Here is a 288,358-nt window from a genome sequence, read left to right as displayed (position 1 = left end):
TATGACAGTGTGTGTTTAAGGTGGTATGACAGTGTGTGTTTAAGGTGGTACGACAGTGTGTATTTAAGGTGGTATGACAGTGTGTGTTTAAGGTGGTATGACAGTGTGTGTTTAAGGTGGTATGACAGTGTGTGTTTAAGGTGGTATGACGTACTGTAGTCTTTGGGCAGCGGCGCCTGGGCGGAGGGGTGCACCATGGCTCGGCGCCGCGGCTCGTGAACTGGACTCAGGTACTCGGACACGGACAGCTGCTCGGGCTCCGGCTCGGCGTCTTGCTCCTGGCCGACCTCTGGGTCCTCCTCTTCCTCCCGCTCCTCTCTCTCCTCGCGCTCCTCCTCCTGCTCGTCGTCCTCGTCGTCCTCCACCTCCGTCCTCTCCTCCCCCTCCCTCTCCTCCTCTAGTTCATATTCCTCCTCTTCTTCTTCGTCCTCCTCGTCCTCTTCCTCCTCCTCCTCCGCGTCCTCCTCCTCGGTCAGCGCCTCCTCCTCCTCTTTCTGGACCTTCCCCTCCTCCTGCTCCTCGCGGTCGTGCCTCTCCTTCTCCTGCGCCTCCAGGTTCTCCTCTTTAGTCATGATGAGGGACGCTGCAGCTGGGCCTGTGGGAGGAGAGAGGACACTTTAACTCTTAGAAAACTGGTCATGAAACTGGTTATTTGTTGAAATTAAAATTAGTTAAGGGGGCGGATCTAATCAGAGTTTGACAATAAACAAATATAATGACAATAATAATAATAATATTCTGAGAACGATCGTATTTAGGGTTTTTTTTTCAGTGTATTACTAATATAAAGTGGTGAAGGGATGACGTATTTTTGCAGGCCAACCCGGGAGCGTCGCACTGTTTCCCTCGTCAAAAAACCTTCTGGGATTTTCGATTAGCGTCACTAATAATCTCTGTGATGAACACGAATTGATGATGTTTTGTTCAGCGTGATAATCTTCACAGATGAACTCCACTTTTGTGTTTTAAAGACTAAATGAAATCTCCAGAAGCAAAAAGCTGTTTTTAGGCTATAAACCAACTACATCGAGGTCGCACGACTTAAACGTCAAAACTACAAACACAGTAAAAACACGTGAAAACACAATCGAGAAATATTATAAACAGATGAATCTACAAGTTTGACTGTTGCTGTTAAGCTGTAAAGGCGGCGAGCGGGTTTAATGAGTTTCCGCGTCGCTGTGATGACGTCTAAACAAACACTGTAGTCTGATTTAGCCACTTGTTAGCAACCGCATTTTTAAGATGCGTAAAACCTTAAAAGTTCAAAAATCGGGTTTCTACAGAAGTATTTTATGTTGCAGAACAAAACGTCTAAAAAGCTTTAGCCTGTGTTAACCACAGACCTTATTTAAGGAATTTTACCCAGAACACATTAAAAAAAACCAAAAAAGCCTTTAAGACGAGGGAACCGGAAGTTCAAAATTGCAAACAGACTTCTGCGTTTTAGGACTTGTTACTTCATCGCTCTGTTGGCGGCGTTCTTCTACAGACCGATGAGTAGAAACAAACAAGACGATGGCGAACGCTCGCACGAGAACCGACAGCGTGAATAACCTCAGCAGGGTCCGCAGCACAAACAGCCCGTTAGCTAACGTTGTTGTTGTCGGTATTGTTGCTCGCTCGTGGCGGTTTGTCTGAAACGTGACGTGTAAAATGTTTCTGTGACATCACTTTTCTCACGGGATCATCGTCAGTTTACACGGCGACAAAACTAAATCCACTTTTGAACCAAGTTTCAGAAGTTTTCAGGCCCCCAAAATGTTGTTTTCGTGTGACCGAAAGTCCAAACCAGAACAAAAGTTTAACGTTTCATGCAAGAACCGTTGCCGTGGAAACGGCACTTTAGAGTCACGTGGTCTGAACCACGTCCTAGTCCACGTTCAAGCCTCCTGGTTTGGCTTCTGCATCACCAGACGGGTGCTATCTTTAACTCTGTGTGTGTGTGTGTGTGTGTGTGTGTGTGTGTGTGTGTGTGTGTGTAAGAGAGAAAACGAGGAGAAAGCTCATTAAGCGACACATCGTTCTGATGTCAGCGGCTGAAAAGGCTAACGCCGGCGCTGCCTGTCCGTCATCAGCTGTCGACGGGCCCGACTGGATTAAACAAAAGGACGAGATGCTAAACTCCACCGAGCAGCCGCTCCCTCCGCCATCGAAGCTCCACCTTCTCCTCCATCATCATCATCATCATCATCATCATCATCATCATCATCATCATCATCATCACATCCCACAGAGGGAGGAGAGCCGGCTGCACCAAAATATTCGGATAAACTCAAATTCCTGCACGTTTACTTAACTCAAATATTCATGGGGTCAAAAAGTGTGTTTTTATGGAGGACTGAAACCGACAAAATCAAAAATAAATAAATGTGTCAATAAATAAATGAAAATGCCCAAAATGACAATATTTATTTAATTACCTGTATAATTTTCCTATTTTATTTGTCAATTCATTCATTTTCAAATAGATTTGCTTATTAATTTATGTATTATGAGAGGACAATTTAACCCTTTCAAACCCGGAGCAATGTCAAATTTCCAAAGTGTTTAAATCTTTGACACTAAGCAAATTTTGTTAAATTGTGTGAATTTAAAATAATATTATATATTTTTTTTTACTAATCAATTTAAAAAATGGGGGAAAAGGCAATAAGCAACCTGATTTAGAAATTTATTATTTAAAAGCTAGAGAAAAAATGGGGATAATAATACATAAATAAATGCATAAATAATTGCACGAATAAAAAAGAAATTTAAAAATGAATAAATAAATATGTAAAATTAAATGGTAAATAAGAAAATGGAAAATAAAGGTTAAAAATAATTATTTATATTTTTAATGCAGTTTCTGTTTTTGTTTTATTTTTTATTTGCTTTGATTTGGTTTTTCTGTTTCTTTTTTGTGTGCTAATTCCCAGGTCATTTTCCAGTTTCACTTATTCCTCTCTAATTTCGGCTAATTTCTTGAGAACCTGATCATTGCCGCACGTTTTTGATTCGAGATTGTGATTGATCGTGTCAAGTAAAGCAGGTATTTTGTATTTTGTGAAGTCAAAAACACAACCTGTGTTATGCCGCGCTCACTAAATAACACCGTGGTGATCACGTGAAAACACACGTGTCGTCGTGCTTCCTGCAGAACGAGGAAAACTTCCTGCCGTGGCGTTTAATTCTGTGTCCGTGATGCGGTTTACGTAACGTGAGCCTCAGCTGGCTGATTTCTGCCTGAACAGAACAGAGATCCTCATCTGAAACAGGACTCAGCTGAGAACCACAAAGGTTATGCAACAGCACCGTATGAGTCAGCACCGACACACACACACACACACACACACACACACACACACACACACACACACACACAAAACACAATAATAACAATTTACCCGCAAAATTAAGAGTTAACTCTGACTGATACAGGATTTCTGAGGCCCATATCGAAAGTAATATTTGACTCAAATATATATATATTATTAATAATAAAAGAAAATCAAAAATATACAATAATACAATAAATTGGGTGATATGAATTATCTTTACACAAGCAAGAACACAAACACACATCTTTGATGAGGTTTTGACTGAGAAATGTCTTGTGCAGGACATTTTTACAGTTGTGAAATAAATTTATGTTTTTACAGTTTCTGACTGTGATAAATGTCATTTTGACTGTTTGGGGTTTTTTATGGGCCCGCAGGTTTGGAAGCATGTTTTCTTTTAAAATCATTAAATATTTTAAAAGGAAAATAAATCACCTAAAAGTTAAAAGGAGAAAAAGTGCTTCTTTTTTTCAGAAAAAAGAAAAACATGCTAAAAAAAAAAACCCATCAAACACTTTTTAAATGACCACTATTTTTTAAAGGAAAAGAAAAAAAACCACTAAAAATGCCAAAAAAGTTTTAAATGTTTCTTTAATTGAATCACCAAAAACTGCAATTTTTCTAAGAAAAAGAGCTAAAAAAACTTTTAAAGAAAATAATATTGTCAGAAACTTTTTAAAATAACCTCAAATTTAAAATCACAAAAACATGCAAAAAAAGTGTTAACGAAAAAACTAGAATTCACTTAACCAAACATATGAAATATATTCCCTCCCCACTGCTTAAAGAATTATTTGACCTGCCTCCCCTTTTGCAACCCCCCCCCAAAAAAATAATGAATAGTCCCTAATAAATTTTTTTTAAAAAGTCCTACAATAGTAATAAAAAAATTGCAGTGCAAGTGAAAACAAATGCCATTAAAAGAAATTGCCAAACATTTTAAAAGAAAACGTCAACAAAAATTTTAAAAAGAAAAATAAGATCTTTAAAAACATAAAAGAAAAAAATTGCCAAATATTTTAAGAAAAAAACATTGCTATTTTTATTAAATTGTCAAAAACTTCAAAATTACCCGAAATTTTAAAAGAAAAAAAATTACCAAGGATTTTCAAAGAAAAAAAGTTGTTAAAAAAATCACCAAAAATTTCAAAAGAAAAAAAACATGCCAAAAATTCTTAAAGAAAACATACAATCATTATAAACTCTGTTGTAGAATAAATAAAATGATATGCCCTTCCCTAAACCAAAATAATAATAAAAAAAAAATCATCCCTCTCAGTCGTTAAAGAATTATTTGACCTGCCTCCCTTTTTTTGCAACACCCCTCCCCTCTCATAAATAACGAACAGTCCCTAACAAATAAAGAGCCAGCATGAATGGAACAATGATTCCTGCAGGATGTTATTCTCCTTTCATGACCTTTATACTGAATCCTGTGAATACAGAGACTGGAGCTGCGTGACTCACACACACCGTCCCAGTGGGAATACTGGCCGAGCTGGAAAACACCAGAAACAACCAACAATAATCTTAAACGCAGCCGACACACCCCACATGTTATATCATGTAACACAATATCGCCGTTTAATGCGTGTTTTGGTGATTTGGGGGGTGTAGCAGCACCATGTGATGCGCACCAGGAGGTTGTGAGAGGCGGAGGGAGGCCATGGCAGCATCCTCCTCCTCCTCCTCCTCCTCCATCCGTGCAGCCTCCATTTTACAACAAACCGAAGCGGATCCACCAAATATCAGAAAAACAACCAACAGATGAGGCGGACAGTTTCTTCTGCACAGCTTCAGACATGCAAAAATATGTTTATGGTGCGTAAAAATAAAGAAACGCGAGCTGCAAAGCGCAGGTTTGAGGTTTGTGCCAATGTGCGTAGTGAAGGGCAGGATGGGAAAAAAACGCCCCACTGACAGACAATGAAAACACGCACACGCAAAAAAAACAGCACGCGGAGGTGTGAATCTGGATTTTTCTTGCTGTTAAAAACACGCCGAGCTCGTTTTTCAGACGGTTTTTTGGTGGATTTTGGAGATGAAGAGCAGGTTAATTTCAGAGGTGTTGTTTTGAACAGCGCCCCTCTCCATCCCTCTGCCTCAGCAGCATCTCCATCCTCGCGCACAAACACGAGACACAACACACCGATAAAAACCAACCATCCACACGTCATCTTATAATACAATATTATAATAGTGCAATAAAAGCCGCAGCTGATGCTGTTTTTACCTGAAAACAAGCCGCTGGTTGTTGGTGATGATCCTCTCTGCTCTCTGCTCCTCAGCACAAACAACACTGACGCTCTCTCTCTGTCTCTGTCTCTCTCTGTCTCTGTCTCTCTGTCTGTCTCTGTCTCTCTCTCTTTCCTCCCCCCTCTCTCTCTCATTTAATTCAATTCATGTCGCTGAAGCTTCACTGGCGTCACGTTTGGGTAAAAGAGAGAGACATAAACAGACCAACAATATTCTCTAAAAAAATAATAAATTGATCCCTTAAAAATATTACATACAACACAGTGGCTTAGAACAAAATAATAATAATAATAATAATAATAATAATAAAACTGGTTTTGTTTCTTTGGAAAACATAGTAAAAAGGCTATGAGCAACTTGACATGTAATTTAATGAAGATATAATTTAATAATAATGATAATAATAATAATAATAATAATAATAATAATAATAAAATGTCCTCAATTTTCGAAACATTGTGAAACTGTTTTGATTTTCCCTGAACAATCTGCAATTTCATATCCTACCTTTGGTACTCGCTTATTTTATTTTATTTTATTTTATTTTATTTTATTTTATTTTATTTTATTTTATTTTATTTTATTTTATTTTATTTTTTATGAGTGTGCAGCGCTCTCTGGTGGTCACTCTGTGTAATGACCTGTTTTGAGGTGGCTGCAGTTATGACCTTTGACCACCAGAGGTCAGTGCAGACACGGCAGTATAAAAGCTCTCATGCAATCAGAAGCAATAATCAGGAAAATAAAAGTGAAAAACTAAACAAAAACAAACAAACGAACAAAACGTCACATTATATACTTGTATGTGTATAGTATAATGTAAAATAGACACATAGAGTAAATAAATAATATTTTTTAATATATATATATTTTAAAAAGGGTCAAAACTTGTATTGTACTTGTACTTGTGTATTGTGAATTGTATATGTGTATGGTATAATTTAATGTCGATACATTATCATTATCATCATTATTATTTTATTATATACCTATATAAATATATATATACATTTATATCTATCTATCTATCTATCTATCTATCTATATATATATATATATATATATATATATATATATATATATATATATATATATATATATATATATATATATATATATATATATATATGTAGCAGTTATGAAATACTAAGAGTAATCATCATCATTACCTTCATAATAATAGTAATATTTAATTATTTTATTAATTTTATTATTGTTTTTATTCTAAAATTGACAGTTTTTTGGGTTACAGGTGATGTAATTGACCCCACTTTGGGCATTTTGCCCTCAACCATCATGGCAGTTTTCTGTCGCAATCGAAGGTCAGACTCTTTCTTGCTTCTGATTGGGCCGGATGCTTTTGAGCCCGCCCTCCTCCCGCTCCACGTGGCCTATCGCTGCTCTGAGCGCTCCTCCCGCCTGCCACTCAACCCAGCCTCAGCCAATCAGGTGCTTTTGTCCTTTTCACATACGCTCGCCGGGCAGCTAGCGCTACTTTCCAACATGTCGGCTACCCCTGTGTTCCCCATGTGTGTGCGAGCGAGCCGGGCCCTCCTGCGGCTCCGGAGCGGGGCGGTGGGTGCCTCCTCCCCGGCTGCGGTGGATATGATCCGGACACTCTCCACGGATAAGCCGCCGGCCGGAGCGGGCGGTGCGACGGGCGGACTGGCTCAGGCTATCCTCCAGGAGCGGCTCCAGCAGCAGCAGCAGAGTCAGGTGGGACAGACAGTGTGTGCGCTCCATTTGTGTACCGTCACAGCCCTGTGGTGGCGGGGAAGCTGGAAAACATGCAGCGCGACAGCGCGAACGTTTAAACCCCGCCCGCGCGAGTCGCCCATGTGAATCAAATCGAAGCAACTTATCTGACATTTCTAACCTCACGTTAGGCTAAAAGCTAATTTACATGTAAACATGTAGCTTAAAAAATACACCGCGACAGACTTTATTGATTGTATTTTGTTTGTTATTAATCGCGATAAGTGTCAACGTCATAAATATTTAGTTTGGGTTCAAAACTGCGCGTCTGCGGAATGAATGAACCCGAGATTAGGGGAGCTAACATGCTAACGTTAGCATGCGTTTTTTACTTGGACAGGTAATGTCTCCGAGACGCCTGTCTCCAGTTTAACAGTCATAACATGTAGCCAGTCGATACATTTCCGGTCAAATAATCGATTAAATTACGCGTGTTGTGTTTCACCGTTAAGCTAAGACAGTTAGCATGTATTTAGCATGAGTTTGCTATCATGTGTAATGTTGATATCAGCTCCTCGCAGACTCTGACGCCGAGCTGAAGCTTTATTTTATCTGCAGCAGCTGTCAGATTAACGACCAAGGTTTGTTTGGTTTGAAGGTCACATCAGACCCCCGTCCCCTCCCCCTGTCTCCCCCTGTCTCCTCCTGTCCTCCCGGAGACCCAAATCTGCAGCACGAGCACCAAACGTGACAGAAAACATGAAAATGTACATGCAGCACTGCAGTGCATCAGCGTGCAGTCAGGTGTTATTTGTGCGTAAGGAAACTGTGATAATGGCTTTGCAAATACATCAAATTAAACTTTGAGTTGATTCAGAGCAATGAGCAACTCAACAAGACATGATCTAAAATGATCCTAACTTTTCAATTTTTTTTCAAAATTGTTATGAATTTCATTCTTTTGTTATGAATTTCATTCTTTTAGTTTATTCAGTTTTAACTTTTAAAAAAATGTCCATGCTGTCTAAAATGTCCGCACTTTCCCAAAATTACAAAACCTTCTGAAATGTCCTCACTTAAATTTGTAATTTAATTTAAACAAATAACTGAAAAAATGTCCTTCAAATGTCTCAAATCTACAAAAATCCGTTTTTAAAATTTGAATTTTTTTTTTTTACTGTCTGAAACTGTCCTAAATTTTTAATTTTTTAAAGGCCCTTTTAAAAAACAACCTTTCCGAAAACTCTCACGACATAAAAAATTTCCATCTCTTGCTTTCAAAAAGGTCCCCACTTTAATAAAACCACAACACTTTCCAAAATGCCCTCACTTTTAAAAATAGTTCTGAATTAAAAACTTTAAAAAATATCAAATTAAAATTAAGAAAAAGGTAAAGAAAAAAATGAAAATCTAGAACTACCATTAAAAGTGAAGAAATTTTGAAAAGTGAGCACATTTTGTGAAAGGCACACATTTTTTTGTTTTTTGTTTTTAAATCTGTTCAGCCTAACTGTTATTGTAAACGGCCAAGGTTTGTTTGGTTTGAAGGTCACATCAGACCGCCGTCCCCTCCTTATGTCCTCTCCTCCCCGAAACCCAAATCTGCAGCACGAGCACCAAATGTGACGGAAAACATGACATTTTACAGGCAACAGCACAGTGCATAAGTGTGCAATCAGGTGTTATTTTAACCCTTTGAAATTAAGCAGATTGTGATAATGGCTTTATATGTAAATGAATTTTAAACTGACAAATTGGGTTGATTCAGGGCAATGAGCAACTCAACAAGACATGGCCCAAAAATGAGCAAGAATTTACTAAATGGAGAAATTATTAATTGGAACATTTCCAATACATGGAAATTTATTTGAAAATAAACCAATTACCAACCAATTACCAATTACCCCAAATGTGCTGAAAATATTTCCTTTCTGCAACATGATTTTAAATATATAATTTGAATTTTTATTTTTATTTTCTTTTTAAAAATAACAATAAATGTGCCCAAAATAAATAAGAAATTAATAAAAAGTAAGTTAGAAAATCAAGAACCCCCTCCCCTAAAGTGCTGAGATTTCCTTTTTTTCCCAGTAACATAATTTTAGATAATGCTTTATTTTTTTGTAAATACATTTTCTGTACATTCTTCCAAGTATTTAATTTTCCTATTTAAAAACATAATAGTAATAGGCCCAAAATAAGCAAGAAATTACTAAAAAGTTACACAAAATACTGGAAAATAAATAAAACAAAGCAAAGGAAAAAGTAAACAAAAACAAAAAAATAACCCTAAGAAAGGTTAATGTATTTTTTTTATTTTTTTCTGTAACATAATTTTTAATACATGGTTTGAATTTTTATAAATATAGTTTTCTGTAAATTCTTTCTTGTGTTTTGACATTAATTTTTTTTTTAATTATATATATTTACACTTTTTTTCTGTAACACAAAATACTCAACAGATGATTCTCTAATGAAACTAATTATTATTTTGAGTCCTTGTAACAATGATTAGGTGATGATTTGATCTGTAAACGGTTAATACTCCGTTCAGGATATATAACTGTTGTTATAGACATCAATGATGCTCACATTTTTATTTTGTTTTCCTGTCCAGGGGCAGCCTCCTCCTGAGGGAGGCGAGGGCGAGAAGGAGGGAGGACAAGAGGACAAGAAGCAGAAGGAGAACACCGCCTACGCCAAGAAGATGGTGCTGCGGCTGGCGGGACTCATGGGACTCGGCGGAGCGGTTGGCATGGTCTACGTGTTCGGTGAGTGTGGGAAGTTTTAGGTCTCCACCGTCTAGGACTGGGCAATATAAAGATATTATATCGTATCTTGATATGAGATTAAATATTTGATTTTTATATGGTGATATGAAATAAATTGTGTTTTTTCCTGATTTTAAAGGTTGCATTACAGTAAAGTTTAAGTACTTTTCTTAACTTATCAGACCGTTATTCTTGTTTTAATACTCGTCTTTACGCACTCAGTCATTATATCGACATGACGAATCATTATTGATCAAAACTGGAATTATGTTCAAATTTTTTCAAAGTACCAAAATTCATTTCTTCAATATTGTCACTCTGAAGGGGAATTTGGTTTAAAAAATAAAAATAAAAATTGTAATGTTCGAGTCTCACAGTTCTAGCATTAAAGAAGTGCTTTTGAGAAGTTTTAAAAATATGGACATATAGCCTAAAAATGTTGCGATATAATTTTCAGCCCATATTGCCCATCCCTACCACTGTCCCTCAAAACCTTAAAAATGGCAGTTACCCAGAACAGATCGCCTGACAGAAGTTCCTGATTATTTTGTCAAAGGCATAAAAATATTTGGGTTTACTAATCTCTGGTGGACTGATTTTGTCTTCGTCCAAAACATTGTGTGACCTAGAATTGGTGCAAACAGAGGAGTCACTGCAGGTCAATTAAACGCTGTCAGTTTGTCTCGCTGCTGTGATTCATCACTGATCTTCATGTTTGTGACCCGAAGAGAAACCACAACTTGTGATTATCATCGAGTTTAACAGGTTTAATCTGCAGCCCTCAGTGACCCGGTATTCACCACTTTATTTAATCCAGACCTGATCTTGGAGCGGGCCAGCTCAAACGGGTAGATACTGGTGTAATAACAATAACAATAACAATAACAATAATAATAATATCTTTCAGATTTCAACTCTGAAGATGTAGCACGATCAAGAGCAAATATAATTTCATTTTTTAAGCTTTGTTTAAAAAATGACAAATAAATCTACCTTCTGATAATCTTTATATGTGAAGCACCTTTCATACATAAAATATATAAAGTGCTTTTCGTGCAAGAGTACTGAAATGAAACAAAAAGCGAAAGTCTCAACAAAAAACGACGTATGTTCAGTTTTAAAGTCAGGAAACGTAACGGTATGTTGTAAAAACTGTCAACATTTAGTTTTTGTAGTGTTTCACATTTGATTTTGTAGTTATTTGTTGTTCATAATTTAATATTATTTTGACAGCTCAGGCACGTTTATGCATTTTTGCACTGTTGTGATGGGAGTGATCGGAGAAAAAAGTGCTTATTTTATTATTATTTCTTTTTTTGTTTTTTTAAACCTGATTCATCGATTAATGGAAAAAATAATCGACCTATTAATCGACTATCAAATTAATCATTAGTTGCAGCTCTACTGACAGCACTGATTTTCTGTAAACTGTTGTTTATCCAAATTTTGTTTGAGGACGTCACTTTGGGCATCAGCGCCTGTTTTATGATGCTTTATACACCAAGTGGTTGTTATTAACTGATTATTGTTAATGAAAAATAATCAGTGCCTGTGACTGAGCTGAGCCTTCGAGCTCGATCAGAAGCCCCCGCCGTCCTCTTCATCAGTGAGGGGGAAGATGTTGTAAACATCGGGTGTGATTGGTTTATCGCCCTGGGCTTCCTGTTCAGAGGGACAGCCCACAGACGGGTGGAGCCAGCAGCTGTCAGAGGAGACAGAGACAAAGAGGACAAAGAGTCAGACTGAGAGAAACAAACTTTTAGTCTAAAGTTTGTCAGGTCGAAAACACACGCGAGTGACGTTGTCTGTGAAGAGAAGCACGTTTGAGATTTGACCTTCCCGTGAGGCCGAGCAGCTACTAGATTATTTTGAGTTTGACTTGTAAGCGAAGATGATTCGAAGGATTTTTTCTTGACAAAACAACAATCGGTGAGCGATCGGCGTCTCTCGGTAGCTCAGGAGGAAGCATCGGCCTCCAGCAGTTTGTCGAGGGCATATTCACCACGAGAGAGCATCGACAACCTCGACGGCGAGCCGACTGTTTCGTCTGCTGGTTTATGAGCTCACTGAGGCTTTTATTTTTTAATCTTCAGGCTTTTTAGTGGCACTGACGTCTTCATTTTCACCCCAGAGTAAAGCTGTTTTTGGATTTCACTTTTTAATTTGCCGTTTTTTCTGGAGTTAATGTGTTTACCACCAGAAACTGATGAAACGTTTGGCTTTATTGATTTATTTTTTTGATCTTCAGGATATTTAATGATGCTGATGTCTTCATTTTTATCCTGGAGTGAATCTGCGTTTGGATTTACCTGCTTTTTCCCTTTTATAAATTTGCTGTTTCTCTTGAGTTAATGTAAAGGATGGATATGTTGTGTTTTTATCCATTTTTTTTTAATTTTTGCGAACCTACTTTGGAAGTCTGAGATCCCCCATAAACTATATTTTTAACTTTTATTTTCGCCCACATTTCTCCTCATCTCATTGTGGAATAACTCTGATGAACAAGTGGAATATGTTTGTTTTTTTGGTTTTGAATAATTTTGGATTTAATCATGTCTCTGCCTGGGGGACTAACATTTTGAGATATTCTGGATCATACACTGAAAATATGCATGTCTACATCTTTCTGTGTGGTTTTCCTGCAGACAAGTTTGTGAAATACTTTGGTTTTTTTTCTGTCGTCACAAGATTTGGGAGACGTGCAGGTAATATTGACAGGTGTTAGTCTTGCAAAACAATTTAATCTCACCTCTTTGTCCTTTTACATGCAGGCTCCCAATGGCGAGCAAGCAAAACTTTTTTTGTAAAGCACATTTTGTTCCAGGTGGAAGCACAATGTGCAGCACAAAGTGTGAGGTAAAAGCTGCAGTCAAACCTCAAAAATAGGGATTTCAGTGGTTAACTGTTGACCGGTTAACCGCTGAAAATATTTTTTAAGCGGTTACGCATGTGGGTCTATAGGTTAAATGTGCTTCTCTTCAGTTTACTGCCCTGCACGCCACCTGGCTGCAGGAGCTGGTGAGCCAGCAGCACGGCTCATTACCACAAATAACCAGGCGCAGACTCAACAGCGTTTCTGTTTATGAGCCAAAACTCTCAATAGCATCGCTGACTATCATTACTGTTAACCACCATTCGCAGTGTAAGCACAGCTAGTGCTGCTAATAGGGATGTAACGATACACTCATGATTCGATACGATTCACGATACCGGGTTCATGATACGATTTTCTCACAGTTTTGTAAAAATGCAATTACAGAAAAATGATGAAAGAAAAATATTTGTTTATTATTTCAAACAAAAAATACACTAAATACTGCATTTCTTTTCTTCTTTACTATATCAAATTAAAGAATCTCTTCTTATTTCTGGTGATTTTAAAAGAAATATGCCATCAGCTGCATGGAAGACATACACAAAAAAAAAAAGGACAAAATGTTTATTTTAGAAATTGGCAACTATTAAAAAAATAACAATAGTAATTTTTTCCCCTAAAAAAAAAAAGAAAAATTATAGAAATCATGCCTTTATGTTTGCCTTCATGTGGTAATTTAAAATTTGTTGTGTGTAGAAATTGTTGCAGTATTTCTTTGTGTGGATAAGCTGTCACATAATGTAACCTAAATGTATTTTCTGGAGATGTCGACGACACGTGATGAGCATCGATGTGATGTTTTATTTATTCACGTACATGTCTTTACTTTCTCGCTGCGTTCTAGCTGCCATTATGTTTGAATTTGCCTGATATGTCTGAAAATCGACAAGCAAGTGGGAGAGAAAAAATAAATTTGTCATTATGGGTCCTTGAAAAGTCATGGAAAAGTTTTGAAAGTTTGTCCGTGAAAATGTATGAAGCAAAATTCAGAGAATCTGTTTCCACAAAGGTGATAAACTGTTGTGTTTCTGTCTTTTTTTTAGGCACCAATTCAGTGGACGAGCAAGGAAACGTGGTGAGTTTCATTCACACACACACTCACACACTCACACACACACACACACACACACACACATCCTTCTGCACACGTCACCATCAGTACCTGTGAGTGGGTTTTAAGGTGATTTTAAAGCTTGTGAGGACGCATTTTTCCGTCCGTTCAGTCTCAGACGTGACCAGAGCCGAGCTGATGTGTCGGCACACTTTGATGCGCCGCTGCGAAACTCCGTCGCCCTTTTCTTTCCAGTCTCTTCCCTCTCTGGTGCGCGGTGGTGTTTCGCTCACCTCTCAGGTCGGAGATCCTCTTCCTGTTGTACAGGACGCCCTGAAGGACACACTTCACAGGCGGCCGTGGCGTGTGTCTGCTGTCTGAGGTGTGAACGTGGACAGACGACTGAGGGAGCCGTAAGTGCGGGAAAGGAAGGAGCACACTTATCGCACCTTTAATATCCCCTTTTGTTCTTTGTCGTACTGTAAAATGAGGCGCAGCAGCACACTCGACAGGCCGCTGAGACGTCGTGCTCGTCTGAGCTGCGAGTTTGGGAAAGTCAAACATCAAAGAGCCCAATTATCCCACCTCACTCACTAATGACCTTCACTTCCGTCCTGTCAAGTCCCTCTGACTGGTGTCCCAGTGCTGCTGCGTGCAACAGCTGACGATACGATTACTTTAGAGAGCTGTACCTGCACTGAGGCCTGTTTCACGCAGCGAGCGTCAGCAGTGCGTGAGCAGCTCCAAACGTATTGTTTGTTATTTTGTCGCCCATGTTATCAGGTATTTACACCGTCGCCCTGAGCAGCGCTTGTCAGGAGCTCCTCTGCTGCAGCTGAAATGGTGTTTTGATGATTATTTTGACTCTATACCACTTTTTACTGCAGTTTAAAAGTTTCTCTCTGTCACAAAGGTGAGGAAATACAAAGACGGCTGTATTACTCCAACGTCCCCGCTTCCCTTTCAAAGCAAAAGCCCTTGGACACCGTCTCTGTGGACAGAATCCCATCAGTTGCTGATACAAGACATTTTATTTTGAAACATTTACAGGACCGTGTTGTTGGCTGTGCAAAAGTTTGTACGACTTCATAAATTAGTGGAAATTGTTCTTATAAATTTGGAAATTCGATACTAACAGCTGCGGGCAGCGACGCAGCAGCAACGTTGCAAAAAACGCATGTGTGAACACCACAAGCATGAAACACCCTGCTGCTCACACGCTCCTGACGCTCGTGTGTGAAACAGACCTGCAGAAGTAGCATTTTAAAGACGTAATATCAAACAAAACAAAATAATTCAGATCAGCGTTGTTTACAAGCTTTTGGAGCTTTCAGCCTCGTCTCAGAGTCTTCATCTTTGTGCTCGTAGACAGATGAAGTTTCTCCGTGAAGTTTAAAGTGCAGATTATTGAGGTGTGAGGTTTCCAGCTCTCAGACAGGTTCTGCTGGTGTTGTCCTGGGAAGACGGGCCACTTCAAAGAGCACACTTCTCTCATATTAGGACCCTTTTGTCGGTAACAAAGAGCTGAAACGTGTCAGGAGGCTTCCTGTTAAGTGCTCTTTGTCATTGTGAGTTTGAGAGCTGTCGGCCCGGGAAAGAAGAGTCAGCCAGAGAGAACTGAGTTTTATTTTCTTTACCTGATCTCCTGCAGCAAAAAGCCAGGAGAATTCAACTTTGTGGTATTTTTTTCTGTAGCTGGGCTCCCACGGATCATTAAAAAGTCGTTCATTTGTCTGAAAACAAGGCCTGAATTGGTTTAAAATGTCTTAAACCAATCTTTCAAAAGTCTTAAAAAAGCTGAGACATCTTTTTTTGTGATGTTGCATTGTAAAATCTTAATATTAAAAAAATACTTTTAAATTATTCCTTTTGTATTAGTCATTAATGTCACCAAAATATCTCACCAAAAACCAAAGACAAGGCACACCTCCAATAATAAAGTCCTTCAAATAGCAAAAAAATTGTAAAAGGTGACAAGAAAATACCCTGAAAATAAGTCTTAAAAAAGGGGGAAATTAAAAAAAAGAATGAAAAAATTGTCCATAAAACTATATTAATTAATATTCTAATTATATTTTTATTCTATGTTTTCATTAAAAGAAAGAAAACATGCATTTTTTTCTTTAATTTACAGCACTCATTTTCATCATTTTCTTTCTTTCTGTTTTTCCAAGTTTCCAGGTAATTTTCGTGTAATTTTTTACTTATTTCTTGCTAATTTTTGGGCTGTTTTCAGTGCCCTCTATCCGTGTTTTTGCTCAGGTTTCAGAGGATTAACAAAGGTTGCAGAGACGGGAATTAGATTGCTGATTGATTGTCACCAAAACAGTCTGCCCCTGACTTTTTTTGTAACGTGGTGAATTTTATTTTTTTCACCAAGTTTGCTTTGACGTGTAACGAGGTGTGGACGCGGGAAAGATGAACCGTCTGTTGTCTCTGCTGCGTTCACTTCCTTACAGTCTCGAGAGGATTGCTTTCTTCAAAGAGCACACTTATCTCACCTGGACATCCTGTCAGCTCAGACGACACACTTCTCATGTCGGTGTAATCCGTTCTGCGCACACTTATCTCACCTCGACTTCCTCAGACTCCCTCTTGTCTGTGCGGAGGATATTTGCTAGAGTGACATGTGGCGTGTGCCGCTGCTGTCTGGGGACTTAGTTAACTTCAAAGAAAACACTGTGTGTGTGTGTGTGTGTGTGTGTGTGTGTGTGTGTGTGTGTGTGTGTGTGTGGTCTCTGGAACATTGTCTAGTGTCTGTTTTGGTAGTAAAATTACTACATTGTTAATTTTGTGTTTGTTTTTTTTACCATAAGAGTAAAACCGTGGTGCGCTTTGGTATCGTCTCTGCTGTTTAGAGCAGGTTACATTAAAGTTCAGGTTAAAACAACACGTCTGTTAATTGATTAGTTGAGCACAGGGCTGCAACTCATGATTATTTTTAAAAAGGCCGTTTCTATTAACCCTTAAATTGTGCAAATTGCACATATAAAATATGCTTATTGGAAACACATTATTTTAGCAAAAAACGCTTTTATTGCTAAAAAGATTTTATGCTCACATGAGGCGCATAAAACTCTAAGTCTAAAGTCTAAAATACACTGTGGAAACTAAATAGTTACATTCAGACTGTTCAGGTCCAAAAATGCTCCATTGAAACCCATTCAAACTGACATTTTTGATCCCACAGCCATCAGAGCAGAAAAACAGGACTTGTATTATTTCTGGGTGTCATTCTGGGCTTTTGACTCTGAATTTGTCATTTTGACTATTTTCCACCTGATGAGGTCATTTTGACCATATTTGGCATATGGAGGAAATACATGCTATTTCCACTAGGTGACCTGTCACAGTCAATGTAGCTGCTGATCACTGACATATCCCAGACTGTCAGCAGCTACACTCACACGCTGACATATCCCAGACTGTCAGCAGCTACACTCACACACTGACATATCCCAGACTGTCAGCAGCTACACTCACACACTGACATATCCCAGACTGTCAGCAGCTACACTCACACACTGACATATCCCAGACTGTTAGCAGCAAAAGAAAACTACTTAGCATGTAGTATATTGAAAATAATGTTTAAAAAAAAATAATTTTTTTAAATCTAAAAAACAGAGCGTCATCATGACAAAAACCTGGCATTTAAAAGGTTAAAATTCAGAAAATTAATGAATATTTGATATTTATAACTGGACTGATGTTGGTTGAAACATTAAACTAAATGAAAGCAGAAAATCATATTTATGTGCAGTATTTTTTTATGTAGTATATTGAAAATAATTCTTCTTTTTTTCATCTAAAAAATAGTGGCATAATGACAAAAATCTTACATTTTAACGGATGGTTTATAAAACAAAACAGAAAATAATATTAATGTATAATTTTTTAAAGCTTGATTTTGAAAATTGCATTTTGTGCACACAGCGATAGGGGTGTGTGTAATATTAAAGTGGGCCCTGAAGGGTTAATGTCCTCGTCTGCGTGTGTTTGCTGTGTGGGAACCGGTCCCCCTCCCGCTCTCCCGGCCGGCTGCAGCTCTCGCCGTCGTACCGAGGTGTCGATGAGCTTTAACGACCTGTTTCACACCTCCGTCCACACTGACCCGCGGCAGCTGAGCTCTGCCCCTCGCATCAATTCACTCCTGTGTGTTAGCATCTGTTTCCCCTCTGAGGACTCCCGCTCACCGCTGTCCGTCCCCCTGAGAGGACGTTTGACACGGCGCTCCCGCAGCTTCGTCCTACCTGACATTTTCATTAAAATGAGTCTGTTTTCACCTCGCTGTAAAATGTAGGGAGCTCATAAATTCTTTAAATGAGTTCAGGAGGAAGTTTTTTTTTTTTTGTTTTGGGAACTTTTCATCTACAGCAACCTGCTTCCAGTTTTCCTAAAAAAGTCACGCGAGCCTTTGGACTGCTCACAGGGTTCACTCAGACAGCAGCAGAGTGGTTGAACTCGTGACGTGAATCTTTGTGGAAATTTTTATGGAAGTTTCGGCAAGTTTAATAATAATAAACTTTATTTTTAGAGCACCTTTTATACAAGAAATGCAGCCCAACGTGCTTTACAAGAAAGAAATTACATGCACTGAGCGCTTCACATGAAAAGACATAAAAGACATAATGTGAAAATAAAACCAGTTCAGAATCGAATAATCAATCAAATCCAGTTGATAATACTAGTGAAAGTAAAATAAAATAAGGATAAAAATTGGATGCACAACATGAAATGGGCATTAAAATAAAAAAAAACACTGACATTATTAATAAAAAAATTAGGATAAAATTAGAGTATATAATCTGCATAAACTTAAGGAAAATACAGTGCAAAGTTTTTAGTTTTCTTTTTTTCTACAGACGCTTTGGGGCAAGTTTACTGAGTAAATATGCCGCTCGCTCTCCTGGACAAAATGTTGGCATTGCACGTTTATGCAAACCACAAATATGTTACATTCCCCGTTTTCTGATTTATCAAAGCAACTTTTTTCCAAGGTGATGTTTAAACTGCGTTTGTTATCGAGGGCGGAGGCGACGGCTGACGGCGAGACACCTGCCGAACTGCAGTTCACTGTTTGAGACCAACAAACGACACAAAACCAGTCGTGATTTACCGTTGGAGCTGTGTGTCCAGCAGCTGTTTAGACACCAAACGGCTGTTTATTAGCAACACATCACTGTGTTTCCAGCAGCATTTCCGCCAACAAATGGAGGCTAAAAAAAATGGGTGTTTTTTTTAACAGAGACATTTCTGTTTCCTGACATTATATTGCCCCCAAAACCAGATATTCAAAGTGGAAAAGTCATCTTTTCCTAACCGTAAGCAAGTGGTTTTTGTGCCTAAACGTCGCCACGTTAACCACAGTGAAGTTTCAACACATTCACTAACAACGTTCCTGACAGATATTATTGTATTATATTCATATTATTATTATAATATTATATCAGCCTTTCACAGACATATCGGAGCATATCGGCGTATATTTTTTCCAATATGCACCGATATGAAAACTTTTTTAACAGACCATATAATGAGATATACATACATAAAATTAACTAATCGTGCAATAGAAAGAAGAGAATATAGAAATGATGTATATACATACCTACATATGCTATATACATATTCACGTGTGCAATATTTCTTTATGTCTTTCTGTCTTTTTTCTCTCTGTCTTTGTTTTGTCATTCTCAGGTACTTTTCTTGGATCTTTTTACTAATTTCTTGCTAATATTAGACTCTGATGCAATTTTAAAAATATATGAACAGGAATTGAATGATGCCGTCAGCAGCAACAAACAAGCAGCCAGATAGAAATTTTCATAGCAGCTGCTGATTGTCATAAAAAACAAATAAATCTGCCTTCTAACTACTATTTTGGGTCATTTTTTAAAGTTGCTTATCCTCTTTTTCTCGTTTTTTTTTTTTAAAGAAATCGAGCCAATATGCTCAGGTTTTAAAGAGTTAAATCTCATTATAGAGTCGGTGGGACTGTGTGTGGTGGCTCGTGACCACCAGGTGGAGCTGCACACTGCAGCTGTTTCCCACAGTCCTCCTCCTCCTCCTCCTCCTCCTCCTCCTCCTCCTCCTCCTGATGGGATTTCAATACAATTAAAAAACTGAAGTGATGTTTTCCCTCTCTCCTCTCCTCTTCCATTTCTTCTTTTCTCCTTCATACTTTACTTTTACCACTTCTCTTCCCACAATATCTCGATGTCTTCCTTTTTTTCAAAATCTCTCTTACTCTGCTTCTTCTTTTTTATATCACACTTCCTCTCAACATCACTCTGCACGTTCCTCTATTTTCCTCTTTTGTTTTCCTTTTTTTCCCATCCTGTTTCTTGTTTCTTCTTTTGTACTTTTTCTCCTTCGTTTCCTGCTCCATATGCTTATTTTCGTGCTGCCAAAAATAATGTAGTTTACTGCAGCTGCAGTTGATGATAACGGTCGTTATCTCTTCTTTTTTCGATCTTATCAGTGGTTTGTTGTATAAAATATCAGCACGTGTGTCGGTCTAACACACCCGATGATTTCTGCCGTTTGTTTAACCATCAAAACGACCGATTTGTCGTCACCACAAACACAAACCCCGTCGGCTCTGATGTGGCGCCGACACGGTTACTGTTAACACCAAACACTGATGACTGATTTATTGATCATCAGCCGGCTGCTGTGTGTGCTGATTTTTAATCATTTCTCCCAATTTTCTGTCTCCCTGACAGATTCCAGATGAGTTCGACAAAGGTGAGTGTGAACGCACTGATATCACTTAGTGTGTGTGTGTGTGTGTGTGTGTGTGTGTGTGTGTGTGTGTGTGTGTGTGTGTGTCTGTCTGTCTGTCTGTCTGATTGTGTGTGTGTTTGTGTGTGTGTGCTGTATTCTTCGTGTCAAGGTCCAGATGAGTCCTCCTCCTGAACATGTGTTTTTATTTACACCCTGGCAGCATCGTGTGTGTGTGTGTGTGTGGGTGTGTGTGTGTGTGTGTGTGTGTGTGTGTGTGTGTGTGTGTGTGTGTGTGTGTGTGTGTGTGTGTGTTTGAATGATGAATCACTCCGCAGGGCCTCGGTGGCACTGCCAACTGCTACCAACCAAACACATGTCCCCGTCCCATCAGTCATCCCCCCCAAAACTTCCCGTCTGACCGCCCACAAACACAAAACACACACATGCATTTTGCATTCTGGTTATTCAGCCGGAGAAAGACTCAGCTGAGCTCAGAGGTCACTCAGAGTTTAATATGAAAAATAATAATGAAAAACACAGTGTCCCAAAATGTCCTCAGACTCATAACAAGTCTCAGCTTGTTGGAAAGTTTCTCTTTTTGTTGTTAAAAATTGTGACTTAACGTATTCAAGATATTAAAAAAACACATTTGAGACAAAAGTTCAAACAATATTTGCGTGTGCAGATAATTAATATTATATTTATAGTTATTCTAATTATATAGACTTTATTTTAACAATGTCTACTGAGGACTCAGACTTAACGTTGCTGCCAAAATGACGCCAGTTTTCTCTGATTTGTCTTAAACGTGGTCGTGATGTTCGACATCAGCGCCAAATTCCACAAACAAAACTGTCATTTTTAGACACTGAGTTATTATTAAGTTAACTAATGCAGCCGACGACGGTCGATCACATCGATCTGCTGCAATTTGACTCCCGTTTAAACGAGTTTTGATCACCCGCTGCTACCAATAATCACTTGATCAATAACTCTCTCTCCCAGAGGTGCAGTCTGTCTCCCTCCGCCTGAATACGTCCCTCCATCCGTCACAAAACGTTCTCCGAGGTCCACTTACAAAAATCCATCTTCTCATCCCCTCCCACTGTGTCTCTAACTTTATTACCGCCTCTCCTCTCTGTTCGTGTCTTTTCATCTTCCTGTCTGTCTCTATCCGTCTGTCCATCTGTCTCCATCTCTGTCCCGCTCTCTGGCTCCCTGAGGTCCTCAGCTCATAAAGCTGATGTGTTGTTTACAGCAGGCGGCTTGTCGGTTTTCACTAACGCTGAGGCTGAAATTGAAACGGCAAAAAAGTGAATGAAGTCTGGTGAGGACGGACGGAGAGAGGAGAGGACGGGTTGATGATCGCTGTTCGTACAGACGTGAAAAACCTGGAAATGTTACGGAATTTGCAAATACCAATTTTCAAGCCTTGAAAAAGTTTTGGAAAAAAAGTCATGGAAATCTGTTGTACAAACCTGTACAATAACACATTATAAAGTAAATGACAACTGGAAATTATGAATGTAATTAATATTTTTAAGGATATAAAATATTTTAAATAAATACAAAATATTTTCTTCAGAAATTATTTAAAAAACTTTCCAAAATGATTTTTTCAAAAAACACCAAAAATTTAAAACGCAAATACATTTTAAAAAATGTGTTGTTTTTTTAAAATTGCCAAATATTAGGAAAAAACAACATATGTTTTTAAAAATGGCCAAAACCTTTTCTTTAAAAACCACAAAATATTTTTAAATAAAAAATATGTTTTCATCAAAGTTTGCCAAAATTAAATAATAATGTGGCCAAATTTTTTCTTTAAAAAGTCATCAACAATTTTCAAAGAAAAAAAAACGTTCCAAATGTTTTTTCGCAAAAAAACACCAAAGGTTTTTCTGTAAATATTGCCAAAGGTTTTAAAAATTGCCATAAAAAAAATCACCAGAAAAAAAAAAAAATCAGCTAAAACTTGACTCAGAGTAAAAGGAAAAGTCATGGAAATGTAATGGTAAAAATGTGTATGAACCCTGGATGTGTAGCTGGACGAATGGATTGATTGATGAACTGAAGGGGGGATGTGGGCGTTATTGATGAAGGAATTATTGGTATCAGCAGGCGATCAGGATTCGTTTAAACAGGAGAGCTGTGTCGCTGCAGATCGACCTGATGTCAGCCTCACAGCTGTCGCTCACACACGCTGCAATGGTTAATTAAACCAGCCTCCCACACTGTAGTTTAATCTGACTCAGTCCACATAACACCTTCCTTCATGTGGATTAATCCGCCTCTGAAAATAGTCCCTAACAAAGGCACTATTTCCTCCTTTTTGTTTGCGTAAAATAAGGCAAGCTTTATTTGTGTAACACATTTCATACAACAGGGCAATTTAAAGTGCGTAATAGAGCAATAAAACATAACAAAAGATGCAGATTTATAATGAAAGAGATAAGATATAAAAGGTAAAATCTGTTACGAAATGATTAAAAAATAAAATAAAGTCAAATTAAAAATAGCAAAAGTGCAGACAAAAGGTGCAAAGATAAAAATATCATTAAAAATGATTTTAAATCAAGTGATCATCTGTTTTTTAACTGTGTTCTCAATCGTAAAGGTTTGGTGCAAACTGAATATGTTGTTTTGGGTTTTGAATATTTTGGTTGGACAAAACAAGGTGTTGATGATGCAGGGCGACATGTAGATGCCCAGTGAAAGAAAATTAAAAAATGACAGTTATACTTTAACACTTTGAAACCTGATCGACATCACTTTTCTTGTGCTGGGTTCAGTTTTTGAAAGAAATCAAGCCAGTCAGCCAGCTCAGGTCTCAAAGGGTTAAGTTAAATCTTAATTCGGATGCTCTTCAGTTTTTGATGAGTTTCACGTAAATGGATGCATGTAAAGTGTATACATAGAAAACTGTCTTTAGGATTTTGTATCAAAGATAGAGATGATATAAATATTACGCGTCACGTTTACACGCTTATACATCGTGTCGGCGTTGAATGACGACCTCACATGTTCGTTACGTCACGTATTGATTTCTCTGAGAGCTGATGGATGTAATTGATATATGATTATTACCTGCTGACTTGTACACGGTTCACATTTAAACGCCCCTCTGTAACATTTCCCATCAGCCCTCTTCACAGGGCCAGTCATGACCTGAGGGACCTTTCAGGGACCTCTTAGGGACCCGAGGGGCCGGGGGCCAAATATTCCCTGATGAGCTTAGGGACCGGGGTAAAAGTTCATGATCCCTCAGGGAGCAAAGACGGGGAATCTCTGCTCCTTCTTTACTCCATCCCTCCCAATCTTTTGCTCCTTTTCATCTTCATCCCTCTCCTCCTCCTCCTCCTCCTCCTCCTCCTCCTCCTCCACTGGGAGCAGCAGACGGTGGGCAGAGGTCTGGATGATGGAGGGATGGACAGGTCTTATGGGACGTGTTTGGCTTCTGTTTGTGTGCCAAGTGGCGGCATTTGTGTGCATGATGCAGAGGAGCGTCGGATACCATAGCAACCACAAAACGTGACACACACACACACACACACACACACACACACACACACACACACACACACACACACACACAAAGTAGTCCCTTCATGACATTTACTGACCTTTGATCCTCACAGACCAATAATGATTTTAGGCATTATCTTCAAAGAGCTTAAATATTTTTGACTGCTTAATTTATTCATTCATTTATTTTTCTCAGACAGTGGACGCTTCTTGGAAGTGTGTATTGCCATAACTTTGTAAATAATGCTTTGAAAGATAAACAACTAACTACAAACAACTAACTAAACTACTACAATTTCACGAAAATAAAAGCACAACATTCAGAAAGGCAGCAGTTGAACCACACTTGATTTAGGAACGTTCTTCAACCTTAAATGTCAAATTTATTTGTTATCGTCTGTGTATTTATTTAATCATGAAAAATAAACAAGTCATGGAAATCTGTTTCACAAAACTGCAAAATAAGAAATTGTGTGTTCAAGGACTTTTGGAAATTTTAAAATTAAATAATAATTTGACTTTTTACAGTTTATGGCTGTGATAAATGGCATCATTTTTTGTGATTTTTAGGTCCTTTTTTTACTATTATTTTTATTATTATTATTAACATTATTTTGGCAATTTTTAAAGAAAACGTGGGCATTTTTTTCTTTGAAAATGTTTTGCAAATTTTTAATATTATTGTTGTCATTTTTTAGTTGTATTTTTTAAGAAAACAAGCCTTCCAAACATGAGCATCTGCAGGTTTGGAAGCCATGCGTTCTTAAAAAAAAAAAAAAAAAAAATTAAGGAAAAAAAAATTGTTTGTTTAAAAAATAGAAATATAGAAAAAAAAATAATTTCTTTAAAAATTCTGCAGTGAAATGCATACAAAATACAGCTATTTGTATTTGTATGTATATGTATATATGAGCGTCTGGCGTTTTAAACAAGACTTGACTAATAGACAAAACGACTTTTTCAGAAAATGGAGCAAAAGAAGAGTTTACATATATCACAAACACACACAGCTGATCTGTAACGTCCGCCTCGGCTTCATAAACAACCCTTTAATTACCTCAAGTGTCTCTGCATGTGTTTTTAATACTGTATAATATATCACAGTGCAAATGAGGAACACACACACACACACACACACACACACACACACAACACAGCGGTGCACACATGAAAGAGGCCCGGCCACGCTGCCGTTTGTCACCCGGAGAGAAAACAAACGATTGCTGATGGAGGAGGAGGTGGAGGAGGAGGTGGAGGAGGAGGTGTTGTTGTGAAGCAGATGCTGAGCCTGACCACAGCTTTTGTTTGGGACGGAGGCCCCTTCATCCGCCTCTCCACACCTCCACCTCCATCCCTCGTTTCCTCCCGTCTTTTCTTTCTCCTCGTGTTTTTCCTCTTTTTTCTCCTTCATTACCTCCATCTTTTCTTCCTCATCCTCACCTTTCTTTTTTCTTCTGTCCTCTTTTCCTTTTTATTTCTCCCTCCTTTCATTCATCCTTTTATCCTTATTTTTATCCTTCGTACGTCCTTTATTTTTCTATTTCCTCTAATTCTCCTCTTTCTGTCCTCCTTTTGGTCAAACAGGGACACTCAGCTTGTTTTATTTGGGGGCCACTTTTGCAAACCCCCATACATGTCTTTATGATTTGAGGACATTTCTAGGACTGTAGGACATTTCTATGATTATAAGACCGCTCTATGGTTTTAGGAGGTTTCTTGGACTTTAGGACGTGTCTGGGATTTAGGGACATTTCTAGGAATTTAGGACATTAAAATGACTTTAGGACATTTCTAAGATTTTAGGACATGACTAAAACTAATGAACATGATTAGGATTTTAGGACATTTCTAGGACTTTTGCAGAGTTCTGGGATTTTAGGACATATGTACAATTTTAGGACATTTCTTGGATTTTAGGACTTTTAAAATTTTAAAAGGACATTTAAATGTTTCTATGATTTGAGGACGTTGCCAAGATTTTAAGATGTTTCTAAGATTTTAGGACGTTTTTAGGATTTTAGGACATTCAGAGGATTTTAGGACATTTCTATGATTTTAGGACATTTCTAAGATTTTAGAGTATGACTACAACTTAAGGATGTGATTAGGATTTTAGGACATTTCTTAGATTTTCGGATTTTTTTATGATTTTAACTTAAGACTTAAGGACATTTCTAAGAGTTTAGGATGTTTCTTGGATTTTAGGACATTACTTGGACTTTAAAATGTTTCTATGATTTGAGGACATTACCAAGATTGTAAGACATTTCTAAGATTTTAGGCCTGTGGGTCGGTTTTCTTTTAATAAACAAGCTCTATTTTGAGGCTGTTTTATGCACTCTGGCACCTTATGGATACTAAAAGTCCAAAAATAATTCTTAGTGTGAATCACTTTATTTTGATTTTGCATTAGAAAATGTTTGGGGGGCCACCAGGGGCCCTACCAGGGGCCAAATTTGGGTCTCGAGTTGAATTTCGCTGCATTAAATTCTTTTTTCCGTTTATCCTACATAACCTGTACCTGTCTGTTTTCTCACCTCCTTCCTTCCCTCCCTCATCTCTGTCTTTCTATCCCTCTTTCCATCTCCCCCGTCTCCTTTCATTCATCCTTTCCTTCTTCTACCCTCTCTTCTGTCCTCCTTTTATTCTCCCTTCTTTATCTGCAGTTTGTCCATCCATCCCTTTATCCTGTCCCGTAATCTCTCCTTCTCTTCATCCTTGTCCTCTTTCCTTATTTCCTCCCCTCTCCCCTCCTCCGTCTCCTTCTGTTTATTCTTCCACCTCTTTCTTCTCATTTCTTTTCTCAGCCCCTCCCTCCTTCTTTCTCTCTTTTTCCCTCCTTAACTGGCTTTTGTGCTTGTTTATATCCGCTCTGTTTTTCTTCCCTCTTCCAGCTCACCGCTGCTTTAAAAGGGAATATTTTCCCACTCAGCGACACGTGTGACCGAAAACACAACTCAAAATGGATTTCTTCGGTTTCAAAATATGTGCTGCTCCTTCCAAAACGCAAAAACACCAACATCTAAGTATTTATTTCATTTATTATAAACTGCAATTATGTTTATTTTTATTTTTATGTGACCTTCGTCATCTTTTAATGCATCATTTTGCAATTTTTGATCACAGAAACATTTTCTTCTCTCAGACTCTGCTTGAGCTAAAAGGAATATCTGGATCTGAAATTAACGTCTGTATCCTCAAAAAATGTCGTGAGAGAAGAGAAAAATAAATCTGTCAAACGTCTTAACCCTTTGAAACCTGGACTGAAGGCAGTGAGCAACGCGGCAAGAAATATTAAGTTGACAAAAATGGAAAGAAATAAGTAAATTTAGAAAATCACATAAAAATGCCCAGAAATTAACATTAAATAATAATTAATAATTATCACAATGATGTATCCATAAGCTTTTTTTCAGGTTCAGGTTTTCATTTCATTGTTTTTGTTTATGACTTTCCCTTTTTGTGACTTTTTAAAATTTATTTTCTTGTTGTTTTTTTTTTTACTAATTTTCTATTTTTTCGGCCGTTTCTTCTTAAATTGCTTAGTGTCTCTCATGTTTTTAAAAGAGATCACGTCATTATGCTCCAGTTTTACGGCTGATTTACAGTCTTATTTTTAGTAGCCAATGAAAACATGAATACTTCACTCATTCTGCAGTTAAAACAGCTAAAACACACATCACATGAAACATGAAACATGAAACATGAAACATGGCTTAATACCAACATTTCACTAACGTTAAAAAATCATAACGCCCAGTCAAAAAAATTCTGCGGTCTCACGGTCCGTGAATGCAGCGCAGCAGTCGGAGATCTTTTTATCTCCTCCGCAGCTGAACGCCACTCGTGAGGTGGATCATTGATCTCTTTATACGTTTACAGCCGATCAGATCGATAGATATTTACAGATTTTTGTAAGTGAAAGAGAGTTTTAGGCCCAGCAGAATTAACGCGGCCGACGTTCTGCTGCACTATGAATAACCGAATTTAATAGAAAAAATCATTAAAGTCCAGCTCCATTGAGACTTTGGCAGGACAAATTAATCTACGGCAGCTACGAGCCCAAAACGTGGAAGTCCGTTAGCATTTCTGCACTTCCGGTTTCCTCGTCTCAGAGTTTTTTGTTTTTTGAATGGGTTTTCGGTAAAATGGCTTAAATAAGATCTGTGGTTAACACAGGCTAAAGATGTTTAGACATTTTGTTCTGCAACATAAAATCCGTCCGTATAAACTCGATTTTTGAACTTTTAAGGTTTTACTCGTCTTAAAAAACGTGAGACAGGAAAATTAACATGTCCATGATTATTATCTAGACCAGGTCACACTGACGGGAGAGAGTTTTGCAGAAAATTAAGCGCTAAATCAAATCAGAAGTTGATGATTCGGGGTGGTGACGTTTAAGTCGTGTGGCCACGATGTCGTTGGTTTATCGCAGCTTTTTGCTTCTGGAGTTTTAATTTACGCTTCAAAACACACAAACACGGTGTTAATCTGTGAAGATTATCATACTGAACAAAACATATAAGTATCATAAACTCATGTTCGTCACAGAGCGTATTTCTGGCGATAATCGAAAATCCCATTCAATAATCCCATAAGGTTTTTGACGAGGGAACCAGTGCAATGCTAACTTCCTGGTTTGCCTACAAAAATTCGTCATCCCCTCACAGCTCTGTAGTTTTGGTTATTAACAGGAAACACGGGGGGGTCTGTCTCCGCCTGCTGTTAAAGAGTCGTCATCAAAAGATCGATTCTCCCTCACGACTTCTACTGGATAAAGGACAGTAGTCCAATTAAAGGATTAAATTGAGCTATAACTGTAGCTCCATTAAACTGTGCATGTAGTATTAGTAGTAGTATTGGTAGTAGTAGTAGTAGTAGTAGTAGTAGTAGTAGTAGTTGTAGTAGTTTATTCCGAACATGTGAAAAAAACATGTACAAAAGAAAAAAAGACACTCATAAAGTCATGGACAGACATAAAAAATACATAACGAAAGAAGACATGAAAAATGTAAACAACACATCAACATTTGATTCACGTATCCGAAAAGCAGCTGAAAAAGTACTAAATTATTTAATCCCACCCCTTATCCATAACTTCATATTAGTCAATTATTTAGCTACCACATCAATATAAAGCAAACAATAATTAATTCTCTAGATTTATTCTAATATATTATCTTAATTACCAATAATCTTTATCTTACAAGATATAAATAAATTACAAAAATATTTATCGTAATAAAAATATAAATCCTTACATATAAACTTTAGACAAAAATATAAAAATAATTGCTGACTTCTTATCTTGCTGACTTCTAATCTTATCAAAAAGATTTATTTTTAATTCATTATCAAATCATGACATCTGTGTTTCACCTAATCAAGATATGTATACATTTACACATACTAATACACATTCATGCACACAAATACACTCAAACATGTATACACACGTACGTATAAACACACAACTCAAGGCAACATGTAAACGCACTGACTGGTCACACCTGAAGTGTGTGTTTACCGTCCTCGAAGTTAAATGTGTTCGCCGTATACGATATTGAGTGGCCTCACCCCGAGAGACCGGCTTCGGACCAGGAGGACAGTTTGTTTGGTCCAGATCGGCCCTCCCTGGCCGGCACGCGGGAAAACACCAACAGAGCGAGGCCTCCGGCACAAAGAGCCGACTTTGACTATGAAAGGAAGACCGTTAGAGAGGGACAGAAGATGAAAGAGAGGAACGAGAGAGGAGGAGAAAGAGGAGGAGGAGGAGGAGGAGGAGGAGGAGGAGGCGACCTCCTCCGAACTCACAGAATATCTTCAGGATGAAACACTCAGGAATTCCAGTTATTTTACAGCCAAACAAACGCTGCAGTTTGTCAGCATTGAACGAAAAACAGAGATACATTTTGAGAGTTTCAAACGCTGTCAAGAATTTTCAATCCGGGAAAAGTTCAGTCTCAACACTGGTGTCAAAACAATTTCCAGTTTGTTTTTTCCAAAAATAGTTGAGTCTAGATAATAAAACCAGGATTCCTGCGAATAAAAAAAGTCTTAAAAGGCAATAAATTCATTATCTATGAATAAGTCCTTAACTGGTATTAAAATGTCTTAAATCAATCTTTTAAAAGACTTAAAAATGCTAAGTTATTGGAAAAAGGATATTTTGAATTCTTTTTTCCTGGCATTATGGTATAAAAAAATAAATAGATAAATTGTATTATTGATATACATTCATTTATCTATAAGTAAGGTCTTAATTGGTATTAAAATGTCTTAAATCAGTCTTTTGAAACGCTTAAAAATGCTAAGTATATTTTGAATCCCTGTAAAATTTCAAAATAATTGGTAATATTGATTTTTTAAAAACTAATTTACCTAATTTATCATCTCAGCTCAGGATAGAGGAACCAACAAAACATTTGTACATTTATTACATCTTATCAAAGAAAAAACAAATGAATACTTCTTTGACAACATTATTTGTTTATTGTTTTTAACGTGTTGAACTCGGTAAAGTTTAAAACATTTCCTGCATTCAAAGTGGATCATCTAACTTTTAACTCGACCCCAAAAAAAAGTCCCGTTTTATGTTGCAGTCAACGTAACAACAGTATCCTGATCTGTGTTCATGTTATTCTTTTTTCAACTGTAGTTGGAAAATTTGTCTTAAATTTTATTCTCAGTTGCACAAACAAAAGTCTTAAATTTAACTTTATTTAAACTGTAGGAACCCTGAATAAAACCATTAAAACCACTAATAAGAGCCCCTTATTCACCATTAAAACATGGCTGACTCGTGAAAGAACGAAAACAACCTCTGAAAAATTCGGACATGAATTTTAATAATTGCCAGCTTCCTCCAGTCAGGATGACAAGCACCGCTCCTCCTCTCCATCCTTTTCCTGTCATCCTCTGTTCATGCACCCATCAGCCGCCCTGAGACATCACTTCCACTCCTCCGTCCTCCCCGTCCCCCGTCCCCCGTCCCCCGTCCCCCGTCCCCTTCAATTAACATAATAAAAGCCTGCTTTAATCTGCCCCCCCAACCTCCCAATCACAGAAGGCATCCACACATAGTGACGAGGCTGACATCACTGGAAAAGACCGCAATATACTGCATACCACACACACACACACACACACACACACACACACACACACACACACACACACACACAGTTTCCCTATCATTGGGTGTGTTTGGTTGGGATCCTGGGAGAGGTTACTCCACAGCCACGCTTACACTCCCACGCCGCCTGCGTGTGTGCGAGCGCGTGTGTGCGTGTATGTGTGTGTGTGTGTGTGTGTGTGTGTGTGTGTGTGTGTGTGTGTGTGTGTGTGTGGGGGGGGGTGTGTGTGCGTGTGCGTGTGCCGGGGAGCAGGTCGAACATCGTCCTCTCCGTCAGAGTGTGAGAGTCTGTTCACACCTGCTGTTAACGGGTTTCACTGATCTGACCACAAGTCGACAGCCGAGACGCGTCGCCACTCACACCTGTGTCCGTCTGCTCATGTCCCTTAAAGTGCACAGTTACACCGTCTTTTTGACCAAAGTTAGCGCATGTACCCGTTTCTTTGGGTTTTTTTACCTTTTAAAAGCTAAACTAAATTTTTCTGGATTTATTTAAAAGATATAGGGTGAAAAAAAAAAATAGCAAGAAAAAAGTCTGAAATTAGCAAAAAAAAAACAAAAAACAAACAAACCTGAAAAAAAGTTCTTAAAAATTCTAAATATAAATAATTAATTATGATAATTGTAATTACAGTTATTAGTATTACATGTACTTATTATTTTGTTAAATAGTTTTCTAAATCTAATAATTTCTTGTAATTTTCAGGATTTTTTTTTTGGACAGCTGAGACATCGCCGTTCACACCTTTTTCTCCAGCTGATCAGATGTGCATTTACCCGGTTTTTTTTTAACCCTTTAAAAACTGCGAGAATTTTCAGGATTTCTGTCAAAAATGTTTCTTCTTTAAAAGAAATATTGCAAAAATTAGCAAGAAAATGATCTGAAAATTTGCACAAAAAAATAAAGGAAGGAAAATTTTTATTGCTCTGTAAAACACTTTGAATTGCCCAAATCAATGATTTATTTTTAATTTGCTTTAAAAAATTAATCAAACTCGCTCTGACTTGAAACATTTTGTTCTGTCAAAACACGGAGTGTCTGTACATCCGTCTTCGCCGACCTTTGCTCCACCTCTGATCTTTACTTACCTCCCCATCTGCCCACACACACACACACACACGCATACATATACACACACTCGCGTGTGTGATCGCGTGTGTGATCGCGTCAGCGCGTCATCACAGCAGGACCGTGGCAGATGGCTTCTGCTTCCTGCTTCAGCACGCTGCTATGAACTCTGGGGTATTGAGTCCCCCGGGACCGGAGCGTGCTAGCTTCAGCGTGTGTGTTTAGAGAGCAAGATATTGGGAGAGAGAAGCATGCACGTGTGTGTGTGTGCGAGTGTGTGTGTGTATCTTGCTATCGTGCTTCTGTTTGCTGTAATGAGCCCGCGGCCCCATGGGAAATGGAGTCTTTATTATTATTAGTCATTAGCGCGTTGACAGCTGTAGGTGTTATTAGCAGCGGCTAGCTGGCTTATCAGCGCGACATCAGCAGGTCGGCCTCATCGATCAGTTTTTTGGGGCTGCAGGTTTGATCACCTCACTGATGATTGATAACCGTGATCAGCTTAGCGTCGGGTCGTCATTCCGACCAATCACAGCTCATCCAGCTTTGCACCAAAAATAAAATGTCAATGAGCATCTCGTACATTTAGTGCAGCTTCAGTTGTGGTTTATTACATTTGACATCAGTTATTGACGTTCATATTTATACATCAGTGAGTCCTGTTTTATTATTTAGTATGAGCTTTATGTAACACGGACATTTGGAAAAAATGCACAATGTTTGGCCTCATACATATTTAGTATATTGGACTTGACTTGAAATTGTCCAACAGGCCTGAAACAATGTTTTATAACAAATTTAAGGGGTAACTCAAACCCCATTCCCAGACTCCTCACCCTCTGACCCTAACCCACAGACCAAGTGTCCCAGGAGATGTCCAAAAATGACTTAAGCAAGATCACACTCGAGGTCGTGCTGTTGTATTGTATATCATCGCGGCTGTGATTCGGTCGTAGGCACGAAGGCCGAGTGCTGAAGATAATCAGTCCAACAGCACGATGTCGAGTGTGATATTTGTTTTATAAAACACTTCTACAAGCGCCATTTATTAGTTAACAGTAGTAAGTAGGGGTGTGAATCACTGGTTTCATTGTGATACGATATTATATAGATACTTTGGACAACGATACGATATTTGCCAATATCACAAAGTCTACCACAGTTTCGATTTGATTCGATTTAGGGGCCTGTGATCGATATTATCTGCTTAACAAAGATTTAACACATTTGTAATTTAATACAGTCTGTTAAAGGAGAAGCTGCCATCCCTTTCTTTGCTTTTGGCCAGAAAAGATAAACATACATAATAATAATTGGAAATAATTAAAATTGGTTCATTCTGTTTGAAAACGCTTTCTGGAAAAAAATGTTTTCATTTTAATTCAAACCATGATCTTTTTTCCTAAAACTTCAGGTGTGTCTGACTTGAAGACAAACTTTTCCCAACATCCTCAAAACGTGGATTAACAACAAGATCTTTTCATTAAAGTGTAAAACTCAATAATATCTGTCGAGGATCATAGACAAAACAACTGACTTTTGTAGGTCAAATTTCCTCCACATACACAACATGCTAACGTTATTAGCATAAGCCTACGGCATTTTACATTGCAGAAATTAGCTTACCGGCTAGCGAACTTTTCCTCTACTAATATCTTGACCAGAACAGCTTTTGTTTACATATGACGTCTGTTGACTCGCAGTTTCTCCAAAAACAAAACATTTCCACACTGATGATTTATTCCCGAGTAAATGGCGTTATCCTCATCATCTTTCCTTCGGCTGCTCGCCATCATCATGTATTTTATGGTGAAACTGAAGGCAAATTTCAGCGTTGATATTCAGTATTTTCACATTTAGCTTGGTTTGTTTTTCGGGGTCCAGACAGGCTCATCAGCTCCTCAGATGTTATCATCTGTTAGTGATGGTGGCTCCTGAGGGAGTTGTAGTTTTTAGGACCCAGTAAGACTACAGATGTGCTTATTCTGATTCACCTCGGTCTGTATTGGAGGGGATCTAACCACTTTATCGTTGAACTAATTTATATTTTCATTCATTTATCCTCAGTAAAACCTGAACATGCAGGAGGATTCGTTTACTTGTTTTGGTGGAATTAAATAATTTAATGTATATTTAAGACCCTGAAAGACATTTGTTGACCTTTTTTCTCTCTATGTTGTTTCCTTTCTGCCTCGTAGATCCTCCCGTCGTCCAACAGTTGAAAAGAACTTTCAAATATTTCAAGGACTACAGACAGGTGAGTGGACGCCAACAAACTTCATCTAAAATGAATTTATAAGTAAGAGTAATAATAGAGCTGAGGATAAATCTTCAGAGGGTGTTTTTGCTGGAAATTTGGGGACTAATGTAAAGTACCATATGGGTTTTTTAAAACAACACTTTTAGACTCTTTCTTGCTTCATGAGTAAGTACATGTTTTCCTCACCAAAGTTTATTCATGGCAAAGCAGAGACAATTCTGATTATTTCATCAGTTTGCATAATAATAATTGTATTATAAAATATATGACGTTAACCCTTTAACACCTGGACCCACATTACTTTTCTTCTTGTGCTGCTTTCAGACACCTTTCACTAGTTTATGGAACATTTCACCAGAAAGTTTGGGCGCTATTAACGGCCACCTCCGTGCATATTGGTTCGTGCGCGATGACAGGAATTGCTCCAGTTGGAGCAGGCTGTCGCACATTTAGCGCTAAAGCGGGCTGTTGGACATGTCCACGCTTGCAGGCTGTGGCACATTTCTGCACTGGAGCCAGCTGTTGGACATGTCCGCACTGGAGCGGGCTGTTGGACATATTCGCGCTCGGGCGAATGTCCGTGCTGGAGTAAACTGTTATTATAATTTTTAACATATCCGAGCTCAAGCACATCAGCGGACTGTCCGGACTGTCTGTTGGACATGTCCGCTGGAGCCATCTTTTGGACATTTATGCGCTGAAGCGGGCTGTCGGACATGTCCGCGGTTTGAGCGAGCTGTTGGACATGTCCTCGCTGGAGCGGCTGTAATATCATTATTAAAATATATGTATTATCATTATTAAAATATATTATTATTATCATAAATTTAGATAATTTCAGAGTGCATTTACAATTTCCAGCATTATCCATAGATACAGGCTTCATTTAAGCTTTAAAAGGTCACAATATAAATATACATCCACGCTGTTTGGCTTCCAGCTTTTATGGCAATGTATTTAATCTTTAGCTTCTTTAGGTAATGCAGTTCAGCTTCCAACTTTGCCAGTTTTTACTTCAGTTTCGAGGTTTCTTAGCAGTGCAGTCTGTTAAGTTTGCCCTGTAAAATTTCTGTATTTTCAACAATAATTTGTAATTCCAGCTGTCAGCATTCAGGTGCAAGTTTTCGGCAAGAAATTCATTTTCTAGTTTATTTTTTTCAATCCACATACATATGTAAAAAGAAAAAAGACTTAAAAAGAATTTAAAAACTTTGTAAATAACAATAATTGTACATGAACTTTTAGCTCTTAAAAGCAGGCACACAGTTTAAATGTCTTGATATGTACACAGATATATTTATTCATACACATTTACACCTTTTTCATGCACTTTTATATACTCATAAATACATTACTTAAAAATAAACAAAAACAAGTGCAGGAGAGGTAAGAAGCTAAGGTTTACACAACATAAACAGAATCATGTTAATTATACATAATGAGGGAAGTATGTGCATAAATCTGACATATGACATGCAGAAAAACCAAAAAAAGGTTTTAAACCATCAACTGTTTTAAAATAAATTGAAATAAACAAAAAAATTACAGAATAAAATGAAGAAGATGAATAATTATAGGCTCTTTAAATGGTCCAGAATTATTTAGGACTCTTTGGATATATGAATTCAGTATTTGTTAAAAAGTTTAAGTAATAAATCATTATTCTGTCAATGAGCAGTCCTTCACATCATGAGATGTTTTCTGTTTCTGACTTCACACTCTTAGAAAAGGCGATTCACAAAAACTAATCCATTCACTTTTTTTTATTTTTTTTATTTTTTTTGGGAATTACCAGAATTAACATTGAGCATTTGAGTCAGACGTTACTGTGGAAACTTAGCAGATATTAGACGGGAAACTGTAATTATTAATTAAAGTGAACCATCAGCTTGAAGGAGCTATATGCAGTATTCAGATTATAGTTTTGGGGTTTTCCTGCAGTATTCACGGAGAAGTTTCGCCATTAAAAAACTTTCATGAATGTATATTCTGTAGCATACTTTGAGATGGGCATATCCCGTCTTCCCTTTTGGGTTTTTCAGAGTGTCAACATAAGATGATATAGACTCCAGTTAACTCAAAAATATCTCCCATCTCTTCGGCTGTTAGAATTTTCTCAGACTTGCCAACTTCCTCATCTGAAGGTGTTAAGAAAGTCACTGCCGTCGAAAAGTTTGTAATATCCGGCCAGCAGAGCTCTGCGTGTCTGAACGGCTTTACAGATAAATCATTTTTTGGATGAAGGGTTTCTGTCCAACTGCTCAACAAGCAGCAGCCGATGCATTACATTTCAACACTACGTTAGAGCAAAGCTGTGGTTAACCCTTTGAAACCTGAAATAGGCTTAATTTCTGTCGAAAACATGAGAAGAAGGCATGAGCAACTTAAGGAGCAACGCTGCAAAAATTGGCCAAAAACTCAAAGACATAAACAAAAAATTATATAAATGTGTCGATCTAGGTTTCAAAGGGTTCATTTGTTGTGTGATTTAGGCAAAATAACCACACGATCATGATTAGAGAGAGACCTTGTTTTGGCTTAAAATCCCTGGTTTAGATTACTTAAACTCCCGACTGCAAAATAGCAACAAGTCGCCAAAAAATGGCAACGCTTGGTGCCTAAAAAGCTGCTGGCAGAGGTGCCGAGATAGAAAGACAAATACACTGTTTGAATTATATTGTTTTTTTCTGTAATTATTGTCTGATTTATCGGTCAACCAACATTATCGGCCGATATGAGCCTTTCACAGACATATTGAAGCATATCCGAGTATGTGTATATTTTTTCTAATATCGGCCGATAAAAAAACTAAAAACTATAAAGACTATAATGTCCAAGAAGGATTAACTCATATGCTTTATGTTAAACATTTAGGTAAAATTAACCCCTAACCATGAGAAATGTATGTCAGTATGTATTTATTGATTTTATTTTTATTTTGGAAAATTGGTCTAATATTTAATTCCGAATGGCATTAAAAATGTCTGTAAAAGACTTAAATCTAACTTGCCTTAAGCTGTAGGAAGCTTGTGCAATGGTTTGCATTTTTAGTATTATTTAGTGACGCATTTGCATCATAGAAAAAAAACAGAAGAAGAAAACAGGTTAACGGTTAAAAAAAATGGCGGTGAAGTTAATGGTTTTATGATACAGAACAGTACTGATGTTTATTTAGCTAATTATTTTATTGTTTTTATTTTTTATTTAAATGGTCAGCACAGAGCATACAGTACTGATGTGTATTTTATTTTTATATTCTTTATTTGAATGGTCAGTGAAAACTGGTGCTGAACACAACGCTGATGTTTAATTTTATTCTTATTTATTCTTTATTTTTGTTTTCTGTTTAATGTTAAAAAAGCAGCCTTCTGAGTACTTTTGCGTAGTCATAAAATCATTGCACAGTCCACACAGAAATTATCTATTTTTTATTTCCGTTAAAAAAATTCACTTTATCGGTCGCCATATCGGTAAGCAGTGAATTTTCCCCCCATAAAATCAGTATCGGTCTGTAGTAATTATTATAAAAAAATACATGAAGTAAAGATGAAAAACATCAATATTCCAGCTGATTGATCCTTCTGTCTTTCTGTGTGTCCGTGACGTTCAGATGATCATCGAGCCGACGAGCCCGAAGCTGCTGCCCGACCCCCTGAAGGAGCCGTACTACCAGCCCCCCTACACTCTGGTGCTGGAGCTCACCGACGTCCTGCTGCACCCCGAGTGGTCGGTACGTCTCCTCACGCACGCCGCACCGCCAACACAGGAGCTCTCACCGTGTTTTATAAAATATAATCTGTTACGGGCTTTGCACGTTCTTCTAAAGTCGACTTTATGAAACCCTCTGCCCCCAAAAACTCAAAGATAAAACCCTTAAAAGACTTAAGTCTAACTTGCCTTAAGATGTAGGACCCTTGTTCAAACGGTTGAATTTTCATTATTATTTAGTGACACATTTGCATCATAGAAAAAAGCAGAAGAAAACAGGATGACAGTTAAAGAGATGAAGAAGAAAAAAAGATGTGGAGGTGAAGTTAATGGTTTAATGGGACAGGTGGGGGATGTGGAGTGTGTCGGAGGTGTGTCCCACCACCTGTCGACTTGTCTTCTTGTGTGCTGAGACGCTTCCCCCTTTAGACACACACACACACACACACACACACACACACACACACACACACACACACACACACACACACACACACACACACACACACACACACTCACAGTCCACCTACCTGACAGGTGTGCAGCAGCCGTAACTCGACACCTGCTGCCTGTTAAAAACACACACAGAGAAGTAGCTTCACCTGCAGCACCATTTGAACCCTCCTTCCTGCCACACACACACACACACACACACACACACACACACACACACACACACACACACACAAACACACAAACACACACACACTTTAATCTGTCATTATCTATTGCAACACACAACTTCATGTCCTCTTTTCACCCTCCGACCACACACACACACACACACACACACACACACACACACACACACACACACACACTAGCAGTAACCGCTCTAACTGTCACCGTTATTTTATAGCTGTAATCACAGCTGCGGCTCATTATCCAGAGTCCTCAGAGTCTGAGCTCAAACCAAAGAAAACTTTTTTTTACTGTGGAAAAACACTGTTTGCTATCACTACACTCACACACACACACACACACACACACACACACACACACACACACACACACACACACACACACACACAGGTCTGGCAGCACTCGTGTTGTTGATGTTGTGTTTGTTAAACTTGTCACAAATACACACAGACTGTTACATCAGGCTTTGGAGGCTTTATCAAAGTCGTGTTTTCATAACTTAAAGTTCGAATACGTTTTTGTGGATCTTAATCACAAGTTTTGGGCCGGGACTCACACCTGTAAAATTACATTACATGGCCAGCCCAAATTCAAAATGAGTCACACAAGGCAGCATTTAAAAATTAAACGGTCTAATATCAGACGGAGAATTTACTGGAAACATAAAATTTTGGACCGGAAAAAAACAGGAACAAACAAGTTTCATTAACACAAATTTAAAAACACCAAGTTCAAGTTAAATCACCAGTTCTGCTGTTTACCTCATGATTGTTTTGGCGGAAAAATAAAATAATTGCAGCCGTAAAAACCTTCCAGAATCATAAAAATCTGTTGTCAGAGTTTTATGTGCCGCGTTTTGGCGTCTGATGAAACACCTGAATCTGTTGTGACCTCCGTGTGAACGCCCGTGTGAACGCCCGTGTGAACGCCCGTCTGAACGCCCGCTGAAGGAGAAACTACATGATTGAAATCAGCCCAACAGCCAATCAGAGCTCTCTCTCACTCTGCCTCCTCCGCCAGTTCAACAAGCTCGACCGATCATGGGTAAAACAGGCAAAACTGATCGATGGATGACGTTTATGTAAAGATGAGTTTCCGTCTCATCTGCAGTCTTTATTTCGTGTTCTGCTCCAAACAAACGTGAAATAACACATCAGCTCTTTTTTCCCTCAAAGGAAGGTTTTTTTTGAAGGTTTTATTGTATAAAATGTAAATTTGCATAACTGTAGAAACATGGCACAGCTGTGATTTATTTGAAGTGTTATAAGTTCAGCTCATCGTACTTTATACCTCAAAAGTATCGGTCTTTACAAGACTTTCTAGCTTAAACCAGATGCATGTTTTATCATTTAATGATAATTATTATTATTATTATTATTATGATAAGAAGTAGTGCTGTGTATATATGTATTTATATGTGTGTGTGTGTATGTGTGGATAACATTATTATTATTGTTAAATGATAAAATGTATGCATGTTTTATCATTTAATAATAATAATTTATTATTATTAGTAGTAGTAGTAATAATAGTAGTATATATATGTGTGTGTGTATATATATATATATATATATATATATATATACGTGCATATATGTATTATTTTGTAGCTTTAGTCTCAGTTTAAAGAGTAAAAGTCTGATTTAATTTTAAATGATGCTTCTGAAATATTGATTACATTGATCATCTATTTACTCCGTCTCCTTTCGCGTCTCTCAGTTGTCGACAGGTTGGCGGTTTAAGAAACGTCCGGGCATCGACTACCTGTTCCAGCAGCTTGCACCGCTCTACGAGATCGTCATCTTCACTGCAGAGACCGGCATGGTGAGACACACACACACACACACACACACACACACACACACACACACACACACACACACACACAAAGATGTGTTTATGAGTAAAAAAGCCCTCAAAGGTTTGACTGTCATGCTGATCTGTTGTTGTTTTATCGGCGGCGGCTTCACTGTCGTTTACTGTCGTCAGGAGCAGAAAGCTGCCGCGTAAACACACTTCAGGAGTCTTTTTAATATCAACAACAATAACAGTTTGATGAGCAGCCTTTGTTCTAAATTTAGCTGCATTTAGAAAGTTGTGACAGGGATCCTGCAGCCTAAAGAAAGCCAGATTTACGTCTTTAAAAGACATTTTATTGCCACACAGAATCAAATTTAATACCAGTTTTATGATAACTAAAATTAATGGAAAAAAATAAACATCAGCTGACATAAATCCCTCATGGTTAGGGTTATTTTTGCCTAAATGTGTAACATAAAGCATATGAGTTATTCCTTCTTGGACATTGGACATTTTGGTATTTTTAGATAAATACAAATATTAAAACAAACAACAGTAAAAACCACAAAATTACTTAAAATAAAACGTAAATCACATAAATAAAGACGACACAGTCTTTAATAAAAAAGTATCACCGAAAATAATTAAGATATTTAAAAATATGTGTTACAAATGTCCAATTATAAATGAGGAAAAAATTATTATTTAGATTTTTGTTATTCCTTCTACAACGTAGCAGATTTTGCTTTTTTAAATAAATATAAATAAAAAGACAAAAAAAAACAGTAAAAGCAATGAAACAAAAAAAAAACATTAAACATAAAAAAACAATCACATCATGTAAAAGCAAGTCTTTAAAAAAGAAATAATAATTAGGATATAAATATATATACGTATGTCTGTATAAATTAAAGTAAATGTTTTTATAGATTTTTTTGTATTTTTATGATTAATGCAAAAGGCAATCAGTAAATTATTTTTTAAAAAATAGATTTTTATTTTTTTTTAGATTTTAAAAATACAACATCTGAAGAACAAAAAATTCTAAAAATTTCCTACAACTTTTGAAAGATTGATTTAAGACATTTTAATGCCAGTTAAGGCTTTATTTTTATATAAATTAATTTAAGACTTTTTAGGGATCTGGAGTCACTGAAGGAAGATTTTTGTCACATAAAAACTCACTTTATTGCAATTTCTCACAGAAATAAAACTGCAGAAGATCTAGTTTGGTGTTTAAAATGAATTTTGTAAAAGGAGGAGTTTGACATTTTTTGGGAAACGTGTTTAGACGCTCTCTCGAAGCAGCAGTAAGTTTAGCACAAAGAAGGGAAACAGGAGGAAACCGACTTTGCCTCCCGTCACCTCTAAAGCTCACCGATCAACATGCTAAATCTCTTTGTTTTGACGTGTTATGTGTCCGATTATTTTGGGATAAACGCTGCTAATTGTTGCTGTGTTCACGCGTTCGCGTCCTCCGTCCTTTGACATGCTAACGAGTCGTCCGCTCTGTTTGTGTGTGAAGTGTGTCGACTTGTTTACGGTCATCTGAAACAAACAACAAACCCCAAAATAAAAAACGACGGTCAGGTTTTCTGTCGGCACTCCAAACTTGAGTCACTTATTTTTATTATAAGAACTGCAGATAATTGTGTTTTAGTTTTTGATTAATCTGAAGATTATTCTCATTAATTTTCTAGTTTATAAAGTGGATTTTATCGTGTGAAGATGCATTCTGTGAATTCTATTCTGATTTTATTTTATTTTTACATGCAGGTTTTATTGTGTTTTGATGTGAATTACTTGGTGCTTTTCAGCTCTTTCCTGTAAAGCGTATTCAGCTGCATTTCTTATATGAAAGGTGCTATACAAATAAAGTTTATTATTATTATTATTATTATTATTAATTGAAGCATTAATTTGTTGATTTAAAATATATGAAAATGCTCATAATTTGTCTCCATCAGTCAAAAACCTGCAAATAAAAGGAGAGGGAAATCCAGGCACCCCAAAAGTGTGAAAAATTATAAGAAATTACATTAAAAGGCCTCTATTACAATCAATCACCATAAATCATGCACTTTTTTTAGTGATTAATGTAATTTTCTCCTTGTTTTTCACACTTTTGAAAGCCTGGATTTCCTTCTTGTTTCATCCTGTTATTTTCCGTGAGCACCCGAGACAATTTCGTGACCTACATTCGAATGTAGTCTACATAGCAACCAGTCGTCTCTGTTTGTTTTTTCTGAAAACCAACAAGTATTTCAAATATTTAGTTTATTGTGACACAGAAACAGAAGAGGAAATCTTTTACAGAGCGACGTGACTTTGATTCAACACGTAAAGTTTGTTTAAAGGATTTTGATTTTGATTTTACAGGTTTACGATGTGTTATTTCTGACAGTAAAGTGTGTGTGTGTGTGTGTCCAGACGGCGTATCCTCTGATCGACAGCATCGATCCTCAGGGTTTCGTCATGTACCGTCTCTTCAGAGATGCAACACACTACATGGAGGGGCATCACGTTAAGGTATGGTGTGTGTGTGTGTGTGTGTGTGTGTGTGTGTGTGTGTGTGCGTGTGTGCGTGTGTGTGTGTGTGTGTGTGTGTGTGTGTGTGTGTGTGTGTGTGTGTGTGTGTGTGTGTGTGCGCGCGCACGCTCACGTCTAGTTTTTACTGCATGAAAACATAACAGTTAATCTTCCATCGGAGTCTGAAAGTCGCTGCAGTCAGTTTATAACCAGTTTGAAAGACATAAAACTAATTTTTATGTAGACTTTTAAGTTTTTATTTGCTGTACATTTGTTCATTTATTATGCTGCACAAACATTTTCTCCTGCTCAGTGTGAAAGATGTAATAAAAAATAAAGAAATTAAGCTGCACGGGGTAAAAGAAATGCATGAATATCAATAATGACATGAAAAACAATCATTTTAATAATAACTAGAAAAGAAAAAAAAATGAGAAAAAAATTGAGGAGCAAAAAAAAAAATACAAGATGCAGGATGCAAAATGTCAAATAAATACAAATAAAAAGACAAAAAAAAACTACAAAATAAAATAAGACATGAGTAAAATAAATAAAAGGATTACACCACGTAAAAGCAAGTCCATTTAAAAAGGAAACATTAGTGAAAATAATTGAGATATTTAAAATCTACGTTAAGCTTAATAAAAATTGAAATTTTCAAATGTTTAAATGAGTCGAAATAATTATTTATTTAGATTTTTTCTTTTTTTAATGCCTTCTTGGATGTTGTAGATATACTGTTTTTTTTTATAAATTCAAATAAAAAGTCAAAAAATACATAAAGTACGGTAGGTTAATAAAACAAATATGAATTAAAAAAATTAAGTTATTAAAAAATATTTTTACATACTGTATATAAAAACTGAAAAATTTGAATGAGGAATCTTTTTTTGTTAGATTTTTTCTCCTTGTTGGATGTTGTAGATTTTGCTGTTTAACAAAAAATAAAACGCATCAGTAATAAGCGAGTCTATTTAAAAAAAAAAAGACATATAAATGGAAATATATATATATGTATTTTAGATATTTTTATTAATGGGGGCATTTTGTATTCTTCTGTTAAATGCCTGTTGGGTATCAGTAAAACACATTGCAATCATTAATGACAATAACATGTAAAACCGATGACTTTCATTAAAACCTGATGATGATAAACACTCTCAGATGCTCCGCGTGACCTCAGCTCTACTCGACTCTGAGCACTTTATTACCGACACATAAAAACGACTTATTTACTTCTAAAAGGTGTTTTCTGAGGAAAGTCTGATCGTTTTGTCACTTTAATTAATCCGGAGCCGCTCAGATGTTTCTGGAAACTTTTCTTTACGAGACAAATAAAGTTGATGAAACACCTGTAAACACCACAGGCTGCTTTAACCCCCGTGTCCGCTCACCATGGCTGCCTTCTGCTGCTGCCATTGATTTCTCCTCCTCCTCCTCCTCCTCCTCCTCCTCCTCTTCTCCACAATAGACCTCCCCCTCCCTCCTCCGTCTCCCTCTCAGGCCTCATTAACCTTCAGCCTCTTCCTCTTATCTCACCTCCTTTCACCCTCCGGCCTTCCTTCCTTTCCTCCTCTCTTTTCCTTAATTTCTTCCACTCCCTCCTCCCCCTCCTCCTCCTCCTCCTCCTCCTCCTCCTCCTCCTCCTTCTGTCTCCCTCCAACTGTCATCTTCAGGGTTTTTATTGACGAACAGTCTGGAGGTTGTAAGGAGCTGGTTAACCTACTTCCCAGAGCGAAGACACACTTATCATCTCATCTCCATAACGCCAAGACAGACAGCGCCGAGCGCAACAGATGCTAAGAGAGAGTTATTAATGCTCCATATGCTCAGGGAGAGTTATTACGCCGCGCATGTCGGGAGAAAGTCGCTGAATGTCGCTTTGTGGATGTGCATTTTGCTGCCAGCCACGGTTTTAATCCAAACATACAAGCTCCTTATCGCTCAGAATAAAACTGCATAACATTAAAGTTTGTAGCACACGCGCACAAAAAAACACAATCTGCACAATCTGGGTTTGTGTTGTGCAAAAGTAAAAAAAAAACAAAACAATAAATAAATATTTGACTACAGACACCCACATTTATTCTTAGATCGTCTCCAGTTGTGGTGTAAAAACTTAAATAAGTAAATACAAATTAATAAATAATAATACAAAAAAAGAAATAGAAAGTTAAATGGAAGAGAGGCAAACGAAACTTGAGACAGACTTGGGAAAAGTGCTTAAAAATATTCAAATAATTCTGTGACATCATATTTAAAATGAGTAAATTGGCTTAATTTCATTCAAAAGTATGGGAAGAAAGCAATGAGAAATGAAAGAAGAAAAGCCCCCTAAAATTAGCTAGAAATTAGATAAAAATGCAAGAAAATTACCTGAAAATTAGTAAAATAAATAAATTACTAAATCATTTCTTTTTAAGGTAATATAAATTAGTTAAAAATACAAGAAAATTACCTGAAATTTTATTTATAACAAAGTTACTTGGTTACTTAGGTGGAAAATTGTCCTTCAAGGTTTCTGAAACGTTCTCATATTGAAAAAATCTGTTTTTAAACCTCATTAATAACATTATTTAGTCAAAATGCAGACGGTGGAGCACTAATGTGAGGGCTAAAAACTAGAGTAGGAACTTGTTATTTAGGTTAGTCCTTCGCTGAAGTGCAGTGGTTCTCAAACAGGGGTCTGGGGACCCCCAGGGGTCTGGGGACCCCCAGGGGTCCTTGAGGGAGTTTTTAAGGGTTTATTTTGACTATTTAATCTGCTACAGAAGTGAGTGCAGTGTGAGTAAGAAGCATAAGAGACACTATTCTGATCAAAGGCTTCACTTCCTCCTCGGTTTTCTCCTTAACCCTTTGAGACTTGAGCAATTTGGCTTGATTACTTGAGAAAAAAAAGAAGGAAAAAAGATGGAAAGAATACAATTAGCAGCTTAACAAGAAATGACCCAAAAATTAGCAAGAAAATAATAAAAAATATAAGAAAATGACCTAAAATTTGCATTAGAAAAAATGAAAATGAAATGAAAATTAAAATGCAAAAAAAGGATTTAATAAAAAATAATAAAAATTAAAACAATAATGATTATAATATAATATATATTTTGTATATTCCTGTAGCCTAATTTTAAACAGTATATTTTTGCTTGGATATTTTTTTTCTTTCTTTTTAAAGCTAAATTTGAGGTCATTTTTTGTCACATTTTACTGTTTTTTGTTGTTTTTTTGCAGTTTGCATTTCATACTAAGTTGCTGATTGCCTTTTCTTTCCATGTTTTTTTGAAGAAATCAAACCAATTTGCCCACGTTTCAAAGGTTGAAATGACGTGTGAGCGGTGTCTGAATGAAGCACGAAAAGTGACGTTGATCCAGGATTCTGGTCTCAGTCACATCTAACTACCAACATCTTCTCAGATGGGGGTCCGTCACTTCATGTTTGTCACTTCAGGGCTCCTTAACGTGAAAAAGGTTGAGAAATTGGTCTTTCCTGTGGTGCCCACCTCTGGACAAACTTTACAGTTACTTTACAGTTCACTTTATTTGACAGTTTCTTCTAAATTTTTAAATTTCAACACAATAAGCTTCACTCGTCTCTGCTGTCTGACATCCTGTCAGAACTGTTGTCTCTGAAAAGCTAAAAAGTGCGTCTGTTCTTTAATATCATTAATTCCTGGTTTAATGACAGTGTTGACCCGTCTTCAGCCTCTGATAAACCAACGTGCAGCTATTGTTTGCTGGCCTGCATCTGAGCATCAGACGTCTTATTGTTTGTTGGCTGCAGAGGAAACACAACAGTTGGATTAACTGTCTTCAAACTTTGTTGTTTTTATGATTGCGGCCGGCTGTCGGTGCAGAGTTCACCGTCAGGAGTTTAATGGAGATAATGTGTGTTTCCTGCGTCAGCGACACGTTTAATTTATCCCTCTAAAAGCTGTAGACTAAATTACAACCCTTCAAATAAATATCATAACATATATGAATATAAATACAGAGTGAAATAATATTTTCATCTTTTAAATTGTGTTTGCAAATAAATATTGGACTTAAGAGGAAAATGAATTTAAAAAATAAGAAAGCTGATTTATTTTAAACCCTTTGAAACTTGAGCAAATCGCCTGGATTTCTCTCAAAAACTTGCAAATGTGTGTGACCCAAAAATTAGCTGAAAAAAAAGATTTTAATTTCAGATCATTTTCTTGTACTTTTTACAAATTTCAGGGTCATTTATTCTCTTGTTGCTCTTTGCCTTCTTCCAATATTTTTGAAAAAAGATTTCAAAGGGTTAATCCTCATGCAAACGAATCACTCTACATTTTAAGTGGACTTTAGCTTGTTAACCCTTTGAACCCTGAGCAAATCGGCTTGATTTTTCACAAAAACATTGAAAATAGGCAATGGTAAGAAATTACCCAAAAACCAAGAGGAAATTAGTGAAAAATTTACAAGAAAATCACCTGAAAATAGCACAAAAATAAACAAAAGTAAAAGAACATAAAATGGAAATGTGAATTAAATTAAATTTATATATATGATATTTTTTCTGTAATCTATTTTTAAATATAGAAATAATAATTATTATTATAGTTTATTTGATCAGCTCTAATATTTTCCCTCTCTCTTTTTTTGTCACCTTTAACATTTCTTAGCAATTTCTTTATTGATGCAAAGTTACAGATTGTTTTTTTGGTTGTTTTTTTTTTTTGGTTTTTTTTTTAAATATGTGTGTTTAACCCAGAACACAGTTTAATGTTTCAGACCTGCGACCCTTAACCCTTTAACACCCACACTAACAAATGCATCGATAAAACATACCACAACATTATCAATCAGAGTTGTTAACAAAATGCATCAATTTATTAAGAAAAGAAAATGTTGTATAATGAATGTAAAGAGAGTAAAATGTAATATAAGAGAAATCTAAAAATAACTAACTTCATACAATAAACAAATAAAAATAAACAGAATTAAATAGATACAAATAAAAATGAATCTATTTTAAAAATCTGTATGGTATAAAATTGAAACAAACTATATATTTAAAAATAATAATTAAAAAAAAATACAAATAGCAATGAATCTAGTAAGAAAATCTGTTTAAAATGTATGGTAAAAAATAGACAATGTAATATGATTAAAAAAACCCGAATTAGAGTATAATAAAAACACAAAAAGAAACTAGGTTTTGCCAAATTTTTAGTGAAGCAGTTCGATCGCAAAAACATGTCGACCGTGCAGTTTCAGTGCCTGTTAAAGGGTTAAAATAAGTCAGAAATATAAATATTATTTTCTGTATCATCAGCGCTGCTCATTGATCTCATGACCTCACCAGGCCGAACCATTTGAGGTGAAAATGGGGGTGAATGTACTTAAATGTCATTATTATACAAGTGTGTGTGTGTGTGTGTGTGTGTGTATGAAGACGCTTGAGTTATAGCCTCACACACACACACACACACACACACACACACACACACACTCAGCAGAGGAAGACAGATGCCTTTTATTCATTGGTTGTGAGGAGGATGGACGAATGTGTCCACTGGGGTTTACACACAACACACACGCACACACACACACACACACACACACACACACACACACAGCAGTTTTTGGGGGGCTGGGCACCAGATGAGCGTGGTGGTAGAGACAACGAGCAGCGTCCCTCTCCATCTGTCCCACACACACACACACACACACCAATAGTCACCAGCTGGAGCAACCAGAGAAAGTGTGTGTGTGTGTGTGTGTGTGTGTGTGTGTGTGTGTGTGTGTGTGTGTGTGTGTGTGTGAGTGTGTGTGTTTTAATTTGAATATTAAGGATCAGTGAGATAATAAAGTTGCGAATTTGATGAGGCCTGAAAAAGGTCAACGCAGCTCATGTTTGGATGGAGGAGGAGGAGATGAAGGAGGAGGAGGAGGAGGAGATGAAGGAGGAGGAGGAGGAGGAGGAGATGAAGGAGGAGGAGGAGGAGGAGATGAAGGAGGAGGAGGAGGAGATGAAGGAGGAGGAGGAGGAGGAGAAGAAGGAGGAGGAGGAGGAGAAGAGGGAGGAGGAGGAGGAGGAGTGGAAGGAGGAGGAGGAGGAGGAGATGAAAGAGGAGGAGGAGGAGAAGAAGGAGGAGGAGGAGGAGGAGATGAAGGAGGAGGAGGAGGAGATGAAGGAGGAGGAGGAGGAGGAGATGAAGGAGGAGGAGCGGCGGCAGTGTGAATAAAACAAACCAAAAAACTGTATTTTTATTCTATTTTTTCTAGATTTTTAACACCCAGCATGATTTTGATTTTGTGCGTTTTGGTTTTTGTTTTGTTTGGGTTTTTTTTTTTTTTTTGGTTTGTTTATTTTGTTTTTTTCTCGTCTTATTTTTATTTTATTATTATTCATTTATTTATTTTGTAATTTAAAAAAATCCTTTAGAAGAGCAGGGTCTGTATTAGTTATGTAAATGCACTAATATTCCTGCTGCATTTAAATATTTATCAATAATTTATATGTTTACGTATATTAGTAATAATTTGTGAAAATTGACCCCACTCAGAATGTTTTAAATGACACCCCCCTTTTTATTTATTTGTTTATTTATTTATTCAGTCATTTATGTATTTTATTTTTTTGTAGTATTTTGATTGAGACATTTATTTATTTAGTTATTGAGTATTTGATTGAGACATTTATTTATTTATTTGTATTTATTGAGTATTTGATTGAGACATTTTTTTAATTATTTATTTATTGATTGAGTATATAATTGAGACATTTATTTGTTTATTTATTTATTTATCTCTCAAGTATTTGGTTGAGGTGTGTGGGGACTTCTATCTTGTTAATTCATTTGTCTGAACACCTGGACGTCTCTCTGTGTCTCTGTGTGTCCCCTGTCTGTCCAGGACGTGTCCTGTCTGAACCGGGACACCAGTAAGGTGATCGTGGTGGACTGTAAGCGGGAGGCGTTCAGCCTGCAGCCTTTTAATGGCATGGCGCTGAAGAAATGGGACGGGAACTCGGAGGACCGGACGCTCTACGACCTCGCCAACTTCCTCAAGAGTAAGACGCCAGACGCAGACGAGCGGACCTCCTCCGTCTCCGTCTGCGCCTCCTTTTCTCTCCTCTGTTTTTAGGAGTTTGATTGAAGTTTTTATTCACTGAGCTGCAGAAACCAGAAACACGTCTGCTCACCTCCATTCACTGAGAAAGCAAATAAACACTGCTCCTCCTCTTCCTCCTCCTGTCCTCCTCTTCTTCCTCCTCCTTCTCCTGTCTTCCTCTTCTTCCTCCTTATCCTCCCCCACCTACTCTGTCTCTCCCCCCCCCCGCTGCTTCTTCTCCTCCTCCTCCATCTCTTCTTCCTCTTCTTTTTTCTCCTTCTCTACTTTATCCTTTATCTCCTCCATCCTCCTCTTTCTCCTCCTCCTATTCTTTCTCCTCTTGCTCCTCCTCCTCTTCCTCCCTATCCTCCTCCTTTTCCTCCTACTCCACTGTCTCTGTCTCCTCCTTCCTCTTTTCTTCTTCCTTCCTCTTTGTTCTCCTCCTCCTCCTTCCCGGCAGCCATCGCTCTGAGCGGCGTGGACGACGTGCGTTCAGTGTTGGAGAACTACGCTCTGGAGGACGACCCCATCGAGGCGTTTAAGCGCCGTCAGGCTCAGCTGGCGCAGGTGAGAAATCAGACGCCTCCTGCAGTTTATTTGTTGTTTGTTGTTTATTGTTTGTTGTTTATTGTTTATTTGTGGACCTCCTTTAACGTCTGTGCGTCCGTGTGTCCGTCAGGAGGAGGAGCAGCGTCTGGCCGAGCTCTCCCAGCAGAAGAAGCAGGGACTCTCCCTCGGCTCCATCGCCTCGCGGTTCTGGCGCTCCAAACAGCAGTGAGCCCCGCCCCCCTCTCACGCTTCCACCAATCGCAGCCCGGCTCGCCGTCGAGGGGAGGGGGGGAGGGGGGGGGGACTGAAGCCGAGCGGACCGTCGGCGGTCTGCGGTGCCGAAACTTTGGCCGTCCTCTGCACCAATGAGAGGCGCCTCCTGCTCCTCCTGGAGGCGGGGCGGCGGCGGAGGCCCCTCCCTCTCCTGGTGTCACCTGATGAAGCTGCTGATTGGTTAAAAACAAACAAACCGGAGACAGAGCGTCCAGGTCAGGAGGAGCTCTTGTTGCTGGCGGTTCGGAGGCCGCTCTGAGATCAGCGCTGCTGTCGCCGCTCGGCTGCGGTCGGCCGCGGTCGGCCCCGCCCGCCGCTCGCAGGATCTGACCTGAGATCAGCGGCGCTCTGTCCCGAGCCGTCAGAATGTGTATTTAATTTTATTTTCTATTCCTCTGTGTGTGTCCGACTGTGCTGCTGGAGACGGTGTCAACGTCATCAATATTGTTTATAAGAAATAAAGATAAACAATAAATAGTGTTAACAGCTAATTCAATATGGCGGCGTGTCCGGCGGCGGCAGCTTTGACGGGCGATCGCCGGAATTTGTGGCCACGATGAAGACTGAAACGGAGGCTGAGCCAGTGGGGGAGCGGAAAGACAGAAATTAAGAAAGAGCATTTTCTTTAAAAATCAAAAAAAATAAATAAAAATAGCCATACTAAAAATAGCCAAAAACATTTTATTTAAAATCTGCAAAACTTTGTGAAGGAAAAAAGATTTGGTAGATTAAAAAAATATATGTATATGAAAACAAATCACCAAAAACTGCTTTGAAAATCACAAAAAATTTTTAAAGAAAAATAAAAGTCTAAACTTTTTAAAGAAAAAAAACTGCCATTTTTTTCTTTAAAAATCACAGAAGATTTTTCATGAAAAAAACTTTGTTAAAGTTGTAAAATATTGTTTATAAGAAATAATGATAAACTGATAGTTTGAAGAGTTAATTCAACATGTGGACGTGGACGGGCGATCACTTGGGTTTGTGGACGCGATGAAGACTGAAACAGCTGAGCCGATGGTGAAGAGGACAGAAGAAAGAAGTCATTTTCATTTTCACTGGAGTTAACCCTTTGAGACCTGGATCGACGTCACTTTTTTTGTGCAGAGCAAACGATAATTTGTATTTTTACAGCTTCTGGCTGTGATGAATGGTGTCAAACCTGCAAGCTCAGGGGTTTTCTTTCAAAATTACCAAAAATGTTTAAAGAAAAAAAACAACTTAAAAAACTGCCAACATTAGAGTTAGAGTAAGAAAATTAGAGTAAGACTCAAAAATAAAACAAGCAATTTTAATGAAAAGAAAAAAAAATGCCAAAAATCTTCCTTATAAATCACCAAAATATTTTAAAGAAAAGAAAAAAAGTTGAAAATCTTTAAAGAAAAACACTGCCAAAGATTTTTTCTTTTAAAACGATCAACAAATTTTCAAGAAAAAAGAACTGGAAAATTAAAAAAAAAAAAAAATCTAAAGATTTACAAATTAACAAAAAGGTTTAAAGAAAAAAAAATGCCAAAAATGTTCCTAAAATCACCAAAAAAATCAAAGAAAAAGATACAAAATACAGCCATTTAAATAATAATAACAGTCCCTTATTCATATTTTAATTTTCAGTTCTAATCCTGTTCTGAATTCATTTGTTTAAAATATATATTTAAATATATAATATTCTCATTCATGCCAGTTTTATCATATATCACCTGAGGAGGTTTTAATTCTTTTTTTGAGACATTTTGAATTCACTGTCTGAACTCTCGTCCTGCTGTCTCGCCGTCCTTGGACACAGTAAACAAACCAACATGTTGGTGCTTATTTGATGTTTGTGAGCACCGAGGCGTGTAAAACAGTGGAATCTGTTGCTCAGCAGTTTGATTTCGGGTCCTCCCGGTTGTTTAGTTTTAACTGTTGTTTCTTCGGTTTTTCCTTCTTTGTTTACGACCTCTGAATTTGTTTCCAGTTTCCCCTTAAAGCTGAATTTCCGTCCATTCAGGACGCTTCGGAAACGACCGGATATTTAAATACCCTTCACTCAAACCAAACCTTAAACAGTGTTAAATAAATAACCGCTTTGCTCCCTTTTTTGCGTTATTGAGCACAAACTGCAGATTTAACCCTTTGAAACCTGGACTGACGTCATTGTTCTTGTGCTGCGTTCAGACGCCTTTCACAAGCTTTTTGAACCTTTGAAAGCACATTGGTTTGATTTCTTCCTAAAAACGTGTAGGGAAAGGCAGTGAGCACCTTGGCAAGAAATGTCCCAAAAATAAAAGCTGACAAGAAAATTACCTAAAAATGAGTTTTTAAAAATGAGCTTCATAGTGAAATTATTAAAAAAAAAGGGAAAAAAATCACAGTATATTGATAATTATAACAATTTTATTTTTAAAATTATGTTACAAATAATAGAATTTTTTTCACACATTTTAGTTGTTTTTTTTATTGGTTTATTTTATTTGTTTTTGTATGTTTGTTTTTGTTGGGGGTTTTTTTTTGTTTGTTTGTTTTTTTTGAGGGGTTTGGTAATTTTTGGGCCATGTCATGTTAAGTTGCTCGTTGCCTTCTCCCCATGCTTTCCAAAGAAATCAAGCCAGTTTGCTCAAGTTTCAAAGGGTTAAGCAATGCATTGGTAATATTCCTCCTGTACGGAGGCCAAAAGAAGATTTTTATGGTTTTGTTTTTTTTTTACTTCTTGAAGCCACATATTGTAAAGAAACAGATGAGTTTCAAACTGAGCTCGTGTAGTCTTAATATTTATTTCCAGAGCAATTACCAGAAAAACAAAAGTTGAAATGCGACCAAACCTCAGGAGATTTTTCTCGGATTTAAAGTAGAAACCCTGCGGTGCCCTGAGACCAGTAAATCTGTTTATCCTTCCCCTCTCTGTTGGGCTCCTGCTTCACCGCCGGCCGACCAGGTGTCAGCACGGTTAACAGCTCTTAAACGCAGCCAAAGTCCCGCGCGGCCTCATCGGCCTGGTATGGAAACCCGTGTGAGTCCAGAGGGAATGCTGGGAATCTTGTGTTCCTCGCCTCCAAAAGCAGCTCCGGATCTCATAGAGGTGAAAGTTTGGCTGCTGTGGAAGCGTATTTCTGCCAGGGGGAAAAAGATCGAATCCAAATTTAAAAAAATACTCACTGTGAGTAAAACATAAAGCAAAAACATGTCTTTCGAAGCGCCGAGAGAAATGTTGGCACGTACATTTCTGCCATCATTTAACATTTTAGTTATTATGTAGCAGATACATCGAAACAGCTTCAGCTTGGTTCGGAAAAGAATTAAAATACCTGGTTTTGGTGTTTGGAGGCACAAACTGGAAACTTGCGTCAGTAAAAGAACAACCGCTTCCTTTCCCTCAGGCGTCACGCTCCATCAGTGCTTTGCAGAAATGTACAATGCCAACATTTTCTTCCAGAGACGGGATTCATTTTACTGTATTCATGTTTTTAGTATTTAGATTGTGTCTCTGTTTCTCGGTGTGTTTTAGTGTTTCAACAACGTCAGAATTTTGACATCAAATTGAGTTTTGAACCTTATGTCCCGTATTTATTGTGTTATGGTCATTATGGTCATTATGGTGTGTGTGTGTGTGTGTGTGTGTGTGTGTGTGTGTGTGTGTGTGTATGTGTGTGTGTGTGTGTGTGTGTGTGTGTGTGTGTGTGTGTGTGTGTGTATGTGTTTAGTAGGGCTGGGCGATAAAAGGATAAGATGATGAGATGTAGTCTCATAGAGAAAGTCAATAGAACGCACTCCAGCCGTGTCTGCTCCACTCTCATTCTACGCCGGTGTTTCTGAATGTCCGCTCCGCTCTCATACGCCAGCAGTGTCTCCGCAGGTGTCCGCTCCGCTCTTATTCTCTGCCATTGTCTCTGTTCCGCTCTCATACGCCAGCGTTGTCTCTACTCCACTCTGATTCTCCGCTGATGTCTCCAAATGTCCGCTCCGCTCTCATACGCCAGCAGTGTCTCCGCTGGTGTCCACCCCGCTCTCATTCTCTGCCAGTGTCTCCACCGGTGTCTCCGAATGTCCGCTCCGCTCTTATTCTCCGCCGTTGTCTCTGCTCTGCTCTCAATCTCCGCTGATGTCTCCGAATGTCCGCTCCGCTCTCATTCTCGGCCGTTGTCTCTGCCGGTGTCCACTCCACTCTATTTCTCCGCTGGTGTCTCCGAATGTCTGATCCTCTGTCATTCTCCGCCAGTGTCTCCGCTGGTGTCTCCGCCGGTGTCCGCTCCGCTCTCATTCTTCAGTTATTGGTATCTTACCGGCCACAAGAAGCTGGAAATTATCGGTTTATCCATAAATATATCGATATCGACTGGTATGAAAAAAATTATCATGATAAGACTTTTTTCCATATCGCCCAGCCTTTGTTTTTGGTTAGTATGCTGTATTTTATATTTATTAAAAATGTATCTTTTGCTTTTTTTTAAAAAAACAAAAATCTGACTTTTAAACTAAAATTTCATCATTTTTCATTTTTTTAGGGTTTTTTTTTTTTACTTCTGAGAGAAGTTAAAATTTGTACTTTACATGAACTTTGCATTGCCTTATTTTAGTTATTATTATATATGTATGTGTATATATGTGTGTGTATATGTATATATCTATATGTAGTTACAGTATATGTAGATATAATTACCTTACTTTTTAACTTAGAAATTCAGAGTTTTTACCACGTTTCATCATTTTTACTCATGTCTGATGTTTTTTTTACTATATTTTTGACTTCAGAGGGAAGTTTCAGTTTATGTCTCAATACTGATTTATAAGCTAGCACCGAAAAAAATAGCATTTTTGAAGTATTGCACTACACACTTTGTAGTGTGTAGTGCGACACTAGTTACACTTTGCGTACCCTACTTTTATATTCATTTTTAAATCATTTTTTTTTATCTCTTTTTGTCTTAGTTTTGCTTTACAGGTAAGTAAACATTTCTGCTTTTTTCTCACATAACTTTGACTTGTTTTAATTTTGACTCAGGAAATCAGAAAAAGTGTTTTTTTTATTGTAATTGTTTCCACTTTGTCTCTTTTGGCCCAAGCTGACGCCGTGATCGACCTGCTCGACCGTCCCTCTGCTGTCTGATCTGGGTGAGCATGAAATTCCCTCCAGGATGAAAAACAAAGTGTAAAAACAGAGGAAAAGAATTCATCACCTCATCTAAACTTCATATAAATACAAAGAACCCGAAGACTTCTGCCAAACTCTTTATTGCAAATATATTATAGATGATTAAACCTGCTTACAAGCTCGTAAACTGTATTTTGGAAACAAGAATCACGAGCCGAGCTGCTAACTTTTCCTTCGGTCCGAGCTGCAGCCTGCTGCTTCGCTTTAAAGCAAACAGATTAAAATCTTAATTTATCCAGAGTGTGAAAACCTGCAACTGAGGAGGGTTTCCAGCTGTGTGTCCACGAGTTTAAGAGCTTTTTATGGAGGCTGATGAGATTAGGAATTCACTGCTGCTGTTTGCGGAGCTCTGAGTGTTTTTTTTATAAATCCTGTTTTTACAGATTTAGAAGTCGGCAGCTCACAGGCGAGCTCAGAGAGCTGTTTAATAAAACCTCATTAGGAGCAATAAAAGTTTTATAATCACAACTTGAAGTTAGAAGCCCAGAACAAGCAGGCCATAAAATGCAAAATAATTATATAAAAATAAATAAAAAACAGATCAATATCAGGTGATCAATGACATGGAAAACTTTTTTTGTTTTTTAATAATATATTTGTCACATATTTTCATGTTATAACGGGAAACTTTTCTTGTTATCTCATTACAACATGAAAGCACCTCATTAGGACATAAAAATAGCTTGTTATAACATTAAAAAAACATTGATATTACATTTTATAACATTAAAGTATCTTGTTACAACATTAAAAATGTTTTATATAACTTGGAAAAATCTACTTATGACATTAAATGACATGTTATAACATGAAAACATCTTGTTCCAATTTGAAAACATCTTGTGACATAAAAGCATAAGAAGAATTCAAGTTTAAATGCTTGTAAATACTGGCATATACTGCACCATATCTTTGTAAAATCTGCTAAATGCGATAAAAACTGCAATATTTTACTCTTTAATGTAGTACAATAGAAATATATTACAGCTGAAAATGAGAAGTACAACTACCCTGATCCTGAGTGTGAAGTACTCACGGTACACAGTAATGTAAGCACGTGTACACTGAATCAGCCTTTGATGTTATTGTGGAAAATGCGCGTGCAGATGTTAATGCGGTGATGCACGCGCGCCTTTTTGAGTCATGTTAATGACAGATTGACAGCAGCGCGTGAAATGCCGAGAACAAGTGGCGGGAGGAGGGGGCGGGGCTTCACACCTACCTGCAAACTCTCAGGTGACAGAAGCAGCGCGAGGGCCCCCCCCCCCCGTCAACGGTCAGACTACCACGTGCCAAAAACGCCTGCGGCTGTGTGTGTGTGTGTGTGTGTTGTTTGGGAATTAAGCAGATTTACAAACATTTTAATTTAAAACCCAAAACTGGATTTAATCTGTCAATTTGGTGTTAACGGATTTTTTTCCCTCCTCAGAGCACGCGCGCTCCAGTGAGGGAGGAGGAGGAGGAGGAGGAGGAGACTGAAAACACATATATATCTTTTTCTCCAGAATAATAACAAGGTAAATACTCCAAAAATCCACCACTTAGTTTTTTTAAGAAGGCTTATTCTTTTCTTTCATTTTGGTAAAATATTGGAGGTTAATTTGTTGTGGCATCAGTCACGTGTGGTTTGTTGGACAGGGCCAGACCTAGACTTTTTGGGGGCCATAAACATGATTTCCTTTGGGCCCCCCAAATAGAGAAATATCGTATATCCGAGTTATGAGCATATGAACGGCCCTCCAAAGTCAAAACTACGAGCAGGAAACTGGGAAATTTTGATGAAACCTGAGCTGTGACATTTGTGTGATGTTTCAGGGCAGCATGAATATAAAAATTTCCTATATAAAATATACAAAAATAAAATAATATATAATTTTTTTTAAAAAAATAAAATAATATATATAAAACAATCTACTATATAAAATATATTAAAAATAAAAACAGCTATCGGTCTCTTGTTTAAACGCTCTTAGCATTAAAATGCATCTTCTTTGTAGCCACTTTACAACCTCAAAACTCACGAACACAAAGATTCGGAAGAACAATTTCTCAACTCGGAAACTACGACCTGCTGATTTGTTTTCAATATAGTGCAGCCCCCATTAAAAAAAAAAAAAAACGCAATTGTGTGCACAAATCATGAAAAATATCACCTTTCACAACTTTAGGAGCTCCATTAAAAACATGAGAGTAGAAGAGGACTTTTATTTTGAAGAGATTAAAGACATTTCAACCTTAAATTGATGCAGAAAAAGCACAAACTGGTGCATAAAAGTTCACCAGAATGCAGGAAATCATGTGATTGAGGCCCAAAGTTTCCTCAAATATTGAAAGGAAGTCTCCCTCCTTCAGCCTGCTGTCTCAGATGTGTCCATATTCTCCTAATTTTTGGGTCACAGTTAAGTATTTTTCTGTTTTATGTCGATGAGGTTGCGTTCAGCATTCCCACAGCAGCGTGTTGTTTTGAGGTGTGATCGTGGGAACAGCGCAGCGGAGGAGCTTTATGAGTTTGACCATTTGCCCTCCAGCAGCTGTTAGCTGTTAACTGTTAGCTGTTAGCTGTCAGATGCTAACAGCTAACAGCAGGCTAACTGCGACAGACTGCAGGGATGCAAAACTGACACCAAACACGTTCAGATTGGCCAGCGTTTTGTTTCAGCGTCGGACGCAACATGTGAAGTAGCTTTCTGGAAAATTCTCAAAATCTCCTGAATTCTGGTGATTTTTTCTGCGCCAATTTTTGTCTTTTTCTGAAAATTAGTTCATCTTGTCAAAATAAAAGTCCCCTGCTGCATTGCAGCACTTGCACGTTTGATTTTTGCCATTACAGCTAAAATCCAGCAACACAGTGCTTTTGACATTCTCAAAGACAGCTTAAATAAAATAATAATAATTATAATAATAATAGTCATTATCATTATTATTGTTATAGTAATGGGACAAAACAAAATAAATAAATTGACAGTAATTAAAATAAATACATGGAATTAAAGAAAAACCACCATCTATACTGAATAACCTTGCATAGCCCTTGGAAACATGTCTTAAAAATGTAAATAACAAAAATAATTTTAAAGAAAAAAAATAACTTGACTTTTTAAATGTATTTTTGCCATTACAACTAAAATGTTTCAACACAGAGCTCTGTACATTCTCAAACAGCTTAAATTTTAAAACAAAAAGTAAGATAAAACAAAATACACACATACAAAAAAAGGGAAAAGACAATAATTAAAAGAAAAAAACAGAAACTAAAGAAAAAACACCAACTATACTAAAAATAAGCGCGCATGGCCAGTTGGAATATGTATTTTTCAGAATAAAAGCTGCATAAAGTAATTCGTCTTTCTGTGAATGAACCTCAGCTGCCAAACAGCCAATCATCTTCCACCCTCTGTCTCCTCAGGTGAGAGGGGGCGGGACTGAGAGGAGCCGCGAGCCACCAGCCACGAGCCAGGTGAAAAGGTCAGTTTATCAAATATTTTGAGATGTTTAAGTTTTGGTGATCAGTCACGAGGGGTCCTTCAGCTCGCGAGCCGTTTGTCTCGCTGCGGTCTGCGCATGTCCGCGCAGGTGTCATTCTCCACACCTCGCGCACATGAATGAGCTCGCTCACACCTCCGCAGACTTTCCCACGGGTCGCTCTCTCTCACCTCCTGCTCCTCCTCCTCCTCCTCCTCCTCCCGGGCACGCGCCGTGTGCTCTCTCACCTCAGCAAAAGCTCGTGCCGCCTCTTTTCGGACCATTTGGGCGCGTGTGAGGACAAAAGGTGCATAAAGACAGAAGAAGAAGAAGGTAATTTTACACCCCGCCTCTTTTCTGGGCGACATCTCAAAAAAAATAAAACTACTTTTACTGCGTTACATTTATCTGACTGCTGTAGTTACTTCACAGCTTCAGATTACTAACACAAAACATAATAATCAATAAAAAGCGATGACGTATTATGATAGATTAAAACGACCTGTCAGTGCATTAAGTCATTAAAAAGTATGTCCAAATTTACTGATGAACACATTAATGCATCTTATGGAAGCATAAAATAACAAAAAACTGATCAATCGGGTAAAAACGTGAATAGTTACTCTTATAAGAATATATTTTGCTGATGTTTACAAGATAATTTTCATGATTAAGATGTTTTCATGGTTTTTTTCTACATTTTTTAACAAGATTTGTCCCTGTTATAACAAGATATTTTCACATTTTTTTCATGCTTTAACAAGATTTTTTCTTTCACATTTTTACATTTTTTACATTTTATGTTATTACAACATATTTTTAGGTTTTTGCAAGATATTTTTCACATTGTACAAGACATTTTCATGATATTTATGATATTTCATGTTTTTACAAGACGATTTCATGCTATAAGAAAAAGTTTCTTGTTATAACATTTCTCATGTTCTTACGAGACATTTTCATTATATAACGAGATACTTTTCTTGTTATAACAATATACTTGTTATACATCTTGTTAACACATGAAACATTTCACATTATAACAACATAAATTTATTAAAGTATTACATTTCTTGACATGAAAATATCTTGCAAAAATGTGAAAACCATCTTGTTCTATGAAACAACTTAATATAAAATATTTTGCTCTGAAAAAGTTTCTTGTTATCAGAAAATGTCTTGTAAAAACATATACATTATATTATAATATATTATTTAGGTTTGTGCAGATTAAATCATATATGCGTAGCTGCATCTCATCCATGTGGGCCCATATGCTTTACATATTTTGCAGTTATTGATACTCCAGAAGGAAAATAAATTTTTGTCTAACCCTCCCGTCGCCTTAGAATGACCCGTGATGTCTAAGTTTTAGAATATAAAAAATAAAATAAAATAAAGTAATTTCAAACAATATACAAAACAGAAAGATGAATGCCAGTCTTGTTACCTCACTGATACTGATCTTTTTTCTGGAAAATCTGTGCTGCTATTCCAACAATTCCAACACAATAGAAAGGCAGATTTTAAAATCAACCAGTCTGCAAAGTAAGTAGCCTATTTTTAGTATATATTTTGATGCTAGCAACATTTTGAACACAGGACTTTAACTTGTAGCTGAGTATTTTTACTCTGTGGTATTACAACTTTTACTTAAGTAAAATAGGCAACCTGAATACTTCTAAGTACACAACTGTTGTGTATGTCACCAGGTAGCCTATGGAATATAAAAATACAAAACAAATGACAGCTAGGGTTCTGATAAACAACAACAACAACAACAACAACAACAACAACAACAACAACAACAATAATAATAATAATAATAATAATAATAATAATAATAGTAATGATGATAATAATGTCACTAAAGCAACACCTCCGTTTATTAAAGCCTAATTCAAAATGAAAACTTGGATTTTTAAAAAAATTTTAATTTTTTTTATTATTGAACAAAATGACTTCAGGCTGTCTCTAATAATCAAACTCCACTCTATGTTTGGGCACGCTGACGTGCGCGTGACGGACCGCAGTGACAGAGTCCTTTGTGGAGCTGATAAAAAGCTCCGATCAGAATCTCCGTAGGGGCACGCGCACCTGCCCATCCAGGGGACGGGGGGCGCGTGGCGGCGTGTCTGTCTTTTGTGGAATCTGAAGACCTGCACGAGAGAAGGGGGGGGGGTCGATAAGCAGATGGCGCGCGATCGAATATGTGCATATTGTCGGCTGATGGCGACGATGCTTTTCCGGTGTGTGTGTGCACGCGTCCCCCGCGTGCTCTCCGGGGAGCGGACGCTGCACGTGCTCAGCAGGTAGCTGGAGCAGTTATTATTATTCTGCGTGTGTGTGACGGACGGGCGCGTGCGTCACATGAATCAGTATTCACTGCCCTGAAATCACTGAAATCTGATGTCTCTTTAGTTATGTCACTTTATGTCGAATAAACAGCTGCCAAAAGAAAATAAAAGCACTTTTTCACTTATTAACCCTTTGAAACCTGGATGGAGGTCAGTTTTCTTGTGTTGCTTTCAGGTGCCTTTTCACAAGCGGAAAACAGCAAAGATTCAAAAATGACCTAAGAAAGGCAATAAAAAGCCCCAAAAAAGGTCGGCTTAGCTAATAACTTTCTAAAAATTTCTTCTGATTGGAACTTTTTTTTTCCAAAACCAGGGGGGTTTGGCCCCCCTGATGTTAATTAAGTGATTACGGCCCTGGATCATGTGACATTTTTCCATCTTTTTCCCATAAATTAACAACAGTGACTTAAAATAAGGCTCATTTGTAAACTCATTTGTGGTTTATTTAAATTTAAATTTTAATTAATTATAGTTTAATATTTGTTGAGTCTAGTTCTTCTCAGTTTGAGCTCCACGCGCGCACAGACCGCTGCTGCTGCTGTTGGTGTTTTTGCGCTGAAACGCGGATGCACGCGCGCGAAGACAACTTTCATTCATTGCTTGATGGATTGTTTACAGTCCGCGTGCTGCCGGTCTGTATCAAATAATTCATCTGTGCGCCGCTTTTGTCTCGAGCCGCCAGAGGACACACACACACACACACACACACACACACACACACGTCTGGATACAAACACGGTGACAATAGGAGGCTTGTTGTGTGTGTGGGTGGGTGAAGCGTGCCTCGTGCCGTGGGTGGGGTTTGGATGGGGGGTTAAAGTCAGGGCCAGCGGAGGCACGCGCTGCCCTCATTAGAATGACAATAGAGAGCGAGGTGGGTCGCGAGCGCCAAAAAGAAAAAAAGGGGGGGGGGCAACAGACGCACACGCACACCTGGCTTACCTATCCCTCTGTCTCACCTGTGGCGTTATATCAGATATGTGGAGCAAGTATCGCGATCTTTGAGGCTGAAAATATCAGAAGATAAAAATCAAAATGTTACTCAAATTCAAAGCATCAAAATAAAGTACCAAAAAAAAAAAAAGAATCATGAAAAAAAACTGTCATTTAAGGGGTTATGAATTAATATTTGATATTTCTGATTAGGACTGATGCTGGTTTAAAAAAAAAGTAGAAAATTATATTAATGTATAGTTTTTTTAAATGTTTTTTTATTACCTGATTTTGAAAAGTGCATTTTGAGTGCAGAGCAGTATGTGTAAAAATCAATATTGCTGCTAATCATAATCCACTTTGCATGTATTATAGTGAAAATAATTATTTTTTCATCTTAAAACATAGTGTCATGAAAAAAACTGGCATTAAAAGGCTAAAAATTCTGAAAAATAATGAGTATGTGATATTTATGATTAGGACTGATGGTGGCTAAAAATAACTCAGTGAAAGTAGGAAAATAATATCAATGTATAATATTTTTAAAGCTTGAATTTGCTTGGGGTTCAAAGGTTAAATACTTGTGAAAGGAGTCCGAATGCAGCTTCAGAAAAGTGATTTCAGATTTCAAAGGGTTTAATCTTTATTAAAACAGCGTCATTTATAAGCCATGGGGTGATAGGTTGGTGAATCTGGAGAGTCCCTCTTGTAAATTAAATGTTATTTAAATATTCCTTTTTGAAATGTTGTAAACGTAGAGAGCAGAAGACGTGAAAACACCTAAATTGAGGTCAAGTTGCTCAATATTGAACTTCAGAACATGAGATCTGAACACTTGAGGAGCTGACAATAACTTTATTAATGTATTCACGGTGAACAGAGACATTTTTGAAAATGAGCTCCACGTTAATGACATCAGAGAGGCTCCACACCCTGAAGGAGGGGTCATTATCATACAGCTGGGACACACACACACACACACACTCTTAAAAATGTATCTGAAGTCTCCAGATCGAGACCCTCCTCTCTGCGTCTCTGTCCTCTACGAGCGTTAATTTTCCGCATATTAACAAAAACTGTGTGTGTGTGTGTGTGTGTGTGTGTGTGTGTGTGTGTGTGTGTGTGTGTGTGTGTGAGTGTGTGTGTGTGTCCACCCCTTTCCCAAGACGGCATGCGACATGAGGAGGAGAGAAGAAAGTATACAGATGTTAGTTTGATAATGACTGACTGGACGTTCATAAAAACTTTGAAATATTCCTTTAATAATAAAGGAATCTGATCAGTTTTTATTTTTTTATTTAACCTGTATTTAACCAGGATAAACACTTTATTGTGTTGTGATATCTACTTTAATATTTATATTGTGATATTTCGCGTCACTTTTCTTGTGATGCATTCAGACGCCTTCACGAGTATTGAAACCTTTGAACTGTGAACACATTGATTTGATTTCTTTTAAAAACAGGAGGGGAAAAAAAGCCAAAGTGCAAAAAATCTCGTAAAAAAGGCACAGAGATATATATATTTAAGCGATATTTAAAATTATTTTTCAAAATTATTTTAATTTTTAAGAAGATTTTATTTTATTTTATTTTCAGGAAATCTATTTACTTTTTACTGATTTCTTCATGATTTTTTTTCGGTCATTTCTTCTTAAGTTGCTCATTGCTTGATTCTCATATTTTTGAGAGGAAACGTGGACAGACATCACTTTTCTTGTGACGGAAAAAAGGCAATGAAGAACTTCGCAAGAAATTTGTAGTTTTTTAAATTATGGGAAAATGTTAAGGGAACGATATATTTATAATGACATATTCTAAATTATTGTGTCTATTTATTTAACTTTTTGTTGGAGGTGGCGTTTTCTTTAATTTTTCACTAATTTTCAGGTAATTTTCTTGTAAGTTTTTGACTTCTTGCTCATTTCTGGGTTAATTCTTCTCAACTTGCTAACTGCTTTCTTCTTCCCAAACTTTCCCAGGTATCAAAGGGTTAACCCCAACTGTAGTGCAGTGTGTGTGTGTGTGTGTGTGTGTGTGTGTGTGTGTGTGTGTGTGTGTGTGTGTGTGTGTGTGTGTGTGTGTGGCAGTAAAAGGAGCGTTTGGCTGCTGCTTCTGTCGCCTGACAGTTTGTTCTATTGCTCCGCTGTAATTGTCCCCTCAGCGGTGAAAGCGAATCAAAGCAGGGGCCCCTACTACACCCCCACTCCTCCTCCTCCTCCTCCCCCTCCTCCTCCTCCCCCCATGCATCGCTGCAGTGAAGACTCCTTGGCCCTCCACTCTGCAAGAAATGTCCCACCTTCCCCCGCGCACTCCTGCTCATGTTTACATGACATACATTTAGGAGCGCAGGGGCGTTTCGGGGATTTCAGGACACTGGGGGCTTAAGCCCAGACCAGCTCTGTCATATTTTTCTTTAAATATTTGTTTTGTTTTGGAGGTGTGTTTTTCCTTTTTGAAAAATAATTGTGAGTTTTGTAGGTGTATTTTTTTTAAAACCATTTTAAGATACTTCTAAGTCTGAATGCTTCTCTCTCCACCGCCTGTTTGACGGGAAGTTTTGACTGATTGAAGGAGCAAATTGAAGTTTCTGTTTCTCGGCAGCAAAAGAGGGGGAGGAGGAGGAGGACTTGTTCTTCAGGTGGATATTTTTTGCAGCGCTCCCCCTCCCTCTCCCTCACACACCCCTTCTCCTCCCCCCGCCCCTCCTCTGTATAAAGCGGAGGTGTTACTGCAGCTGCTACAGTCCAGAGTTCAGCAGCCGAGCGGATCTTTACTCTCTTTTTCTGCATCCAGCCCGCCGACACACACTCACTCACACTCACACTCACACACACATACACACACACACTGACTGCTCCTCTCACCGTCACCCCGTTTCTCCCCGGAGCGTTTCTGTGTCTCCTGCTGAAGCTCCCCGTTTCCTCCGGACCCGTTTGGATTTTACGCACTGATCATTAACCTGTTACCTTGCACCGGAGCTTTGTGCCTCCGCGCCGACACGCCATGGCGCGTCTGTTCCTGTCGTGTCTCCTGCTGTTTGGATCCGCGCAGACGGTGAGTCGCTCTGACAGCACACTCGGAGGAATTCAGGTTATGTTTTTCACTCCGGAGCTCCGCTGGTTTGAGGTTTTCTGTGCGCTTTCTGGGGAGGTGTGGAGAAGTGCGCTTTTACGCACCGAGCTCCATTTTTCTTTTCTGTTTTATTCACAGTCCTACATCATTTCTGCAGGTTTCAGTTATTTTTATTTAATTTAAACACATGTATGGATGCCTCATGGTGCAGAAAAGAAACTTACTAGACACAAATATCATCGACGTCTGCAGAAATAAAATAAAAACACATGGTCAATTTTGCAGCGGAGATCGGGCTGTGACTTTGCGTTTATCTGTTTAGTGCATTAAAAATAATAATAATGATGTTTGCACATGATTTTCTTATTCCTGACATTTCACTGACTTTTCTCTCCCTCCTCTGCAGGCCCTCTCCTCCGGGGTCTTCGAGCTGAAGATTGACTCCTTCACCAGCTCGCGCGGCGTGTGTCGCTACCAGTCCCGGGACTGCCAGATCTTTTTCCGCGTGTGCCTCAAGCACTCGCAGGACGTTATCAACCCGGAGCCGCCGTGCACGTACGGCACCGCGCTCACTGAGATCTTCGGCGCCGACTCCAACTCCATCTCCGGGAGCGCGCCCATCAGGGTGCCGTTTCACTTCAAGTGGCCGGTAGGTGACGAAAATCACACCGTTTGTCTGCAAAAGTCGGAATTTTAACACCTTTAGCCCTGCAGTGATCTGTCCGTGTCACATTCATGTTTTTAAAACATTTTATTTCACATTGAACGGCACATTCTCAGATGCTTTTAATGGATGGTTCCAGGTCGTCATGCGTTTATTTGACTTTCATGAATAAGTTGATAAACGAAAAAATGGACTCTCCTGCAGGACCACACATGTGCATGTGCGGTTATAGATCACGTAATGCATCTGGTCATTGATTAATGCATCCTCTCTGACTCTTTCAGGGAACTTTCTCTCTGATTATTGAAGCCTGGAACGCGGAGTCTTCAGGACTCGAGTCTACAGGTAATAAAATACTATAAAGTACTGCTTATACTGCTAAAATACTGCTGCTGCTGTGCTGCTGCGTCACCGCCAGGCGGCGACTGTTTCCCTCTGACCGCACACACACGCACACGCACACACACTCAAACAATATATATAAAGAAAAAAGGTGCATGCTTGAATAAGAAAACACCTTTAAAGCATGAGTCCAGGTGTGATATATCTGTTTAAATTTGAAGCCAGAGGATGTTAAAAACCTCTAAATATTTTTAACACACTGGAAGTCTTTTATTCTGCTGTGAAGTCCACATAAAACTCATTTTTCATAATTTTTCTTCACCATTTGAGAAAGTAGAAACTCCTGCAGACAAACAAACTAACCACACACTGTAAAAAGTGACTCTTTGTTTTAGTGTATCTTCTGAAATTCAGTCAACTTAATAATTCAAGGCAGCCAGGACACTAACTCTTTTTTTGGGGTTTTATGTGTGTGTTTAAAACTTTTAGTTGACTGAATTTCAGAAGAATGGTTGAGAGAATTTTGTTATGATTCAACTTGTCTTCTCAAATTCAATCAACTTAAAAAGTTAAGGCAGTCCAGACATTAACTTTCGTTAAGTTGAAACAAAGAGGTTTATAGATTATAGAACATGAATGAGATTTTGCATTATTTTAACATATTTTCAGGATGTTATTTCTTTTAAAACTAGACCTCAAACGATAAAACTGCCCCCATTTCTTCCCTCCAGAGAACCAGAACAACCTCATCAGCCGGCTGGCGACCCGCCGCAGGCTGACCGTCGGGGAGGAGTGGTCCCAGGACGTGCACTTTGGCAACCAGAGCGAGCTGCGCTATTCCTACCACGTGGTGTGCACCGAGCACTACCACGGCGAGGCCTGCTCCGCCTACTGCCGTCCCCGAAACGACACCTTCGGACACTACACGTGCGACGACGATGGGAGCCGCCGCTGCCTGGAGGGCTGGAGGGGCGAGTGGTGCTCGGACCGTAAGTCTCAACTCTAAGCTGTCTCTGCTGTTTGCTGTGTGTCTCTTCAAATCACTTAAACTTTAAGAGTTTCAGAGCTTTTGAACATCTCAAACCAAATGCACTTTAACACTCCAACACGGAATAAAAACACTTAACTCTTTTAAGTAAATGGGCTAAAATGTGCCAAAAACACCAAAATGGTCCTTTAAGTTGTTGCAACATTCAGTTTGTAGTTTAATTTGTGTCTTCAGTGCTTTACAGTGCACTGTCAAAAGAAACTATTTATCTTAACTTAATAAAAGTTAGTGTCCGGGCTACCTTAAAATTTTAAGTTGACTGAATTTGAGAAATCAAGTTGAATTTTTGCAAAATTACCTCAACTTGTCTTCTCAAATTAAGTCAACTTAAAATTCTGCGTCAGCCTGCACACAAACTTTTATTGAGTTAAAACATTTTTTAAAAATGTTTTTTTACAGTGTGAACTTAAAGTGACAGCACACCACTGGAAAGCTCTTAATCTGCGACAGTAACTGGTTTATATTTTAAACAATCTGATAATATTCTTGTGGGGACACAAAAGTTTGTTTGAAGCTTTTACTCATACTCATACATGTTTTCATTTATAAACCATACACAGATAAAAGAAACTTTGTTATGACTTTAAAAAGTTAGTATCTGGACTTCCTTAAATTTTTAAGTTGAGACAAGTTGAATCATTTCAAAATCACTACAAACTGTGTTTTGGATGCTAACGTTATCAAAGTTAAAACAAATTGTGTAATTTTACAGTGCAGTGTCTCTTTCATGTTTATAAACAGTCTATACACTGTAAGAAGAAACTTTGTCATAATTTTAAACGTTAGTTTGCAGGCTGCAATTTTTCTTTAAGTTGACTGAGTTTGAGAAGATAAGTTAAATCATTATCTCAACTTTTCTTCTTACATTCAGTCAACTTAAAATTTTCCGACAGCCTGGACATCAGCTTTTTTTAAGTCAAAACAAAGTTTGTTTTTACTGTGTAACATTTCTTACTGACTTACCGTAAAAATAAACAATTTGTTTTAACTTAAAAAAAAGGGATTTTTTTTAAACAATTCAACAAATTAAGCCAACCAGATTTTGTTAAGGCAGCCTGGAAACTAACTTTTTAAAGTGAAAACAAATTGTTTATTTTTTCAGTGTGAATTTAAAGTGACTGTATGACTCTGAAAACCATTTTATCTGCTACACTATCTATTTAATATTTCAGAACAGGCCTATAATATTCTTGTAGGGACAATTACCTCAACTTGTCTATTTAAATTCAGTCAACTTAAGAATATAATGTGGCCTGGAAACTAACTTTCTAGAATTCAAATAAGATGGTGCTTTTCTAAGTACTCAAAGAAACTTTACCTGAAATGCAAAAAGAAAACAAACATAAATTCACTGTATATTACAGTATAATGTCGCTTAGTGTACTTCAAAATAAGCTATTTGTTGTAATTTAAAAAAGTTAAGTGTCTGAGCTGCCTTAAAGATTTAAGTAGACTGAATTTCAGAAGACAAGTTGAAGTAATTTTGTAGTGATTCAACTTGTTTTCTCAAATTCAGTCAATGCAAAAAATGTAAGTTTTGTTTTTTTAAAGGTTGCTGTAAGTTTCGAACACGAGATTTGAAAAGAGCTTCACTGCTTTTTGTCACCCAGACAGCAGCGCTGATTATTTTAATTTTGGAAGAAAAAAGGAAAGTTTTGACTTCCACCACATCAGTTACAGGCTGAGTCTGATGTTTCTTTATTAAAGAACCAAACTTGGCTGTAAAATGTTTATTTTTAACAGTACTGTTCCTCCTCCTCCTTGTCTCCCTCTGTTTTTATCTAAACGTCTCTTGAGATTGGGAGGGAGGAGGCGTGTGTGTGTGTGTGTGTGTGTGGGTGTGGGGGGGGTAAAGAATAGGACCCTTGGCGCTTCATTTTTTTGTCCAGCGGCCTTGAAATTGTTAAGTCAAGCAGTTGTCAACGCCGTCGCTGCTCCTGTGCAGAACAAAAAAAAGGATCTTGAAGCTTCTGTTGTTTCCAGTGTGTGTGTGTGTGTGTGTGTGTGTGTGTGTGCGCGCGCGCACTCGAGGTCTGCTCCTTTTGTTTTTAGCTCAACAGTCGTCCTCCGGCCCGCCCGTTTTAACAGGGACACGCGCTGGAGCTTAATGTGCGCTGCCTTGCGTGAAAAGAGACGGCATGTGTTGCTTTTGTTGTGCGAGCCAGCTGCTTCGTTCAGTACTTAACAAGCACTTGTAGGCGTGTGTGTGTGTGTGTGTGTGTGTGTGTGTGTGTGTGTGTGTGAGTGAGGCCCTGACAGGGGAGGAGGGGGTTGTTTTGTGATTGACTGAAGAACATGAGACACACACACACACACACACACACACACACACACACTCATAGTAATATTCTCTCCATCTTCCTCCCCCCTTTCTCCCTTTCCCTCTCTTCCTTTGACTCCCTTCTCCTCCTCCCATCAGCCATCTGTGCAGCGGGGTGCAGCGAGGAGCACGGCTTCTGCGAGTCTCCGGGGGAGTGCGTGTGCCGGCAGGGCTGGCAGGGCGCGCGCTGCGACGAGTGCGCCCGACACCCCGGCTGCCTCCACGGGACGTGCCAGCAGCCCTGGCAGTGCAACTGCAAGGAGGGATGGGGAGGCCTGTACTGCAACGAAGGTGCGTTCAACGTCCAAAAACGGCTCGGCGGCTCAGGTCAAAGGGCAACTGGCTGAGTTTACTCACTGACTCACCCAAAATACACTTTATTCTTTCTGATTTATGAAGCAGTTTAGGTTTTTGCTTACTGGCTTACTTTGAAAAACAAAAATGATTTTGTTTGGTTTTATTTTGTTATGTTTTCCCAATTTTAGCTCAGAAAAAGAAGCGTTTTAGGATTTTATCCCTTGGCTTTACCCATAACCATGATTTTTTCTTTCTTTGTTTTATAGTTGTGGCACAAAAAAAGAGGCATTGTAGGTTATTACTCACTGGCTCACCCCTAAAACACACGATTCTGTTACTTTTTCCCAGTTTTGGCAGAAAAAAATAAGTATTTTAGGATTTTATTCACCGGCTTAACTGAAAACTCACATAACTGTCCATCGTTTGCAGTTTTAGCACAATAAAAGTAGTATTTTAGGTCTTTACTCATCGGCTCAGCCCAAAACACACATAATTTCATCCGTTTGGTGCAGTTTAATCTAAAAAAAAAAGAAGCATATAAGGTCTTTATTTCTTAGCTCACCCAAAGACACAAATGATTCTGTCATCGTCTCCCAGTTTTAGCACAAAAAAAAGCATTTTAGCTTCAGTCACACCGGTTCATCCAAAAACACACATTATTCTTTCAGTTTTTTGCAGTTTTAGCACAATATAATGAAGCATTTTAGGTTTTTATTCCTTTTCTCAGCCAAAGCGATACATGATTTTGTAATTTTTTGCAATTTTAGCACAAAACAGAATCATTTTAAGTTTTTACTTACTGGCTAACCCCAAAACGCACATGCTCCTGTCAGGTTTTTGCAGTTTAAGAAGAAAAAATGAGGCATTTAAAGTTTTTATTTCTTGGCTCACTCAAAAACCCAAATGCCCATTACCGAAAAATTTGTGTTTGATTAGTAATTATGGTGAATTTTGAGCTGATTATTTCCTGTGATTACTGCATCAGAGATGAGTTGTCGTGATATTGGTTGAAACTTTTTATAGGTTTCTGTAAACCTGCAATCATATGCTTCTTTTTTGAGAAATTCCTTTTGCTTGTCCGTCTTTTCTGCGACAGGACGAGGCTGATCAGGGAGAGCGGAGGCTTGTGAATACAGCTTGTGTTCTTGCATTTAGTTAATCTTTGCAGAAATAATGAGATGCTGAAATACGCCAAATGTTCAGTTTATTTTATTTGGTTTTTTTTAGCCTTTTCATACACCTCTGGGTTTTTTTTAGAACCAGAGGTGTATGAAATGTGTTGTTGTGGTCCCGCCCAAAATTCAACATAAATACATCTTTAACTGCAGAACGATACGCTTAACGTTAGACGCAGTCAGCGGAGGGGAGCCCTCTGCAGCTCCGCTCGGGACAAACGTCTCCGTGTGACCGGAGGCCTCAGAGCCGAGCTCCGCGGGTAGTTTATGAATCGTCCCCTCGCCGCCGATTCACAAACAGAGAATTTTTTTTCTGTCATAACGGCGGCGTTCAGACACTGAAACACGAATCAGTTGGTAAAGTTTAAATAAATGTAGGCTCATGTGTAACGACAGCGGGTGGCTCGTTAGCTGTGCGTCTTTTTTCCACCACGCTGCCATGTTACACTGCTTACAGACATCGAGAAATAACGTGACAGAAATACACACTGTCAGCATCTGTCAGTGTGTCCACCGCGTCCGTGTCCACAGTGTCCGCGCCTATTTAATCTGAAAATAACAACAGCCATCAGTCGCACTGACCAATGCTGCAACTCCATCACTCACTCACTCACTCACGGAGATTCCCGTTTACAGGGCTGGCCTCCCAAAAAACAAAAAAAAACCTTTTAGGTTTCGACTTACAGGCTCATCCAAAACCCACATGATCCTGTCAGGTTTTTTTTTCAGTTTTAGCACAAAAATAGAAGCCTTTTAAGGTTTACTCGCCGATTCACCTAAAAACACACAATTCTGTCGGATAAATTCCTAGTTTTAGCGTAAAAAAAGGGACGTTTTAGGTTTTTGTACAATCAAAAACACACGTGATTCTGTCAGATTTATCCAGTTTTAGCACAATAAAAGAATCATTTTAGGTTTTATCTCTGGCTCATCCACCAAACACACGTGATTCTTTTTTTTTGCACTTTTAGCACAAAATACATTTTAGCTTTTTATTTCTTGTTTGACCTAAAAACACAACAATTATATCCAGATTGAGCACAAAATAAGAAGCATTTTAGGTTTTCACTCAGCGTCTCACCCTAAAAACACACAATATTCTGTCAGATTTATTCAGGTTTAACACAAAAAAGAAGCATTTTAGGTTTTTTACTCTAAACACGTGATTTTGTCAGTTTTTTGCAGTTTAAGGGCAAAAAAGAAGCATTTTACTTACCCTCAACAGTGCCTTTTAAACTCAAATACTGACTCACAAAACACGTCACCAACCAGCTTTTAAATGGCCAAACTTCATGTCAGCTTCAGACGAAGTGCGGCCTGTTCTTGTAATTGAGCTTTGGCTTTGGTTGACATTTGCAGATGGCATAAATTAAAAGTCATTAAATGTTAATTAGATGTTTGTTCCTTAACAGGAACAAATGTAAATAAATGTAATAATCTGATCGTTTCTGCAGGATTTTAGCTCACAGCAGAGCTCTACCTGCTTTTTTCTGTTTATTTCTACCTGCAGATCATCAAACCTGTCGCGGATTTTCAAAGTCGACATCATGTCTGCAGATAGTTGTGGGATATGTTGTTGTTGCGTAGCGTGGCTAACAGGCAAATCTGCGAGCTTGTATTTTCTTTTTTTTTTTGCTCTGTCGATGTGTCTGATCTGCGTTTAAGGTTTTGAGTTTAATGTTTATTTGCACAAAACAAAGCAACATAAACACAAAAAAGGAAATGGGTCGAGCCAATCACAACTGTGTACCACACCAGCAGGGAACGTTCCCATAACATTGGCTAACGTTCCCTACAAATTGCAATAATTAAAAAAATATATATATTTAAAGAACATTTTAAGGATGTTTATCATTTCAAACAATGTTCCTTTAAGGTTAAATACTGACTAAGATCTAACGTTTTAACTGCAACATTCTGAGGATGTTTTAGTGACGTTAAGAGTTGACAGATCATTAAATGTTCTTTTGTAAAACGTTCCCACAATGTTACATGAGAACCAAGGAAGAACATTTTAAAAGCAACATTCAGAGCATGTTATTGAGGACTGAGATTACTTTTTTTATGAAACATTCCTATAATGTGATATGTTAACTAAAAGAACTTGCTGAAAACGTTATTAAAACGTTGCGTTGTGCCATTCTCAGAACCTTTTTAGAACTACAAACTGCTGGCTGTTTATCTGATATGAGGCAGGTTAGATGAGGCGTTTTGGAGAACGACCGTGGAACTTTCCGTTGTAGTACGATTTTCAAATTCTGTCGGCAAAACCTTAAACAGACATACTGAACGTCACAGCTTGTTTCTGCACGCTGTTTGCCCGTCGCTCAGCGTTTTATCACGTTTCATTGGTCTGACTGTCTATCCCAGCGATGCTCAACCTGCATTGCTCGGGGGCCACTTTTGCAAAACGACAGGAAGCTAGAATCCTTTTTTTTGATGAACAAGCTCTATTTTATGTTTTTTTCACAACAAAAATTCCCAGTATGATTGAAACGATTTTCAATGTAAATAAAAAATGGCTGGGGGACGACCCAGCACTGTATGTGGCCCACAGACTGTAAGGTGACTATCAGTGGCCTATTTAATTTTGCCCAAAGGCATTTTAATTGACGGCTGTACAAAATATCCCTCGGAAATTGGACTAAGACTACTTTCAGACTAACTCCAATTTTTGTTTCGGTCTGACGATGATGGGGCTAATTGTTGCGAGATAATATTGATGAGCTTCTGGAGTCTAAAAATTCTCGCCATCATTTTCACACATATGTCAATTGTTTCTTCCATTTTTTATTTTATTTTATTGCCACCATACCGTTAAAAACAACATTATTCATCAGCTGACTCTAAGTTCGCACAAATCGGATATCCTGCTGGCACATGAACATTTAACTGTTAAATCTCCACGATAACGTTACATTTAACCAAACTGTCAGAATACGTGAGATCAACCATCACGAGCAAGTCTCAAATCTCTGCTCGTTGGTTTATAAACAGCAATGTAATGAAATGAAACTAAAGGATGCTTGGATGGTATAGGATAGATAATATATTGATAAGATATATATTAATTGTATCATTTGGCCAAAAAGAACAATGTCAGTTTGAACACTTATGCAACTTTCTCAGGCAACGTTAGCATTACATAAAACATGTTCGTAATTTGTTTTTATTCACACACTGCAGTAGTTTTCTTCATTATCATTTATTCATTAAACTGCAGTTTAGCGCCGCAGCTATTTATTATTTTAGTAACTGCACATGCTACAGATTATTTCAGTGACTATCAAGTCAGTGGCTAAGAAATACTTTGCTATATAAAATGCTTTTGTAGACAATAATATTATCTGTAATAACTAAAACCATTCAGTGCATTTAAGTGTCGTATTACATTCTGGGTTTTGAAGAAAACATTTTCTGAAATGCTAAAACAAAACCAAACAAAACAAAACAAAATATTTCAGATTACATTTAAAAAGATATACATAACTTAAACAAAGTCAACAATGAAAGTGATAACAACAACAACAATACTACCACTTTATTACAATAATGATAATATAATTCATGTTATTATTATAATCATCATTATTAATGTTCCCTTTAGGTTGTGCAACTTAACTTTCAGAACTACAACTAACTAGCATATTGATTAACATTTTTAAATAGCCGTTACATTACAGTCCTAATTAAAGGAGCAGTCGCACTGATTTTCTTTAAATGCTGCTGACACAAGGTAATTGTGTTAGATGTGCTCCAAGAACCGGATGCTGTCTGTTGAGATGTTGAAGCATCGACGCTCTTCGATTGTAGTACATTTGTTTGGTTTTGTTACAGAGGCACTGTCCATTTTATTTTGTTGTTTCCACTTGAAATGGTCCTAAATTTATGGTTTACACTCTCTTCTTTTCTTCTGTCACTTTTTTCTCTTCCTTCACTTTGAAATTCACACCATGAAATCGCATCTTCTTTACATCACGTCTAATGCATGAGCTCGTTTTACATCAGTAACAATCATCCGTGTGAAACGCTGTGGGCTTTATTGATTAAAAGAAGCTACAATGCAAGTAAGTTGCATTCATGATTTTTACTACAGCAATGATATTTGTCAGAGAAGGAAGGAAAGACTAACAGGGTGAAGTAAACTGCTGCAGTGAAGGAAGTGAAAGAAAACTAAAGAAAGTATCGTTGTAGCACAGTTGCACTCTAAGATTTTTGCAGCTGCTTGTTTGGAGAATAAAACGTTTTAACATTCTGCTTTAAATATAAAGTTCAGTTGTAAATGATGTAACTGTGAAAAGTTTCACTTGTATAAAGCGGTTTATCATCTGCATATTGGCAAATCTGAACAGAGTGCCTCCCAAAACTACGACAGTCTTATTTACTGTACTTCAAAAAGACATTGCATTAGTTTATCATGCAAAAACACACATGCATGTGCATGTATCACTCATTTTATTTCATTTCATTTTATTCAACATTTTAGTGTCCACCTCAATGTAAATGTGATGAATTTGGTTAGTGAACTAATTTTTATTTGTGACTCATGGACAAGTTCTTACTTAATTACTGCCTATTAAGAGACTAATGTTTGAGCCTTTTTAAGATCAAAAGCTTAAATCAAAACCCAACTAACCCTAAGATTAACAGGACAGTCATTATGATAAATAGGCGTACTATAGCTTTGGCTAATAATACATCGCCAAACAGCCGAGCATTTCAAACCCTTGAGTTTTAACTGCGTCCTAAAATAGTCGGAGCAGACACAGATTTATGAGTAGGACATGCTAAATAGCTGCTAATTGTTTTACAGTCTCTATGTTTGCTTATTAATGAGGAGGTTTGAGTTGGTGCGAAACTGCCAGATGTTGTCGTGATGTCTGACACACTTTTCAGATCTGAAACATTTGTAAATCTAAGACGGGAAACCAGGATATTGGCTATTTAAATATTGCCAACATCTGAGGGGACACAGAAAATGTTCATTGGCTTCGTGTTAAAAAACTTTAGAGGTAAATAGCTTAATTAGTGCTAAGCTCAGGAGAATGTGAATCTGGTGCACAAACATCACATCATGTGCTACTAGTTAGTTTTTATTTGGCTGTTTTATACAAATTAACCTTCTCTTTTTAGTCTCTGGGAGGCAAATAAGGTTTTGACATTTAGGGTGCTCAACCCACAAAACATGCAAAAAACACACAAACTCATGATAAGACAAGACCTGCACCAAACTCATTCAGTTCTCGAGAAGAATATCAGCATTGTACAATATATATTTAGGTAGGTTTCTCGTCACTTATTTGCCACAAAAGTTCTTTTGTAAAAGGTTATGAGACAATAACAGCATGCCACCTCTTTCAACAGCTTTATTTATTAAGTAGACTTGATTTTGATTTAATTTATGTTATCCAGGATCTCTTTCATCCTATCTGGGCTATTCTATAAGGAGTTCTCAAACATAAAAAAAATTGTGTAAGAAAACCATTTAAAAACCCACAATTAGTCCTGTACAGTGAAGTGTATCATTATTAACAACATATTTTTGTTGTTGCACAAACTTTAATATAAGATATTGTTTTAAAACTATTCGCAGCCATTTCCCGTGTGGTGCCAGGTGGCAGATGAAAGATGAACATAAAGAAGAAAATAATCATTGACATGATCTACTGCTTTAGTCCCAAAAAAGCCTTAAAACATTGCTATAGTGGAGATTTTGTTAAAGGGGAGTTATTTTTATCTCCATGACTTCATAAGTAGTTTTTGCAAGAAATGAAACTGTAATAATGTTGAAAAGATTTTTTCCCTCTGTTTACCAACTCTGCTTTTGAGTTGGTTGATTAACCGAACTTTGCTGTTTCTCTCATTCTGTTTCTAAACTCCAGATCTGAACTACTGCACCAACCACAAGCCGTGCCAGAATGATGCCTCGTGCACAAACACCGGTCAGGGCAGCTACACCTGCACCTGCCGGCCCGGGTTCACCGGCAAAAACTGCGAGATCGAGACCAACGAGTGTGACAGCAACCCCTGCAAGAACGGCGGCAGCTGCAAAGTGAGTCAACGCACTGACACGTCTGACGGTCTCGTCTTCACTGAGCTCACGCAGGAAAACTTCTAGATCATTATTTATCAAATTCTAGTCATGTAGTAAATAGCTTTTTTGTAGAATCTTTCAGAAAGTCTGCTGCATAACTTAATAACCCTCAAACAAGGACAGAAAAATCGATAAAAGCGTGATATCAGACAGCAGAGAAATCTTCACTTCCTCCCCCCTTCACCCTGTTTTCTCCCCACGTCTTTCTTCCAGGATTTGGAGAACGATTATTCGTGTGAGTGTCCTCAGGGCTTCTACGGGAAGAACTGCGAGATCAGCGCCATGACGTGCGCAGACGGACCTTGTTTTAACAGAGGAACCTGCGTTGAGAACGTCGCCGGCGGGTACAGCTGCCATTGCCCGTCCGGGTTCACGGGATCCAACTGTGAGAAGAGGATCGACAGATGCAGCAGCAACCCCTGCGCTAATGGTATGAACCATCTCTAACCTGCTGCTTTACTTTTACTCTGTTGCATCAAAAAAACAAACTCCTGCAATAGTGTAACAATTTAAATAGTCAGATTTACATGCTGCTGCTGCTTTGTATTTTATCCGTCTCGTCCCCCGACCAGCATCAGTGGCCTCAGACTTTATTAAGAAATGAGGTATGAGCGTGATGCTGTTAAAAGTCATGTAAAAAAAAAAGCTTTATTTGCTACTGTGTATGCAAAATATTCAGTTCAATTATATTTTATTTATAATCCCAGTATCACTAATCACACTTTGCCTCGGAGGGCTTTGCAGTAAACACCATCCCGCTGTCCTAATCATGAAAATCACAAACCGGTGTACAGGTGCTGGTTGCAATGAAAACACATTTGCGGAGCCATTACATTAGGAATTAACATCTTTCCCAATATTAACATTGACAGGTATTTTAATTATTTTTGAAAGAATATGACACAAAGGTGTCATCATTAACCAGGTGCACCAAAACCTCAAATCCAGTACCAGTCTGTCAGAACAGCCAGACCTATCTCTAAACTTCTTTTCTGCACTGTGTCAGCACTGGAGAAAGGTCTGGGTGAGCCCATTATTTTTAAAAAACGCAACCAAAAAGAAAGAAAAAACGCTCTGGCTTGTATGTATTTCTTAAAACTAATCACAGTTGTTTTGGCCAGTTGCTCTGGATGCAGAAACGGTGCCCTTGCAAATGAAAGTAGGGATGGAGTGTGTGTTGGTGGAACATTTGCGTGTTTGGAGGCGAACATCGGCATTAAGACGGCTAAATTCCTGCAAAAGGAAACGCCACTTAAAACATTAAGAGTAGTTTTAGCGTTTCAGGTGCAAGTTCGGAGCTAGTTGTTGTTTCAGCACTAAAACGAAATGTGGCGATTTGTCTGGATTTGGTTAGTTTGCTTGTACTACATAGCCTTAGGGATTTTGAAAACGCTGACAGCGGAGGAGGAAGAGAGCCCCGTCACAAATATGCCACCAAAAGCAGAGTTGTCTGTAGGCAAATCTGCAAAATCATTTTTTGCATTTCATCTGTCAACGCGGCCGGCATGGACCTGCTTTCCTCTTGTTAATGAGACCAACCAGCACTTACTGAATCAATCTGATGCTGCAAACTCATTACGAACAAAATTATTAAAACATGGAGAACATGGCATGCACATGAGAAGAGTCTTGGTTTTTTTTTTAGGACGTTCTTGTCAGTACTTGCCAGATAGGTTCCATTTTTACAAAAGCCATAAAACAACAGCCAAGCCTTGGAGACAGCTGATCCAACTCGGTGATAGTCGATAACTTTCCAGAAGTTGAGACTTGCAGGCGGCTGGCATTCAGCCGCCTCCTGGAATTAGTTTCTCCTTCATTCTCAGTGAAGCAGCTCCAGACACTGATGCATGTCAAGAATTTTGGCGTTTTGCCTCGTAACTTTGTGGCTGACAATTACTCACATTAACAATCACGGGATATTCTGTTTCAAACACATGAGAACTAGGTATTTGAGTTGTGTTTGAAGGTGCAATTTGTAATTCTGGAGAAAAACGATTATTGACGCGTTTCAAGGATGTCAATTCCCAATGTTTTAGTTTGGTGGTTTGGGCACCAACCCAAAGTGCCGCTGTTTGACAAAGTGCTAATGAGACTCCATAATCCTAATCTTCTTCTGCACCTTAAGATGTTTTCTGTTGCTATGATCAGCAGCTGAAATCACAGGTAACAGCAGCAGAGCGCAACAGCAAGATGTCATGGTGAATTATTGTCGAGTCAGACATGTTCTCTGCTTTTTAGAAGCTGCAGGCTACCTAAAATCTGATCAAAAGGAAACATGTTGCACTCCTTTTGGTAAAAAAAAAAACTTAAAAATATTGATGCAAACATCAACAAATACATTTGTAAAAGCTGTTCAAACATGTATAACTGTTGTAGACTAAGTGTTCATTGCTTATCTCATCAGCAGCAAATATAAGCCTCAGGTCTTTATAATTATCTAGTTATCTTATCAATACAAAGTTTTAAGACAAACTTTTGATCATAAAGTAATTGATTTTGTAATTTTTAAAGCAAAAAAGCCCAACATTTGTTGGTTTTCTCTTCTTAAACATGAAAATTTAATACTTTTCTTTGTAATAAATGATGATAAACTGAGCAGCTTTGGATTTTTGCACTATTAATTGGATAAGATACTTCTTAAAGACTTGTCCTCTACCAAAATAATGAGCTGATGAATAGATGATCAAAATAATTAGCTGCAGTTAATGTTATTTAATTGAGGCAAAGGAAAACTCGAGCTGTCAGAAACCTGCATAGCCTTTCTCTGCCAGTTAATCTGTTTGTAGATCTGAACTCTCACGGATTGAATCTACCTGCTGCAGGTTGTATAAACATTACAATCATCAGGGAAGCTTTTTTTATGGTTTTTTTTTTTACAGTGAGTACATTCCTGTTTTTGGTGAAACCTCATGATGGTTTTCACAACCCTTCCCCTTTGGTTGTTTATTTGCTGCTGTGTGATGACCTCAGTCAAACACTTCTGTAACGTCAAGGGCGGGTTATCAGTCAGTTAATCATTTATTCATATACCACAGTTCATCCAGTGTCAATTAATGTTAAACTATTTACGAGAATTAGCTGTTACAATGATTGAATGATGCCACAACAAAGTCAAGCGAGCAACCAGAACGTCAGTGATTTAGGATCAATATCTTCAAAAGCTACGTAAATTATGGTAAACTGGTTTGTTTTAAAACTTAAATGACACATTAGGATAAAACAGACCTATGTTGCCTATTTCTATTGTTTCTAAAATAATGAAGGGCACATTTTTCTTTATTAAGAATCTCCAAAAACATCTCAGTGTGTCCCAGAATATTGATTTCGATCAGCTCAAACTCATTTAATTGAATACCTTTAGTTTGATCCTTCACCATCAGATTCAGTACACAGTTTCAAGATGGGGAAACACAGTTGTGTGTCATCAGCATAAAAACTATACATTTGGATCAGATTTTGCAGAGAAATTACAGAAGAAAAGAGGCCCTAAGGTTGAGCCATGTGGAACACCACAGTTAATAATGCAGAGACAGTTACACAGACTGATTCAGAGAAATTCAAATCTTTTACAGTGAAAAATGCTTCATACAAACAAAGTATTTAAGTCTGAAAGAAAGAAATGTTTGCTTTGGTTGATTTTCTTCCCTTTCTTGAAGCTGGATGGCAAAATGAACAGCGCCTCCTCAATTCTTGGCTGGCTTGCTGCAGTTTTAATGGTTTCAGACTTTCAGATCGTGAAAACGGTTAACATGGTTAGCATGGTTAGAATTTTTTTAGACAGATGGACAGATGCACAAAGTCAAAGCCTACACAAAGTCTCATACAGTACATGCCAATGAGTTCATGAAATCTGAAATGTGCCCATCCGTCCGGTTTCAAAATACTAGGTTTGTTTTTTCGTCACTTGCTGCTGCTCTCTCTTCTCCATCATACAAAAGTAAGATTAAACTAATATTCAACCACAACTAAATGCAAAAGAGCAGCATTGCTTCAGGGAGGTGACTTCCCACTAATTGCTTAACGTAGGTTGTAAAATTCATTTGTGTCAGCTGTTATTTCAACCACAATAACATATTTTACTTAGGAATTAATGATTAATCGGTCAGAGTTGTTCTTTTCAAGCCTTGTCATATTTTTGCATCAATTCTTACTTTTCCATTTCCGCATCACAATGCATCTTAGTATCAAGAAATTTCTGCTCCATGAACAGAAGCTCAGGACATGAGAGCAGTTTTATTATTAATAATAAGCTCTGAAACAAGACTCAAACCGTCCGAAATGGCCAGAGGTTTTCAAATGTTCCGATACATTAACATACCAACATTTTACACAAACAATGAAGCGCGTTAAGAAGTCACTAAAATGGGTCAGTGAAAAAAAAAACAACAACTCTGAAACGAATTAATCAATCATTTAATAATGACCACACGATGGAGGTCTGTGGAATTATTTTTCGGTGCAGCATGGTGGGCAGATTGCAAAATTATGTTTTTTTTCCACTAGCCAAATGGCTACTTAATATTCAAATTTTGCCACCCACTCCACGGATTGCTATTTTTAGGCTGGTTAGTTTTTTAAACTTTCTATTAAGATTCAGTACCTTTTTTTAAAAAAAATATATAATTAGGAGAGAATTTTGTGTGAAATTCTTAATGCAGATTACTGTATGTGCTGTTTGATAACATTAATGAACTGGAAAATAAGATAGAAAAATAGTGATTACTATGGCTTAAAGGCCACTGGTAATAACAAGGACTCATAAGTTGGAGCTGATCCATGTTAGATAACTCAGTTAAGTCAATCACCTTTGTTTCAGTGTAAAGATTCAAAGCAAAAGAAAACTGTGCAAAACAGTGTGACTTCAACTATAGTTTATGCACACAAACCCCACAGTTTTTAAAGTGATTTTTTAAAAGGAGCAGTCTGTTGGGTTACAAAAAGAGTGGCCCCAGAGGGGAGCCCTGTGGAACGCCACAATTAATACTGCAGAGATTTGGTGAGAGTACACATAAATATGTCTTAACTAGTGTCTAATCATCTGAAGCCAACACTTTTTCTAGTGACTGCACTGACTGTTCCTTAAAGGTGCAGTGTGTAGGATTAAGAGGGATATATTGCCAAAAATAAAATAAGATAAAGTTTTTTTGTGTATAATAACCTGAAAATAAGAATCATTGTGCTATTAGTACTTCAAAATAAGCAATATTATCAACACAGGGAGCGGTTTCTCTTCCACGGAGCCCAACATGTTGCACCGTCATGTTTCTACAGTGGCTTAGAGGAGACAAACCAATATTAGGCGCTAATGAGGACATTTCATATTTTTACATTACCTAAAGTTTTTATTCACGCTTGGAAATGAAGGGATGAGCTGAGCAGCATTCAGTTTGTTGCACTCTCCAACTTCAACGCAAGATGCCACTAAATTCTGCACACTGCTTCTTTAAGAAGATTTTAATCGCATAAACATCAGCCTTTTTTTTTATTCGTCATGAGAACGCATAAGTTAAAACATTTTTATACAGTTAAAAAGGACTTCTTTTTTAATTCCCCAGAAGTAACTTTGCAGTTTGCATTTCTGAAACTCATCAATGAGCGCATTCAAACTTCTAAAATGTAAAATTTAAGAGCGAGCATGGTTGGTATTGGAGTGATTAAATGCAGGAGGCAGCTCTGTTGGTGCAATATTAAATGCTTCTGTGTTGCCAGATTGTCTAAAAGGAAAGGACAAAAGACAGTGAACACAGAAATGTCTGAGTTTGTTTCAGCAGATGCAGGATGATGTTTTTTTTATTAAAGTGGCATGCTCAAAGACAAATCATCAAATTCAGTTCTGATTTGTTTTGTTTATTGTAAATAGATGCATGGATGTTTGGGCTTGAAGTTTCACGTTGTGTGTGTGTGTGTGTGTGTGTGTGTGTGTGTGTGTGTGTGTGTGTGTCAAAGGGCAGATTATCTCCTGGATTGTCACGAAGGAGCCTTTAAACATTTCTTATCTTCTTTCATCTTTCACATTGCTGTCGTCCTAAACAAGTCTGTTTTTAGCGGCAGTTCCAGTGACTATCAGACCTCTGTGTCTGTCTGTCCGTTTGTCTCTTACCTGGTTGCACTCATCTCGGGCAGGGATCCAGCGCTGGCAGCCGCCCCCAGCCTGATACAGCAGACAGCGCCAGGCTGATCCCACGGCTCATTTCTTTCTAAAAAATGCCCAGATCTTTTTGAGCGCCAAAAGAGTTTTACAAGGTCACTTAGCCCACTGAACCTCACGGTGGCACGCAAAATATATGTTCAGACGGGTCTTTTTGCAACTTGTGTATTACGTTTAACGCTTTGTTGTTGATTTTTTTTCTTTAAATCGCCTTGCATAGAAAAGCTTAGACATGTAAGACTAGTGTCAGCTGTATTGGTTTTTTGTCATTTGGTTTATTTGCACATTAAGATGAAAAGAAAAAGAGAGGAATGGGATCACGTGTGTAGTTGTCAACCCACTTCACGAATTCTCCGAGTTGTCTCTGATTGAATGCACTGTGGGTTCAAATTTTAGATCAGACAGAACAATTGCATGTTAATTGCGATGTATTCACAATCAGCAACAAATTTCATGTCTCTGCACAATGATTTTGAAGTGCTGCGAAATTAATTGCATCCAAAGGCTGCCAGGAAGGGAGAGAAAACTGTTTGGAGAAGGTCCAACAGTTAGCTGGAAGTGATTTGCTGTAAACAGGAATTTGAAAAAAAAATGCAAAAACACAGGTCATAAAACTTAAAGAGCAGGGATGTTTTTCAAACGTTTGGATATGTCTGACTTTGGAAGTTTTGAACACTGCAAAGGTCAGAGATTATATTTTAGTATTAAAAAAGTATTGGTCTCCTGAGCTCATGTCAGATTGACGTCCAGTCGAGTCAAACTGTCAATTTTTATGAGAGGCAGACGCTTAATCTGCATCAGACGGCTCCACTGACAGAACTGCCATCACTAAATATAGAACTTTATCACAGAATATTACAATACACTTAGAGTTATCATTTGCATGCCGAGCCAAGTCGGCTCTCTTGGTTTCAGCCGAGCCGTCAGGCCTCCCTCAGGTCCTCATTAGCGTGTCGAAACTGCCGCCTACTTATCTTCAATCTGCAATCATTCCTGCCTCTCAGTGAGCCTGACGGAGAGAAAAAAAACTGAGTGGTTGGTAGTGGCTCTACTCTGCTGTGTTTGCAGTGTTGCAACACATCAGCTGCACAGGACAACCAAATATGGAGCTGATTCAAGACTGTGTTGACAGTGTTATGCCTGCAGTTTGAGCTTCAGAGTGTCGCCCCACGTCCAAATCCACAGGGTCAGTTTAAACATCACCAGAAGTTCAGTCACCCTTTCTCAACAAAGGCCAAACAGAAAGCTTCGGTTTCAGTGCGCAATCATTAATAATCCTTATAAAATAACTGGAACAATATAAAAGGAGTCAGTCTAGTTTGTGGTTGGCTGTTGGTTTCTTTCCTAACTCACAAACCTCTTTAGTGTTTTACAGTAAACTCCGGTGCCAGTTCAAAAAAAAAGAAAAATCTCAGGATGTTCCTAATCATACACACATTTCTCTCCTGATTAGCGTCATCTGTTGTGAGGAAATGGTTTAATAAATATGTTTTTTTCTCCTTTCTCCTCTCTCTCTCTCCGCCCTCACTTCTGTTCAGATGGAGTCTTTGTTAGGAGCTATTTTTCTTGTGTTTGGGGAGTGTAGAGGATTCAAAAGTTTTAAATTGTTTTGATTATTTCATTTTTAAAACCAACTCATAAAACCCAGAGTAAATCACTTTTAGTTTCTATAACATTACGTAACTCTTAAACTGGTTGTGAAGTAGCTGAAACATGTTCAGCTTTGTTTTGATGCAGTTCATTGCAAAGAAACAGGACATTTTCATAGACATGTTAAGTGTTTTAGACTCTGGCATCCCGCAAGGCTTCATTCTCGGTCCTCTTGTTTTTTCTGCTGCTATGCTGCTTCTTTGAAATATTACCAGGAAACATTAAATTAAATTTAGCAGACATTAGCTAAGTTGTTTGTGTTAATAATGCTGTGTCACTTTGCAACGTTATTTTTATTGATAAGGAAAAAACGAAAGTGTCCTCTTAATTTTCCCCAGAAAGTATTCCACCACGAGCTAACATCACTTTGTTCTTTTTATTTCTGAGAACATTACAGACTTTTTGATGCACAGCATCTCTTAATCATGTCAGCAGCATCTCTTTGTTTAGTCTTACAAGTCTAGATCTATTACAGCCTGTAAGACACACCTGAGTAAATAATCCATTGACGGTTTAAAACAAACTTTTTATCTTTTTAGCTTTACATCCAGCAGCTCTAGTCAGGAGACAATTTCCCATTTTCTTGAATAAAGAAATCTACTGTCTTTTGCCCCACCTCTTTTATTTTGATCTTAATGATTTTAATTTAGTATTTCAAGCATTTGCTTGTATTGCAGTTATGCACAAAAAACAAAAAGCAGATAAATCGTCTTGATTTGATTCTTCTGAAACAGATAGATCACACATTAGTGAAAGAAACATGAAACCTACATCTTTTGCCTCGTTTCCGCTTCATCTCAACTCGACTCATTTTTGTCAGCATGTCCTTTTCTCTGTTTTGGTGTTCAACATGGATAGTTCGCCCACATTGCTATAAAGAGGCTGCATGAAACTGCTGTGTCACCACCCTAACTGTGACGCTCGCTTAAACCTTTTGTCTGCAACCAGAAAAACATGTGCACTTACACAACTGTACACAGCAGTGTGCAGCAAAGTTTGAAGGCTGCTGTTTTTATAAATAAATAAATAATGAAGTTGCTATTGATGTTAAAAAATGCCCATGTCACACTAGTGACGTTTCTCTCTGACCAGTCAGTGTTTTGCAGTGTTTGAACGTTTTAGTGTTGCTTCAGTTTGCTTGAAAACTCGACTGAGGTAGTACCAAATAAAGTATCAGGTAGTAACCACAACTTTTGCAAATGAAAATTAACCTGCCCCAGACACTCAAAAGATTAAGATTGTGTTTTCGGATGATGAGTTAAGCAAATTTTGCAGCCACTGGCATATTTACCACAGCAGGTGGCAATCTTTTTGCATGATTTTTTATTCTCAACAATCATATAATCGTCATTCTTGTCTTCCTGTCCTCAGACAGTGCGCTGTTCACTAAATCCTTTCTGTCTTTCTCTCTGCAGGCGCTCAGTGTTTGGACCTCGGGAACCGCGTCATGTGTCGCTGTCGGCTCGGCTTCACCGGCTCTCGCTGCGAGACCAACATCGACGACTGCGCTGGCAACCCCTGCCGCAATGCCGGCACCTGCGTCGACGGCATCAATGACTTCACCTGCACGTGCACGCTCGGCTTCACCAGCAAGGACTGCTCCGTGCGCACCAGCCCCTGCAACCAGTTCCCCTGCGACAACGGCGGCACGTGTTACACCCACTTCACCGGCCCCGTGTGCCAGTGTCCTCCGGGATTCATGGGCGCTCGCTGTGAGTACTCATTCACACATGCTGTCACTGGGCCGACTACGGAGCCCACCGTGAGTCACAACGTCCCTCCAGCGCTGATTGCCGCAGTCGCCCTCGGCCTGGTGACCCTGATTCTGCTGGTCTTAGCTGCAGTCCACATTCTGCGTCAGCTCCGCCGGGGCCGGGAGCTAGCGGCCATGACCACGTCTGTGAAGAACGACCTGGAGACGGTAAACAACCGGAACGCAGTGATCGGTGGGGGCGGACCCTATAACGGGAACTTACCAGGAGCGCCACTGGGCAGTTTGAGAGAGAAGGAGGCCTTCCTCATCCCGGGAGGACAACTGAAAGTGTCCAATAAGGACGCAGCGCTGGTTGAGAACGGTGGCGACAACATATTTAAAAACAAAATGGCAGACTGTAACCTGGCGAAAGATGAACAGCGCCTGGCCAAGAGCAAGTTTGATCTGTAAGGACCCGACGATGGTTTGATGGCTGTGTGTGTGTCTGTGTGTGTCTGTGTGTGTGTCTGTGTGTGTGTGTGTGTGTGTTTCCTGTCTTCGTCCTTCTTGCTTTCCCGTCTCTGAAATCTCGTCTGCTCCGTGCAGACGAGTCGCAGCATGTTTGTCGTCTGTTATCTGATCAGTCCAGTGTTCACACACCTTCACAAAGTATTTCCCGTCCAAAATCTCTGTACCAACCGTCTCTCACTCTCTCTCTCACTCTCTAACAGTAAGAAGTGTGATTCGTCCATCATCGTCCCTCCTCTAAGTTTTGCAAAAGACAGTCTGTATCACCCAGTGTTCATCATCCCAGAGCAGATAGAGCAGTGTGTGTTTGCCACAGAGGTGAGGACACGTCTACCAACACAACCACGCACACACTCAAGTGCATCTATGCATTTTTTATGGTTTGGGTTTTTTTTTTTTTGGTCCATTACAGATTAACAGTGTTTGGTAAATCTATACATTTATTTATTTATTTTCTGAGTGAAAATGCATGAATAGTTATAATAATAATAATATATTCACTGTATATATTTAAACCTTTGAACTCTCAGCACATTGGTGTGATTTTATTCAAAAACATGGGAAAATGACAGTGAGCTTAGTAAGAAATATTCCAAAAACTGTAAGAAATCGATATATTTTGATTTTTTTTTTTTTAATTTAGTGAAAAAAGTCTGCAGGAAAAAAGACAAAAAAGCTGGAAAAAAAGGGGAAAACTATTTATGATTATAAAAATTTTATATTTTAAATTATTATTAGAAATTAGTTAAGTAATTTATTCTACTTATGTATTTGTGTTAATTTCCAGGTAATTTTCTTGTACAGTTAACTAATTTCTTGCAGATTTTTTTCTCATTTATTTATTCATAGTTAATTACATTCTTAATGTGTGTTTATAAGAAATCGTGCCAGTTTCTTAGGGTATAAGGGGTTAAAGTAGAGTTTACAAAGTACTTTGACAAATAAAGCAAAGCAGAAGCATGAGGGGTTTCTTGCAGTGGCATTATAACTAAAAAAGGTCAAACAATGATGCCAGACAAAAATAAAGGTCGAATTAAACATGAGATTCGAGGCAAAAACATGTTGGAAAGACGAGAATTTCTGCAAACAAAATTCATTACAAGTATTTCAAATAATCACCATAAAATAAGATTTTCAAAACATGCTGTAAATTGCAGAAAATTAAAAATGAAATGGAAAGACCTTAAGATTTATTGGAGGGGGGATATTAGATGTTATTATATTATATAAAATATATATTATTAATATTATTATTAAAATCTATTTCTTTTATTGCTTCTTTTCAGATAATTTTCTTGTTACATTTTACCAAATTCTTGATAATTTTTTGGGCCCATCCCTTGATAAGTTGCGAGTTGTCTTCTTCCCATGTTTTTTCCAAAGAAATCAAGCCAATTGATCTGTTTTCAAAGGGGTAAATATGCAAAAATGTAGAACATTGTCAAATCAGAAAGTTACAGAAAAAAATATGTCAAGCCAATTTGACAGCTGTCTAATAATATTGCTAATATTGGTTTCATATTAATTTAGTCGCTCACATTTCTGGAACCTCTCAGTTCAGTTCAGTTCAGTTTTACATTTCTAAGAGCTGTTGTCAGTGGCCGTGGACTAAAGTCCTTCTGGATGCAGCTGGATAGATCTACAACCAATCAGAGCAGTGAAATGTGATGTAGCGCTGAGTTATGGGCAGTTTTTGCCATCAGAATTTGAAAATATTGTTTTAGAAAGTTCCACTTCAGCTGCAGATATTTTGGTTGTTTTCAACAGTGAGGCTCCTGTTTACTTCGCTAGAAGCGATGTCGCTGCATTTTTGGCATAAACAGCCGGGGCTCTGCAGGTTGTCAGTTACTGTCTGACATATTAACCGTGATAGATAAACAGTTTGGATTGACCCGGCCCATCTGAGGTTGAGTAGAAATCTGTCTGAACGGGAGGGGAACCAGACGCATCTGCCAACGCAAAAAAAAAAAAAAAACAACAAAAAAACCCTTAAGAGCTCAGTTTTGGTTGTTTGGTTCCCAGGTTATTGATTCAATTATGATAACCCATCAAAACCTGAGCAAACTGGCTTCAATGTCCAAAATAATGGAAGAAGGCAATGAGCAACTTTGGAGCAAATGACCCAAAAAATTAGCAAAAAAAAAAAAAAAAAAAGTAAGAGAAATTAACCTGAAAAAATAGCAACAAAAAAGGAAAGTCGCAAACGAAACAAAAAAAAAATAGAATTAATTATGATATGATTGTTTAAATTTTTTTTTAAATGTGTATTTATGTTAATTATATACAGAGATTCCCCTAAAATTAGAAAAAAAATTCTATATCTACTACTTTCTTGCATTTTTTGGGACATTTCTTGCCAAATTGCTTGTAGCCATTTTCCCGATGTTTATGAAAGGAGTCGGATTAATTTGCTGATGGTCCAGCGGTTTGAATACTCGTGAAAAGGGGTCTGACCACAGCACAAGAAAAGTGATGCTGCTCTGCGTTTCAAGAGCTTCAGCTCAGGTGTTCTTTAGGTTTGGTGCTCGACTTGAATAACACGTGTAATCTTTCAACTTTAAATGAATCAACCACCGTGGATGAAAGTAAATTTATGTTGTGATATGAAAAACTTCTGTCAAAATCAGCTAACTTATTTCTCATAATCAAAAAATTCAGCAGCCTCATAAACAATGCATGATACGGAGATTCATTGGCTTCACTTACAAATAAGTGTTTTTCCAATTTCTGCATCCTGTTTTAAAAATAATGGCATGTTTTTGAATTTGACCCAGAAAAGTCACCCCATACGCTGACGACTAACCGCTGTTTCTCTGTCTCGTTTTCAGGTATAACCTCCAGTTTTCAGACCGCCAGCGGAGGAACTTTACCGCTGAAGGCCTGAAATGTTTTCCCCCGGAGGATCTATTCTACACACGTTTTTATTTAATATTTATTACTGCTGCTCAACGGAAAGAAACAAAAAAGAAAGGACTCTTTCAAAAAATCTTTTCTGCTTTGATATTGACAATATTTGGATGACAATTATTCTGAAAAAAAGGAAGAACAGCGGAGGAGAGAAAAGAGGAGAGAGTGAATGTCCGGCATCATTTGCACTATTTATCTTTTTTTATACTTTAAATCTTAATATAATATTTCTGTCTGCATATCTGAATTTTCTTCAAACGTGAACGAGAGGATGTGAAAGAATTGGAACCGTCCGCTAATCGGAAAGACCGGTGCCTTAGCTATGCTCCCTAATCACTGTGGCAACCGTTTCCTGTACAATCTCACAATATGATGTCAATCAAATCTCCAGAGGACCTGCTGACAGGAACGGGAGACGGATGGTTGAATTTTTAAGGTCAAACAGCCTGAACCTTTTCTGTCTGAAAGCTGAATTGGACAGCTTTATGACTCTGTCCCATATTCTTAATTTTTTTGTTGTTTTTGAAAGTGAAGCTTCACATTGTGGCCTGTTGGAAGAAGGAGCCTTACAATCACATCTAATCCTACAAACTCAGAAGTGCCTCTTCTTACGAAAAACTGAGCAGAAGCGTATTTATTCATATCTTTTTTTTTTTTAATAAGTCCTCTCTTTGAGAGCCCAGAAAACCCATTCACATCCACTGGAGCCCTTTCTAAATCCTTCAGCTCCAGTCCGAGCCCCAAACCCATTGTCCAGTCACATTCCCACGCCCAGATTTGAATCCCAGTTTGAATGTTTTCGGTGAACTCGGGAGATTTTGTACCTCTATCAACAGCCAGCTGCTTCTTATGTCTTCACCTCGTAAACCGATAATCTGCCTTTCCTCAATTTTAAAATAGAAAACTCAGCTTTTCTGTTTGTCTTGCTGTGATTTTATTTGCTTTTTCGCCTCATCTGTCGAGTTTTCAGGGTTTAATTTTCTATTGATCGAAAAACTAGACTTGCTGCCTCTTTTGTTTCGTGCTGCCGTCACAGCGAGTTAACAGAAGAACATGAAGACACCAGCTGTTGTTCTGCAACATTCCCAAGATTTAACCGCGCATTTTACGAGTGTGAACACAGCCACAAATCTGGATCTTCTGCTTTTACATCTTTTAAAAGAGGAACTTTTTCAACCGTGAAGGACTCCAAAGAGAGTTTTGTTTTTATTCAGACTTTTTTTTAATCCATTTGATACCAAAAATATGTGTTGTTCCTGTGTAGTCTTGTCTTCCTACTATCTTCATTAATTTAAGAAAACAATGCAATGTGTACAGATCCTCAAGAAGATAGTTTTCTTATTTAATTTTGCCTTTTGTAAATAATTTTGTATTTATGAAAGAGAATTGTATATATGTCTATGTTAATGTGCCTAATGTCTCAGTCCAAATCAGGAAATATATTTTTTCATAAATAAATTAGAAAAATAATATTACTGCTATTGTGTTGTTGCACATTTCTTTTTGCGCCTCTTGCGTCGTCCTTTGTGTTGAGTGTTTTTCAGCTCTCGAAGCTTCAGTGATCTTTGAACGCAACACATATGTGACGGATATTAAACAATGAAATGTACTAATATAACAAAGTAATAAAAAAGGGAAAAAAATGCAACAGTGCGTTTATTTTTCCATATCAGGAAACCTGGAAATCTGAAAACGGGGGAATAAAAATCTACAGCAGGCTGGTAGCTTTCAGCAGAAACTGGGATACAACAATGTTTAATAAAGATTTTAGAAATACTAAAAAAACTTTAAAGTTTGACACTAAGTGAGGGTGGGCTAGCTGTTTCCAGTCTGTATGCCAAACTAACGCCGGCCTTACACCAAACGATTATTGAATATCCTTCATCTGAAGCTAAAATCATGAGGGTTTTGCCAAAGTTGTGGCGTTCTCCTGTGATCTTGATCGTTTGGAGTGAGGTGGTTATAAAACTGAGCTTAAGTCTTTTTTTCAAACCAACAGCTGCGCTCAGAAGTCATCACATACCGCCGCTTTTGCAATGTTATTGGGCGTCAGTATTGTGTCTGCATGATACGCCGCTGGTCGGCGTCAGGTTGAAATGCTGGCAGTAAAAACTTAATATGGGAACATGAAGGTCCCAATAGGGCGGGTGGGGGGGCGGAGGATGGATCCAACAAAGCCCAGACTCTCATCCGTGAGTCTGGTGTTCTGATATGAATAAAATGGTTTTTTTCTGCAGCTTATTAGCTGCCTCATTTTCCAAATCCTAAACATCTGCGTCAGCATGTTCTTCTGTTGACGTCCTGGAGCTGGTTTCTAGGTGCCTTTGTTGCGAAAACATTACCACGTGCATCGTAATATCCCCATGTGGTTTTGTTGACATCCTGGCATCGATACCGCTGGATCATCAACAGCAGATGCAGAAGGACACCTAAAGTGTAACGTAGACACAGAAGTCCACTGACTGAATACGTGACGACTTGTGACGACCACGAAGAGATTATTCACTGAGAAATCAGAAATCAGTAATAAATCAAGTGGTAGCGAGTTGAGACGATAAAATCCCAGATGCGAAGTTTGTACTCGAATACAGTTAAATGATTACGCTGATACAAAGCTGACAGGAATATTGTCGACATATATGACGCCTTTTATGTTTTGATTTTATAGTTTTGTGCTTTTGCTTTTGGAAATAGTGACTGAAGCGTGTTTGGAAAAGGAAGTTTGAGAAGTAACAGTGAATGAAAAGAGCTTTGTGTAGTTCTTAGAGACAAAACACAGATATGCAGTTTAACCACATGTCTGTGATAGAAGATAATCAGCACCTGCTGTTAAGCTCTGAGCTCTTTGGTCACGCTTCTTACTCTGTGTGTGTGTGTGTGTGTGTGTGTGTGTTTTCTCTCAGTGAGATTCTCTGAATATTTATGATAATCCACGCTGAGCCGAGCAGTTATCAAACAGTAACACGCGAACGTGGAGGCTGATTAGCATCAGTGCAGAGGTCTGACTGGATTATCACTTTTACTCTGAGGCCACTGTGCTGTTCATTCATGTTTTTGGATAGATTTGTCAGAGTTTTTAATTCACCTAATAATTTTTAGTAATAAAAAAAGAAATAAATAACTATAAAATGTTTAATTAAAGCATAATTACTTTAAATGCTGTTTTTGAGAGGAAGTATTTTAAAATCTTTCCAAAAAACTATGGAACTAACTAAACTAACAAATATTTGGTTGAAATTGCACAATAATTTTCATGTTGGTCTTACCCAGATCAAAACTAACCTGCCCAATAAGAACTATACATTTTGGCATTTAACATTTCTCCAAATCACATTTGCAAATTATGTCGTGGGTTTGTTGAAACTCAGCATTTCAAAAACAATGCTGTGGTTAATGCGTGGTTAGGTTTCGGCACAAATGCCACCTGGCTGTGATTAGGAAAAGATCATGTTTGTGACATTGATGCCACATTAAAAAACAAACGCTTTTTGCAGAAAAAACTGTTGTTGTAGCATGTTTCTCAGTTTTTAGGACGTTTCTAGGATTTGTGGATGCTTTTAGAATTTTGAGACGCTTTTAGGATTTTAGGACGTTTCTAGGATTTTAAAACATTTTTGGGGATTTTAGATTTTAGATTTTAGTATGTCTCCAAGATTTTAGGCTGTAGCTCGGATTTCAGGACACTCTTAGAATTTTGAGATTTTTTTAGGATTTTGAAACGTTTCTTGGATTTTAGGACATTTAAAGATTTTAGGACCTCTGTTGTGGTGTAGGGGATCCTCCTCTGGCACTTTTTTTTATCAACAAGCTCTATTTTGATGCTGTTTTATTCACTCTGACACCTTATGGAGACCAACTGTACAAAAACAATTCACAGTTTGAATCACTTTATTAGTACTGTGAATTAGAAAATATTTTTTGGGCCACTTGGCACCCCATTGGGGGCCAGATTTGGCCTGCAGACCGGAAGTTGATCATCATTACGGTAGACTTCATTCTGATACAGATTTTGGACTTCTTGTCTGTGGCTCTCACCCAGTTGGTTCCTAATGAAGACGTAAATCTTTAAAACTCTCCACAAACAGATGCTTTAATCAAATAAACGGGAGGAAATAGTGACTTTCCTTGGGACTATTTTCAGCTGCGGATTAATCCACATTTGGTGAATATTTATGTCAGCAGGACGGTGTGTGTGGGACTGAGTCAAAATAAACTAAAGTGTGTCTTTAATGTATTAAAAATCAGTCAAATTAAAAGCGCTCTCCCATTCTTTCCCTCCATCTCTCCATTCTTCCCTCTCGATTCACTCTTTTCCCTCCTTTTCTTCTCTTTCTCGCGTACTTTGTGTCTCAGATTTCTTTGACTTTCTCCTCTCTCCATACAGAGTTTCACTGTTTTGTTAATTGATACTGCGTCTCCTGGTTAATGAGTAGCTGCAGCCACATGTCAGATGGTCAAACACACACACACACACACACACACACACACACACACACACACACACTGACAGCAGGAGAGTGGAGAGAACTTCAGACTCTGGCTCACCTGCTGTTCACCTGGCCGGCTTTGTCTCTGACACACACACACACACACACACACACACACACACACACCTGTCCTCAGGTTGAACTGTGAACTCCTCTGAGTGTCACCTGGTGGAAATGGAAACAGACCAACTCCCAGCGAGCTGAGTAAAGGTCAAAGGTCACAGCCAGTGTGGTGCTGCTGAACGAGCAGAGCGAGACACCGACGCGGCCGCTGCAGCGACCACGAATGAAAGACGTCAGTAACACGCGTGTGTCGTGTTTCAGATGCTGGAGGTCTGCAAGCGAGGGAGGATGGCGTCACGATGAGTGTGGCTCGATTCCTCGGCGCAGATGTCCAACATGTGTCTTAAATGTTCCTCCGCAGTCTGTTTTTCTTCCTCAGCAGACAAGACTCTCAGTGTTGTTCAGGCTTGTTTTGTTTAACAGCATCTAAAAAAAAGACGTTCGCAGCTCGTTTATGACAGTAGACGCTGTGTGGCTGGTCTTTATTTGCTTCGCTATCTTTATTATCATCTCCGCCACATGTGAGCCGGGAGGGTCATGTGGGTGGTTGTGTGCATGTGTGTACCCGTTTGTCCGCAGCTAGTCTACAAACAATCGATCGATCCATCAGTCAGACTTTATTTGTGTAGCACTTTTCATATAAAAGCACTGTCACAAAATAAACCAAGAACTGAGGAAATGCTGCCGCAAGTGAGGACACAGCAGAAGCAGGATAAAAACTTAGATAAATAAGTAAATACATAAATTAATTCATTAATAATGAAATAAATAATGAAATAATATGATAATAGCAATAATAACAAATAAATAAGTAAAATACACAAACTGTAAATGAGAAAGTAAATAAGAATATATAAAAGGATAACAGCACAAAGTAAAATAATAAATAAATGTTAAATATAAAAAATAAATAAATATATAAATAAATACATCAATTTAAAAATATATGTAAAATATGATAATAGTATCAATAAAAGAAAATAAAATACTCAAACTGTACATACGAGGCAAATAAAGGCACAAACAGAACAAAGTAAAATAATAAATAAAAATGTTAAATATAATTAAATGAAATAAATAAATATATAAGTAAATCGATCACTTTCAAAATATATATAAAAAATGATAATAGTAGCAAAAAAAGAAAATAAAATAGTCAAACTGTACATACAAGGTAAATAAAGCACAAAGTAAAATTATAAATAAATATGTAACAAATAGTAAAATGATACAGGAAGTAGTGAAACTGTAAAACTGACTAAAATGTATAAATAAATAGTCAATATATAAATAAAGTTCAATTAGAGTGCCAAACAATCAGCCTTATATTTGTGCCTAACCATCCGTGACTTTGTTGCCTAATCACAACCATCGTGACAGTCGGCGCTGTTGTATAAACACAACTATGACTGTGCTGCACCAGCCTGCGGCGTATCATGCAGACGTGTCCTCACCTTACGCTGACTGTCTGCGTATCGTGCTGCTGTGGCAGATTTCGTCCGGCCATCCAGGGGCGTATACTTACACTGTGAATGGTTTTGCCTGGCCGAGTTCTCAGCTGACATCATCTGGCTACATATGATGCAAGAAAGGTGGCTTTTGGTGTCTGTATCTTACGCCAAAATCACTGGAAAAGTGGCAGTATTTGATGACTTTGGGATAAGAACTGGTTGAGAGAGAGCAGCAATTAGTTTGAGAGAAAAACTTCAGACAGCTCAGTTTTACGACGACTTTAAACTTTCAGGATTTTAGTTTCAGACCGGCATATTTAAAAATCATTGGGTGTGAGGCCGGCATGAGTTTAGCATTAAGATCGGAAACATCCGGAGGCAGCTAGACGAACGAAGGCCAGCTTCTTAGTTTTTAAAGGATTTTTAAATCTTCCTTTAAAATGTTTTCTGCTCTGTTAGACCATATGTTGTATCCCAGCTTTTGCAAAGAGTTTCCGATTCATTACTTTCTTGTATTAGCACATTCCATTGTTAATTATCCGTTACATACATATGTGGTCAAAGATCGCTGGAGCTATGAGAGCTGAAGCTCACTCAACACGAAGGACGACGTAAAAAACACAAGAAGAAATGTGCAAAAACACAAAAGCGGTAATATTATTTTTATGATTTGATGATTTCTGATTTTTAAAAAAAATACTATTGACACCAACTTTAGTGTGAAACAGCCTGAAAGCGTGAGAGCGGAGGACCCAGAAAAAATCCAAATAAAAAGAGAGACAGAGACAAAGACAGAGACAGAGACAGAGACAGGTTTAACTGAGAGACAGATGAAAGCAGAGAGAGTGAAGAACACACACCTGTCATCACTCCATCACCGTCCTCCACCTCTGACCTCTCCTCTCTTTCCCAGCTTGTTTTGGATACACACACTCTGTCTGCCCTCAATCCTGCGTGACACGCAGTGTGTGTGTGTGTGTGTGTGTGTGTGTGTGTGTGAGAAAGTTGTGAGGAGGAAACAGGAACAGGAAGGATAAAGATGAGGACATGAATCAAGTCTTTTCTGTCAACTTCCTGCACGTTCTCCACCTCTCTCTCTCTTTCATGAAGAATATTTCACTCACACACACACACACACACACACACACACACACACACACGACGTGATCATCATCTTTCTCGCTCTCCGTTCATGATAAAAACTGATTTTTTTCCCAGTACAATCATGTTGGACTGTAAACTGTAAGCGGGTTTCCGTCACAGATTTTGCACAAAATAAAGCGATATTTTTGAAAAACACAATTGCGAGATGACTGTGTTCCCGTGCACATAGCCATAGCGTCATGTCCCCTTTAAAAGCCCAAAAAGTGTTTCCATTGCAGTTTTGCAGAATATATAGCTTTTTCAAATCGCCTTAAATACCACCTCACGCGAGCGTAAAAATGCTTTTTAAGATAAATGAGATTTTTTTCAAATTTGAATCCATTTTTTATAGATTCGTAATTTCAATTTGCTTGATTTGAGTATTAACGGAAACCCGCCTCGTGACGATTGTGTCACTACGTCGCTGTAACTGACGGGCCAAAAAAACAACAAAATAAAGCTCCAAGTCGTGATAAAGAAACCAACAACACAAAGAAAAAAACTCCTATGATCTCACCGCTCAGCAGGAGTGAGTCGTGATGGATCTGCTGAGGGCTCGAATCCCCCGAAAATCAGCTGCTGTGACCCTGAAAGGTCAGAGGTCGTCCAGGGAGGAAGTGACAGAGCATCAGAAATAGAGCGAGCAGACAGATAGAGGGACGGACAGACAGACGGGGAGCTGAGTGTGTTCGAGGTCGGGAGGTTGAGAAAACTGACCATGTCTCATAAAGCTCCACTTAAAAAATCCACAACTATGTTGCTATGACGACAGCAGCGCATGAAGATGCAACAGCCAGTAACTCGTCAAATCCTTGCTACTTTTTTGCTATATTTTTCCTTTTTTTTTTTTTGCCTCCATGGCCCCTTCTGCTGAAACATGACTTTTCTACGATAGAGAAGCTCTTATCACTATCGGGAAAAGTTGTGTGGAGTTTGGACTGAATGACCAAAAGACAAAGAGAGGAAGGAGAGCCGGCATCAGGGCGAGGCTGACCCGAGAGAGCTTCCTTCTTCTGGCTAATGTCCTCGCAGGAGAATAAAGTGATGAGATGCGATTGAGGCTCACTCAGCAACGATTAGGAGACACACACATCTTCACAGACATGGTTAACCCTTTACATCCCGAATCAAGCTGTTGCACTGTATTGACTGACCTTGTTCAGAGCCGACAGGACACAAGACTGATGCAAATTTTAAAAAAAAATGCACTGCAGGAATTGTATGATGCCATCAGCAGAAACTGGATGAAAAGTTTCATAATAGCTGCTGATTTTAATCAACTCATCCCTCAACTTCAAAGATGTAGCAGGATTAAGGACAAATTTTAAATTCATTTTTTTAAACTTTGTTTTAAAAATGACAAATAAATCTACCTTCTACCTTTTATCAGCAACAAATAATATTTTGTCTCATATTTAATGAGCGTAAATGAAAAATAGATAGCTGCATTTATATGATTTATATGATATTTATTAATTTATAATGATGAATAATCATTGATTCTCTCCTCTCCCTCTTCTTTCTCTGTTCTCTTTTCCTCCTCCTCCTCCTCCTCCTCCTCCTCCTCCTCCTCCTCCTCGTCTTCCTGGTTTCCTGCAGCCTGGACGTCGTTCACCTGCAGCTTCGACAAACCTCTCAGCCTCTTCTTCTTCCTCACAGGATGGAAAGTGATTTCTGCTGCAGCGCGAACAGGAACTGCCGCTGAGAGCAGACGCCAACTGTCGCCAGACACACACACACACACATACACACACACATACACACACAGACACACACACACACACACACACACACAGACACACACACACACTACCCATATGACCCTGGTTCGTCTCAGCTGGACCTCGACGCTTTAAGTGGCATAAATCTTTCTCAGTCTCTCTCTCACACACACACACACACACACACATACAAACACATACTGAGGGCCACCCAGCCCTCCACAGGTCACTGCACGGGAAGCCGAGGCCGCAGGAGACTAAAAACACTTCTGTGTGTGTGTGTGTGTGTGTGTGTGTGTGTGTGTGTGTGTATCTGTGTATGTGTGTGTGTGTGTGTGACTGGAAGCTGCGTTCCCGCTGCAGCTAATGTTTAACTCTCATCGACTCTCACTTGTTCGTTGTGTTGGTTTGTAGGTGGGCAGATAATGGAGCGCCTACATTCAGACACAAAACTTTGTGTTGCTGGAGTTTGAGTGTAAAAGTTGTTGATTGACGCTGTTACACTTTCTGTTCAAGTTTTGCCGCTTTTGCTTTGTTCTGTATAAAAGGTACGATGGAGGAACGGGGGGACAGAGTCGTCTCGTCTTTAACCCTTTGAAACTGGGGCGACATCACTTTCGCAAATATTTAAACCTCTGAACCCAAAGAAAGTTCGTGCCTTTTCTGTAAAAAAAAGATGGGAAACAAGACAGTGAGGGACTTGTTCAGAAATATTCTACAAATTTCAAGAAAAAAAGTAGATTTTATTATTTTATTATATTATATTATTATTATATTATCTATTATTATATTATTATATATATTAAAAAAAACTTGAAAAAATATTGAGGGATATTTTTTTTTAATTCTAGGAAAATATATTTATAATTAAAATTATGTTACAGAATTTTTATTAAATTTTTTAGTATCTTTTTCAAGTCTTATTTGCCTTGTTTTAACTTTTTATTTACTTATTTATTTATTTTTACAAATTTTCATGTATTTGTAATAGTGATAATAACATATTTAAAATAATTTTATTACTATCAATATTATTATTATTATTATTATTATTATTATTATTATTATTATTCAATTAATTAATTTGTTTATTTATTTTGTGTCCAGGATATTTTGGGGCAGAACAAAAAAAGCTCGATGACGCCCCCTGCTAACCGTAAGGTTTATTTTTTTCATGAGTTTAAATCTTAAACTTTAAACTGGCTAAACACATTTATAGACCTATTTATTATAAGATTATTTAATTATTTATTTTTGCTTCACTCTGAATTTATGTTTTAAACGTGGCAAAAAATAAAATATCGGCCAAAAATATATGAAAAAAACCTTTACAGGAACATCAGCCACAGATCAATGACGTTATCCTGCTTTATCTCCCTGTTTTTCCCACCCTGCTCCTCCTCCTCCTCCTCCTCCTCCTGCTCCTCCTCCTCCTCCTCTCTCTACATCCGTCTAGGAGTCGACCTTTGACCTCTCCCATCGTGGGAACTTCTTCAGGAGGATGAGTTGGCGTGACGACCAGGAGGACATTACCACTGCGATGATGAGTCTAACTGAACCCCATCATCTGTGTGTTACACACACACACACACACACACACACACACACACACACACACACACATACACACACACACACGAATAATGATGTTGTTTCCCAAACTTTTCAGAATAAAATCCCACAGATTCAGTAGACAGGGATTCATATTTGATATTTGATTTAAATTAATCACACGCGATAAATCTCACCTGTTCTTCATCCATCTGCTCGTGTACGTCGGCTCGTTTACATCAATCACCTCCTTTTCTTACTTTTAAAAGACATTTTAAACAAGAACATTTAAAAACTCAGTTTCTCAAAGACATTTCAGACTTAAAACAGACAAAAAAATAAAATAAGATAAAATTGATCATAAAATACAACAGTAATGATAATGATAATAATAATAGAGAATAAAAATACATGTGAAATGTTTAAGTATTTAAGTGTTCAGATGCTTTTCAAGAGTATTTAAACCTTTGAACTCAAAGCAGATTGGCTTGTTTTTTCACAGTACATCTCAGTCTAAGAGTATAATCATTATATATTAAAAATATATTGTTTTTAATATATATATAAAATATATGTTTTTAGAATAATTATAATCTCTCAGTTTTTCAGATCATTTTCTTTTCTTTTTTTAATTTTTGTTTTTATTTATCTTTTTTTTTATCTTTTTACCTTTATATTGTTTGTGTCTGTTTAGTTTTTATGGTTATTAATTTATGCATTTATTTTTTTCATGTATTCCAGGTAGTTTTCTTATACCTTTCACTAATTTCTTTAAAATATTTGAGTTATTTCTTCAGTTGAGAAAACCCCTCTGAGGGTGTAACTCGACTCTGTCACTCAGGCAGGAGACGACGAGAGAAATTTACGAGCTGCAATCAATCACAAGCTGTGGGACCTGAGGACAGACAGAGACAGAGACAGAGACAGAGACAGAGCTGCAGGACATGCACCTCGCTGTGACAGGACTCACAGGAACATCAGTATTTGTCTTTAGTGGCGTCACTTTTGGAGAATGAGCAGCACTGAGCTAAAAATAATGATTTGAGGGAAGAGGAGTGTTTTGTTTTCTAACAGGCTGCAGAGATATGATATCTCTTTAATCTAATCTAGATTAATTTAATTTAATTTAATTCAATTTAGTTTAATTCAATTTAATTTGGTTTGATTTAATTTAATATAATTTAATTTAATTTAATATAATTTAATTTTAATTTAATTTAATTTGGTTTTGTTTGTTGGTTTATAAATATATATTGTTATGTTTTGAATTTTAGCTCTCACATGGAAAGCCCTTTGAGCTCAGTTATGTATGAAAGGCACGAAACAAATAAATATTATATTATTATTATTATTATTATTATTATTATTATTATTATTATTATTATTATTATTATTATTATTATTATTATTATCACTGATGGATTTTAACCCTTTGAATCCTGGCCAATCTTTTTTTTTTTAATGGGAAGAAGGCAAAGAACAAGTTAAGGAGAAATTATCCCAAAATTAGGAGGAAATTAGTTAAAAAGTACAGAAAAATTACCTGAAAATAAATAGATAAATAAACACACACACAAACTGTGAAGGCACAAAAAAAGAAAAGACAAGAAATATATATATATATATATATATATATATATATATATATATATATATATATATATATATATATAAACTTAACTCTTAGATGTAGAGAAATTATAAATTAAGATTTATTTTATTTTAGATCATTTTGTCAGATTTTACAGTGTGATTTTCTCACCGATCACTCTGATAAATCAACCAATCAATCAATCAGCTGTGAGGCGAGAATCTGGTTTATAGATGCTGTTTGTTTGTTTGTTTGTTTGTTTGTTTGTTTGTTTATTGTTTGGTGGAATGCCATGGGAACGCAGCAGTTTATACAGCAGCTGTTTCACACTACCTGCCTGTCTCACCCTCTGTCTCTGTCCCCCATCCACTCACACACTGTCTCACTCTCTGTCTCTGTCCCCCATCCACTCACACACTGTCTCACTCTCTGTCTCTGTCCCCCATCCACTCACACACTGTCTCACTCTCTGTCTCTGTCCCCCAAGATAACAGCACAAAGCCAAATAATAAGTAAATATGTTAAAATGGTATATGAAGTAGTAAAACTGTGAAACAGACTAAAATAGTACTGTGTGAGTATAGCACGCTTTTGGACTCCTGCTGTGAGAAAGAGGTGAATGAGACAAAGAGCTTCGTCTGTCTCTACCTGTGACAGCTCTCAGCGTCCATGTGCAGTTTTCATCCAAGAGACAAAAAAGAAGCAGACAGACAGACGGACGGAGTTTCCTCTTTTTTTTCAGGAGGATGTAGATCTAGAGCGACCTGAAAGTCTCATCGGGTCTGTGTCTGATTCAGAACCACATGTGAAAGTGTCCCAAATCTGATTTGAAAACATTCGATTCCTCATGGTTTAGTGCTGTTCACACTGGCATTAAACAGTCTGGATCACCTGGGAGGGAAAAAAGTCAGATTCAGGTGTGAACGTAGTGACAGTAAGCCGGTTTCCATTAACCCTCAAATTGCTCGCAATGAAATTGCGCATACAAAATAAAGGAAACATGCCAGTTTTTAAGAAAAATAACCTCCTGTTTATCACAAAAGGGCCTTAAAGGTGATTCAAAAAAGCCATATTTTGCAAAACCGCAATGGAAACAATTTTTCTGCTTTTATAGCACATAAGACCAACACCGGGTGGAGGTAATGTGACTTTATGGATGCCAACCGCCATTAAACGCAAATAATAATTATAAAAAGTCACATGACATTCAACAAAACTCTGTAAGTGTGGATGGAGGAAAAGACCGAAATCCTCTCAGACAAAGAGTTGTGTATTTTTTTATATTAGATCGGCTCTATTGAGCGGCTGCAATAGAAATAAACCTGCTAATGTTTTGGACATCCGTCGCCATGGTTACCAGCATGTTATCGCCAGAGAAAAGCCGCATAACATCACTTATTAGAAAAACGCAGTCATCTCGCAATCGTGTTTTATCGCAATTTTGAAAAATATCGTTTAAATTTTACGCAAATCTGCCTTTTGTGCCTCTGTCCTTTACTCACTGTCTCACCGTCTGTCTCTGCTGTTGTCTTTCAGAGTCCCGTAGAAAGACGTGTAACTTTTTGGTAATGAGCTGCTTGGTGTGAAAGAGCTATTGAAGATTGAGGTAATCGTGCGTGAATGTTGCACCGCTGCACGTTCAGGAGTCTGAGTCCATCAAGAGTCGATGTCAATGTTGTTTTTTTTATTTTTTTGGACATTCAGCCATGAACTGTACATTTCCAGGAATGTGAGCTCAGCAGAACGGCTGCCAGAGGAAGCTGCTCCTCCTGCCGATAACCCCCCTCACCTGTCATCACATTCACACAAAACCAGTAGCCGACACACGGACGGTGAATTGGGAAATATGGCAAAGGTGTCTGGGAAAGAGTCCAGAGGAAGTTTGTGTGGACGGAGTTAGATAAAGACGCTGAGAGACAATAAGAGACCAGAGATCGTTCGACACACAGACGGACTAAACGTCGTCTCTGTGGCTTTCTGCAAACTACACGTGTTACATTATTGTGCAGCAGAAACGTCAAAACTTTACGTTTCAGCGGTGATGTGGTTAATGTGTGATAGATCCGAGCAAAAACCCACTCGGCTGTGGTTTTAGGGAAAGATCAAGTTTTGGTTTAAAGTACCCTGTTTGGTCGCTACACACATGGACATGTCTCCCAACTGTTACTAAATAAATAAATAAAACTTAAAATAAAAATAAAAACTGTTTTTGATGGCCTCAGTTGTCTGCCTCAAATGAAACTCAGTAAACCCAACACGTTCTTGATTTTACCTTTTTGTTGGCTTTTAGTCAGTTAAAAACTTTTATTTGTTTTTTTGGTTTTGGTTAAAGGTAAGGTTATTTGCAAATAAATAAATAACCCCCCAAAACAAACAAACACAAAAAATGTGAAAGTAAAAAAAAAAATTAAAAAAGAAGTGACCTGAAAAACTGAAAGACTATAATGATTCTAAAAATATTTTAAAATACATAATTATGATGATTTTAAACATGTGAGTTGTGAAAGGCGTCTGAACATGGCAAAAAAAGTGATGCTGCTCCAAGTTTCAGAGTTAAATATTTCATCATGTGTGTTTTTCTGTCAATTATTATTATTATTACCATTATTACTCACTTATTTATTTATTTATTTTTTCAAATTTCTTGCTAATTTTTGGGTCATTTCTTGTTAGGTCGCTCCTCACCCTCCTGTCGTGATTTGGAAATAAATTAAGTCAAAAGTTCTCAGGTTTCAAAGGGTTAATGAAGAAGTCTTGCAGCTGAAAGCTTCGTCAGTCAAACAGCGATCAATAAATCACAGAGTGCCTTTTCTCTGACTGTCAGAGGCTGTGTGAGAAAAGAGGAAGAGGAAGACGAGTGTTGTGTCGAGAGCTGATAAAGATCTGCTGCCACCAATCAGGGGCTTTTCCCAGGACCGTGTGTGTGTGTGTGCATGTGTGTGTGTGTGTGTGTGAGTTTAGTGTGATACCTCATGAGTGTGTACAGTGATTTCCTCTTTTGTGATTACTGTAGGTTCTTCTCGTTAGTGTGTAAGGTGTGTGTATGTGTGTGTGTGTGTGTGTGTGTGTGCGTGTGTGTGCGTGTGTGTGTGTGTGTGTGCTGATTGGCCGGCTCTGTCAGTGACATCATCAGTAGTTTCAGTGGAGAGAAGTGACTGTTTGGACTTCACAGATGAGTTGCACTTTGACAGAGAGCGTTTCTAGTAAAATCGATGTATTTTTTTATTTTATTTTATTTTATTTTTTAAAACTTTTTCTTTTTTGATATTTCTTGATATTTCTACTGGCTGTTACCTTCAAAGGAACTTCAGGTGTGAATGTGCAGTCCTGCAAACTCTGTCAATTTGCATTTTTATTTTATGTTTACTTTAATTACATTTGTTTGAATTACAGATCTTTATTCATTATTTTTCATATCAGAAAGACTTTTTCCTCCTCTGCACACAGAGTATCCACCCTAAAGTTTTTTTTTTATGGTAAACAAATAAATAAATGACTCCACACACTTAATTTTATGATCCTGTCTGTACACGTGTCAGGTACATGTGTGCTGAAACGTCACATTTCCAGTTTGTGTTTGTTTGTTTTGTACAGAAGAGGATTTTTAATTTAATCATTTTAAGAGGAGGAAGATTTTTCTTTCAGTTTGCACATCGAGAAAAAAGTCAAAATGTGGAGAATAATGTTGAAATACAATGTCAAGAAAAAAAAGTCAAAATGTTGAGAATTATTAGAATTGCAATGTTAATTGTAATGTTAATTGCAAAAAGTCAAAATTTCACGAATAAAGTTGAAATGAAATTTTTCACTGAAAAAAGCTGAAATGTTTAGAAAAAGTTTAAGAAAAGCTGAAATTTCGAGAACAATGTTCGGCATTTTGACTTTTTACAGTTTTTCTTAACATTTCGCCATTTTTCTTAAAGTGCATAGTAGATTTCTGCAAGGAAAAGATCTGATGTGGACTTTTTTTAAAACTTCCAAATGTCAAAACTACAGTAGAGGATTAGGGCCACGCAGGAGAAATATTTTTGAGAGAATAAAGATTTTATTTTTTTCCCACTTGCATGCACTTTGCAAAAAATGTTGAAAAGTCAAGAAAAAAGTCAAAATTTTGAACATTATTCTTAAAATTTCGTTTTTTTTCTCTGAACATTTAAATTTTTTTCTTGAAATTTTGACTTTTTTTCCTCAACATTGTTTTTCAAAATTATTTCCAACATTTTTACTTTTTTCTTGACTTGCAAACTGAAAAAAAAATCTTCCTCCCCCTCTCAAAATTTATTCTCCTGCCTGGCCCTAATCCTCTTCCGCAGTGTTGTTATTTGGAAGTTTTACAATAGGAAGCCGGGATTTCCCAGTTTCTGGCTGCCTGTGAACGCGGCAGCAGGTGTGATTGGCTGCCTGCGGTCAGGTGTGAGCGGAAGTGTCAGCTGGTCTGGAGTTTGTTTGCGTGATGGAGTTCAGCAGCTGAGTGAAAACCGAAGTCTGAGTCATGATGGGAACTTTGCTGAGCGACAGGTAGGAAAGAAGCGCGTGACGGTTTTAACCTGTCAGGTTATGATGCATTTCATGAACACTTCCCCAAACCGCGTTTTAAGGAACCACGAAGGCACGTGACTGGACTGTGTGGTTTGGGGTTTTTTTTTTGGACAAAATAAATCACTCCTGTCCTCAAACTTGAAAGACAACCGCAAACAACATTTTAGGTAATTGTTTAAAGATGAAATCTGGTGATATTTTCCTTCCTGTCATTAAATCTCACGTGCAGAGTTAAACTGACATTTCGTGCGTCTACTAACAAGAACTGCTTTTTTAAAGCCGAATCCCACTTAATCAGACAGAAAATTCAAATATCTCTTTTAACCCTCTTTTAACAATTTCTTTCAAAAACATGGGAAGCCATCGAAGAAAAAAGTATCCTGAAACTCTGTAAAAATTGTAACAAGTACATGAAAATTAGCTAAAAATGAAGTGCATAAGAATAAGAAATCAACAACAAAAAAACCAAAACCCAAAACAATTCCTAATCAAACAAGGAAAAAGATAGAAACAAAAAATTGTAATAATTATGCAAAAATATTTTTTATGATTATAAAATATAACTAATATACAGTTTTTGGAGATTATTTCCTGGCTTTTTTTCTTTATTATGATTTTTATTATTATTTTTTTTAACAAATTCTCCACTGGTGTCCGCTCCGCTCTCATTCTTCGGTTATCAGTACCTTATCGGCCACGAGAAGCTTGAAATGATCGGTTTATCGTATCGGTAACTAATCATGATGGTGCATCACTGGTTATCATATCTTTATATCTCACTGAGGAGTCAAAGCGAACCTTCACACTTGACAGATATCGACTGATATGAAAAAAATTGCCTTGATAAGACTTTTTTCCATATCGCCCAGCCCTATACTGAATGATGTGACAATGTAATTAATTTAATTTCTGTAATTTTGTACATATACTGTAGATAATGAATTTTTGGGTCTAAATTCACTCCGCAGCAAATCCCACATTTTTACATTTATGTGACTGTTGACTGTTTCTGATCTGTATCTATGAGGGTTGCAAATCATGAGCACTTTCCTTAATCAATTATTGGTTAAATTAACAATTGATTATCGATTAATCATTATTTGAAAAAAAAAAACCAAACACCCTTGATCATTTTCAACAATATTTAGATTCTTTTTTTTCTCAATCGAAGCTCACAGCAACAATTTGCAGAAACTGTGACGACACTAACGGCCGATCAATTGATTGTAGATTAATTATTATCAGACTCTGGTAGCAACCACAAAGTGTGTTTTCAAGGCGTCAAATCATGTTTCAGTCACGCTGCAGTAACGCTGCACTGTTGGAAAACCAAACTCCAGTAAAATTGCACAATAATTTACAGTGAAGTAACGGACTCTCAACGGTCACTGAAAGGAAACAATGACTCAGCAGCTTTTTCACAGTGCTGCTCATGAGTGATGTTCAAGGAATTATTCACCCACATAGTAACTGTTTGAATGTCAATGAGTAATTGCGTTTTACGGTTAATTCATACATTTTCATAAAAGTCATAAAAAAATAATTGGTCGTGCTGCTTTTAGTTGTAGATGATCTTTAAACTACCTTTGTGGTTTATTCCCGAGCTGACGGCATAAAACAGAAACCACTGATGAGAAAGAGCTTTTTTGGGGAACTTGCTCTTCATTAACCCATGCTGTTGTCGTGCACGCACGTGTGTGCGTGTGTGTGTGAAAATCTAGATTTTCATTTTAAAAATCATCTAAAACCACAAATTTGCATTAATTGCTGAAACTAATTTATCACTCAGCTTTATTTTAAGGTTACTCATGTAAGAAGCACTGACGTCAGTCACATGACGTATTTATGTCAAGTTTCGTTACGTAACAAAAGTAATTATTCGAGCCGAGGCATTCTGATTTTTAAACCTAACCTCAACCGTTCCACGACATTACACACGTGCTGCAGCGTGTTGCAGCTCTGCGGCACATCAGCACGTTCTCATTCCCAAGTCGTCACAAACTGCCGCTTTTGTAGTGGTTTCGGATCAAAATCGTGATGCCGAAAGCCACCATTTGCGTCCGTGCACGTCTTCAGCTGAGAACGTGGCCAGACAGAAACGTTGGCGTTGTTGTTGTATCCTGGCGTCAGGTTTAAACGCTGTCGCTAACAACGTTATACGGGGAGTACGAAGGTCTCTTCAGGATGGTGGGGCAGTGGAACAACGAATCCTGAATTTTCGGGCAGCAGTCCAGAGTTGCTTCCTGTCCGAATGTGGTGTTTTTTTTATCTACTCCTCACCATGTGCCTCCTTCCCCTAATCTGCTGGCTGCTACGTGCTTTTGATGCATAGACAAAAACATAACCACCTGCGAGGGAATCCGTAATCGTTTTTTTGAAGTAGCCACGTTTTCAGTAGGCGTGTTTTATATTTGTAGTTTCAGCTTGTGTGATTTGAGGGTTAATGGAAACCTGCCGTTTTAAGAAGTCTGAAAAGTAGAAAAATCTGGTGTTTTGGAATTAAAAAGGCGTCTGCAGTAGCTGCTAACAGCTTAACAAACCACCATCTAACGCACACCTGTCTGTGGCAGAGGTGCATCATGGGTAACGTAGGCACCAGGTCAGACCGCTCTCATTCTAAAGTCGTTAAATACGGCTGCTTTTACGGTGATTTTGGTTTAAGATTCCAGCGCCAAAAGCCACCTTTCATGTCTGCATGATACACCGCTGGACGGCGTCAGGAGGGGCGCTGGATGAATCCAACAAACCCCAGACTTTCACACAAAAATAAGGTGTTCACTTCCCGTGTTTCTTCCACGTGCTTGTCGACATCACAGTAGCGGCGTCCTGGAGCGTCAACAGCAGACGCCGAAGTCAAGATGCAAAATGTGACGACTTGGGATGAGAATGTGTTGACGCAGAGGCGGGTGACAGCGCATGACTTTTAGACGACCTGGGAATGAGAACAGATTGTAGCTTGGTGTTTTTCTTATCTTTTAAATGAATTGTCAGTAATTGTTGGTCAGTAAAAGGTTAAAAAACTGTAAAAATGCAGCAATCTCAACCCAAAGACTTCACACACAACTGAATACTTCTGAAGCAACTAAGTGATTTATTGATTCTCTCAACAGATGATCAGTAATTTGCTGTGAATGAACTAACTGATGAACTGACTGATAGTTTCAGCTCTGTGTGTGAGTGTGTGTGAGTGTGTGTGAGTGTGTGTGAGTGTGTGTGTGTGTGTGTGTGTGTGTGTGTGCGTGTGTGTGTGTGTGTTGCGTCAGAGGGATTTCTTCCTGTGTGATCGTTGAGTTTCAGGATGACTGTTTGAATTCTGATGAAGTTTCTGGTAACGTACACCGAGAGCCTCTTAAACTGTCTCCAAGTGTTTCCTGGCGTTTGAACGCTGCACATACCACATGTGACAGCAAGTCAAATATTACTGATTCAGTGTGTTGCAGCTTGGCTGACCTCGCCGTGCGCTGTATGGCTGACAGATTGCTGTGCGTCGCGTTGTTTCCTGTCAGACTGCAGCTCGTCGTCCTGCAGCCTTCAGACGCTCTCTTGACTCACTTGGTTACATTACACCACTGGCCGTCTTTCTGTCTTGTGTACTTTTTCAAACAAAAAAATACCCTTTTTACATTGTGAAATTTACTGGAGATGATGCACAGAGTAGCCAGCAGCAAGTAGCCCGCTACTAAAAACCTTCAGACTTGGTTTGCAAGTTCGTGGAGGAAGAGACTGACATAAACCCTCTGATACCAGAGAAGAAATTACGTCAAAATGAATTCGGCTTTATTTAGCAGCTGCAATAGAAATATACCTGCCAATGTTTTGGACATCCGTCGCCATGGTTACTGGGATGTTATTTCGATAGGAAAGTGGGATAACATCACTCAATGTAAACACAGTCATCTCGCAGTTGGGTTTGATCAAAATTTTGAAAATATTGTTTAAGTTTTGCTTAAATCTTGTAATGGAAACCCGGCGGTGATAAAGCGTGAGGCGTTTCCCTCCGTGTGCTGCTGCAGTTTTAGCGGCCTGTTCGTTAATCACTCATCTGTGTGTTTTCAGGGTTCGGCTGAGAGGTGACGTCATGAAGTTCACGGCTGCTGACGGAGGTAAAGACACTGTCATTTATTGTGGGCGTGTTTGCGTGTTTGAAACTTCCTCAGGTGTGCTGCAGAGCTTTACAGAATCCGTCCTCCTGTCTATATGATCGTTTATCCTCAACCTCAAAATCCCAAACACGTTTTTCCTCACACCTGTAGTGTTATTTATAGGCTAGACAGTTTCGCCGTAGAGGCGTCTGCCTTCTCTCTAATATAATATTAGATTATATTATAATATAATATACAACTAGACAGCAATCGGTGTGTGCAGCTCAAAGTGCAAAAAAATCCCTTTAAGAATACTCAAAAGCAATGTCTGTTTCCATACCTGTCTTTGCATAATCCTGTATACAAATATCGATCTAAAATAAAAACCATAATAGCAGGAACTTGGGCCGGGCGATATGGGATTAAGTCTTATCACAATGTTTTTTTTCATATCAGATGATATCGATATATATATCATCATATACATGAAATCAGTATTTCTGTGGAGCTTAAAGGTTCCTCTGACTCCTCAGTGAGATATGAAGATATCATCAGGATAATTTTGGTTTAAATATTCATTTTCTGTCAGACATTGAACATGACAAATATACTGTCGAACAGGCAAAACACGGCTGGAATGTGTTTTTTTTAATGTTGTATCGACTACGTCTCATTTCAATCGAGGAAAAGTTACTTCGCATTCGTTATCGTTTTGTCGCCCAGCCTTAGCAGGAACATTCATTATTCTTGCTGCAGAAAGCAAAGGTTTCTGTCTTCCGGTTCTTCTTGTTCTATGCTTGTAATGGCGTCGCTGCGCTGCGTTACCTGCGGTGCAAAAACGAACGGTCGCGCCAGAGGAATTAATGAATAATAATAATAAATCGATCACAACATTTTTGCATTCTACTCATATCTCAAAAACTAAATAATGTAAATATTTCAAATAACAAAAATGTGTTTACAAATATTTGTTTTCACATGTAAACATTTTGGGATCAGTGTGTTTTGTGTTTTTATTTTGTGAAGAAAGATTTTGGATAATATGGATTTTCTTTTGTTTTAATGGCATAATGTTGAAATGTGGATCATCAGTTCCCTCGTGTTGTATTCGGACGCCTTTCAGGCTTCTGAAATATTTGCAAATTGGTTTGCTTTATTTTTTTTTTTGGTTGGTTTTAAAAGCCAGTGAGCAACTTGACGTGAAACGCGCTGAATAATGCAAGAAATTAGTAAAATGTGACCAAAAAAAGACCTGAAAATGAGATTTTTTTTAATCAACAAAAAAAGTAGCACTTCTTTTCAGGTATTTTTTTACTTCTCTTTTTTGTTGCAGATTTCCAGGTAATTGTCTTGTATATTTAAAAAAACCACAATGTTTTCCAAAATTTAGGGTGATTTTTTGTAAAGGTTATTAGTTGCCGCCTCCCTAAAGATTTAGGCCTGTTTGTTCGGGTTTCAGAATGTTAGTTCTATAAATTATTATGGTTTTATTGACTGACAAAACTTTTTAGCTTAGGGTGTGTGTGTGTGTGTGTGTGTGTGTGTGTGTGTGTGTGTGTGTTATGTTATGTTGTAAACAGGGATTACAGGGAATCTGAACCAGGAAATATTGTGCAGTTCATCAGAATCCAGCTGATGTGTGTGTGTGTGTGTGTGTGTGTGTGTGTGTGTGTGTGTGTGTGTGTGTGTGTGTGTGTGTGTGTGTGTGTGCGTGCGTGCGTGCAGTGTTTAAGTCGGGAGGACTTCCCCTCTGCAGTGACTTTAACTTCATGTTTCTAATCGTTATTTTCCTGGAAGGCCTGTTTGCAGATGTACCTGAACATTTCCCACCAAACATCCTGCTTCATGTTCACACACACACACACACACACACACACACACACACACACACACACACACACACACACACACACACACACTGACAATGGTACCGCAAATGTTTCCCAATCTCGAGTTAAAAGCAGGAACTCAGAGAGGGACATTTTGCTCTCAGCAAGTGTAGTCATGTATTTGTAATCGCTGTAATGCAGCTCTGCTTCATACACAGTCTGAAAAACACAGTTGTAAAGGCCAGAAGACTGCAGCTTCTTCTCTGTCCCGCCTGTTGATTTATTATGAGGAAGGTCAGATTCATGGTTAATGTTCAGACCCATCGAGTGCTTAACAGTGATACTCAACTTACGCCCCCGACTAATTCACAATAAAAATAAAGGCATTGATGCTGTGAACTTTTTGTTCTTTTTGTCTGCATAAGGTGTGTAAAGAGTGCAAAAAAACAGCATCAAAATAGAGGTTGTTGATCAAAAAAGGTCCAGTGGAGGATCCACCACACCCCCAACAGAGGTCCTGGCTAAGACCTTAATGTCCCAAAACCCTAGAAATGTCCAAAAATCTGAGAAATGTCCTGAAATCCTAGAAATGTTCTACTATCTAAGAAAGAATCCTAGAATCATATCATACAGGGGCCCCTGGGCCCCTGACTCCCTGAATGCCAAAAGTTTGGCATTTTGGCCGTCGCCATGTTGGATTTTTTGGTCTGAAATTGACCATATATGGACGAGATTTCTGCTAAAAAAGACTTTATCTCATAGACTTGCATTGGGAAAGGGACTTCTGTAAATCAGTGGATATGTTCTTTTGAGCACCGAACCCCTGCAAAATGACTCATTTCTCTATCGGGATTCAATTAATTCAGTCTGGTAACATTTGGAAAGTTGAGAAGAGATGAAAGAGCGAACATAGATTGGCGCTGATCATCCAGATAATTTCACACAGTGGAAAGCTTGTTTTTTGGCTTCAGGGAGCCGTCAAACATCACACTGCGTGTTGCTCAGACTGTGATGACTCACTTGAACTGTTTTTGTTTTTTTTTTTTTGCTGGGCCCAATTTCAGCCCCCCCGCCCCCCGGGGACGGACCGTGGCGGCCGCCTGTATCGCTGACGACGAGAGCGTCTACTGATGGTGAGTACTGAAAAACACAGTGCATGAGCGTTATCACTGTCACAGGAATGAATGAAATAATTAACACACACTTTTCCTGCACAACACTGACTAACATGCCACTGTTTTGTTTCCATAGTGTGTGTATTCTAGCGTGCCGTTTCACGCACAGATATTTGGAAAAATAACAAAACATTCATGTGTAAATTGTGCAAGAAAATGTTGCTTATAATACACATTTCTCTCAGAGTTGTAATTGAGATTTTTACCGAGGCTGTGCAACGTTTTGGCAGATTTCCAGTTTCCTTTGGCAGCTGCAGAGATAGTACAGCTGAATGACGAGAATGACTCGGCACTTTGTGCATCTTTGAGCCTGTTAGGACTCGGTCTTCACTCACTATGTAAACAGCTGCACAAACACTTGGACTTGGACTTGAGCTGACTTCAGCGCTGACGTGCAGGTGGCGGTTTTTCGGCTCTGAACTTGTGCAGGAGGTTGAACAGAAGAGCAGCTACTCTGCTGCATCCTCTTAAGTCTTAAGTCTGAGTGCACATGGATTTTACTTCTCGTGTTTAAAGAAGGGTTATTTCTTCAGAAATTAAAAAAAAGGATTTATTGCCAAGGAAGTTTCACTGATAAGAAATTTTTCTTTGGTTTTTGGTGCAAACATTAAACATCCAATTAACATATTAATAAGAGGAATAAAAATACTCAAGAACTGAAATATACAATGAAATATACAATGAATAAATAAATAAAATATGTATATAATACTTTTGTACAAATTTACTGAAATATTTTCATTCATTTTATATTTTCATATAATTCACAAAAAAAAATACAAATAAAGAAATAAATATACACCATACACACCTACAATTGGATCAATCATTTGGATCAAATGCCAAATTCATTCATCCTCATTTATTTCACATCACAAAAAAAGGAAAATATTAAAAAAATTAAAAAACAAACAAACATTCTGACTACTTCACTCACTTTTTGTAGCTTTTTTTCAAAGATAAAACAGTGTAAAACAAATAAAAGCCAAAACTCTCAAGCCAAGCGCTGGTACAACTTTTAGGTCGAATTCTTATGTACTCAAAGCCAATAATACATCTCCCCATATCGTTTCACCGGACCCCAAAAATTACAAAGATACATCATTTTCTGACGAGTTTTCCTGTTTTAAATTAACCTCAGTTAGTAGGAGAAACCCCAGTTTCTTATTAATTTTTAATTTTAAAAAATCCAATTTGTTCAGTTTTTTACAATTTCTTCTGATAATTATAAATATAGTTCTGTGGAAATGTTCATGTAACATTTTAGAAATAATTCTAATTTCTTGCAATTTTTGCGACGTTTCTTGCCAAGTCGCTCAACGTTCGTCATGATTTTTAAAGAAAACAAAGCAGTCTGCTCATTTTTCAGAGTATCTCGTACTTGTGTAAGGTGTCCGAATGCAGCACGAGAAAAGTGATGTCCATCCAGGTTTTCAAAGGGTTAAGACAAGAAACAAAATCAAGATGTCCTCGACAACTGCAGGTGCATCTCACTCAAACTAGAAATACAGAATCACATCACGCACACGTGCAGTAAAAGGTGATTGTGATAAGAAACAAACAGAAATTCATCTTTGAGTCTTTGGTTGTGTTTCTGAACCTCAGACTGAAACACACCGTGTGGAAAACACCGACCGCAGACAGTAAATGGAGGTTACACATCAAACCACATGTAAACCACAGCGTCAGAATCTCCCCGTTAACAGGAAGTGTGGCACGCCGCAGCGGCTTTAACAGCTGAAACCAGAGACTCGTGACTAAGGATGAATTGCAAAATCAAACAAAAGATTGTCTTCATGACTTTCTTTGTTCCACTCTGGGTTTATTATCGATTTGCATTTTGGTTTCTTCAGAATAAGAGCATTTCTGTGTTTGTTTCCTTCCTGAGAAAAGCAGCTTAGTGAGTGGGTGAAAGAGTGGCTGATGGGAAGAACGCCAGAACTTTGTTTGACAGATTAAAGCACCGTAAATGTGGGTGTGGGCGAGCTGACACTTAAGTTTGAGCGCGTGGTCGTGCAGTCTGCATGAGTTACTCAATCCGAGTGTTTCAGCGTAATAAAAAAGAATAGTTTGTTTTGGCACGCTTGATTTCTTTTGTAAGCTTTCATGTTTTGTTAGTCGTGTTGTCTTAAGTTACTTGAACAGTTTAAAGCGGGGCTTAAAGTTAGCGATCACTAGAAGGACACGTTTGCAAAGCAGGAATGCGTTTGCATATTTAAAACACATCATCAATGCAGATGCATGGGCTGACTTTGTCATTGCATCTCGATGAAACGCCTGCCAGGCTGCAGACCGCCGTTTCAAACCGACTAATGAGAAACATGACTGTTTGTTTTAGCAGGTCAGTACTAGAGCTGCTCATTTAAATTCAGTTTCTGTTACGCTTTTGGCTTCCCTCGATCTTCAAAGCAAGGTTATCAAGATAAAACCATTTTGTGCAGAATGATGAGTGTAACAATGTTGCTCCTATTTTGTCTTTTATTTTGCAAATCAGCGCACCCTTTCCTCGTGCTCTGGCCGTCCCACCGAAGTCCAAACAGGAGTTTCAGCTCGGGTTGAAAACAGAGAGCCACAGCCTCTCTGGTTGATTAAACCTTTGCTGTCTCATTTTGGATCCAGACAGCTCACCAGCTGCTGATTAAAGTGACTGAAGTTAGCCCCGAACTTAGCATGCTAAGTTAGCTTCCCACTGGAAATAGACCAGGCGCCCTTAAGGTGGACTGTTAAGGTGGACTGGCTTTTCTCATTGTAGTGACTCTCCTAGCTGCTTCTAAACAGATAATGGAGAAATGTCTGTCTGCCGAGTCTCTCCTGAGTTAGTGAAACAATCATTGATCCCAGCTCAACATGTATTTTGCTGTTATTGGTACAGTGACTGTTTGTATTGTTACATTTTATTAGTTGGGTTTTATTATTATGTGAATATGAACAAACTGCAGTAATGTTTTGCACAGTCATGGCTGCACCACAAAGCGTTTGTTGTTTTTTAATTCACTTGTATTTAAAGTTAAAGGACGTCCAGCGTTAAAAATAACCAGAGTTAATGTTCAGTAACTGCATGATGTTCCGGTGGCCAATAAGTAATTATGTTAAATAATCGTGATTTCAATATCAATCAAAAATAATCATGATAATAATTTTTGCCATAATCAAGCAGCCCTAGTCATAGTCAGTCATAGTCTGCGTACGCTCTGCCTCCGAGTACATTTAGCAATGAATATGCTAATAAAAAGGAACGTTTTTAGCCATAAAATAAAGTTGCATAAACTGCTGTTATAATAAAGTTTAATAAAATGTCATAATGTCACATACAGGAAATTATAAATTGAAATAAAGTTTTGTTGTAGTAACGTAAAAATGTTTTGTTATAATTTTAAAAAATCAAAGCAGGACCCATGGTGCTTTTGTTTTGAAGGACCTGGCTCGTCTCAGGCAGGAGGTGTTGATGTTTTTGTGGACTTGAAGCTTTTGGTCAACAGAATGTTAGCAGACAGTTAAGTTGTAACGGCGGTGTGAGGATTCATCCTCTGCGAGCTGGATTCAGACTAACAGCTCTCCAGTTCTTAGATTGCAAGATTTCCAAGTCGCACTGGTGCTCTGTGGCCCCAAAATGTGACTAAATAGTAGCAATCTGGAGCTCTGCAAAAGCTGTGCTCTGTGTGTGTGTCTATAGGCGGGTTTCCTTTACAGATTTGCACAAAACGTAAGCAATATTTTCAAAATGTCGATAAAACACAATTGCAAGATGACTGCATTTCTTTTGAGGGATATTATTATATTTTGGCATATTTCATATTTGCAGCTTTATATTGTGCAATTTGAGGGTTAATGGAAACGCGCCTTGTGAGAGGCAGAGAGGCGTAGGCGGAGAAAAACCAAGACAATTTATACTCGATCAATCTGAGGTTTAATGGAAACCCGTATAACCGTCATTCTCTCTTTTTGTGTAAAACTCTGTTACCTGTTAACGCTGCAACAGGAGATTTCAGCATTTGAATACTTTAGTTTTATTTATGACTTTTTCTCTTAGTCTTTAACCACAACGTCTGATCTTTAATATCTGATTTCTGTGAGCAAACATTTTCCACAGAAATGAACCTCTGATGATGTTTATAATCTTCCCAGAAAGAGATCAGGCATGTGTTTGTTGGGAAGGGAGGGCCGCAGATTTCTGTAAACAGTTGTGAATGCTCTCTTTGTGATATTTACTCAGTCCTCCTGCAGTCCACTCTGAGTATGAACGTGGTCCACCGATGAGATGTCATCAGTGTTGCGGTGCAGTGATGCAGTTTCTCACACATGTGAACTGTCTGTTGGTGTAAGAGATGAAAATTCGAGTCAGTCATTGTTTTCCTCTTTTTATTTTGTCATTTCTTGATAAATGAAACTCATCAGGACCAAAAGCAGAAAAGTTTTCTGTTGCAGAGACAAAATTTATATTTTATAGAAGAGTGTCATCGGTATATTTTTGACCGACATTTAGACCGTCTCTGAGATTAATGCATAGTTGTTTAAGTTGGATCACTTTGTATATTGTTTTTTGCACAGTGTGTATAAAATATCTGTAGCTTGATTAGAATGGGCACAAATATTGAGTAACCACGGCCAGGTGTCGGGTTTAAGCCTGAACGGGATTGTGCGAATCACCTGCTGGCTGCACACCACACCGCCACGAAAGGTCCGGCGGTCCGGCTGAACGGCAAAGTTTTAGGCAAGGCAGCTTAATGTATGGCACATTTCATACAACAGGGCAAGTCAAAGTGCTTTATAGAGTAATAAAATATAAAACATATAATATACGGCAGAGATTAACTATAAAAGAGTAAAGAGAAAATATATAAAGGGTAAAGTTAATTATATCTGATATTTATCTATATATCTGATCCCTCCTGATATGAGGGCCTTTCAGGTAACTTTTTAAATACTTTTCACAGATTTCTTGCTAACTCATCTCTTCTTTTGTTGCTTATTACCTTATTCACACGTTTTTGAAAAAAAAAAAAAAAGATAGAGATAGATAGATAGATAGATAGATAGATAGATAGATAGATAGGTACTTTATTGATCCCGAGGGAAATTTAAGTAACCAGCAGCATATTAAACATACAGAATAGAATATAGACCAATAAATATATAAGCAATATATACAGAGAAAAAGAGAGATGCAGAATATGCAAAAACGCAAGATATAAAAAACAACAATAACAATAAAAACAGTGCAATACCAGTAAAAACAGTGCAACAGTGCAAACAGTGTTTATCTGTGTGAGGAGGAATTGAAGAGTCGTATGGCCTGTGGGACAAACGACTTCCTCAGCCTGTCAGTGGAGCAGGACAGGGACAGCAGCCTGTCACTGAAGACACTCCTCTGCCTGGTGATGATGCCGTGCAGAGGGTGCTGGGCATTGTCCATGATGCAGAGCAGTTTGCTGAGAGTCCTTCTCTCTGCCACTGATGTGATCAAGTCCAGCCAATTTGCCCAGTTTTTTAAAGGGTTGAAATACACTTAGTTTGTGTGAGAGGAGTGAAAAGCCTGTCCCATAGAGACGCCTGTTGAGTTTGATGATTTAAGCAGTTAATAGCTATTAATTGAAGTCTTACAGTAAGTTATGCACGATGTGAAATTAATCCTCATTTCAACTAACTTTTCCGCCATCCTGACTTTGGGGGTTAATTTAGGGTCAAGCTTAGCAGACGGTGCTGGATTAGTTTTATTGGCAGTTTAAATGTGAAGAAAATTGACAGACATTATCGAAAATAGATATTACTAAATTTTTATTGCAGCGAGCAGATCTTTGTGTTTATGATTTCCAGTACCAGCTGTGACAGCATAAAAACATGCTGATGATTTTTGGCAGCGCTCTTCTTCCTCTCTTTATCCCTTTGTCTTCTTTGTTTGTGTCCCTCTCCACATTTCTACTTTCTCTCCTGTACAGAAGACTTATTACATTTCTTCTCTCCGTATCAGCGACCTCTGACCTCACATCCTGTTTGTGCGTTGGATTATTATGAAACATAATGTGACAGGAAGAGCAAAGAGGGAGGGCGAAGGTCTCCTCGCAGACCTTTGGGCTGTTAAATGCAGACTCTTTTGAATCACATCCTCTGTAACACATTAAGAAAAGCCTGTTTTGCAGCTCAGTTTGGGGAGACTGTTTCTGCTGGGTAACATCTGCTGTGTGGGAGGTGATCAAATGATCAGTATGATAAAGCTGTCCACATAGCAAAGTCTGGGATGGAGATGTTTTGGAATAAAAGTCGGGAAAAGAGATGAGTAATGAGATTACTTCTATTATTTAGTGAACACGTCACAACACTGTATATGAGATTAATGGGGGACTTAAAATAGATTAAAATAAAAGTCCGGTCGGTAATTTAGGAGAACATGTGTGAGCCAGATGTCAGACTGCTTTGAATTTTTTCATGCTTACTTCTGACATCAAAATACTGTTGAAGCAATAATCAGTTCAATCTACAGTGGCTCTGACCCCCATTACAATGTTACTCACTTAATGCCAAAAAAGTAGGTTGCCATTTGGCTCCATGAGAGTGAAACAGGAAGAAAAAATAAACATTGTCTTTATTTATTGGTTTATTGAACTTAGTTCTGATATTTACTGCACCACACTCTCGGACCGCAGGGTGTACTGTTGGCACAAACAGAGCAGCAGAACGCCAAACGCAATGAAAGTGAAACTGAACCGTTCATTCTCATCCACCTGTCTCATCTGATCAGCTCTGAACCAATCAATAGATCAATTATCTACCATGTGAGTGACAAACTGCTGCTGAGGAAAGAAAAGAATTAATGGAGAGCTCCGCGTGGTGTTCACAGACCACAGTCAGTGCGTTTACCTGTGCTTAAAAGAAAACGGTGGTGTTTTTAACCCCTTTTTTATCAACAGTTTGTAGAAAAGGTTCTAAATTCTGTCTCATGAATAAAACTTAAAATGTGCATAAGTATGAAAAAAATATGCTTTCATCAAACACGCACACGCTGGTCACACGCACGTCAGTGTGAAATTAGTTGTTCCACTTGTTCTGAACCACAATGCTTTTGCACGTTCAGAGTAAATTCACTTCGTTTTATTATTTGCTGCAGGGAGCGATTAATGTTGCAGCAAGCGTAAAAACACACAAACAACAAACAAACAACCCGACACAGAATGATTTAGGCTGACCTGCACCCGGGAGCAGATTCACCCTCAGCGACTTTTTGGCACATCTTATGCGCGTTTCATATGATATATAGAAATGTTAAAAAAAGTAATTTTGACTATTTTCCACCTGATGACATCATTTTTTTTTAACCATATTTGGCATACGTATACATGCTATTTCCACTAGGTGACCTGTCACAGTCAATTTTGCTGCTAATCACTGACAGATCCCAGACTGTCATCATTTAAAAAAACTAAACTAAATAAAATCTATTTAATCATTTATCTAATAATCATTGAGGCAATTTATACTCAGTGTTCACGATAAAGTCATCTTACACATCAGTCGTGGAACAAGACGCTGCATATCGAGTATGTCGTCTCGACTTTGGAGCACGAGCTCGCTCTCGTCCTGAGTGCGGTCGGTTTTGTGCTGAATCTCCACATTCAGCCGGCTTTCCAGCTCCAGCTGTTTGTTTGTTTTGGTGGCGTGCATTGTGCAGACGCCCCGTCGGCCACGTGGACGGACGCAAAGTGTTATTATATGATGTAAACGAAATAAACGATATAGCATAGGATGAAACAATATGTTTTTTTTATTGTTGATGACGAATATATCGTCAGTTGACCGAGATTCAGCGGGCCAGACGGACAAACAACATACAGTAGCAACAAATTCATCTTAAACAAACAACTAGCAGCAACGGCTATCGTCGACTACAAACTGCAATAAAATCAGTAAAAGGATGAAACTGATAAAATAAACAAATTTGCAACCAGTGAAGAAATGCACAACACAACAGACGAAAAGAAATAATATGGATAAATAACGATGATGTCTGTGAAGTAACCAAAGCAGCAGCACACTGGAAATGATTTACAGACACGTACCTATCTAAATTTAATACCTCTTCTAACTTTATTTGATGCAAAAAAAAGCACAAAAAGCTAATTCAGCGAGCTCAGTACTGATCTGAGGAGTTTCTGGGGATAAAAGTTCCTGTGTGATGAGAGGAGGATTTCAGTTTTGAAAGAGAGGATGTACATATTTCATCACACCGTGCAGCCCCGCTTCAGACCCACAACAAAGTCCAGCAGATATGAAGCAACTCGGTGACACGTCTGTTTCAAATTAGACACAAGTACGTATTGTTTTTTAATTAAAAGGAAAAGGGGACAGCTGTCAGCATCTGTCAGCATCTGTCAGCATCTGTCAGCATCTGCTGATGTTAAACTTGCAGAATGTGCTCTGTGTAATGCTTTTTATTCCTTTTTTCACTAATCTGCCACTATGTGTAAGCATGATCCGAGCTGTGCTTATATTCACACACATTCCTTTTGGATAAATATGTTGCGTAGGAATTTTCTTACTCACTCATTACACACACACACACACACACACACACACACACACACACACACACACATCTGTGCATTGATAAATGAGGGCCCAGGACTTAATTTTTCCATGTTTCTGTGTGGAGGTGACTAATAGATGCAACAGTTATTGAAACTGGTCCGTTATTGGGAAAGAGGGCTGCAGCCACAGCTGTGAGGCGCACTGTGATGTAATCCTGGATGTAAATTGCATCATCAGTTAACATCCGCTAAAAGTGTTTTTTTAAGATTGTTGTTTTAAGGTTAGGAAGGATCAGAATGTTTTTTCTGTACTTTTCGCTGATCTGTTTGTTTGCGTGTGTGAATCTCGGTCTGAAATCTCACAGACTTCACACTGTCAAAATCAGTGAGATATATATTCATCTACGGTTTAAAATCGTTTTGGCATCGAATGCATTAAAATTTGATCTAAAAGTTGCGTCAGCGCTTGGCTTAAAAGTTTTGGCTTTCATGTGTTTTACACTTACGTGTGTGCTTAGCTGCACCTTGTAATGATGTTTTCAAACTCAAAGCGGGATTTCCTGGACCGACGTGTCGGTCGGGTCGGCAGTTCAGAATAATCTGGAAATGTTAAAACGACGTCTGCAGTCGCTGCTCGTCTCTGCTGCACGCCACATTAGCTGCTACTAAAATAACAAATGTAGCGCACAACTGTCAGCCACCGAGGTGCATTGTAGGTAACGTAGGATTTTGATAAAGACGAACTCAAGAAGATATCTTTATTCTGCTGCAGCCGGCTGCAGATTAAATAGTTTTGTTGGATTCCTTTTTGAATCTTTATATAAACAGATGGTATCATAATCACCTCTAGTTTCACTTCTTCCAGTGTTTCCCCGAAACAGTCCTCCCTTTTCACAGGAGACTCTGTTATCAGCTGAATCACTTTAGTGCCAACTTTACAAAGAGCTCATACTTTTCTGTATTTCCTCTCTGTAGTTTACAGCTGACACCACCAAAACTTTTTCTGCTAACCTGAAGTGTACACTGTGACTGGGTGACTGTGAAAGTGCAGATGGAGGTGGAGGTGCAGATGGAGGTGGAGGTGCAGATAAGGGTTGAGGTGCAGATGGAGGTGCAGATGAGGACGGAGGTGCAGATAAGGGTGGAGGTGCAGATGAGGGCGGAGGTGCAGATAAGGGTGGAGGTGCAGATGGAGGTAGAGGTGCAGATGAGGGTGGAGGTGCAGATGGAGGTAGAGGTGCAGATGAGGGTGGAGGTGCAGATGGAGGTGCAGATGGAGGTAGAGGTGCAGATGAGGGTGGAGGTGCAGATGAGGGTGGAGGTGCAGATGGAGGTAGAGGTGCAGATGGAGGTAGAGGTGCAGATGAGGGTGGAGGTGCAGATGGAGGTGCAGATGGAGGTGCAGATGGAGGTAGAGGTGCAGATGGAGGTGCAGATGGAGGTGCAGGTGATGATGTTTTGACTGCCGCTCCGACACACTGAGATTTGACTTGTGTTTCGTGCAGATACAAACCTCACAGATTTACAGCCGGCTGATGTCTTTACCATGTGTTCTTCCTGTTATGACTGTCCACACACACACACACACACACACACACACACACACACACACACACACACACACACACACACACTGTAGATACGGCTGTGGTTACGGCTGCACAGATCAGATGATAATCTGATCTGTGCAGCGTTTTCTGCTGCCGAGTTCGGCTGCCGATCTCTTCTCTGAGGAAACTAAAATCATGTGTGACACCACAGTCATCAGTGCTTTGACTCTAGGGCTGCTCAGAGTCCTTTCCTGATTTGCTCGGGTTTCAGGCGATTTAGGAAAATTTGTCCAAATCCAGTCTGCTATGAAATGTTGCTGTAGCCAGAAAAAAACCCCAAAAACCCGCTGGTGGACAGGACTTGAACGTCTGCCCTTTGCCGAGTTTCATATCTGCAGCAGAACTTGTCTTTGCAGTCGGTTGTTATCGGTTATGAACGTATTCGTGAAACAGTCCCATAAAATCCTCGTATTATTCGTGATCCTGCGGCTCGTCTTTGTTCCTGGAAGGTGTTTGAGATACTCGACTGTGTGAGAGCGCGTTAGATAAATGTCAGCGTGAGTGTTTTACAGCCACACAGGAGGAGGTGATGATTGGACATGGTCACGCTGCTCAGCGCCGCAGCTTCCTCTGCAGGAAGAGTCCCGTAATGTGACTCACCTGCTCACCTGTCCGTCAAACCGCACTCATAAAAACCTGCTGAGACGACATCAGCTCAGGTCCCGCCTCAACAGTCACGGGTCGTTTACCGCTGAAATCAGCGCCGACATGAAAACGAGGTGTGAGATCCAGCTGAGTTAACCCTTTAGAACCTGGCACAAGCTGAGGAAATTAGCTTGATTTTTTTCTGAAAAAGGCAATGAGCAAGAAATGTCCTGCAGCCTAAAAAAAAATGAGTCAAAGATGACCAGAAATTTACATGAAAATTAGCTGCAGGGACCTTCTTAAAATTTAAACCAAAAATAAGGAAAAATGTCCAGAAAACTATATTCATAATTCTTATAATTATATATTTAAAATTATGAGAACGAAAATATATTTATACATATTTATTTCATATTATTTTTTATCACTTTCTTGAGGTAATTTCCTCATTTAATTATGTATTCATTCATTTTCTTCTTTGATTTATTTATTTTTTGTGGTAATTTTCAAGCAGTTTCACTAATTTCATTTTTCTTTCTTATTTAATCTTGTATTTTTTGGGGGGAAACATGCTGATTTGGTCAGATTTCTAAGGGTTAAACACAGTGTGAACATGAGATTACAGTGTTTCCTCTAGGATTTTTTTCAGCAGCGGGGGCAGGCTCTCCGGGGAGCCGTGGCGGCGTAAACAAATGACGCTTTTTAAAGGCTGAATGTAAAAATAAAAAATAATAACAAAAATTCAACAATAAAATAATAAAAACAATAAATAATAATTTCTTGATGTGGCTGTAATCAGTGGCAAAGTTTGCACCCGGGCTCAGAACAATGGATTTTTCTTGGTTTTTTGTAGAGCAGCTCTGAGGCTCTGTTGTACGGAAATTCCCCAAGAGGCCCGCTGATGCTCAGCAGCATACAGGCTGCAGGGTGATCCCCCTGCAGCCTGTTTCTCAAGTCAGGCTTCACCTACAAATAGAAACAATCATTTTTTATTTTTTTTTATTTATTTTTTTCAACCCATTTAGGGTCCCAGCCTGATAGCCTGTTTCCCTTTATGTTTTTCTCCTCTCCTCTCATCTCTCTCTCCTGCACCATCACTTTGCTCTCCTGCTCCCTCACTCGGCACTCCCCCTCCTGTACTCTGCTCTCCTTCACTTTGTTGCACTGCTCCTCCCTGTCTGTTACTTGTCTTATACGATTACATAAAACATTAACGTTAGATAATTTACACTCACGTCACATTTGATTACAAGTGTGAACATAATTTTTTACCTAACCATCATAATTTGAGTCAGTAAAAAGGCTAGTGATACCTGACTAGCGCCATCCTCATCAGGTGTCTTTCTCTTCTTTGAAAAATATTTGAACAAGCTCATCTGAAAATGCAGTCAGCAGTTACATTATGGCGTGTATATCGCTTAATGCTATCAATTAGTTTACTCACGTTAGCGACACTGAGTTGAGTTGGCACCGGGCCCAATTAACTTAAGCTACGTAACCTTAGCTGGCCATCAATATTTTGCGAATGTTTATTTAACTAATAAAATCTATTATAAGTTTTCTTAAGCTAATAAGTCTACCTTTTCTCCGGTAAGTTGCATGCTATTTTCAAGCCGACACTCCTCTGACTCTACGACCTGATGCCTGGATGCGAGCAGCTCATTAACGTCGGCACCAGTTAGTTGTGTTGGGGGGTGGGAGGGGGCGGTGGTATCTACCCCAAAGAGTAGATACGGAGCAAGATAGTTATCTGCCTCAGCACTCGCGACACCCAACGCAGTGCAGGACTGTGCTGTGATGCGGCGGTGGTGTATTTGCAATTTAAAAAAAAAAAACAACCAAAAAAAAACGACATTTGAAGGAGCGGCGGGTAGGATTTAGGAGTGGCGGCCCGCCACTCCTAAATCCTAATGAGTGTAGAGGAAACACTGGATTATGCTGCCTTCATGTTCTCCTGGGAAATATCGGATTTATGAGTTACGAGCGCATGAATGGCTCTCCAAAGTGGTAATTACGAGTAGGAAATTGGGAAAAACTGTGACATTTGCATGACGCTCCAGGGCAGCAGAGACGGCTGAAACCATGGAAACCGTGTCAACAATCGATTGTAAAAAATTAGATATTTTGTTATTTTGTTCCTAGTAGCATTTCATATCATTTACTTTTAGATGGTTACATAGTTTTAATCACTTATAATGTGTAAAATGGTATTAATGTTAACTGCTGTCCATGCAGTGACCTAGATTAAATATAAAAATATATGAAAATATTAAAAAAATGCTGATGTTGCTTATGGCAAGTGCCGCCACTGATGTTTTGGCACTCGCCGTAACGACTGATTCTGCTGTCTCTCTTTTGGGAGGACAGTTTTATTTTTCATAATATGTGTTCATGTAGGCAGCATCGTCACTTCTTGCTTTAATTACACCACATTACATCAGTTTAACTTGCAACTGCATAAAACTTTGTGGTGTCAGAGAAAAGGCTGCGTCGTTACAGAAATGTTTAAAGGAGTTCTTATTTTTCAGAGAGTTAATATTTAAAGTTTCCTCTTGGTGGTTTGTATCAAGGTAACGCCAAGAAATGAAGATCAAAACTTAATTGTCCACAAATGTGTAAATTTACCCTCAGTTTCACCATAAAACACGCAAAAGACACAAAATACATAAAAGACATACCCTAGAACATAAAATATAAACATAAAAAACGACAGCAACACACTGAGAGACATGTAAACAAAGTCATTTAACCCTTTGAGACCTGGATCAGCATCCCTTTTCTTGAGCGGCCTTTCACAAGTATTTAAACTTTATTGGTGAGATTTTTTCCTCCAAACAATCGCAAAAAAAGGCAATGAGCGACTTTGTGAGAAATGATCCATGAATTGCAAAAAAAGCGTAATTTTTGTTTTAGTAATATATAATATATATTTAAATATATATATTTTTTAGAAAAAAGGGGACACGGCTTGTACATGTATCATAATTATATATTTAAATTATGTTACAGGATTCTTAATTTTAAGCACTTTTTAAAAGGTTTATAATTGATTAATTTATTACTCATTTTCAGGTGGTTTTTCTTGTATGTTTTTAGTCATTTCTTGCTCATTTTTGGGTTGTTTTTTAATTTCTCCTGCTGTTGCTCATTGTCTTCTTACATTTCTAAAAGAAATCAAGCCAATTTTCTTCAGGTTCCAAAGGGTTAAAGATGTAGAGATAAATACAGAGGAACAACTATTTCTCCCTTCTTTCCTCCTCTCTGCCGGGTTTCCTGTTGTTTCCTCGGAGTTCCTCCCTGTGTTCGCTCACGTGTGTGTGTGTGTGTGTGTGTGTGTGTGTGTGTGTGTGTGTGTGTGTTCGTTCGTTCGTGTGTGTTGCTGGTAGTTAAGCGTATAAACCCTCAGCTCAGGTCACTCAGTGCAGATATAAACACTCCTAATGGTCGTGTTTCTATAAAAAGCTGCTCCAAGGAAGAAATCCATTTCCTGTCGGCCCGTATCCTCTTCCTGTTGGTGAGGGGTCACGTCCTGTCGTCTCAGAGGGCGGCCGACCTGCACCCTGTAGACACGCTGCTGTCGCTGCAGTCAGATCACAGTTTGATCAGGAGGCGATGCAAACTCACTAACACCAGGTGGACTCGATGTCTAACACCGAAACTGGTATTTATAAAAGAATAGAGGCGGCGGGTCATCGAGGCGAAGCTCCGCCAAAAACAAACTGCGGTTTTTAAAGTCGGCATTTGGATGGATGGTGAAAAAACTGCAGACCAACAGAAGTGGATATATTCTACAGAGTTTTTGGAAATTTATTTATTTATTTATTTATTTAAAAGGGTGCATTTTTTGAATTAGCACCAGAGTCTTGTGTCCTGTCGGCTCTGAACAAGTGTGTCACACTGCCCATCCAGTGACACAGCTTGACCCAGGATGTTTGGAGTTAACCATGTCTCTGTGAAGATGTTCGCAGAGCTGTCTCTGATTTTAAGTCAGCCTCAATTGCAACTTTTTTAGCGGCCGTTAGCCAGAAGAAGGCTTGGTAGAGTGTAATAGGGAGTGAGAGAAACTGAGGACAGAAAAAAACAACATGATTTATACAGAGGACAAAGTGCATTTGAAGTGACAATGTAAGCTGTGTGGTATAAAGTGTAAAGTGCTTTATCTGTGTGCAGAGAGTACAACGTGTTGGTTTTGCACACAGCAGTAACTTGAGAGATGTTTCCTCGTCCCTGCAGCTTTGGACGGTTCGAGTCGCTTGAGGAAAGAAAAGTTAAAAAAAAACCCTGTATATTACTCTATATGCATGTGTTTTGTACAACAGTTCAAGAATGATTACAGTTCGGATTATCATTCAGCCGTAGTTTGAGATGGGTTGTAAAAGTGGAGTAAGTGGGGCATTCCCTTATATCAGCGGGAGGCTATTCCAAATTTTAGAACCATTTTTCCAAATGAGGTGTGTCTGTGGGGAACCTCACGGTCCCCTCTGGTCGTGGGCCTTGTGGTGGTGCCACTGACTATCCTTTGTTTCATGAGTTCCCTCAAAGTTGAGGATGCAAGCAAAAATTTAAACATTGAACATGCAAATTTAAACTCTGTAAAGCTCTCAAAACTTAAAAGATTCTGTTTTTTAAGGATGTTGCAGTGATGATAAGAGGAAGGCTGATTCTGTTGGTTTGAGTGTTGTTGCACCTGTGAGAGACCAGCTTCTGAAACATTTCTGTTTGTGGTTCACAAACCAGGTATGTCGAGCTAAAGCATATTTTCCAGCCCTAAACATGTCTTTTTGTGTTAAAAAACATAAAATCAAACATGTCAAACCTTCAAAGTATCTGCATATGGAACGTAAAGATATTGTTGGCGTTTGCAGAAACGTACAGTTGAAACATCTATCCTGGTGATTGGGGTTAGAATAGCGCAGGAAAACAACAACGTGCAAAACAAAAGCCTTTAATCAGCTGTTTGCCTGTTAATATTTCTTAAGAAGTGTAATTATTTAAGTCGGTCTTTTGAAGAAAAACAGTGTTGTTGAAGGACTTTGGAGACGGGATGAGATCAGGGCTGCTCTTTGTATTCTGGGTAGGTCTAAAGACCGGAGGAGGAGACGAAGTATTCAAGCAAACAGCTCGTTAAAGGCATCTGTGGGAGCGAAAATCAGGCTGGTGCACATGCACACAATTACACAATGACTGAGGTCAAAGAAAAACTGCACGTATGCACGTCTTTATGAGTCTAGGTGGATAGAGGGATGAGTGTGTTAAGAATGTTTTAACAATCATTCAGAAAATCCCAAAAATCTAGATCCTTAAAAGGCCAGTCTGTCTGAATATTGATCTTTAGCAGTTGAAATAAATGCTTTCCCATTTCAGCGTTTGCATTGTTAGAAACAACACGTAATGAATGACACGTTTCGCCATGAATGACACATTTCGTGCGCTGCAGCGTGAGCCTTCATCAGCAGCAGGCGCGTTGCGTCAGTCTAATAATCCGAGTGTCAGTGCTGCTGTTTCTGAGAGTCTGGATGTGACCCAGATAAACCTGCGCCGTGTTCAGACGCTGCGTGTCTCATCACGCCTCGGCTGCTCTCAGCTATGTGGCCCCGCCGGCCTCCACCTGAGCCCTGCTGCAGTCACAGACCTGATGCCCAAACACACGGCGATCAGGGGCGACATGCAGACCTGCAGCCCGGTTTCCTCGTGCTCCGCTTTGTTTCCAGGAATCAGCTTTTAACCCTTGTATTGTCTGAACTTGTCCTAAGGGTCAAAAATGACCTGCCCTCACTAAACCCCTAAAATAAAACAGCTTTATTGAATTTGGAGGTTTTCCCTCTTGACAGTGCAGAAAGACTGCTTTAAATCAGTGAAATCTACTGATTAGTGTTACAATAATAATACAGGTTCATTATTATTATTGATAAAGGTACAGGACTGACAACAGCCGGCGGTCAGCAGGCAGAGAGAGAGCGTGGGGAATAACAGCATGGTTTTTTTAACATTTCTAACTTTGTGAGTTAAGGATTTATTTAACCAAACCAGAGCTCTTGGTTGTTGGATCAGTGGATTTATTAAGTGAGTACAAGCAAAGAGTAACCGAGACGGTCTGGATGAGTTTTTGTTTTGTTTCTGTCCAGTTTGGGCAGAGTATGTTTTACAATGAGTCATTGTGTTGATTAAGTTGAATTCAAAAGAGTTGCATTTCTCTAATAAGGAAAATATCTTTGAGAATATCACTTCTCATCACGTTTTTTGTGGGTTTCTGTGGTGTATTTGTTAGTCTAAAAGGTGAAAGAAAGGAGTGCATTTGCTGTCCGGGTGGGGGTACCCTGGTAATTTTAGGAAGATATGAAATGTTACCTCCCACCTAAGCCTCGTCAAACGTCATCAGATATACTCGACCAGTGGTAGTCTACACAGTTTGCATGGGCGGGTTGGTGATGCCTGTTCTACAGTTTATTTGTCATATTCAATGTCTGACAGAAAATACATATTTAAACCAAATTAACCTTATGATTAGGAATGCACAATAATTATCAGATCGATAATTATCGCCCGATAATTGGACTTATGATGTCATACCAGTAGTTTGAATAATAACATTGGCTGGTTGGCTGATAAATAGAACTGATAATAATTAGCATAAATTGCTTTTATTTCGCCCGTGTTGCCATGGTTTCACTTTGCCGTTACTACACACACTGCATTACGCTGCGTCAAACTGCTGCTGTTAGATCAGTCCACAACATGTCATCAGTCAGCAGCAGGGTTTAACCCATTATTTCTTTATCTTTTTTAACTCTTTCCTCACCAGTGACCAGATTTTACGTCAGTCGGTGTTTTCGCTGTAGTGTAGGGGACACTGTTACGGATGTTATGCAATAAAACATTTCCACGTCCACAAACAAACCAACAAGCTCCACTGTCATTGTCCAACGGTGTCTCCGCCGATGTCTCCGAATGTCCGCTCGCTCTCATTCTCTGCCGGTGTTTTAGCCAGTGTCTCAGCCGGTGTCTCTGAATGTCCTCTCGTTCTCATTCTCCGCCGATGTCTTCGCCGATGTCATCGTCGGTGTCTCTGAATGTCCGCTCCACTCTCATTCTCCGCTGGTGTCCCAAGTGGTGTCTCCGCCGATGTCTCTGAATGTCCGCTATGCACTCATTGTCCTTCAGGTGATCTCAGTCTCTTCTAGGACACCAAAATGTCTCAATCCGGTCCTGATTCTGTCATTTATTAGTGAGCTCGCTGCTCACAGTAACCGCTGAACACCGGAGTAAGAGGCCGCCGTCTCCCCCCTCCCTCCTTCTGCTCCGTGTGTGTGTGACGGGGACATGATGAGAGGACATGATGAGAGGACATGATGAGAGGACATGATGAGAGGACATGATGAGAGGACACGATGAGAGGACATGATGAGAGGACACGCTGGACGCGGTTTGAGTTCAGGTGTAGTGAGTTTCCAGCTCGATTCTGCTGGAAGAATAAACTGATGTCTGATGTTTGATGTAAATGTGCAGAGATCACAGCAGAGCTGTCACTTAGGGACGGTTCTGTAGCTGCTTCCTGACAGTTTGGGGAACGTTCCTCTCTGTAGATCCACAAGAACTCAAACACAACATTATCTTCAGCATTATTTTTCTACAGTTTAAGTTGACATAAGAAGATAAAAAAAACAAATATAAAAATGAAATTGATTTTGCTCTTGAAAATTGCTTTCTTTTACAAGAAAGCAATTTTCCAGCTTTTTGTCTATCCTCTGAAAAACAAACAAAAAGAAGATATCGGTTATTGGTATCTTATCAGCCGATATCGATCATCATGATTATTTCCCGAAATACGACTTAAGTAAGAGTTCTCCTGTGTAATCAGCTGTCAGCGAGTTGTGATTTGATAAACTTTTTTTTAAACTGAGCTAAAATAACTTCTGCTTGTAAGAAAATCCTCTGCTGTGAGGAGACGTGGTGTAGCTGCGGTGTGTGTGTGTGTGTGTGTGTGTGTGAGGAACTGAGTTCATACACTCTGACATGTGTTTGACCTGCGGCTGCTCCCCTCCTGCTGGCCGACTGTGCAGCTTCCTCCGTGGTGCTCGGTGTCTTTATTGTCACCCTGTGATCCAAAGTGACAACTCCATCACTGTCGATGATCCTCCACCAGAGCTGAGTCCAGGGGACAACTTCCCCAAATCCCCAAATTTAACTAGTGGGACAGCAGGGAGGTGAATACTTCTGTCTCCTCGTATTTCACCGTTGGACCAGACTGTTTTCTTTCCCTTTACATCCGAGGAACGGTCAGCAGCTGGACAGCTGCGTCTGAAATCTGGACGATTATCTGTGGATTAAAAATGTTTACATTTATTGACAGTTTTTGTTGCCGGTTACAACACCACAAGTGTTTCCCCTAAAAACAGATGATGACACTTAAGTTTTTCTGAGAAAACGTTCTTCCCTGTTCTTGGGAAAAAATGTCAGGTCACTTCTCAGTTCCCCCCTTTTCCTCCTGGCTGATGGGTTTGATTATTCACTGCTGGCTGTGATCCCTGCGTGGAGTTTTCAGGTGTTTTCACATTTAGTCCTCTTTAAAGAACCAAAGTCAGTCCTCTTAGAGTGGACCAAAGTTTTGGCGACTCTAATGAGGCTCGGGACCACATTGCTGGGAACCAGTGGACTAAAGTGTGCACGGGCAATAGATATGTATGTGTAATTACATTGAGGGAGAGAGGTGGTAAATCACAAGGCAGAAGGTAAATTTATTAGTCAATTTTTAAACAAAATGAAATTACATTTGTCATTGATCCTGCTGCATCTTTGGGGTTGAAGGATGAGATGATTAAAATCAGCAGCAACTAAATTTCCATCCGGGTGTTTGTTGCTGTTGATGGCATCAGTCAGTTCCTGCAGTGCATTTCTTGAATCTGAGTCTTGTGTCCTGTTGGCTCTGAACAAGGTTAGCCCATCCAGTGCAGCAGCTTGATCTGGGATGTTAGGGGTTAACCATGTCTCTGTGAAGATGTGTGCATCTCTGATTCGTTGTTGATTGATCCTCAATCACATCTCATCCACGTTATTCTCCTGTGAGCGGACATTAGCCAGAAGACGGCTTGGTAGAGGAACAGCTCTCGGTCCAAGGCGGGTCAGCCTCGCCCTGATGCCGGCTCTCCTCCCTCTCTTCATCTTTTAGTTTCGTTTCTCCCCTCTGGTCTGACTGGCCGCTCGATGTATGTCGTTGGTGAGGATCCTCTCGTGGTTTGCTGCATTCAGTCCAAACTTCACACAGCTTTTCCTGACGTTGACAAGAGCTTCTCTATCGTAGAAAAGTCGTGCTTCAGCAGAGGGAGCATTGGTGCCTAAAACAGAAAAATATAGCAAAACAGTAGCAAGGATTTGAGGAGCTTCTGGCTGCTGCATCTACATGCACCGCCGTAATCGTAGGTCTTTTATAAATCCTGTTATAAAGTACATTTGACATCGATCTTTTTGCACTCCAGTGGGCTTATGAAGCCTCTCGCTTTCATATAAACTGAAAATTGGAGGAATATTCTCACCTTTCTGTTGCAGTTTGATGTGTTCTTCATTACATTTTCAGTATCTTCTGTCGATCAACCTCCACCTCGAACACCTCCTTACAGGCGGTACGAGCCGACATGTTTCCATCTGTTTGATTTTTTTGAGCGTCTCAGTGCAGTTTCTGGTGATGAGAGAGCGGCTGCAGGTTCGATTCCAGCCTCGGCCCTTTGCTGCATGTCAACACCTCTAAAAAAAAATTGAAATATTAGCCTACTGTGATTTGTGGCAATAATAAGTTAAATCTAAAAAGAAGAAATGAGACAAAGTTGAATTAACAACAATCACGGATTTCTGGAAGAAGGCAGTTTTTTATGTCCTATCATGTTTCAGTTTCCAGCTCGAAGAGTGAAGTGTTCCTGTTTTTAACGTCTTTAATCACGGTGATTGATGTTGTTTACTCAGTGGGAAGTTTGCTGTGGGTGTGACACATTAGATAAAGTGTGTATCACTTCATCAAACCACTTAACATAATTACGACACAACAGTCAGTCAGATAACGCGCTTTCACTTTCACTCTGTTGTTGAAGCCGGCGCTTCTGCATTCCTAGAAGCTCAAGTCAGTTTGTGACCTCGAATGCGACTCGTACGAGAAGGTCGTCTTTAGTGGAAGTCTGGTGAGTGAAAGTGCCGTTGTCTCAGTGAAGCGTGTTGGTGTCATGACTCAGGTATGAAGCTGGCAGCAACTTCATAACCGCAGCCTGACGGGCAGGTGAGAGGAGGAACCGACGGATGATTAACAGGAAATCTGTGAACTTTAACCAGAAAACTTTTCATAAAAGCCGACCAACCCTTTTAAACGTCGACTTCAGCTTTCATGTGCTGCGTTCAGATGCCTTTCACAAGCTGTTTAACCCTTTGAAAGTTCAACAAATTAGTCAGATTTTTCACAAAAACATGGGGGCAAATGAGGAAATGTCCCACAATTGCAAGAAATTAATGAGAGGTGACAAGAAAAATACCTGATTTATTTTAATTTAATATAATTTAATTTGATCAAAGTTCAGTTCAGTTAGTTTTTTTTATTTTATTTTATTTTATTTTTTATTCTATGGAGATAAAAAACTAAAAACTAAAACAGAAAATGTCTAAAAATATACTCATAATTTTTCAGGATTCTTTTTTTCAATGTTTAGCACTTTTTTGAATTGCTTCTTGTTTGTTCTTTTATCTTTTTTTTCTTGCATATTTTAAGGTATTTTTTTTTCTAATTTCTTGCTCATTTTTGGACCCTGGCTTATTAAATTGCTTAATGCCTTTTCCCCATGTTTTTGCAAGAAATCAAACTATAGTGCTTAGATTTTAACGTGCTAAACCAAACAGTACAGCTGAGATCTGCAGAAGTACGGGGGCATAAACGCGGTCACGTTTCTGAAAGTTTGCTCTGGTAAAATCTGTTTATATAAAAGCATCAGTCAGCAGTCAGCAGTTAGGGCCTGCGGGCTGTTTTTATTTCAGTTTTGTTATTACTGCAATCTGACTGCTAACTGGCGGTTTATCTAGTTTTGTAGTTGAAATCAGTCGAAGTGCAAGAAAAAAATCACATCTTTACTTTTATTCTATTTACAGCACAAAGGTGGTATTTAACCCTTTGAAACCTGAGAAAATTTGTATAATTTCTTTCAAAAACATGAGAAGAAGGCAATGAGCAACTTAACTTCTTTGACAGAAAAAAAAACACTTTGCTGCGGTTTCAAAGGGTCAAACAGTTTGTGAATGCAGCCCAAAAAAAAAAAAACTGGTGTTGATCCAGGTTTCAAAGGGTTAACTGCTTATGTGCTGCCAACAAATCAAAGACTAATATGCACATTTGTTAACATATCTGCATGCGGCGCTGGAATAACCCCGGGATGCTGGACAGCGTGTGCCGTATGTTTACCGATGCTCTTCTGGATGACCGGAAACATCTGAATAATCGGATCTCTCATGACGAGAAGATTTTATGGGAAATTCAGGAAATTGCAACATGAAGTACACAAGCTGAAAGAAACAGGCTCATAAAATCGTTTACAACACTGCCACTCGAAGGACTTCCTGTAGTGTGTTTGAGACTGATGATAAAAACATGATAAATCAGATACAATTAACCCTTTAAAAACACAGGCTGTTGGATGGAGCTGTTTAAAAAGATCTAAAATATGAACGGTAGTAGAAAGAGCATTCATTCTTTTTGCAGAAGCTTCAGCATGTGAAAAGATTTATGTCATAATTCAATTATTGCCCGTTTTTATGGTCATTTCCCAGAGGTTTACCGCAACTTTGCAACGTATTTTTATTGTTGAAAAGTAAAAACAAGGGAGCCTGTGAAAAGAGTGTTACGTTAGAATTAATCAATATTATATATACACACACACACATATATATATATGTGTGTGTGTGTATATGTCAGAAACCCATGTAGCCCCTCCCCTGCCTCCTTATGACATAACCAAAATTGAGAACATTAAAACATTAAAGCGCAATAATAGTAGTAGCATACGTAAAAAAAACTTTTGAGGGTGCTAGTTTAAAAATATAATTTCATAAATAAGTTAATAAAATGTGGAAAAGAGAATTAACTTCATTTAGACGGATAAAAAATACAATTAAAAGATATAACCATATATGCATAAGCAGATAAGACACTAATAAAAGAAAAAATCTCACATAAAACAGGTTGAATGCCAATAAAAGGACAAACTCTTGGATTTAAAACAGGTAAAGAACAACGTGTACGGCAGTGCCAAAAATCATTACATCCCAGAACTCAAACAGGACCAATATAACATGCAAAGATAAAATATTAAAATTATTATAATACATTTCATTTATCAAGTTCACTTTACAAAAAACAGCACCGTCAAATAGTCCTTTTAGGAGAAGGCTTGTTTGTAAAAGTGTAATCTGACTCGGGATTATGTCGGACGCTTTTTTTTTTCTTTTTTTTTTTTTCTCCATATAAAGTCTTAAAGTTTGAGCAGGTTCAGCGTTCAGTGTGACAGAGACATTCATGCAGTAAACAAGCAAATTCGTGACTTAGCTTAGCTTGTTAGTCATCTTCCTCCGTCGTCTCTCTGATCCGTGTTTACTTTGGCGCCCAGATGACATCACAGACGGAGTTTACCGAACTCTCTGCACACGCTCAGCGTGGTATCCACCTGATCGTCTGACGGGGGCTTTCAGACACGCTGCATGTTTGGTGCAGGTGGTGTGTGTGTGTGTGTGTGTGTGTGTTTGTGTTTGTGTTTGTGTGTGCTGATTTTTCTCGCCTCTCGGTGGATTTTCCCAACAAACTCGAATGACAGGAAGTGACTGATACAAACTGAACAGTCAGATCTAAACAGTTCACCTCCACACACACACACACACACACACACACACACACACAGTGGCCCATTTCTTTATTTACGACAGCGGCGTGGATGTAAAACTTTAAACTCCACGGTGGGATAAACATCCTGCAGTCACCAGAAACAAACAGGAAGTGCTCATCATCAAGTCTTTGCTCACTATCTCCTCCTCCGTTAACCCTTTGAAACCTGGAGAAACATCACTTTTCATGCTGTATTTAAACATTTTGAACTCTGAGCAAACTGGTGTGATTTCTTTCAAAAACGTGAAAAAAAGGCAAGAAATTAGTAGATTTAGAGAATTATTTTTAAAAAGCTTTGGCAAAAATGTCCAGAGAGCTATGTTTATATTAGATATTTGAAATTCATTTAAAATTATTCTACAGAATTATTGTCGTTTTAAGCAATATTTTCTTTTTTTCTTTTTTTACTTTCCCGTGATTTTGTTTGTTCCTTTTTTTGGTATTTCAAAAAAGCGAGGGGGAAATGTCCAGGGAAAGAAGAAATAAACTAGGAAAAAAAAATTCAAATGAACACAATTACATATTTAAAATTATGTTGCATTATTGTGACTATTTTCCTAAAACACTTTTCCAGGTCTTGTATGCCTTGTTTGTTCGTTTTAATCTTTCTTTTTGTTTTGTTTTGTTTTATTTTGTTGAATCTTATTTTGTCTTGTCTTGCTAATTTCAGATAATATTCTTGCACATTTCTCTTTTTTTGCTCACTGCCTTCCTCCCGTGTTTTTGACAGAAATCAAGCTCAGGTTTTTAAGGGTTAAATATACTGTAGTGCTCTGTTTTTTTCTTGTGTTAGTCGAGCTTTATCTTGATGTTGTCATGAAATCTCCCCAATGATTTCTTGGTATTTTAGGGATAGTTATAAACTGAAAACACTTTTATCACCATGTTTTGATGCATGTGATCAATTCCAATCCTGTTTTTTTAGGAATTAACTTGACTTGATTTGTAACAGAAAATATGCCTGCAGACAAGCGTAACGTCGTCCAGATTGTCATGAGGAAACATTTTAACGTGCCCGCCAAGTCCTCAAATGTTTGTAATGATTGTTTCCGCAAAACATTCGTTGAAAATATATAAATGACTCCCACTAATATGCGATCAAAGCAGCTAAAACTTGATTTCCATATTTTATGTAAATCATATTTTATGAGTGTGGAGACGCATGGTTCATGTTTGGGAGAGATGGTTGAATACAGGAAGAGTCAACAGTGACTCAAAGCAAAACAGGATGTTGTTATGGCTTTAATTTATTAGGATCAAACGTTTAGTAACTGATTTTCTTCTGTTTTTGGCCACTACTTTTAAGGAAAAAACAAGCTGTGAACACAGATTTCACCTGTGAGATTTGAAGTTCATGTTTTTTTCCACTATTAGTAATCAGAGAGCAACATGATGATTCATCAGGAGTTGGTTTTTTTGTGACACCTGATGTATGTCAGTTTAATATTCCTTCTTTTAGCTCTGTTTTTGGTCTCCACCATCTCCTGTTACAGATAACTGTCCTTAGGTTTGTTTCCATTAACCCTCAAATTGCACAAATTGAAATGGAAACTTTTTTTTCTTTTTTTGCAAAAAATTTTTTATTCTCACATGAGATGGTATTTTAGGTGATTGTAAAATACATATTTGGTAAAACTGCAATGGAAACACTTTTTTAGGTCACATGATGCTATGTCTACATGCTTGTCAGTAGGAACTGGCTCCCTCATGATGCAGCAGGAGCTACAAGAGCTGTTACTGCATCACATTACTCTTAAAAACATTGTGGACTTTCAGCTCCCAAAAATCCCTCATACATGGCCGCTCCCACGTATGAGGGGCTCGCCTTTCCATTATTGCTCGTATAACACGATTGATGAACCATCATCAATCAACTTGTGCTGCATTAGTCGCCTTTCGCGAGAATTTTTAACATCTGAAACCAGAGAAAATTGGTTTGGTTTCTTGCAGGAAAAAAAAAACATAATTAGCAACTTGGCAAGAAAAATCATGCAAACTAAAAAAAAGAAAAAGACAAAAAAAAGTAAAATGTGACATTGAAATAAGTAAAATATTTACAATTCTCTTAATATACATTTCAAATTGTGTTACAGAAACGTCTTATTAATTTCTTGCTAATTTTTGGATCATTTCTTATTTAGTTGCTTGCTGCCCTCTAACATTTTTTAAAGAAACCAAGCTTATTTGCTTAGGTTTCAAAGCGTTAACAGTATTTGCAATTTGCAGTAGTTCTCCATGGTTTCAAAACGTGACTAAATAGTCTCAGTCTCAGCAAAGTAATATTTCAGCCAAAAAAAAAAAAAAGGAAAATAAAAAAAAAAGCTGCTGAGCATGTCCGATTTTCTCTGTATTTTCTGACTTTATTCTTTAAAAATCCTTTTGTGTTCATGTTTGATGTAAAATGTTTGCGTCTCCTCTTGTCCCTAAAAAGAGATGTGTCATTGAAACCTGATTTTTGTTTCACTTCAGTAGAAACAGTTCAGAGCAGATTGTTGACAAATGTACTTTATCTTAAACGGACATCAGCTTCCAAAAACACCACATGAATCATTCTTCACATTTCTTGGAACGAGTTCAATAAAACTCCAGAGATCCTCCAAAAACAGCAGAGGTGTCACTATGGAATTAAACTTGTCCACGTTTGTGACTGATGGAGTTTCCCTCGATATATCAGCTCCGTTCAGGCCGGTCACTGTTTCAGCCGGCAGCCGCTTTATCAGCCGGACTCCATCAGACCTCAGCAGACGCTGGCTGAAAACAACAGGAAACCAGCAGGAAGTTCCACGATAACAGGCTGCGCGCTCGTAGATTCCCGTTCACGATGCAGTTTTACAATCACTCAACAGAATCTGAGTAAATCAGATGATCTCCAACCTGTCAAACACAGATGAGCTGACAAGAAAGACTTCCTGTTAGATGAGAGTTTGCTCCAAACAAAAAGGTTTCAGCGAATGCCTCAGAAGCATCTGAAGTTTTCTGCGGAAGCCCTGTGCGGCCGTTCACTCACACATTTTATGTTATCCCGAGATAACGGGATGATTTTCGGGAGAAACCAAACTCTTTTCCCAAAATAATAATGACATCATTAATTTGAGATTTCTAGAGAACAAATAATTCGAGAGGCCTGAAATTACCGTCACAGATGACACATCACGCCGCGCTGACGGCTGGATGACCTGGACGCTAATGTAGATAAGGTGTTTATTTTGGGACAGAAAGCATGAAAGCTCATAACACTTTTTAAACAAATGAATGAGTGACGCTAATGTTTAGTTTAGTTGAGGTTTAGTTACATTTTTTTATATCGAGATCTCAAATTATTTATGCTTTATCTTCGGAAACCACTTTTTTTAATCTTGAGATCTCAAATTAATTAATTAATATTATTTTTGTCATTATTTAGAGAAAACGTTTTTTTTATCTTGAGATCTCAAATTGTGTCGTTATTTCGTGAAAACACAGTTTTGTTTTCTCAAGATCTCAAATTAATTATGTGATTATCTCAAGAAAAAACACATATTTTAAATCTTGAGATCTCGAGGAATGATCTCGGAGAGAAGGGAGGGAAAACAAAGAATCAACGTTTGGCCGCTTAGGCCTCTGTTTTCGCAGAAACGTACGAAGCCAACGTTTTGTGCTCGGCTGCTCCCTCGAGAGTCTCCTGAAGCATCGCTGCTGTTTGAGTTCGACCTATTTCCCTTCGCAGAGGAAGAACTTTGATTTGAACCAGATTAGTGGCTGTAGTGTCCTGAATTTCCTGCTCGAGGGGAAACCTGATCAGGAAATTCAAAATTAAGAGCAGAGACAGGCTGGGAGTCAGTCACTGCAGTTTAGGCCCTGTTCTCTGTCAGTGGTTGGATTTATGTGAGGTCAGAGCGAGAAACGAAGGTCCAGGTGACCGAACGGTCGCCGCTGATCCACGCTGAGATCTAAACTTCAGACTCCGAAGATTCACAAAGTGAAACGCAAATCTGGTGTCCCAGTTTGTAAATGACTCAAACCAGCAGCAAACTCAGTAAAACAAAAACAAAACATTTCCATAAAAGAGGTATCAATGTTAAAATTCTTAAATATCACAACTCGACAGTGAGTCGTATTCTCTCACTTTCATTACTACATAAAAAAAACAAAACCAAACCCAAAAAAAATAGGACAAGCCTTTGAGCTTGTGTTTGTTTGGATTGGACGTCAAATAAAGTTTTGTATTCAGTGTGAAAGATTAACATGATGTGAAAACGTGAACATTTACCTCCCATAATTTCCCCTTTTATCACAATGGACCTAAAAACATCCACGATTCCAGCTTTTACTTTTACAGATCGACCGGTTTGACTGCACAGGCACATAAACACAGAAGCAAACCTCGTGACGTTTCTGTGGCGACTGAAATGTGTCTGTGATGTTTTTGATTGGGAAGTATTAAAAACTTTAGACAAACTTCTCGTGCAGCTCAAATGGTGTTATGAGAGGATTTCTCCTTTTTTCTAACACAAAAAAAAAAATCCTTTTGTATTTGTATTTCTAATAAGTGAACATTTTACCTTGATTATGATTAATGAATGATTATTTTTGTTTTTTCTTTTTTCTGTGGTTTGTTTTTTGTCCTCATAGTTCACTGACACAGTGTCATGTGACCATGGTGTGTTGGAGTGTAATTTATTAATTTATTTGTGATTTATTATTATTGATTAAACTTTCCAGCATTATATAAAAATGAAAAGCTCCATCTGAAACAAACTTCAGGTAAATTGAAGCACATTGTGCTGATAATAGTCCAACCTCTCCTGACTGCAGGACTCTGACTTCAGCTTCTGTCAAACTTCTGTGCTATTAATCATTTTCCTCAGGAATTAAAAACTTTTGATTCGGCCTACTTCTCCTATAGCTGCCGACAGCCTGCCGACATTCACAGTTAGAGAAAGGCAGAAAATAAGCTCATGTGCTTGTGGCCCCGGGCCCCCAAAACATTACATCCGCCCCTGGTAATAATAATGAGAGCTCAGCGCGAGCGGCCGGATGAGACACGGAGCGATGCGTCCTGCTGTTTCTAAATAATTCATCCAAAGTCTGATTAAAGCTGAAACTAACACAAAGTCGTCTGTAGAGTCTAAAGAAGTCACTTTCCATCGTTGAATATTTGACTGTTTGTTGGTTCAGACACTTTGGTGCTGTGAGGAGAAGCTGCGCTCTGCTTGTCTGTCTCACTGCGCTGCTGTCGGACCGTCAGCCATTTGATCCGTGACAATGAAACACGGTGGAAGCACATACGTATGACTCAGTTGTCAAACACTCGGCTGTATTGTAGAGTCATAAGCGTTCACTTCATTACATGATTGTTAAACAGTTCTGCTGTCGTGGTGTTTTGGACTGACATTTTCGTCAGTGCTGTGAGAGCGTGAGACAGAGTCCGACAGAACGAGACACACGGCAGATGCACGGGAGTTGGCATCCCCGGCAAGGAAAGGATTAACAGAATTTTTAAATAACCGACATGGGCAAGATTACGTTGGTTAGCGGTTCTGAATGTCGGTTTCGATTATTTTTAGACTAATTGCCCAGCCCTGTTGGCTCCATCCACCGCCCCTCCTGCCCGCCCTATAAGTCACCCCACGTGCTTCCATCCTGTCGTGTTTCATGCTGCCGCGGCAAACATCGTCGGGCGTCCAGGTGGGTATAATAACACCTTGAATGGTTCTGTTTGGCCTCGTTCCCAGCTGATGCCATTCAGCAGACTACCACAAGGACACAAAAGGTGGTTTTTGCCGTCAGGATCTTGCACAAAAATCACTGCAAAAGCGGCGGTATTTGACGACTTAGGAATGACAACAGGCTGCAGCTGTCAGGAACGAACGCGGCCCCATATTGCTGTATCCAGCTCTCTTAATAAAACACTCTTGACTACATGTGGACGAGGCCAAAGCGTAACAGAAAAACTACAGGTCATGTATGTTTGTCTTTGCATCTTCATGTCGTAGGAGTACAGGAGGAGTCATGTAGTGGGAGTCATATCAGCTAGAAACTGACTGGTCTCAGAGGGCGATGAGTCAGTGGCTCGCCAACTTTGTTGCGCATTTAACTTTAAAGTGCTTACAGTAAATCAAACGCTTCAGATTAGAGCTAAAAACAGAAAATCAGAACCTGTTCAGGGATCAGCCTAACTGGAAACTCCCATAAGGAGCAGGAGGAAGAGGAAGAGGTGGCAGCGGAGGCCTCGGGGCTTTCAGCCGGGGAACTCAGAGCCAGATTAGAAATAAGATAGCTCCTTAGAGTGATGATTGTGTGCTTTCGTTTCACAATATCTGAGTCGAGCAACTGCGGAGAACTATGTCCCAAAATGCAGCCGAGGCACTGCGTGCATCCCGCAGGAAAGGATTATGTTGAGGAAGCTCGACTAGAAGCAGGAAGTTGGTATTGAGGCGGGTTAGTGAAGGTGGGAGTACATTTCAGACAAAGCATTATCACTGTCACTGTTATCGCGGAAATGTTACTTTCCTTTAACGTATTTCCTGACTCTTCCAGCTCTGAGCCAGCTGACACATCACATTAATGTCCGGCAGGAGACTCCTGTTTACTAACAAGACGAGCACGAATAAAAGTTACCTGGATTTCACCTGGTGTACAGGTGCGTCTGCCAGGTGCAGAGGTATGAATTCCCACCAAGAGTTTTCTGAAAGTGCAATGTTTCGATCATCTTTTGTCAAAAATATAACTCAAAGTGTGACAACAAAACACCTAGACCTGATGGTGGAGGGGTCTTTATATTCAAAGGTCTGAATCTCATTTCTGTCCGAGGCCAAAGGTCAGGAGCGATTGGTAATCGGTGATGAGTTTTTGCCCAGCCGCTCGGAGAGAGGTTTCAGTAGCTCTCTCCTGCTGTGTCAGAGATCTCAAAAACAACTTGTTTGTTGATTCATACAAAGATCTTGTTTTTTCATAAAGTCTTTGATCAGAGCTGGTCAGAGGGGTGTTCAGGGATGCCGGAGAAAATTCGGTTATCGCCCGTGCTTCTGGCTTGAATGTCCAGTACGGTTTCTTTCATTGTTTTGTTTTCGTTAATGAAGAAGTTTTCGCTGGAGGTTTTGAAGGTGGTTTTGAGGGAGTTGCCTGACTGTTGTAATTTTTTTGACGTACAAATGTGATTTTGTGCAAATTCCAAGCTGGAGCAGAGTGGCTTTATTTCCTTGTGTAGTGTAACCAGTAAATTGAGTTTTTGATTGAAGGATTGAAGCATACCGACCTCGATAACGGCAGTCGTCAGATGACTCAGTCAGGCTGGGGCGTACCGGGCATCTTATCCATTTTGTGCAGGCTGTAAAGATGGTCTGCGTTGTCTTCCGAGTCCGCTATTTCCTCCAGAGTGTGTCAGTTGCTTTCCGGTTTTTGGTACACAGGGGCGATGTATATCGTTGCGTTTTTTTTAGTGTCTTAATTAAACCCAAATTTTGTTTTTATTCCTTCAGGTCGCCGCCTTGTTCGAGCTCATCAGCTTGTGTGATGTGTCGTGATACTCAGTGTGCCATCAGATCGCTGTTGAGATTTTAACTGTCCAAGTTTTGTCGTCCTCACCTCTGTACTCTGAGGATATTGCTGTTAGAAATGTTTGCGCTTTGTGTCGTTTAACATTTCTACTCTTCGCAGCTCCAGCTTTGTCTGTGCAAATCAAACGCATGAGCTTCATGCTGGATTAGGCCAAAATGAGCACGTTTCTGTGTCCACTCGTCTTTGAAAACTTCTTGGTCAACCTTTAGTTTCTTGGCACATTTTGATAGTGACGTCCTCACCGCATTGGCGACATAATGTACTGTACGCTGACAGAAGACGCCAAAGTCTCACTCACTCATGCGAGCAACGACTTCTACATAATATACAAATGTAATGTATCTGTGGTTTACAGAAATTTAAAATGTCAACATTTACTTTAAACTGTTAAGTATACTTTAAAGATTTCAAGTTTAGATTATTTTTATTTTATTTTATTTTTTTAAAATATTGATTCAGGTACCATTTTTGCACTGGCGTCAGAAAATAAAAAAAAAAAACAATACCAAACCCGAAATAAAAGTGGTTGTTTTTTAGAGACCAGTGGTCCTTTTTTCCAACATGTTTGTGCCACTGAATGTGGGTGTTTTTGTTTAGCAGCCTGTCGCTGTATTTCATCGGCCATGTGCTGCCAAATGTGGTTGTTTTTTAGCGACTTGTGGCCACATTTACAGTAGTCTTTGTGCCACTGAGTTTAGATCGTTTTTTGCAGCCTGTTGCTGGATTTCCACGCAGCATTTGTGGCACCGACTGTGAGAGTTTATCAGCAGCTGGAGGCCGTGTTTCCACTGGCATTTGTGCATTTAAGCCAAAACATGATCTTTCCTAACCAGTACAGAGTGTTTCTTCTTTATCTGCTACATAATGACACAAAAATGTAATGTATCCATCTTTGCAGAAACGTACAATGCCGCCATTTTTCCTGGTGATTGGGTTAGTCTGACTGCAACTTGATGGGTATCAGCAGACAGCTGAAAAACGCTGCGTGTCTGAGTGAAACAGTGGAGGGATCTGACCTGAGCTGACCGAGGCCGCACTGAACCGAGTCTGAGGGATTTCCACAGCGCCTGACATCACTGACTGATTGTTCTTCAGCTGCAGGAAGTGGCTGCATTGATTGATTTATGTTAACAACAAATAGCAACAATGAAGTCTGTGACTCATAATCCGCCCGTTTACTTTCGCTATTGTCACATCGACAGGTATTCCCCGCGTCACCTGTACGCACACATACAAACAAACGCACACGCCTGTCGATTACACAACAGTGTTTCTGGTAAATGCATTGTTTAACTACAGACTTTTATCATGAACTGTGTAATGTTTTACTTTAACAGTTTAGTTTCAGAATTACAAATGTGGCCCAAATCTATGCCACTGCCAAAAAAGGTCATGCATTCCTGCAGCCTTTCACACTCTGGATTATTGTTCAATGGCCCTCTTTAAAATCTTGCAAAATGAAACATCACCGTGATAACAGAGAGCAGCTGAACATGGGGCTCGTCTTAAAGATAACGTCCACAGGTTTAATCCAGACTAAAATATTTAACCATTTGAAGGATTGTGATGAACTGTTGTTCAGACATTCATGTTCGTCTCAACTGTAAAATTTCAAGCAACATTTTTTGGCATTGTACGTGTCTGCGAACCACAGAAAGATTACATTTGCATGTTATTACGTAGAGGATACATTTGCCCTCATTTATGAAATGAAAGTACAACAGAAAACTGGGCGTACAGTCATTTCCATGCAAAGCTAAACATTTAAAAATGTGGATGTGAGCGAAGGCTACGTACGCAAGTTTGAGTCAGCGTGGACTGACGGTGCAGTAAAGTAGATCCAGCTGGGCTGGAGAATGGTATTAATCTCTTTGTATAGCAAATGTGTGAAAATTATATTTTTAGTAAAGGCCTCTGTTGGTGCACTTTCACACAGCTGGACTGACTGAAAGCCAATGCTGCCAGCTCTGATTTATCCAAAAAATTAAACACTGACAAGCCAAAGCATGTTTATATAATTTATCATTAAAAAGAAATAAACTCTACAACAGTGTAGTGGTTTAAATACTAGTAGCCGAGGCAACTGCATTTTTAGCGGTGTCTGGCTCGGACACAGTTGTGCGTCTGGCCAGTGAAACATTTAACAATGCTGTGGTAAACGAGTGGTTAATTTTAGGCACAGAAAATATTTGGTTATTGCTCAGAAAAGATCATGCTTTGGCATAAAATACCCAGTTTGGGGTTACAGTCCCTGCTGAAATGTAGTAATGTCTGTAAATAACAACCCCTTTTTATGTGGCACAATCCTTAAAGAACACCCACGTTTGGTGGCTAAAAATATAGAAATAAAGCAATGATTTCCTACACAACACCAGTTTGATAGAGAAAAACATGCTGGAAAAGCAGGAATGTAAAAAAGTAAATGAATAAAAAGAATTGTGGCTCTATCACAGCTGGAAAAACAGTGACTGACCCCTAAAAAACATCAAAGTTTAGGGGCTAAACAGCTCATTCATTAAAATGCAATGGCTTCATCCTCTGCAGTGTAAACATGCAAATTTTTTAAGTACGAGTGGAAATTTTGGTGTGGTGATGGCGCCAAACGAAGGGTCACCTGGATTCATCTTTGAGGGACTCTATTAGGAATTCTTTTAAAAATGTGGCCCGTTGATTTTGAGATATTTTGGGAGGGAAAAGTTGTCGGTGAGCTGTGACCTCAGATTTGAGGTTAATAAGTCCACAGCGGATGAATCAGTAAGATGTCATTTATGCAGTAGTTTCTCATATTTCCCCCTCTCTCCTGTGTTGGGCAGGAATTTTCCCTCTCATTACCAGTCCGGCTGGACTCAGTGGGACGTTCCTCCTTCTCTCCGTCTCTCTCCTGTTAGAAGCCGGACTGCGAAACGTCACCTCTCATTTGTCTCTGGAAACAATGGCACAGTTATATAACCACATTCTCTGCATACTTTCACAAAAAATAGGTTTTAACGAGACAAAATTTTCAGCCTGAGGGAAGGTTAGTCTGTTCTACACTGGGAACTGACCAGTACAATCAGTCGGATAGTCCTCTAAAGCCCAGTATGCACTGCGCGGTTTTGGGCTGCAGATGAAAGATGATGCAGAAATGTGGCAATATCTTTGGTCGCTGCTCTAAAATGATGGTCGCACAGTGAGAGAGGTTCAAGGATGATCCTCGTCACGGTCATGGGACAAACGTCTGACGGTGTCAGAAATTTGGGATGACCATCTCACTCACCTACGTTTACTAACCAATAGGGGTGTAACAATGCATCGCGAAGCAGTTAAAAATCGATACGAAATATGTGAGATTAGGGCTGGAATAAAGCACGATACTTTTTTTCATATCAGTCGATATCAATATATATCACAATATACATCAAATCACTATTTCTGTCGAGCTTAAAGGTTGCTTTGACTCCTCAGTGAGATATGAAGATATCATCAGGTTCATTTAGGTTTAAATATTTATTTTCTGTCAGACATTGAACATGACAAATATACTGTAGAACAGCATCACCAGCTGGAGGACCTATTCTACTGAAACATTTTCCAGCAACTTTCCAGCATTGTGTTATTAATCATTTTACTCAGGAATTAAAAACTTTTGAGTAGGCCTACTTCTCCTATAGCAACATTCCCAGTTAAAGAAAGGCTGAAAATTAGCTCATGTGTTTGTGGCCCCGGGCCCCCAAAACATTACATCTAACACAAAGTAGACTGTAAGAGTCTAAAGAAGTCACTTTCCACCTCTGCAAATGTGGCTGTTTTAGCGCTGTGGCTGTCAAACACTCTGCTGTTCTACAGTCAAACTTGTTCACTGCATTTGATTTGCCACGGTGACCACGGTGATTCTATCGACTACGTCTCATATTTAAATTGGAGAAAAGTTATTTCGTGATTGATATCGTTATCATTTTATTGCCCAGCCCTATGTGAGATTCAAATTGAGGAAATGAAAAATGAAGCGCAATACTCTTTTTGAGCAGCATGCTTCTGACTTGCCTTACTCAACATGCCATGTCACAACGTGTTCAACATCCTACGTCATGTCCGAGACTAGAGACAGCTCGCCACTGCAAATAAGATGACGCAAAGGCTCTGCAACTGGCGATATTGAAATAGAAGATCCTCCCTCCAGTTTCAAATCGGGAGTGTGGCGGCATTTGAGCCTCCTCAAGTCAGAAAGTAATACATGCAAAAAGATAACACAAATGACAAAAACAGTCTGCAAATATTGCAAGAGGGTGTTGAACTACACAAATAGTTCAACTAACATGATGCAGAATGTCAGCTGTCATCATAGTGAGGAGCTCCGGTCAGCCCCGTCTACGCAGGTTACTCCTTAACAACGACTACACGTCCAAACCACACTGGGTGATGCACTCGCTGGGTGATGCTGGGCGAGCTGCATCACCCGCTCGCCCAAAGGAGTACAAGAGCGAATGGGTGATAAGTTGGTCTTGTGTCCTGTCAGCTCTGAACAAGGTCATCCATCCAGTGCAGCTTGATCCGGGATGTTAGGGGTTAACCGTGTCTCTGTGAAGATGTGTGCAGAGGAACAGCTCTCGGTCCAAGTCGGGTCAGCCTCGACCTGATGCCAGCTCCCCTCTGGTCTTATTGGCTGCTCGGCGTGTGCAGTTGGAGATCCTCTCGTGGTCGGCTGCATTCAGTCCAAACCCCACATAACTTTTCCCGATGTTGATAAGAGCTTCTCTGTCGTAGAAAAGTTGTTCTTCAGCAAAAGGCGCCATGGAGTCGAAAAAATAGAACAAAATATCGCAAAAAAGTAGCAAAGATTTGAGGAGCTAAAGGCTGCTGCATCTACATGTGCTGCCGTCGTTATAGCAACTGCTATTATTATTATCAGTATCAGTGTTATCAGTTCACGAAAAATATGAGCAGGAGTTTTTGTCGCAGACACGAGCTTCTTCATGACACGTCAGCTCTTTCTCACCTACAGATGCATTTTGTTTTAATTTGATTTTTTTAATAAAAGAGCTCTCAGGGCGTTCATGCACAACACTGGTAACATCCAAAAATATCAACCCTGATTCACCTTTTAAATCTTCACCTGGGACAGTCGCTGTCAGGACACATTGTGGATAGTTTTTTGTTGCGCTCGCTGAGGTTTTCTCTGTGTACCTGCAGTGTGTTTCATGTTGTATTATATCAGAGCCAGGAGCCAGTCGGGGGAGCAGGGAGGGGGTCAAAGTTCACTCAGCCAGGAAAACTTCATTCATTTCCTATTGGCTGTCGGCCAACACACACACACACACACACACACACACACACACACACACACACACACACACACACACACACACACTGACATGCTTTCTGTTTCACTGGTTGTGACAGTCGGGACAAAAGCCCAGCGAGGCTGAAGACCAGAGCGAGTTGTTTCTGTGTCGGCCTTTGATTCATAAATCCGTCGACACTGATCACCTGTCAATCAGTCGACCTGTCAATCAATCAATCAGTCAAATGAATCAGTCAAGTGTGACTTTGTCTTCTTACAGGGCGGGGATACTCAACTTGCTTTGATTGAGGGCCACTTTTCTAAAATGACAGGAGGCCAGGGGCCAGTCGCAGCAGCCCCAAACATGTTTCTTGGATTTTAAGACATTTGGAGAATTTTGGATCTTTCAAGAATTTAAGGACATTTTTAGTATTTTAGGATGTTTCTCAGATTTTAGGATGTCTCCAGGGAATTTGAATATGTCAGGGATTATAGGAAATTTCTTGAATTTGAAGACATTTCTTGGATTTTAGGACAATTTTAGGATTTGAGGACATTTCAAGGATTTTGGGATGTTTCAAGGATTTAGGCTTATCTCTCTAAAGGACAATTTTAGGATATTAGGATGTTTCAGAGGCTTCAAGACATTTTGACAATTTTGGGACGTTTCTAGAATTTCAGGATCTTTCTAGGAGTTGGGGATGCTTCAAGGATTCTAGGACATTTTTCAGATTTCAGGACATTCATTTTGGGATGTTTTTAGGTATATGGGACATCTAGTATTTTAGAAAATTAGGGTCTTTTAGGTTTGATTAACAAGCTCTATTTTGATGCTGTTTTATGTCTCTGACACCTTCTGGAGACTAAAAGAACAAAAAAAAACCTCACTGTGTCAATCACTTTATTTCTACTATGAAATCTGGACTTTAAGTTGAGTTTCACAGTTCTGAGGTTTTTCCCAGTTTCCCAGTTTCTGCTCAAGAGTCAGTGCTTCAATGAAGGGATGCATATATGAGATGTATATATATATGTAGAGAGAGAGAGTTTTTTAAAATAATCTGCAGACACGCCCTGATCTGATCGTCTGATTGTGGTCACATCCACCGTCCTGCAGTTCTGACTGTTTTGTGTTTCCTTTGTGCGACGACTGCACCACGTGGCTCATTGTTTCATCTGTCACCTTTGTACCTGCCCATGTGTCACCTGCCACCACATACCGAACATACCTGAGCTTTCATTTCCACGCCTGGAAAAACCACAACAGATCGAGCGAGAGGGAGAAGAAGAAGTGTGAGTTCTAGGAAACGGAGACGGAAATCAACAGCGAGCTCACAAATAATAATAATTCGTGAGGTCGTCCTGAGAGCTCGCCGCATATGAGTTTCAGTTTTGATGAAACATTTACTAAAACAGTTTAATCAAGTGGAGTTTTATATAATCCAAATTCTAAATATTGACAGAAATATTTTCTTTTTTATTGTAAATGCATACTGGTTTCAAATATTGGTTACTGGTCTCATTAAGTACCAATAATCGACCCTGAAAAGCCAAAATCGGTCGACCCCTCGTTAAAAAAGTTTTCTCCTTTCATGTCCTCATTAAAAAGGGAGTGAAATGTTGCTTTAAATAGATATTACAACACAAGACGGTACTTTTTATCCTGTTACTCGTTATGATCTCTGAAACGTGGATTTAAGTTTCAGTCTGGATCGAAAAAAGCTTTTTTTAACCTCACGTGTTGTATCGCTGCGCTCTGATGCTGCTGAGAGACAAAAGACAAGAAGGAAACCAGGCAAATTTTTCCAAAGAAGCTTTTTATTTAGATAAACAGAGCTGAAACTGTGTCAGACGTGACCAGAGAGGAATGCTGTGTGTGTGTGTGTGTGTGTGTGTGTGTGTGTGTGTGTGTGTGTGTGTGTGTGTGTGTGTGTGTGTGTGTGTGTGTGTGTGTGTGTGTGTGTGTGTGTGTGTGTGTGTGTGTGTGTGTGTGTGTGTGTGTGTGTGTGTGTGTTCGTTCGTTCTGAACTTATTGGACTGAACTTGAATTGGGTCAAAGTCCAGGCAGGACTTACAAAAAACTACAACTGATAATACTGTTAACCGTTTAGGGCCCAACTTTAATACTACACACACTCGTATCGCCCTGCACTCAAAAAGCACTAAAATATTATACATTGATATTATTCTCTATTTTCATTGAGTTTATTTTTTTGACCAACATCAGCACGGATCATAAATATCAAATATTCATTGATTTTCAGAATTTAAACCCTTTAAATGCCAGGTTTTTGTCATAATGCCACTATGTTTTTAGATGAAAAAACCCACACAAAAAATGAATTATTTTCAATATACCACGTGCTAAAATCATAAATGTTCTCTTGATTATCACAGCCTGGGATATGTCAACGATTAGCAGCATCTATGATATTTCTACATTATTATTTTTCGTGCCGTGTCAAATACTCACACTCATACCGCTCTGAGCACAGAGTGTTTTTCAAATTCATGCTATAAAAAATATTACACATTAATATGATTTTCATCAGTCCTGATGAAAGTGTTTTACACAAAAATCTTTGGCCCTTGAATGCTCTCAACCTAAAACAAACCAGTATGTCGTCACTTAGTGCCGTCAGGAGTCCCAGTACTCACACTGTGATGTCTCTCACTTCTTCTGAGGACATTGGACAGATTGTATTTATGTGGAAATGGCTCCATCTAGTATCCAAAAACAGACTGACATTTTACAGTATCACAACAGTATCACACACGAACCAACAAGCTGTGTGTTTCTAACATGCATCATTGCAGCCAGCTGGAGACACAGAGCACCTTACATTTGTATAACTCATATGTGTCAAATCAGCATTTTTAAAGTGACTGAGTGTATCAGCTGACTGTCATCTCGAGGGGGAGGGAATGGCCCCTAACTTCCTAAAATCCTTGAAACATGAAAATCAGAGAAATGTCCCAAAATCTGAGATGTGCTATATATCATTAAAAGCTACAAATGTCCTCAAATCCTAGAAATGATGTTAAATCCTAAATGTCATTAAATCCTAAATGTCATTAAATCCAAGAAATGTCCTAAAATTTGAGAAATGTTCGCAATGCTAGAAACCTCCTAAAATCCAGGTAATGTCCCAAAATCCTGCAACCTCCTAACGTTCAAGAAAAGCCCTAAAATCCGAGAAATGTCATAAAATCCAAGAAATGTCCTAAAATCCTAGATCTAGAAACATCCTAAATCTCTGAGAAAGATCCTAAATCCTAGAAATGTCTGAAAATCCTAGAAACATCCGAAAATCCTAGAAATGTCCTAAAATCCTAGAAACATCCTAAATCTCTGAAAAATGTCCTAAAATCCTACAAATGTCCTAATATCTGAGGAAAGTTCCCCTAACCCACAAATAAAACAACAACACAACATTAAATAATAAATATTAAAATCACACTTATCTTAGCTTATCTTTCTTTAAAATGATCCTTTTTCCAGCGACTCCGTTGCAGAGCAGGTCGTAGACCCTCATTGGTCAGTGTCTGCCTGTTAGGCGAGCAGTGATTGGCTGAGCAGCTTGTCTGTCGTGTGTGCTGGCGGGACGCAGAGTGCAGATGGAAAGATACAGTCAGCTGCTCAAACTGCAGCCAGACGACACAAGGAAAGTGGAAATCAGAAGTCAGCTTGAGTCTCGGCTGCAGGATGGGCTCCGGCAGCTCCAGCATCAACAACATCCCAAACGCCCAGGAGCTCATGAAGGAAACCGGCTGTGAGTGCGCGTGTTTTTTGGCTGCTTGTTTTTTGCAAAAATCTTAGAGAAAGAACAGAGTGAGGAAAAGAGGAAGAGAGAGCACAGATCAGCCAAAAACATCTCCAGTGATCATTTTAGGAACATTAAAGCAACTTTGAGTCCTTTGAGTTCAGTGCTGAATCATGTGTGCGTGCTTTAGGATTATTTTTTCTTATTCTGCTTGTATTTGACCTTCATCTGAACACTTAGAGTTTTTTATTCGAGACACAAAGGGCCATCATGAAGAAACAGTCGTGTATTTAGACTCTGAAGGACGGTGACAGCTGTGAAACATGAAGCCACAGCTGACAGAGAGGAGCTTTCATCCAACAACTGATGTGCTTTAATCACACGAACATACAGAAAACACACTCTGGTGGTTTGGTAACTCTACAGTATATTTACACAGATACTTAATGATGACTTTTGGTTGATTTAAGAGACGAAAACACAAAAAAAACCCTCCAGAACTGTCTCTAAATGTGTGAGTGGTGTGATAGCAGCACGGCGAACGTTGTTAAACTCATCACGTTGTTTCATCTGGTGTTTATCTCAGTGTGTGTGTGTGTGTGTGTGTGTGTGGGGGGGTGTGTGTGTGAGTGAACACCCTGAGCTGTCCACACTGATACAGAAACTGACGACAATGTTAACCACAAAAACAGATAACTGCTCACTGTGCTGCTCTGCGACCCAAACGCCAAAAAAAGTCAGCGCTTTACATTTCTGCAAACCATGGATATGTTACATTTCTACGTCATTCTGTAGCAGATACATGCTACATGGCAATGGGTATTTTAGATCACAAAAAATACTTTGTTATGGTTAGGAAAATCCTAGAAAGGTCCTAAAATGTCATAGAGGTGTCCTAAAATCCGAGAAACGTCCTAAAGTGTGCACAGCCCAAACACCATTAAAATTCAGCGCTTGTACATTTCTGCAAACCATGGATATGTTACATTTCTACGTCATTATGTAGCAGATACAGTACATTGAAACTTTTTTTCGGCAACGCTGTGCACACTTGGTTAAGGTGAGGACATTTTTTTGCTCAAACTACCAAGTTTTGGTGGCACTAACCCAGCGAGAAACACAGCAGTGTCACAGTGTCGCAGTGTACATTTTTTTTTTTGACTTTTTTTTTTTTTTTGTGACATTCTCAAAAGGCATTAAAATAACACCTGGTGGAAAGTTAAAGAAAAATGTTAATGACTAAAATGATCTGCTGTCCCAGATCGTTTTTATGTTTTGCTTTTTTTTCTCTTTTTTTTCTAATTTTCAGGTAATTTTGTTGTACTTTTTCTTTTGAGTCAAAGGCAATGAACAGAAATGTCCTGCAAATTGCTATAATAATAATAATACTAATAATAATAATAATAATAATAATAATAATAATTAATAAACAAATATAGTAAAAGGGGAAAAATAAATTTATTATCAAACACAATTTTCTTATTTTTAGGTAATTTTGTTTTTTGTCTTTTCATTTTTATTTTTTTTCAGTTTTTTTTTATTTTGCTAACTGTATGGTGATTTTTTTTTGGTTTCTCACTGTTTTAAAGGACTAAAGTTAAAAGGTAAACTGAGTAAAGTGCGTGTTGGCTGTGTTTGGCTGCATGTTAGGAGTCAAACTCTCCTGCCGAGCTTCTTATCATGAAAAGAGCAAACAGCAAAGAAAGTCAACAGAGCAGCTCTGATGTGCAATGTGACCTGCTGCAGAACCGACCGGTAAATTATTCAAGCTTCTGACTGCAAATCACGCCGAGTGTTTTGTTTCCAGACATGATGGGTTATTGATCGGTCTGTAATCAATCGAACGCTCTCTGTGTTTCAGTCTCCGCCGCTCACATCCTCCGCCTGTACGAGAGGTTTGAGTTCCTGGACAAAGAGCAGAGAGGAGAGCTCAGGTCTGTGCTGCGACGCTGCAGGCCGCCTTTTAACGGCCACATTTAAAACGAGATGTCCGTGCAAATTCCGTGTGAAAAGGTCTGATCACGATGTTTAACTCTCAGCACATTTGTTTCTAATAGTGAGAGCGGAAGCAGCCATGTTTTTTATGGTTTCTAAACACAAATGTAACAAAATGAGGAAAATCTGAAGTTTCTGTCAAATTTCTGCATCTTAAACAGAATGAAACACCTCTGTAAAGGTTGCTTTCATTGATTTAACTCTTTAGAACCTGGATGGACGTCAGTTTTGTTGCGCAGCGTTGCAGATGGTTTTTTTACATCTAAATTTAAAACCTCTGACATCTGATAAAATTTGTTCTCTGGAAAACATGGGAAAAAAAGCAATGAGCAACTTGACGAGAAATGTCCTGCAAATTTAAATAACAATAATAATAATAATAATAATAATAATGAAAATAATAATAATAATAGTAGTAGTAGTAGTAGTAGTAGTAGTAGTAGTAGTAGTAGTAATAAAGAAAAAAGACAAAATTATTCATTTCAGGGAAAAAATAAAAAAATGTGCAGAAAACTATATTTTTAGTTCTTATATGTTTAAAATAATTTACAAAAAAATGAAAACATTAGTGATGTTGGTTTGGGATGTGATTTTGTTCCTCTGTGTGTCTCAGGCTCGAGGATTTCGGAGCCGTTCCGGAGCTCGCCCTGAACCCCATCGGAGACAGAATCATCAGTGCCTTCTTCTCTCCAGGGTGCAGCAGCCTGATAATGTTTCCCCTTTTCACAGTGGATGAGATCAGATTATTTATTTACAATGATGGTTTTCAATTTAGTTTTAGACCATTAAGTACATCATACACACACACACACACACACACAGATACTTCACATAAACACTGTAAGTTTCAAAGCACACCATAGGACCTTAGTTTCAGACCGACCGGCGCCGTTGTCATTTTCACGGCATCGTTTCTCGTTGTAAAAGTACTAAATAACAAATACTCGTGTCCCTCTGTGCACCCATGAGTGCGTAGGTCTTAAAATGAGCTTTGGTCTGCACATTTTAGGCGTGTCGCTATTTTGAGGCAGCAGAAAGTTATTTTTCCATCGATTTAGAGGTTCGACAGGAGCAGTATTTCAGAGCAGTTTATGGACCTTCCTGTGTTTGTTAGTCACCTTGAAAAGGAAACGGGAAACATTCGCCTTTCCTCTCTCTCCAGAAAGGAAACGGTGGACTTTGCCTCCTTTGTTCGGGTTCTGGCTCATTTTCGTCCCACAGAATCAAACCGAAATAAAAACGGAGCACAGCCAGAGCCGGCCAACAGCAGGACCGGCAAGCTCAAATGTCAGTCCCGCTTCAGCTTTTCGTTTATAGTTTATAACCCGAGATCCACAGATGACAGTTCTTCTGTAACAGATGGTTTTATAAGCTCTCTGTGTGTCCAGTTGCTTTCCAGCTGTACGATCAGGACAAAGATGGAAAGATTTCCCGAGAGGAGCTTCTCCAGGTCTGTAAACTCATCACTGCGTCTCTGCCCAAAACCAAGAATACACATGTAGGAAAAGAAGTTCAGATCGTACCGTTACACTCAGACTTAAAGGTTTAAAGCAAATCTTTCCCTCATATTGTGCCGAGAGGTCCCCCAACCTTTTTCTAATTCACAATAAAATAAGTGATTTACACAGGGTATACATGAGGTACCAGAGAGCGTTAAACAGCGTCAAAATAGAGCTTGTTGATCACAAAACTGCCAGTGGAGAATCCCCCAATCAGACAGAGGTCACAGTTAAGTCCCGAATGTCCTAGAAATGTCCTTAACTCCTTAAAAAGTCGTAAAAAACCCCAGAAATGTCCTAGAATCTGAGAAACGTCTGTAGATCCTAAAAATGTCCTAAAATTGAAAAATGTTCTAAAATTCAAGAAACATCCTAGAATCCTAAATACCATAAAATCCTAGAAATTTCCCAAAATCCTAGAAACATTGTAAAATGTCCTAAAATCCCAGAATCAGCCTAGAATTATAGAAATCTCCCAAATCCTACAAAATTCCTCAAATATTAGTATTTTAAGATATTTTCAAAGATATTTTAAAACCTAGAAATGTCCTTGAATCCTAGAAATGTCTTTAAACCGTAACAACATCCTAAAATCCTCAAAATGTCTTAAAATTCTAGAAATTTCCTAAAATCCTCGAAACCTTACAGTTTGAACAACCTTAAATTTGAGCAGCGTCTTAAAATCCTACAAACATGTATGGGGCTGCAGCAGCTGGCCCCTGGCCTCCTGCCATTTTGCAAAAGTGGCCCCAAAGCACAGTTAAGTATCTCTGCCTCAGGGAAACCAAACTACTGGTATCAAGAGGAATGACGGGAAGATAAAAAAATGCATCGTCTGCATAGAAATATATAATTATGCACATCGAGAAAGGAATACAGGGCCCATAATGGACCCTTGAGGTACACCATAAGTGCTGTATGTTTTATAGACATGAAAGCTTCCAAGAGTATTTAAACCTACAAAAGAGGCGAGTCATTTTGGACGTGATGACTGATTGGTTGCTCACTGTGACTGACAGGTGCTGCGGGCGATGCTGGGGATGCAGGTGACTGAGGAGCAGCTGCAGAGCATCGCTGAGCGAGCCATCCAGGAGGCCGACCTGGACCAGGACGACGCCATCTCCTTTGAAGAGTTCAGAAAGGTAAGAGGGGGGTTGAGTAAGATAGAGACCAAATGGACAATTGGGGACATCAATCTGAACAAAAACATTTCTGTCATTTTCAGAAATTTGGTTGGTGTATTGCTGTATTTTTCCTGCTTCATTTCTTTTAGGAGGATGAAAACTTAGTCAACTAGTTAAATCTTAAAACAATGAAATAATAAATAAAACAAGCATACAATTCATCCAGCTAAAAATGAGGTTTTATAAACTACGTTGCTCAAAATTATACAATTATATTATATTGTACAAGCATTATTTTTTTATGTGAATATGTGTTTGGGGACGTGACAATGAAATCAACACACACAAACAGCTTTTAGCGTCTCCAAACATAAAAAGACTAAAATGTCAAATGTTCTTTTTTTCATCTATGGTAGGACAAGTACAACTTTCAACAATACAATGATTCCTTTTATTTTGTTTTCAGTCACTGGAGAAAGTAAACATCGATCACAAGATGAGTACTCGCTTCCTGAGTTAAAGACACGATCTGCTAAGATTTGGGGATTATTCTGTTTGTTGAAAAGAAGATGTTCAGTTTTTCTAAAAACCTGCAGATGAGGACAGAGACGTGGTGCACAAACAGAGACATGTTTGGTAGATTCAGTTTAAGATATGAAAAGAAAAAGCGGGATAGAAGAGTTTGCAGGGACTGTCCATTAGCAGCTTAATTATATGACCACATGGACACTTTTGGCTGCACACCCAGTGTACTTAACCCTTGATTGATGGTCCTTTTTTTCGATAGATGAACCAAAGTACTGAACAAATTGTAATTTCGACCTGATGATGGAACCAGATAAATCGGGTTCGTCTGGGGACCAAGACTGTCCGAACAACATTTAATGACATTCAGTAGTTGCTGAAATTATTAAACTTCTGTATCTGAAAGGAGTTCAGTGTTTTCGAAGAGGTGTGTTTGTGCGGCTGCCAGCCAAAGTCATGAGTTGTGGAGAAAAAAAGTGTTCTGAGCAGAAGTTTAAGGTGGAATTCAGGCCAAACCGAGTACCAAAACTGTGTTACTTTATCCAACGCTCGGAGCTGAGAAATGAGAAAAAAAAGGCACAGATGCAAAAAAAAAAGACCTCAAACCGCCTATTGCAGTTGAAATGGGGACTTTGTTGGAGAATTAGATATATTGATAAACCACCTTGTTATGTTAACCCTTTGAAACCTAAAGTAACATCTCTTTTGTGTGCTGCTTTTAGATGCCTTTAACATGTATTAAAACCTTTGAAGTCTGAGCAAATCGATTTCTTCTTTAAAAAAAAACATGGGGAGAAAGGCAATAAGCAACTTGGCGAAAAATATTCCACAGTTTGTAATAAATTAGTAAAATTAGAAAAAAAAATATTTTCTAAAAAGCTAGGGGAAAAATCATAGTAAAAATAATCTTAATATCATAATTAAGAGTGATATTACAGAATTATTTTAACATTTTAAGCAGTTTAAAAAAAAAATTCTTGTGCAATTTCTCGCTCCTTTTTGGGTGATTTGTTGTTAATTTGCTCATCACCATCTTCCCATGTTTTTGAAAGAAATTAAGCCAATTTGCTTAAGTTTCAAAGGGTTAAAATGAATGTAAATGTTGGAACTGCCTGCCTTTAATGAGGTATCTTTATACTTTTTATTACTTTAACTCTTAAATAAACACTTTAAAATCACTTTGTGTATCAGTGTGAGTTTTTTATCTAATCTATCAACAGTTTCCTTCTTGAGATCTTTATTCAGAAACTGGACAATTTGCGGTGTTGATTCAACATCATACAGACGGGTGGCACCGGCCGTGGCAGCATGATATGCAGATGGGTGGTGTCAGTTGTGAATGCAGCAGGGCAGAACTTGTATGATACGCTGCTGGACGGCGTCAGGTTGGTGTTCACCTTCCATCTGAATGTGACGTGTTTTTCTACGCCTTGCCATGTGCTCTTTTGCCTGAACCTAAGCATCCATGCCAGCATGTGCTGTGCTCCCAGCAAGGTCCGCCCATGCAGTGCAGCAGCTTGATCCAGGATGTTAGGGGTTAATCATATCTCTGCGAAGATGTTCGCAGAGCAGTCCCCGACCTCCTGTTGCTGACTGAGCCTTGCCCTGATGCCGGCTCTCCTCCCTCTCTTTGTCTGGCTCTTTGGGTTTTATTTCTCCCCTCTGGTCTGACTGGCCGCTTGGCGTATGCCGTTTGTGGAGATCCTGTCGCAGGCTGCTGTATTCAGTCCAAACCCCACACAACTTTTTCCGATGTTTTCTGTCGTAGAAAAGTCGTGCTTCAGCAGAAACGGCCATGGTGTAGAAAAAATAGAGCAAAAACGAAGCAAGGATTTCAGGAAGTACAGGTTGCTGCATTTACATGCACTGCTGTTGTCATAGCAACCAATAGTGTGTTGGTTGTCGTGTGCTTTTGTTGCCTAAAACACGGTGCTTTTTTAATCCCACCATGTGCTTGTGTTGACATCATGGTATGGGTATCCCGAAACATCAACAGCAGACTCAGACAGATTCCTAGAGTGTAATATGTAGACGTGGAAGTCCCGACCCGTTCTCACTCCGAACTCATCAAATAGCGCCACTCTGTCAGTACTTTTGGCATACGAGCGTGATGCCAAAAGCCACCTTCCGCGTCCAACCAGAACGCAGCTGGCGATGAGAACGTGCTCACACAGAATCAGTGGCGTTGTTATTATATGCAGGTGGAAGGACGGACGGCACTGGATGCATCCACATGCAACGCGCACGAGCATCATGACTTCAAAAAGCTGCTGGACAGAACCAGTCGCGTAGCATGACATGCTGAAGGACAGCATCAGGTAATAATGCTTTCGGTGATGACGCGCGATAAGGAGCACAAGCGCGGTTACAGTACAGGTGGCTGGGTCCCACATACGACCGAACCCCCCGTGCAAAAGTCAGGAGTTCGCTCCCTGTTTGGATGCTTTCTTTTTCTACACCTTACCGTGTGCCTCTTTTGCCTAAACCTAATCATCCATGACCGTGCTATGTCCCAACATGTCCATCACGGTAACAGCATCCCGGAGCGTAAACAGCTGATGCAGAAGGATTTCTTAAAACGTCACAAATAGATGCAAAAGGTCACAAGATGAGAACGTGTTGGAAAAGACCGTGTTTGGGCCTTTAACACCTGGTTTTGTGGACACAGTTCTTGTTGGAAAAACAGCGACAGGGACCTTGGTGACCCACCGTACTCTCCACCTCCCGATGACAAAGTAAGCCCACATTCGATGTCACTTAAGAAATTATACATTACGAATGAAGCATGCAAATGTAACATTTTTGCGGTTTGCAGAAACTTGTCACACATTTCCTTGTGTCGACTGGGATGATGAATGTCCTTTGTAATATGTAATGTCAGTCAAGTTTCACCATGCGTAAAATGCAGATTTTGTGTCATGAATAGATCTTCCTGGGAGATATGGACAAGTTGAATCAAGTCATGCAAACCTTTTGCTGGTTCTTCAGTTTCACTCCACAGAAATCAGCATGTTGAAGGAAGGAGCCTGATGATCTGGTCCAGTCATGTGTTTTAAATCTGAATGTTGATCAGATCTGGTCGGTGTCGCCTGTTCTGGTCAGTGATCCATTTTCACTTTTAAACAGCAACAAAATGAAGCATCTCCTCACTTGATGATGTGTTATATTATAAATCTTACTTTGGGACTTTTAAGTGTTGTATGGTGCTGTTTGAGTTTGATTATCAAATTGTCAGTTTTAGACGAAAACATCAAATGCAGGCCCCCCAGTTTCGGCGTTGGCAGCAGAGTCGCACACTGTGTTTTATGAACTGACAAGCCTTTTTTTTGGAAGCTTCAGCACCTGAAGGTGTGACTGACAGTCTGCGTTCATGTTGATCCCAAAGGTTGACCAAACACATGATTGGTTTGTTTGTTTTTTGCTTATTTTAGGTAATTTTCTCATAACTTTTTATTGATTTCTCGCTTTTTTTTTTTTTTTTTTTGACATTTCTTGTGAAGTTGCCCATTGCCTTGTTTCCACATTTTTGGAAGAACTCAAACCAACATGCTCAGGTCCTTTTCAGTAGATCTATTGGATCTGGATTTTTAGAAAAAAGTATACTGGAGCATGTGGACAAGTGTGTCCACATACCTTTGGCAATATAATGTACGTGTTTGGTGTAGAAAAAATTAACATGAAGTGGAATTATTTTATTTTAGCCTGTGAAATAATTATAGTTTTGGTATTGGCATAATTCCTTATTTAGGCCACCAGGTGGAGACTTTGCTGCATGTTTTCTCCTCCTTGGTCTTGTGTAAGAGCTGGAGAACATCGGGACGTTCAGGTTCCATTACAAATGCTGATTTATTTCTCATTCATTTTTAACGATATTAATTTCTTTTGGCGTCAAAGACAGAAGACAAAGAGCAGAAACAGATGTTGTCTCAGTTTCTGCTGTTTGTCTTCTGTCTTTGTTCTGGCTGTTTGTAGGTTTCATGTGGAGCCCAGAGGACTGAAACTCTTCACCTCACACTAACATGTCCTCTTCCTCTTGTCAGGGAGAAGATTGAAAAGGTGAAGCGATCTGGATAAAAACCTGCAGATTCATGGAGAAGACGGATACAGATAAGCTGAAAAACTCACATTTGTTTCTGAAAACTCAAACCCTGTTTATGATGTTTAAAAAAACGCAAATTTAATGCACCACGAGGCGAGCGTAATGAGGAACCCAAATCAAACACAATTACCTCGTGTCCATCAGCAAAGAACTGCTTCTGTTCCATTTTCTACCCCAAACTTCGAACTGTTTAGGGCATTTCAACCAAAATGAAGGTGGTTCAGAGCCTGAAAAGTTGGTTCTCAGCTGGAACTAAAAACTATCAGGTTTTCTTTAAACCTGATAGTCTGCTGTATGCAAACACAGGTCTCGTGGTTGAAAGTCTTGTTTGACCCATAATCCTGAGTGTTTCTCCGTCTGTAGAGTTCATCAGGCTGGTTTCTATTAATCCTCAAATTGCAGCAATTGATATTGCGGATATAAAATCTGTCTAATGGAAAGACGTCAATTTCGAAAAAGGGGGAATTATCCAGAAAACTATATTCAATACTCGTAATTGTGTACTTAAAATGGTGTTACAGAAAGAAGAAAAATATATCTGTGTTTTAACACTTTCATGAGGTCATTTTCTTGTCTTTTGTTCTTTCTTTCTTTCTTTCTTTCTTGTTTCCTTCTTGTAACCTTTCACTAATTTCTTGCTGATTTTTTTAATTAAGCTGCTCGTCGGCCTCCTCTAATGTCCTTGAAAGAAATCATGCCTATTTGCTCAGGTTTCAAAGGGTTAAATATACAATGGCTCTTAAATTAACTGTTTAAACGTTACTCAGAAACAAATGAAACTCTGCAGGCGTTGAGCTTAAATCTTTTTACACTTTATACATATTCATCGCCTCGTCGCCCTCGTAAAAGCACGACGGCTTGTGATAAAATCAAATCGAATTTCACACAACAAACATTAGTGTTAGATGGAGCCGAGTGTCGTTTTCCAGGAGATAGACCAAGCCTGGGTCGGCTTCTTCTCTACGCTTTCTTCTGCGGCATGGAGGCGACGAGCAGCCAATACAGAGAGTAGCAGGTTCCTGCAGAGAAAACGAAAACACAAATCCAAAAAACTATCAGAAGACGCTCACATTTATTGATATATAACTATTATCATTTGTTTTTAATCATGTTTATTTCCTGGTAGACTCAGATATGGCAACATTACGCTTCCACTCTGCGAATGTTTGCTTTGACTGTTGAAGCCGGATCGGAGCCAGATGATTAACCCTTTGAAACCTGAGCAAGTTTACTTCTTTTAAAAAACACAGGAAGAAGGTAATGAGCAGAGAAATGACCCAGAAATTAGTAAAAATCGATCCAGGTTTCAAAGGGTTAAAGCCAGGCCTGGTTCTAGACTGCTTTGAATGGGGGGCCAATGAGAGATGTTGGCGGGTAATAAGAGTTATTGTTTAGGCCTGTTTGCTTAACTCTTGCATATTTTAGCCAAAGTTTTTTGATTAAAAAGCTCATATTTGGGCCTTTTTTACGCACTGTGGCAGTGATACTCAACTTATGGCCCGTGGGCCAAATCTGGCCCCTGATAGGGTGCCGTATGGCCCCCCAACCATTTTCTTTTTCTCTTATTCTCGATAAAAATAAAGTGATTTGCTTTGTGAATAGTTTTTGTCCTTTTAGTCTCCATAAGGTGTCAGAGACAGAAAACAGCATCAAAATAGAGCTTGTTGATCAAAAAAAGAGCCAGAGGAGGATCCACCACACCCCCGACAGAGGACACAGCTGAGACACTGATGTCCTAAAATACTAGAAATGTCCTAAAAATCTGAGAAATTACCTAAAATCCAAGAAATCTCCCAAAATTCTAGAAATGTCCTAAATCTTACAAACATCCTGAAATCCAAGAAATGTCCTAAAATACAAGAAACGTCCTAAAATCAAAGAAATGTCATAAATCTTAGAAATGTCCTGAAATTCTACAAATGTCCCAAATTCCAAGAAATGTCCAAAAATTCAAGAAATGTCCTAAGTCTTAGAAAACGTGTGGTTGAGTTGAGTATCCCTGCTTTAGTGAGATTAATTTTCGGGGTGAAAGATGTCTGTCTCACGCCTCGAACCGTCTTCGCTCAAAGGTGAAGAGCTTTGTAACGTTTACCGTCAGAAACATTTCATCAGTGTGAGTTAAACTTCAGGCTTTGAAATATTTTAGAAATCTGCCAATATTTTTCATCTTTTCAACATTTTTCTAGACCAAACTGGTGAGTTCATCCCAAAAAAAGTCCTCACGTTACCTCCCAGAGTTAGCGTCATGGTCGCCCGGTAGAGCACCACGTCGAAGGTTCCCCCCTTGATGTGAACTGGCAGCCCATTGTCCTCCTGTAACCATGGAAACCACACGGTAAAAACAGTGCTGGTTACATGTTACGTATCACTCAGCACGGTGATTAGCAGGGAGGAACCAGCAGGAGGTCAAAGTTGTCAGATGAGGGCAGGCTCTGTGTCGGAGGGATTCGCGTTTTCAGTGGAATTTGGCCGAGCCGTTTCAAATAAATAATTCTGCGGGAGTCGTCATGTTGTTTTGTTACGACCTCCGGCTCTCTCGTGTTTCGTAATGCTAACGTGGAATAATCGCTGCCAGAGGCCACGAGGAACTGTGAGCTCTCTGAGAGCTGTGGGGACGAGGAGAAACTGTTGTTGTTTTCTTTTGAATTTTCAACAAAACTTGCAATTTAACATTAACCTGCAACTGCTGTCAATATCACAACACACAGATTTAACATCAACAACAACAACAACAACAGGATAAAATAAGAAAAATGAACGTGACATTCTGTTAACAAATAAAATAATCAATAATGATTTTATTTATAATGCACTTTACATTTGATACAAATCCCAAAGTGCTACAAGATAAAAGCATCAGCTTAAAAAAACGGATGAAAACAACCAAAATAAAAGCATATTTAAAAGTCTTAAATACAAGCACGGAGACACGTCACTTAAACGTCATTATGTGTTTCGTCTCCCTTTGTGTCTCTGTCCACAACTGCAGCTGATTTAAATGTCTTTTCAGTCTTTCTCGATGGTCTTTGACTTATTTTGATAGATGTCTTTTCTGGATGTAGTATTGATGTCTTTTCTGTACATCAAATACATGTCTTTTCTGGACATCACATGGGTGTCTTTTCTGGCAAAGATGTCTTTTCTGGACATAGTATAGATGTCTTTTCTGGACTTAGTATAGATGTCTTTCTGGACTTAGTATAGATGTCTTTTCTGGACATAGTATATATGTCTTATCTGGACGTAGTATAGATGTCCTTTCTTGACATAGTATAGATGTCTTTTCTGGACATAGTATAGATGTCCTTTCTGGACGTAGTATAGATGTCTTATCTGGACATAGTGTATAGGTCTTTTCTGGACATTTGCATGAAATTTTGGATTACGTTTTTAGGCAGCTGCCATTACGTTTGTGTGAAATTGGTTACGTTTGTGTGAAATTGGTTACGTTTGTGTGATAATTACATTTGTTACATTACGTCTGTTTCAAACCCTCTTTCTAACTTCTTCTTCTTCTCTGACCGTTAACGTTACCTGGAAAAGTTTTTGGGCCTCGGGGACTTTGTTCCTCAGCTGTCTGGCGGAGCTGCTGAAGGTGCGGCCGGCCAGAACTGGAACTTTCTGCAAACACAAAGAGACGGGAGGGTTGGTTTGGAAAACTGGGATGAAGTGCAGCCGTACAGGACAGAGCAGCAGTTTAAATGAACCCCAAACTTCTGAGTAAATCTTTGTTTAGACTCCACGGTCTCCTGCTGCGTGCAGTAACAGATTAAACGTCAAAACGCATCAGCACCGCTCGTTGTTCAGCGTGTTTCCATTACTTCTGTCTGCAGGAACTCAGCTGATTTTCCAGGCAACTGACTGGAATCGAGCCACGTTCATCTCATCCTGCCCGTTTTCCACAGAATTTTGTTGTGGTTCATTGCCCATTTCAGTGTTTCACCAACAAAATCGAGGACATGTTTTTGTTTTGTGGCTAAAACCTCTTTTCTGAAAAACAGCAGGGACTTTATTTTTATTTCACCGCAGAGAGAACAAGGCATTCTTATACTAAAATCAGGATTTTATTCTTCATTTCTGCTCAAACTTTCCTCATGATCACCCAAAGAACACAAAACCTCGACCCAAAGTGGCCGTAACCCACCCACCGGTCATCTGGACTACTAAAACATCAAAAAATGAAAATTTAAACAAACTTAAATCAATGCTTAATTTTACTTAAAGAACTTTGAAACCCGGATCGACATCAGTGTTCTTGTGTTGCATTTGGACGCCTTTTACAAGCTCGTAAACCTTTAAAACCCGAGCAAATTTTCTTTATTTTGGAAATTTTGGGGGAAAAAGGCGATGAGCAACTTGGCAAGAAGTTTCTTTGAAATTGCAATTAAACAAGTAAAATATGAGTAAAAATGACGTGAAAAGAGGAAGAAGTAGTAAAAAGTAAGTAGTGATTCTTTTTTTTTTAAAAAAAAAAAAAGGAAAACACTTTTTGAAAAAAAATGGATTTATAATTATTATTATGTATTTAAAATTTTATCGCAAAAATATCTCTTTTCTTTCTTTGCAGGTAATGTACTTGTAATTTTTCAGGTAATTTTCTTGTAATTCTAACACATTTCTTTGTTATTTTTGGTAACTTCTTGTCATCATTAATTCATTACTTTCTTCTTATTTGTTTGAAAGCAATCAGGGCAAATGTCTCAGGTTTCAGAGTTGACATGATATGATCTAAAAGTTTAAACACGGAAAAACGACCCGTGAAACGACAGTGAAAGAGGAAGAGAGAGTGACTCTGAGGTTTGTGTCGTTTCTGTTTTCCAGAGCAGAGGAGGCCTCTGGGAGCCGACGGCCGACGCTGGTTTCGGTTGTAACTCTCACTGGCTACGTTTCTTACTTCTCATCATTTTTTATGCTCGTTTTTGAAAATGATTCTCTCTCTGTTTCTTTTTTTTCTCAGTCAAACAAGACGTCATCACGAGGAGCCAAACTGAGGTCAGTCTGACGCCCGACGCTTTATTAACGTCAGAGCATCATCTGCACGTATTATTATCATCACGAATTATTATCGTTATCACGTATTATTATTGTCATCACGTATTATTATCATTATCACGTATTATTATTGTGATCACATATTATTATCATTATCACGTATTATTATTGTGATCACGTATTATTATCATTATCACGTATTATTATCGTTATCACGTATTATTATTGTCATCACGTATTATTATCGTTATCACGTATTATTATCATTATAACGTGTTATTATTGTTATCACGTATTATTATCATTATAACGTATTATTATCATTATCATGTATTATTATCATCATCACGTATTATTATCGTTTTCGCTGTGAGAGATTTTAGTTTTTATTGGGTTTGACAACTTTATTTTTTACTTTAGGACATAATAACTTTTTATTGGCTTAAGTTATTAATGAAACATAAAAAGAAGGCTATGAGCAGCGTATCAAGAAATGATCCAAAAAAAACTGACTTGTATGAAAATGACCAAAAACAAGAAAAAGGAAATAAGAAAAAAACAAAAGCAAACAAGAAATAACCTGAAAAAAGTGCTAAAAATGTTGTCAGTGTTTTATATATATATATATATATATATATATATATATATATATATACACATTAAAATGAATAATTTTTTGCATGTTTTTTTCAGGTTAAAAAAATTAGAATATATATATATAATTTCAAACGTGTCAATTGACCCAATCTGGAGCTTCAAACAAACTGTTAACTCAGACAGCTGCAGCAAAAGTCATGATTTTCTTAATAACTTTCAGCTTTTATATTTGAGTTTAGGACAAAGCTGTGTGCGCACATACACACACACACACACACACACACACACACACACACACACACACACACACACGGTTTAGGATGAGAAACTTTGTGCTGAGTTATTTCTCACTTCAGAGAGTTCAGATGAGTCACTTTTAAGGGTTTTTTTATAAAGAGAATATTTTGTTTTGGCGTGACTCAGCTGAGACGTTTAGTTTGCAGCCGTCTGTCTCTTTAAAAAAGCTGCGTGACTTTTTAACCGTCTGCCAAGGTCACGTCGGGTAGCTGCGGGCAGGACTGGCACTACACACAGCCAATCACAGCCTGCCAACCTGACACTTCAACCAATCAGGAGGCAGAGAGGTGTGTCTGTGTGTGTGTGTGTGTGTGTGTGTGTGTGTGTGTCTGTGTGTCTGTGTGTGTGTGTGTGTGTGTGTGTGTGTTTTATGAGAACAGCGGTGCCAACAGGCTGCTGTGATTTCCACAGTGCAGTTCTCGTGTGTTGGAGGTCAGGTGGTCTTTCGTCTCTTTAATGTAAATAACTGAGGCCAAAGTTAAACAGCAGCCATGTGCATGTACGCCGTTACACACACTCACACACACACACACACACACACACACACACACACACACACACACACCAGAGAAATGAAAGTTATGTTGGCACACTGTTCAGTTTGAAGTCACTGTTTTCATACGTGTAAAACTAAAAACAAAATGTTTTCTTTATAGAAACCTTCAAAGTGACTCCTCTGAACTCTCTGAAAGGAGAAATAACTCAACATAAAGTTTCACATCTTAAAGCAAGGATGTGTGTGTGTGTGTGTGTCCTAAACTCAAATATCAAAATAGAAAGTTATTTAAAATATCATGATAAAAGTTGCAATCATCTGAAGTGAAAGTTGGTTTTGAGCTCCAGATCAGATTTTAAATGATATTTAGGATTTCTGAGAGCTGCTTTGATTTTTTTTTAAAAAATGGTAAAAGAGCATCTTCCTATACATTTTATTTTCTACGTTTTATTTCCGGTTGTTTTTTTCTTAATCACCAAGCGAGGTAACGAGATAAATGAATCCGTCACAAAAAAACCCCACTTTATTTATTTATTTTTTTTAATGTATTTAACAACTAGAGCTGTTTCATCTGTCAACAAACATCTTTTCATGTTTCAGCTCTTAGAAATACTTTGATATGTATTTTGATATTTATATTAAATAAATTAGTTTCTATCTAATGTATTTAAAGTGCCTATTTTGTAAAGACAGAAACCTACGACTAAATGCACTTAAAGTATCCAAAGTTTAAGTACTCAGACTGTACAAGAGTACTATATGATTAAATACATAATTAAACTGTTATTGTTAAAGGAAGTAATGCAGAATTTTAATGTAACATTTTGTTGTAGAATTTAATCTGCGCAAATGACACATATTTATATAATAATTTAAATGTAAAATATTTATCTGTATGAGCAATGATGGAGGAAGTATTAAGATCCTTCACTGAAGACAAAGTACTTATACCACACTGTAAAAATACTCTGTCAGTAAAGTCCTGCATTTAAAATGCATTAAGTAGAAGCGTTCAAGTACAATCTGGATAAAGTATTTAAAGTATAATTTTAATTTTAATTATAATTTTATTATGATTGTATTATTTTATTTTGTTATTAAAAGTAAAAGTACCCTATGCAGGAAAATTTAGATTAATGACATAAAATAAAATAAATTATAGTAACTAAAACTTTTACTTTTGTTCCCTTTTGTCATGGAAATCTTTCTTTTTGTCATTTTTTTTAGGTTTTTTTTCACTATCCTGTTTCTTTAATTTTTTTTTAAAATTTTTTTGCTTTTATTTACTTTATTTATATATTTTTATGCTAATATTCAGGTCTTATTTCAGGTTACCATTTTTTGTTGTTTGTTGTTTTGTTGGTTGCATTTTTTTTTTCCTTTTTGGTCTGTGTTTGTTTGTTTGTGTTTTGTTTTGTTATTTGCAATTTTTCTTTCTTTCTCTAATTTCTTGTTAATTTCTGGGTAATTTCTTTTTATGTTGCTGAAATTTGCTTTAAAAGGGTTAAAACTGGACTTTTTTTTTCCACCGCTAATGTTCAACAGACACAATAATGTTGAGAATGTAAACATGGCAGCTGTGGGAATAATGTTGTGTTTTTGCTGCAGGCTGTGTGTGTGTGTGTGTGTGTGTGTGTGTGTGTGTGTGTGTGTGTGTGTGTGTGTGTGTGTGTGTGTGTGTGTGTGTGTGTGTGTGTGTGTGTGTGTGTGCGCACAGTCCCATTACCAGCAGGATGATCCTGCAGTGGGTTTATATATATAGTTCATATGAAGATGGCGTGTTAACCTCGTCTGACTCCGGCAGACACGAGAATAAAAACAGCTCCTGAGAGTCAGACAGTCACAGTTTTCTGTCCTGCGCGGTACAAAGGTCAGGCCCGATCACCTCAGCCTGCTTTCTTCTGCACAAATACAACATTTATTCCGACTTTTCTGCTCCTGATCTCAACTTCAGCAACTAAAAATCCTTCCAGAAGCTTCAGAGACACAAACAGAGGGAAGACAGAGGACAAAATCAAGAAAAATAATAGTTACCAGTAGGTGATTCATGTCTGTGGCTGTGTGTGTGTCGAGCGCTGCTGCCTCGCTTCACCCTGACAAGGACATGCGCATACACACACAGAAACACACACACACACACACACACACACTCATACAGTATCAGTGTTTCTGAATCTCTGCCAAACTACGATCTGCTGCAGAGGCCAAACTGTGTGCGCTCGGCAACACGCAGGAAACAAACACAGTGATTAATAATGTGTCTGTTAAAGTGAGGGATTAGATTTTTTACATTTAATTTCATGCACATTTTATTTTTGTAAATATCGTTGCTGTGTTTTTAGTGGAATAACTGCAGGAAGTCCAAAGATATGAGTTATGTGAGGAGAGACAGCTGCAATCAGAGAGTTTTATAGCAGTTTTAAATATGTCTGAATGGGTCTGATTGTAATGCCATTGCGTCTCTTCGTAGTTGTTTCGGTCATTTTGTGTCTCTTTATGGTTGTTCTGAATATTTTGTGTTCATTTTGCATCTCTTTGTAGATGTTTTGAACCTTTTTGCAGTTGCTTTGGGTCAATTTGTCATCCTTTTGTGTCTCTTTGTGGTTGTTTTGACCCTTTTTGTAGTAATTTTGTGTCTCTTTTTTGTTGTTTTAAACCTTTTTGGTGTCATTTTTTGTCTCTTTTTAGTTGTTTTAAAACTTTCTGTGGTCATTTTTTGTCTCTTTTTAGTTGTTTTAAACCGTTTTGTGGTCATTTTTTGTCTCTTTTTTGTTGTTTTAAAACTTTCTGTGGTCATTTTTTTGTCTCTTTTTAGTTGTTTTAAACCGTTTTGTGGTAATTTTGTGTCTCTTTATAGATGTTTTGAACCTTTTTGCAGTTGCTTTGAGTCGATTTGTCATCCTTTTGAGTCGCTTTGTGATTGTTTTGACCCATTTTGTAGTAATTTTGTGTCTCTTTTTCGTTGTTTTAAAACTTTTTGTGTCATTTTTTGTCTCTTTAATTGTTTTAACACGTTTTGTGTCATTTTTTGTCTCTTTAGTTGTTTTAAACCGTTTTGTGTCATTTTTTGTCTCTTTAGTTGTTTTAAACCGTTTTGTGTCATTTTTTGTCTCTTTAGTTGTTTTAAACCGTTTTGTGGTCATGATGTGTCTCTTTGCAGTTGCTTTGTGTCTCTTTGAAGTCATTTTGTTTGTAACTGTAGTTTTTTTTTGCATCTCTTCGTTGTTATTTTGTGTATTTGTTAGGATCCCCCACAGCTCGTCATCCTGACGTCCACATTTAAAAACCTGCATTAAACCTAGTAGTACAACAAAGAGACCCAAAGCAACTACAAAAAGGTTCAAAACATCAAGAAAGAGATGCAAAATTAACACAAAAAGGTTCAAAACAACTGTAGAGACACAAAAGACACATTGTCATTGTAAGTAGTGATACTGAGATTGTTGAATCTCAGATGCTGAGATCGCTACTGGTTATTACTTTGGTTTCCAAAAAAAAAAAAAAAAAAGGGGGGCTATGCGGCACTTCTTCTGCCACTAGACGGCAATACCTGTGACCAATCACCAAATCACTTTTTGCAATTACTAAGGGTTTTTTCCTTAAGTCTAAATTCTTGCTTGTGTTGTACATCGCTTTGGATAAAAGCGTCTGCTAAATGAAATTGTAGAATTGTAGAATTGTAGACAAGACACGCAAAAGTACTACAAATAGACCACAAGCACAGAACTACAAAAAAACCCCAAAACAACTATGAAAGGATTCAGAGCACCTACGAATAGAATATAATTTTAGATTAATAATAGAATAATGTTCGAACCAAACCTAAAAGAGCTGCAAACTGACAACAGAGACAGAAAATGACAAAAAGAAACACAACATGACAACAAAAAGGTTTAAAACAATCAAAAAGAGTTGCAAAATGGATGCATGAGGCCCAAAGGAGCTACAAAATATTCAAAACAATGACAAAAAGATGCAAAATGACCACAAAGACACAAAATGAAATCTTTTACTGAATAGTCGCACTTTCCTGTTCAAGTAAAAGTAATGCACTGAAAATCTGAAGTACAAAAAACATACAAAAGTATTCGCAGCAAAATGCAACAGGATTACTTTATGTATTATTGGATTTTTATTTTGTAAGCATTTAGTTGTAGCTTCTGAAAATGAATAAATGTAGACCACTTTTACTCATGGGTAGTTTAATCAGCAACGATTCAACACTGCATAAATTTAATCATAAAATCTGAATCTTCAAAAGTAGGTAAAGCTGTCACATAATCATAGCGGAGTAACGAAATATGGAAATACTTTACTATAAAAATACATATAAATATATATTCATCCCGGCACCATCTTCTCATGTCTTTGCTTATACAGAAATGTTGTTTTCATGTGACAGTCGGTCAGAAATGTTGCTGCGACACCTGCCAGGTGTGTCAGACAACAGTTTGCTTCCTCTAAATATAAACTCGTGAACGCACATTAATTCTATGCAAACCACCGAATCTCAGAGTCTCGCTTCTCCTTCCTGTTTTTGTGTCTCTTTGGCAGCAGAGTGAAGTTTTCTCAGCGGCTCTGTGCAGCAGCTGCTCTCGGGTGAGTTTCTCTCATTTTAAATGCAACTCTGACCGAAACATTGAATCTGAGACAATTCATCATTTTTTATTAAGCTGCTGTCAGAAGGAAGAAATAAATTATTAGTTTTTAATAACGGCTTTCAGGGAGAAGAAGTATTTGCTGTTTCCCACGAGAGTTGATAATTTTATTATGCCAATTTTTTTCCCTGTCCATATGCATCCCAAAGCACGCTTTATTCTTACATTTGTATTGTTTTAACTCTTTGAAACCTGGAGTGACATCACTTTCAGATGGCTGTCACAAATATTCAAACATTGAGCAAATTTATTGCAGCATTTTTCAAAAAAAGGCAATGAGCAACTTCGTAGGAAATTATCCAGGAATTGCAAGAAATTAGTAGACGAATTATTTTTGAAAAGCTAGGGAAAATTGTTTAGGGAAAATAGAACAAAATAAGTTTGGGAAAAACTACATGTATGATTATCATAATTATATATTTAAAATTATGTTACAGATTTTTTTCAAAATATATATTAAAATGTAATTTATTTTTATTTTCATTATTTATTTATTTATTTTACTTATTTTGATGTATTTGTACTGTACTGTTTTACTGATTTCTTTTCATCTTTTCCTTTTATTTTTTATTCTATTTTTTATTCATTTTTATTATTATTTGTTTATTATTATTTTTTATTTATTTTTAAATCCCAGCTGGAAAAACAGTAATTTCTCAATGAAAACAAATGCTTTTTGTGCCTTAAAATGCAGCTGATGGTGAAAAACTGTGCCCTTGTTGGCAGTTAAAAAGTTATTTAACAGACATTAATGTCTCGCTGAAACAACCGGTTTTATTGTTTGTTGGTGCTGACCGCTGGTCTGCAGCTTGGTGTCGCCATCCAGCGTCCCCAACACCTCCTGACGACAAACTGAGCTCATTTATTACGTGACTTTAGAAACGCTGATATGAAACGTACAAATGTCACATATTCGTGTTTTGCAGGAACGTAGGATGCCAACGTTTTCTTCCTGCAGCTGAGTTGATGTCGTCAGTTGTTTTTATTGATGAACTGGTCTCTGTTTGCGCTTCAGATCTTTGATAAGGAGGACATGTGGGGCTCTCTGTGGAGCTCGGTGCTGCCCCTGCTGGTCACTGTGAGTCCTGCGGTTCTGTTCCTGCTGCAGCTTCCAGACTACACCACCACACAGGAAGGACACTGGCAGCAGGACTACAAACATGGCCGCCAAGGCGCCGAGCTGCACGACAAGAAGCAGCTCTGCACCTGGAAGTGTGTGCTGTTCACGCTGCAGTGGCCCGGAGCTTTCTGTCAGGTGAGCTTCATCATCATCCAAACAATTTACAGCAGAGATACTCAACTTACGGCCCAGGGGCCAAATCTGGCCCCCAATAGGGTCCCTAGTGGCCCCCTAACTATTTTCTGATAGATAATTAAAATAAAGTGGCACTGTGAGTAGTTTTTGTCCTTTTTGTCTCCATAAGGTGTCAGAGACATAAAACAGCATCAAAATAGAGCTTGTTGATCAAAAAAAGAGCCAGAGTACTTTTGTTTTGTTTTGTTTTGTTTTTCTAGTATTATTTTTTTCATTTGTAATACATTGAAAAGTTAATAAAAACTTAAATGACAAAAAAAAAAAGAGCCAGAGGAGGATCCCCCACACCCCCGACAGAGGACACAGCTGAGATATTAATGTCCTAAAATCAGAGAAATGTCCTAAAATACTAGAAATATCCTAAAATCTAGGGAACATCCAAAAATCTGAAAAATGTCCTAAAATTTGAGAAATGTCCTAAATTACTAGAACTGTCCTAAAATCCGAGAATTGTTCTGAAATCTGAGAAATGTCCTTAAGTCCTAGAAACTTGAAAATTTAGAAATGTCCAAAAGTCCAAAGATTGTAAAATCGTAGAAATGTTTACAAATCCTTGAAATGTCCCAAAAACATGCTGAAATCATAGAAACATAAAATCCTAGCATCATGGTTAGAGCTTGTCAAGATTTTTTCTCTCCGCTTCAATTGTTTGGGATCTTTCTTTCTTTTTCTTTCTTTTTTTCTTTCTATTTACAGTATAAACACACACACACACACACACACACACACATACACACATATATAATTATCCTTATTATAAATTGAAAAATATGTCACAGAAATATTGCTATTTTTAATTACTTTTTAAAAGTAATGTCCGTTTTTGTTTTTTGTTTTCCTTTTTCTTATATTTTTTGTGCTGATTTTCAGGTAATTTTCCTGCACTTTTTCCTAATTTCTTTCTAGTTTGGGGGCGTTTTCTCCTCGGGGTGCTCATCGCCTTCGTCTCATGTTTTTGAAAGAAATAAAGCCAAATTGCCTGAGGTTTCAAAGGGTTAATCCTGCTGACATGTCTCATGGCTGCAGAGGTTTCAGACGTGTCCCCTGACAGGTCCGTTAACACGCCGTCTGTCTGATGATCCGTCTGTCTGTCCCTCTGTCTCACCTGCAGTCTTTGGACAAAGAGAATCTCTGCAGGATTCCTCCGAATGTTAACAACTGGACGATCCACGGCCTGTGGTTAGTACGTCTCACACACACACACACACACACACACACACACACACACACACACACACACACACGCACGCGCACGCACACAGACACACACACACACACAGACACACACACACACAGACACACACAGACAGACACACACACACGCACGCGCACGCACACAGACACACACACACACACACACGCATGCGCACGCACACAGACACACACACACACACACACACACACACACACACACACACGCACGCGCACGCACACAGACACACACACACACACACACACACACACACACACACACACACACACACACACACACACACACACACAGACACACACACACACACACACACACACACACACACACACACACAGACACACACACACACACACACACACACACACACGCACACACACAGACACACACACACACACAGACACACACACAAACACAGACAGACACACAGACACACACACACAGACAGACACACACACACACACACACACACACACACACACACACACACAGACACACACCCGGCCACCAGCTGCAGATCATCATCATCATCGCTGTTGGACAGACTGTGTTCTGGTGTTGATTGAATGAGACTGAATGGTGCTGATTGAATGAGAGTAATATTCCTCTGTTGTTTCTTCTTTATGAGCTGTTTTCCTGTGAAATGACTCAACAGCAATCGTTTGTCTGAGTCACAGCCCAGCAGCTGCTGACCTCTGACCTCCCCATTTTCAAATCATTACTTTTAACTTTAAAAAAAAAAAAAAAATTCTTGCCAGTTTTGGGTGTCATTTCTTGTTTCTTGTAACTTGTTAAGAAAATTGATTTGATTTAATTTGAAAACTTTGGAAAAAGGGCAAAAGGAAACTTGGCAAAAATTTGCTTTGGAGAGATTATTAGACATAAAGAGAATCATATAAAATTACCTGAGATATATAGTATATAATTTATTTATGTATTTAACTTTTTTAAGGTAATCTTTTTGTCTTCTTCTGTTTTTTTCAAGTCATTTTCTTGCAACTTTGTTATCTTTTTAAATCTAATTCAGATATAATTTGTAGTTTGTTTTTGTTTTTTTAAATGTTTATATCTTGCTAATTTCTGGGGTCTTTTCTTGTAAAGTTGTTCACAGCCTCCCTCCATTCTTTAAAAAATAATTCAGATTAATTTGCTCAGCTTCCAAAGGGTTACAGACTTTTATTGTTGTAACGGTTCATCGTGTCCTCCCGTGTTGCTGTCTGCAGGCCTTTAAAGGTCGGCCACTGCTGCAGCTGCTGGCCGATGTTCCAGTCTGACGTCCAGGTGAGTCTCAGTCACATCAGCTCGCCTGCGTACCTGAGGCCAGCCTCAGAGAAGTCATCGCTGATTGGCTGGTGTTCGCTGTCTTCCAGGAGCTGGAGGCGGAGCTGAATGAACACTGGCCGTCCTTACTGAAATCCAAATCCAGCTTCCACTTCTGGTACCAAATATTAAAAAGACATCAACATACTCACTGTACTTTATTTTGACTCAATCCCGCACACACCTTCCTGCCGACACTGTGAGTAGTTTTTGTCCTTTTTGTCTCCATAAGGTGTCAGAGACATAAAACAGCACCAACATAGAGCTTGTGATCAAAAAAAAGAGCCAGAGGAGGATCCCCCACACCCCCGACAGAGGACACAGCTGAGACACTGATGTCCTAAAATACTAGAAATGTCCTAAAAGTCTAGAATTCTCCTAACATACTAGAAATGTCTTAAAATACTACAGATGTCCTAAAATCCTAAAAACATGCAAGAAATGTGATAAAATCATTTAAATGTCCTAAAATCAGAAACTTCCTAATAAATGTTACAAACATTTTAAAATCAACATTTCGCCAAATCCTGGAAACTCTCTAAAACCCTAGAAACAAGTTAAAGTACTAAAACTGTCCTACATCCTAGAAACCTGAATGGGGCCCCTGGCATCCTGTCATTTTGCAAAAGTGGCCCTCAAGCAAAGCATATTGAGTATCCCTGTGCAAGAGCTCCAAATGTGGATTCATCCGCCGCTGAAAATAGTCCCCAACAAATGCACTTTTTCCTCACGTTTTTTCTGGTTTCTCCTCAAATGTGAAAGTTTTTCTTCAGTGAAAACACACTTTGCATGTCAACATGTTGTATCAGAATGAATAATAATAATAATAATAATGTTAATAATAATAATAATAATAATAATAATAATAATAATAATAATAATAATAATAATAATAATAATATCAGTGTGTTTGTGTGTGTAACAGGAAAGACGAGTGGGAGAAACATGGTGCCTGTGCGGGGTGCGTTGAAGGAATGAACTCTCCGCTCAGATATTTCCAGATCTGCCTCAAACTACGAGGACAGTTTGATATCCAAAAGTCAGTAAAATAAACACACACACACACACACACACACACACACTGCGTGCAGTGACGGCACAGTAACGTTTTCTCGGTGTCTTCCCTGCAGGTTGCTGGAGGACGCCGGCATCACTCCGTCCTGTGAACGCCCCTACAAGGTGACAGCACCCACTTTTACAGCTCAGACGTGAATCGGTTTCCGTCTGTTCACTGACGTCATAGTTCAGGTTCAAACATGAGAAATGTGCGGCGGCTGCGAGAAAACACAAACAAATCGATTTTCGTGAAGCCCCATACGACAACAGACAATGTTTTCTTTATTTTTGATGAAAACAAACTTACAAGCATGTTTTATGACTTTAAATCCTCTCAAAATCAGATTATTTTTTTTTTTACTATTATAACTCATTTAAATGACCTAATACAATTAAATTACATTTTTATCTGATTATTCTTTTATATATATATATATCACATTTAACTTTGACACGACTTTAGACCACATGCTACAGTATGACTTTTTTACGGGATTACTACTGTGTTCTATGTACTATATACTATGGTGTATTTGATTTTTCAGTTATTTTATACTATGACTTTTTAATAATTTCGATCTGCATACTGTGCTATGGCGTTTTTTCATGTTTGTGATGAGACAGTATACTATGGCATTTTTTTCTTAGAGTTGGAAGAGTGTGCCATGAAATTTTTTGTCATGATTTTAGACGACAGACTATACTATGATGATTTTTCATCATTTTTGACAACATACTATACTGTGGCATTTCTTAATGTTTTTGGGCATTTTGGAGGACAATTTATACTACAAAGTTTTACCTGATTTTGGACCATATGCTATACTATGACGTTTTTGTGTACATTTTGGATGACATTCAAAATTGAGTTTTAATAGATGTGGAAGACATATTAGCTACAGTATGACATTTTTTCATGATTTTGGTTTACATGCTATAGTATTACGTTTTTCGTGATTTCGGTCGACATTTTATACTGTGACATTTTTCATGATTTTGAAAGATATAATCCTGAAAAATATGGCGATTTTTCATGATTTTCAACGACAAGGTTTTGCGATGATTTTGGAAGATATACTAAACTAAAGCATTTTTTGATGGTCTTGCATAACAAAGTTTACTGTTACATGTTTTCATGGTTTGGGACGACATAATATAGTATGCCGATTTTTCGTGATGCAGTGGTGCGACTCTATAAGCTATAATGAATTGTTTTCAGCCATTTTTGGGAAATTTCAAAATTCAACATTTTTCGCCATACTATACTGTGCACTTTTTGAACATTTTTTTGACTGGCTAAATTATGACTTTTTTTGCCTTTTTTTGGCCTTTATTCCCACTTTGTATACCATAATGCATCTCTATGAGATATGCTATGTCGTTTGCAACCATTTTTAGGAGCGGTCACATTTTGACTTTTTTTCGCCATACTATACTATTGCCTTTGTGGCCATTTTTTGGACAGTGTAAATTATGACGTTTTTTCGCCTTTTTTGGCCTTTATTCCCACTTTGTATACCATAACGCGTCTGTACGAGCTATTCTATGTCATTTTCAGCCATTTTTAGGAGCGGTCAAATTTTGAGTTTTTTCGCCATACTATACTATTGCCTTTGTGGCCATTTTTTTAACATGCTAAAATATGACCTTTTTTTTTTTTGCCTTTTTTGGCCTTTATTCCCACTTTGTATACCATAATGCATATCTATGAGCTATGCTATGTTGTTTTAAGCCATTTTTAGGACAGGTAAAATTTTGAGTTTTTTCGCCATACTATACTATTGCCTTTGTGGCCATTTTTTTGACATGGTATAATGTGACATTTTTTTTTTGCCTTTTCTGGCCTTTATATCCATTTTGTATACCATGACGCGTCTCTACAAGCTATTCTATGTCGTCTTCAGCCATTTTTAGGAGCGGTCACATTTTGACTTTTTTTCGCCATACTATACTATTGCCTTTGTGGCCATTTTTTTGACATTGTAAATTATGACGGTTTTTTTTTGCCTTTTTTGGCCTTTATTCCCACTTTGTATACCATAACGCGTCTGTACGAGGTATTCTATTTCATTTTCAGTGATTTTTAGGAGCGGTCAAATTTTGACTTTTTTCGCCATACTATACTATTGCCTTTGTGCCCATTTTTTTGACACTGTAAATCATGACGTTTTTTTGCCTTTTTTGGCCTTTGTATACACTTTGTATACCATAACGCATCTCTACGAGCTATTCTATGTCGTTTTCAGCCATTTTTAGGAGCGGTCACATTGTGACTTTTTTCGCCATACTATACTATTGCCTTTGTGGCCATTTTTTTGACATGCTAAAATATGACGTTTTTTTTCCTTTTTTGGCCTTTATTCCCACTTTGTATACCATGACGCGTCTTTATGAGCTATTCTATTTTGTTTTCAGCCATTTTTAGGAGCGGTCAAATTTTGACTTTTTTCGCCATACTATACTATTGCCTTTGTGCCCATTTTTTTGACATTGTAAATCATGACGTTTTTTTGCCTTTTTTGGCCTTTATTCCCACTTTGTATACCATAACGCGTCTGTACGAGCTATTCTATGTCATTTTCAGCCATTTTTAGGAGCGGTCAAATTTTGAGTTTTTTCGCCATACTATACTATTGCCTTTGTGGCCATTTTTTTAACATGCTAAAATATGACGTTTTTTGCCTTTTTTTGGCCTTTATTCCCACTTTGTATACCATAACGTGTCTGTACGAGCTATTCTATTTCGTTTTCAGCTATTTTTAGGAGCGGTCAAATTTTGAGTTTTTTCGCCATACTATACTATTGCCTTTGTGGCCATTTTTTGGACATTGTAAATTATGACGTTTTTTTTCCTTTTTTGGCCTTTATTCCCACTTTATATACCATGACGCGTCTTCACGAGCTATTCTATTTTGTTTTCAGCCATTTTTAGTAGCTGTCAAATTTTGACTTTTTTCGCCATACTATACTATTGCCTTTGTGGCCATTTTTTTGACATTGTAAATGATGACGTTTTTTTGCCTTTTCTGGCCTTTATATCCATTTTATGTACCATAACGCGTCTCTACAAGCTATTCTATGTCGTTTTCATCCATTTTTAGGTACGGTCAAATTTTGAGTTTTTACGCCATACTATACTATTGCCTTTGTGGCCATTTTTTTAACATGCTAAAATATGACGTTTTTTGCCTTTTTTTGGCCTTTATTCCCACTTTGTATACCATAACGCGTCTCTACAAGCTATTCTATGTCGTTTTCATCCATTTTTAGGAGCGGTCAAATTTTGAGTTTTTTCGCCATACTATACTATTGCCTTTGTGGCCATTTTTTTGACATGAGGGTTTTTTTTGCCTTTTTGGCCTTTATTCCCACTTTGTATACCATGACGCGTCTCTACGAGCTATTCTATGTTGTTTACAGTCATTTTTAGCAGTGGTCACATTTTGACTTTTTTCACCATACTATACTATTGCTAGGGTGCGAATGTAAAACCTTGGTGTTCAGGATGTGAGCCAGCAGTTATGGGAGGTTTAGAGAACCAAAATGAGCACAACAGTCCGGAAACCTTTTTCAGAGCTCTGCTTTTTATTTTCCTTAAACATCAATACAAGTCGAGCACATGGCATCATCATTCACAAACAAAACTCATTGACTTTCAGGAGGGGTCCCTAGCCCAAAAACAAAAGGTTGAATGTGCCCATACAATGGCTTTAAATACGACTGCGTGACACCATTACCGTGATGACTGAGGTGACGGCAAATAAACAATATCAAAGGTGCTGCATTTTTGATATATTTAAGTCTTTAAAGGATACTTTTAGGGTGTCCAATAACTCTACACACATAATTTGGGCTGGAATTAATATTACTAAGGCCAACAGAAAAAAAAATACACCAGAAACGCCACTTGTACCTCCCCCCTCTGAGGGTCACACTTGATACAATCCACATCACCACATCCTGGTGAAGCAAGGGGCATTCATGAGGGCGTTGATGAGCGCTCCAGCCCCAGACAGGAAGTGGACCTCAAGAAAGAAAACAATGATTAGAAATCATAATCAACAACAAACAACAATTGAGGCAAATGTATTTATAAACCCCATTGGATCCTAAGCTTAGCCAATACACAAATGCCACATAACTGAACAGAAACAAAAGAAACTGTTCACCTGACTGGTGAGGGAGTGACTGAAGCTCCCTCACAACTGTACTATTGCCTTTGTGCCCATTTTTTGACATTGTAAATTATGACTTTTTTTTGCCTTTTTTGGACTTTATTCCCACTTTGTATACCATAATGCATCTCTATGAGCTATTCTATGTCGTTTTCATCCATTTTTAGGAGCGGTCAAATTTTGACTTTTTTTCGCCATACTATACTATTGCCTTTGTGACCATTTTTTTGACATGCTAAAAAATGACGTTTTTTGGCCTTTTTTGGCCTTTGTATACACTTTGTATACCATAACGCATCTCTACGAGCTATTCTATGTCGTTTTCATCCATTTTTAGGAGCGGTAAAATTTTGAGTTTTTTCGCCATACTATACTATTGCCTTTGTGACCATTTTTTTGACATGCTAAAAAATGACGTTTTTTTGCCTTTTTTGGCCTTTGTATACACTTTGTATACCATAACGCATCTCTACGAGCTATTCTATGTCGTTTTCAGCTATTTTTAGGAGCGGTCAAATTTTGACTTTTTTTCGCCATACTATACTATTGCCTTTGTGGCCATTTTTTTGACATGCTAAAAAATGACGTTTTTTTTGCCTTTTTTGGCCTTTGTATACACTTTGTATACCATAACGCGTCTGTACGAGCTATTCTATGTCGTTTTCATCCATTTTTAGGAGCGGTCAAATTTTGACTTTTTTCGCCATACTATACTATTGCCTTTGTGGCCATTTTTTTGACATGCTAAAAAACTACGTTTTTTTGCCTTTTTTGGCCTTTATTCCCACTTTGTATACCATAACGCGTCTGTACGAGCTATTCTATGTCGTTTTCAGCCATTTTTAGGAGCGGTCAAATTTTGAGTTTTTTCGCCATACTATACTATTGCCTTTGTGGCCATTTTTTTGACATGCTAAAAAATGATGTTTTTTTGCCTTTTTTGGCCTTTATTCCCACTTTGTATACCATAATGCATCTCTATGAGCTATGCTATGTTGTTTTAAGCCATTTTTAGGAGCGGTCAAATTTTGAGTTTTTTCGCCATACTATACTATTGCCTTTGTGACCATTTTTTTGACATGCTAAAAAATGATGTTTTTTACCTTTTTGGCCTTTGTATACACTTTGTATACCATAACGCGTCTGTCTGAGCTATTCTATGTCGTTTTCATCCATTTTAGGAGCGGTCAAATTTTGAGTTTTTTAGCCATACTATACTATTGCCTTTGTGGCCATTTTTTGGACATTGTAAATTATGATGTTTTTTTGCCTTTTTTGGCCTTTATTCCCACTTTGTATACCATAATGCATCTCTATGAGCTATGCTATGTTGTTTTAAGCCATTTTTAGGAGCGGTCAAATTTTGAGTTTTTTCGCCATACTATACTATTGCCTTTGTGACCATTTTTTTGACATGCTAAAAAATGATGTTTTTTTGCCTTTTTTGGCCTTTGTATACACGTTGTATACAATAACGCGTCTGTACGAGCTATTCTATGTCGTTTTCATCCATTTTTAGAAGCAGTCAAATTTTGACTTTTTTCGCCATACTATACTATTGCCTTTGTGGCCATTTTTTTGACATTGTAAATTATGATGTTTTTTTGCCTTTTTTGGCCTTTATTCCCACTTTGTATACCATAACGCTGGCCTGTACGAGCTATTCTATGTCGTTTTCAGCCATTTTAGGAGCGGTCAAATTTTGAGTTTTTTCGCCATACTATACTATTGCCTTTGTGACCATTTTTTGACATGCTAAAAATGATGTTTTTTGCCTTTTTTGGCCTTTGTATACACTTTGTATACCATAACGCGTCTGTACGAGCTATTCTATGTCGTTTTCATCCATTTTTAGGAGCGGTCAAATTTTGACTTTTTCCGCCATACTATACTATTGCCTTTGTGACCATTTTTTTGACATGCTAAAAAATGACTTTTTTTTTGCCTTTTTTGGCCTTTGTATACACTTTGTATACCATAACGCGTCTGTACGAGCTATTCTATGTCGTTTTCATCCATTTTTAGGAGCGGTCAAATTTTGAGTTTTTTCGCCATACTATACTATTGCCTTTGTGACCATTTTTTGGACATGCTAAAAAATGACGTTTTTTTCCCTTTTTTGGCCTTTGTATACACTTTGTATACCATAACGCGTCTGTACGAGCTATTCTATGTCGTTTTCAGCCATTTTTAGGAGCGGTCAAATTTTGACTTTTTTTCGCCATACTATACTATTGCCTTTGTGACCATTTTTTGGACATTGTAAATTATGATGTTTTTTTGCCTTTTTTGGCCTTTATTCCCACTTTGTATACCATAATGCATCTCTATGAGCTATGCTATGTTGTTTTAAGCCATTTTTAGGAGCGGTCAAATTTTGAGTTTTTTCGCCATACTATACTATTGCCTTTGTGACCATTTTTTTGACATGCTAAAAAATGATGTTTTTTTTGCCTTTTTTGGCCTTTGTATACACGTTGTATACAATAACGCGTCTCTACGAGCTATTCTATGTCGTTTTCATCCATTTTTAGGAGCGGTCAAATTTTGACTTTTTTCGCCATACTATACTATTGCCTTTGTGGCCATTTTTTTGACATTGTAAATTATGATGTTTTTTTGCCTTTTTTGGCCTTTATTCCCACTTTGTATACCATAACGTGTCTGTACGAGCTATTCTATGTCGTTTTCAGCCATTTTTAGGAGCGGTCAAATTTTGAGTTTTTTCGCCATACTATACTATTGCCTTTGTGACCATTTTTTTGACATGCTAAAAAATGACGTTTTTTTGCCTTTTTTGGCCTTTGTATACACTTTGTATACCATGACGCGTCTGTACGAGCTATTCTTTGTTGTTTGCAGCCATTTTTAGGAGCGGTCACATTTTGAGTTTTTTCGCCATACTATACTATTGCCTTTGTGACCATTTTTTTGACATGCTACATTATAACGTTTTTTTGCGTTTTCTGGCCTTTATATCCATTTTGTATACCATGACGCATCTCTACGAGCTATTCTGTGTCGTTTTCAGCTATTCTTTGGAGTGGTCACATTTTGAGTTTTTACACCATACTATACTATTGCCTTTGTGGCCATTTTTTTAACATGCTAAAATATGACGTTTTTTGCCTTTTTTTGGCCTTTATTCCCACTTTGTATACCATAACGTGTCTATACGAGCTATTCTATGTCGTTTTCAGCCATTTTTAGGAGCAGTCAAATTTTGAGTTTTTTCGCCATACTATACTATTGCCTTTGTGACCATTTTTTTGACATGCTACATTATAACGTTTTTTTGCCTTTTTGGCCTTTATTCCCACTTTGTATACCATGACGCGTCTCTACGAGCTATTCTATGTTGTTTACAGTCATTTTTAGCAGTGGTCACATTTTGACTTTTTTCACCATACTATACTATTGCTAGGGTGCGAATGTAAAACCTTGGTGTTCAGGATGTGAGCCAGCAGTTATGGGAGGTTTAGAGAACCAAAATGAGCACAACAGTCCGGAAACCTTTTTCAGAGCTCTGCTTTTTATTTTCCTTAAACATCAATACAAGTCGAGCACATGGCATCATCATTCACAAACAAAACTCATTGACATTCAGGAGGGGTCCCTAGCCCAAAAACAAAAGGTTGAATGTGCCCATACAATGGCTTTAAATACGACTGCGTGACACCATTACCGTGATGACTGAGGTGACGGCAAATAAACAATATCAAAGGTGCTGCATTTTTGATATACTTAAGTCTTTAAAGGATACTTTTAGGATGTCCAATAACTCTACACACATAATTTGGGCTGGAATTAATATTACTAAGGCCAACAGAAAAAAAAATACACCAGAAACGCCACTTGTACCTCCCCCCTCTGAGGGTCACACTTGATACAATCCACATCACCACATCCTGGTGAAGCAAGGGGCATTCATGAGGGCGTTGATGAGCGCTCCAGCCCCAGACAGGAAGTGGACCTCAAGAAAGAAAACAATGATTAGAAATCATAATCAACAACAAACAACAATTGAGGCAAATGTATTTATGAACCCCATTGGATCCTAAGCTTAGCCAATACACAAATGCCACATAACTGAACAGAAACAAAATAAACTGTTCACCTGACTGGTGAGGGAGTGACTGAAGCTCCCTCACAACTGTACTATTGCCTTTGTGACCATTTTTTTGACATGCTAAAAAATGACGTTTTTTTGCCTTTTTTGGCCTTTGTATACACTTTGTATACCATAACGCGTCTGTACGAGCTATTCTATGTCGTTTTCAGCCATTTTTAGGAGCGGTCAAATTTTGAGTTTTTTCGCCATACTATACTATTGCCTTTGTGGCCATTTTTTTGACATTGTAAATTATGATGTTTTTTTGCCTTTTTTGGCCTTTATTCCCACTTTGTATACCATAACGCATCTCTACGAGCTATTCTATGTCGTTTTCATCCATTTTTAGGAGCGGTCAAATTTTGAGTTTTTTCGCCATACTATACTATTGCCTTTGTGACCATTTTTTTGACATGCTAAAATATGACGTTTTTTTGCCTTTTTTGGCCTTTGTATACACTTTGTATACCATAACGCGTCTGTACGAGCTATTCTATGTCGTTTTCATCCATTTTTAGGAGCGGTCAAATTTTGACTTTTTTCGCCATACTTACTATTGCCTTTGTGGGCCATTTTTTGACATTGTAAATTATGATGTTTTTTTGCCTTTTTTGGCCTTTATTCCCACTTTGTATACCATAACGCATCTCTACGAGCTATTCTATCTCGTTTTCATCCATTTTTAGGAGCGGTCAAATTTTGAGTTTTTTCGCCATACTATACTATTGCCTTTGTGACCATTTTTTTGACATGCTAAAAAATGATGTTTTTTTGCCTTTTTTGGCCTTTGTATACACTTTGTATACCATAACGCGTCTGTACGAGCTATTCTATGTCGTTTTCATCCATTTTTAGGAGCGGTCAAATTTTGAGTTTTTTTCGCCATACTATACTATTGCCTTTGTGGCCATTTTTTGGACATTGTAAATTATGATGTTTTTTTGCCTTTTTTGGCCTTTATTCCCACTTTGTATACCATAATGCATCTCTATGAGCTATGCTATGTTGTTTTAAGCCATTTTTAGGAGCGGTCAAATTTTGACGTTTTTCGCCATACTATACTATTGCCTTTGTGGCCATTTTTTTGACATGCTAAACAATGATGTTTTTGCCTTTTTGGCCTTTGTATACGTTGTATACAATAGCAGCGTCTGTCTGAGCTATTCTATGTCGTTTTCATCCATTTTTAGAAGCAGTCAAATTTTGACTTTTTTCGCCATACTATACTATTGCCTTTGTGGCCATTTTTTTGACATTGTAAATTATGATGTTTTTTTGCCTTTTTTGGCCTTTATTCCCACTTTGTATACCATAACGCGTCTGTACGAGCTATTCTATGTCGTTTTCAGCCATTTTTAGGAGCGGTCAAATTTTGAGTTTTTTCGCCATACTATACTATTGCCTTTGTGACCATTTTTTTGACATGCTAAAAAATGATGTTTTTTTTGCCTTTTTTGGCCTTTGTATACACTTTGTATACCATAACGCGTCTGTACGAGCTATTCTATGTCGTTTTCATCCATTTTTAGGAGCGGTCAAATTTTGACTTTTTCCGCCATACTATACTATTGCCTTTGTGACCATTTTTTTGACATGCTAAAAAATGACGTTTTTTTGCCTTTTTTGGCCTTTGTATACACTTTGTATACCATAACGCGTCTGTACGAGCTATTCTATGTCGTTTTCATCCATTTTTAGGAGTGGTCAAATTTTGACTTTTTTCGCCATACTATACTATTGCCTTTGTGACCATTTTTTGGACATGCTAAAAAATGACGTTTTTTCCTTTTGGCCTTTGTATACACTTTGTATACCATAACGCGTCTGTCTGAGCTATTCTATGTCGTTTTCAGCCATTTTAGGAGCGGTCAAATTTTGACTTTTTTCGCCATACTATACTATTGCCTTTGTGGCCATTTTTTGACATTGTAAATTATGATGTTTTTTGCCTTTTGGCCTTTCTTCCCAATTTATATACCATAACGCATCTCTCACGAGCTATTCTATGTCGTTTTCATCCATTTTAGGAGCGGTCAAATTTTGAGTTTTTCGCCATACTATACTATTGCCTTTGTGACCATTTTTTTGACATGCTAAAATATGACGTTTTTTTGCCTTTTTTGGCCTTTGTATACACTTTGTATACCATAACGCGTCTGTACGAGCTATTCTATGTCGTTTTCATCCATTTTAGGAGCGGTCAAATTTTGACTTTTTAGCCATACTATACTATTGCCTTTGTGGCCATTTTTTGACATTGTAAATTATGATGTTTTTTGCCTTTTTGGCCTTTATTCCCACTTTGTATACCATAACGCATCTCTACGAGCTATTCTATCTCGTTTTCATCCATTTTTAGGAGCGGTCAAATTTTGAGTTTTTTCGCCATACTATACTATTGCCTTTGTGACCATTTTTTTGACATGCTAAAAAATGATGTTTTTTTTGCCTTTTTTGGCCTTTGTATACACTTTGTATATCATAACAGCGTCTGTCTGAGCTATTCTATGTCGTTTTCAGCCATTTTAGGAGCGGTCAAATTTTGAGTTTTTTCGCCATACTATACTATTGCCTTTGTGGCCATTTTTTGACATTGTAAATTATGATGTTTTTTTGCCTTTTTTGGCCTTTATTCCCACTTTGTATACCATAACGCATCTCTACGAGCTATTCTATGTCGTTTTCAGCCATTTTTAGGAGCGGTCAAATTTTGACTTTTTTCGACATATTATACTATTGCCTTTGTGACCTTTTTTTTGACATGCTAAAATATGACGTTTTTTTGCCTTTTTTGGCCTTTATTCCCACTTTGTATACCATAACGCATCTCTACGAGCTATTCTATGTCGTTTTCATCCATTTTTAGGAGCGGTCAAATTTTGAGTTTTTTCGCCATACTATACTATTGCCTTTGTGACCATTTTTTTGACATGCTAAAAAATGACGTTTTTTTGCCTTTTTTGGCCTTTGTATACACTTTGTATACCATAACGCGTCTGTACGAGCTATTCTATGTCGTTTTCATCCATTTTTAGGAGCGGTCAAATTTTGACTTTTTTCGCCATACTATACTATTGCCTTTGTGGCCATTTTTTTGACATTGTAAATTATGATGTTTTTGCCTTTTTGGCCTTTATTCCCACTTTGTATACCATAACGCATCTCTACGAGCTATTCTATCTCGTTTTCATCCATTTTAGGAGCGGTCAAATTTTGAGTTTTTTCGCCATACTATACTATTGCCTTTGTGACCATTTTTTGACATGCTAAAAATGATGTTTTTTGCCTTTTTGGCCTTTGTATACACTTTGTATATCATACTTGGCGTCTGTCTGAGCTATTCTATGTCGTTTTCAGCCATTTTAGGAGCGGTCAAATTTTGACTTTTTTCGACATATTATACTATTGCCTTTGTGGCCATTTTTTTGACATTGTAAATTATGATGTTTTTTTGCCTTTTTTGGCCTTTATTCCCACTTTGTATACCATAACGCATCTCTACGAGCTATTCTATGTCGTTTTCAGCCATTTTTAGGAGCGGTCAAATTTTGACTTTTTTCGACATATTATACTATTGCCTTTGTGACCTTTTTTTTGACATGCTAAAATATGACGTTTTTTTGCCTTTTTTGGCCTTTATTCCCACTTTGTATACCATAACGCATCTCTACGAGCTATTCTATGTCGTTTTCATCCATTTTTAGGAGCGGTCAAATTTTGAGTTTTTTCGCCATACTATACTATTGCCTTTGTGGCCATTTTTTTGACATGCTAAAAAATGATGTTTTTTTGCCTTTTTTGGCCTTTGTATACACTTTGTATATCATAACGCGTCTGTACGAGCTATTCTATGTCGTTTTCAGCCATTTTTAGGAGCGGTCAAATTTTGAGTTTTTTCGACATACTATACCATTGCCTTTGTGACCATTTTTTGACATTGTAAATTATGATGTTTTTTGCCTTTTTGGCCTTTATTCCCACTTTGTATACCATAACGCATCTCTACGAGCTATTCTATGTCGTTTTCATCCATTTTTAGGAGCGGTCAAATTTTGACTTTTTTCGCCATACTATACTATTGCCTTTGTGGCCATTTTTTTGACATGCTAAAATATGACGTTTTTTTGCCTTTTTTGGCCTCTGTATACACTTTGTATACCATAACGCGTCTGTACGAGCTATTCTATGTCGTTTTCAGCCATTTTTAGGAGCGGTCAAATTTTGACTTTTTTCGACATACTATACTATTGCCTTTGTGGCCATTTTTTTGACATTGTAAATTATGATGTTTTTTTGCCTTTTTTGGCCTTTATTCCCACTTTGTATACCATAACGCATCTCTACGAGCTATTCTATGTCGTTTTCATCCATTTTTAGGAGCGGTCAAATTTTGAGTTTTTTCGCCATACTATACTATTGCCTTTGTGACCATTTTTTTGACATGCTAAAATATGACGTTTTTTTGCCTTTTTTGGCCTTTATTCCCACTTTGTATACCATAACGCGTCTGTACGAGCTATTCTATGTCGTTTTCAGCCATTTTTAGGAGCAGTCAAATTTTGAGTTTTTCGCCATACTATACTATTGCCTTTGTGGCCATTTTTTGACATTGTAAATTATGATGTTTTTTTGCCTTTTTGGCCTTTATATCCATTTTATGTACCATAACGCGTCTGTCTGAGCTATTCTATGTCGTTTTCATCCATTTTAGGAAGCGGTCAAATTTTGACTTTTTTCACCATACTATACTATTGCCTTTGTGACCATTTTTTGACATGCTAAAATATGACGTTTTTTGCCTTTTTTTGGCCTTTATTCCCACTTTGTATACCATAACGTGTCTATACGAGCTATTCTATGTCGTTTTCAGCCATTTTTAGGAGCAGTCAAATTTTGAGTTTTTTCGCCATACTATACTATTGCCTTTGTGGCCATTTTTTTGACATTGTAAATTATGATGTTTTTTTTGCCTTTTTTGGCCTTTATATCCATTTTATGTACCATAACGCGTCTGTACGAGCTATTCTATGTTTTTCATCCATTTTTAGGAGCGGTCAAATTTTGACTTTTTTCGCCATACTATACTATTGCCTTTGTGGCCATTTTTTGACATTGTAAATTATGATGTTTTTTGCCTTTTTGGCCTTTATTCCCACTTTGTATACCATAACGCATCTCTGAGCTATTCTATGTCGTTTTCATCCATTTTAGGAGCGGTCAAATTTTGAGTTTTTTCGCCATACTATACTATTGCCTTTGTGACCATTTTTTGACATGCTAAAATATGACGTTTTTTGCCTTTTTTTGGCCTTTGTATACACTTTGTATACCATAACGCTGCGTCTGTACGAGCTATTCTATGTCGTTTTCATCCATTTTAGGAGCGGTCAAATTTTGACTTTTTTCGCCATACTATACTATTGCCTTTGTGGCCATTTTTTTGACATTGTAAATTATGATGTTTTTTTGCCTTTTTTGGCCTTTATTCCCACTTTGTATACCATAACGCATCTCTACGAGCTATTCTATGTCGTTTTCATCCATTTTTAGGAGCGGTCAAATTTTGAGTTTTTTCGCCATACTATACTATTGCCTTTGTGACCATTTTTTTGACATGCTAAAAAATGATGTTTTTTTGCCTTTTTTGGCCTTTGTATACACTTTGTATATCATAACTTGGCGTCTGTCTGAGCTATTCTATGTCGTTTTCAGCCATTTTAGGAGCGGTCAAATTTTGAGTTTTTCGACATACTATACTATTGCCTTTGTGGCCATTTTTTGACATTGTAAATTATGATGTTTTTTTGCCTTTTTGGCCTTTATTCCCACTTTGTATACCATAACGCATCTCTCTGAGCTATTCTATGTCGTTTTCAGCCATTTTAGGAGCGGTCAAATTTTGACTTTTTTCGACATATTATACTATTGCCTTTGTGACCTTTTTTGACATGCTAAATATGGCGTTTTTGCCTTTTTGGCCTTTATTCCCACTTTGTATACCATAACGCATCTCTCTGAGCTATTCTATGTCGTTTTCATCCATTTTTAGGAGCGGTCAAATTTTGAGTTTTTTCGCCATACTATACTATTGCCTTTGTGACCATTTTTTTGACATGCTAAAATATGACGTTTTTTTGCCTTTTTTGGCCTTTGTATACACTTTGTATACCATAACGCGTCTGTACGAGCTATTCTATGTCGTTTTCAGCCATTTTTAGGAGCGGTCAAATTTTGACTTTTTTTCGCCATACTATACTATTGCCTTTGTGGCCATTTTTTGACATTGTAAATTATGATGTTTTTTGCCTTTTTTGGCCTTTATTCCCACTTTGTATACCATAACGCATCTCTCTGAGCTATTCTATCTCGTTTTCATCCATTTTAGGAGCGGTCAAATTTTGAGTTTTTCGCCATACTATACTATTGCCTTTGTGACCATTTTTTGACATGCTAAAAATGATGTTTTTTGCCTTTTTTGGCCTTTGTATACACTTTGTATACCATAACGCATCTCTGAGCTATTCTATGTCGTTTTCATCCATTTTAGGAGCGGTCAAATTTTGACTTTTTTTCGCCATACTATACTATTGCCTTTGTGGCCATTTTTTGACATGCTAAAATATGACGTTTTTTGCCTTTTTGGCCTCTGTATACACTTTGTATACCATAGCAGCGTCTGTCTGAGCTATTCTATGTCGTTTTCAGCCATTTTAGGAGCGGTCAAATTTTGACTTTTTCGACATACTATACTATTGCCTTTGTGGCCATTTTTTGACATTGTAAATTATGATGTTTTTTTGCCTTTTTTGGCCTTTATTCCCACTTTGTATACCATAACGCATCTCTACGAGCTATTCTATGTCGTTTTCATCCATTTTTAGGAGCGGTCAAATTTTGAGTTTTTTCGCCATACTATACTATTGCCTTTGTGACCATTTTTTTGACATGCTAAAAAATGACTTTTTTTGCCTTTTTTGGCCTTTATTCCCACTTTGTATACCATAACGCGTCTGTACGAGCTATTCTATGTCGTTTTCAGCCATTTTTAGGAGCGTTCAAATTTTGAGTTTTTTTCGCCATACTATACTATTGCCTTTGTGACCATTTTTTTGACATTGTAAATTATGATGTTTTTTGCCTTTTTTGGCCTTTATATCCATTTTATGTACAATAACGCGTCTGTACGAGCTATTCTATGTCGTTTTCATCCATTTTTAGGAGCGGTCAAATTTTGACTTTTTTCGCCATACTATACTATTGCCTTTGTGACCATTTTTTTGACATGCTAAAATATGACGTTTTTTTGCCTTTTTTGGCCTTTATTCCCACTTTGTATACCATAACGCTTGGCGTCTGTATGAGCTATTCTATGTCGTTTTCAGCCATTTTAGGAGCAGTCAAATTTTGAGTTTTTTCGCCATACTATACTATTGCCTTTGTGGCCATTTTTTTGACATTGTAAATTATGATGTTTTTTTTGCCTTTTTTGGCCTTTATATCCATTTTATGTACCATGACGCGCCTGTACGAGGTATGTTATGTCGTCTTCAGCCATTTTTTGGAGCGGTCAAATTTTGACTTTTTTCGCCATACTATACTATTGCCTTTGTGGCCATTTTTTTGACATTGTAAATTATGATGTTTTTTGCCTTTTTGGCCTTTATTCCCACTTTGTATACCATATAACGCATCTCTGAGCTATTCTATGTCGTTTTCAACCATTTTAGGAGCGGTCAAATTTTGACTTTTTTCGCCATACTATACTATTGCCTTTGTGGCCATTTTTTTGACATGCTAAAAAATGACGTTTTTTTGCCTTTTTTGGCCTTTGTATACACTTTGTATACCATAACGCGTCTGTACGAGCTATTCTATGTCGTTTTCAGCCATTTTTAGGAGCGGTCAAATTTTGAGTTTTTTAGCCATACTATACTATTGCCTTTGTGGCCATTTTTTTGACATTGTAAATTATGATGTTTTTTTGCCTTTTTTGGCCTTTATATCCATTTTATGTACCATAACGCGTCTGTACGAGCTATTTTATGTCGTTTTCATCCATTTTAGGAAGCGGTCAAATTTTGACTTTTTTCGCCATACTATACTATTGCCTTTGTGGCCATTTTTTGACATTGTAAATTATGATGTTTTTTGCCTTTTTTGGCCTTTATTCCCACTTTGTATACCATAACGCATCTCTCTGAGCTATTCTATCTCGCTTTTCATCCATTTTTAGGAGCGGTCAAATTTTGAGTTTTTCGCCATACTATACTATTGCCTTTGTGACCATTTTTTGACATGCTAAAAATGATGTTTTTTTGCCTTTTTGGCCTTTGTATACACTTTGTATATCATAACAGCGTCTGTCTGAGCTATTCTATGTCGTTTTCAGCCATTTTTAGGAGCGGTCAAATTTTGACTTTTTTCGCCATACTATACTATTGCCTTTGTGGCCATTTTTTTGACATTGTAAATTATGATGTTTTTTTGCCTTTTTTGGCCTTTATTCCCACTTTGTATACCATAACGCATCTCTACGAGCTATTCTATGTCGTTTTCATCCATTTTTAGGAGCGGTCAAATTTTGACTTTTTTCGCCATACTATACTATTGCCTTTGTGACCATTTTTTTGACATGCTAAAAAATGACGTTTTTTTGCCTTTTTTGGCCTTTATTCCCACTTTGTATACCATAACGCGTCTGTACGAGCTATTCTATGTCGTTTTCAGCCATTTTTAGGAGCAGTCAAATTTTGAGTTTTTTCGCCATACTATACTATTGCCTTTGTGGCCATTTTTTTGACATTGTAAATTATGATGTTTTTTTTGCCTTTTTTGGCCTTTATATCCATTTTATGTACCATAACGCGTCTGTACGAGCTATTCTATGTCGTTTTCATCCATTTTTAGGAGCGGTCAAATTTTGACTTTTTTAAGCCATACTATACTATTGACTTTGTGGCCATTTTTTTGACATTGTAAATTATGATGTTTTTTTGCCTTTTTTGGCCTTTATTCCCACTTTGTATACCATAACGCATCTCTACGAGCTATTCTATGTCGTTTTCATCCATTTTTAGGAGCGGTCAAATTTTGACTTTTTTCGCCATACTATACTATTGCCTTTGTGGCCATTTTTTTGACATTGTAAATTATGATGTTTTTTTGCCTTTTTTTTGCCTTTATATCCATTTTTTGTACCATAACGCGTCTCTACGAGCTATTCTATGTTGTTTACAGTCATTTTTAGCAGTGGTCACATTTTGACTTTTTTCACCATACTATACTATTGCTAGGGTGCGAATGTAAAACCTTGGTGTTCAGGATGTGAGCCAGCAGTTATGGGAGGTTTAGAGAACCAAAATGAGCACAACAGTCCGGAAACCTTTTTCAGAGCTCTGCTTTTTATTTTCCTTAAACATCAATACAAGTCGAGCACATGGCATCATCATTCACAAACAAAACTCATTGACATTCAGGAGGGGTCCCTAGCCCAAAAACAAAAGGTTGAATGTGCCCATACAATGGCTTTAAATACGACTGCGTGACACCATTACCGTGATGACTGAGGTGACGACAAATAAACAATATCAAAGGTGCTGCATTTTTGATATACTTAAGTCTTTAAAGGATACTTTTAGGGTGTCCAATAACTCTACACACATAATTTGGGCTGGAATTAATATTACTAAGGCCAACAGAAAAAAAAATACACCAGAAACGCCACTTGTACCTCCCCCCTCTGAGGGTCACACTTGACACAATCCACATCACCACATCCTGGTGAAGCAAGGGGCATTCATGAGGGCGTTGATGAGCGCTCCAGCCCCAGACAGGAAGTGGACCTCAAGAAAGAAAACAATGATTAGAAATCATAATCAACAACAAACAACAATTGAGGCAAATGTATTTATAAACCCCATTGGATCCTAAGCTTAGCCAATACACAAATGCCACATAACTGAACAGAAACAAAAGAAACTGTTCACCTGACTGGTGAGGGAATGACTGAAGCTCCCTCACAACTGTACTATTGCCTTTGTGCCCATTTTTTGACATTGTAAATTATGACTTTTTTTTGCCTTTTTTGGACTTTATTCCCACTTTGTATACCATAACGCGTCTGTACGAGCTATTCTATGTCGTTTTCAGCCATTTTTAGGAGCAGTCAAATTTTGAGTTTTTTCGCCATACTATACTATTGCCTTTGTGGCCATTTTTTTGACATTGTAAATTATGATGTTTTTTTGCCTTTTTTGGCCTTTATATCCATTTTATGTACCATAACGCGTCTGTCTGAGCTATTCTATGTCGTTTTCAGCCATTTTAGGAGCGGTCAAATTTTGACTTTTTTCGCCATACTATACTATTGCCTTTGTGGCCATTTTTTGACATTGTAAATTATGATGTTTTTTTCCCTTTTTGGCCTTTATTCCCACTTTGTATACCATAACGTATCTGTACGAGCTATTCTATGTCGTTTTCAGCCATTTTTAGGAGCGGTCAAATTTTGACTTTTTTCGCCATACTATACTATTGCCTTTGTGGCCATTTTTTTGACATTGTAAATTATGATGTTTTTTTGCCTTTATTGGCTTTTATATCCATTTTATGTACCATAACGCGTCTGTACGAGCTATTCTATGTCGTTTTCATCCATTTTTAGGAGCGGTCAAATTTTGACTTTTTTCGCCATACTATACTATTGCCTTTGTGACCATTTTTTGACATGCTAAAATGACGTTTTTTTGCCTTTTTGGCCTTTATTCCACTTTGTATACCATAACGCAGCGTCTGTCTGAGCTATTCTATGTCGTTTTCATCCATTTTTAGGAGCGGTCAAATTTGGACTTTTTTCGCCATACTATACTATTGCCTTTGTGACCATTTTTTGACATGCTAAAATGACGTTTTTTGCCTTTTTGGCCTTTATTCCCACTTTGTATACCATAACGAGTCTGTACGAGCTATTCTATGTTGTTTTCAGCCATTTTTAGGAGCGGTCAAATTTTGACTTTTTTCACCATACTATACTATTGCCTTTGTGACCATTTTTTTGACATGCTAAAAAATGACGTTTTTTTGCCTTTTTTGGCCTCTGTATACACTTTGTATACCATAACGCGTCTGTACGAGCTATTCTATGTCGTTTTCATCCATTTTTAGGAGCGGTCAAATTTTGACTTTTTTTCGCCATACTATACTATTGCCTTTGTGACCATTTTTTTGACATTGTAAATTATGATGTTTTTTGCCTTTTTGGCCTTTATTCCCACTTTGTATACCATAACGGCGTCTGTCTGAGCTATTCTATGTCGTTTTTCAGCCATTTTTAGGAGCGGTCAAATTTTGAGTTTTTTCGCCATACTATACTATTGCCTTTGTGGCCATTTTTTGACATTGTAAATTATGATGTTTTTTGCCTTTTTGGCCTTTGTATACACTTTGTATATCATAACGTCTGTCTACGAGCTATTCTATGTCGTTTTCAGCCATTTTAGGAGCGGTCAAACTTTGACTTTTTTCGCCATACTATACTATTGCCTTTGTGGCCATTTTTTTGACATTGTAAATTATGATGTTTTTTTGCCTTTATTGGCCTTTATATCCATTTTATGTACCATAACGCGTCTGTACGAGCTATTCTATGTCGTTTTCAGCCATTTTTAGGAGCGGTCAAATTTTGAGTTTTTTCGCCATACTATACTATTGCCTTTGTGACCATTTTTTTGACATGCTAAAAAATTACGTTTTTTTTGCCTTTTTTGGCCTTTGTATACACTTTGTATACCATAACGCGTCTGTACGAGCTATTCTATGTCATTTTCATCCATTTTTAGGAGCGGTCAAATTTTGACTTTTTTCGCCATACTATACTATTGCCTTTGTGACCATTTTTTGACATGCTAAAAATGACGTTTTTTGCCTTTTTGGCCTTTTATTCCCACTTTGTATACCATAGCAGCGTCTGAACGAGGCTATTCTATGTCGTTTTCATCCATTTTAGGAGCGGTCAAATTTTGACTTTTTCGCCATACTATACTATTGCCTTTGTGACCATTTTTTGACATGCTAAAATGACGTTTTTTGCCTTTTTTGGCCTTTGTATACACTTTGTATACCATAACGCGTCTGTACGAGCTATTCTATGTCGTTTTCAGCCATTTTTAGGAGCGGTCAAATTTTGACTTTTTTCGCCATACTATACTATTGCCTTTGTGACCATTTTTTTGACATTGTAAATTATGACCTTTTTTTTTCCTTTTTTGGCCTTTATTCCCACTTTATATACCATGACGCATCTCTGAGCTATTCTATGTCGTTTTCATCCATTTTAGGAGCGGTCAAATTTTGAGTTTTTTCGCCATACTATACTATTGCCTTTGTGACCATTTTTTGACATGCTAAAATGACGTTTTTTTGCCTTTTTGGCCTTTATTCCCACTTTGTATACCATAACAGCGTCTGTCTGAGCTATTCTATGTCGTTTTCAGCCATTTTAGGAGCGGTCAAATTTTGAGTTTTTCGCCATACTATACTATTGCCTTTGTGGCCATTTTTTTGACATTGTAAATTATGATGTTTTTTGCCTTTTTGGCCTTTATTCCCACTTTGTATACCATAACGTCTGTACGAGCAATTCTATGTCGTTTTCAGCCAGTTTTAGGAGCGGTCAAATTTTGACTTTTTTCGCCATACTATACTATTGCCTTTGTGGCCATTTTTTTGACATTGTAAATTATGATGTTTTTTTTGCCTTTTTTGGCCTTTATTCCCACTTTGTATACCATAACGCGTCTGTACGAGCTATTCTATGTCGTTTTCAGCCATTTTTAGGAGCGGTCAAATTTTGACTTTTTTCGCCATACTATACTATTGCCTTTGTGACCATTTTTTTGACATGCTAAAAAATGACGTTTTTTTGCCTTTTTTTGCCTTTGTATACACTTTGTATACCATAACGCTGTCTGTCTGAGCTATTCTATGTCGTTTGCAGCCATTTTTAGGAGCGGTCAAATTTTGACTTTTTTCGCAATACTACACTAATGCCTTTGTGGCCATTTTTTGGACATTGTAAATTATGACGTTTTTTTGCCTTTTTTGGCCTTTATTCCCACTTTGTATACCATAACGCGTCTGTACGAGCTATTCTATGTCGTTTTCAGCCATTTTCAGGAGCGGTCAAATTTTGACTTTTTTCGCCATACTATACTATTGCCTTTGTGACCATTTTTTGACATGCTAAAAATGAAGTTTTTTGACTTTTTGGCCTTTGTATACACTTTGTATACCATAACAGCGTCTGTCTGAGCTATTCTATGTTGTTTTCAGCCATTTTTAGGAGCGGTCAAATTTTGAGTTTTTTCGCCATACTATACTATTGCCTTTGTGGCCATTTTTTTGACATTGTAAATTATGATGTTTTTTTGCCTTTTTTGGCCTTTATTCCCACTTTGTATACCATAATGCATCTCTATGAGCTATGCTATGTTGTTTTAAGCCATTTTTAGGAGCGGTCAAATTTTGAGTTTTTTCGCCATACTATACTATTGCCTTTGTGGCCATTTTTTTGACATTGTAAATTATGATGGTTTTTTTGCCTTTTTTGGCCTTTATATCCATTTTATGTACCATAACGAGTCTGTACGAGCTATTCTATGTTGTTTTCATCCATTTTTAGGAGCGGTCAAATTTTGACTTTTTTCGCCATACTATACTATTGCCTTTGTGGCCATTTTTTTGACATTGTAAATTATGATGTTTTTTTGCCTTTATTGGCCTTTATTCCCACTTTGTATACCATAACTTGGCGTCTGTCTGAGCTATTCTATGTCGTTTTCATCCATTTTTAGGAGCGGTCAAATTTGACTTTTTTTCGCCATACTATACTATTGCCTTTGTGACCATTTTTTTGACATGCTAAAAAATGACGTTTTTTTGCCTTTTTTGGCCTTTGTATACACTTTGTATACCATAACGCGTCTGTACGAGCTATTCTATGTCGTTTTCATCCATTTTTAGGAGCGGTCAAATTTTGAGTTTTTTCGCCATACTATACTATTGCCTTTGTGGCCATTTTTTTGACATTGTAAATTATGATGTTTTTTGGCCTTTTTTGGCCTTTATTCCCACTTTGTATACCATAACGCGTCTGTACGAGCTATTCTATGTCGTTTTCAGCCATTTTTAGGAGCGGTCAAATTTTGACTTTTTTCGCCATACTATACTATTGCCTTTGTGGCCATTTTTTTGACATTGTAAATTATGATGTTTTTTTGCCTTTTTTGGCCTTTATTCCCACTTTGTATACAATAACGTCTGTCTGAGCTATTCTATGTCGTTTTCATCCATTTTTAGGAGCGGTCAAATTTTGAGTTTTTTCGCCATACTATACTATTGCCTTTGTGACCATTTTTTTGACATGCTAAAAAATTACGTTTTTTTGCCTTTTTTGGCCTCTGTATACACTTTGTATACCATAACGCGTCTGTACGAGCTATTCTATGTCGTTTTCAGCCATTTTTAGGAGCGGTCAAATTTTGACTTTTTTCGCCATACTATACTATTGCCTTTGTGGCCGTTTTTTGACATTGTTAAATTATGATGTTTTTTTGCCTTTTTGGCCTTTATTCCCACTTTGTATACCATAACGCGTCTGTACGAGCTATTCTATGTCGTTTTCAGCCATTTTTAGGAGCGGTCAAATTTTGAGTTTTTTCGCCATACTATACTATTGCCTTTGTGACCATTTTTTGGACATGCTAAAAAATGACGTTTTTTTGCCTTTTTTGGCCTTTGTATACACTTTGTATACCATAATGCGTCTGTACGAGCTATTCTATGTCGTTTTCAGCCATTTTTAGGAGCGGTCAAATTTTGACTTTTTTCGCCATACTATACTATTGCCTTTGTGGCCATTTTTTGACATTGTAAATTATGATGTTTTTTTGCCTTTTTTGGCCTTTATTCCCACTTTGTATACCATAACGCGTCTGTACGAGCTATTCTATGTCGTTTTCAGCCATTTTTAGGAGCGGTCAAATTTTGACTTTTTTCGCCATACTATACTATTGCCTTTGTGGCCATTTTTTTGACATTGTAAATTATGATGTTTTTTTGCCTTTTTTGGCCTTTATTCCCACTTTGTATACCATAACGCGTCTGTACGAGCTATTCTATGTCGTTTTCATCCATTTTAGGAGCGGTCAAATTTTGAGTTTTTTCGCCATACTATACTATTGCCTTTGTGGCCATTTTTTGACATGCTAAAAATAGCGTTTTTTGCCTTTTTGGCCTTTGTATACACTTTGTATACCATAACGCGTCTGTCTGAGCTATTCTATGTCGTTTTCAGCCATTTTTAGGAGCGGTCAAATTTTGACTTTTACGCCATACTATACTATTGCCTTTGTGGCCATTTTTTGACATTGTAAATTATGATGTTTTTTGGCCTTTTTTGGCCTTTATTCCCACTTTGTATACCATAACGCAGCGTCTGTCTGAGCTATTCTATGTCGTTTTCATCCATTTTAGGAGCGGTCAAATTTTGACTTTTTTCGCCATACTATACTATTGCCTTTGTGGCCATTTTTTGACATTGTAAATTATGATGTTTTTTGCCTTTATTGGCTTTTATATCCATTTTATGTACCATAACGCGTCTGTCTGAGCTATTCTATGTCGTTTTCATCCATTTTAGGAGCGGTCAAATTTTGAGTTTTTTAGCCATACTATACTATTGCCTTTGTGGCCATTTTTTGACATTGTAAATTATGATGTTTTTTGCCTTTTTGGCCTTTATTCCCACTTTGTATACCATAACGTCTGTCTGAGCTATTCTATGTCGTTTTCAGCCATTTTTAGGAGCGGTCAAATTTTGAGTTTTTTCGCCATACTATACTATTGCCTTTGTGACCATTTTTTTGACATGCTAAAAAATGACGTTTTTTTGCCTTTTTGGCCTTTATTCCCACTTTGTATACCATATAACTGCGTCTGTCTGAGCTATTCTATGTCGTTTTCATCCATTTTAGGAGCGGTCAAATTTGGACTTTTTCGCCATACTATACTATTGCCTTTGTGACCATTTTTTGACATGCTAAAAATGACGTTTTTTGCCTTTTTGGCCTTTATTCCCACTTTGTATACCATAACTGGCGTCTGTAATGAGCTATTCTATGTCGTTTTCATCCATTTTAGGAGCGGTCAAATTTTGACTTTTTCGCCATACTATACTATTGCCTTTGTGGCCATTTTTTGACATGCTAAAAATGGCGTTTTTTGCCTTTTTGGCCTCTGTATACACTTTGTATACCATAACGCGTCTGTACGAGCTATTCTATGTCGTTTTCATCCATTTTTAGGAGCGGTCAAATTTTGACTTTTTTCGCCATACTATACTATTGCCTTTGTGACCATTTTTTTGACATTGTAAATTATGATGTTTTTTTGCCTTTTTTGGCCTTTATTCCCACTTTGTATACCATAACGCATCTCTACGAGCTATTCTATGTCGTTTTCATCCATTTTTAGGAGCGGTCAAATTTTGAGTTTTTTCGCCATACTATACTATTGCCTTTGTGACCATTTTTTTGACATGCTAAAAAATGACGTTTTTTTGCCTTTTTTGGCCTTTATTCCCACTTTGTATACCATAACGCGTCTGTACGAGCTATTCTATGTCGTTTTCAGCCATTTTTAGGAGCGGTCAAATTTTGAGTTTTTTCGCCATACTATACTATTGCCTTTGTGGCCATTTTTTGACATTGTAAATTATGATGTTTTTTGCCTTTTTTGGCCTTTGTATACACTTTGTATACCATAACGCGTCTGTACGAGCTATTCTATGTCGTTTTCAGCCATTTTTAGGAGCGGTCAAATTTTGACTTTTTTCGCCATACTATACTATTGCCTTTGTGGCCATTTTTTTGACATTGTAAATTATGATGTTTTTTTGCCTTTATTGGCCTTTATATCCATTTTATGTACCATAACGCGTCTGTACGAGCTATTCTATGTCGTTTTCAGCCATTTTTAGGAGCGGTCAAATTTTGAGTTTTTTCGCCATACTATACTATTGCCTTTGTGACCATTTTTTTGACATGCTAAAAAATTACGTTTTTTTTGCCTTTTTTGGCCTTTGTATACACTTTGTATACCATAACGCGTCTGTACGAGCTATTCTATGTCGTTTTCATCCATTTTTAGGAGCGGTCAAATTTTGACTTTTTTCGCCATACTATACTATTGCCTTTGTGACCATTTTTTTGACATGCTAAAAAATGACGTTTTTTTGCCTTTTTTGGCCTTTATTCCCTCTTTGTATACCATAACGCGTCTGAACGAGCTATTCTATGTCGTTTTCATCCATTTTAGGAGCGGTCAAATTTTGACTTTTTTTCGCCATACTATACTATTGCCTTTGTGACCATTTTTTTGACATGCTAAAAAATTACGTTTTTTTTGCCTTTTTTGGCCTTTGTATACACTTTGTATACCATAACGCGTCTGTACGAGCTATTCTATGTCGTTTTCATCCATTTTTAGGAGCGGTCAAATTTTGACTTTTTCGCCATACTATACTATTGCCTTTGTGGCCATTTTTTGACATTGTAAATTATGATGTTTTTTGCCTTTTTTGGCCTTTATTCCCACTTTGTATACCATAACGCGTCTGTACGAGCTATTCTATGTCGTTTTCATCCATTTTTAGGAGCGGTCAAATTTTGAGTTTTTTCGCCATACTATACTATTGCCTTTGTGACCATTTTTTTGACATGCTAAAAAATGACGTTTTTTTGCCTTTTTTGGCCTTTATTCCCACTTTGTATACCATAACGCGTCTGTACGAGCTATTCTATGTCGTTTTCAGCCATTTTTAGGAGCGGTCAAATTTTGACTTTTTTCGCCATACTATACTATTGCCTTTGTGGCCATTTTTTTGACATTGTAAATTATGACGTTTTTTGCCTTTTTGGCCTTTATTCCCACTTTGTATACCATAACGCTTGGCGTCTGTCTGAGCTATTCTATGTCGTTTTCAGCCATTTTTAGGAGCGGTCAAATTTTGAGTTTTTTCGCCATACTATACTATTGCCTTTGTGGCCATTTTTATGACATGCTAAAAAATGACGTTTTTTTGCCTTTTTTGGCCTTTATAACCACTTTGTATACCATAACGGCGTCTGTCTGAGCTATTCTATGTCGTTTTCAGCCATTTTTAGGAGCGGTCAAATTTTGAGTTTTTTAGCCATACTATACTATTGCCTTTGTGACCATTTTTTGACATGCTAAAAATGACGTTTTTTGCCTTTTTGGCCTTTGTATACACTTTGTATACCATAGCAGCGTCTGTCTGAGCTATTCTATGTCGTTTTCAGCCATTTTTAGGAGCGGTAAAATTTTGACTTTTTCGCCATACTATACTATTGCCTTTGTGGCCATTTTTTTGACATTGTAAATTATGACGTTTTTTTGCCTTTTTTGGCCTTTATTCCCACTTTGTATACCATAACGCGTCTGTACGAGCTATTCTATGTCGTTTTCATCCATTTTTAGGAGCGGTCAAATTTTGACTTTTTTCGCCATACTATACTATTGCCTTTGTGACCATTTTTTGACATGCTAAAATGAAGTTTTTTTGCCTTTTTGGCCTTTGTATACACTTTGTATACCATAACTGCGTCTGTCTGAGCTATTCTATGTCGTTTTCAGCCATTTTAGGAGCGGTCAAATTTTGACTTTTTTTCGCCATACTATACTATTGCCTTTGTGGCCATTTTTTGACATTGTAAATTATGATGTTTTTTTGCCTTTTTGGCCTTTATATCCATTTTATGTACCATAACGAGTCTGTCTGAGCTATTCTATGTTGTTTTCAGCCATTTTAGGGCGGTCAAATTTTGACTTTTTTCGCCATACTATACTATTGCCTTTGTGGCCATTTTTTGACATTGTAAATTATGATGTTTTTTTGCCTTTTTTGGCCTTTGTTCTCACTTTGTATACCATAACGCGTCTGTACGAGCTATTCTATGTTGTTTTCAGCCATTTTTAGGAGCGGTCAAATTTTGACTTTTTTCGCCATACTATACTATTGCCTTTGTGACCATTTTTTTGACATGCTAAAAAATTACGTTTTTTTGCCTTTTTTGGCCTTTGTATACACTTTGTATACCATAATGTGTCTTTACGTGCTATTCTATGTCGTTTTCATCCATTTTTAGAGCGGTCAAATTTTGACTTTTTTTCGCCATACTATACTATTGCCTTTGTGACCATTTTTTGACATTGTAAATTATGATGTTTTTGCCTTTTTGGCCTTTATTCCCACTTTGTATACCATAACGTGTCTGTACGAGCTATTCTATGTTGTTTTCAGCCATTTTTAGGAGCGGTCAAATTTTGACTTTTTTCGCCATACTATACTATTGCCTTTGTGGCCATTTTTTGACATTGTAAATTATGATGTTTTTTGCCTTTTTGGCCTTTATTCCCACTTTGTATACCATAACGCGTCTGTCTGAGCTATTCTATGTCGTTTTCAGCCATTTTAGGAGCGGTCAAATTTTGACTTTTTTTCGCCATACTATACTATTGCCTTTGTGGCCATTTTTTGACATTGTAAATTATGATGTTTTTTGCCTTTTTGGCCTTTGTATACACTTTGTATACCATAACGCTTGGCGTCTGTACGAGCTATTCTATGTCGTTTTCATCCATTTTTAGGAGCGGTCAAATTTTGACTTTTTTCGCCATACTATACTATTGCCTTTGTGACCATTTTTTTGACATGCTAAAAAATGACGTTTTTTTGCCTTTTTTGGCCTCTGTATACACTTTGTATACCATAACGCGTCTGTCTGAGCTATTCTATGTCGTTTTCAGCCATTTTAGGAGCGGTCAAATTTTGACTGTTTTTGCCATACTATACTATTGCCTTTGTGGCCATTTTTTTGACATGCTAAATGATGGTGTTTTTTTGCCTTTTTTGGCCTTTATTCCCACTTTGTATACCATAACGCGTCTGTACGAGCTATTCTATGTCGTTTTCAGCCATTTTAGGAGCGGTCAAATTTTGAGTTTTTGCCATACTATACTATTGCCTTTGTGACCATTTTTTTGACATGCTAAAAAATGACGTTTTTTTGCCTTTTTTGGCCTTTGTATACACTTTGTATACCATAACGCGTCTGTACGAGCTATTCTATGTCGTTTTCAGCCATTTTTAGGAGCGGTCAAATTTTGACTTTTCGCCATACTATACTATTGCCTTTGTGGCCATTTTTTTGACATTGTAAATTATGATGTTTTTTGCCTTTTTGGCCTTTATTCCCACTTTGTATACCATAACGTCTGTCTGAGCTATTCTATGTCGTTTTCAGCCATTTTAGGAGCGGTCAAATTTTGACTTTTTTCACCATACTATACTATTGCCTTTGTGACCATTTTTTTGACATGCTAAATTATGATGTTTTTTGCCTTTTGGCCTTTATTCCCACTTTGTATACCATAACGCGTCTGTCTGAGCTATTCTATGTCGTTTTCATCCATTTTTAGGAGCGGTCAAATTTTGACTTTTTTCGCCATACTATACTATTGCCTTTGTGACCATTTTTTTGACATGCTAAAAAATGACGTTTTTTTGCCTTTTTTGGCCTTTATTCCCACTTTGTATACCATAACGCGTCTGTACGAGCTATTCTATGTCGTTTTCAGCCATTTTTAGGAGCGGTCAAATTTTGACTTTTTTCGCCATACTATACTATTGCCTTTGTGACCATTTTTTTGACATGCTAAAAAATGACGTTTTTTTGCCTTTTTTGGCCTTTGTATACACTTTGTATACCATAACGCGTCTGTCTGAGCTATTCTATGTCGTTTTCATCCATTTTAGGAGCGGTCAAATTTTGACTTTTTCGCCATACTATACTATTGCCTTTGTGGCCATTTTTTGACATTGTAAATTATGATGTTTTTTGCCTTTTTTGGCCTTTATTCCCACTTTGTATACCATAACGCTGCCTGTAATGAGCTATTCTATGTCGTTTTCATCCATTTTTAGAGCGGTCAAATTTTGACTTTTTTCGCCATACTATACTATTGCCTTTGTGGCCATTTTTTGACATTGTAAATTATGATGTTTTTTGCCTTTTTGGCCTTTATTCCCACTTTGTATACCATAACGCGTCTGTACGAGCTATTCTATGTCGTTTTCAGCCATTTTTAGGAGCGGTCAAATTTTGAGTTTTTTCGCCATACTATACTATTGCCTTTGTGACCATTTTTTTGACATGCTAAAAAATGACGTTTTTTTGCCTTTTTTGGCCTTTGTATACACTTTGTATACCATAACGGCGTCTGTCTGAGCTATTCTATGTCGTTTTCAGCCATTTTTAGGAGCGGTCAAATTTTGACTTTTTTCGCCATACTATACTATTGCCTTTGTGGCCATTTTTTGACATTGTAAATTATGATGTTTTTTGCCTTTTTTGGCCTTTATTCCCACTTTGTATACCATAACGCGTCTGAACGAGCTATTCTATGTCGTTTTCATCCATTTGTAGGAGCGGTCAAATTTTGAGTTTTTTCGCCATACTATACTATTGCCTTTGTGACCATTTTTTTGACATGCTAAAAAATGATGTTTTTTTGCCTTTTTTGGCCTTTATTCCCACTTTGTATACCATAATGCGTCTCTATGAGCTATTCTATGTCGTTTTCAGCTATTTTAGGAGCGGTCAAATTTTGAGTTTTTTCGCCATACTATACTATTGCCTTTGTGGCCATTTTTTGGACATTGTAAATTATGATGTTTTTTTGCCTTTTTTGGCCTTTATTCCCACTTTGTATACCATAATGCGTCTCTATGAGCTATTCTATGTCGTTTTCAGCTATTTTTAGGTGCGGTCAAATTTTGACTTTTTTCGCCATACTATACTATTGCCTTTGCGGCCATTTTTTTGACATTGTAAATTCTGATGTTTTTTGCCTTTTTGGCCTTTGTTCCACTTTGTATACCATAACAGCGTCTGTCTGAGCTATTCTATGTCGTTTTCAGCCATTTTAGGAGCGGTCAAAATTTGAGTTTTTTAGCCATACTATACTATTGCCTTTGTGGCCATTTTTTTGACATGCTAAATTATGATGTTTTTTGCCTTTTTGGCCTTTGTATACACTTTGTATACCATAACTTAGCGTCTGTCTGAGCTATTCTATGTCGTTTTCAGCCATTTTAGGAGCGGTCAAATTTTGACTTTTTAGCCATACTATACTATTGCCTTTGTGGCCATTTTTTGACATGCTAAATTATGATGTTTTTTGCCTTTTTTGGCCTTTATTCCCACTTTGTATACCATAACGCGTCTGTCTGAGCTATTCTATGTCGTTTTCAGCCATTTTAGGAGCGGTCAAATTTTGAGTTTTTTCGCCATACTATACTATTGCCTTTGTGACCATTTTTTGACATGCTAAAATGATGTTTTTTTGCCTTTTTGGCCTTTGTATACACTTTGTATACCATAGCAGCGTCTGTCTGAGCTATTCTATGTCGTTTTCAGCCATTTTCAGGAGCGGTCAAATTTTGAGTTTTTTCGCCATACTATACTATTGCCTTTGTGACCATTTTTTTGACATGCTAAAAAATGATGTTTTTTTGCCTTTTTTGGCCTTTGTATACACTTTGTATACCATAACGCGTCTGTACGAGCTATTCTATGTCGTTTTCAGCCATTTTTAGGAGCGGTCAAATTTTGACTTTTTTCGCCATACTATACTATTGCCTTTGTGACCATTTTTTTGACATTGTAAATTATGATGTTTTTTTGCCTTTTTTGGCCTTTGTATACACTTTGTATATCATAACGCGTCTGTACGAGCTATTCTATGTCGTTTTCAGCCATTTTTAGGAGCGGTCAAATTTTGACTTTTTTCGCCATACTATACTATTGCCTTTGTGGCCATTTTTTTGACATTGTAAATTATGATGTTTTTTTGCCTTTTTTGGCCTTTATTCCCACTTTGTATACCATAACGCGTCTGTACGAGCTATTCTATGTCGTTTTCAGCCATTTTAGGAGCGGTCAAATTTTGAGTTTTTTTCGCCATACTATACTATTGCCTTTGTGACCATTTTTTGACATGCTAAATTATGACGTTTTTGCCTTTTTGGCCTTTATTCCCACTTTGTATACCATAACGCTGGCCTGTAATGAGCTATTCTATGTCGTTTTCAGCCATTTTAGGAGCGGTCAAATTTTGAGTTTTTCGCCATACTATACTATTGCCTTTGTGACCATTTTTTTGACATGCTAAAAAATGACGTTTTTTTGCCTTTTTTGGCCTTTGTATACACTTTGTATACCATAACGCGTCTGTACGAGCTATTCTATGTCGTTTTCATCCATTTTTAGGAGCGGTCAAATTTTGACTTTTTTCGCCATACTATACTATTGCCTTTGTGACCATTTTTTTGACATGCTAAAAATGATGTTTTTTTGCCTTTTTTGGCCTTTATATCCATTTTATGTACCATAACGCGTCTGTACGAGCTATTCTATGTCGTTTTCAGCCATTTTTAGGAGCGGTCAAATTTTGACTTTTTTCGCCATACTATACTATTGCCTTTGTGGCCATTTTTTTGACATTGTAAATTATGATGTTTTTTTTCCCTTTTTGGCCTTTATTCCCACTTTGTATACCATAACGTATCTGTACGAGCTATTCTATGTCGTTTTCAGCCATTTTAGGAGCGGTCAAATTTTGAGTTTTTTTGCCATACTATACTATTGCCTTTGTGACCATTTTTTTGACATGCTAAAAAATGATGTTTTTTTGCCTTTTTTGGCCTTTGTATACACTTTGTATACCATAACGCGTCTGTACGAGCTATTCTATGTCGTTTTCAGCCATTTTTAGGAGCGGTCAAATTTTGAGTTTTTTCGCCATACTATACTATTGCCTTTGTGACCATTTTTTTGACATTGTAAATTATGATGTTTTTTTGCCTTTTTTGGCCTTTGTATACACTTTGTATACCATAACGCGTCTGTACGAGCTATTCTATGTCGTTTTCAGCCATTTTAGGAGCGGTCAAATTTTGACTTTTTTTCGCCATACTATACTATTGCCTTTGTGGCCATTTTTTGACATTGTAAATTATGACGTTTTTTGCCTTTTTTGGCCTTTATTCCCACTTTGTATACCATAACGCGTCTGTACGAGCTATTCTATGTCGTTTTCAGCCATTTTTAGGAGCGGTCAAATTTTGACTTTTTTTCGCAATACTATACTATTGCCTTTGTGACCATTTTTTTGACATGCTAAAAATGACGTTTTTTGCCTTTTTGGCCTTTATATCCATTTTATGTACCATAACTTGGCGTCTGTCTGAGCTATTCTATGTCGTTTTCATCCATTTTTAGGAGCGGTCAAATTTTGACTTTTTTCGCCATACTATACTATTGCCTTTGTGGCCATTTTTTTGACATTGTAAATTATGATGTTTTTTTGCCTTTTTTGGCCTTTATATCCACTTTGTATACCATAACGCGTCTGTACGAGCTATTCTATGTCGTTTTCAGCCATTTTTAGGAGCGGTCAAATTTTGACTTTTTTCGCCATACTATACTATTGCCTTTGTGGCCATTTTTTTGACATGCTAAAATATGACGTTTTTTTGCCTTTTTTGGCCTTTATTCCCACTTTGTATACCATAACGCATCTCTACGAGCTATTCTATGTCGTTTTCATCCATTTTAGGAGCGGTCAAATTTTGAGTTTTTCGCCATACTATACTATTGCCTTTGTGACCATTTTTTGACATGCTAAATTATGACGTTTTTTGCCTTTTTGGCCTTTATTCCCACTTTGTATACCATAACGCGTCTGTACGAGCTATTCTATGTCGTTTTCAGCCATTTTTAGGAGCGGTCAAATTTTGAGTTTTTTCGCCATACTATACTATTGCCTTTGTGACCATTTTTTTGACATGCTAAAAAATGACGTTTTTTTGCCTTTTTTGGCCTTTATTCCCACTTTGTATACCATAACGCGTCTGTACGAGCTATTCTATGTCGTTTTCATCCATTTTTAGGAGCGGTCAAATTTTGAGTTTTTTCGCCATACTATACTATTGCCTTTGTGACCATTTTTTTGACATGCTAAAAAATGACGTTTTTTTGCCTTTTTTGGCCTTTATATCCATTTTATGTACCATAACGCGTCTGTACGAGCTATTCTATGTCGTTTTCAGCCATTTTTAGGAGCGGTCAAATTTTGACTTTTTTCGCCATACTATACTATTGCCTTTGTGGCCATTTTTTTGACATTGTAAATTATGATGTTTTTTTGCCTTTTTTGGCCTTTATTCCCACTTTGTATACCATAACGCGTCTGTACGAGCTCTTCTATGTCGTTTTCAGCCATTTTTAGGAGCGGTCAAATTTTGAGTTTTTTCGCCATACTATACTATTGCCTTTGTGACCATTTTTTTGACATGCTAAAAAATGACGTTTTTTTGCCTTTTTTGGCCTTTATATCCATTTTATGTACCATAACGCGTCTGTACGAGCTATTCTATGTCGTTTTCATCCATTTTTAGGAGCGGTCAAATTTTGACTTTTTTCGCCATACTATACTATTGCCTTTGTGGCCATTTTTTTGACATTGTAAATTATGATGTTTTTTTGCCTTTTTTGGCCTTTATTCCCACTTTGTATACCATAACGCGTCTGTACGAGCTATTCTATGTCGTTTTCAGCCATTTTTAGGAGCGGTCAAATTTTGAGTTTTTTCGCCATACTATACTATTGCCTTTGTGACCATTTTTTTGACATGCTAAAAAATGATGTTTTTTTTGCCTTTTTTGGCCTTTGTATACACTTTGTATACCATAACGCGTCTGTACGAGCTATTCTATGTCGTTTTCAGCCATTTTTAGGAGCGGTCAAATTTTGAGTTTTTTCGCCATACTATACTATTGCCTTTGTGACCATTTTTTTGACATTGTAAATTATGATGTTTTTTTTGCCTTTTTTGGCCTTTGTATACACTTTGTATACCATAACGCGTCTGTACGAGCTATTCTATGTCGTTTTCAGCCATTTTTAGGAGCGGTCAAATTTTGACTTTTTTCGCCATACTATACTATTGCCTTTGTGGCCATTTTTTTGACATTGTAAATTATGATGTTTTTTTGCCTTTTTTGGCCTTTATTCCCACTTTGTATACCATAACGCGTCTGTACGAGCTATTCTATGTCGTTTTCAGCCATTTTTAGGAGCGGTCAAATTTTGAGTTTTTTCGCCATACTATACTATTGCCTTTGTGACCATTTTTTTGACATGCTAAAAAATGACGTTTTTTTGCCTTTTTTGGCCTTTATTCCCACTTTGTATACCATAACGCGTCTGTACGAGCTATTCTATGTCGTTTTCATCCATTTTTAGGAGTGGTCAAATTCTGAGTTTTTTTGCCATACTATACTATTGCCTTTGTGGCCATTTTTTTGACATGCTAAAAAATGATGTTTTTTTACCTTTTTTGGCCTTTGTATACACTTTGTATACCATAACGCGTCTGTACGAGCTATTCTATGTCGTTTTAAGCCATTTTTAGGAAAGGTAAAATTTTGAGTTTTTTCGCCATACTATACTATTGCCTTTGTGGCCATTTTTTTGACATGCTACATTATGACGTTTTTTTGCCTTTTTTGGCCTTTATTCCCACTTTGTATACCATAACGCGTCTGTACGAGCTATTCTATGTCGTTTTCAGCCATTTTTAGGAGCGGTCAAATTTTGACTTTTTTCGCCATACTATACTATTGCCTTTGTGACCATTTTTTTGACATTGTAAATTATGATGTTTTTTTGCCTTTTTTGGCCTTTATTCCCACTTTGTATACCATAACGCGTCTGTACGAGCAATTCTATGTCGTTTTCATCCATTTTTAGAAGCGGTCAAATTTTGAGTTTTTTCGCCATACTATACTATTGCCTTTGTGACAATTTTTTTGACATGCTAAAAAATGACGGTTTTTTGCCTTTTTTGGCCTTTATATCCATTTTATGTACCATAACGCGTCTGTGCGAAGTATTCTATGTCGTTTTCATCCATTTTTAGGAGCGGTCAAATTTTGAGTTTTTTCGCCATACTATACTATTGCCTTTGTGGCCATTTTTTTGACATTGTAAATTATGATGTTTTTTGCCTTTTTGGCCTTTATATCCATTTTATGTACCATAACAGCGTCTGTCTGTACGAGCTATTCTATGTCGTTTTCAGCCATTTTTAGGAGCGGTCAAATTTTGACTTTTTTCGCCATACTATACTATTGCCTTTGTGGCCATTTTTTTGACATTGTAAATTATGATGTTTTTTTGCCTTTTTTGGCCTTTATTCCCACTTTGTATACCATAACGCGTCTGTACGAGCTATTCTATGTCGTTTTCATCCATTTTTAGGAGCGGTCAAATTTTGAGTTTTTTCGCCATACTATACTATTGCCTTTGTGGCCATTTTTTTGACATTGTAAATTATGATGTTTTTTTGCCTTTTTTGGCCTTTATATCCATTTTATGTACCATAACGCGTCTGTACGAGCTATTCTATGTCGTTTTCAGCCATTTTTAGGAGCGGTCAAATTTTGACTTTTTTCGCCATACTATACTATTGCCTTTGTGGCCATTTTTTTGACATTGTAAATTATGATGTTTTTTTGCCTTTTTTGGCCTTTATTCCCACTTTGTATACCATAACGCTGGCGTCTGTAATGAGCTATTCTATGTCGTCTTCAGCCATTTTTTGGAGCGGTCAAATTTTGACTTTTTTCGCCATACTATACTATTGCCTTTGTGGCCATTTTTTTGACATTGTAAATTATGATGTTTTTTTGCCTTTTTTGGCCTTTATTCCCACTTTGTATACCATAACGGCGTCTGTCTGAGCTATTCTATGTCGTTTTCAGCCATTTTTAGGAGCGGTCAAATTTTGAGTTTTTTCGCCATACTATACTATTGCCTTTGTGACCATTTTTTTGACATGCTAAAAAATGACGTTTTTTTGCCTTTTTTGGCCTTTGTATACACTTTGTATACCATAACGCGTCTGTACGAGCTATTCTATGTCGTTTTCAGCCATTTTTAGGAGCGGTCAAATTTTGACTTTTTTCGCCATACTATACTATTGCCTTTGTGGCCATTTTTTTTGACATTGTAAATTATGATGTTTTTTTGCCTTTTTTGGCCTTTATTCCCACTTTGTATACCATAACGCGTCTGTACGAGCTATTCTATGTCGTTTTCAGCCATTTTTAGGAGCGGTCAAATTTTGACTTTTTTCGCCATACTATACTATTGCCTTTGTGACCATTTTTTTGACATGCTAAAAAATGACGTTTTTTTGCCTTTTTGGCCTTTTATACACTTTGTATACCATAACGCGTCTGTACGAGCTATTCTATGTCGTTTTCAGCCATTTTTAGGAGCGGTCAAATTTTGAGTTTTTTCGCCATACTATACTATTGCCTTTGTGGCCATTTTTTTGACATGCTAAAAAATGACGGTTTTTTGCCTTTTTTGGCCTTTATATCCATTTTATGTACCATAACGCGTCTGTACGAGCTATTCTATGTCGTTTTCAGCCATTTTTAGGAGCGGTCAAATTTTGACTTTTTTCGCCATACTATACTATTGCCTTTGTGGCCATTTTTTTGACATTGTAAATTATGATGTTTTTTTGCCTTTTTTGGCCTTTATATCCATTTTATGTACCATAACGCGTCTGTACGAGCTATTCTATGTCGTTTTCAGCCATTTTTAGGAGCGGTCAAATTTTGACTTTTTTTCGCCATACTATACTATTGCCTTTGTGGCCATTTTTTTGACATTGTAAATTATGATGTTTTTTTGCCTTTTTTGGCCTTTATTCCCACTTTGTATACCATAACGCGTCTGTACGAGCTATTCTATGTCGTTTTCAGCCATTTTTAGGAGCGGTCAAATTTTGAGTTTTTTCGCCATACTATACTATTGCCTTTGTGACCATTTTTTTGACATGCTAAAAAATGATGTTTTTTTTGCCTTTTTTGGCCTTTGTATACACTTTGTATACCATAACGCTGGCCTGTCTGAGCTATTCTATGTCGTTTTCAGCCATTTTAGGAGCGGTCAAATTTTGAGTTTTTTCGCCATACTATACTATTGCCTTTGTGACCATTTTTTGACATTGTAAATTATGATGTTTTTTGCCTTTTTGGCCTTTGTATACACTTTGTATACCATAACGCAGCGTCTGTCTGAGCTATTCTATGTCGTTTTCATCCATTTTTAGGAGCGGTCAAATTTTGACTTTTTTCGCCATACTATACTATTGCCTTTGTGGCCATTTTTTTGACATTGTAAATTATGATGTTTTTTTGCCTTTTTTGGCCTTTATTCCCACTTTGTATACCATAACGGCGTCTGTAATGAGCTATTCTATGTCGTTTTCAGCCATTTTAGGAGCGGTCAAATTTTGAGTTTTTTTCGCCATACTATACTATTGCCTTTGTGACCATTTTTTGACATGCTAAAAATGATGTTTTTTTGCCTTTTTGGCCTTTGTATACACTTTGTATACCATAACTTGGCGTCTGTCTGAGGTATGTTATGTCGTTTTAATCCATTTTTAGGAGCGGTCAAAGTTTGACTTTTTTCGCCATACTATACTATTGCCTTTGTGACCATTTTTTTGACATGCTAAAAAATGATGTTTTTTTGCCTTTTTTGGCCTTTGTATACACTTTGTATACCATAACGCGTCTGTACGAGCTATTCTATGTCGTTTTAAGCCATTTTTAGGAAAGGTAAAATTTTGAGTTTTTTCGCCATACTATACTATTGCCTTTGTGGCCATTTTTTTGACATGCTACATTATGACGTTTTTTTGCCTTTTTTGGCCTTTATTCCCACTTTGTATACCATAACGCGTCTGTACGAGCTATTCTATGTCGTTTTCAGCCATTTTAGGAAGCGGTCAAATTTTGAGTTTTTTCGCCATACTATACTATTGCCTTTGTGACCATTTTTTTGACATGCTAAAAAATGATGTTTTTTTTGCCTTTTTTGGCCTTTGTATACACTTTGAAAACCATAACGCGTCTGTACGAGCTATTCTATGTCGTTTTCAGCCATTTTTAGGAGCGGTTAAATTTTGAGTTTTTTCGCCATACTATACTATTGCCTTTGTGACCATTTTTTTGACATGCTAAAAAATGACGTTTTTTTGCCTTTTTTGGCCTTTGTATACACTTTGTATACCATAACGCGTCTGTACGAGCTATTCTATGTCGTTTTCAGCCATTTTTAGGAGCGGTCAAATTTTGACTTTTTTCGCCATACTATACTATTGCCTTTGTGACCATTTTTTTGACATTGTAAATTATGAAGTTTTTTTGCCTTTTTTGGCCTTTGTATACACTTTGTATACCATAACGCGTCTGTACGAGCTATTCTATGTCGTTTTCAGCCATTTTTAGGAGCGGTCAAATTTTGAGTTTTTTCGCCATACTATACTATTGCCTTTGTGACCATTTTTTTGACATGCTAAAAAATGATGTTTTTTTTGCCTTTTTTGGCCTTTGTATACACTTTGTTTACCATAACGCAGCGTCTGTCTGAGCTATTCTATGTCGTTTTCATCCATTTTTAGGAGCGGTCAAATTTTGAGTTTTTTCGCCATACTATACTATTGCCTTTGTGGCCATTTTTTTGACATTGTAAATTATGATGTTTTTTTGCCTTTTTTGGCCTTTATATCCACTTTGTACAGCATAACGCGTCTGTTCGAGCTATTCTATGTCGTTTTCAGCCATTTTTAGGAGCGGTCAAATTTTGACTTTTTTCGCCATACTATACTATTGCCTTTGTGGCCATTTTTTTAACATGCTATAATATGACTTTTTTGTTGCCTCATTTCACCTTTATTCCCACTTTGTATACCATAACGCGTCTGTACGAGCTATTCTATGTCGTTTTCAGCCATTTTTAGGAGCGGTCAAATTTTGAGTTTTTTCGCCATACTATACTATTGCCTTTGTGACCATTTTTTTGACATGCTAAAAAATGACGTTTTTTTGCCTTTTTTGGCCTTTATTCCCACTTTGTATACCATAACGCGTCTGTACGAGCTATTCTATGTCGTTTTCATCCATTTTTAGGAGTGGTCAAATTTTGAGTTTTTTTGCCATACTATACTATTGCCTTTGTGGCCATTTTTTTGACATGCTAAAAAATGATGTTTTTTTACCTTTTTTGGCCTTTGTATACACTTTGTATACCATAACGCGTCTGTACGAGCTATTCTATGTCGTTTTAAGCCATTTTTAGGAAAGGTAAAATTTTGAGTTTTTTCGCCATACTATACTATTGCCTTTGTGGCCATTTTTTTGACATGCTACATTATGACGTTTTTTTGCCTTTTTTGGCCTTTATTCCCACTTTGTATACCATAACGCGTCTGTACGAGCTATTCTATGTCGTTTTCAGCCATTTTTAGGAGCGGTCAAATTTTGAGTTTTTTCGCCATACTATACTATTGCCTTTGTGACCATTTTTTTGACATGCTAAAAAATGATGTTTTTTTGCCTTTTTTGGCCTTTGTATACACTTTGTATACCATAACGCGTCTGTACGAGCTATTCTATGTCGTTTTCATCCATTTTTAGGAGCGGTCAAATTTTGAGTTTTTTCGCCATACTATACTATTGCCTTTGTGGCCATTTTTTTGACATGCTACATTATGACGTTTTTTTGCCTTTTTTGGCCTTTATATCCATTTTATGTACCATAACGCGTCTGTACGAGCTATTCTATGTCGTTTTCATCCATTTTTAGGAGCGGTCAAATTTTGAGTTTTTTCGCCATACTATACTATTGCCTTTGTGGCCATTTTTTTGACATTGTAAATTATGATGTTTTTTTGCCTTTTTTGACCTTTATTCCCACTTTGTATACCATAACGCGTCTGTACGAGCTATTCTATGTCGTTTTCATCCATTTTTAGGAGCAGTCAAATTTTGAGTTTTTTCGCCATACTATACTATTGCCTTTGTGACCATTTTTTTGACATGCTAAAAAATGACGTTTTTTTGCCTTTTTTGGCCTTTGTATACACTTTGTATACCATAACGCGTCTGTACGAGGTATGTTATGTCGTTTTAATCCATTTTTAGGAGCGGTCAAAGTTTGACTTTTTTCGCCATACTATACTATTGCCTTTGTGGCCGTTTTTTGACATGCTAAAATATGACCCTTGTTGGCCTTTTTTTCCCACATTGTATGCCATGGCTCGAGTCTCCAAGCTATAATAAGATGTTTTCAGCCATTTTTGGGACATGTCAAAATTGACTTTTTTCACCTTACCATACTGTGCAATTTTTCTGCATTTTTTTCAATATGCTAAATTATGTCATTTTTGCCTTTTTTCAACATCATATGCTATGGCGCGACTCTACAAGCGAAAATAAATCCTTTTCAGCTTTTTTTGGGACATTGGGACGTTTTTTCATGATTTTAGACAGCATTCTTAACTATGACATTTTCATATGATTTTGGACGTCACACTATACGCTGGCATTTATGATTTTAACCAACATATCATGCTATCATGATTTTTTGTGATTTTGGTGGTCATACTATACTATGACCTTGCGGTAATTTTGGAAGACATATTATATGATAGTGTTTTTGTGATGATTTTGGATTTCATAGTGTACCATGAAGTTTTACCCTTATTTTGGATGACATATTATAGTATGACGTCATTGTGATAGTTTTAAAAGACATACTATGTCAATTTTTCATCATCATGCACGTCATACTACACTATGACGTTTTCTTAAGGATTTCGGAAGATATACAATACTATGACGTTTTTATATTGATTTGGCAAGACATAGTATTTTATGACATTTTTCATTTATTTTGATGACATACTACACTGATGTTTTTTCATGATTTCGGAAGACACATTGTAACGTTTTTCTGATATTTGGGGCAGCATACTGTACTATGACCCTTTTTTCATAGTTTACTATGATATTTTTTCTCACATGCAGTGAATCAGGAGCTCCTGCTCCATGTTTCATAACAAGAAAATGTACTTGATGTGTCCATGTAGGTCTCAGAGGTTCATCAGGTCCTGACTCCACATCTAGGAGACAAACACGAGATCCAGTGTGTCACAGACGATGAGGTCAGATCTTCTTTTACCTTCCTCTGTTCTTAAATTTAATTTTTTTAAATTAAAATTGAAATTTAATTGTGATAATAATAAAAAAAAAAGTCCTTGGAATAATTGATAATCAGTCGTTTGATTATTTGAAAAATCTAAAAATGAAACATTAGATTCATCTATAAAAAGAAATTGTTCGGTTGCCTAAAAAGGTCATAGTATAGTATAAATAATATAGTATAATAAAGTCTAAAAAAGTCTTCAAGTGATGCACAGTGAACAGCACGAGCAGCAGGGAGTACTGGTGTTTGAGTTGTTTTAGGATTGTTATTATAAATATCAAGGCAAAGCAGTGAAGTGGAAATTAAATTAATTTTGATATAAATAAATAAAGAAGTTTTTAAAAGTGACGCACAGTGAACAACACGAGCAGCCAAACACGCAGTCTGCTGCGTATGAAAACAGAAAACTTTCCTGTCATGTATGATTGATTATTGCTTGTGTGTTCGTTCCTTCCAAAAATAATCTGACATTCAGGTCAGAGGAAAAACCGCCCCACTGCACTGCTGTTTTATTGCTCATAGACATTTTACGGGACGTTTCCCAAAGCTGCTCCGTCTGTTAGCAGCAGTCGACAGCCTTGAGTCAGAAAGACGGCTCAAATTTACCCTAAAAAGAGACGTTATGTTTGCTTTGTGGCTTGATTTTTACCACCAAATTTGGAGTTGCTTTTCTTTCTGATCGAGCACTGACGATCAAAAAACACGACACAGCGGGTCTGAGCGTGAGAACAGCTCCCCCGAAAAAGCTTTCGGCTCTCTGAAACCTCCGTTTTCTTGCGCTGCGTTTGAACACCGTCACAATCGTTGAATTTTTTTTTTTTTTTTTTAATTTGAACAAACTGGTTTGCTTTATTTTTGAAAACGTGGGAGAAAGAAAGCAATGAGCAACCTGAGCTATTGCGCTAATTGCAGGAAATAAGTATCTTTGGAGATTTTTTTTTTTAAAGGCAAATATAGATTTATACTTTTCTTCAATATATAATTCCACTATTTTTGCAAAATTATTTTTTTTTACACTTTTCCATTTTTGTTGTTTTTTTTCCCCAATAATTATTTTTTTTCAATCATTTTTTTGAACGAGATTCACCCCCGTTCTGATTTATAGTTTGATTTGGGTTTTTTTTTTTTTTTTTGCATAATTTGTAACTTTGCAAATTTATGGGCCATTTCTTCTCGAGTTATTTATGGCCCTCTTCCCATATTTTCTAAACGAAATTGAGACAATTTTTTTCAGGTTTGAAAGGGTTAAAACTCACACTCGGGGGGTTCAGTAAAACTAGATCTCTATCAGCTTTACAAGATCAGTTTAGCTGAAACTTAATCAAACTGTTACAGAACATAAATCTTATTATTAAAAAACTGATGTCACGGACACTTTGTCCAAAAAACTATATTTCTAATTATCTTCAATATATAGAGAAAATTATTTTGCAAAATTAATATTATATTTAAGCACTTTATTGTTGTTTTTTGGGGGGGCTGCGGTTCCTCATTTTTAACTTTTCTTTTTTCATTTTTTTACTTTTTTCCCTAATTTTTGGGTCAATTCTTCTTTCTCCATTGTTTTTTTTTTTTTTTTAAAACTTTTTCCTCCTTTCGGTTTTGTTTTTGTCTTTGTCTTATTAATTAATTTTTTTATTTATTTATTGCTAATTTTTGGGTTATTTCCTCTTGAGTTGCTTTTTGGCCCTTCGTCCATTTTTCTGAAAAGAATTGAGAAAATTTGCTCAGGTTTTAAAGGGTTAAAGGGTTTAAAGGGTTAAATCCCACACTCCTGAGACCAGGGTCGTTCAGTAAAACTACATCTCTATTAGCTTAACAAGACCTGACAAGCTGAAACTTTCCCAAACCATTAATCTCATTGCTAAACTCTGATGTCACTGATACTTTATTTATCTGTTGGGACTTTAAAAACCTCTGAGCTGCACTTTCAGCCACGAACACGTCAACGCTGGTTCTCACACGATGTTATCACACGATAGTGTTTCTGTTCTGGCTGAAAACTGAAAAAGAAACTGAATCCTGAAGTCCATTTTGTCTCTGAACTTTCCTCTTTTATCGCCGTCAGGCCAACGTTTCAGCAAAATGAGCAGTTTTTACGATTTTTATTTGAATTACGTAGTGAGTTCGTTTGTCTGTGGGATGTTTTTCTTGCGCTTGTTTTGAATCTTTGTTGTTTTTTTAGTCTCGTGTTTTGTTTTTATTGTTGTCTTTAAATGCTGGTGTTGTTTTGTGTCTTCGTGGACGTTTTGAGTCTCTTTTTGTCTTTGTTTCACGATGCTGTTATTTTGCGTCTTTGTATTTTTTTGTGTTCTTTGTCGTCGACGAGCCTTCTTGTTATTTGTCGCTATAATATTTGATGTTTACTTTTAATCATTTTAACTAAAATGATGCTGTTTGTTTATATCTACGATTGTTTTTTTTTGTCCTGGAAAACACTTCTGTTCCTTGCATTAAAAATAAAATTAAAATAAATTAAATTAAATTAAATTAATTATTTTTAGAATTAATTAAAAATTGAAGCGACTAAAGTGATGTTCTGTAAATATAGAAACAAATTTTCCAACATGAAAACAGTTAATAAATGAACTTACAGATCACTGGGCGGTTCGGATGTCTCACTGTGGACCAAAGTGTTGGACGGGTGGACACATCGAGAGTGGACCCTCCTGCAGTTTGTGTGAAAGCAGAGTTACAGATTTTAGCGTGTGCTCCAACATACATGAAAAAACATAACTGATGTTATCTTACCGGTGGCTGTGTCTCGTCTCCGCTCTGTCTTCACACTCTGTCTCCGTCTCCTCCCTCAGGACAGAGAGCTGTGGTTTCAGGTGAAGATCCCTCTGTCTCGTAACCTGACCGTCGGCTGTGATCAGCACGGAAACGCCCACAGAGACCGACGGTTCGAGTTTAGCCTCGGGTGGAACTCCTCCCACGCGCATCCCTGTCCTCGTCAGGTCCCGTTCTACTACGTCCCCATCGACCACGAGCATCCGCAGCGGCCCTGCGGCTAACCGAGCCGCCGGCTGCCGCCGGCCGCCAGCAGCTTTATACCAGCTTCAATAACTTTAAAAATAACTAACAAATAACGTTTTAAATACTGTTAAATGTTTGGATTTTTCTCTGATTTATTAAATTATTAATTAAAAACAGCAGTTAACAACAGTCTTAATATTTCTGAATAAAGTTGTAGTTTTATGAGAAACAAAATTCTAATTTTATATGCTAAACATTTAAAGTAAATTTAGGTTTTAATTAATAAAATGTGACCAATTGATATTTCTGCTTTGACTGTTTCATTCATTTACCTTTGTATTAATTACCCTATTTTTTACGTTTCCTATTGAATTTCCCTTTTTAAAAATGTATTTTTTACATTTTTTTAACCCAAAATGTTTTTTTTTAATTTATTGATTGACCTATGTAATTATTCTGGTTTTCTTTCCGATCCCTTTGCATTTTTACCCCTAATAACTTCTGTATCCTTTTTTTAAATAAATGCATTAAAATAAATCTGAAATAAAAGTAAAAACAAAACTAAGTAAATAAATTTAGAAAAGATAAATAATAAATAGACAAAAGGAAAAATTAAAATTAAATAACATGCAGCATGTATTTGCTTAATATTTTTGGAGCATTTAATGACATATTAATGTATTCAATGAGCTGTTTAAATTTTTTATTTTAAAAGGTAAAATGTTAAAAAATCCACATGTAGACATTTAAATCAACTGGTTCACAGTTTATTCACGTTACACTTTTTTTTTTAACCCTTTTTCACCAAGAAAAAACATTAAGTACTGACAGTACATTCAGAAAGCACTAAAAACAGACTGAGACCACGAGTGAGAATACCTAACAAAAAATTTAAAATAAAACGAGCGGCGAGATACAGAGAGAGAATCTGCTGCTAATGATGGTTTTGGAAAAAAGCTAAACTTACTGTCATAAAATCAACACGTCTGCCTTTGATTGTGTGTGTGTGTGTGTGTGTGTGTGTGTGTGTGTGTGTGTGTGTGTGTCCCTCCCTCAGTGCTCCAGCCGTCCCAGGAACCTCAGGTTGAGGATCTTCAGCTGGTCGTCCAGCTCCATGCGAACGATGCCGTCGTCTCCGTCGATGCTCAGCAGGATCCCCGTCGCCTCGCGGTCCTCCCCCAAGATCACCTTCACCTGAGGACACACGGGAGCGAAACATCCGAACAATAAATCACTGTCGCAAAAAAAGTCAGAATATAGCACGTCGCAAAACGGCCAAAAAAGTTGACAATGTCAATGTCAAAAAACTGCCGTAATACAGCAGCTTCGGAAATATGGCTGAAAAAAGAATTTTAAAGTGTTTAAGTGTTTTTAAAAAGTGTCAAAGGTTGAAAAGAGTCACAGTATAGCACATTTGAAAACCGTCCGAAAAAAGGGGCCGGTTTTTATGTTGAAATAAGTCAGATTTTTATAATAATATGTCAAAAAACACCGAAATGCAGCACGCTGGAAAATACGGCTGAAAAAGCGAACATTTTCAATGTCGAAAAATGCCATAATAACGCACCTTTAAAAATATGTCAAAAAAAAAAATGTTTTAGGTGTTTCAGTGTTTTTAAAAAGTTTTAAGTGTTTTTAAAAAGTTTTAAGTGTTTTTAAAAAGTGTTAATGATTGAAAAAGTCATAGTATGGCACCTTGGAAAAGCGTCGGAAAAAGGAGACAGTTATAGTATAGCAGGTCGAAAACCGCCACAGTGTCGCACGTTCTTCTGTCACATATTTGTGGTGGCGACGGTTGCCACGGTAACGGTTACCTTGTTGTTCTTGGTGGGAGTGACGGGCTCCAGGTGATCGCTGCTGATACTGACCACTTTCTCCGACTCCTGCATGAACACTGAACACATCCCTCCCTAAAAAAAAATCACAAAAAAAACAGACCTAAAGTATTATTACATATTAAAGCGTTTTTAGATATCTGATATCAGAATCAGAATAAAGAGTTTAAAGAGAAAAAAATGAAACTTAAGCCAATTTTAATTAAAAAAAAAAAAACACAATCAAAAACAGACCCAAAAACAAACTTTTTTTTAAAAAAGAAACCTCCCGAATTTTTTGTTGTCAAAGAACTGTAACAAAGACACGCAGTGAAGGACGTTTAGCAGTTTAAGAATAAACCTCAAAAAACATTATAACCAAATATTTGACATTTTTGACTCTAATCCATTAAGGACAAAATATTTATTAATAAAAAATAAATTAAAATGCTATTACATGATCAAAAAGTATCTTAAAAAAATGGCAAAAATAATTTGATAAATGAATACATACTGTTTTTAAGGTTTTTTTTATTTCATTTATTTACCTTCCTAATAACTAATGGATTAATTATTAATTTTTTAATGTCATTTTTTAAATTAATCTATTTTTGTATTTAATTTTAACTTATTTTTAACTGCATTTATTCATTTTTGAATTCATTTCAAACATAATAAAGATATTTTAAAAAAATAAATGCATGACTAATTCAAAAATTAATTAAATTAAATAAAAGGTAAAATAAACAGGAAAGTAACTAAGTAGCAAAATAAATACAAAAGTAAACACATAAAGATGCAAATTAAAAAACAAATATCAATTCGTGTGACATTTCATTGAATAAATTATGCCTGCTTTTTGAAAGTTAGTTTTGGTAGATTTAATGGAATATTTTACTCATCGAGTCATTTATTTATTTTTGATTTTGACAGCGTCTGTCCTCCATATATACTGGACTTGGTAGAATTAATTAATTGTGGCCACATCGGCAACATTTTTAAAAAATAATTTATTAATAGTTTCATTATTTTAGAACCAAAAAATAAAAGTAAACAAAAAATAATATTTGGCTACAGTTTCTCACCTTCTTCAATGAATAATGACTCTGTTTTCCTTCCTATCTCAGCCATTAATTCGTCTCTTATTTATAAAATCTGTCATTGAGAAAAAAGTTCATATGAATGTAACGAGTCGACACACGATGTGAATGTTGGACCGGCCGTCACAACACTGTCAGGACTCAGGAAAACAATCTCCTCTTTGATGATCACTTCACCCTCCATTGATAGTGACGCAGCACCAGATGTGAGCGATCAATTAGAACTGAGATCTGAGGCCTGAACGAGCCAAACACACACACACACACACACACACACACACACACACACACACACACACACACACACACACACACACACACACACACACACACACACACACACACACACAGCTGCTTCTGATCAGCGCCTCGCCACGGCTGCTTCAATGAGGCGACGCCTCTTCACAGATTCAACTTTTGCTCGAGGTCATAAAATAAACTTCCAGGACTTCTGATATTTTGCTTTTTGGATGTTTGAATCTCAAATAAAGTTTAAATTGCTCTGGTTTTGGACGGGGTTAAACATTTAGACTGGCTCACTTCATCCTAAAAACGACATATTTTGTTGACGCTTATCGAGCTCTTCGTCATGCTGCTGACAAAAAAACTTTCATTACTTTCACATAAAAACCACTTAATAACCATCACGGTTATCCTAGAATATATGGAGGACGAAAGCTTTAGAAATAAAAAATAAATTACTTCATAAATCTAATAAAAACTGTAAAAAATGTAGGTATAATGAACTGATAAAATGTGACATAAAACTATATCTCAATTTTAATTTCCTTCTTTAAGTATTTATCTTAATATTTATCGCCGTTTACTTTACAGTTTAATTTCCCTCATATATATGGAGGACAGAGGCTGTCAAAATAAAAAATAAGTAAATGATTCGTTTAATAAAATATTTTCTTAAATCTACTAAAAATAATATTAAAAAGTAGGCATCATTTCATAAAATGTAACATGAATTGGTGTCTCTATTTTAATCTGCTTCTTTGTGTATTTACCTTTGTATTTATTGCCCTACTTATTAACATTCCTATTTAAGTTCCCTTTTATTTATTTTTATTAATTTTCTTAAGATTCATTTAAGTGTTTATCTTTTTATTTCTGTATTATGTTTAAAATGAATTCCAAAGTGGATAAATGCAGTTAAAAATAAATAAGTAAATAAATAAATATATTTTTTAAAAATGACAAATAAATAAATTAAAGGGGAAATTAAATTGGACATTAATTAATTGATTTATTAATACAAAGTTATATTAAAGAAAGTAACTTTAAAGCAGAAGTATTAATTCAATTTAATTAAAAAAATCAATTAACTAATGCCAATATTTTGCTTTTTTATATATATTTTTTGAACATTTATTAGCATTTTAGTTTACTTTTTATGTCTTCCTCCATAGCTTAGAGTGCTCTCATCGCATTATATCGCCCAGAGGAACACCTGCTGTTTTGAATATGTAAATAGCTTTAAAGTGAAACCTCCACCATAATTAAACAGCATTTTAAGAAGAACAAAATATTTTCCTAAGAGTAAATAATCCAATAAAAAACTGCTGTTAATATAATGTTTTATGTTTTTGATTTATTCTTAGTTCTCCCAAAATATTTTGACGTTGGACAAATTGTTTAGAGAGGCGGTGCTGCCTAAACACAGATGTGGGGATGTTTGTTACCGTGACGCTCCTGATGACCCCCGTCTGCCCCATCAGGTCCATGAAGGAGTCCTTGACCCGCACCAGGATGTCGGTGGTCACCCAGTCGCTGCTGCCCTGCTCGATGTTGGAGCCCGGGGTGTGAGGGTTGTACCCTCCAGGAGAGGGCGCTCCGGGCGTCATGGGACTGTAGCCCACAGGACTGGGACTGGGACTCGCCTGCGGAGGCAACAGGACTCGCTGTTAGGAGGAAAAATCCCGAACCTTTTCTCCTGTTAAGATCTGCGGCTCACCGAGTGACTGCTTCTTGGCAAAACATGAATTTAGAACAAGACTTTGGATTTGTCAGATGTATGAAATAAACTGGAAGAAACAAACAAGCAAAAAAGACATTTTATTTCATAGAGATATTTAGAAAAAACACACCTGGTTCTATATTTTTTATTTATGTATTTTATATTCTCAGCTTACTTTTTAGTCAGTATCAGGTGTAAAAAATCAATCAGCTGAGCTGAACTTTTTTTTCGGTGCTGTGCGAAGTCATCGTTGTGTGTTCACCTTTGTGTGAGCCACATTTGGCATTTTGAAAACCAAAACAAACAAAAAAGCCCAGTAAAAAAAAGCTCTTTAACAATTTATCAACCAAACCCTAAACCTAACCAAAATTTAAAAAGCCTTGTAAAAAAAAAAATGCTTTGTTTAGGAATGTACCAACTTCACCGTAACCCGAACCAATTTAGACAAAAACAACAACAAAAAAGCCTCGTAAAAATAAACAACCCATGTGCTTTGTTTTAACCCTCATCCTTTAGGAATGCACCAATTTCTAAATTCTGGGCGGATATCGCTGTTAACAATAAAAAACGTAACGTTGTTTATTTGGTGTTTGTTGTTGTTTATTCCCCCTTTTTGTTCAGAGGAAAATAATGAAATCCACATTATAAAAAACAACTCAACAGTTTTTAAGTCATCCAGCCCGTCGTTACACGAACTTTTAATGAACACAAATTAAATTATACGCGTTTGTGAAACATTTAACCCTTTGAAAAATATTAGAGTAATAAACACACACACACGTCATACCTGATAGGCCATGGGGGAAGGTGTGGGGTGGTAGCTGGCTGGAGAGTGTGTGTTCTGGTAACCGACCGGTGAGGGCGCCACCTGGTGGTAGCTCTGAGGACTGGGACTGGGCTGGTAGGAGCCCTGCGGGGACGGGGCCGCATAGGGAGAGTACTGCTCTGTGTTATACCTGCGCACACACACACACACACACACACACACACACACACACACATTTATATATAAATCAGTCACATGAATGACATTTACTGCTGACTTCCTCATTGTCCTGTAACTGTGGCTCCATCGTGTGTGTGTGTGTGTGTGTGTGTGTGTGTGTGTGTGTGTGTGTGTGTTGACACTCACATAGCAGGCGTGCCAGGTGTCTGAGGGTTGTACTGAGGGTTGACCTGTGGAGAGGGGACTTCTGGGTAACCTGGCGTCTGGGGGTTGGGGGTCCCTCCGTAGCCCTGAGGGGACGGAGACGGCTCGTCGTCGTAGCCAAAGTCGTACTCTTCTTCGTTCCTGGAGACAGGACGCAGAAATTAACAAAAAAAATAAAATAACGAGAAACACACATGAACACACTGAGCTCTGTGTGTGTGTGTGTGTGTGTGTGTGTGTGTGTGTGTGTGTGTGTGTGTGATTTACCTGGAGGGTGTGTTGGGGTTGCTGGGGTCCCAGGCTCCGCTCTGCCCTGGCGTCCTGCTCCCATCATGCAGCGGGGTCTGAGAGCCGTAGTGAGGCGTACGACTTCCTACGAGTCACAAGGATCAACCGATGAGCCACGAAAAACATTAGTTTCTTTCAACATGTAGCAATAATTACATTTATTCTAAAGCAAAAATTTTGCAAAAAATGAAAATTTTATTAATTCTTTTGCAAAAGATATTTTGCAATGATTTTATTTATTCTACTGCATTAACTACTTTTTTTGTGCAATACTCAAATTTATTCTTGTACAATAATAACATTTATTCTAATGCAAGAATTGAATGTATTCTTGTGCAATAATTACATTTATTATAGTGCAATAATTGCATTTATTCCAGTGCTAAATTAAATTTTATTTATTCATTTATTTAAGATACTGTGTTGTTAGCTGTTGATGTTAGTTTGCTGAAGATATTTTTTTATGGTGTCTTCTTTGTCTTTTTATTGCACCAATCAGACATCGAGCTTTTAATTTTTGTTGTTTTCTGCATTATGACAAAAAACGTCTTTCTATTTGTATTCTTTTGTTTAACGATTTGGATTCCTGACATCTATTTGAAATTAGATGAGAACAAACAGAAATCATAGTAACCTGTTATGAATCAAACAAAGACCTTAAAAACTCTTAAAAAACAAAAAAGCAGAATTAAAACTGCATTTCTTTTCCATCTTTTAACTGTAAAAAAAATTCTAATGTCAGATATTTTACAATTTCCCATAAAAACACACTTATTTATGCTAAATGCTCGTGTTATAAAATGCAGCTGCTGTTGTCTAAAAGAGCAAATCACAACAACGAGAGCCTCTTTAAATCGACTTCTTGTCTGTTACAGTATTAATTTGACATTTTATAGCATCCTGAATGATTTATTATCATGTCAGTACAAAAAGGCACAGCGGCGCTCTGCTGGTTGGAAGGATTTATTCTGTTTTTTTGCATTCCTTTTTTCGACTTATTGACACCGAAAACTAAATCCAAACACATGAGATGGACTGAATGTGGAGAAAAGCGGTCGGTAAACACGGATGGAGTCTTACCCTCGTGTATCGGCGTCTGAGAGCCGTACATGGGCGTTCTGGAGCCGGTGCCGTACATGGGAGTCTGGGAGCCGTACATTGGAGTGCGCCCGTGGGTGGACGTCATCCCGCTGTGTCTCTTGGCTCCCCTGAAGAAGATTAATGTGAGGTAAGAAAAGACAACAGAGCTGATCACATCATTACAACACGATTCCCCTGAAAACAGAGAAACAGTGTCAACGAATCACTGCTTAGCTTTACAAAAAAAAAACAATACAGGACGAAATGCTCCTCAGTTTAAGTATCTGGAGGATAAATCTTACTGGAATAACCTGCAGCAGCTTTAACCCTTTGAAACCTGAAATTGGCTTGATTTCTTTCAAAAACACGGGAAGAAGGCAATGAGCAACCAAAGAAGAAATTTCACAACAACTGGCAATAAATTAGTAAAAAGTACAAGAAAATTAGCTAAAAATTAGTTTTCAAAGAAACAAAACCAAACCAAATTAAACAAAGACAAACAAAAAATGAAAACTGGAAAAACTGCTGAAATATTCTCATAATTCTGTAGACATGTAATCATGATTAATTACAAATAACGTTTTTCCATAGCTTTGTTCTTTCTCTCTCAAGACATTTTCTCATAGTTAAAAATAATAATAATTTTAATGTAATTTCTTGCATTCCTCCCCAAGCTGCTTGTTGCTTTTTTTCCATGTTTTTTGAAAGAAATTACAGCAATTTGCTGAGACTTCAAAGGTTTAAATACTTATGAAACGTGTCTGAAAGCAGCAAAAGAAAGCTGATGTGGCTCCAGGTGTCAAAGGGTTAACACAACGATCAAGCGGCGGAAAGTGAAGCTGATTTTGGGTACGCACATGGTGGTTAGGCGCTGTCGGTCCACAGAGATGGTCTGGCAGGTGGAGTGCAGCTCCACTCTGGCTGTGGACTCTGTGGCGTCCTTCACCACACCAATGTAACCTGGGAAATGGAGGCAAATTCATCACCAGCCTCATCAGACAAGACACAAATTTGTTACAGTCACATCAAGGGCCACAAAGAATGATTTCTCTTTTTTATTGTTCTTTTTGGCTCTTTTTATTTGTTCTCTGTACATACTGTATATATCTTTATTATTATTATTAGCATTATTATTATTATTATTATTATTATTATTATTGTTGTTGTTGTTATTTTCTTTTATCCTATGTTACTTGCATTCCTTTGAAGATATATTTGCATGTTATTCAGTTGCTGCTCTCTTATTTGCTGCTGTAACAAAACAATTTACCTCACGGATTTAAATAAGTATTTCTATTTTATTCTTTTCTATCGCACCTTCATTTGTGCAAAATTAGCACCGTCAGTCTGCCCCGTTTTAGCTCCCTATCAACATAAGAATTTGCACTAATAATATAAAGTTTGGCAGCTGAACGCCTCCGTTTGCATTTAACTGAGTAAGTGGATGTTTTCTCGGTGTTTCAGGCTTTTCTCCGTTTTTACAAACACAGATCGGTTCATTAGGAAAACTGCAGAGAGCAGTGTAGTTTGTTACTGCACAGCTGGCTGTGTGTCACAGCTCAAAGCAGCTGAAACTATACGTGCAAAATTAGAAAAAGTCTGTACGCTTTTGCACACGGTGCCACGGTTGCTTCATTTAGAGGATCAGACGAGATTTGACGGTAGTTAATGCTCCGTATTCTGCTTCACATCCACACAGGTGAGCGGTCACACGCAGGTTTAATCTACACGTCAACTGATATTGGGTTTTTTTTTTAGATAGGGTAAGGTAAGGTAAGATAAGGTAAGGTAAAACTTTGTTAATCCTGAAGAAAATTCTTGTGCCAAATTGCTCCAAAAATACAGCAGCAAAAACAACACAACAGCAGAGCATCAAATAAGTGAAAAAACAAAGCGTCTAATAATGAAAAGAAAAAGTTAAGTACTACTGCACACAGTAAGTAAAATGGTAAGCAGGCAGGTACCGATACTGATCATTAGTGGTTAATGAGACCAATAACTGATAACTGGACTCAATATTACAATAAAAGTGAAAATCTTGCTGTCAATATTTACAATTGTACAAACTCCAACATAAAAATGCCTTTGAGTCAAATGTTTAACCAAAACTGAAACATTCAACATCATATATTGCAAGTTCCCAGCATCTTTTTTATTCATTTTTTCATCTTTTTTTTTTTTTTTAAGTCAAGTGAAAAATGTTATTTAAATGTATAAATAAAAATAACTCCCTGAGATTTCACAAAGGTAAAGTTCTTAAAAAACTTTTTGAACTTTTTTAGATTTGTTTTTAAGCTTTTGCCTTTATTTTGCAGAGGACAGCTGACTTGCAGCAGCGGTCTGCAGGTTGGAGTCAAACCTGCGGCTGCAGCAGCGTGGTCACAGCCTCTGTACATGCGGCGCCCGCTCTACCCCGTTCGCCACTTTCTTAAATCTGCGTGACGTCGAGAGTCACAGTCTCACCTTTGTAAGGACCCTGGGAGATGCGGACCGTCTGCCCAATCAGCTCGTTGTCTCTCCGTCCTCGGCCCCGCCCCATTCCTCCTCCTCCTCCTCCTCCTCTCTGTGGAGAACCTGCAGGACGACAAAAAAAACGTTTACACAAAGACAATCGAGCAAATCCACAAAGAACGGACGGCTGACAGCTCCGTGAACTCTGCAGCAACGAGCGATCTTTACGTTACTTATATGAACATATAACGCAGCACAGTGACGAGGTGCTGAAATGTAGCTAACACTAACGAGCACAGTCAATTAGTTGAGAGTTGCATTTAACCATTACAGACCAGTTACACTAGTAAGAAATTAAAAATACACAGATTCACGTTGTTTTATAGGTACGTCCTCTGCACACGCGGGGAGTCTATGCAGACCGTATGCTCGAAGACGGGGTCAGACTGACTCACAAAATAAGGAAAATGGAGCTACACCATTAACTTGAACCAGTTTAACGTATAAAAACGTTACGTACGGTATTTGACTGACTAGAAAACGGTGGTCTTTTTTTTCTTTTTCGTCTTTTTTTGGCAGATATGTTGGTTATTTTTGCCTTTGGATGTGTATTTAGATTTGGAAATGTCAAAAGTAATACAGTAAAGCCAAAAGTGGAGCTGCTTTTGTCAAACGGGAGTGAATGAGATGCTGCCAGCACAGTAATGGTGGGTTGTTTATTTTGTCTATATGAACACTCTCTGAATGTCTCCACCAATCAAATTACTTGGTCCGAGCTAACTGTTGTAATGTTACTAATCATCTTGCAATTCACATTAACTTTAAAAAAAACTAAAGAATTTTTCCAAAGAGTTTTGTTTCCGTTGTTATCATACCAAACACTGTATATCTACAAACCCACTCCAAAATATTTGGCTGACGATGGCAAATCGTTCTGCTAATGGAAGATTTGGCATCGTCTTCTCCCCTCTGATTCATCATTTGGGCTAGTCAGTGTTGAATCAGCTCCAGAAGCTTGAAACAAAGAAGATGCTTGTTGGACAAGTCGGTGCGTCCAGAGGCGACTGATCCGCGAGGAGAGGACGGTCAGCGCATTCGATGGCGCAACAAAACTAAAAAACCTTGAAGTTGGTCAACTTGCTGAACGTCTTTCTGGCTGCGGACGGACGAGAACTTTCAGCAACACGTCTTCCACTGTTGTTTGGAAGACGGTGGCTTAAGTTTGTTTCAAGGTTTTCAAAACCACTAAAAATACAACTGTAGCAAATGTCTCAATATAAACATCATTATTCATATAAAGGAGCAGCAAAATGAGTCTGAAAAGCTGGAAATCTGACCTGAAGCACAGAATGTTGCTGATGATGTACTTAGCTGCAACAACGAATCGATAAAACCGAACCAAGGTTAAACACATTTTAAACCCAAATTTTTTTGGCCCATTAATCCTTCATCTATTATTTTATGTTGTAATGGTTTCAGCATTTAGTTTTTGAATTGTTTCATATTTGATTTTGTACATTTTTTTTCACCCTTAATATTTTATTGACCATTTTTGACTTTAACAGTGTCACCTATGGTCAATATATCACAAGACTCATACAAAACGGAGAAAAAAGACAAAAAATTATAATTATAATAATAATAATAGTAATAATTTTTAAAAACAATAAAATAAAATAAAGTAAAAAAAATAAATCCATATTACTACATGTATATGTACCACGATCTACTCCGATCAACAAGCAGAAAAATAGCTCTCAGACACCCATAAAGTATGCACGTGGGTCTCACGCACGTGGTTTGAAATTTACTTCATGATGATCTGTGTGCAGTTATTTTATTATTTATAATTTAATATTATTTTGACAGTTCAGGATGTCCAAGCAACCACCTGTTTATGCACTTTTTGCACTTTTGTCAATGATAATCTGTTTTTGAGTGATGGGAAAAAATGAACCTATTAAACAGTTATTAAAATAATGGTTGGCTGCAGCCCTGGTGTTGGATCAGATCTGGACTCAACACAGAATCATTGCTTTCTAAAAAAAAAAACCTTCACCACATCGCCTTCATCAGTGAGGAGCTTGAAAAGTAAAAAGCAGCGGCGTGACAAACGACCGCTTTAACAATCTGTGTGTTTTGACACTCACTTCCTCCTCCGTGATGCATGGGGCTGCTGATGCGAGGGCTCATCGGAGCGAATCCTCCCACGGTGAAGTTGGTCACGTCTCTGGGCTGAGAGAGGAAACACATTAACAGACAGAAGCTTGAAAACATGAAACCAAATACGGCGTTTTGATTACGGGTGGACTTACATCGTTTTTTAAGGCTGATACCGATTATTTGTACTTAATGAGGCCGATAACCGATACTTGGAAATGATATGGATTTACAATAAAAACGAAACTCTTTCTGCTGCAGTTTAGAATATAACAAACACAAAACTTTCTTTAACCCTTTAACACCTGAATCAACATCAGTTTACTCGCGCTGCATTCAGACACCTTTTACAATTATTTAAATCTCTAAAACCTGAGAAAACTTGATTTCTTCTAAAAACATGGGAAACACATCAAAAGCAACCTGGCAAATAATGTCCCGAAAACTAACAAAAAAAGTAAAAGGTGATGAGGAAATGATGTGTCAGTTGGGGGATTATTACATATGATCAAAATGGCCAGAAAACTTTATTATAAAACTTTTTGACTTATGTATTTCAAATTATTTTACAGAAAAAAGAAACAATTTATTGACTTTCTTGTCACTTTCTTGACGTCACAATCAATGTTCTTTTGTTGTTGTTGTTGTTGTGTTGTTTTTTTTTTCATTATAATTATTTTTGAAGAATTATGCTCCAATTTTTGGGGGAATTTCTTGCTTTTTTTCTCATTAAGTAGCAGTAGTAGCAGTAGTAGTAGTAGTAGTAGTAGTAGTTTATTTCGAACATGGGAAAAAAACACTTACAACAGAAAAAAAACAATCATAAAGTCGTGGACAGACATAAAAAATACATTACAAAAGAATACGTGAGAAATGTAAACAACACATCACGGTTTGATTCACGTGTCCGAAAAGGAGCGAGAAGAAGTACTAACGTATTTAATCCCAATGATAATAATAATAATAACTTAATATTAGTCAATTATTTAGCTTCCATATCAATATAAAGCTATAGAATAATTAATTCTCTAGACTAATTCTAATATATTATCTTAATTACCAATAATCTTTATTTTACAAGATATAAATTAATCTTATTGAAAATAATCGGGAAAGGTGCATCTTTTGAGTCTGGCTTTTATGTTGTATCAAATATTACAACTTTATGGTTTATACTTATTATTTTATTATTTTTGCTTATTTCCTATGTTGATATTGTTTTTGTTTCTTCAACAAACTGTAAAACACTTTGAATTGCATTTGATTTGTTTGAAAGGTGCTGTATCGATAACATTTACTTGATCGACTGAGAAAAAGTGTCAGCTGCAGTCAGTCAGTCTGTGAGCGCCCTGCAGAGCTTACAACTTCATAATTATTCCCACATATTTTGTATTAAAACACAACCTGAATAATCCTCATGGTGAACGCTGCCACTAAAAACAGCAATCAGCTGCTTCTGTGTCCTGCATCCATCTGAATTAACCCTTTCATTGTGCACTAACGTGAAGAGAAAGTCCTGTTAAAAGTCACACTGACCTTGGATCCACCAGCCAGCACCAGGTGTCTGGCCTTACAGACGAACATGCCTCCGTTCTCCACCAGCTTCTTACAGTGAAGGAAGGCGAAGCCTCGGAACAGGTGACGGATCTCACCTTCACGGCCCTGCAGAGGAAAACACACACACACACACACACAGAGAAAATAAAGGTAAGATACTTGAGCCACACTGATTGGTTTGGTGCATTTTAGTCTGTTTTCATTCTTCATTTTCTAAATTATTGTGTGTGTGTGTGTTGATGCATGTGTCCTAAATGTAGTCCAGATTGTGTATTTGAGTGTAATCAGTGAATTTGCAGCTCAGCTCCTACAATAAGTCTAAAATACACTGTGGAAACTAAATAGTCACATTCAGACTGTTCAGGTCCAAAAATGCTCCATTGAAACCCATTCAAACTGACATTTTTGATCCCACAGCCATCAGAGCAGAAAAACAGGACTTGTATTATTTCTGGGTGTCATTCTGGGCTTTTGACTCTGAATTTGTCATTTTGACTATTTTCCACCTGATGAGGTCATTTTGACCATATTTGGCATATGGAGGAAATACATGCTATTTCCACTAGGTGACCTGTCACAGTCAGGTTGGGCTTGGATCTACTTTGCCTGTAGTATATTGAAAATAATTCATTTTTTGTGTGCTTTTTAATCTTAAAACACATTGGCATCATTCAAAGGGTTAAAATTCTGAAAATGTATGAATATTTTATATTTATGATTAGGACTGAAAAAACTCAATGAAAGTAGAAAACCATTTGTTAGCCTGATTTTTAAAATAAAGTTTAAAAAAACAAAAAAATAATGTATTTGTTAATAATTTTTGGCATGTTATTTGTTTGTGTGTATTTGTTTACTTAACTTTTATATAAAAAAAAAAAAAGCTAATAAAATAAGCTACAAATAAACAAACAGTCACCAAATCTAAATGGACAGAACTCTAGAAAAAAGCAAAATTGACCAAAACTGACATCCCTGATTCAGTGTGTTGTCATATCCTGAATGACAGTGAATATTCGTGTGCATGCAAATGTAGTCAGTCATTAATCAATTTGGAGGGATTTCTGTCGCCGCCACCGGTGAGTTCAATCTCATGTGAGTGTTTATCACATCAATCTCTGAGGTGAAGCCTCCTGTTTATCAGCTTCATTCCAGAAATCTTGAATCACTAAAGATAAAAGCTGTACTTGATTCAAACTGTAAAAACGATCGTGTTTAATAAACAACAGTTTCAGTCAAGATGACTCTTAACTTCGAAAGTAAACCTTTGAGTCACTCAGGACAACAGAGCGAATCTTTTACTAGGCACAGGCACTTGCTCAGCGTAAATATTTAGCTGCAGCTGTGACACGACAGAGATGAACTCGCTGATCCTTACCGAGTGCGGCCCGTCAATGACCTTGACGATGTCCTTTACGTGGATGTTGTTCTGCTCCGAGTCCAGAGCCACGGCAAAGCGGTTGTCCTTCCTGCGGTTGACCGCCTGGTGCCGCACCGTCATGACTTTCCCGTGCATGTTCAACACCTGAAACACACCACAGTCGCTGTCTTTTCACTTTGCTGTTTCTGAATGTTTGCAAGCGCCGCAGAGACGCTCTGGTGTCCGTGGCGGTGCAGACTATTACCTGAAATGTCTCCCTCTCCAGCCGGACGATGACTCCGACGGTCTGAGGGTCCAGCTGGACCAGCTCGCCCCACTCGTGCTGCCCTCCTGCATCCACGCCGGACGCCGTCTCCGAGCAGAGCTGCAGGTCTCTGGGCAACACCTTCAACTGAACACACACACACACACATACACACACACACACACACGCTGAGGGTTAGAACTAGGGGTGTAACGCTCCATCGATCTACATCGATATATCAATTAAATAAGCAACGATGATGTAATAAAGTGTAAACATCGATCCACATCATCCTGGGGAGGAGAACGTCATTTACTCCGGAATAAATCAGGATGGAAATGTTTTGTTTTTTCGGGAAACTCTGGGTTAACAGACAGAGACGCCGGGCATCTCACTCTGCTAACTTCTTGCTGATGTTATATAAGCTGCTCACTTTCAACAATGCTAGACATAAAAAGCATTGTTTCATTACAAAAACTAATTTATGAAACGTAAAATGGCCTGGGCTTATGCTAATAATGTTAGCACGTTGTATATGTGAGCGAAACATGACTTACATAAAAAGATAGTTGACTAACTAATAATAAATTAGTTTAGCTAATTTTTATGATTTTGTTTAAAGATTTTGTTATTAAACCACGTTTTGAGGATGTTTAACGAACAGATTATTTCAGCCCACATCGACAAATATCGTATTGTTGCCCAAAGTATCGATATAATGTCGTATCATGACAAAAACCAGTGATTTACACCCCTGGTCAGAACGGGTACAAAGAATGTTCAAACATTTCCAGGACTTTTCCATGATCATAAAGCAAATTTTAAAGACTTCAAACAGTCTGAAACAACCATCACTAATCCTTTCAAGGTCTTTTTTATATCATGATTTTTTAAAATATATATGTCATTTAAAAAATATAACTTACGGACTGTTTGTTATTTATGAGGGGGGGGGGCTTTGGTGTAAAAGGGGGTAGTTATGCCAAATCATTTTTTTCAGAATTGGGTAGAGATTTATGTTTTTTTTATTTTGGCTTTAAGGGAGGGGCGTGCAACTTTAAATGGCTGTACTTTATTTTTACTTTATTTTACTGCAGATCTGTAAATGGTGAAATTGTGTGATTTTTTTAATGAAAACATGCGGGTTTGGAAGATGACAATTTCTTCTTCTTGGAAAAATAAGGCCATGTTGTTTTTTTCTTTTAAAAAATTGCTGATTTTTTTAAGAAAACGAGCCAAAATGTTGGCCATTTTGGTTTCTTTAAAAATCTTTTGCAACATTTTTGAGGTTTTTAAAGAAATCATGCTTTCCAAACCTGCACGTGCTTTCTTTAAAAAATGTTGTACAATTCATTTCTTTTCTTTAAAAATTTGTGGCGAATTTCAAATAAAAATGTAAGTAATCTTTTTTTTTCTTTAAATGTTTCTGGTGACTTTTAAAGGAAACATGCCTTCTGGGAGGAAAGTTTTCTTAAACATCATTCTTTAAAAACATCTCACGACGCCATTTATCACAGCCAAATACGGTAAAAACAGAATATATCGCTGGATTTTCAAATTTCCAGTGGTCCTTGAACACATCATGTGTTTGTGATACAAAATTTCATGACTGTTCCAAAAAATTTAAACTATTTAGTTTTCAAAAATGTTTTCGGGGCTTGAAATGACTATACGCGGAGCAGAGCAGGTACCTCGTGCATGGTGAGGTCAGAGAAAAGGATGACAAAGTTCTCTTCCACTCTGACGATGAGGCCCGTGTCGCCCTCGTATCGCCCGGCGATCACCTTCACGTGGTCGCCCATCCGGAAATATTTTCTCAACTCGTGAGCCGGGAACTCCAGGGGGTCCTTGGAAAAAAAAAAACAGACACATATTTTAAGTTTTGAGACATTTTGGCCAAACCTCATGGGTAAAGAGCAACACGATGTATCATATCAATTATTAGGAGTCTGACAGGAGACAAACGAGTGTGAGTGTGTGTGTGTTTGTGTGTGTGTGTGCGCGCGCGTGTGTGTGTGTGTACCTTTAAGTCTTCGTGTTTGGGCATGATGGTGATCTTGTTGCCGTCCACACTGAGGATTTTTCCCTGCAGGTTGATCAACTCTCCCTCACACACCTCCACGTTATCACCAGCCTGCAGGTTGTGTTCACGCTCCTTACCTGCGCGCACACACACACACACACGCACGCACGCACGCACGCACGCACGCACGCACGCACGCACGCACGCACACACACACACACACACACGCACACACACACACACAAAAGAGGGAGACAAGCACAAAGAATATATCATATTTCAACTGCATACATTTAAATTTGCTCACACATTCAGATCCTCGTATCTTCATACAAGAGTCGCAAAATAAATGACCCAATGAGTAAATTAACTTTGTAAACTGTGCTTTTAAAAGGTGTTATATAAATAGTTATTATTATTATCATAACTGTTGCAGCATGTCAGCAGTTAAATCATGTTATCAGTTAGAAAATCATGTGTTCTTAAAAATTCAGCAACCGAAGGTAAAATGTTGAATGTTAAATGCTTAGTTTTCTCAGTTGAATTTAGGACAGCCAGAAGACTCAGCCCTCACTAATGAACTGCATCTCATCTTTTGCAAATTTTTCTCTGCAGGTGATAAACTCCGACCTCTCTCTCCCTCTCTCCCTCTCTCTCTCTCTCTCTCACACACACCCACACACACACACACACACACACACACACACACACACACACACACACACACACACACACACACACACACACACACACACACAGCGTACCGGACTCTGTGACCACCTCCAGGTCGATTCCTTCAGGCTGGTCCTCAAACTTCTCCAGCTCTGACAGAGTGGGCTTCACTCCGTCTGTGATCTGTTACAGAGAAACCAAACAAACTGCTGCTGACGGGATTTTATACCGAAGAAAACAACAAATGATTTTTCAGAGTAACGAGGCAGCAGATAAGAGATTCTCTGATGACAGACGCTCCTCACCACAGCAGACATGGCGAAGCTCTTAAACAGGAAGCCTTTGCGGCTGTAACGGTTCCCCTCAAAGATCATGAAGTCTCCGTCGTGGCTGACCTCCCCTCCGAGTGACCTGTCGATCAAAACGTCACCTGTCAGTCATGTAAACGATAAAACTATGACTTCTTCTCATGTTTTATCTTTTTTTAAGGACTGAATATTTAATATATATCCAACACCCGACACTGGTTTGAAGAGATTTGTCGTCCAGAATCAGAATCAGAACTACTTTATTGATCACTGATGGGAAATTGTGGTTCGTTACAGTCGCGAACAAGTAGAAATAAGCACCAACACCAGTATATAAGAATAAAAAATGTATAAGAATATAAAATATAAAAAAAAGAAATACAGTAAGAGCAAACAATTTGCATAGTAACTAAATATTTAAATAAAGTTTTTAATTAAATATGCTCAGTATTTAAGTATGTAAAAATAAATGTAAATACTGTACACAATCAGCTCTAATCTGTGAAAATATAAATAATAATAAGGATAATACTGAGTCTGTGAATAAAAACTATAAACTGTGCCTTACGCTACAATGCAGTTTACCAAATAATATGCAAGTTAAAAAATATAAGAAAATAAATACGTGTGCAAAGTTACAATAACAACAATATATACATAATAAATAATAGCAATAAGAATATATACAACGTGTAACATGTTGAATCTGGCCTACACTCAAGAGTTAAAGAATACTGCATGTTTGAGTGATTGCATAGCGGAATGATGAGGTTAAAGTTGAAATATTACACAAATATTGCAGTGAATACGGCGATGTAAAAAACTATTGCACCACAGTGTGTGTTTGTGCTCGTATCCAACATATATGAAAACCAAATCTTTATGAGAAATACAAAAAGCACAAAGCTGATTCAGTGACGAGGATCCAGGGTGTGTACCTGATCTTTTCAGCATCAAACAGCCTCTGAGTGGGCCTCTTAAACTTCTTCCTCTTAGCGAACCAGTCTTTCTGCAGGACACACAGACACACAGAGGTGTGCGTTTAACGGTCAATACAGCCAAAACCAAAAGGAGAAAAAGGTGTGTGAATGCAGGGTTTCTGCAGCTTTCAAAGGCTAAATGTAGCACTTATCTACAAAGTGCATAAGAATATACAAATACAATAAATAAAACAGTGTTAGGAGCTAAGATAAAAGTGTAAAGGACATAAAACACCAAATTTCCATATTACAAATGTATAAATGTTTGAAGCAATGATTTGGAAGCAGGCAGTGTGTTATCTCCTCAGGCAGAAAGATCCAGAGGGTGGGGGCCCTGATGGCAAAAGCCTGATCACCTTTAAATACTAGTCCTGACCTCGGGACGACTAGTGAGGGTGAACAACGGGATCTTAGGTCACGACAAAGAACATACCAAGTCAAAAGTTTAGATATATAGCTTGGGGCTTAACCATGTTCAGCCAACCAACCAAAAGAAACTCAAAATCAATTCTAAAATTAACAGCAGCCAATGGAGGGAGGCGATAATTGGAGCGATGCCTGACCTACGATTTGTTCTGTTAAAATTCGAGCAGCAGCATTCTGCACTCATTTTGAAAGCTCGGCACACAGACCGCGTGTGGTCAGACATCTCCGATGAGGCGCCTGGGCGAGCGCGGGCGGACATCGCTGAAGGAACGCCGCAAGTGCGGTCGGACATTTCCGATGAGCCCTGGAGCGGGAGCGGTCGGACATCTCTGACGTAGCGTCGGAGCGAGCGCGGTCTAAAATCTCCGAATGAGCGCCGGAGCTAGTCCGGTCAGACATGTCCGATTGAGCGAGCGGTCGGGCTGTTTAACAGCGAGGCGCAAATATACCTTTGTAAGTTCATGAAGCAGCAGTCAGCGGGTCAGAGCGCGCTCCGGTGCTCCTGTTCAGTCGGATTAGTTTACCTTGTAGTCTTTTGTTTACAGACACCTCCATCTTTTTTTGTTTTCATGGGCGGACTCCCTAACGTTTTTAAAAACCGGCGTCTGAGTCTCCGTAACCATGGCAACAAGGCAGCTGGGTGACAGGCCAATCTCTGTGCATGCGTCCTGCGGCCTAAGGTTTAAATACTGTGATGTATTTTTGATATTAAAATACTTGGATATGTTTGCAGTATTCTGATTGACTTGACCTATAAAACAAATCTGCCTTATTAGAAGGTTTTTCTTTTTAATGAGAGGAGACACCATGTCAGCCCACATGCCACTTGGCAGCAACGTTAACGTGCTAATCATGATTTTATTAAGGTTCATAATTATGGTGTTAATTTTTGGAATCACGTTGATTACCAGCTGACATTCCAAGTTTCAGGCTGAGTTTTATCCTCAGTCAAAGCTCACAGCGACACACTGCAGATATTTTAACAGCATTTCATGGCCTATCAATGAATCAATGAAATTTTACGTTTGATTTAATTCTGAACCACTGATTAATTGATTAATTGTTATCATCCCTAGATCTGTGAGTACCCACGAGTCTCCCCTTTACATCAAGACAATCTGGTAAGAAATGTTTTACCTAGTTAATATGGACTTCCAAACTGTTTGAAAAGCAGAATAATGGAATAGAAAATTTTAAAAAAGGGATTAATCTTGACTAACTATAGAAATTCTGCTATAAGTCGCAATTTTTTTAAAAATTCATAGTTTGACAGCCCTAATAAAAACACCTTCAATATTGCATCAAAGAGATTTAAGGCCTAAAGTTCAGATTTTAGGATTTTAGGGAAACTATCGTGTGTTTGTCCTACCAGGCTCATCTTGGCCTTGATGCGGTCCAGGTCGATTCGGGGGATCATCTTCAGAGAGATGGTGTTCTGACTCGGCTCCACGTAGTCCACCTGGACAGAAAACAAGACGACGTCAAAAGCAGAACTCCTTATTTTTTAGTATAATTAGTTTAAATTCCTCTGAGAAGCACACAATTTCATTCCTAATTGTTATTTAAAGGTCACTTCAACAAATAATGTATACATAATGTAATTAATAATGTATATATTAATAATGTAATAATGTTGAATTAAGATGATGCTCTTTAAATGTGTTGTTTTGACAGCCCCAATACCCCCGAAAATATTCAATTTACTGTGATATGAATTCAAAGAAAGGCATGAAATCCTCAGATTTGAGAAGATGGAACTTGAGAAAGATAAATTGGACTTTCTACTTATATATTTGGTTAACTCTTTGAAACCTGGACCAATATCAGTTTTCATGAGGTGCATTCAGATGCCTTTTATAAGCTGTTTAACCCTTTGAAAACTCAGCAAATTGGTTCGATTTTTTCAAAAACACGAGGGAGTTTGCAATTGCAAGAAATTAGTAAAAGGTGACAAGAGAAAGACCAGTTTTTTTTTTTAAATGGGGAAATTTTAAAAAAGGGAAAAAGGAAAAATGTCTAAAAATACATTAGCAATTATATATTCAAAAATATTTTACAGGATTTCTTTTCAGTGTTGACCACTCTTTTTTTCTTGTATATTTTAAGGTAATTTCTTTCTTGCTCATTATTGGGCCACATCTCATTAAATTGCTGACTAAAAGTGGACTAAAGACATGTTTTTCATATTTTTTGCAGCTTTAATCTCACATGGAAATGTTTTGGGGCTGCTGGTGTAGTCTGTGTGTTTGTACCTGAGCGATGTCGTCTTTGTACAGGCCTCTCTTCAGACGGACCCAGGACTTGGGCTTCAGGTTGGTGACCTCTTTGACGACCTTGAGGACGTCCGTCATCTCTTTAATGGGGACCATCTGCTGGTTCCAGAGGCCCATCCGTAGGTTGCCGATGCCTTCGATGGCCGCCTTGACGTGCGTCTGCTTGTACGACTCCACGTAGATGTAACCTTTGACGTGGTCCGGAGCGACCACAGACTTGATCTGCAGAGGCTGTGGGGTGCAGAGGTCACGTTAGTGAAGTTATTCTCCTCAGCTTTCATGCATTCTGCAGATTATGGTGATATTTTAATTAGTTATGTTGCTTTGTGGCTAATTCTGTGCTTCTTTATGAATTTGTCTTTGTAGTCTTTTCCTCACTTATTTTCTTTGCTATTTTTTTATTTATTTTTATTAATTTTTAAATGCATTATTTATTTTTGCATTTATTCTTTATTTATTTTAAAATGATTGATTTCTGTATTATTTTCTCTTTGCATTCTATTCCAATGTATTTCCATATTTATGTATGTTATATTTTCATGATTAAAATAAAAATGAATAAATACATCAATATATATATATATAAAATCAATAATAATGAATGCAAAAATATATATTTTTTAAATTATATAAATATATATAAAACAGAGGAATTAAATAATTTTATTACATAATTAATACAGGGGCTACTCCAAAAAAAAGTAACCCACAACAGAAATAATCATTTAATCATTTAATTAATGTACTAACATATTTTTAATATTTCTGGTACAGTTATTGACATAGCTATTTAATTATTGGATCATTTATATTTATATTCATTAATTTTGGCATTTTTCTTCCTATATAAACAGTAATTATAACAAACAATAAAATAAAAACAGGGCTGAAAAGATAAAATATGCGAACTTTCCACATCATGTTAACTGTCAGTTTCAAAACAGTTTAAATATTGCAGCACGTCAGCAGTAAAATCATGTTTAGTTAGAAATTCAACAATTAAAGCTCAAGCCACAGTTTAAAATAAAAAAACAAATCCAATTTTGCTTTACCTTCGAACAGTTTTTCAGGTTGCATTTGGACTTTATTTTCTAAATACCTGCCAGAAGACTCAGCTGTCTCTGACCTGCACATCGAATTTCTCACACTTTAAATTCAAAACATTTAAAAAACTAAAGTGAAAAATAAAGTGCTGTTTCTTACTGTGTCGGTGAACTGGTAGGCGATGAACTTCCTCATCAGCGCGATGGCCGTCGCCCTCTCCTCTCCGATCTAACAAGGCAGGAAAAAATTAGGAAAAGTGTGTGTTCATTTAGTTGTGATGGTGTGTGTGTGTGTGTGTGTGTGTGTGCTTAAGTGAACACACACCTTACACTTGACCGTCCACAGGTTGGGATCCCTGATGACAAAAAAAACACATTTTTAACATGAAAAAAACTTCCCGATCTGTGCAGGTGTCTCGATGCTGATTGGTTGATGAGCGTTCACATACTTGACTCCAGGAAGTAGCTGCTGCTGAGTGATGTCATCAGAGAGCTCCTCGGACCCTCCGGAGTAACTGCACGCCACAGAAGAAAAACAAAAAGTCAATGATGCACAGCACTTGTTTCACTCACTGATTATCTCCAGTCACTTGTTACGTTGCAGATCAGGGTTCACACACATTTTCACCAATTCATTTCCAGGACTTTTCCATAACTTTTCCAGGACTTTGAAGCAAATTTTCAAGACCATACAATCTCTTAAACGACCGTCAGTACTTACCTGTTCTTTTTAATTACGGGTGAAAAAAGGGAGAGGCATGTCAAATATTTTTAAGCACTGTGGAGGGACTAAAACATTTTATTTGGGCTTTAGGGGAGCTGTTTTTATTTTACTGTAAATTTGTTGTTGTTAAAATTAAATTTGTCTAAAAAAACATTTTAAGAAAAAAAAGGCCACATTTTTTAGAGAACACATGCCTTCCCAACCTGTGCTGTGTTTGATTTTCAAAGAAAGCATGCATCCCAAACTTGCGAGCCGTGGGTTTAGAAGGCACCTTTATTTGAAAATGACCAAAAATGACACCATTTATAAGACAGAAATGATCTTAAGATTTTTTTCCTTGAACACATCATGTGCTATATACATATTGTGAAACAAAATTTAATGACTTTCCCAAAACTGTCAGGGTATATTTACTTTTACAATACTTTTCCAGGCCTGAAAATTGCTATTTGCAAGGACTTTTCGAGGTTTTTTTATGAATGTACAAAGATATTTAATGATCAGTGCTTTATTACAGAATTAAATTTTCCATTAAAGAAAAGTTACAACAATGTTTGTGTATGCTGCTGACTGTCTTGGCCAGGTCTCCTTAGAAAAAGAGATTCTTAATCTCATTGGGACCAACGTGAACATTGTAATAAGAAATGATCTTTATTTGTAGCACCAGAACTTCTGGAACCGTGACCAGAGACGTATTTTAGGATGGAAAAAAACAGCAATGGACCCTTTTATCCTGAGAAATAAAATCAGTTGGCAGCTTGTTGTTAGAGTTAACACAAGTATGATGTTACAGCTTTTATTAGACTTCACTGAAGAGCAGACTCTTTAGGGTCCATAACAGTCTAGTTTAATTTAAATCAAGAGCTGTTTACACAGATTGGAAAAATGTTTTCACACAGCAAAGCTGAAGAAAGGGATACTCACTGCTCGCCTCCCGAGGACTTAGCATACTTTCTCATGTAGTATTCACCCAGCGCCTCCTCTCTGGAGTCCCTGCAACACACAAAACACACACAGACACACACGTTAGCCAAAAGTAACTATAAAAAAACTGCTTCTGTCTAACTCAAGAGCTATTTATTGTAATAATGTCCTGCAGATAAAAGCTGGTTGTGAGGTTCAGCTGGAGTCTCGCAGCGAGAACACGGATCCTCCTGCCAACAAAACACTCCCTGGCAGGACTTTGCTTCTTCCCAGGAATTACTATAAATCGACATAAATGACACCAAATTTATTGCAGATTTGACCTGAATTCCTACAATAACAGCAGAAAAACAAGTGAATTCAAGCCAGTTTCCACACAGAATTGCTGGAGCTAACTCTGCAGTCGGTAACATCCTCTTTCAACACCTGTCTCTGTCTGTGTCCCATGGGGTTGCCAGGCTTTCTTGAGTTTAAGGTGTAGAAGAACTTTTTTTTTTGGTCAAATATACAAAACCACTGCAGAGGAAAATAATGAATTAAAAGGGGTCAAACAATGACTGTTTAAAAACAAGCTCTCAGACCTCTACTGTGTTTATGTAATCTGCAATAAAGTACTTTTCTTTAAATGCATCAATTTTAAGAGTCCGGGCGAGAATTTCTTAAAATGTTTTTAATGTTTTAAGGCTAATTATACAACATGACACTTAGAGTTTGAGAAACAGAAACAGGAACTAAACCGAAGCCTCTTTTATACTGCCTGTACAGGGCAGGAATAATACAAACTCAATTAAAGCACCTTTAAAGACAGAGTTTACTATGTGCTTTGACACAGTAGAAGGCAAAACAACAACAGAAAACCAAACACTCCCACTGAACAGCAGCAGGACGAAACTACGGTAGAGCCGGGATAAAATTAAAACAGGAGGACAAATTATACAAGATGCAGGATCCTTAGTGTCAATAAAAAATTATACAAACAAAACCACAACTAAAAGGAACTAAAATAAAGAAAACAAATAAAATAAGTTAAATAAATAAAAAGAAAAAAAACAAATAAAATAGGTTAAATAAATAAAAGGAAAATAAAACAAATAAAATAAGTTAAATAAACGAAAATAAATAAAAGGAAATAAAAAGACATCATATTAAAGCAAGTCCATAAGAATGCGTTTTAAGAAGCGATCTAACAGAATATCGTGTCATTATACCACCTTGCCATTTAGTATAAAAGCTACGATCGTGAAATGGAGGGACAGAGTTGTCTTGGGCAGGACAGGTGTGACATTTGACCAAGTGTTACGAGTGCGACCTAACACGGGAGCTTTAAAAAGCAGCTAGTAGCAGTGAGCAGCTAACTCAAATATGAAAAAAAGCAAAAATGTCCACAAATATGGAAAACATTGAGGAGCTCCGTACCCTCCGAGCAGAAGATGAGATCAGACGCCGTAAAACGGCCGCTACGTGACTGTTACTAACATGCTATGTCATTGTTATTGTTTTGAGAGCCCTGCTGGTGTGTATGTTAAATGTCAAACCAGAGGTTCACACTGTTGTGTGTAACGTCACGCCTCTTTTGCTTCTGCGATGCCAGCATGCTGTCTAAAACCACACTCTGGAGCCACGTGGTGCCGCCGTTGTTTGGTTCTGTCTAAAATGTAAATCTTTAAATCTATCTTTAAAATTTGCTGTTTTTAACTAAACTTAACCTGTTTATTTATTGACTATGTATTTATGCATTTTATTCTGTTTTACTAGATGGTACATTGTTTTATCATTTTTACAGTAATATTTGTGCTGTTATCCTTTCATTTACCTTTTTTGATTATTCAGAGTATTTATTTATTTGTTTATTTACTTATTATTAATATTGATTGATTTTTATCCTTTTTATCCTGTGTTCCCTCACTTATGGTAGCATTTCCTCAGTTACCAACTTCTGGTTTTATCGTATGAAGCACTTTGTGTCACAGTTTTGCGTGTATGAAAACTTATGCATTTATGGCGTCAAGTCAGCAACTTGCGTTATAAAAATTATATCCAAGTTACCAAGTTGTTTTTCCGATGTAAGAGGCTGTTTATGTCCCAGCAGGAAATATGTTTTTTCGATTATTCCCACGCCACACAGACACAGCAATAAAAATGGCTTTTTTTGTTAACATCCCGCCAAGCAGTTTTTCCGGGCCGCTCTAGCCCGAGAACTTGTTTGGGACACACACCAATGGCGAGACTCCATAAAATAACCCCCATGATCCTGCAGTTCCTAAAAAAAGTTTCTTGAGACCTTCCTACAATGAAAATTCGTAAAAACCATCTGACTTTTACTTCCGGAGGACTGTTTACAAAGATGCTGATGCAGGTGTTACCTCCAGAGGTTCTGCAGCCTCCTGGATCCAGAGTGGTCTTCATCCAGAACCACGTGGTCGATGTTGGACACTGAGAGGAGGAGAGAGGAGACGAGGGGTTAACGTGAAGAAAAGTAAACAAATTCAGATGAAATCATGAAAAATTGAGAAGAGACTTACCCTCAGCCTCCTCTGCTCAGGACCGATCAGTGAGAGAGAAAAGGGAGGATAAAAGAGGAGGAAAGAGGGAGAGCAGAGACAAAAGATCAAGGAAAGAGAGGACAGATTGAAGGAGCAGAAGAAGACGACATAAAGACATAAGAACGAAAAAAAAAAGAGACAGAGAGGAGAAGAGGGTTTGGAAAAAAGACGACAGGAAAGAGGCGTCAGGAGAAGAGAGGAAGGAAAAGGATTAAGGCAAAGAAGCAGCAGAAGCCAAGAGGAGGATGAGGAGGTGAAGACAGAAGCCAAAAGACATTGTTGATCAGGGCAGAGCACACAGGAGCAGAGTCAGGCAGCAGCAACACAAAGCATGATGGGAGAAAAAAACAACAACAGATAAACAAACAGATTAATGGTGACTGTACGGCACAGAGAAGCATGAGGCCAGTGAGGGTTTGAAAAGGTCAAAGAGCAGCACAAACAAAACGTCCACGGGCGCACTGACCCACACTTCACTCCTGCTTTTCATATCAAGTGGGTACAGTTTTTATTACATTTTTGACTTTTTACCAACATAAAGGGCGTTTGCAGTTATTTTTTTTTTATTTTTTATCTTAACTATTTGTCAGGGAGGGTTGTTTTGCTCTAACCAATCAGCAGTGACTCCACTATCTGTCAATCTTTCTAACTAAATTCTCAAAAACTTTATGCCGGTGATACTCAACTTAGGGTTCGCGGACCAAATCTGGACCTTTTTAGGGTGCCAGTGGCCCCCAAACCATTCTGTTATTCACAATAAAAAATAAAATGATTGACACTGTAAATTTTTAAATAGAGCTTGTTGATCAAAAAAGAGCCACAGGAGGATCCCCCACACCCCCGACAGAGGTCCTCGATAAGACACCAATGTCCTAAAGTACTAGAAATGTGCTAACATCCTTAAAAATGTATTAAAAAACAGAAATCTACTGAAATCCTAGAAACATCCTAAAATCCTGGAAACGTCCTCAAATCCCTTAAAATGACCTAAAATCTTAAAACTGTACTGAAATCAGAAAAATGCTGTAAAATCTTAAAAACATGCTAAAATCCTTGAAATGTCCTTAAATCTTAGAAATGCATTAAATCTTAGAAATGTCCTAAAATCCTTAAAAAAAATTGCTGAAATTTTACAAATAACCTAAAATCCTAGAAACCCCCTAAAATCCTTGAAACGTGTTTAAATCGTCGTATTGTCCTAAATTCCAAAAAATGTCCTGAAATGCTAAAACCATGCGATAATCCAAGAAATGGGCTAAAACCCTTGAAATATCCTGAAATTTAAGAAACATGTGAAGGGCTCCAGGGACTGGGCCCCTGGCCTCCTGTCATTTTGCGAATGTGGCCCCCCCAAAAAAACACAATGAGCGTCCCTGCTTCATGCATTTCTTCAAGAGTAACTGGTGTTGTTCAACCTGAACCAAGTTTTGTCTAAATGACAAATGAAAACAACAATTTTTGGAATTGTTTCGGTACTGAGAGAGAGCACTGCAACCGACAGCGACCAAACGGCTGCAGTGTAACCACTCAGGGCCTGTTCTCAGCTACGAAAGGGGTTCGTTTTTGTCTCACCGACTGCTGATTGTTCAGAGCAAAAACAAAAAACCTAATTATTTTCAGGTGATCTGTTGACAAGAAGAACATACAGAATATTCTCAGGCTTTTATTTTGATGTTAATCATGTCGACTGGAGGAAAACGTGCTGCCGTCAGTGGATTTTGTTTCTACTGTCCTTCTGCCTTCAGTGATTCTGTGCATTAACATGTGCTACGTAAAAAGCTTCAACCACATCTGTTAGTTCAAAAACTAAAAAAAATAAACACATCGCAGCCGTCTACCAGGTAGCAGGGTCAGGCAAATGATCACACTTGGTTCTCTGGAGGTGAAATTACTTTACGTCTGAAACAATCTGTACGAACCTCTGGATTGCAGAATTACACCAAACAATAAAATTATGTTTAAAAAGTGTTGTTAGGAAGGTGTGTGCACATTTTTTAAATAAACGTGATGAACAGAAACGGTTGGCGTGGACTAGTGAGTTGTTCAAGGAGCCAATCATGGATTTTTGCCCTCGGTGCTTCCTCTCGTTACGTTTCACGCTCACAAAGTGCTGAGATGAGGTGGGGTTAATACATTCTGGGAAACATGGTTTTTTTAATCAAATGGATGATATTTCCATTTGTTTCAGATGGATATAAACATGAAAAAAACATCAGGGCGGGAGAGTAAATCTGGAGTAGAATTACCGTTAACTGAAGAGGACATGCATGACAGAGAGGAACACCGATAAGACAGAGAGAGTTCAGTCAGACAACACTCAGAAAACAGCTCCAACCGAAGCTGCCAGCCAGTCACCAAATTATATCATACTTTACAGAAGCATCACGAAAACGGCTCGCTGTCGAAAAAAAAACACTGCCGTGGTTTGGTTCTGTGTAAAAAAAAAAGGCGGCATAAAGAAAGGACTTTGTAGCAGCTCGACAGCGCAACCTCATGCAGCTGTATGCCAGCCCGTTTTCTTGGACGATGTATTTTCCCAGAAAATATTGCGATACTATCGAGCGGTGAAGTAATGAGTCCTAAAAAGCAATAGTCCGTTTGCATTTTTGCATTTTTTTTATGTTTTTGGTAAAATGCCTTAAATAAGGTTTGTGGTTTAAGCAGGTTCAAGATGTTTAAACGTTTTGTTCTGCAAAAACACATTTTTTTAATTTTATGGTTTTACGCGTCTTAAAATAGGCGGCTGCGAACAAGCGGCTAAACGGGACTGCAATGTTTGTCGTCCGACGTCATCACAGCGAAACAGAAACTCATTAAACGCACCCGTCGCCATTACAGCAACAGTCAAACATGTAGATTTATCCATTTATAATATTTTTCAGCTGTGTTTTAACGTGTTTCTACAGTGCAGTTGATGATTCGGGGTCGTGACATTTAAGTGGTGCGACCACGATGTAGTTGGTTTATAGCCTGACAACTTTTTGCTTCTGGAGATTTTATTTACGCTTCAAATCACACAAAAGTGGTGTTCATCTGTGAAGATTATCATACTGAACAAACCCTGTAAGTATCATAAACTCGTGCTCATCAGAGAGCTTATTTTTGGTGATAATCGAAAATTTCATTCAAAAATCCCACAAGGTTTTTGATGAGGGAACCAGTGTGATGCTAACTTCCTGGTCGGCCTACAAAAACACGTCATCCCTTCGCTCTATTGTCGACATCGTTTTAAGACCATTTTAATATCCCTGATATTAAAATAATACAGCACAATAAGGCAAGTGCATCCTTTCAAAGAGAACTTTTAATTCAAACTTGGAAAGATACATAATTAGCGGGGATGATTATCAACGATTTGATCTGACCCGATATCACGATGCACCATGATGCACTACACGCTCAATTTTCTATATTAACGCACACGGCTACTTCTTCATCAATAGCATTCAGCTAGCTTCGTTCTCCCACAATTCAATGCTGCATTGCTACCATACGCCGCTGGTTGCTACCAGGAAGTTCTCTTGAACTGCAGAACTTTATTGTCCCGCAGCAGCCTGAAAATCAGCAAGTAACACAGTGTTTCCGCTAGATTTTTTTCAGGCCCGGTGGTACAAAAGGAAAAGATCAGCAATAATATATAATTATGTGTTCACCCTGTATTTACATTTAATTTATTCAACTTTGTTTTTTTATTAAATATATGTATATATTGTTAGATTTGGGTGTAGAGAACAGCATAACAACTTCTACAGATGCCAACAGCCCACCGTCATTCCAGTTAGAGAATGGGTGAAATCAAAGAAAGGCAGTTAGACTGGGGCACCGGGCCCCCGAAATCACTAAGTCCACCCCTGATAAACAGCAGAGAACAGCTGGATGAGAGACGGAGCGATGTGAAGATTCATGAAGATTTCCATCTAAAGTCTGACTGAAACTGAGACTAAAACAAAATCTCCTCTCTCCTCCGTGACTTTCCACCGCTGAACATTTGACTGTTTGTCTCCTCTGTTACTGCAGCTGTAAGTTTGCTGCGATCTATCGATCAGTTGTGTGATCAGTAAAATGTGTTTTTTGGGGGGAGGCTTCCAGGCTGCATGTAAACAGACTTTTACATGGTGAGGTGTCACTAAGAACAATTTCACATTTTCAAACTCATCCTGTCTCAATGAAAGAAGAGAGTTCAGCTAGATTCGGTGTTTCTTGGTGTTTTTGTTGAGTTGATTTAAAAACAAACTCCCTGTTACATGACTGTTTGTCTCAGCCGATAAAAAAATGGAATCAACGAAGCCTGCATAGTAAAATACGTAAAAGCTGTCTTCGTTGCCCCCAATTGGGTCGAGTTCCTCACCTTTCTCCAGAATGTCTTCAGCTCCTTCCTCCCACTGATCCTCCTCGTCCTCATACTCATCGTCCACATCTGGACAGAGAGGACAGAAACACACATTAACCTTCTACTATAAAACAAGGAGAGATGCATTAAACACGGTTCTAGCAGAGCTGCTGTTATTTGTTCGCAGTCCCACAGGTCCACAGGTAGGTGGAATACATAAATAAATCCATAAATGAAAGAATTTGATTAAATACAAAACATCAATTCATAAAATTTTACAAACATTATCCCCATATCCCACTCCACCAAATCAAGAAAAAAATCATTCCCACATCCTAAAACCAGTTTGCCAGATTAGAGGTAAAGTTTTAAAACTCATTTCAAGCTCCTTTTTGGGGTTCCTGCGGCTTATGGCAATCATTATTAACTATGAGCCTACTATTTTGAGATTTAACCATGCAGTGTCAGAAAAAAAGATTTTTAAAATTTTTACCTATTACGTCTTAGTACTTTTAATTAAATTAATTTCATTTATTTAGATTCAGGGACAAATTCTATTTTTTCAAATAGATTTAAAAAATGACAAATAAATCTACCTTGTACCTCACACCTTAAGACTTAAGAAAAATAATTTAAAGACATTATAAGTCCAATTAAAGCTCTATGTTCAGAGGGATCAATTCAAAGCCTTTTAAGACTTTTAAAGGATCTCGGGGACTCTGGTTTTGTCACTGAAAAGCATCAGATGTCTGAGGGAAACTTTAACGCAGAGACGAGATCAACGGGAATAAGTAGTCGACTCGTACCGGCTTCGTCCAGGATGAACCCTCCGTGTCTCGGCTTCTTCCGGGGACGTTCATCGTCGTCCTCCTCCTCTTCATCGTAATCCTCCTCATCTTCCAGGTCCTCCCCCTCCTCTTCTGCTACTTTGTCGCTGCCCACGGGGCTTCCCGTCTCCTCCTGGAGACAGATCAACACCAAACAAATTAACAGTGGAGACAATCCTCGTCTTCAGTACAAGTACTAAAACCACACTTCAAAATACACTCATATAACATATACATATACTGTAACATATACAGTAAAAGTCCTGCGCTGAAAATTCCATTAAAGTATTTCAGTATAATCATAAAAATGTACTTTAAGTATTAAAAGCAGGGTTCCTAAAGCTAAGGCAGGTTCGATTTAAACATTTTAAAGACCTTTTTATTGCCGCTTGGAATTTAATTTAAGACCAATTTTACGGAAGAAGCAAAAAAAAAAAAACATGAACTGACATAAATTACTCATGGCTCGGGTCAATTTTACCTAAATCTTTGACATAACGCATATGAAATATTCCTTTTTTGAACGTAGTAGATTTTACTTTTTTTAAGCAAACACAAATAAATAGACAAAAAGAGCAAAAGCAATAAAATCACAAAAAATCAAAAAATGAAACATAAATAAAATATGTAAGAAGGACAACACTGAGTAAAAAGCTAGAATATAAAAAAATACAATAATGAAAATATAAAATATTTGATCATTCTTAATTAATCTGAGCATTTATTTCTAAGTTACATTCTGTTAATTATGAACATTTCATATTATGCATATCAGACAAAATATCAGTCGATACCAATTTATCTGAGATGGGCCAAATATCGGCCGATATATCGATCAGGCACTAGCGGTAATTATCAATAATAATAACTTTATATAACACCTTTAAGAAGCAGAGTTTACAAGGTGTTTTGACAAAAAAGGCAACGCAGAAGCAAGAGCAGTTAGGACATAACAATAAGATTCAAACAATAACACGGATTAAAGAGAGAATTATAAAGGAACAAAAATAACAACAACAACCCAAACCAAAAACCGTAAATGCTGTTTGAATAATATGAGCAGTAAACACAGATATAACAGCACTAATGGTAGAATTACACACAATCAGGTCAGAATGAAGAAATTATTTAAAAGATAAAATTAAATAGAAAAAATAGATTAAAATAAATTAAAATAGACGACATCATATAAAAGCAAGTCTGTACAAATGAGATTAAAAGTGAATATTATTGTTGTTATTGTTTGATTTTTGTTGCCTAGATTCTTGCTGTTTTTGTTCCTTTCTGCCGTGTATTTTTAATTTTATATGTGTTTTAGAGTGTCCTAGTGTGGAGCTGAAAGGGGGTAGCTGTAAATAGGATCCGCGGTACAAAAAAGTCAATTAATAAAACATTAAATTAGATTATCATTACTCAAAGGCGCTGATTAAATAGATATATTTATACGCATTTCACCAATACCAGCTAACAACAACATACACAACACGGCCCGTAATATAACTTCTCTCGTAGAATAAGTTAGCAGCGTTTATATTTGAGTTTATTAGTTATTTATTCGTTAAATCTCATTGTTTACCTGCAGAGCAGTTAGCATCGTTAGCTTAGCGGTTAGCATACCTCATTCTCCTCCACCTCCTCCGCCTCCCCGTCGCTGCTGCGCTCGCTCTGGTTGTCGGAGAAGTCGCTGTCCTCGCTGTCAGACATCGTTAATCCCCCGGAGAGACTGAAGCAGCGAATAAACACAAAAACCCAAAATTAAAAAGCGGGCGAGCGGCTAACGGCTAAGCTAACAGCCCCGAAACATCCGGGACATTACAGTCAGAACGGCCTAGCCCAGCATGCTAACAAAGTTTACATCAAAATCTCCCAAACTGCTGCAATCAAACGTAAGCCGATTGACTCCGCCGCTTCTACTTACCGATTTTAACTCCCGCGTCTGTTTAAAACCTCGATATTTGATCAAAAAAGGTGAATATTCGCTTATTTTGAATCTATCCTGAATCTTGCCTGATGCCTCTCACGTCTTCTGGCAGAACCGCGAGATTTCGGAAAGCTGCGTCATCTCTCGCGAGTTTTGGAGGGAAGATGGGTCGAGAGAAGGTCTCACTCCACCTGTAATTTTGGAATTTACAGACAGTTACAGATACACTGTCTTATACTCTTTTACTTAACCCTTTAAAATCAGAGCAAATTGGTTTGGTTTGTTTCAAAAATGGGGGCGGGGGCAACCAGCAAAATAATGACACATGGCCAAAAAAATTTTAAAAAATAGTTAAAAAGAAAAAAAAGAAAATCACGTCAATGTAATAATAATAATAATAATAATGTAGATAATGATGATGATGATAATAATAATAAATCAAAAACAAACAAGAAATATATATATATATAATGTTTTTTTTCTGTAAAATAATTTTAAATATATAATTATATATATGATATAATTATATATAAATATAATAATATAGAATTATTATTAATATACTTTCCGAAAGATTTTGCCTACTTTTTAAAATAATTCTCCCCTCTTTTTAAAACTCACTTTTTACTAATTTCTTGAAAAATATATATGTACAGAGACATAAACATTTACTTAGAAAACCAAAGAGTCAGAGTTATCATTTTATAGAATGGCTCATTTAATATTGAAATATCACATATCTGTTGTTTTTATTCTTTAAAGGAGCCAAGGAAATAATAACTGCACTCACTGGATGATAAATAAGATAAAGCATGCTTACGAAACAGCTGTCTAATCATAACAATCACAATAATAATAATAGCATATCTATATGTTTTGTCTCTCAAATAAGATGTTTTACTAACCAGGCACCACTTATATAAAACATTACCCAGGAAATGATAAAAATAAATACAATAAATGTATAATATGATGATTAATAACATGTAGCAAAATAATCAGCAAAAAAAATCAAAATCAGCATTTTATTTCAGTGATCGAAGTGCAAAGAAAGTGTCAGCATTGGAAGAAATGTTACTGTGTATTTATTTATTTGTATTTAAAGTTTCTGGGAACTCGCTGTTTATGATGTTAAAAGTCTCAGTTTTGATTAAACATTTGCTAAAGGCGTTTAAACAAAGTTTTGTGTAGGAGTTTGTTATATTCCAAATTCTAAGAAAAAAATCTAAAATTTATTAAAAGAAAGATTTTCATTTTTATTGTGAATGCATATCAATTTCAAATATCAGTATCATAAACTCCTAATAATCAGTGTACATATATATACCACCTTACAAAATGTGCTTTGGAAATACTGTTTCAACATGGCCATGTCAACAGAGCCTATTTGAATTTGAAAATGAATTATCATTGTGTGTTTATAATCATGTTTGGGTGATTTTTCAGCATCAAGAAGTGCAAAAACTCTGTGATCCTCGGATATTACTCAGAGTGATTATTCTTTCTCATTTAATATCTCTGCCGCATGATGACGCCATTACGTTCGACGTCGCTTTGAAGCCAGCCAGCCAATCACCTGACGCGGTTCAAGGAGAGTCCCGCAGTGCTTCCGTGTTGACGCAGCTGCTGCTTCGTCTTTCGTAAAAAAAAAACCTCCAGATTTTTGGTTTCTGTCCCCGCGTCTGTCTCCGGGAGGACACCGGCGGAGATGAACAGCGTCGGGGAGGCCTGCACCGACCTGAAGCGGGAGTACGATCAGTGCTTCAACCGCTGGTTCGCGGAGAAGTTCCTGAAGGGGGACCGGAGCGGAGACCCGTGCACCGAGAGCTTCCGGCGGTACCAGCGCTGCGTGCACGCGGCCATCAAGGACAAGGACATCCCCATCGACGGAGTGGACTTCATGGGTCCCAACAAGGACAAGCCCGAGAGCTGATCCATACCGATCGACCGCACCGAGACCAGTACACCGGGGGACCGGGGAAGAGGTCCACGAGGCCCACCGCGCATGCGCAGAGACGCTGGAGTGTGTGCTGATGAAACACACACACACACCTGAATTATTCTGATATTATTTCTGATTATTGTTTTCCTCTCAGAGCTGATGCTTTTATTCTGGAGTTTATTTATGGTGAATGTGGAGCCGAAACACGTCGATTAATCGATCAGCGGCTGATCTAATCGATCGATTATCGCAGACTCGGCTCGTCCTCTGCTGCAGCTGCTCCCTGTTTACGTCACCGGAACATTTTGGGACAAAACGAGACAATTTGAGGATGTTTTCTTTTGCTTCGGACATTTTGGAAACTGAAAGATTAATATGATGAACTACTGCAGTGATGCTCAACCTACGGCCCGCGGGCCAAATCTCGCCCCCAGTAGGGAACCGGGTGGCCCCTTAAACATTTTCTAATTCACAATAAAAATAAAGTGATTCACACTGTGAATTGTTTTTGTACTTTTAGTCTCCGTAAGGTGTCAGAGACATAAAACAAAATAAAGTTATCCTAGAAACGTCCCGAAATCTGAGAAAAGTTCCAAAATTAAAATTAATTAATTAATTAATTAAATTCCCATAAAGGTCCTAAAATCATAGAGACACACAGAAATCCTAGAAATGTCCTAATATCCTAGAAGCATCCCTAAGTCTTAGAAATATCCTAAAATCTCCTAAACGGCCTAAAGTCCTCAAAACATCATGAAACCCTTGAAATGTCCTACACAGCAAGATCTGAGAAATGTCCTAAAATCCTAAAATGTCTTAAAATCCTAGAAATGTCCTAAAATCCTGTAAACATCCTTAAATCTGAGAAATATCCTAAAACCTTGAAAACGACCTTAAGTCCTCTAAACATCCTTGAAACCCTAAAAATGTCCCAAAATGAAAAAAAGTCTTAAAATCTTAGAAACATCCTAAAATCTCAAATACGTCTTCAAATTCTAGAAATGTGCTAAAATCTGAGAAACCTGCTAAATTTCCTAAAATATTCAAAATCCTGGAAAAGTTCTAAAATCTTGGAAATGTTTTGGAAAAAACCCTAAAACCAGAGGAACAAGAACGTGGCCCCTGTGTGGGGCCCCTGGCCTCCTGTCATTTTGTAAAAGTGGCCCCCTTTCTGGAATATTTTTAGATATTTTATTTTGTAAGATATTTTTCTTTTGTGTCAGATGTTTTATAGACTAAAAGATAAACACACAAACTGTGAAAATGAAGTTTTAGATCAATAAATAATGAAAAAATAATCTGTTTTATCACATTGTTGCACTCAGTTTACAGTTTTATTGTCTTTGTTGTTTTTTCAGTTGATTATTAAAACATTTTATTTTGAAGTTTGTTTTGGTTTTTTTCTCTTTAAGTATGACTTTTAATTTAATGTTATTTCTTTTGATTTAATTTCTTTTTGTTCTCTTTTTGCTTTTAGACTCACATTTATTTATTTTGTATTATTATCTAACTAAATAGAAATAAAAAATAGTTCATGGTAATGTCACTGATGAATTAACCTGAACAGATTTATGAATTAAAATATGAAAACATGGTAAAGCGAGGATTCCCACACTCATTGACAAACCTGGAAAAGTCATGGAATTTCACAGACACATTTTCCAGACCTGGAAAAGTCATGGAATCTGATATGTGTGAAAAACGCTGCACAAGGAATAAAAATGTATAGTGAGACCTGAATAATTAAGAATAAAGAAAAATGCCTAAAATATGAGCACTTGAAGAGTAAAATAAATAAATAAATAAAAAGATTTTTTATTAAAAATGACTTGGAAAAAGCTAAAATAAATAATTATTTAAATACATTTCTAATTAGAATCATTAATTTTCGGGTTGATTTTCTATTAATTTTCTCTCCTCTTGTTAAGTTTTTTTAATCACCTTTCAAATTTCTTTTTTAATTGAAACCTGAGCACCAATTTTTTGAAAAACAATAAAAAGACATTTAGCAACTTTATAAGTTATGACCTAAAAAATGAAAATAATTAAAGATACAAGAACATTTCCTGAAAATTAGCACATTAAAAATATGAATAGATTTTAAAAATAATAAGAATGATGATCCATTTTTCAAAATGACGAAAAAAAACTCAAATAAACAATTGAAGTTTATGTGTGTTTCTGATTAAAATCCTTAGTTTTATGCACATTTTTATTTTATTTGGTTGATTTCTCTCTCTCCGCTTAAGTTTTTTTTGGCACCTTTCAGGTTTTTTTTTTGGTTTTTTTTTTTTTTTTTTAAGTTTGCACGTTGCTTACTGCTGTTTTTCCACGATTTAAAAAGGAAATCAAACTGATTTGCTCGTGTGTCAAAGCTCTTAAATGCTCGTGAAAGGCGTCTGAGCGCAGCACAAGAAAGGTGACGTCGATTCGGGTTTGAAAGGGTTAAAAGATGCTGCAGAGCTGCAGCTGCAGGCTGAGGGACAGCCTCAGAGGACGTGGCCTCCCGCTGCTGAACATTTCTCATGCTGCTGACACGAAAACCGCTAAACAAACTTCTCACCTTCGGCCCGAAAAAGAAAGTTTGCTCAAACAAACTTTAACCCTTTGCTGTTTGCTCTGAGCGGACGTGCACGCTGTCACGCAGCCGTGTCCGTCATTTACACGCGTGTGCTGCAGGATTGATGCGTTTTATGAAAAGTTTGATTCTGATTCTGATGTTTGATTTTATTTATTAAAATGAGAAATAAAGCAGAAATAAAAAAAATAAATAAATTTTTAAAAAATCCCGACATCTTCATCTTCTTTGTGTTTTAGTTTTGTCTTTATTTAAAAGAGTTCAAAGGTGGAGTTTCCCAGTTTAACGGCTTTGTTGCTCGATGATAACTTATTGTCATTATTATCGTTGATGATCAGAACAAGCAGCTGCCTGCGCTGATTATTTCGGTCAAACACGTGACCTGCCAGCTCCGCCACATGTGCGTCACATTTTTATGTTTTTATTGTTTTGGCTCTCGATAAATTGCAGGTTGCAGCTTTGTTGGTTCATAATCAAGAGCCGGTGTGTCGGTCTGCGCGTGAGTCACCGTGGAAAAATGTCGCAGAGACACAGGGGGGACATCCAGAGACGTTCTCAGGACTTGGACATCTGTCTGAGGACGCAGTTTTGTGTGTTTGAGATCAAAATGAAGTCCGGGTTCGGGTGGATGTGGTCTGAGCAGGAGGGCCGGAGTTAAAATTTGATAAACTTTTTTTGTAGCTTTTCTTAAATTAGGTCAGTGAGAGTGAAAAAAACCGTCTCATCATGTGTTCAGACGCCTTAAACACAAATTTATCATTTTAACCCCGAACTCATTGGTTTCTTACAAAAAAGGGGCAATGAGCAACTTCGCAACAAATGTCCTACAAACTGAAAGAATTTAGCAGATTTGGAAAATTATTTAAAAAATGCTAAATGGAGCTGTCCAGATAACTTTATTTAAAATTATCATAATTATATAATTAGAATTATTTTCAAGCAGTTTTTCAGGTCATTTCAGTTTTTAAACGAGTATTAATTCTATGTTTGATTTTTTTGTGCTAATTTTCAAGTAATTTTTACTGATTTCTTGCTAATTTAGGGGTAATTTCTTTATTTATAGTTAACATTATCATATATTTATCAATATTTCTGATAATCAGAAAATATCTTCAAGCAGTTTTTTCCTTTCCTTTTTGTATTTTTTTTTTTTTTTACGGATTTCTTGCTAATTTAGGGGTTAATTTCTTCATTAGTTGCTCATTAACTAAAACTTTTTATGTGCTCATTTTCAGGAAATTTTCCTGTATTTTTTTTTTACTAATTTCATGCTGATATTTTTAGGCCAGCACTTCGTTATTTTTCTTTTTTTTTTTTTTTTTTTTTTTTAAAAAAAAAAAAACCTTTTATGTACAAATCTTCCTGCTACTTTTCTTCTCTTTTTTCCTGTTTTTTTTCTTTTTGACTTTTTATGTGCAAACTTTCATGATTTTTTAGGTCATTACTTTGTATTTTATTTCGTCTTTATGTGCTTATTTTCAGGAAATGTTCCTGTATTTTTATTTTTTTTACTGCTGCTTTTTTGGGTCATCACTTGTGAAGTTGCTCAGTGCCTTTTTCTCGTGTCCTTGAAAGAAATCAGATCAGTTTACTGCGGCCTTAGAGGGCTGATAATGACTGCAAATTAAAGACATAAACATTCCCGTTTTTATTGCAGATATTTCGGGAAAGCTTGGAGGTCATTCAGAGTGACACACTTCTTTTGTCCGTGAGGCCTGCTGGCGTTTGTGCACCAGCAATAAAATTCAGAGCCACAAAACAAACGTCAACTGGGGAATAAAAAGGAGTTTTCCCAGCGTCCTCCTGCACAGTGAAGCTGGATGTTTGATGACGTGTTAGCAGGTCGCAGCCAGGTGGGCGGGAACTGTTTGGCCCTTAAAGGTTTTTTAAGTTCAAGATGAAATCATTTACTGCTTGTAACAAGATCGCACATGCTTCGTGCCTCGGGACAGAGTCATGCTCGAATCTGTTTTTCATTCCTTTATGTTATTCACTGAGTGGGCGTTACAGTCTGATCACGCTGATGACTGATGGTGTTAAGCTTAAAAAAACATCCAAACTTCACTCATGGACTCTACTCTTTGGAAACAATTGGCACAGCAATTTTTTCTTTAACCCCTCTGGAAATGCATTTTTCTATAAAAGATAGACACTAACTAACAAAGGGGATGCCACGGCTGGTGTCCAACAATGACCCAAATACTGCGAGGTTCCCAAAAACAGCCAAAAGAAAACTGAGGGTGCAGCTTTAGTCAGAAGCCGCCTCCAGCCACACCGGCGGAGACACCGGCGGAGACACGAGTGGAGAATGAGAGCGGGGCAGACACCGGCTGAGAACCGGCGGAGACACCTGCGGAGACACCGGTGGAGACACTGTCGCAGACACTGGCGGAGATACCGGCAGAGACGCTGGCGGAGACACCAGTGGAGAATGAGAGCGGAGCAGACACCGACGGAGACACCGGTGGAGACACCGGCGGAGACACCGGCGGAGAAACTAGTGGAGAATGAGAGCGGAGTGGACATTTGGAGACTTTAAAAATGCCTTCCTAAAAATCCAGTATCAGTCTCAGTGGACGCTGTATTGAGTGCGTTTTCAACTTACAGATCCGTTTCAGTGTGACTGTGAAAGCTTCGCTGTGCTTACGGACTATGAATAAATTAATAAATAAATTTAAAGTTATATTTAAGCAGTTGGGGGTGCTCATTTTTAAATAATCCTCATGTAGCCTACTTTTTATTGATTTCTGGTTCATTTTTGGGTGGTTTCCTCATTAGGTGCTCATCGCCTTTTTCCATTTTTTTTTTTTCAAGGAATCAAACAAATTTGTCTTTAGCAGGATCCTGCGGGCTCGGAGCGGAAAGTCACAAACAGGAAGCCAGAAAAAAATATTTGGGTCACATTTTCTGACAATACGGATCCTGTTAAATTCCACCACACATCCTATAACTGCTGAAATGTTGCGATTTCTGCTTTTGCAGCTCTGCAGGAGAGCGGATCGGGCTGGAGGAACATGTGGCGTCCAGCCGTTGGATCCCTGCAAAACACTTTAAACTCTCTGTGTGTGTTTGAGTTGGATTGAGATGAATTAATGTCAAGAAAATCTTCTATTTACGAAGCTGAAGCTGATGACAGTGGACACTTTGACTCAGCTTCACTGTCAGAGACATTATCCAGCTGTGGTCGTTAACGCTGCGTTTCATTAATAGTTTCACTGTAACAGCAAACGCTGCATGGAGGCCAACTGGAGGACATTTGTGGTATTTTTATCCAAATCACCTCCATTTTCAGCCCAAACTATCACGAAATCCACAGCCAACTGTAGACTCAGAGCCACTCCGCTTTTTACAAACCTTCAGAAAAACATGCACATATTTCAAATTCCCTTAGTTTAAAGATGATCTAAAATACCCCAAATTGAAACATGTCAGTTTTGACAAAAAACACATTTCAGAAGATTTGAAAAAAGCCATTTTTCACAAATCTTTTTAGGTCAAATGATGTTTTGTGCCTCTCGGTAGAAACTGGCTGCTTCGGCACGATGCAGCAGGAGGAAGTCCGCTGCAGACTGCAGACGTGATATGCAGACGCGGAAGTCTGCATATCACGCTCTGCAAAGCGGCAACATGTGACGACTCGGGAACGTGTCGCGTGTTTCAGTCTGCCGGCACCAACACTGATCTTAATTACACATAAACACACATAAATCTTATGAGAGATGAAATGAAACATCTGGAGCTTGAGAAAATCAAATTCTCGCTGAAAAGACAAGACGGGAAATTTGACAGAATTTGGCAACTTTTTATCGATCATTTCAACCACATCACATCTTCTGCGAAGAATTGGTCCTTTAGCCCGAACAAGGATATAAGGCAAAAGAACCACAGATTTGAGCTTAGTAGCTCTTTTATTTTATTTCATTTCATTTTTATTATTATTATCATTTTCTATTCTTTAAAGTTATTTTTTATGCATATCTTATATACTGTTTTATATACTGTACATTTGTGTACATGTATCAATGTAGATGTTCGTCAGAGCTGATTGGTTGTGAATGCAATATATTACTTTACTTTATGTATTCCAAAAGACAATAATTAAAGTTTAAAAAGGAAAAAATTACCTGTTTTTTTGGGGCACTCTTCCTGCTAGAAAAACAACAAACTGAAGCTACAAAACACTCAAGTTTGACACTTTAAAAATAGCTGAAACATGGCGATGATTTTCTAAATCAGTGGTTCTGATGCTGGTATTTTCCCTCCGTTCATTTTATCTAAAAATTCACTTTGGCAGATTTTTTCCTGGTGAAAAGATAAATGAGAGCTGGCTCTACTGTTCCTCATGAGATGAACTCATTAAACAAACTGTTAACGAGCTTCCTGTTTTCATGAAAACAGCCGGTGTTTGGCTGTTTGGCTCGAGCAGCTGGAGGATAAAGAGTTCAGCGCTCAGAGAGCTGAAGCTGCGCTGCATGAACTCTGAGATGCAGCGTGAAGCTACGGAAAAGTGAAACTCTTCTGTATGTAACATAAACAGGCCCATCGACCTCGCGCTTATTTATAACTCTGCTGAGAGTTTATATAATCTGTTCCAGCAAATGTCCCCGCTGATGTTGAAATTTATGCAACGATTGAAGAAGACAAATCACAGACCTGGAATTCGTCTGCACAGCCCGATTTCTGCAAACCGCAGATATGTTACATTTTCACGTTATTAAAGAAAAACGTTAATTTTCAGCAATACAGCGGTTGGCGTGTGGTTCGGCTGAAACAGCTGGTTATGGTTAGAAACTGATGTTTTGGTTTAAAATACCAACTTTTGGAGCTCATCAATCTGACGTTCTGCAGTTTATCTGCTGTTGCTCATTTGTGTGATTTGTGTTTGCACATTGGCTTAGAAACGACCCAAAACTGAGCAAGAAATCAGCAACCTACCTTTAAACAACTGTTAACAATAAAAATGTGAAAAAAAAAATTTTTTTTTAACATTTTTTGATATTTTCAGAGAATGTTATTCTAACTTTGAGACAAACGTTCTGGGAACTAAAAGAAAACCTGCCGCTGAAAACGTTACTTAAACATTGCATTGGTTGCATTGTGCCATTCTCAGAACGTTTTTAGAACCAAACATTGCTCGCCGCGATGCGGTAAGAAAACAAAAAACAAAACAAACAAAAGCATCCACAAACTCTGGATTCCCTGTAAGCGCTCGCGGCGAGCGGCAGCGTTATTTCCTGAAGCTGTCCTTCAGCGTTTCATGCGACCGTTTACAGCCACGTTCTCAAATGACGCGACAAACCTCGCACTTCCACCCGGCAGATCGGTGTTCACTTTGCGTCTGAATGTGATGTTTTTTTTTAAAGCTTTCCATGTTTCTTCTTCTCCTAATCCTGACCATCTGTATATTTTTCCGATCTCATGCAGGCCTCCGTCTGTTCGTCCAAATCTGGATTTGGATCACAAGTGATGTACAGATGTTTTTCTACTCTGAATTTTCTCTCTTTACCCACATAAACTGCAAAAAAAACAGAGAAATGCTGTTTTCTGCATTTAACTTGTTAAACTTATTAATGCACTAATCACAAGCTTCCACCAAAAACGAGACGCTTTTTTCTCTCTAGATGTGAATCAAATACCGCTGAGACGCTTTGACGTCATGCATGGTACATTTTATTTGTGCTCGGGTGATATGAAAAGTTCATGAAGAGGACAGGAGGTTATGAAGTGTCCTGAAAAGTCTGTGGAGGAGCCATCAGCAGGGTCACGAGTTCACCATTTGAATTATGGATATGAGATCGCCGAGGAACGGCTGCGGCTCTTTTTCGGTCAGGAGCTCACACTGAAGACAGTCCGACGTCTTCTGCTGAGTCTAAGAGACAAACACAGACGTGTTATCGGCCACAGAAAGACACGACGCGACCTCAGGATGGAGCAGAAATGTCAAAGTGGCCCCAAAACTCTCAGATCTTAACGCAGGAATACACAACCTGCTCTGTTCAGGGGCCCCTTACAGCAGCCAGACGTTTCCAGGATTTCAGGACATTTCTTGGATTTTAGGACATTAAATATAGTAAATATAAAATGGTAAATTTTTCAGTATTGATCTGTTGACAAACACAGTTCTTGTTTCTGTAGAAATTCAGGTGGATTAAAAACGAGGAGCTTTACTGCAGCTGCTAAAACACATCGAAAACAAGAAAGGTGAACGTAACTCAAAGAGCAAAAGCAGGAAACACCAATACTGAGAGGAAAGCAGCATGAACACCGGGAAGAACTGTTCGTACGGACACAAGCTCAGCACAGGCAGCAAAGACTAAGAGACAAAGGGACAGACACGTCTTTATACACAGAGGACTAATCACAACAACAAGACGCAGCTGCAGCGGGGGGACCAACACAGGACAGGTGAGCGGGGAAACTCAGGGAGAGACGAGACTGAAACAAGCAGGAGGTAACACAGACCTTCAGAATAAAACAGGAAACAAACTATAAGCAAATCACAACACATCGCAGTACTACAGTATTATTTCGGTACAATCATAGTACTGTGGTGCTGTTTTGCAGCTTGTCTGTTTAGTTGTACAGCACTTTGTTTCTGACTATTTTTTACTCTTTATAATGTTCTTGCTGCTTATCCTGCAAAACGATGCAAATTTCCCTTATCTTACCTTACCTTATTATCTTATCTTATCTTACCTTATTATCTTATCTTATCTTACCTTATTATCTTATCTTATCTTACCTTATTAGCTTATCTTATCTCATCTTATCTTATGTGACCTGACCTTATCTTATTATCTTATCATACCTTATCTTATCTTGCGTTACCTTACCTTACCTTATTATCTTATCATACCTTATCTTATCTTATCTTATTTTATCTTATTATCTTATCTAATAAATATAAACTGTTATTTGCAATTTGACTGTTGCACGGAGGCAAACAACAGCATGGCGGAAATTCTGTTCTTCTATTTTTTTTCTGCAGCAGGCACGAGGATGCAGCAGTTCCTGCAGCACACACACACACACACACACACACACACACACAGACAGTAGCAGTATGCAGGAAAATAGGAACTAAACCCTCCTCAACTCATCTGTAGCAGCGAGCCAACAGCTGCATCACGACGTCAGTGAGGAAAAAGACGGTTTTCATTTGGCGATAAAAAAAATGTTTCATCTGGTTCTCTTTCAGCGTCCCATTAATCGTGATTCAACACATTCGCCAGTGTTTCCGTGGAGCACTTCTATGATCAGATTTTTTCTGAATTTCTGAATTTTTTCTTTCTCGTCCATCTTGGCTCATTTACCTCAGTTTGTTTCCCAAAAATGTGATCATTTTCCTGAGAATTTGACAGTGACTGAGAAAACAAAAAGCCTGGAGTAAGATTACAGCCTCGTTATAATGTTAATGCACGTTGCATTTGGACATTTTCTTCAATCATATCAATGTTTCTGATAAAAAGCAGCTCTGACGCAGTCTCTGAGCTGACCTTGTCGTCAGGGGATGGTGAGACACCTTAACGAGACACCTACCAAGCTGCAGACCAACAAACAACAAAACTAGAACTGCATCATAAATCACAATGTAACTGATCCTTTTCAAACACAATTAAGCGTTATTTTTGTACATTGAGCTAACCTCGACGTAGTTGAAATATGTCCTAAAATCCTAGACCTCATCAGCCTCACCATCCACATCAGCTTCACCAGCCTCACCAGCCTCACCAGCCTCACCAGCCTCATCAGCCTCACCAGCCTCACCAGCCTCATTAGTCTCTCCAGTCTCACCAGCCTCATCAGCCTCATCAGCCTCACCAGCCTCATCAGTCTCATCAGCCTCATCAGCCTCACCAGTCTCACCAGCCTCATTAGTCTCACCAGCCTCATCAGCCTCACCAGCCTCATCAGCCTCATTAGTCTCTCCAGCCTCATCAGCCTCATTAGTCTCACCAGCCTCATCAGCCTCACCAGCCTCATCAGCCTCATCAGCCTCATCAGTCTCATCAGCCTCATTAGTCTCACCAGCCTCACCAGCCTCACCAGCCTCATCAGCCTCACCAGCCTCACCAGCCTCATCAGCCTCACCAGCCTCATCAGCCTCATCAGCCTCATCAGCCTCATCAGTCTCATCAGTCTCACCAGCCTCATCAGCCTCATCAGTCTCATCAGCCTCATTAGTCTCACCAGCCTCATTAGTCTCACCAGCCTCATCAGCCTCACCAGCCTCATTAGTCTCACCAGTCTCACCAGCCTCATCAGCCTCACCAGCCTCATTAGTCTCACCAGTCTCACCAGCCTCATCAGCCTCACCAGTCTCACCAGCCTCACCAGCCTCATTAGTCTCACCAGCCTCATCAGCCTCACCAGCCTCATCAGCCTCACCAGCCTCACCAGCCTCATCAGCCTCACCAGCCTCATCAGCCTCACCAGCCTCATCAGTCTCATCAGCCTCATCAGTCTCATCAGTCTCACCAGCCTCATCAGCCTCATCGGCCTCACCGGCCTCATCAGCCTCATCAGCCTCATCAGTCTCATCAGCCTCATCGGTCTCATCGGCCTCATCGGTCTCATCGGCCTCATCAGTCTCATCAGTCTCATCAGCCTCATCGGTCTCATCGGCCTCATCGGTCTCATCGGCCTCATCGGCCTCATCAGTCTCATCAGCCTCATCAGCCTCTCTGACTCCAGGATCCCCTCCCCCTGTTCCCTCTCCAACTTCAGGCTCATTAAATATTCATTGTTCAAACCGTTACGTGTCTGTGGTGTTGCTTTTGGCTACTACGAAAACCGTTGGTAACAAACATCCTACAGTCCAAGAAATTAACTAAAATCCCAGAAATTTCCAAAAAATGAAGAAACGTCCTAAAATCCTAGAAATGACCTAAAATCATAGAAACATGTATGTGGCTGCTGTGACTGGCCCCTGGCCCCCTGTCATTTAGTAAAAGTGTCCCCTAAGCAGAGACAGCTGCGTCTCCCTGTCCCACAGACTGTCGCCGTCTCTCGTCCTCACCTTTTCTAACCATCTCGCGTGCTTCTTCAGGCTGGTGATCAGCGGGAATCGCCTCATCCCGGGGACACCGATGGCCTCCAGCTCTTCAGTGAGGACTTTAACTTCGTCAGCAAAACATCTCAGGGTGGACACGGGACAATTCTGCTGGAAGAGAGACAGAGACGACCACGCCCTCATTACACAAAGAACGAGAAACACTGAAACTTTATGCTTTAACAACGTTGAGTTTTGGCTACATTTTAGGGGGCTTCATTTTGTTTAGTTTAATTTATATGACAGGGATATCACACTATGACTGAAATATATTGGATTTGATCATTTTGAGTGACAGGTCCTAAAAAATCCTGCGTGTGGGGACTTAAAAGCCACAGAAAAAAATAAAAGTTTGGTGTAGAAAAGCTGCTGGAAAAAGACCCACAGGTCACCAAAACACTGTTTTTGGTGCTTTAACAGAAAAACAAACAGGAAAAACAACAATGGATCCCTAAAAAACACCAACGTTTGGGTCCAAAAATCTGCAGAGAAAACAAAAACAAAAACAAATTTGCTGCATAAAACAATTCATGTGCTAAACATTTTCATGGCTGAATGCACTTCTTGTTTCTCCTGTCAGCTTGAATTTCGATATCACAGTTTTAGCTTTGACTAATATTTTATCGATTTTATCGTTTAACGATATAATGAGGAGACATAATGAGGAAGCTCATACCTGGTAGTCTTGTCTGGTGGGCGTGTACAGTGTGCAGTTCAACCCCTCCTGAGGAAAAACACAGAGTTAAACGTTAATGCTGAGCGTCCACCTGATAAAACACGTCCCTATTTTACTTTTCTAACATTTATAATCATCTCGTAAAGTATCACTCTGCGTTTAGTTTAGGAACACAGGAAGTAACCGTGACGTCGTCTGATAGAAAATAAAGGCTGTGAAAACTTTTACGTCAAAAGTCAAAAGAACAGTTCAGCCTGTTAGCAGCGCGTTGGTTCGTCCACCACTTTGACCTGAAATATTCTGGATGGATTTTGATGAAATGTCGTACAGACGGTCATTGGCCGGCAGAGGATAAATCCGAGTGACTTTGGTGACGCTTTCAGGTCAAATCTATCTACATATATATATAAATAAATATAGCAAAATAAGTAAAGACATTTGTGTCTGGTAGATTATTTCTTTGTTGAAACAATGCTTCTTGGCAATATCTTATACTGATGGAAAGCCTGTTTATTTCTCTTTTAAATGACGCCACCTTTGTAGGGAACATGCATGTGTGGGATGAGCAGCAGAGCTGAGTATGTGCGTCGCTCCCATGAAAAATTTGCCAAATCTTCTCTGCCAATGCCAAACAGGATTGGATGATTAAAGTCTAAAGAAACAAGATATATTGGCAATATAACCATTTATTCACTGAATAAACAGGAGCGGGCACCAGCCTGGTCACACGCCGCTGTGGGACGGCATCAGTCAGCCAGCGTGGTTGTGTCCGTCGCTCCGGCAGACAACAACTGACCACTGTGGCAGAGCTGCTCACAGCTGCCGACGATCAGGCTGCTGATCGTCGGCAGCTGTGAGGGCCAGGAGCTCAAAACAAGAGTCAATAGCAACAGCGGGAAAGCTGTTTGGCACTGGCAGAGAAGATTTGGCAAATTTTTCATGGGCGTGACCTACAAACTCAGCTCTGCTGCTCATCCCACACATGCATGTTTCCTACAAATGTGGCACCGTGTGTGTGTGTGTGTGTGTGTGTGTGTGTGTGTGTATGTGTGTGTGTGTGAATACTTTTACTTTTGGCACTTAAGTATATTTCTTGCTAAACTTTTCTACTTTTTTTCTTTAATTTAATAGGGACTTTGCATAATAATAAACCGGTATGGGTTAGGGATTAGCGCGACTGCTGATTTATATCTGAAGAAATAAGGAGAAAAAGAAAAAAAAATTAAAAAAAGAAAAAAAAAACAACAACAATTCATCCAGAGGACAAAAGTGCATTAAAAGTAGCAACCTTTAACCCTTTGGAACCTGAAAAAATGGCTTGATTTCTTTCAATAACATTGGAAGAAAGCAATGAACAACTAATGAAGAAATGACCCAAAATAAGAAAGAAATCTGTAAAAAAAAAACCCAAAAAAAACGAGAAAATGACTTTAAAACTAGCAAAAACAAAATAAAACAGGAAAGTAAATAAATAAATTATAAAAAGAGGAGAAATGACCTGAAACCCCACTTCAAAATTAAAAAAAGTTAAATAAATTTGAATATATATAATTATGCTAATTATAAATAAAGATCTGTGGATATTTTGATGAGCATTTTCTATTTATTTCTTTCAATTTGCAAGACATTTCTTGTCAAGTTGCTCATTGTTTTTTTTATGCTTTTGAGAGAAACCAAACCAATTTAAACCCCAATGCAGCACAAGTAAAGAGATGCTCATCCAGGCTTCAAAGAGTTAAGTAAAGTAACATTTTGAGTGCACAACTCTTACTTATAATCAGAGTATTTTGAAATTGTTTAAATGATTTCTTAAATTGTGCATCCCTGCAGCTCAGCAGCAGACGCACAACAGAGTAGCTGCGAGACAGTGAACACAACTCATGAAAATTTTTGATAAATTTAGACAAAATAGTCAAGATTTGCACCAAATCCTGTTGTGATTGTGAACATCTGGATGATCAAACAGCTGGATGTCAGAATGCGGACGATGACGTCGGCCAAAGTTTCATGATTTACTCAAAACTAACAGTAAAAACATCATTTCAGCCGCAGTGCGGGAGCATGAAAGACATCGCTGTCGTGTTCGGTCTCGACCTGTAAACGTGTTTCATTCTTTGATGCCCCGCGGACTTCTTGTTATACAACTGTTATGTAATCACATGTTTCTGTAGTGACGTGGCTGAAGGAAACTTTTAAAGAGGTATTCCGGTAAATTTTTTCATGCAAACTTTTTTTGACCCTTCACCTTAAAACGGTTGAGTAATATCTTTAGTTATCTCGAGTTGGACTTCAGACTTCAGATTTATAACAGATTATCACAAACTGCAGGTGTGGAGTTTCAGATGCTGAATCCAGTGTTTCCGGGGCTCATTTGGGACTAAAACGTAAACGTAAAAACATAAAAATGTCCCCAAAAGAGCAATAAGTGGAACAGCACAAAAAAACATAAACATCATTTACACACAGCTGACCCGCAGGGACTATTTGGTGCTTTTTCCACACTTCATGTCTTCGTGTGTGTTCATGCATACATTTTGTCCAGATTGTGTATTTTTGTGCAGCTCGCTGTCATACACCTTTGTTTTGACTCTGGTCCAAAGGCCGCGCCACCGGCGGAGCGTCATGTTTCCACGCCCCGAAAAAGAAGTGCTGAGAAGTAAAGAGAAATAAATCTGCACAATGGAGCCGCAACAACTGCGCGTGTCGTTCCTGGTGCTGGTCGTTGCATTCGTTATCGTTTGCATTTACCACTCTCCACAAACGATACGGTTTAAAAGTGAAGCCAAGTGAACTACGGGAGCCTTTTTAGCTCAAACTTGTGGATTACACCAGATAGTTGGAGCAGATCGAGGTCGGGCGCTTTCACACCTCAAGCGGACCGCACCAGAGTTCGCTGGTATCGAGACCATTGTGATCCGCATCAGAGTGCGACTGCAGTGTTCACACTGGTTTTAAGCATCCTCCTGCGTCAGCTGTTTACGCTCCGGGATGCCGTTACGGTGAAGTCGACATTTGCACACGGTGGGAGGAAGCAGCACGTCGTTATGTTTACACAACAGCACTCTGCGACCAGCGTGGACCATCACGATAGTGAGGCGTAGAGAAATAATCACATCCACACGGGAGGCGAACTCTAGACTTCTGCACAAAAGTCAGCTGTTTGTGGGAGCCTCCGCCTCCCGGCCCCCTCGTACTATTTTACCTCACACTGTCCTTCAATGTTTCAAGTGCACGCGACACGCTCCGTCTGGCGGCGTTCTCAAGTGACACCACACATGTACATTGCATGTGGATGCACCCAGAGCCAGCTGGCTGTCTGTCTGCGTATAATAACGACGCCACCGATTCTGTTGAGTGCTTTCTCATCCGACGCCGCACTCATACACCGAAAACACTGACGGAGTGAATTTATTCAGGGTGAGCTGAGCTGAGCGCTCAGTGGACGCAGCGCGTCTGCCGGGAAAACACACTAAATACTCTTATTATGAATGATATAGCGGATATATCAGCTATGATATTAAAGATCTGATCATGAAGAATGATAAAATATTCATCAAATGCCTCCATAATGCCTGTCAGTTGTGTCTAAACAGGGAGAGAGGTGAGCAGAAACACACTGACAGAGACACACAAGCAAGCAGAGAAAGAGCTCGCCGTGTGAAAAAAAAAAAGGAGCAGGGAGAATCGCTGCTGAGCGGCACGGAAAAATGAACTCCTGGTTTTACTGCCGAAGAGCGGTTGCGTGACAGTTAACATATTGTGGCGTTCAGTGTGACCCCCGCGTTAGAGATGAGCTGAGGAGCTCGGACATCCCGAGGGAGCTCGGAGTAAAGCTGCTGCTGCTGCTGCTAAAGTGGTTCAGGCATCTGATCCTGTCAGAGGTTTTCCAGGTGCATACAACTGGTAGTTTGCGCCTTTGCAGACCCAGAACACACTAGAGGGGATTATATATCTAATCTGACTTGATTATATATCTAATCTGGCCTCCAGAGGAGCTGTAAAGTGTTGCTGGTTAGAGGGACGTCTATTTTACTTTACTCAACCTGCTGCCCGGCCTGAGGACAAAAATAAGTGAATGAATGTATCACCATCAAAGGCTTTTTTTGGGATCCTTGCAGCTGAAAATGTTTGCTTTTACAGCAACTTTTCCAAAAATTGGCAATTTACGTGTTTTCTTTGGAATGCATTTGCAATATATATATATATATATATATATATATATATATATATATATATATATATATATATATATATATATATATATATATATATATATATATATGTGTGTGTGTGTTCTGAGTTTGTGATTTATACTGCAGTAATGTTACCCTGCAGATCTAAGGAAACTGGTTCTGTCATAGAGATTTATCTGCAGGTGGTGTTTTGGGAAACTTTATCACAGGTTTCCACACGAGAGGCAAAAAATCTGATAACAACAGATCACTCTTGGAAATACACCCACTATGCACCAAGCGTGACGGTGTTGTGTCAACCCGTCACTGTTTCTCCAGCGGGGATTAACCGCAGCTTTTCTGCTACATAATCAAATGAAAATGTAGTTTGCAGAAACGGTCAAAGGCAACATTTTCTCTGGTGATTGGGTTGTGACTTTAAACTCTGAAACCTGGTTTGACATTAGTTTTTCGGAAGTCTTTCACATGCTGTTTGACTTTGAAACCTGAACAAATGGGTTGGTCGCACAAATTGCAGAAAATTAGTAAGAAATTGAAAAATTATTTTTTTAAATGTGACAAAAAAGTTACCTAAAAATGAGTCAAAAAGCCTTTGGTACAAACAGGTAAAAACAAGTAGGATTATCATAAAGTTATTTTTAAAAAATATGGAAAATGGCCCCAAAACTATATTAATGATTACAGTAATTTTATATCTAAAATCATGTTACAGAAAATAGATACAATAAAATAAATATATCTTTAAAAAAATAATATCTAAATACACACTTCTTTGTTTATTTTTCTTTCATTTCATTTTTTCTACTGCTTTTTCTTAATTTAATCTTGTAATTTTCTTGTATCTAATTTTTGGGCAATATCTTTTAGTTTTGAAGGTGTCTAATAAATCTGAGCGGGATAAGTTATGGAATTTTAACTTTTATATTTTCTGATATTTTATATTTTCTGATATGAAACAAAAGTCATACCAACAAAGGGACTTTCGCCTTGAGGGTGTTGATCTTGGGGAAGATGTCCTGCGTGCGGAGTTTGGCCGGTTGCGCTGTCAGTCCGAGCAGACAAACAAAACACGCATACACACTCCCGGCAGCAAACCTCCCTCTCAGCATGGCACGGGCGGCAAAACCATCATCACAGCGGCCTTTGGTGGCTCAGGACGTCCTCGCGGATAAAAAAAAAGCCTCACGGGTTTTCTGAATTCATCCGTAAAGTTCATATCCAGCCGATTTGGAGATTTGGTTACAAAAAAAGTCCATGTTAGAAGTTTCCACTGAGCCAAAAAACCCAAAACCTTCCTGTAATTCAACAAGAGGCTGAATCCCAGACCAGCTTCTTGTTTTCCTGCAGGACACCAGCTTCCAGTCTGACGCTGAACATCTGGAAAACAGAAAAACACACATCAGTCAGGACACATTTCACATTTTGATACCAAAAGTTCATTTTGGGGGGCAGATTGCTAAAGAACGGCTCCAAAAGGGTCAAAAACCCACATGCACATCTTGACTTACACTCGTTTGAAGTAAATCCTCCAGTCAGACGGTCCAGATTAGATTAGACCAGATTACATGAAAAAATACACGAAAAAAACTGCAATCTGAAAACGACAAATTCCATTTAAAGAAATGAAAGATTTTCTTCTGCGTCTCTTTGGTTCACCAGCTTAATCCTCTGATGAAAAAAAATCCCCAAACTTTGTGTGCAAAAAAAAAAACTTTATAAAAAACGGTGACAGAAAAGGAGAAAAAGAAGAAGAAGGAGAAAGTTTCCCTCCTCAGGACTCTGCAGGAGCTGCTGAGGTTTCCACGTGTCTGAGAGCGGGAGTCTGCGTCTCTCACCGCGGAGCTTCTCGTCCTCCTTCCTCCTTCCTGCCTCCCTTCTGTCACACTCCTCTTTCTTGCCCTCCTGTTTTCACTTTCTCACTCCTCCCCCACAATTCCTCCTCCTCCTCCTCCTCCTTTGGCAGCTATGACTTCTCTTCTGTTAAATTTTGCCTCCTTTTTTCCATCTCAGTCTCAGTCTCCACCTCTCCAAATGCTCCCTCTTCCTCCTCCTCCTCCTCCTCCTCCTCCTCCTCCTCTTTTTATTTTATTTTTTTTAAATCAGTTTTCCCATAAAGGATCACACAGATAAAGTCACTGTAATGTGTTTCAACACAGGAAAAGTCTAAATCACATGCACGGAACAAAAATTTAAATACAACACATTTGTTTTTACTCCCATTTTTTTTAAAGGTTTAAGTTGATTATTTTAGGCCTTTTTAATGTCGGCATGAAACGCGCGACATTAAATATTGGTTATATTTCTTTCGAATTTTGATCCAAAATTTGTTAAAATCTGTGTTAGGCACGGCAAGGCAGCTTTACTTGTATAGCACATTTCATACAACACGGCAATTCAAAGTGCTTCACAGGGTAATAAAATCTAAAAGCATAAAAGACACTGATGTACAATAAAAGAGAAAAGATATACAAGGTAAATCAATTATTAAATGATTAAATAATAATAATAATCACTAAAAAACAAAAACAGAAGTGCAGACAAGAGGTGCAAAGATAAAAAGATCATTTAAAATGATTTAAAAATCAAGTTTAAAGTAAGTTGGCAGTCATCAGCAGGTGGAGGAGGCAGCGTGAAAAACGATTTTAGCTTTGACTTAAAAGTGGTCAGTCGGACGTGTCGAACCTCATCTGGGAGGTTTTTCCAGGTCTGTGCTGCACGGAAACAAAACGCTGCCTCTCCACGTTTGTTTCTCAGTCTTAGGACGCCCAGTAGGCCGGCCCCTGATGTCCGGAGGGCCCCTGATGTCCGGAGGGCCCCTGATGTCCTGAGGGCCCCTGATGTCCTGAGGGCCCCTGAAGGTTCATATGTCAAAAGCATGTCAGAGATATATTTTGGCGCTGAGCCACAGATTGATTTGTAGAGAAGCAGCGAGATTTTGAATCAGTTCTCTGAGTGACGGGTAGTCACTGTGAGGATTTTAGGACTGGAGTAACGTGCTCATATTTCTGTCAGGACTCTCAGCAGCTTTCTGAATAAGCTGAAGTTGCCGAACACTTGTTCTGAAAGGCCTGCGAGCAGACCGTTGCGGTAATCTAACCTACTGTAAATAAAGGCGTGGGTGAGCCTTTGACATGATTCCTCTGACTCAGGAAATGGTTTTTTAACGATAGTAGGCAGATAAAGTTACTAACTTGATGACTGGAAATTTAAATCAGAGTCCAGGATAACCCCGAGGTTTCGTGCTCGACTGAGTTATGAGAGAGAGGGATTCAGGTGAGAGCCGATACTCTGCCTTAGTATTTGACACTGTCTTTCGGTGTTTCATACGCGGATCCGGATCTCTTGCATCCTCAAGTGACGCTGTCTGTGCGCGTTGCATGTGGACGCGCCCGGTGCCGTCCACTGGTGTATAATCACTACGCCACCAGTTCTGTCCGACATGTTGTCGTGTGACGCCGTGCAGCTGGGCCGGAGCGCTGGCCTCTCTCAGAGCTCCATGACAAGCTCCTGATATTCAGTGAAAGTTTTGGCATCTGGTTTATTTTTTTGCGACAATCCCCGAGCAAATCTGGTGAGAAAACACACTAAATACTAGGGGTATTAGGGTATAAAAGGGGTATTCAACTAATTATTAATATTTGTTAAACTTTAATTAAACTTTCCAGCATCATATAAAAATGAAAAGCTCCATTTTAAACAAACTTCAGGTAAATTTAAGCACACTGTGCTGATAATAGGCCGACCTCTGCTGACTGCAGGACTCTGACTTCAGCTTCTGTCAAACTTCTGTGCTGTTAATCATTTTACTCAGGAATTAAAACTTTGAACTCATGTGCTTGTGGCCCCGGGCCCCCAAAACATTACATCTGCCCTAATAACACCTCTGCCCTCGCTGTGTTTTGGCGTGAGATTTTCCTCAGTGTCCTGAGAGCGTGAGACAGACATATGTCGGACATGTCCCCACTGGAGTGGGTTGTTGGACATATCCATGCGCTGGAACATGCTGTTGCATTTGTACGTCCACGCAATGGAATGGGTTGTCAGACAAGTCCGCGCTGGAGCCGGCTGACCTACATTTCCAAGCTGGAGCGGGCTGTCGGACATGTCTACGCTGAAATGGGTTGTTGGACATGTCCGCATGCTGGAACGGGTTATAGGACCTGTTGGACATGTCTGTGCTGGAGTGGGCTGTTGGACATATCCGCGTGCTGTTGGACATGTCCACGTGCTGGAGCGGGCTGTCGGACATGTCTACGCTGAAATGGGTTGTTGGACATGTCCGCATGCTGGAACGGGTTATAGGACCTGTTGGACTGGTCTGCGCTGGAGCGGGTTGTCGGACCTGTTGGACATGTGCGTGCTGGAGCTCCTCAGTGCAAACTCCTTTACTACAGTCAAAATGAATTCAGGTCTCCACTGATTTGCTGCTGCAGCAGATCCCCTCTATGGTGGCTGGTTCAACATGATCTGGTTTCTAGGCTACTTAATGTGCAAGGTCTCAGTTTTCATTTTGTAAAATCTCACGTGAGGCAGGAAAAATCTTAAACAAGGTTTACTTTGGAATACAAAAAAAAAAAAAAAATTCATATGTTGTATGTTGATTTGAAAGGTTATATATGAATAAAATTTAATTAATTCAATCAAGTGATAACATTCAGGAAACGACATCTGGATGGGTGGACAAAGAAAAAAAATTTAAACAAGGACGCTTTTATCTTTTTTGATACTTCCTCTGTGCAGAAATACACTGACTGGGGATCGCTCCGGTTCCACGCTTTGGGACACGCGGGGATTATTTTTGGAAATATGTGAGTATGCTGCTGGACATTTTCTGACTGGGTCAAATGTCAGCGTGAGAAAAGTGGAAAAACATACATTTCCAGTAAAGACAGAAGTGCTCCTGCTGTAATTGTGAGAACGGACTGAATGACCAATCCATCAGACAAAATTCAGTCCAGATGTTCCTCGATATCATCAGAAACAGCACTTTGGTGTTCCCTGCTAGATGCTCTCCTGTGACCACAATTTCTCTCCTCACAAGTTATTCTCTGGAACAACTGCAACTACTCATTAAAAACACATTTTTTATTTCCTTAACTGTTTCAAGAAGGTACTTTTAGCCTTATTCTCCAGCTTTTTGATGATTCTGCCGATTTGATTTCATACAAACAATAATAAAAATTTAACTCCTTGACTCGTGCCATTCAAAATTGAAAAATTCAGCTTATGAAAAGTCACCCGAGTTAAGGTAACACTGACATAAATCAGCCTTTATTAACGTCGGATGGACTTAGACTAACATAAATTGCGACAATAATCAGATTCTGCGATATTTTCAAAGAAGGAAAAAAACTGTAGCTAATGACAAGTTTTTTCTGAAAACTCACATTACCAATAAATGAAAGCTAAAGAAGTCCGATTTTTCAGAAGAATATCGCCCGCTCATCGCCTTATTGTTGAGTTCACAGATATTGACACTTTCTGCTCCTTTTGCAAACACAACACAGAAACTATACAAATTTATTTTCTGAACATGAAACATATTAAAAAAATATTTTGGACACAACGGCAATCTCATTTGTTTTAAAGCATTAAACTCAGTCTTTAACCTGAAGGATATCATCTGTTATGATAATTCAGACAATATGGTGCTCTTGAATATTTTATGAATTTTGTTTGTTAAACGCTTATTTTTTCATTCACAAACAGAAATTCTAAGTTTGTATATTTCCTCCTGGAAGTGAAAGTTTTCCTAAAGACAGCTTCATTAATAACAATAAAAGTGCTTTAACAAAAGCTTTTGGAAAGTTATGCTGCTATTTTGATTTATCATTTATTTCATTATTTTTTCTTGCATCATAGTTTTTTAATTCCCTAATCTGTTTATTTTTCATGTTATTTTTTTGTTTTGTATTTTTATTTACCTGTTTATTGTCTAATCTGTTTATTTTTGTTATTTTTTTTGTTTCGTGTGGTTTCTTCTTTTGTGTTTTTGTTTTTACCAGTTTATTTTCTAATTTGTTTATTTGCTTGTATCTTTTTAAAATTAATTTTATGCTGCAATTTTACTTAAATCTTTCAGATATATTGTTTTTGTTTTGTGCTGTAACTGATGCTTTGTATATGTTTGGCTTGTCAAAAAAAAAAAATTGCTGCTAGAATAAAACATCTCAAAAAGTTTTGGTTCATTATCCTTTTGTCTCACAGACTACATTTTAATCCAACACAGAGGTTGTGGAAATTTCATTCTGCCCCAAAAAGAGAAGAATGATTGAAGATAATTAAAGTTAATAGAGGATAACGGCGTTGTTTCTCATGAGAACATTTAATCACTGGGATCTCCTGAGAATGTGCTGCGTTATTCCTGGAAAACAAATTACAGTAATTTCACAGATGATGCAAAAGTAAATGTTTTTCAGCCAAAAAAAACACCACAAAAAACGCCTTTTTTAAAATTGGGTTTATGTTTTTAACGAACATTGATAATGAATCTGTCAAATCTTAAAATGATTATTCTGCATTTAATGGCAAACCAGGTACTTTTCCTCCCGCTGATAGCAGCTAAAGCACATTTTAATGCTTTTACTCGAAGCGCTTTAAGGGGACATACTTCACGAAAAAAATCATGTTAACTCATCATGACATCATTAAAAACTAACAAAAACTTTCCTTCCCTAAACTGTGTCTATTAATACGTAATTATTATTATTTTTTTTTACATCTATGAAGTTGGGCTTTACACACTTATTTGCACATTTTCTCTTTGTTATTGCTCTTTTTAATCTTTTTGGCTTTTTTGTTTGTTTATTTTCTGTACATATCTTTATTATTATTATTATTATTATTATTATTATTATTGTTATTTTATTTTATTCTATTCTGTTTTATTCTATGTTAAGTGCCTTTGTATATATATTTGCATTATTTTGCCTTTTGAATGAATATTTTTCTCAGTTGCTGCTCTCTTATTTGCTGCTGTAACGAAACAATTTCCCTCATGGGATTAATGAAGTTTAACTTTTTCTATTCTATTCTATATTCTATTAGTCAGAGCTGAAAAACAGCAAGTTCCCATTAAACCTAAAATAAATAAATGCGTTTAAAGCTCTTACCTTTGTGAGAGCTGCAGCGAGGAGGACGGCTGCAGAGCGAGCGGCCGAAAGCCGAGGTCAAAGTCAAAGTCTGCGGGTCAAAGCAAAACCGAAACTGAGCTGCACATAAGAGAAAGATAAGATACTGGCAGAGCACAAACTCACTGATAAATTAACAGTTCACTCTGCAGCAGTGTTTGAAGCTGTTTAAAAATTCTCAAACAGGATGCCCGCAGCAGGCAGAGTTTTCTTTTTGGATTTCTCTTATCTGTTGTGGAGGCAGGAAGCAAAGATAAACAGTAAAAAAATACTAAATAAATCAGTAAAGTGGCCGGCCTGTAAAGCTGCGGGCAGGGCGTGGACTCACGGGAGGAGATTTTAAAACAAACAAAACAAACCATGGAGGTATGCACAGAGTTCAAAACAGAAAACAGTCAATGAAAATGATTACTTCAAACTCTCTTATCATCCAAGTTCGATTCGTAGTTGGATACTTTGAGCAAACGTACAAGTTCAAATTAAATAAAAAACATGAGGAGTTTTGATTATGCACCACATACCTTTATTTCCGTACATCTCTGATTCTACGAGGGTTTAGTTAATATTTCCCTTTTCACCAGTTCCCAAAAAACATATTGATCTCTCCACTTTGTCACCAGCGCCCTGCAGGAAACACCTTTGTTATTTTTTTGCATCAATTTGACCTCCACGTGTTTTTACAGCCCGATGTTTCAAAATTTCGATTGTTTTAATTTTTGTTTAAAAGGCTTTTTTTGTGTTCATGATGAATTGAAAAAGAATTGGAGGAAAATTAGATTGGATTTAAAAAAATACAATTTCAGTTTTATAAACCTATGTTTACATGCACAAAATAATCCAGTGTTTGTCCGCGTTAGAAAAAAGACAATCTTCCCACTGAGCTGTTCACGTCGAATTAAATAATAAACATTTCGATAACGTTACCATTTACGTGCAGCTGGTGTTGCAATATCAAAACAAAAGGTCGCCGTTGCAATATTTGCTTTTGTCTGAAAACCTGTTTCATGATCATGAAAAGTAGAAGTGATTTCTTCTCACGACCAGAAATGTTGACTTTTTCTTCGGACTTGCATCTCTACCCCAGCGACGAATCCTCGTACAACAGTTCGAATGATATCTAACGATTAGCGTCCAACAATGGCGTGGCATTAAGTACCATACTCGACGGTTTAGAAAAGTAAAGTTGCGTAGATTAGGTTTAGAAAAAAATAAAGTTACTTAGGTTATGATTGGGAAAGTAAAGCTAAGACGGTTAAATTTAGGAAAGTAAAGTTACGTAGATCAGGTTTAAAAAACGTTACGTTAGGTTGAGTTTGGGAAAGTAAATCTACTTACGTTAATTTTAGGACGGTAAAGTTATGCAGGTGAGGTTTACACAAGTAAAGAAAAGTAAGTTAGGTTTCGAGATGAAAAGCTACGTAGGCTAAGTTTAGGAAAGTGACGTAGCTTTAATTTAGGAAAATTAAGTTACGTAGGTTAAATTACGTAAGTCAGGTTTAGGAAAAGAAACATGCTGACAACAAATCTTAGAGTCTAGTGTTTTTCTTGCCGCCACCCTCTTCGTGTTTACACGGACGTTTGCGATTTAAAATCCGTCCCTCTTTACTCTGCACCGGTCACACTGATAATGTGGGTTATACACAAAATACGTGCTCGCGGTTACATGGGTCACTTTTCGTAGTCCGACCACAGCCCTGATGAGCAAACTGTTGGTGAAAAGGTTTGTGCGCAACACAAAACCGTCCGTAAACGAGGCCGCGCGTCACAAACTGGAAAAACCCCGGTTGGTTCACATATTCTGAGCGCGCTGACCCGAATGATACCGGCACGTGCCACGTCTCAATTGGAAAATGTTTGGAATAACGTCTAATTTGGAAAACTGTCACATTCAGAGTAACAGTGGAATATTATTGTGCATGTAAAAACAGCTGCTAGAAGCATTTTTGAAGCCGTGCTCATCGCCAGAGGAACTGTAAATGGTGTGAATACTGTTTTCTATTACCCAGAAAAGGTCGGGTTTTTTACGTTGGGGCGTTAAATCTAGGAGAAAACTGTGTTTTATCTGATCTGCTTCTTTTAAAAATCTGGGAAAGTTTTATTGATAAACAATAAGATTTAAACACTATATAGCCTCATGCATTATTACTTTGAAACCTGAGCAAATCGCTTTGAGGAAGAAGGAAACCAAATTAACAAATTAACAAGAAAAAATTAGCCAAAAAGAAAAAAAAGGAAAAATGTTACAAGAAAATTATCTGAATCTAAGAAAAAAATTAAAAATTAAAAATAAACAAGAAAATGACCCAAAAGTGTTGAAAATTAAAAAAAAAAAAGTATTTATTTTATAGATGTTGTTATTTTTTCTTTACCATATGATCAAATATAAAATTATTATAAATATAATTTTCTGGACATTTTTCCCTATTTTTTTGGGATAATTTTCTGACAATCCTCCCCTCTTTTTTAAAATGCGTAGGTCATTTTCTTGTCACCCCTTCAAGACATCAAATCAATACGCTCAAGTTTCAAAGGCTCAAACAGTTTGTGTGGTTTGAACACAAGATGACTGATGTGCATCCAGGTTTCAAAGGGTTAATAATATTTCATCAGGCAGCATTTTTCACCTAATTTTCTTTTGGAGCTCAAGGTTTCTGAAGGGCAGCAACGACAGGAGAGAGCGTACAGTCGATAAACCAGCTGAATACATCAAAACGGGAACAGACAGCATTAAAAACACAGATATTGGCCTGGTCTGAAGTTAAAGGAGAACTTACCAGACGCGTCATTTTCAGACACAAACACACACACTCACACACTCTCTCTCACACACATTTGGTTCACGCACCCAAGAGCTGAGGACACTGTGCAAAATACCATCATTACTTTAAGGATAATAAGTGCCAAAGAGAATAAGACTAACTTCATAAATAAACAATAAAATAAAATAAAAAAAGAATAATAATGGTTAAAAGATAGATTATTAATATCCACAGTTACCACCAACCTTAAAAACTGGCCCCAAATAGCCTTAAATGATGTTTGATCAACAATAGAAAAGAAGAAGAATTAAAAAATACATTAAGTAACTGTGATTGCATACAGCACTGGTTGGACACTTGACCTTCAATCGTCTGTTATTGCAGGTTTAGCAAAAATGCTTAAAGTTACTAATTTCGCCATCTATTCCGACGAGTGTAAAATGAGTTGTTCCTCCGAGACGTCGTCACATCCACAGTAAGAGTCCAGAGCCGTTCAGACGGGAGAACTGAACAAGAAACGGACGTCTGACTGCTCGACGCTGCGAAACCAGGCGTGTAATCCAATTTTTTTACTACATCACATCCAGCGGTGGACATTCAGCAATTTGAGTGCTCATCCAGCACGATCACAGTGAAGTGATTCATTTTCATCGACGGCAACATATATTTCTTAATTTTTTTTTTTTTTTTTTTTTTTTACAAAAAGCAATCATGTTAGCATCCGTTCAAAGTCACAGGCCCGGGCTGAAAAATGCGAGCCGTGTGCAGGTAGGATTTCCACTCGTGGAAGGTCATCTGTTCGGAAGATTTGAAGCATAGTCCGCGTTACATCTGATCCCACCACACGGAGAGGATCAGTGTGGAATATGGATGAAAACATTCATTATTTCCCTCAGAGGTGAACTCATCCCTAAACTGAAGTACCCAATCCTTTGCTATCTGCTATTTTCAGCGTGGCGGACTCATGGAGTTAAAAAAGGTTCACGATAAACCGGGGAAAAGCTCTGGAGGTCTGGCCGCTGACTAGACTATTGAAGCCACAAGTTCTGGTGCTTAATTTGGATAAATGCACAAGTGCACCTCACTGATGTCTTGTTCTTTCCTTTACCTGCCTTTTTTGGGCCCTTCTTGTCTTGTAATCCAAAGAAAGAAAGGTGCCTTTTTTAGTTCACAGTCTGTGACAGTTCTGAGAAAGAGGGGGAGGAAGGTGTGAAAGTCCGTTGATGCTTACTCTT

At 37.9% G+C, this 288,358-nt stretch overlaps 10 protein-coding genes and 1 long non-coding RNA gene across 20 annotated transcripts in view; 5 read left to right on the top strand and 6 right to left on the bottom strand.

The window, feature by feature from the left end:
- The window catches only part of clip3 (CAP-GLY domain containing linker protein 3), a 22,550-nt gene extending 16,858 nt beyond the window's left edge, over positions 1-5,692 (bottom strand). The window contains exons 1-2 of one of the 2 annotated variants that reach the window (XM_042486087.2): positions 5,557-5,692; positions 155-595 (exon numbers count right to left, since the gene is read on the bottom strand). In XM_042486087.2, coding sequence (XP_042342021.2) covers positions 155-572 — 418 coding nt within the window. In that variant the 5' untranslated portion in view covers positions 573-595; positions 5,557-5,692. The remainder of the gene's footprint in view (positions 1-154; positions 596-5,556) is intronic. The other variant, XM_088078473.1, reaches the window with a different exon arrangement.
- Positions 5,693-7,028: 1,336 nt separating this feature from the next.
- Positions 7,029-51,750, top strand: timm50 (translocase of inner mitochondrial membrane 50 homolog (S. cerevisiae)). The gene is made up of 11 exons (XM_088078472.1): positions 7,029-7,295; positions 9,892-10,045; positions 13,964-13,995; positions 20,700-20,721; positions 34,628-34,686; positions 38,300-38,419; positions 40,759-40,863; positions 43,270-43,368; positions 50,251-50,407; positions 50,909-51,015; positions 51,128-51,750. The coding sequence occupies exons 1-11, from the start codon at positions 7,083-7,085 to the stop codon at positions 51,224-51,226; spliced, it is 1,167 nt and encodes a 388-aa protein (XP_087934598.1). The 5' UTR covers positions 7,029-7,082; the 3' UTR covers positions 51,227-51,750.
- A 14,133-nt stretch (positions 51,751-65,883) lies between these two features.
- dlc (deltaC) lies at positions 65,884-92,565 on the top strand. The gene is made up of 10 exons (XM_088078471.1): positions 65,884-66,206; positions 66,631-66,873; positions 67,173-67,233; positions 67,962-68,219; positions 70,698-70,889; positions 77,953-78,122; positions 78,378-78,594; positions 87,378-88,122; positions 88,387-88,501; positions 91,012-92,565. Exons 1-10 carry the CDS (start codon positions 66,156-66,158, stop codon positions 91,015-91,017), a joined length of 2,058 nt encoding a protein of 685 aa, XP_087934597.1. The 5' UTR covers positions 65,884-66,155; the 3' UTR covers positions 91,018-92,565.
- A 14,944-nt stretch (positions 92,566-107,509) lies between these two features.
- On the top strand, positions 107,510-161,218 carry chp2 (calcineurin-like EF-hand protein 2). 3 transcript variants are annotated; one of them, XM_088078469.1, is made up of 9 exons: positions 107,510-107,615; positions 111,693-111,739; positions 114,612-114,680; positions 156,759-156,831; positions 157,506-157,586; positions 158,055-158,179; positions 158,281-158,342; positions 159,411-159,533; positions 159,982-161,218. In XM_088078469.1, the coding sequence occupies exons 1-9, from the start codon at positions 107,590-107,592 to the stop codon at positions 160,033-160,035; spliced, it is 660 nt and encodes a 219-aa protein (XP_087934595.1). In that variant the 5' UTR covers positions 107,510-107,589; the 3' UTR covers positions 160,036-161,218. The 3 variants fall into 3 exon arrangements, with proteins under 3 accessions (XP_087934595.1, XP_087934596.1, XP_042342033.1); XM_088078470.1 differs by lacking the exon at positions 107,510-107,615 and adding an exon at positions 107,640-107,803; XM_042486099.2 differs by lacking the exons at positions 107,510-107,615; positions 111,693-111,739; positions 114,612-114,680 and adding an exon at positions 154,748-154,906.
- Positions 128,682-138,274, bottom strand: LOC148189284 (uncharacterized). The gene is made up of 3 exons (XR_015776748.1): positions 134,967-138,274; positions 134,205-134,768; positions 128,682-133,753 (listed from the first exon to the last, which is right to left on the bottom strand). It is a non-coding gene; the product is annotated as an uncharacterized LOC148189284 (long non-coding RNA).
- A 3,717-nt stretch (positions 161,219-164,935) lies between the features above and the next one.
- cox7a1 (cytochrome c oxidase subunit 7A1) lies at positions 164,936-172,713 on the bottom strand. 2 transcript variants are annotated; one of them, XM_088078467.1, is made up of 4 exons: positions 172,556-172,703; positions 167,674-167,760; positions 166,368-166,452; positions 164,936-165,158 (listed from the first exon to the last, which is right to left on the bottom strand). In XM_088078467.1, exons 1-4 carry the CDS (start codon positions 172,568-172,570, stop codon positions 165,100-165,102), a joined length of 246 nt encoding a protein of 81 aa, XP_087934593.1. In that variant the 5' UTR covers positions 172,571-172,703; the 3' UTR covers positions 164,936-165,099. The 2 variants fall into 2 exon arrangements, with proteins under 2 accessions (XP_087934593.1, XP_087934594.1); XM_088078468.1 differs by lacking the exon at positions 166,368-166,452 and having other exon boundaries at positions 172,556-172,713.
- rnaset2l (ribonuclease T2, like) lies at positions 169,009-224,915 on the top strand. 3 transcript variants are annotated; one of them, XM_088078465.1, is made up of 10 exons: positions 169,009-169,131; positions 175,076-175,120; positions 176,195-176,434; positions 177,606-177,673; positions 178,928-178,985; positions 179,075-179,142; positions 179,950-180,063; positions 180,155-180,203; positions 221,523-221,597; positions 224,235-224,591. In XM_088078465.1, exons 3-10 carry the CDS (start codon positions 176,213-176,215, stop codon positions 224,376-224,378), a joined length of 798 nt encoding a protein of 265 aa, XP_087934591.1. In that variant the 5' UTR covers positions 169,009-169,131; positions 175,076-175,120; positions 176,195-176,212; the 3' UTR covers positions 224,379-224,591. The 3 variants fall into 3 exon arrangements, with proteins under 3 accessions (XP_087934591.1, XP_087934592.1, XP_087934590.1); XM_088078464.1 differs by having other exon boundaries at positions 169,042-169,131; positions 224,449-224,915; XM_088078466.1 differs by lacking the exon at positions 221,523-221,597 and having other exon boundaries at positions 169,030-169,131; positions 224,449-224,915.
- Positions 224,916-225,365: 450 nt separating this feature from the next.
- On the bottom strand, positions 225,366-258,949 carry supt5h (SPT5 homolog, DSIF elongation factor subunit). 2 transcript variants are annotated; one of them, XM_088078462.1, is made up of 29 exons: positions 258,791-258,949; positions 258,490-258,595; positions 256,852-257,005; positions 256,064-256,132; positions 251,536-251,605; positions 249,173-249,241; positions 247,974-248,039; positions 247,850-247,880; positions 247,685-247,753; positions 246,461-246,712; positions 245,578-245,667; positions 243,741-243,811; positions 242,800-242,905; positions 242,587-242,677; positions 241,823-241,959; positions 241,491-241,646; positions 239,800-239,946; positions 239,553-239,699; positions 238,157-238,282; positions 236,611-236,695; positions 234,473-234,583; positions 232,867-232,969; positions 232,010-232,137; positions 230,909-231,014; positions 230,624-230,782; positions 230,279-230,447; positions 229,217-229,414; positions 226,429-226,524; positions 225,366-225,808 (listed from the first exon to the last, which is right to left on the bottom strand). In XM_088078462.1, exons 2-29 carry the CDS (start codon positions 258,574-258,576, stop codon positions 225,668-225,670), a joined length of 3,234 nt encoding a protein of 1,077 aa, XP_087934588.1. In that variant the 5' UTR covers positions 258,577-258,595; positions 258,791-258,949; the 3' UTR covers positions 225,366-225,667. The 2 variants fall into 2 exon arrangements, with proteins under 2 accessions (XP_087934588.1, XP_087934589.1); XM_088078463.1 differs by lacking the exons at positions 256,064-256,132; positions 256,852-257,005; positions 258,490-258,595; positions 258,791-258,949 and adding an exon at positions 251,695-253,792.
- Positions 258,950-260,318: 1,369 nt separating this feature from the next.
- Positions 260,319-261,237, top strand: triap1 (TP53 regulated inhibitor of apoptosis 1). The gene has a single exon (XM_042480961.2). The coding sequence runs from the start codon at positions 260,502-260,504 to the stop codon at positions 260,724-260,726; it is 225 nt and encodes a 74-aa protein (XP_042336895.1). The 5' UTR covers positions 260,319-260,501; the 3' UTR covers positions 260,727-261,237.
- A 7,723-nt stretch (positions 261,238-268,960) lies between these two features.
- On the bottom strand, positions 268,961-280,045 carry il15l (interleukin 15, like). 3 transcript variants are annotated; one of them, XM_088078461.1, is made up of 5 exons: positions 279,917-280,045; positions 278,203-278,611; positions 273,042-273,089; positions 272,333-272,476; positions 268,961-269,182 (listed from the first exon to the last, which is right to left on the bottom strand). In XM_088078461.1, the coding sequence occupies exons 2-5, from the start codon at positions 278,341-278,343 to the stop codon at positions 269,075-269,077; spliced, it is 441 nt and encodes a 146-aa protein (XP_087934587.1). In that variant the 5' UTR covers positions 278,344-278,611; positions 279,917-280,045; the 3' UTR covers positions 268,961-269,074. The 3 variants fall into 3 exon arrangements, with proteins under 3 accessions (XP_087934587.1, XP_042342034.1, XP_042342035.1); XM_042486100.2 differs by lacking the exon at positions 279,917-280,045 and adding an exon at positions 278,743-279,134; XM_042486101.2 differs by lacking the exon at positions 279,917-280,045 and adding an exon at positions 278,743-279,133 and having other exon boundaries at positions 272,333-272,473.
- A 4,819-nt stretch (positions 280,046-284,864) lies between these two features.
- The window catches only part of LOC121942819 (uncharacterized), a 21,481-nt gene continuing 17,987 nt past the window's right edge, over positions 284,865-288,358 (bottom strand). The window contains exon 8 of the mRNA XM_088078313.1: positions 284,865-288,358. This exon is cut by the window's right edge and continues 2,415 nt beyond it. Within this exon, the coding sequence (XP_087934439.1) occupies positions 288,292-288,358 (67 nt within the window). The 3' untranslated portion in view covers positions 284,865-288,291.

The sequence above is a fragment of the Plectropomus leopardus genome, chromosome 6, assembly GCF_026936395.1.
Source record: "Plectropomus leopardus strain MGB_pleo_1.0 chromosome 6, ASM2693639v1, whole genome shotgun sequence".
Classification (NCBI taxonomy): Eukaryota; Metazoa; Chordata; class Actinopteri; order Perciformes; family Serranidae; genus Plectropomus; species Plectropomus leopardus.
Note: the sequence above shows the minus strand (reverse complement) of the source record. Positions and strands in the feature narration are given on the sequence as shown.

Bases quoted from the DNA above. Each gene is read 5' to 3' on its own strand.
- timm50 (XM_088078472.1), top strand. From the start codon at position 7,083: ATGTCGGCTACCCCTGTGTTCCCCATGTGTGTGCGAGCGAGCCGGGCC. The intron at 10,046-13,963 runs GTGAGTGTGGGA...TCTTTTTTTTAG, and splicing joins TGGCATGGTCTACGTGTTCG to GCACCAATTCAGTGGACGAG. The intron at 34,687-38,299 runs GTGAGTGGACGC...CGTGACGTTCAG, and splicing joins ATTTCAAGGACTACAGACAG to ATGATCATCGAGCCGACGAG.
- dlc (XM_088078471.1), top strand. From the start codon at position 66,156: ATGGCGCGTCTGTTCCTGTCGTGTCTCCTGCTGTTTGGATCCGCGCAG. The intron at 67,234-67,961 runs GTAATAAAATAC...TCTTCCCTCCAG, and splicing joins TTCAGGACTCGAGTCTACAG to AGAACCAGAACAACCTCATC. The intron at 78,123-78,377 runs GTGAGTCAACGC...TCTTTCTTCCAG, and splicing joins AGAACGGCGGCAGCTGCAAA to GATTTGGAGAACGATTATTC.
- chp2 (XM_088078469.1), top strand. From the start codon at position 107,590: ATGATGGGAACTTTGCTGAGCGACAG. The intron at 107,616-111,692 runs GTAGGAAAGAAG...GTGTGTTTTCAG, and splicing joins GGAACTTTGCTGAGCGACAG to GGTTCGGCTGAGAGGTGACG. The intron at 158,343-159,410 runs GTCTGTAAACTC...TGTGACTGACAG, and splicing joins CCCGAGAGGAGCTTCTCCAG to GTGCTGCGGGCGATGCTGGG.
- cox7a1 (XM_088078467.1), bottom strand. The intron at 166,453-167,673 runs GTAACGTTAACG...CCATGGTTACAG, and splicing joins AGGCCCAAAAACTTTTCCAG to GAGGACAATGGGCTGCCAGT. The intron at 165,159-166,367 runs GTAACGTGAGGA...TTTTCTCTGCAG, and splicing joins CATGACGCTAACTCTGGGAG to GAACCTGCTACTCTCTGTAT.
- rnaset2l (XM_088078464.1), top strand. From the start codon at position 176,213: ATGTGGGGCTCTCTGTGGAGCTCGGTGCTGCCCCTGCTGGTCACTGTG. The intron at 177,674-178,927 runs GTTAGTACGTCT...TGCTGTCTGCAG, and splicing joins TGGACGATCCACGGCCTGTG to GCCTTTAAAGGTCGGCCACT. The intron at 180,064-180,154 runs GTCAGTAAAATA...TCTTCCCTGCAG, and splicing joins GGACAGTTTGATATCCAAAA to GTTGCTGGAGGACGCCGGCA.
- supt5h (XM_088078462.1), bottom strand. From the start codon at position 258,576: ATGTCTGACAGCGAGGACAGCGACTTCTCCGACAACCAGAGCGAGCGC. The intron at 241,647-241,822 runs GTACACACACAC...TTTTTTTCCAAG, and splicing joins CCAAACACGAAGACTTAAAG to GACCCCCTGGAGTTCCCGGC. The intron at 239,947-241,490 runs GTACCTGCTCTG...GTGTGTGTTCAG, and splicing joins CTGACCTCACCATGCACGAG to TTGAAGGTGTTGCCCAGAGA.
- triap1 (XM_042480961.2), top strand. From the start codon at position 260,502: ATGAACAGCGTCGGGGAGGCCTGCACCGACCTGAAGCGGGAGTACGAT.
- il15l (XM_088078461.1), bottom strand. From the start codon at position 278,343: ATGCTGAGAGGGAGGTTTGCTGCCGGGAGTGTGTATGCGTGTTTTGTT. The intron at 273,090-278,202 runs GTATGACTTTTG...GTTTTTCCTCAG, and splicing joins AGGCGAAAGTCCCTTTGTTG to GAGGGGTTGAACTGCACACT. The intron at 272,477-273,041 runs GTATGAGCTTCC...TCTCTCTTCCAG, and splicing joins CCACCAGACAAGACTACCAG to CAGAATTGTCCCGTGTCCAC.